Source organism: Wyeomyia smithii, chromosome 3, assembly GCF_029784165.1.
Source record: "Wyeomyia smithii strain HCP4-BCI-WySm-NY-G18 chromosome 3, ASM2978416v1, whole genome shotgun sequence".
Lineage (NCBI taxonomy): Eukaryota > Metazoa > Arthropoda > Insecta > Diptera > Culicidae > Wyeomyia > Wyeomyia smithii.
Window position 1 is genome coordinate 121,392,336 of NC_073696.1, and position 228,268 is coordinate 121,620,603.

General features: G+C 40.0%; 6 protein-coding genes and 1 pseudogene across 12 annotated transcripts; 3 read left to right on the plus strand and 4 right to left on the minus strand.

Annotated features, from left to right (window-relative positions):
• Nucleotides 1-20,226: 20,226 nt before the first annotated feature.
• LOC129726932 (voltage-dependent calcium channel subunit alpha-2/delta-4) lies at nucleotides 20,227-152,502 on the minus strand. Of its 4 annotated transcripts, none has more exons than XM_055684206.1 (20): nucleotides 150,663-152,502; nucleotides 127,768-127,849; nucleotides 105,271-105,381; nucleotides 44,061-44,298; nucleotides 43,765-43,997; nucleotides 43,532-43,696; nucleotides 43,359-43,475; nucleotides 43,107-43,299; nucleotides 42,518-43,041; nucleotides 42,364-42,461; nucleotides 42,190-42,305; nucleotides 41,928-42,133; nucleotides 41,644-41,852; nucleotides 33,615-33,647; nucleotides 33,268-33,372; nucleotides 33,093-33,206; nucleotides 32,883-33,030; nucleotides 32,204-32,824; nucleotides 31,988-32,144; nucleotides 20,227-25,263 (listed from the first exon to the last, which is right to left on the minus strand). In XM_055684206.1, exons 1-20 carry the CDS (start codon nucleotides 150,785-150,787, stop codon nucleotides 25,067-25,069), a joined length of 3,792 nt encoding a protein of 1,263 aa, XP_055540181.1. In that variant the 5' UTR covers nucleotides 150,788-152,502; the 3' UTR covers nucleotides 20,227-25,066. The 4 variants fall into 4 exon arrangements, with proteins under 4 accessions (XP_055540181.1, XP_055540182.1, XP_055540184.1 ...); XM_055684207.1 differs by having other exon boundaries at nucleotides 20,227-25,251; nucleotides 150,663-152,501; XM_055684209.1 differs by lacking the exon at nucleotides 33,615-33,647 and having other exon boundaries at nucleotides 20,227-25,251; nucleotides 150,663-152,501.
• Nucleotides 62,985-63,769, minus strand: LOC129726941 (nucleosome assembly protein 1-like 1; annotated as a pseudogene).
• An 8,223-nt stretch (nucleotides 152,503-160,725) lies between the features above and the next one.
• On the minus strand, nucleotides 160,726-164,222 carry LOC129726935 (exosome RNA helicase MTR4). Its single transcript, XM_055684214.1, has 4 exons — nucleotides 163,974-164,222; nucleotides 163,797-163,910; nucleotides 162,681-163,740; nucleotides 160,726-162,618 (listed from the first exon to the last, which is right to left on the minus strand). Exons 1-4 carry the CDS (start codon nucleotides 164,093-164,095, stop codon nucleotides 160,816-160,818), a joined length of 3,099 nt encoding a protein of 1,032 aa, XP_055540189.1. The 5' UTR covers nucleotides 164,096-164,222; the 3' UTR covers nucleotides 160,726-160,815.
• Nucleotides 164,223-176,393: 12,171 nt separating this feature from the next.
• On the plus strand, nucleotides 176,394-182,351 carry LOC129728525 (uncharacterized). The gene is made up of 3 exons (XM_055686970.1): nucleotides 176,394-176,833; nucleotides 176,893-182,272; nucleotides 182,319-182,351. The coding sequence occupies exons 2-3, from the start codon at nucleotides 177,008-177,010 to the stop codon at nucleotides 182,349-182,351; spliced, it is 5,298 nt and encodes a 1,765-aa protein (XP_055542945.1). The 5' UTR covers nucleotides 176,394-176,833; nucleotides 176,893-177,007.
• Nucleotides 182,352-182,460: 109 nt separating this feature from the next.
• Nucleotides 182,461-183,605, plus strand: LOC129726943 (uncharacterized). The gene is made up of 2 exons (XM_055684246.1): nucleotides 182,461-183,468; nucleotides 183,560-183,605. The coding sequence occupies exon 1, from the start codon at nucleotides 182,513-182,515 to the stop codon at nucleotides 183,185-183,187; it is 675 nt and encodes a 224-aa protein (XP_055540221.1). The 5' UTR covers nucleotides 182,461-182,512; the 3' UTR covers nucleotides 183,188-183,468; nucleotides 183,560-183,605.
• A 27,032-nt stretch (nucleotides 183,606-210,637) lies between these two features.
• LOC129726945 (uncharacterized) lies at nucleotides 210,638-211,446 on the minus strand. The gene is made up of 3 exons (XM_055684248.1): nucleotides 211,079-211,446; nucleotides 210,900-211,001; nucleotides 210,638-210,838 (listed from the first exon to the last, which is right to left on the minus strand). Exons 1-3 carry the CDS (start codon nucleotides 211,325-211,327, stop codon nucleotides 210,698-210,700), a joined length of 492 nt encoding a protein of 163 aa, XP_055540223.1. The 5' UTR covers nucleotides 211,328-211,446; the 3' UTR covers nucleotides 210,638-210,697.
• Nucleotides 211,447-211,789: 343 nt separating this feature from the next.
• LOC129726933 (zinc finger protein swm) lies at nucleotides 211,790-218,867 on the plus strand. 4 transcript variants are annotated; one of them, XM_055684210.1, is made up of 3 exons: nucleotides 211,790-212,017; nucleotides 213,609-214,538; nucleotides 215,457-218,867. In XM_055684210.1, the coding sequence occupies exons 2-3, from the start codon at nucleotides 213,873-213,875 to the stop codon at nucleotides 218,124-218,126; spliced, it is 3,336 nt and encodes a 1,111-aa protein (XP_055540185.1). In that variant the 5' UTR covers nucleotides 211,790-212,017; nucleotides 213,609-213,872; the 3' UTR covers nucleotides 218,127-218,867. The 4 variants fall into 4 exon arrangements, with proteins under 4 accessions (XP_055540185.1, XP_055540187.1, XP_055540186.1 ...); XM_055684212.1 differs by having other exon boundaries at nucleotides 213,614-214,538; XM_055684211.1 differs by lacking the exon at nucleotides 211,790-212,017 and adding an exon at nucleotides 213,409-213,512.
• Nucleotides 218,868-228,268: the final 9,401 nt, after the last annotated feature.

Below are 228,268 nucleotides of genomic sequence, written 5' to 3' on the forward strand. Positions count from 1 at the left end.
TTGTTCTCACGCAATGTGTCACAAAAAGCAGCACAAAGTGTTGTTCCGTTCTCCCTCTCTTGAAATATTTCTCACTTGGTGATATCTTTCATAGTCATTTCGTTTTCGCTCTTTCTCTTTGTGCCTGTTGGTTGTCAAAATGTGTAGGTACCTTTCTCGTTGTGCCTTGACGAAATATTTACTCACTGAGCGCAATGAGTGTGTGAATGACAGCTCTGCGTACAAGCCACAGGAGCATTTTGAAGAACAAGCACAAGGTCCAGATTGAATTTTCGGCACACCAAGAACTTTGGTAAATTGCAATGCGCTTGAAATTATGACAACTTTGGTTCTACTTTTTCGATTCAGATAGTAATTGAATTTTTATGAAAACATTCCTAAGAGTATCTATTTTCAATGCAAGCTAAATAACTTTTGTTATTCTTGCAGGTAATTGTTTTCGTTTGTTTAACCAAAACAGATCAAAGTGGTCCAAATCTTACCAAACACGAGCAATAAATATAGCGATTAGCGAAAGTTCCGCTACTGTGGGTTTAGTGTTTAGCGATTATCGAGCTAAATTTTCCGGTTAGCGACTTAGCGTTTAGCGTCGCTAAATTTTCGGCCACCACTGTTAATAAGGTAATGAATGTTTTCGGCCGTGGTTTTCTTCGGAGGGTTTTTGTAGCAGTTTTATGAATATTTGGGCTTGGTTCCTTTCAAACCGTTATGAAATGCTTGGTGCATTGGTTTCTCGAACAAAACAGATTCGACCCGGTCAACATTGAATGTAACACAATGTTGCTGTTCTGTAACACATAAGTAACATTGTTACGTTACATTACAAAGTTATCTAATTACCACATAACTGTTATTAAAAAATGGTAACGTAATTAACGTAGTAATAATTAGTAATTAACGTACATGCAATGTAACAAAAATGCTTTACTTTTAATATAACGAAATATCTTTTTGGTAATGTAATTGTTACGTTGCAATTGTTATTAATTATTTCAAGGTTATCAAAATGTAACGTAACATTTATCTAAATTAATAGTAACATTGTAATGTTGGTGTTCCATTTCAAGCGCATCAATACTGCATTTGAAATTTGAAGTATAGTAAACACTGTCAGGTTTCTTTACGCGAGGATACCACAGAGAACAGACATTCATGTTCAAATAAAAATATTAAAATATTATTATCGGGATTGAAATGCAAAATGTTCTAAGAATTTATGCATTCAACTAAGTTTTCCTCAAGACTTTGTAAAATTTATTGTTTTGACCACTACAGACGAAATTATAGACAAAAAACTGATTTTAAGGAGGGGTGTTCCACAAAAAAACTCTATTTTGTCGTGTTCAACGTACAGATAGGACATCGCTGTATTCAGCAATTGTTTTTCTTTTAAAATTTTCCACAACTTTGCTGAAGGAAGCAATCCGGTATTTTGAAAATTAGAAAAAATATTTTTTTATCTAACTGTTAGGTGGATTGATCGAAAAACCAAAAACGCCAAAAGTAAGGCCTTGTGCTATAAAATACTTTTGCTTAAGACATTGAGTACATAAAATCAATTTTTCATAGTCAAAACTAGAACGATCACGATTTTTCGAATTAAGACCACTGTGCACTGTGGGATTTTCAAATAAATCTTTCCATCAATTATAAATGTCTTGAAATATAATACTTGCAATGTGTAGAAACTATTTTGAAAGTTGTTTCATACAACTATGGCTGAATATCACTTAATATAACTTTTTTGTACTTTACGACCTTCAAAAGGGCATTACTCAAAAATGTACCGTACGATGATTTTGAAATTTTGACCAGAGATTCTGGACGTCATAACGAATCGAATGGCGTACTCAGATTCTTTGGTGCTTTTTTTTATAATAACGGTCTGTAGGAGCACCGTGGCTGTGTTTAGGATTTTCAACTCATGAGTTCGGAGAATCAATCTCGCTTGAAGTGATCTTTTTAGTTGTATTTGTTTTTTTTTTGTTTGTTAGGATACTATACTACACAATTGAAAAAAAAAGCATTAACCGCTTTCGATAATTTTTCCTATGAAAAGTTAGGAAGAATAGAGTCCCCTATGTGCGCCAATGTGAAAATTATATGACTGTAGAGTATCTCTCCTACAAAAAACCCAAATTAATCCACCTAGCGGTGGGACCCAGCCTTTCTCATTCAAACTTATTACACTAAGGTCGCTTTTTACGCGGATTCCGGAATTTACGCGGTTTTTTTTTACGCGGATTCCCGTATTTACGCTGTTTTTTTACGTGGCACGTATCCCCCGCCTAAAAAGCGACTTTAGTGTATATGTTAAAATATATTTACACGATTTAAGAGAAAAAATAGTCCTTGGAAATTTCTGCTGGTTTCATTTTTCACTCTAAATAAGGAATTTCTGATAGCCAACTATACCGAACATTCAAAACCTAACAACACACATATGAGCATACATTAAAACATACATGCAAATACCATGAAATAAATATGTTTCAAAAAAACTACGCGAAAAATCCAGATGATTACTTCTGGTTGTCGGAATACATCCTAAAATGGCCAAATTTCGCCTAATCCGGGTATTTCGATGGCGAAAATGCCGACTTTCAGTTTCTGGAAAACAACTTAAGATGCCCAAATATCATCCGTTATGAGTATTGCGGAAGCGTTACACCCAAAGGCCAGAAATCAACTTGGGACGCCATTTTAAATTTCTAGATACATAGTAGCTTCTGATTTCTGGAAAACAACCTTAAAGGGACAAACATTACCCAATGTTTTTAAGGAAGATTATCCAGGGCTCGCAAGCCGGAAGTAAATTCCATATTTCACTTTGAAACCCGATTTCGCAGCTTCCGGTTTCTGGAAAACATCCTTAAATTGTCAAATACTATACAATGGAGGTATATCCACTCTTTGGGTACTAGAATATTGATGTTATGTATAAAGTAATAATTTAGGTATAGTATGTGATATTTGACGTAATATTTGTGCTGAAGACAAGTGAAATGATAGATATGACTTTTAATTTCAACTTCAATCCCGAGCAAGGCCGTAAACATTCGAAATAGTACAATACCAAATTAAAATTATGTTGAGGCAACATATTTTGATCGTAGCTATAGTTTTAAACAGTCTCCGGGTTACGTTTCTTTCTAGCTTCTGAGATATAAGAGCGATTTTCACATTTTGACGCAGCGCCAAAACTAAAAGTTTGATTACAATGAAATTCAATAGCAACCTAAGCGGCAAATAAAAGCTGCACATACACACGTACACACCCACACACACACATATATACACCTATACATGCATACATGCAGGAAATGCTCGATTCGTCGAACTGAGTCGAATAGTATATGACATTTGGCCATTTGGATCACTTTTCTACCTTTTTATTAGCCAGTGATCGTTAGGAGAAAGTCAATATGTTTACTTTCATTATGTGATTTCACATTTTATGAACAACGGACAAAGTTACAATTCGATTACCACGGCCGTGCCGATTACAATTAAATTCAAAAGCAACCTATGGGGCAACTAGACCTTTCATTTGACACTAATTTTGTGAAAATCGGTTCAGCCATCTCTGAGACAAATGAGTGAGTTTAAACAACCTCAGGATAACTTTTCTTTACATAACTTTTAAACCATATGTTCAATCATTACGAAATTCAAAAGTTGAGGGTTTTGAAGACAGCCCAATCATTTGAAACCAGTTTTATTGAAATCGGTTTTGTGGTTTCTGAGATATTGATGTTTCGTGATTTTTACATTTTGATAGATAACCTCTAAACTAAAAATCCGATTACAATGAAATTCAATAGCATCCTATGGCGTAACTAGACCTTTCATTTGCAATTAATTTCATGAAAATCGGTCCAGTCATCTCTGAGAAAAGTGAGTGAGAAAAAAACGTTGCACATACACACACATACATACACATACATACACACATACATACATACATACATACATACATACATACGTACATACGTACATACATACACACATACATACATACATACATACATACATACAGAAAATGCTCAGTTCGTCGAAAGGGGTCGAGTGGTATATGACATTCGGCCATTGGGACCACTTTTATACCTTTGGTTTTTCCAGTGATTGCTATACCTTTCTAGAAAAAAGGCAAAAATGTAAACAATATCAGCAAAAGAAAAAACTTTACTAATAGTGTCGTATACTAACTCTTTTGTACGGAACCGCAAATCATAAACAGGCAAATGCTAAATTAATTGAACCGCGCAGGTAAGTTTCGTTACATCAGCTGTATGTAACTGAACTCAACGTTTTCCTACGTTATAGCATACTCGCTACTTGGCCTAGCTGAGTGTATTACAACACGGGTGCCCGATTCATATAGCGCGCAAAATGCAGCGTTGCAATTTCGATTTCGATTAATGCGAACGGGTTGGCTTTCGTCAACTCTGTCGGTGCGCTAAAAGAAATGTTTAAGTCGAGAAATGATGCGGTAGATGGCACGATACGTTAAACGTTTAATTTCTTCCCAGAATTTTTTACCTGCAGAAATAATTGAAACTAACTTGAATGAGATTAAATCAATTATTAAAAATTTCAAAAATATGAAAGCACCTGGTGACGATGGAATCTTTAATATACTAATCAAACATCTCCCTGAGAGCACAATGGAATTTTTAGTGAAAATTTTCAATTGCTGCGTCAAAATTGCAAATTTTCCCAAATTTTGGAAAAATGCAAAAATTACTCCAATTTTAAAACCGGATAAGAACCCAGCTGAAGTTTCAAGTTATCGACCAATCAGTTTGCTTTCTTCAATAAATAAACTGTTTGAGAGAATTATTCTTAACAGAATGATGTCACACATCAACGAAAATTCAATTTTTGCAAATGAACAGTTTTGATTTCGCCATGGGCATTCCACAACTCATCAATTGCTCAGAGTTACTACCCAGTCCGCACAAATAGCATGTTGGTGACCTTTAAAAGAAAATTCATATTCGTACGAAGAATATTTTCTGTAAATGGTCAGGAATGCTAAAAAAGCGTCGAAAAGGCGGGGCTTAGAGCCTTATACAAACTTTTGGTGATTGTCACAAAGTAGTTTGTTAGAATGTTCTGCTTTTTCGTATTAATAACATGGTGATGTTTATAGGAGAAACCAGAAACGTTTCCTTTGTTTGAAATTGTCACCGCGAGTTATATTTTCATCAATACATTCATGAATATTTTTCGTGACAAAGTTCTAGAATAAAACATTTCATTCGTGACCAACTCTCATTACTATTTTAAATTCTTTTTATTCCGCTGAAGTAAATTAGAAATGACAATGTGTACATTTAAAGTGAAAAGAAGTTGGAATTGCGATAAATGCCAAAAGTGTTTTTCAAATACAATTCCATTTTTATGGTGAAAGTATATCGTCTACCCCTTAAAGTTTTCATGCGCCATCAGAGAAAATAGGTTTTGAATAATATTCGGAAAATTTTAATTATTTCAGAAAAACAAAAATATTACATTCATTCCCCTTTTTAATCATATGTCTGTTCTAGGGCAACCCCTGTTATAATATTGTCACAAAATATATAAAGTTTACGATGAGGAAGTATAAATTATATTATGCTATATTTCTATTATATATATTTTAACCGTTTTTAGTAATTGTCACCTTCATCTTGATGAACCAAAAAACTCTAGGAATTCGTCACCAATTATTTTTGGTGACCTTTGTAAAAAACGATTTATTCTTTTCGATAATGATCATAGATTATTTAATAACGATCAATTGTTACAGAGACTATTGTGAGACAATACTAATCGAACGTTGGATGGAGTTAATATGTGATATTGGAGTAAGGTTTTTTTTTATCGAAAAGATATAATAACATAAATTTATGTGACAATGTTGATAAGATATATTTTTTTAAAAGGATCACATATTCTAAAACAACATCTGATATATATTTCCTGACAAAAGTCACGATGATCAAACAGTGATATTTGTCGGTCATAGCTTGATGTTTACATTTTCTGATATCAGCTCAAACCAAAAGAGATGATTACCAAAATCACTGTGACAATGCTAATGACTTATAAGTTCTTTTAAAAGGACACACCTTCTTTCAAACAAAACTGTTGTTGTATATTTCCTCTCGAAAGTCACAGTGACTAACTGGGAAAACTATTTCTCTGAACAAAATGTCTTTTGTACTTCAAATTATCACCGTGACTACTTAATGAAAGAAATACCATTGCTTCCAAGGTAAAGTAATTTGGTCTGTGATTCTTAAGAGAAAAACTTGTAAATACTAATTTAATTGTCACAGAGACAAAAATTAGAAAAAAATGTTTTTAAAAGAAAACTTTAGTGACTTTTGTGAGAAAATTTACACAAGCTTTTCTATAAAAAGTAATAGTTACTCAAATACAAAAACTAATGCCCCACTTTTTTCTAAAACGTTTGAGGGACAATATTGAGACTACAAATCGTGTCGACTTATCAAATACTTCTGATTCTACTGTGTTTTTCGATACATCCATGATAGAAGAAACTCGTGGAATCCCGGATCATTTACGCGTGCAGCAGATCCCTAAAATTTTTTCCAATAAATATCGAAACATCAACTGCGACAATATGTACTACACTGACGGATCACTTCTTGATGGGTCCACTGGCTTCGGTATCTTCAGTAACAATTTAACCGTCTCCCATAAGCTCGATAATCCTGCTTCTGTTTACGTCGCAGAATTAGCTGCAATTCAGTACACCCTAGGGATTATCGAAAAAATGCCCACGGACAATTATTTCATCTTTACGGACAGTCTCAGTTCCATTGAGGCTCTCCGATCGATGAAAGATGTTAAGCACTCTCCGTATTTCCTGGGGAAAATACGGGAACATCTGAGTGCTTTATCCGAAAAATCTACTCAGATTACCTTAGCGTGGGTCCCTTCTCACTGCTCGATACCGGGTAATGAGAAAGCGGATTTTTTGGCTAAGGTGGGCGCAACAAACGATGATATTTATGTAAGACCAATTGCCTTTAATGAATTTTTCGCATTTGTACGTCAGAATACGATCATCAGTTGGCAAAATTCTTGGACCAAGGGGGAACTGGGAAGGTGGTTACATTCCATAATCCCCAAGGTATCGACGAACCCGTGGTTCAAGGGGTTGGATGTAGGTCGGGATTTCATTTGCGTGATGTCCCGGCTTATGTCCAATCACTATAGATTTGACGCGCATCTCCGTCGTGTTGGGCTCGGGGAGAGTGGTATCTGTGCCTGTGGTGAAGGTTATCACGACATAGAGCACGTTGTTTGGTCATGCCCTGTACACCGTGACGCCAGGTCTAGATTAATAGCTTCCCTGCAGACCGAAGGTAGGCAGCCGGCTGTTCCTGTTCGTGATGTCTTGGCGAGCTGTGACCTATCCTACATGTCCCTTATATACGTTTTCCTGAAATCCATCCACGCCCCAGTTTAGTCCTATCCCCTTCCGCCTACATCCAACCAAACGACAAGAACACGTTAAGACCCCGGATCCGGAAACAGCAATCAGACCCGCACCATACTCTCAAGGCCCGATGGAAACAACCCAATATGCCAGTCCGTAATATCTTGGCCCAGCAGCGGAACAAATTTAATATGCTGCTTACCTATGGCAATGAAAACCATCAAACAGCAAACCTGTGCTTTTAATGCAAAATATTCTAGCTTTAAGTTAGATTTAGTTTCAGCTCGTAGTCGGCAGCGAGGATAAAAAATTTGCTTTAAGTTATTAAGATACTTTAGAAAGTAAGCTACCAAATATAATTGGCGCCGTTAAACATTGAATTGTATTTGTGCCGTGTCAAATAAACTATAGATGAAGAAAAAAAAATATTGAGACTAAAGCCTTATTTCATTTGTGACTCTCGTGCGGATTGGGTAATATGATACGAGCTAACAAATCTGAAGGTTATTCCACTGAAGCTGCTCTTTTAGACATGGAAAAAGCATTCGACAGTGTTTGGCATAAAGGTTTGACTGCGAAATTGCAAACTTTTAATTTTCCAGTTTACCTAATCAAAATTTTAAAAAATTATCTTACTGATCGAACTCTGCAGGTTGTCTATCAGAATTCAAAATCTTCGTGTCTTATGCAGTCGATTGCAGAAAAGTTTAGATATATTTTCTTCCTACTTGCAAAAGTAGAAAATCTCTCCCAATGCTTCTAAAACTCAAATGATTATTTTTCCGCATAAGCCTAGGGCTTCTTTCCTCAAGCCAAACAATAATCACGTTGTCAAGATGAATGGGGTTATTTTAAGTTGGTCCGACAAGATTAAGTACTTGGGACTAATTTATGATAAAAAATTTTCAAAGAGCTCATTGAGAGTATACAAACCAAGTGCATCAAATATACGAGATGTTTATATCCTCTCATTAACAGGAATTCTAAACTTTGTTTAAAGAACAAACTTTTGATTTACATACAAATTTTTAGACCAGCAATGCTTTATGCTGTACCGATCTGGTCGAGTTGCTGTTCAACAAGGAAGAAAACGCTCCAAAGGATTCAGAATAAAATTCTGAAAATGATTTTGAAGCGTCCTCCTTGGTTTGGTACACTCGAATTACATAGACTTACTGGTATTGAACCATTAGAAGCTATGTCAAATAAAATTATTAACAATTTTCGACAAAAATCGTTGCAATCCTCAATTGCTACGATAAGCTCTCTTTATAGCCAATAAGTTAGCAATTAAGTTAGTTGTAAGTTTACTTCCCCTTTTCTGACAAGTAGGTTTAAATCCCTACGAATGATAAGTCCTAATTGCTAAGGCAAACAAATCCTAACTATTAAAATTAGAAATTTCTAACAGTGTTGAGAAGTCACCATTTTTGATTGGACACACATACTCATTATTTACTAATATTTATCATAAATACTTAAGCTACTAACAAATCTCCCCTTTAAAAAAAAAAAAGAAACAGAGTAAATAACTTCAGATACCAGGTTTTTACTATAATCAGCGCTGCAAACATACACTATCATGAAAAAATTCTCAGTTGAAATTGATATCTTTGAATTTCAATTATCAACGAACGAGCTGAGAATGAAAGAGACTTTCAGCCCCAATCAGTTGATAGTGAGCGCAACATTCCTGTGATTTTGCTTTGGCGATGTTTATGCGGTTGATAATGTAGATGCTTAGATAGTTCATCGACTTCATGCAATGAATTGGTTCCAATCAAATAATTTCGATATTAAATCAGACATCTAATGTCTTTCAATGACCGGAATTTCATTGAAAATTGACACCGCTGACGCTGAATGTCGTTTCAACTTGAGACAGAAAAAACGCGGTTTTTGTCATTTTCGTTTGTAGTGTCGAAAATTGGCAGCACTTATTATTATAACAGAAAATTAGAAAGGAATTCGAAAAGCTAGTTTTTTTTTTGTTCACACAACCTATTTCGTTTTCAACATTAATACGATCGAGCCTAATTTATAGTAACCATCAACGTCGCAAAGTATTGGTTCTCTCATTAGTAGTGGCGTAGCGTGACAGGGTGACACTCGGGGCTAAAAATTTGGGAGTTTTTTAGAAATGACCAATTTTCGCGTCACGTAATATGAATGTTCCTTCATTGAGGTGCAGTATGATAACTTATGGGAGGAATTGAGGCGACAGTACAATTGAGTGCTAGATTGACGACAGCTTATCAACATCTATGTAGCAGCACATATGTTCAACTGAAGAACCAAAAATGAGACAAAATCTCTTTATTCCAAGTATCGACATCTAGCAGTGGAGAGGACGCATTTTACACTCGAAATTTAATTACGCTTATATTCCATTCATTCAATAAACGGACTGTATGAGCCTCGCCGCTTTTTCGCAGAGAGAATCCTTTGTTCTCCCTGGTACTGGTATAGCGAGGGTTTTTCATGACAATCGTACAGTACCACTCGCATACATGCAACGGTTTTTATGTAGATATATTTTTGATAAATTTCATTGTTGCCCAAATTAAAAACTGAATATCTTGACTAACGATAATCATTTTTTTACATTGTACCTAATGTCATAAGAAGTGCTGTGTATTGCGCGTCTGATATACATTACTTGCAATGTTAGGTATAAAGAACGGTACGAGAAAAACATATTGTCGTTGGTCGAGAAATTCGGTTTCCAAGTTCGAAGATATTCAAGTAAATCAACTAACAGGTTAAAATAGTTTCAACAGTCGCGAGGTGTACGATCCAAGAAAATTTGTTAAACAATGTTTGAATGGTTGAAAATTTTTTAGTTTAATTTGTTCTATTGACGTTGATTGTGAATTGTTACTTAATATCCGTTTTAGAGATCTCTTGAATGCGATCCTGTCTTAACTTGATTTTGATAGATTCAACTATTCAAGATCACCTTTTTGCCTGGCAGTGAAGCAAAAAAAATAATTTTTTGGTGCATGTTCAAACTATTGGAGCAAACTGTTCGAACGATGCACTGTAAAATCCATGTAGGATGGAAAAGCAAAAAATGAATGCGAAAGCTTGGGCACCGATTTGCTGTAGTTTTGTTCGAAGATGCATATCTGTTCTGTGATGTAGCAGATAGGAAAAGAATTTACCACATATTTACACAGTTTTCCCAACTACAACCGATCTATGGTGTTTGAAATTATTTCTTCATTGAGAAAAAAAATGGTTTTGAACCACTCATGCCGATTCTCTTTGAAGAAATTAAGCGAACAATTCCAGAAGTAAAACGAGTCACATTTTTAAATGACTTGATGAAAAAAACAAATGGGTTCGACAAAGTTGACACAGAATATTAGTTTTGCAACCCTCGAGGTTGCAATTAACCCAAATTTGTCTCATAAACGCCGAGTGTGTAAAGTTATGTTGCTTGTCAGTGTGTAGGAGTTTTGTTTTAATTTTTTTTGTTGTGGCAAGCAACATACTCGCCACTGCATGTGTAATTTTAATTCGTTGTTTTCACGTTAGATTTTATTTAGAAGTTTGTGATAGGTGTTTTAGTAGATAGGTTTTAAATTATCGGTGTGAATTGTCTCGCGTGTGAAACAAGATTAGGCCCCGTTTCTCCTCCCGTGGCCAAAAACGGCAAAACATTAACGGCGAAGGTGATGGCTCAAAAACGTCAAGCGGGGTGTTTTATTATGCTACGGGGGAGATCGCTCTGAACCGCCGTAAAAGAAAGACGCGTTTTGACCGCCGGGAAGAATTTCGACTAAAAAGCTAAGTGCCGAGCTAGCTTCCGCCGTACCATGAGTTGTGCTGGAAGAATTACCCAGCTCCGGTGAGTGTGAAATAGTGCGTGTGCCCCAGCGAGCTCATAAAATCGGAGCCAACGACCGCCACGCAGGAGAAAGCGGTGCTTCCCCGGAATCGCGCCACAAAAACCCACCATCGCTGCGAGGAGGACGGACGGTTAGAGTTAGGTTTTTTATTTATTTTGTTTTATTTTATTTATTTGTCATTTATTCATTTGTCCTAATCAAATTTTATCTCCACTCAATCTAACCCCCTTTTGGTAGAGAACCCCACTGCCCATATTTCAAAAAGTGGCTAATATGCCGTAGGCATCAAATCGAGAAAAACGCCTTTGAAAGTTTTTTATCGGTACAACATATATTGACTGCTCATGACAACTTTTTTATTGAGTATGTCACCCTTCATAAATGCTGGACCCTTGCCGTTGAGTTGAAACAAAGAAATCTGTAGAAAAATTCCATCCGCCACGTATTTTTAACACAGTAGCCGTTTTTTTTTTTCAATTATAAACGAAAGGTCAGTTGACAAAACGGTGTGCAATTCGGCTAATATCCATACGATGTGAATTATATCGTACTCGTTGGTGATGCAAATGGTTTTAAATTCAATAAAACAACACGGAAGCACAAACGAGGATGAAAAGGACGACGACACAATTGTTACGTGCGGCAATATAATAATAAAACGAAAATATTATTATTCATGGTAATCTCACAATCCACTTTCCTATTTATTCTCAGCAAATCCAAAATGAAATCTGAATCTTATCTTTACTAATAATACTCCTAATCAATGAGCTAAATATCATTTTTTTAAATGTAAAGGTTTATGACAGAAGGAAACAGTCACACGTTTTGATCATTGGGTTTCGCAGTACAACAAATAAATTCTTGTAGCATCAAATATTTTTCGTGAAAAAGTCAAATTTGATGCAATGGCCTTACGATCGCTCACCTGTCGCCAGTAACCACTAAGCTACAACACACTTTCGAAAGTTAGAAGAAACACAGTTCAGTAATAATACACTGGTTCGTGAACATGCCACAGGTTCAAATTGGATATTGGATATTAGCCAAATTCTCAATTATTCTGGATATTAGCCAAAATTGTTTCACGTTTGCTGCCTTCCCAAATGCATTTTTTGACAATCGACTTCCGTAGGGACCTTGTTTAGGGTGTGTACCATCACGAGAAACTGTTTTCTCGATTTTGGTAAAAATGGCATATTAGCCAATTTTTGAATTATGGGCAGCCCAGTGCTACACCGCCCGCCGGGTAAATCGGCCCCGTAAAAGCTGGGGTGGTAAGCGTAAACTTACAGTTTGTGAAGCTATTAAAGATACAGTGTAACTTTAAATTACGAAAAAGTAAGGACTTATATAATCCACTTAAGGACCCCAAGGCTCAAAAACTAACGCTGGAAGTGATGTTATGTAAAGCTGGTGTCCATAATAACGTAAACGTCGTTATACACAACCATGGTATCACGAACGTTACGGAATATAGCAAATTTCAAGAGTGTGACTTGAAACTCTTTTGCAAAATTAAGCGTGATCGAGCTCTGATCGGATTCTGTTAATTTTTTATAAAAAGAACTCATCAACATAATTTCTCAATATTCTATTTGAACAAAACTACATCATAATGTACACCTTCGGCCGATGTGGGCATTATTCCAACTGAGATAGCATTTGGTAAGCATTGTTAGACGAAATCATTTGCTCTACATCTCTGATGTCCGTGTTAGGGAATCAACTTTCTATCAAACGAAATACCTCATGTAGCTTTCCAACGATACATTATTTATTGAATTCGGGACAGTTGTTTGACAGCTATTCGCATCTGGAATGTTCCATTTCGCAAACAAAAAACGTTACATGTTCATCACAGGTTGTACCCCAGCACGGTATACAAAAACCCGACTAGTTCTTTGAAGCGTAAACAGAAAAGGCAATGAAGTCTTCCGTATCGTCAAAGTAGACAGTGTAATAGGCTCATGTGTATGTTAATGTAAGCCATGTGCTGATGCACCAACGGTGCCAATTTTTACCTATCGGGACTTCATTCGCAACGAATCAACCTACGCTTATTTGAATCATCTACGTCGAATATCGCCCAACTGTATGTATTGTATATAATTCGATCGTCATTTAAGCCGGGTGGTAATAGCTTAACTACTTTACTTATTACTAGCTTGAATCAACTTCGATGGCTGCAGGGGTTATAGCATACCGGAAAGCCAGTCAACTCCATCTCATTTTATAGTTCCGATAATACCTCATCAGGGGTGACATTGCGCATTTCGCTTCGAGTAACTCGAATCGAGAGAAATCAAACTCGTTTCGAGGTGGAGTTGGTATTGCGTATTATTTTCGACACCCCAATTTTATTGCAGTTTATTTCGAGCAAACATTGACTCGAAAATAAATGTCAGATTTGTCTAGGGGCTGGACAACTTTATTTTCATAAAAAATATTTCGGTAATATTATACGATATCGGTTGATAAATCTTGATATTTATCGTTTATCCGACACATTGATATCACACCGGCGCCTAATAATGCAACGATAAATACTTTATAATATTTAATATTGGAAATATTCCGCCATATATCAATAGTGTCTTGCCCCTAGCGATTGGTATTTTTCACGTTTATAATAAGATTTGTCCTTAAAACAACATATGAATCTTTGAATGTTTTACTACGATTCTTCTAGTGATGAAAAAGGTTTTAGGAATATACAAAGACGTAAACAATAATACATGAGTATTAGGCTTACATTAAATGAAACAAAGTTAGTTATTTTCTGATGCAAAAGATTTTTTTTCATGGTTTCGTCAACATTTCAAGATAAGGCGGGGAGCACTCAAACCTATTTGAAGTACAATATTTCATTTTCCTCCAAACTGCACTAGTACAATTCCTGTTCCGTTAAAGTTAGCTCCTACTTTAAATCTAATCGCTAGTGGATCCTACCAAATTAATGTATTTCCGCTCCACAGATGTTTAGTGAAATTATTTATGTTTTAGTCAACAAACTTAGGTACAAACGAACGCCTTCAACTTATCGACCATTTTTTATCACTTTCGAGCTAAAAAATGCTCGATCAAACCATTACGCAATGCCATTTTTGCTCGAAGATCAACTGCAATAATACGCCATCTACTCGTTTCGAGCTCGAATCGAAATCGCCAATGTCAAATGTGGTCGAAACGAACAAAAATCACTCGAAACGAAATGCGCAATGCCACCCCAGCATATTGGAAATTACGTCTCTCGAGTTTTTCATCTACAGTCTTGCCTTGGATGTTAAGACGTGACCCAAAATGATCGTGTGGTAAAATCACGCCTGCTAGTGCTCAGTTCAACGGTGTCATTCTACATTCGCAACGATTGAATGCTGATCAATCTGGATTCTCACCGGGGCCTCCATCCACCAACATCATGAGAATCGGTTTGATTATGCCCTCAACTATTCGTAATTTAATAACACTCAAAATAAATATTCAAAGGTGAATTCTACCCACACTCTCTTAAGCCTGTATCAGATAAGCCGCTGCAGCGGTCGACCGTCGCTTGTTGTTGTTGCAAAAAATAGAATCATTTCTATTTTTGTCGCCAAACGTTCCCCCGTTGTCATGGCGAAGGCAAACGTGCCTCTTCACACCTACACAAATTCACATTTAGAGACTTGACAAATAAAAATGTGTGCTATTTTTGGCACACACGAGAGCCAGTCAATACATTGATAGCACCGGCAACGCTGGTTGGCGGTGTCAATTTTCGACCAACGCACACTGGCAAAAATGAACCCAAATTCCCACTAATTAAAAGTCGCTGGGCTGGATGGTCTTTTTCGCCTCTTTTCACCCTATTTTTGCGTATTTTTGGAAATATAGACCCTTTCCCGTATCTTAGAATAAATCTTAGTAAATGGACAAAACATTCACAAACATTCGCCGACTGTTACTCTACTCTACTCTTATATAAATTAGTATTTTTAGAAATCTCGCCAAACATGTTAAAAGGGCACATGTACCATATGTGAACAAGCCACAATTTTACGTTTTTTTATAAATACAAGTTTAATCTACCCGTACAAATAAGATTGATTGATTAAAAATAAATTCTTTGAACAACACATCTTATTGGTAAGTGTAGATTTCCCTTGTGTTAACCAAAAAACGAGAAAATTTGGCTTGTTTACATATGGCACATGGGCCCTTTTCACATATTCGGCAAGAAATCCACTCCTTCGGTTATATCCCCGTCACGATTATTTAGTACACATCGAAGATAAAATGAAATAAAATAACCGTTGCAAAAATGTACAATTCTTGTTGAGTAATTTGTGGTTTTCGTGGTAACCATGTTCAGTAGATAAACTGTTAATTACCATCACCAGCAGCATTGTAATTTTCCCTTGATTGCAATGATAAACGTCGAGAAGAAACCAACGACGCTCTGCTCCACATATATTGTACGGTACTGTTCCCTGTATCAGCATGTTTTCTTTCGAGACATCAGTTTCTTTTAAGTTCTTACAGCAGATTTACAAATTATTCAAGAAAGAGGGCTGTTTCAAACTGTTTGAAAAACCTTACCTTCGAGATATCAAATTAGTCATGGAATCAAATTAGGCTCATGAAAGCAAACATTAACTTACATGTTAAGACGGGGACTCTACCATTTTTTGACGTAGGATACGCCTTACCTTAATTAGATGTCATTCCGAAATATCAGAAATAGAGTGAAACGACAGAATGAAAGTTTAGTAAAGCGGGCAATGTATGCAGTTTGCGAGGATGCGAAAATGAACGGGAATAGAAGGTGTGACTATAGGCTTAGAAAAAAAATTTTCCTCGTCCAGACGGGACTCGAACCCGCAATCTCCGTTGTCTCCGGCAAGGTGTTTTAGCCAATTAAACTACCGGGAAAGGTATAACTAGTTCTAAACCAAAGTCGAAACACCCTCTACTATTGTGTTCCCGTATCCCAGCATGCCACAATGAACTGCACACACTACCCGGTGGGAGTTTATTTCTGTAACTGAGAGAGTGGTCTTTTCACGCACACTGTGTATAACGACTTATTATGTCTACAGCGACGCAAGTCAGCTGATGTGATATGGACATATCGTCAACAAAGTATTCAAACCATCACCAAAGGTTAAGGTGATTGAACTTGTAATACCGTCGTCCAGCAATACAATTTGACGGGTGTTATTATCAATACTATCAGAATAACTTTGACGACGCATACTAATGGCGCTATCATAGTGCGTATTTACTCTTCCCTGACCACGATAAAAAATATTGTAAACATGTTGGTTGTCGTATTCGAAGGGTTCCTTGAACACGATTTTTCCGTTTTCCTCATGAACGACTATAATGATGCAATAGTAATATGAAAGCGCCGCAATTGGTTCTTCACCGGCTCAGAATCCCGGATTCTCCAGCTTATTCAAATGAAACCCAAGTCTTTCTGCACCAGAAACACCTTCCAACACTATATTATAACCATTAAATAGAATGTAGGGTGCGTGTAGTTCAGAACGGCTCCTTATCTCCTCCACAGCTGTACGTCGCAAATTCAAGCTGTAATTTTTGAATTGCGAAAGGCTTGAAGTTACACCATAAGTCTTGTGTGCCAACGCATTGAACAGACAATCACCATCTCTTGGTACCTCCTGTAACCTGATAACCTTTATAATATGAATGAGGAATGTTATGGCAATGATGTATTGTGGTAAAGGGTTTTGTAATAATCTGATGAGGTATAAGCTTCAAAAACTTGTTTCGACAATCATAGAAAAAGTTATAGACAAAAAATTAATTTAAAAGAGGAGTGTTCTACAAAAAACTCTATTTTGTCGTGTCCAACGTACAGATAGAACATCGCAGTATTCAGCAATTGTTTTTCATTTAAAATTTTTTACAACTTTTCTGAAGGAAGCTATCTGGTATATTGAAAATTAGAAAAAATATTTATTTTATCTAACTGTTAGGTGGATTGATCGACAAACTAAAATTGCCAAAAGTAAGGCCTTATTCTATGAAACAATTTTGCTGAAGACATTGACTACATAAAATCTTTTTTTCACAGTCAAATCTAAACCGATTACGATTTTTCTAGTTTAGACCACTGTGCACTGTGGGATTTTTAAATAAATCTTTCCACCAATTGTTAATGTCTTGAAATATATCCCTTGGAATGTGAAAGTTATTTCATAAAATGGTGGTTGAAATACGTTCTTTACAATAAGTATTTCGTCGTTTTTATATCACTTTTTTGTACTTTACGACCTTCAAAAGGGTATTACTCAAAAATGTACCGTACGATAATTTTGAAATTTTTACCAGAGATTCTGGACGTCATAACGAATCGAATGGTGTACTCAGATTCTTTGGTGCTTTTTTTTATAATAACGGTCTGTGGGAGCACCGTGAGCTATGTTTACATTATTTTTATAATGAGCAATTCCACAAAAAAAAAAAACAATTCAATCGACCATTTTTATTTTGGTTGAAACTTTTGCATAGACGTTTCTATTTGTGCTATTGGTTTAATTTTTTTAATCTCGAATCATTTTTAGAAGCTATTAAAAATTGCTATTCCGGAAGGGGATTGATGACTACAAATATTTTCAGGACCAAAACGGTTTGTTTGATCGGTGTGACGTCATCGGCAAAGATTTGGATAATAATTTTACCTTTCTGGAAAAAATATACACTCTAAAAAATTGTTATTTATTTTAAAAATGGTAAAAGAAAATTTAAAAACTAATTATCTAAAAAACTCATAATTCTGTTTTTTTTTTGAATTCATTTATCAAACGATTTTTCCAAGTTGCGTAGTTGCATTAATCTAGGTTTTTAAATCATATTACACATGGTAAACGACTCAAACGACAAATTTAAAACATAATTCAAACAAGCTCGATAGTTAAAATATGATCGCATTTAGTGAAAAACAGCAGCGTCATTTATTATTCGCTTGAAATAAAAGTGGAACTGCATGTTTCATAATTTGAAAGGTAAAAAAATCAGCATTGTTTCGAGAACGTGTTTGTGGCCTTGAGAAAGGCTTATTGAAATTTGTACTTGGCAGGAGGAACGAAACAATTATTCTGAGCTAGTGTATTTCGTAATAGATTTAGTTTCCGACTCAGCGTACTTGGCTAGCTCTCCTGGTAACAGCAATAGTACAGGAGGCTAAACTTGGCTGATCTGCCGCTTGTCTGTGGCCAGCTTGTGTCATCGATGTCATCTTAATGATGACGATTAAACAGTTGACGGAAGGAAAACAAATGCACTTCGCTCGTAACGGTCGTCTTTAAACCTAAAAAAACAACGCGCAGCACAACCCAATCTTTCTTTTATAATACCGTGTGCGTGCCCCGCCCACTTGTCTGAGTAGATATTTAAGACAATCGCATGGGTTTATTTCATCACATCATCATTCATTCGCTAACTAATTTTTTCGAGTGTAGCAATATTTTTAAATAAGTTTCAATTAACATTCTTTATTTGTGTCTCTCGTGATGACGTTTCTACCATTTTTGTGGTAAGAAGACGCACAACCAGTTCCAAAGCTGCTATCGCCATGGCGCCACAATTACGGAAATAATGTGTAGTATTTGATCGCTTTTAAATGTTTTCCAGAAACCGGATGCAGCAATTTTAGAATTCGAAATTGTGTCTATGGTCGATTTTTGGCTTATGTGCATCATTATGATTACGGAAATACTCATGTTGGTGGTAATTGGTCACTTTCAGTTGTTTTCAGGCTCCCCTCTTTCCAAAGTAGTGAAGGGTGTCAAACCATCACGGAAACACGTTTCACCCCCAAAAACCTTCACATGCCAAATTTCGTTCCATTTGCACGCTTAGTTCTCGATTTTTACAGAAATTTGTGTTTCATATGTACGGTACCACTCCCTTTCGGAAGAGGCAGGGGTGTCGAACCATCATGAATGTATTTTTTGCCCCCAATGTTTTCATGTCAAATTCAGTTCCATTCACTTGATTAGTTCTTGAGTAGTGCAGAAATTTGTGTTTTATTTGTATGGTACCCCTCCCTTCCAGAAAAGGAATGGGTGTCGAACCACCATGAAAATATTTTTGCTTCCAAAAATTTCACACGCCAAATTTAGTTTCATTTACTTGATTAATTCTGGAGTCATGCCAAAATTTGTGTTTCATTTGTATGGAAGCCCCCTTTTTAGAGAATGGAGGGGTGTCAAAGCACCATAGAAATAGTTCTTACCTCTACAAACCTCAACACGCCGAATTTGGTTGCTTTTACTTGATTAGTTCATAAGTTATGCAGAAATTTTTGTTTCATTTGTATGGAAGCTCCGCCTTCGGTCCACCACAGAAATATTACTTGCTCTTGTGAACCACCATCGGTCCACTAGTGAACTGTTGTTAAAGTTTGCGGGAAACTTTATACAGTCGAAACCGGAAAACTTATGCCAAGGCTCTTTGTTTCGACGCCATTTTTAACAGAAGTGATCATGCATAGACAAAAAAATAGCATAAAGAGGAGAGAGAGCTTACATATACGGTAATCGCTCCATTATTCATCTCAACAGCTAGCTGCACCTATATTCATCTTATTTACCGTCAAATTTCTAAAAAAATTTGAAAGTAAATCTATTTGCTTCTCGATTCTGTCAAGGGGTTGAAAATTTTACGTTGAAAATATGGTAAAATTAGGTCAGTAAAGGTACTGAGATGAATATAGGAGCGATTACCCTGCATACTTACATTTTTCTCTGGGCGTGTTTGTTATTAAGTAAGGGAGTCCTTGAAAATTCAAGTTGAAACCCGTTGTAAGTTCTAATACACCAATAAATAACTAACAAAACAATGCATCAGTTTAATTTCAATTTACCAGTAGTTTAGAAATTTTCGGACCAGATCACAACGAAGCTGTTGCAACTCAATCAGGACTTTATTTTCATTCCAATAATTACAATATCAGTTGCCTCCACCATGACGTCTGCTGTCTTATCTACCGATTCTACGTTCGGCCGCATTTTCTGAACTTGCCATTTTTCTTAGGTTGTCGTTAGTGCTTTGTTTCATGTATTAATAATAACCTTATATTACACTTATCTCTCTTAATTATATATTCATTAGTTAAGATGACCTTACTCTTAGCTCTAGGCGGATTTACTTTTGCGTCGCTTCTTTCTCTGCTTTAATTTCGTCGTACAGCGCATGGAACTATTTCCTGGAATGCTTTCGAACCAGATGACAATAGTATCGACCTTAGTGGCTTTTTCGATATTTCGAATGTTTTGAAATTGTCAATTAAAGGTTTCAACAGTATGATACACAACGAGAATAAAAGTGTGTTTTTATCTTTTTTTCTCTCTAGTGAATCGGGGTTAGTTTATTTTCTGTGCAAAGAGTCTTGTATAAGATGATCGTATGCAGTAATCGTATGCAGTAATATAATGCTGGAGAAATGATTTGATTTTGTATGAAAGAATGGATATGCAGATATGATTCAAGAAGCAAATGGTAGGGAAACGCTATCGAACAGAAACATTTGCTGTGTTGTTGATTATGTGTTTTCTTTTTACAATGACCAGCTGTAGCGTTAACTCTATTTAAGGTGAAATTTCGGAATATACGACAGAAAGATAAGAATTGAACCCACGTTTAGTATCTTAACTTCCGATATGTTTGCTTTTTTGGGCTGGTGGGTTTTCTTTGGAGCACAGCTTCATCGTTAATGATGCTTGAATTAAGTTTTAAGATTTGGTGGGAGAATTGTTTTTTTCTTGCTGATGGAATGATGATTGGTGGTTGGTTGTTGAATATTGTGTGGGATATTTAACATCACTAATTGTGCGTTCTAAGTTCCGGAACAAAACACTTAAATGTGTGCTAACATCAAACATTTGATTCATTTTAAAACATTGGGTATTGGGTACTAAACATAGGATTTGAAAATAAAATATGATTTTCACACTTGATTATTAAGCCGCATTGTCAAGAGCGCACAACCGTTTCATAAATTTATATACTGCTGAATAGCTGATCTTTGATAACGACGTACGTGTCGTACGGAAATTGGGACATTTTTGAACGCCTCTAAGTTTCCTATTAATTAGAATCCGAGTTTCACCCTGACGTCGTTATGAAATTTTATTCCAGATATGACCGAGTGCGCTGAGGCAAAACAATAACTCCCCAAAACACTGCACATATTGTATGGTTCTATTTAATAATAAGTTATGTTTGAAATCGATGACAATCCTTCGGATGATTAAACGTCCACTTTCTGATTGCAAAAATATACCAGCTATAATGTGATAATTGTGAGTCAAACTGGAAATGGGAAACTACGTAAGTAGTTCATTTCCAGTTTTTAGAAGTTGGTTTTTTGTTATCATTATCCTGAATGTAAGTGACACGAATTTGTAGTTGATAGGTTTCTTTGACGTTCTGTTTTGTTGGTTGCTACTGTGGTTTTGAATTTATATTTACAAGTTCGGTTTTCATGAGAAATTTGATCAGTTTTATGAGAGTTTTATTAGTTTTACCCTTCCACTAAATGCAATTATGATATCGAACTATCTAGGGGTTTGTTTTTTCTTTCATTTTGATATAATATTTTATCAATATATAACATATTTATATTTTTTTTCATAGCAGCGAATTTTTTTTTCATGGTTGAGTGTTGCTAGATTTGGAATAAAAGTATTATCCAAACTCGGGTGATTTATTCGATCCGGACATTGTAGTTAGCCTGCAGACACGTAGCACATTTTGCCACTAACAAGAACTAGACTGATTTATACACTTTATTAAAGTAGCTACGGCCATTGTAAGAGGACATTTACATAACTAGAAATTAACAATACCTTTTTGGGTCCATTCCGTTCTCTAGCTGTTTTTGAGCCTCAAGTCAAGGCTTAGATACAACTTTAAAATATTTATTCGTTCGACTTCTTTTGCCTTACAATCTAACTATAGAGTTCATAGATTCTATGTAATAATTTTTTAAATAAACAACACCCCTTCTCTTTTCGCTCTTTACCAACCACTCGCATTCGTACTTAATCAAAAGAATTTAATTTTTTTTTGTTTCATTAATACTACATGGAAGACGTTATATAAAAGTTTTATCTCGTTTTTTTTTTCATAAATATGCATTTTTGTAATAATACAGACAGACAAAACGTGAAAAAATAGTATTCAGAATACAGCAATTTATACATGTGCACTCGATGGGCACCTAAACCAAAGCAAAGAGAGTTCAACCAACTGTTTGCGAGCTCTTTAAGAGCAAGTTAGCGGACAAGAAGTTTATTTATACGTGGATTGTAGAATTTCAAAGCCGTTCTCATTGCAAGTATTTACGCGGGCACACTTTGTCGTTTTGTTACTAAGGGTCCGAAGCCTTGCTCGACTGGTCCGAGGTAAGGACTATCCTGTTATAACTGACTTCTTTTCTTCTGAGTTTAGTGCTAGTTGCACAATCTTTACATACCGTTTTATTGCTGCTCATGTTTTGTATCCGTGTTATTTTGATATTATGTATCCTATATTTTCCTGACCCTTGACGCAATAGATTCGTACGATCGATTTTTCCGTGTAAGTCCAGTTCGTTCAAAGGTCCGCTGTCTTTTCATCTGTATTTAGTTCTGAATTCTAACCGTTTCTGTTGCTTATTTAAAAAACTAATTTTTCTGATGTTAATGTTTAAATCTAACTTTGTACAATGACATGTAGTTAGCTCTGATTTGAGAAACATTTGATGCCAAGGAATAGAAATGTTAACACAGAAAGAACTTAACTGTTATAGACCTTTTAAATTTTCGGTAAGTTTTTCTCGCATAAATAACAATCCAATGTTTGTTAGAGAACAAAATAATTGAATAATTTGTAAATAATTATTCACTATAATAGTACCTAGAATATTCAAATTTTCTAATAATAAATGTCAACCAACACATTTTCGTGATCATAAATCGATAATTTTTACTTTCCATAGCATCAATTTCTAACAAAACAACCAGAACTCACCACAAAATGCCAAAATTTGAATCTCAACGGTGTTTTCATAACCGTTCATTTGATCTAAACGACCAAAGTAGCGAAATTATCAACGGAAACATTCGTTACTACTTAGTGCAGGTACAACTTAAAGCTTTCCACTGAACATTTGCACTACTATACCGAGGGAACAACTCGAACTGGAACCGACTTCCAGTGATTGCGCTTGATTGATAGTGGAAAAGTATATACAACTTATTACAGCCGTGAATCGAATCCCATCAATTTTGTAAATGAAAATCAGTATGAGCTGATGGTGGAAATACGATGCCAAACCGAGAGCCACAGAGATCTCCGACGGTTTCGTCACGCTTGCAGCATATTGCCCAATGATAATGCTGCCATAATATTAGGAAGAGCACAAATTTTAGACTATCTTTGGTGTATCGGGTTCTTCGCAACATTAATAAAGAACAGACAGGAAGGAAAACTGAAAGGAGAATACTTCCTAAATTAAGCTCGCTTATTTCCAGATTCAGGTTCTTCTAATAGACTAATTCGAGCATACGTATTACAAGAATGCTCTATGTGGACGCCTTCGTCTATAGTCAAAAACAAAAACAATAATTCTCAAGGTTTCTAGTATTTACGGACGAAGATCACATCTTCAGTCAAGGTACGATCGTTCCAACGGAAAATCAACTAATTTGTCTCTAAAATTTCTAAGCACTGATAAACTTGTAGCTATACCAACAAAATTATGCTATCAATTTGTTTTCAATTTTTTCTCTTACTAGTTTTATTTCTGCTCAAATAACTATAGTGCTAAAACTCTGCGCTCTTGCTATATGTAAGTAATGTACAATATCATTAGTTAACGGAAAAAGGGAGATTTTGTCATATACTGTCGTTCTTCAGTTTTTGTTTTGTTTTATGATAATTTCTATGCCACGAGTATGTAGATTAAGATTATTGGTTTAGTTTTTTTTCTGTTTGTTTACGAGTAAAGTTTGACTTCCCCTGTTTACCCCTGTTTAAAATGTGATCAATAAATCGAAAAAATGTACCACAGACAGTTGATTTTTTCTTTTTGCTCGATTTGCTTAAAATTCAAGTTTGATTCAGTGTTTTATAGCTAAGTGTTTAAACATCGTATTGTCCATTTTAATTTTTTTAGGTTGGGATCCTTATTTCGCATCTGCTGGTGATCGCAGATCGAGTTTCGTTCGTAGTGTGAATTTATTTGGCCTATGCTTGTTATTCTACCAATCGATGAATGGGAGTGTAATTTAATGTTTCGACGTCAACCGAACAGATTCGATTGTAGTTCCTCAAAGTTTGATTCTATGGTGGCATCGATTTAGTGTGTGGGTTCTAATAGTTTTTCCTTGTCCGTAGTCTGGTAGGTGTTGTAAATTTTTGTTCTGATTTATTCGTAGTGTTATTTTTTATACTTACAGTGTATACATCTATAACATTCCACCCTATTACTCGAAGAAGTTACTGAAGTACTCAAATTGTTGCCGCGAATCTCCTCTCCAAATACAGGAAACAATCACAAATCATTCACCACTCGCGACTTGTAATATCTAAATCAATAGTCCCGTGTAAAAAATCACCTTTCTGCAAACAACTATTCACACATTTTCTAGAATCACCTGTGGCTTAGTCCAATCGTTATATTATTAGTTGAATGCGAAGAGCAGTTGAGTGATTTAGTAGCGATTCAGTTGCCGAGCAGCGTTATCCCGGAGAAACTTTATCACGCACTGGTCAGGATCCATATAAGGATGAAGCTTGCTATCGTCGAGTAGATCGATGCCCGGAAAAGACCAGTCGCCTTACCGCACTGCTTGATTTCAATCTCCTCCGGATGATAGCTGATGCAGCGGTTCGGTCGCTTCCTCAGCATTTTCTCTTTGGCCATCCGGCGGATGCCACAAGCACCTGGAATGGGAACTAAAAATTGTTAATATCGTGGTAGAAGGTTGTGTTATTCAAAAATGTTCAGAATATTTATTCTAAAAAAGGTTGGTTAAGTTATTTAAATAATTGTTTGTGTGGCACCCTCAACTCTGAATTAATACAGATTTCATACCTTTGTTCAGGCTTTTATTTCTCGAAAAATCTTCAAATTTAATAATAATATAATTTAATCTTATCTGATTATCAACTGCAAAGTTCATTTTCATAGCTTCATGAAAATGAACTTTGCAGTGGACAATCAAATAAGATCATCACATCGAAAATGCTCCTGGATGAACATAGTGATATTGGATAAATGTCAATAAGTTCGCAGTCACAGTTGGCATACCGGCAGGTATGAATTTTTAACTATGTTTCGCAGAAACGATTTTTGTATCGATTCATAATCACGGACGGAACTTGGGTCCTTTACTTCACACTCAAGGTAAAAGAGCAATCAGGCGACCAATCCCCGGTGGAAACTTTAGCCATATGTTTACTGAGACGGAAGCCCGCACACGTACCCATGTTAGGGGCGGCGTACAACAGCGTCGGACCCGGAGCAAGAGAATGAATCATTAAATGCGGTACCTGGCCAGCTCTATCTTAGACGTCAGTCCCGTCGTTAAACTAGACATCGCAGCCTTAGTATGGTATCTTACCGAATGTGAACTACTATAAGCGATCCAGACAATAATACGGAATGAATTAATCGGCATGGACCTAGGCGATCGAAAGACCTGAGAGAGGAGTCGGTTTCGTGTTAATAGGGAATTAGATGGTCGATCAGTGACCGTATATGAGTTTACTATTCTATAATTACTGCCTAATTTATGATGACGCCCCAACCAATGATGATCCCTATAGCTATAGCGGTGAGAACCCAGGACACAACATCAAGATCGTCATAAGAGATACAAATTCTCAAGTGGGACAGGAAGACTTGGGTTGGGTACAACTGCGACAACAAAGTCCTATGAGTGATTTGACGCTGAGTTTCAGCTAGCGACGGATGATAAGAACTGCGCCAGAAGTCACATGTTGGCTTTGGCTGTGGCACGGTAGAGTGGAGGGAGATATCAAGCAGCTAGAGCCGCTGCAAAGAGGCTCCATCACCAGAAGAATCGTCAGATTTGGGAGCGTGTTCTTGTGTAGGCGTAGGGCTGCTTCTCCTGGCACAATGTGAGGAGTATCTACAAAAGATTAACGGAATCAGGAAACGAAACGTGTCTGCCCCCGTCATGTGCAACGACAGTGAGGGGACTCTGGTCAGCTATAAATCAAAGGTAGCCAACTACTAGATGTTATACCGGTCCTCGAAAACACATAGCATCCGTAACGTCCGAGGAGCAGGGTATTATTTGAAATAATGACTAACTGCTTGAGAACAGTAAGCTAACAACTGTTAGATAGAAATTTACAATGACTGAAATTACTTATGGAATGTAACAAAATTTTGTACGCCTATTCTATATAAATTGATGACTTTTAAAGCAAGGAAGGAGGGTTGTGGGTATGTTTCCAGCAGTTTTGAGGTCTTCAATGGAATTTACAGTGGTCAATGACACATAATAATTGAAACAAAAAGTCTTCTCAGGCTTTATGTCCTAACGTTTTTCCTTTCCAAGCTACCAGGAGACGCCACTATGTGTTTAAAGACTGTAAATGAGCCACGTTCTCATAACTGGTTACTCAAGATATTGATTTGATCCAGTCATACATTTTTCTATAATTCATATGAAACGTAATTTCTGGTTAACCCCCTACAGTTCCTTAATAGCCCATGTTGTTTATGGTCGTCCCTATGATTACTGTTTTATCATGTTATTCATGTGAATTATTCGTAGATATTCTACTGCTCATTAAACAGGTATTAAATTCAAATTTTTGTTTTTGGCACAATCTCACCCCATAGAAGGGGTGAGATTAGACCAAAGTTCATTCAGTTTTAGAAAGCTTGTTTTTACACGAAAATTTTCATAATTTTGAGCGGAAAAATATGTTGTTTTCAGATTTAGGGCTGCTTCTCCTGGCACGATCTGAGAAAAATCTACAAAAAATTGACGGAATCAGGAATCGGAACGTACCTGCCCCCATCATGTGCAACGACAAGGAGGGGAACCCGATCAGCTGAAAATCAGAGGTAGGCAGGCATTGGAAACAATGTTTAAGTGTGCTGTTGAACAGTGAGAAAAACAGAGGCGTTGAAAGGAGGAGGATGGAAAATGGGATCGATCGCCAAGCTAGGAATCCACCGTCCATGGACGAGGTGAAGAGAGCAGTCAAAGAGCTGAAGAACTGCAAAGCAGCTGGAAGGGTGGCATTCCCGCCGAACTTATTAAAGTCGGAGGGAGACGCTCACTAAGGACCAAATGTTTACGGCATAGGAAAGTTCCTGCTTCTGACGTTGTTGACAGTGCTACAGAAATTTTGCATGTCGTTTCTCGCATAACTGTTATTTGCGCTGGCTAACACTTGCTTATCGTATTCACGCTTCTTCCAACGGTTAACTCTGTTTTTGGGCAGCTCTAGCATTCCCATGAAAAACAATATCGCACGCTAGCTAGATTAGTTGAGAGAATTCGTTATCGATATTGTTTTCGGGAAATTTTGCATGTTGTGGAATAAGTACAACGACACACCGTGAGTCGAAAAAATCTCCAACTCGAGAAGATCCTCATCATGAACAGGAATCGAACCCGATATCACAACCGTGTGGGAGAGCGAGTCGATCAACATCGCTAACCACAGAGCCACGGGGACCACAACCTAGCATTTCCATGTTTCTCTCCATTTCAACGTGTAGTCGCTGTGAGCATAGGACTGATTAAGTTCGTCCGTCACTCTTTAGCTTCCGACTTCAAAGCAGCCGTTATGCTGTCTCCCACACGTCGTGCCTAACGGTTCTCTTTCGGTAGCATCATGATTTTTTCCAACAGGTCATCTATGTTTCTTACTCTCTCGTCCTGTTGTTCTTCCGTTGAACTAGTTCTCTGGCTCTCTCCGCCTTCAACCGCTGTAAAGGGTGTCCACGATGAAATTGCCACACCATGAAATTGCTCTAACTTTTTAATCTTTGGGTAGAATTTATTGAAAATTTGGGTGGATTTAGGTCATAGTGCATTATTTACATCCTGCAAGTTTTAAAGTCCTGTGATCAAAATTCGCGGAAATGGAGTCGAAAGAACATCTCGTGCGTGATAAAATCTTGCGCATTCATCACGAGAACAAGGATCTCTCGCATCGTTCCATCGCTAAAACGTTGGGAATCGCGAATTCCACGGTGTCGCGAGTGATTAAGCGGTTCGAGGAACGATTGACCACCGATCGGAAGCCCAGAAGTGAAGGAAAAAGTATTCCGTACAACACCAAAAATCACAACCGCGTAGTTGGGGCCTTCAACCGAAACCCGAACGCCTCCGTGCGGGATGAGGCTAAGAAGCTGCACCTAAGCCGAAGTCCAGAATGCCAAAACTAAGGCTGGGCTTCGAACGTTCAAGGTACAAAAGGCCCCTAATCGCGACGAGAAGCAGAACAAGTCCGCCAAAACCCGTGCCAGGAAGTTGTACCTCAACATGCTGACGAAAGTTGAATGCTGCATCATGGACGACGAAACATATGTGAAGGCCGACTTCAAACAGATCCCCGGCAACCTGTTTTTCACGGCCAAGGATAAGTTCAGCGTTCCGGAGCATTTCCGCACTCAGAAGATGTCCAAATTTGCAAAGAAATTCCTGGTTTGGCAAGCCATCTGCACGTGCGGGAAGCTGACTGCACCTTTCGTGACCCAGGACACGATGAACGGACAGGTGTACATGGAAGAGTGCCTCCAGAAGCGGCTACTTCCTCTCCTGAAGGCCCACAACGTCCCAACAATCTTCTGGCCGGATTTGGCCTCATGCCACTACTCCAAGGACGAGCTGAAGTGGTAGGCGGACAATCAGGTCGATTTCGTGCCGAGAATGTTCAACCCTCCCAACACTCTGAAACAGCACCTTCTTAAACAACCTTAGGTAGTGAAGACAGTCGAGGAACTGAAGAAAGTATGGGTTTACATGCAAAAAACGGTTGATTCACAGGTTGTGCACAATCTTATAGCCGGGGTTAAGGCCAAGGTGCGGGCATTTGCGTATGGACTGTAAATAAAATACGAGTAAAATTATAAAATTAAGTTTAATAGTTATTTTTCAATCCCTGAAAATTTGATAGGATGAATCGGATGAAAACTCGAATTTTGCGAAATAATTTTGTGTGTGGCAATTTCATCGTGGACACCCTTTATGTTGTAACGCATCATCTGTACTTACTTTGCGAGATTCAAGCGCGTTTAACAATCGTGCATGTATCCTACATACGAAGAGATAGTGGTCAGAGTCGATGTTGGGTGCCCGAAAACACCTAGCATCCCTAACGTCCAAGAAGTATGCTGTGAAGTGCTTTCGAATATTTAAACATGGATAGTAGGTGCTACAGATGGCCATTGCTCTGGCCGCGGAAAAGTTCGCCTCAGGTCGTTTTGACAAAGTCAGCCTCAGGTCGTTTTGGTTGACGAATATAAACTGTGTTTACTAATGATTAGGCGAAAGAAATATTTCACCGTAAATCCGCTTGAGATTATCATAGAACTTGTCCTTGACATAATCGGGTTTATCGTTTGTCAATGCAAAAGTGTTGATAAGACTGTGTAGTTGAGGAATTTGCCCTTAAACATTAACATGTATACGGTCATCTACATGCTTCCACCGGATGATTCTATTCTTCTGATTACCCAACACTACGAAACCAAAGCCTCGCTCTGCTACCTTGCTGCCACTGTAGTAGTAGTGGCTCGAAGCAACAGGGTCTACTGCACGGAACTTCCTTTCTGTGGAATCTGACCACCAAACATCCTGAATTGCCGCGATTTCCGGCAATTAAGGAAACCCCCGGGTTGTCCAGGGTGGTCATACAGAAATGCTTAGAACAAGAAGAAGTGATAAATACCGTTAATACTGCCGAAGGCCGGAAAACTACCAGATGACCCATTGGCATATAAACCAACCTGTCTACTAGACACAAGGTACATGAGAGGATAATTCACAACAAATTTGTGACATTCTCCATAGGTCCACGATTGAACCCTTTTTTTTGTATGAACCCCACTGCGATCTTTTGTGGCATTGTCCGGACGTTTTTGCTGTTCGCACGTTTTGTTTTTTACCCTTTCGCACTGCTACTTATTGAAAAGTAACCTGCTCCGTGTTATAGTGCTTTCTTTCTTCTCCTTTAGACTTACCTGAACTTAGTAACCTACTTCCTTTCTTATCGACCTTATCATTTCCTACTGCCAGATATCACTCTAACAGCATATATCGTGCTATAGTCTATGATATTATCGAAGCTCTAGACCAGCGGTTGTTAAGTCTGGAGAGAAGTTTCGTGTTAAAGAGCCTTAGAATAAACCCATTCTACTAAGATTAAAACCTATAACCACTCGCTTGTCAAAGCGGACTCTGTAAGCTTACGGCTACGAAGCTTGTATTATTATGCACTATTGTTTCAAAGTGATTTTTAAAGCTCTTGGGAGTTTGAAAGCCACAGCAACTATGCATTAGGAAAGCTGTTAAGGCTTTAGTGGCAATATCACGATGAAGTCAAATAGCTCGGCGATATATGGTAGCAGACTACTTGCTAGCGTAAGAACGTCCACACTGAGATATGGCGGGCCTGTAGGGCCTGTAGTGTAGGGCCTGTAGTGTTGGGTACTTCCAGTTACCGTGGTAAACTGGAAAGTACCTACAGGCTCATGTGCCTGACGGTCGCATGTGCGTACAGAACCGTGTCATACGTCCTGGCTGGCATGATGTCTATCACCATCATCGTCAAAGGGGATGTAGTGTACTTCGACCAACGTGACACAAGAGGTATACGTAACACCAGAAGATCAACTTCTATGGTGGCAGCGGTAATGGCCCAATTCTACCAAATGGATCAAGAGGCGTCATGGAGAACTTCCACCTGACACAGATCCTGTCAGTCCATGACTGCTTTAGACAGTATCGCTCAGGTTTTGGACACGCGGAGTTACCCATGAATCCACAGGGTGCGGATACGGAGGAAACTACTGAATTTGTGCTTTTTGTATGTCCTCGTTTCGCAAAGGCAAGAGGCGAATAGTTGACAATAAGGAAGCCGGATACCACACCGGAAAATACAGTGCGGCGTGCTTGCTTGTGCATCCCAGATCGTTCTCACGTTTCAAGGCATTAATCGACGGATCAACCATCGAAATGTCAATGGAAGCTAACTGCTCGCTGCCATGTACACTGCATTACCCCGCAAAGCCCAAAACCAAGTAATATAGTTATGGTATTTTAACGCTGCACGAGCCACCGTCTACGCTATGCAGATTAAGGTAATTCTGTTGAAGTTGGCATTACAGGTCTAATCCAGGCTTCCTTCGTTCTGAAACAGGTTCTTGTATGGAATTTCGAAGGAAGTACCTAAGATGTGGCTATAGTATGTCGAGGCCTATTCAGTATTAGCAGTTCAAAGAGGCTTTGAAATCTGTAATAATCAAAGATTTCCGACAATTATGCAAATTACATTTTCTAGTCTAAAACCCATTCTACTTTTTAGAAATATGAACTGCTTAGCGCTAACCGCAGCCTACCAAACATTTTTTTTTCACTAGTAAATTAAATTAAATTTAACTGTCAAAAAGTTTACTTCAACTTACCCGCTCCACCGTGCACTTCCTGCGGCTCGATGTCCAACTGCTTCGAGCCGCATGGGCAAAGCACATCCACCACCAGCAGGATCAAGTTACTGTGAGGAATCTTTTGCACGCTGAATGGCCGTTCACATCCAGACGAATGACAATTGGTCAGCTTCCCCTGGAAATTTATAATCTTCAATATCAATCGTCCAATTTAGTGAATAGAATTCGGCTTACTTTTAGCGGATTGTTCTGCCCGCTGGAGTTTAACCGATCTGGTTGCAGAATGTATAGATCGGTCTTCAGGTCACACGGCCGTGCATGTGCTGGATCCGGTATCACACGCGGTCCGGATGTAGTGAGGGACCTTTGAGGAGCAGCTGTTGAGTGTAGTTCGTAATCCGGCGTGGTAAAATCGTGTGCAGTATGCTCGGGTGGCATTTCATAGTTGCTTTCGTATTCGTAAGCATCCTCTTCGAAGTCATTCTCAGTGTCATAGTAAGTATTACTCTGATGCCATGAGGACACCGGGATTGGTAGAACCGACAGCCAGTACGTGGCAAAAGTGACGATGTACTTCAGCAACCATGACATAGGCCGAACAGGTTTCGGGACTTCACCTGCTGCTGTATACGGATTATCCCGGTCGGAACAGATGCCCTGATAATCCATCAACGCGATGCGTCTGTAGATTCTATCTTGCACCAGTGAATCCATAATTGTACCATCAATTTGACCGAAGAACTTCCCGGTGTGCTCGTTACGCTCAGACAGAATAACAAAACCATTATCGTCCAGAAGATAGCAGTCCAATTCATCTGAAGCGCATGTTTTCTTACAGGATGTTGATCCAGTGCACTGCAAAAATAATATTGTGAAAATATGTTTTGAAACAGTACACGCGCTACCAACTTACAGCAGAAGTAATATTGATAAAATGTTTTGCCAAAGACTCGTGCTGGAATTGAAGCCCCACAACGGCCGCGGGAGCCTTATGGCCTCGATGGTCTATGAACAGAGCATGTGTAGCCGTCACTAAGGTTGAACTATTCCTTCCGGAGTACCTAATCAATATCGATAAGTTATAGTGTGACTCTGCCTTAACTACTCCTATAACCTTGCTTACCCAGAATCAAAAGGAACGCTGAACACAAATCCATCCGGTTCGATTGAATGATGATCAACTGCTCTCTTATACCAGCTCATATCCATTGACCTAGAGTTAGACTCACTGAAATGCCTGCGGAAAAAAATTGCTCGTGTAAATAAATTATTTTCCCTTCGATCTGCTGATATCTTACGCTTCGGGTGCATTTTCAGGATGAGGAATATGATCGAACCATCGCAAAAGTCCAGAACGTGTTGCAACAAACGTTGTTTTTACTTCGAACATGGAAAATCCTTGTCTACAATGGGGTGAAAAGATATAGCAATAAGTTAGAAAAGTAATATGCTGATGAAATAACCTACAACACTTTGTGAATTTCAATATGTTTTTGTTTGAAAACTCATCTTGAAGAATTGATCCAAACGGGATATTACAGGTATACTTACTTTTATTACAATGTGCAATATAACCATATAAGAAAAAAAAACAGACCAACGCAAAAAACGGGAAAGGTAATTATACCCATTTTTATTGCTTTACCTGTGCAACAATGCCATAAGTGTGGCTATTGGACTAGTGATTATTAATAGTAAATTTAATAATGGAGGAGTAAAAATAGACACAGATAAAAGGTGCAATGATGAAGAGGTGCAAAATTAGTGGTTTTCAGTATTGCTGTGCTGTCAGAAAGAATTAATTTCAACGTAATTTGTCAAAAAAACACTGTAATCTTGAAATAAAACTAAAACAGTAATGGAACTCTCAGCTCGGCCTTATACTAAATATGGTACATTTTAGCTATTCTGTACATATATCAACTGCTCTACTAACCACTAATAGGCAGTTGCCATGCCGCAAGGTTACAGAGTCTGCTTTGACAAGTGGGTGGTCGTGGGCTTGAATCTTAGTATAATCAGGTCATTCGATGTCAAAGATCTTGGTGAACATCACCGCAGTCAAAGGCAGTGTAGCTAATCTCACTCATAAACAGTATGTTACACCTCAAGTGAGGTTCTCATTGCTACCGATACCACACATTGGAGTATTCTCCAATCAAACTATTTCTCGTTTTTTCTCGCTGACTTCCTTGCTCGCGTTCGCTCCCGAGATCACATGAACACACTCGCGTCTACTCTTTCACTTGCGTGTACTCCCCTACTCGCGAGCACAACCAGCCAGAGACAATTGTTTCCAGATATAAATATTTCAAATGGGTTATCGGACTTGTTCGGCAGCGGTTTGCTTCGACTAGTTTTCCATTAGATTGCTATAAAAATTTACCGAAACGGTCCGATACCCTGCACGTTCCAGTATGCGATACGATATAAATTCTTCGCCTACTTTCGGTTTCGGCTGTCGGTGTACGAAGCAAAACCGTGTAGATGAATAAAAAATTTTCATTTCCGAGCACATTTTTCCAAGCACTCCTCCTAGTCGAGCATTTTTAGTCGAGTATTCCTACTCGCAAGCAGGAACTCGCGTATTCTTTTACAGTCGCCGAGTAGCAAGACAAAAGAGTTTTTGCGTTCCGGTGCAGCAGCAGCATTTACTCCGGTGGGTACATCAAAAAGAAAGAGTATCTCGAGAGCGTGTTTGCAAAAGACCTGAAGAGCGTAGCATAGGTGTCGTTCTTAAGCAGAAAGGAGGAAAAGGTTTTGCTTCTCGCTCGCTTCGCAACGTTGGTCAAAGGTATGGCAATCTGTAGCACATAACGGGTGAGTTAAAAAGCTGAACTAAATTCATAAAACGTTTTTGCTACACGCGCTAGAGAGAGAGACAAATAGCTATGTGTGGTTTTGTTCTTCTCTTTGTGGGCATTATTCATGCTCAAGATGTTTTTTTTTTGTTACCGATCAAGGACGCAGAACAGAGCTTTCCCCGAAAGCGCGTCAGGTGCACGATTCAGAATTGTAATATTTATGAACGCTCGGTTCTCCGCTGAAGAGTCAATAGTCAACAATAAAAAACCGGGCCGACGAAGCTAAATAAGCACCGCCAAGTGATCAAAGTTTGAAGCTGCAGCCAAGAACAAGATTGGCGCCAGCACCAGGAATCAAAACGTTCGGCACATCGCTGAGCACGGTGATCAGAATCCTGAAGGCGGAGGGCGTGAAACCTCACAAGCGAGCATCCAGAACGTAGTACACAGAGAAGCGGCTGCAGGAAACCCCGAGAAAGTGCCGATAGCTGCGCTGTACGTGAAAAAAGGAAGTGAGTAAATACGTAAGAGAAAAAATCCCCCAAGCATCGGACGGGGCCAATAGAGTCGTGTTGGGCCATACTGTCCCAGTTGGTGTACAAAAATGGTTGAGAAGCCACAACAGCTTACCAACTGAAATCCTGGATAGTCAGATGTGCCAGAAAATGGTCCACATCATGAAGGTTAGAGCTCCGGGAATCTCAAGGAAGATTGAAGACGAAGGGCATCTATCTAATTCTTTCACACCTTAAACGTCATTGTGTGAACTTGTGAGACTACTTATTACTCATACGTTACTTTGCACGAAAATATATCCGGAAATACACAACACGGTGGAGCCTGCTTTTAGATTGACTTTATTCTGATTGATCGACGGCTATTTACTTATTTGTTCGATTCACCAACAGGCAAGCAGGTGCCCCTAAGATGTAACTTAAAGCTAACAATAAAAATATCTTTAGAGATTCAATACATATAGCGAAACAGGTGTATAATAATATTATATTTGAACAGATCTTAAAAAAAAATAAACGATATCGCCGACTAAGAAGCGTTCGAGATAAATTAAAATCAAACAGGGCAGATACTATGTTGAATACTCTTTGGAAATCAACTATTGCGTCAAAAATGCTGTAGTTAGCTCGTTGAACAGGCAATCGTAACATCGAATTGTTTCCCAGGGCATGAGGTTGCACGTTTAAATCCACTTGTTCCAACGGAGCGGGGCAGTCTATGCGGCCTTGCAAAAGTTCTGTGGTGAACAATGCCCTGGCCGTGTCTCTACGGACAGACGGGGGCTCCAAACGTATTAATAAGCAGCGACTTCCATAACTTGGTGGGCGGAAGCGATCTGCCCATGGCAGTTTACGAAGAGCAAATCTCAAAAGGCGCCATTGAACTGACTCTATTCTTCCCACGCCATTGTTGTAATTAGGGGTGCAGACAACCGAGCAGTACTTTAATATAGAGAGAGATAATGCGCAATACAACGATTTGAGGCAGTAAATATCGGTAAATTATTTGTATCCAAAACTACCCCCAAGTCTAGGTTCACGCGCTCGATTTTAGTTTCCAGCAAAGCGTTTTTGTAATGTATAGTCTGTTTTTTTCCCGAAAATCATATAACCACGCATCTAGATGCATTACCGTCCATACGGTTCTGATGGCACCAATCGGCAAAACATATCTAGCTGACGTTGAAGGAAGTGACAGTCTTCAATTGTGTGAGCTTGAAAATAGAGTTTAAAGTCATCCGCGTAAGATAACCGTGGGCCCTCAATAACTAGGTTCACGTCCTTAAAATAGAGCAGGAAGATAAGCGGTCCTAAGTGACTCCCCTGCGGTATTCCAGACCAAGCATCAAAATAAGAGGATTGGCAATCCCTAATTGAATTTTGAATTTTGAATTGAATTGAAACCATAGTAAAAATTGTCAAGTTTTCGAAGGCAATTGTCAAGTCAGTGTAAATGACATCCGCCTGAGCACGTTTCACCATACTGTCAGTGATGTACGAATTAAGAGAAAGCAAATTAGTAGCGGTGGAGCGACCGGCTGTAAATCCATGTTGATCAATGCATATGAAAGCTTTACAGTGAGCGAGCAAAGGCTCCATGATGACAAGCTCGAACAGTTTGGCAACAGCACAAAGCGAGGTGATGCCACGATAATTGCTCACATCGTGTTTGCTTCCCTTCTTGTGTACTGGAAACATGTACGCCAATTTCCAGCAGTACGGGAAGATACCGAAAGTGACAGATAACTGAAAAACATGCAGAGACGAAGGTACCAGGTTATCAATCTCGGAATTCCATCAGGACCCGGGCTTAGGGCTGATTTGAGTTTGCAGTAGGCTCTAGAAATCATCGTCGTGTCTAAATAAAAGGTGTTCAAAGTTTAACTAGACCGTGGAATATTACTGGCGGCACGCTCAACGTGATGATCGCTCAGTGTCTCGTAAATGAACACACTGGCAAATTTCTCGGAGAAAAGCTGACAGATGTCCTGCGAATGTCATAGAGGAGGATATCCCACCTTCATGTCGCTGTTGATTGACGGACCTCCAAAAGTGCTTGGCACGAGACTTGAGCTTCCTTTGTAATCTTATTGATATCGGAGAAAGCATCGTTTCGCAACACTTTTGTATATGTGGTTGATTCTCACATCCAAGGCATTCAAAGGTTGTCAGCTGACGGAGTTGCTGCCTGGAAATTTGAAGAGCGGATTGGTGAACCAGTTGGCGATTCGAACGAATAGGGAAAGCATATCCGTGATATAGTCAGCAATACAGCGTGAAAGGTGTTGGGCTCAACCTCAGGACAAAATGTGGTTCGATGCGGAGCGTCCAGAGAGGTAACGGACGAAAAAAAACGGGCTCATGCTATCACGATGGTGGCAGCACATAGAGTGACACGCCAGATGAGGGAGAGTTATCGAGTGGCTACGAGCGGTAAAAAGAGGCTCCTTTAGTGCACGAAACGCTTTTTCAGGCACGACACGCGAATATTATATAAGTATTCTATAATGGAATCAGGCACTGTACTGTGCCAATCCCTGTCATGTGCATTTACAGGAAAGTTAACCTGATGACCAATGAGACACTGGTAGCCATGGGTTGTAAACAATATTTCGAGATGTTGTAAAACGATGAGGAGGATAGAGCCGTCGATAGAAATAAATTAGAAATGGAGAAGGGTGGACAAGTTGTGCATCCACCATGCTTGGACCCTATCAGGAAAGCTTGTAAAGAACCAAAAAACAACGATGCAGTTGGGAAGTATGGCTTCCCACCCGAACTTTTTACAACAGCTGTTGCGTGCAATCTATCAGTTTATTTTAGCCGTTTGGACCGAAGACAAGGTTGGACAGACTCATTTGCCCACCAATTCTATTGCAAAAATTTTCGAGACATAACACTTTTTAATTCAGTCTATAGGTTTCTCTACCGCATTCTGTTTCACAAATTGAGGCCGTTGCAGGAAGTCTTTGTTTAAGAGTAGGGTAGAAGAACCGGTTTTGGCCAGTATATAATAGAATTGATAATTGTGAAAAAGTATCTTAAATTACTTCTATTTGGAAGTCTCCTATTGAAACTGCTCATATTATTCGACGAAATTATTACAAATTGCAGCAAACAAACATGCGTATTTAACTTTTTATAGTGGAACTAATTATACTCTCCCCAGTTCACTGTGCAGTCTAACGTTTAGGTAATTTGCAAGCTATTTTTCATAGAGCATTACTGTGTTTAAGTCTGTCCATTTCTGTAACAAATTTGGTTACCAGCATCAGGCACAACTTTCTACAGCACATGTATAAAAAAAATATGCATTTCGGTATGATTTTTCTCTACAACATCAAAAATGACAAAAGCTTCCAAAAACGTTCAATGCTCCATTCTTGGCCACATATCAAAGCAATTCCATTATTCATAATCCTGATATTAGCCATATGTAAACAAACCCATGGCAACGTATTAATGTTGATGCAAAACATGAAATGTACGTGATTTTTCGGGCTGTCATAAGTTATCGCTTTAGATTCGTGAAAAAAAAAACAAAACTAGTTTTGGATAAGAGAGATTACATTACTACAGCACCGCTATTTGATACAATATATCCGTTCCGTATAATATATCCGTTCTCCATTTGTTCAGGTTAGTTACAACACAAGTAACAGTGTTGTAACTGTTGCATTTACCAAAACTAACGCTTCAGACTCTTAATCTGGTGACTATAGTAAATGGCACTCAAGTCTCCTGGATGTTAGCAAATAATACAAAGAAGTTTCTATGTGAAAGCAAAGACCGTAAGCTTATAAATATTAGTGTTAATAAACATCATACTCAATTTAAATAAAATTCTAGTTCGAAGTACTTTGCAGTACTTGCTATGTGTGAATATAATATTATTATTGAGTTTGATCAATAGATATACTGGCTTTTTAGTTAGTTTAATAACGAGAACGTTCTGCTGATAAAATATATTTTGATGGTAAAGTCAAATTATAAAATAAATTCGTGTTAATTCAACGTTTTCGCGAATTGGCTAAAATAGGAGCCCCAAGTGGCCAAATTAGAAATGCTAAGGCCAAAATAAGAGCCTAGAGAAGTTTTTTGGTTGAAAAATATAAGCAAAATAACATAATTTAATAATTTAAACTCAATATTAGTGAAGAGTATAGTTAATTTCATCCGATTTCCCCGTTGAACTGATTCAATTACATATTTTTCGAACTAAGAAGGACACATATCTCTCATTGATAACATACTATGGCCAAAATTGGTGCTTTTACCCTACCAATGCGGTTTCTGGAAGGGTGATTCCCATGGCAGATTACGCTCAACACGTGCCTGGAGAAGCGTTTCTTGCACTTGTTTTCCATCAAAACTGATTAAACTGATATAAGACAAAGTATGACAATACTTGACGGCTTATCGTCATGCGTTTAGATAACGGGCCTAACCACGGACCCATTCATGGCGTTGGACGATTTGAACCAAGGTGACAGACTCTCGAATCTGTTGTTTGACATTGCCTTAGAGGGAGTAAAACTGAGGGCTTGTGGAAGCGTATACCATTAGCTCGATGTTTTATGTGCTATTTGGCTTTGCAGATGATATTGATATCGTCGTTATTAAACACAGAGCGACGACTACGCATGCAGCATCAATCATGTTGACTCATGAGTCAGCAGGAAAAATTTGACAGCTCTATCAGTCGAACTCTAACCGTGATGGCGAAAACAGTGAAGCTACTCAATTTAGAAGTGTGCGCGTTCAAAGAACGGTACCCTGCCGGGTCGAAAACGGACATCGTGCGGCAATTCGTGGACGCCGGATACACCTATTCCTGCATCTACAACATCTTGGCACTTCTGGACAACAATCAAAGCATTGAAAGAAAGCCCGATTCCGGACGGTCGATGATCCTGAGTTAAAAAAGGCTCCAAAGGTTGCTGAAGGGGAAGACCGAGGGAAAAGTGGCTACATCGTTGGGTGCGCTTGACCGAGATGTTGGTGCAACCGGCCAAACAGTGAAAAAGCCCCTGGTGAACATGGACATACATGTCAGTAAGCAGCAGTCCCGTCCACTAGTCTCAGGGCTGCAGGCAATGACGCAGCGACAGCGCGTGGTTAATATGGTCAAGTCGATTTTCCCGGCGAATCACGACATGGTGGTGGTGATGGTGATAAAACCTATCGCACTCTGGATGGCAACGACTGGCCGGGTACTTCGTATTTTGCTTCCCCCACGAAAGAAGCGAGCTCCGAGATGAAGTTTATTCCACAAACCAAGTTCCCCAAGAAGGTGCTGCTGTGGCTGACAATCAGCGAAAAGGGGATGTCAAAGCTGCTCTTCTTTCGTTCCGGGCTGGCCAAATATACGAAGTTCCTGCCGGAAGTTGTGTCGTTCATCAAGAAATACCCTAAGGACGAAGAAGCGTTGTTCTGGCCAGATCTGGTTTCGGCCCACTACTCGAAGCGATCGTTGGAGGAGATGGAGCGGCTGAATTTCGATGTGGTACCAAAGTTGGCGCCCAGCGTCCCCAAGTTGCACCTCATCGAGGATTTCTGGGCAAACCTGAAGCGTAAGATCTTTTCAACTATTTTGTCGCGAAAGTTGAAGAGGAATTGATAAATGAAATGAAGGAAGAACTCAAAAACATGCCTACACGCATGTTTTCGTCCGCCATGGAGAATGTCCCGGTTAACTGCCGGAAGTCCGCACGCAAGGGCGCAGATTTTTTTATTTTTTGTTTTCAAGTAAGCTAATATAATTACTTTCCTTGTCAAATTTATCAAAATAAATTATTTGTTATTTTTTATCATCATCCGAAAAAATCAATTTTTTAACGCATACGTTAATTTTAAGCTGATAAAATACGACAAGCCACAGGAGGATGGCCACGTAGATCTAATGTCGGAGGAGCGTCCAGTGAAGATGATATTGAGCAGAAAGCACGATAGAAATCGGTGACTCCGTGGTAGACCCTGTACTCACTGGATGTGTGGTGTGGATGAGGATGCCGGCTCGGCGGGTGTTAAAGGTTATTGAAAAAGAGTACCTCAAAATCGAGTGATATGCAGGCGTACTTTGGATTGTGTTGTTAGCGCCCTGTTACTATATAAGTAAAGTAAACTATATAACTGTGGTCTGTTAGTAAATGTCGTTAGCTCGGATTCTGAATGAAACAAAAAAAAACAATTTGTTACCGAAGTTGAATCTCACATTTTTTTAACCGGACCAAAACGTGGACGGTATATTTTACACATTTTCCAACACTGATCTTGTTCATGTCCGACTGAGAGTTTCATTACATCTAGTCTAGAATTTCCATCAATCCATTGAATCAAAACCTGAAAATCCTACCTGCGATCCTCCTTCCTAGCCGGATGAGTTGGTGCTCGATCCAGGCCATCTGTCACTATAGCATCGCGAACTAAGCTTTGAACGAGAGTACGATCGCAGTAGTACGGTTCTGCTTTTCGTGAACCCTGCGAATTGAAATGATGCTGAGCAAAGTGCCCAACTGGAATACCACCGTGTCCATGATGCGGCTGAGGTGATCGGGGACGAACCTGCGAATACAGCAATGAGTATGTCATTTCTCTCTTAAATAACAGTTTGAAGAAACATAGGACAAAGCAGCTTACCGACATCCACTTCCAGCCGGGCCTTCCAACACGGGCCAAGAAGTGTAACACTTGTTCTTCGGGAGTATCGAAATTTTCGTCCTTATCCCGGTAGGTGGATTCCATCGTACTCTCGCCATTGCTTTCAACGTCCTTTAGACTGTTATACTCACAATACACCCAGTCTGGGTGGACTTTCCAATTGTTACCCTGCAAGTGTTCGGTAACTGCGAGCCAAAAATGTTAGGATCAATCTAAATTTATAAAAGAAAAACAATCTTACCATTGGTATGGGAATGCCGAATCTCCTGCTGAGCATTAAGCTCATGAATACCATAATTATCTGGTAAAGCGATTCCCAGGGAAAACGGAGTTCCCTCTATAGGCCCGTAAAAATATCTGCAACAATCAATTTAAATTAACAAACATTTTCTGTGCTTTCACATATCTAGCTTACTTTTGAGGCCTTAAAGTTACACGTTTCATGCTGTCCATATGAGTTAACACGGTCAGCTCATTTTCTCCCTCCTTCTGGAGAACCATTTCATTGCGAAGCTAAGAATAAAAAATAGATTATTAAATGCTTCATCTCCGATAGGATACCAACTTACTTCTTGAAGCATATTTGTATATCTATGGTCATGTCGATCACTAACCCCATTATTTGAGCTATCTATTTCCGGCAGCTCAACCTCCGTCAGATCGACCGAGTTGTACTTATGCTTCAAACTGGCACTATATTGACCATTATCACTCAGAGGTCGAAGGTCAGGATGATATAAAACGCGTCCATTGTTGTCCACAATGAATGAATATCCGTTGACACCGAGTTTATGTTGCGGAATCATCTTTTGGATCTCTTCGATAGGAACATCAGTACCAACCACTCCCAACAAATTGGCCGCTCGTGAAGTATGATTACGACGGTCGAATACCGGAGTTGAGACTGTAGTAACCAGTTTACGGCGGTTTTCACTCTCGCGGCCCAGAATACCGCTGCGGCCTCCCATGAATACCGGGCTCCAATGTATCGGATGATCTGCTTGGTAAAGAACCATTGGACGAGCCATCACCAGAGCATATTCAACCACTTTGCGCTTAGCTTCCTCAACACTATTTATTTGAACGTAGAATCCTGTGAAAAATGGTGAATTGTAGTTATGTTCCAGATAATATGAGTAGTAGTTCAAACACTAATACCTTTGTTATCACAGGCCATTTGATACAGATTTTGGCCACTGCTCTTGTCAGTTCCAATCAGATACGTGAAAATTCTGACCGGCATGTGCGGGTGATTGTAATGCTTGATGATATCCGAGAACGTATCACTTGGACCGTCGGTAATTAGCATGATTGCTTGATTACATTGACTACCCTGGGAGCTTTGATTATACTGTGGGAAACACTTTTGCTTAGAAGCAATAAAGTAAAACACGCAACTATCTCACTTACCCTTCGAAGCAATTCGAACGCATTTTCCAAAGCGGCGGAAAAATTTGCAGTATTTTCACACTCCACCGTTTGAATAGCCGTTTTCACTTCTTTAACATTGTCCGGGGTTGCACGTACCTGTCAAATATAAACATGAACTCTTTTTCCTGAATAAAATGAAGCGCAAAGCTTACCATTTTGTCTTGGAAGCAAGGCACAATCACCTTTGCCTGATCGGAAAATGATATTAAATTGAAGAAATCATCATCTCCTAGCGTATCCATTATAGCAGCTGCCGTTGCCATCGCCAACTGATATTCTTTGCCGCTCATAGAACCGGAAGAATCGAGTAGAATAATCTGTCGAAAATTTAAAGAAAAAAAAATTGAGTCACACCTCAACCTGCACCCAACTCAACAACACCTACCACATCCTTCGGTGAAGATGCAGCCTGAATGAACCAATCTTCAGTTCGAAAGTCGCTAATATCCTTGCTTCCGTAGGAAGTTTCCGGTGGCCAAGCAGTTCCTGGAAACCTTCGCAAAAACCCGGTGCTTGATCCAAAATACTGCCACGAAAGAGCGGAATCTCGTTCGATGTTATTCGCAAACAGCGGATCCAAATGTGAAGACCACTTTATAGCCGCTCTTGCTTCAGCATCTGAAGAAAATAAGGTAAAAATTTAAAAAATTACCACATTCATTGAATGTCACCGCACAATACCTTCCAACTCCACTCCCCCGGGCACCAGCACCGAACTAAGACTAATGTTCACCGGGTAGCCCTCGAAGCGCCGCATGTGCCTGAGCAACATTTGTCGGGAGCCTTCCGCTAGCCGTCCGTCCGACTGATACTCGTTGATTCGCCTTGCGTCGTAGAAGGCTCCTCCGTGACTTTTGGATGCACCGGACTCTGGATCCGACTCGGAAAGAGCCGCCTGTTCTGCAGAATCCATTATTCGCTGTGAGTATAAGATGATGGATGTGTCATCACCGGCGTAAAATGCAATGTGAAAATCAATATAGAAATTGAGAGAAACGAAAAGAACGTGGAAAATCGTATTTAGTTTTGCTAATCCATTTGCTGCTTCAAAGTAGAGTAGTAAAAAATCTTTTCTTCGGCTTCGTGCCGTCGCTTTAGTAATTCCTTCCGAAGATTTATATATTGCTACAACGGGCAAACATGTCATGGGCGATGAAAGGAAAACCATTTGCAACTATGGCCGGTGGCAGTGTAAAAGGTTTTGTACGAGAAAACAGGCAAAAGCTGGATTGGATATAAAGAAAGCCACTCAAGGAAAACTTTACTGAACCGGACTCTTGCTAGTTCACCAGCAGTGTTCATTGTTGGTTCACAATTTTCAAAACCGGTTTGGTCTTTTCAGTTAAGGGAGACTTTAAGCCCAGTAGAATGTTCCACTTTTACTACCGGAACCGAAATTTAAGATAGATAAAATAGTTTATTCACCTGAAACTTAATACAGTGATACGCTACTCAATTCTTTCTTATGAATGCGTGCTAATATTTTTGACATTTAGACATTTTTTAAATTCACAATTTTGACATTTTTCAATATTTTTGACATTATGGTATATTTGTTTTTTTTTTGTCTCTCATTGTAGACATTAATTTTTTGTTTTTTTTCAAGTGAAGACTCAGATAAAGTTTGGAATTTTTGAGTGTCAAAGCTACTTTTTTTCAATAGTGTTTTCATTGAAAAAATAATGCAATAAAACAGCCTTCCATTTCTTTCAGCTATGCACTTCGTGGGGCCCATGGAGCCTCAAATGCATCGCCCCGTGTTGCATACATAACTCGGAACTCGGCATAATTCGCAACAAATTCAATAATTGCGTATAAACTCCACTTTAACTTTTCCTTCCAGCCAGGATAACGTGAGCGGAATTGTTATTCTCGTATTTTTGCTGTGTCCTTCCGTTGCGACATAAAAGTGTACCGGAATATTTTCGCCGAGAGTCGTCGTTCACAGATAAATCTATATAGGTGTGTGAGTAGAAAAAAGTAAACTTCGAACGTTTTAGCGTAACGGTAGTTCGAGCGGCAGGGTTATGCATTCGAATTACCCATTTTGTGGAATTCATGTTGTAAGTAGGACAAAAAGGTTTTGAAAAACATAGTAATAAAAAACAACTGGAAAACTTTATTATTTGTGTGTTTTTGCCTTTCTTCTAGAAAGGTATAGCGATCACTTGCAAAACCGGAAGTATAAAAGTGCTCCAAAGGGCCGAATTGCATATATCACTCGACTCAGCTCGACGAGCTGAGCATTTTCTGTATGTGTGTGTGTATGTGCAGATTTTTATTCTCACTCACTTTTCTCAGAGATGGCTGAACCGATTTTCATGAAATTAATTGCAAATGAAAGGTCTTGTTGCCCCATAAGACCATATTGAATTTTATTGTAATCGGATTTTTAGTTTAGAGGTTATGTTTAAAAATGTGAAAATCATGAAACATCAATATCTCAGAAACTACACAACCGATTTAAACAAAATTGGTCTTAAAAGAACGGGCTACCTAGAAAACCTTTGAGTTTTGAATTTCATAAAGATTGAACTTGTGGTTCAAAAGTTATGAAAAGAAACGTGTTCTGAAGACTGTTTGATCTCACTCATGTTTCTCAGAGATGGCTGAACCGATTTTCATAAAATCAGTGTCAAATGGAAGGTCTAATTGCCCCATAAGACCCTATTGATTTGTTTTGCAATCGGACAATTACTTTGCCTATTATGTTTAAAAATGTGAAATCCAGCTATGCAAAGGAACATATTCCGAAGACTACTTGGACTCACTCACTTTTCTCAGAGATGGCCGACCCGATTTCCACAAAATTAGTGTCAAATGAATGGTCTAGCTGCCTCAGAAGACCCTATTGAATTTTACTGTAATCGAACTGTAACTTCATTTGTAATGTGGCGACTTGTGAAAATCACGAAACTTCATTATCTCAGAAACTACACACCCGATTTGATTATTATTATCAGATGAGCGGGCTAGTTAAGGGTTAACTGATGAATTATGATTGAACACGTGGTTTTAAAGTTTGGCTGCCCTACACGTTTCCATTTCATTTGATTATAATCGAACTTAAGCAACCGTTATGTATTAAATTGTTAATAAAACAACGAAAGTGTTGAAGTATGCAATTTTACATTACTTGTCTACTACATCTGACATACAACTTTATACTCTTGTGCATAAGCTTGAATGAAAGCATCGAACTGTTGTATATGATTATATCCTTTTGTATACTGTTGTAGGTTTCTAGCTTGAATTTTCTTGTAGTAAACATAGCTATCGCCAATGTACCATGTGGAGTAGGAATTAGGTGGTAAGGATAATCAATGTAATTTCAATTTTCAAGTCAAGCTGACAGTTAGTCAGCAGATCAATAAAAGTAAATTGAAGTGGTTAACTTCAACAGGATATTGGCCCAGGACAACTCATCGGAACTATTTGGCTGAGATGGCAACGCCACAAGAGCTATAGGCGGACAATCATCGTCCGGCAAGAAGAAGAAGAAGATTGTGGACTGCAATCTTGGAGCTGCGGGTAGCAGCGGGCATGGCCAAGCTGCGGCTAGCAGCGGAAATGGTCAAGCTGCGGGTGGCAGCGTAAGCAGAAGAGCTGCGAGTAGCGGCGGAAGTGGCCAAGCTGTGGCTAGCAGCGGAAATGGTCAAGCTGCGGGTAGCAGTAGAAGCGGTCAAACTGCGGGTAGCAGTAGAAGCGGTCAAACTGCGGGTAGCAGTGGAAGTAACCATGCTGTAGGTAGCAGCGGTAACGGTCGTGCTGTGGGTGGCAGCGGCAATGCTGGTGCTGGTGCTGTGGGTAGCAGCGGATGCAGTCTAACTACGGGCGGAGCATATGATGCTGCAGGACAGGATCTGGATGATATTCTCGTCCCAAATGCTGCCACTCTGATGCTAATTCAACGACGCAGCGTCACTGTGGGAATGTTTAGCGGCGAGGAAAAGCAGTTTACTGCTTGGAAATGGCGTTTGATGCACCATTTGACCAGACTCAAATTGGATCATACTCTTCAACGCACGCCGCTAGAAGAGCCATATGGAGGACCCGATCCAGAAGCCACACCAGAGGAAGAAGAACAGCGAATGCGTCGCTACAGGAAACGCTGTGAGGAAGATGATGCAGCTATTGATGAAATCTGCTGCACCCTCACTAATGAGCCATTGCTAAAAATCATGCATTGTACTTATGCAAAACAGTGCATGGATGCATTGGTACAAGCATACCAACGCAATGGTACGCTTGTTGCAATGTGCGTGAGACGTCAATTGTATGGTCTAGAGAATAGGCAATTCGGCAACTTGAACGAGCTCATTGAAGCACATTCCAAACTTGTGCGAGAACTGCAGCGTGCGGATCCACAATCGTCGCATCGTGAGTACATACAAACGCTCTTGGGAGCACTACCGGAACAATACAACAACGTAGTTGCACAAATATTATTACTACCAGAAAGGGTCCTACAGAGGAAACCCTTAGAAGATCTACACTGAATCTTATACGATGCTGAAATATTGCAATGCCGGAATAGGAATGCAGGAGAAAATATTGCGTTTCTGGCCGAAAACAATAAATGCCCAATTGAAAAACGTAAACGCAAAGAAAATAGAGGAGTAGGTAATCAATACGAACGTAGAGAACATGCTCTAATGGCTGGTATTCGTCGACATCGCTCACGTCCTTTAATGGTAGTGGACTCTGGTGCTTATAACCATATGTTTAATGACGTTAACATAATGCGGGAATTGCGGGACCTTGAGGAAACAATCACTGTTACTACTGCTAAGGAAGGAGAAGAACTACAAGCTAAGCGTATTGGAAATGTTTCACTACAATCTGTAATCGGATTTAATAAAATGCAGAATTTGAAGCTGTACGACGTTCTATTCATTCCTGAGTTGCAGGAAAATTTGATTTCTGTTAAAAGGGTGGTGAGCCTCGGAAAGGAAGTTCTGTTTGCTGACAATTTTGTTACATTTCGGGAAAAATCTGGAGAAATTATTGCCAAAGGATACCTCGAAAACGGGCTCTATTTGCTAGATGTATACGGCGAAGCAATGAATGAAAATGCTTTGGTTTGCAAGAACAATAATTTGGTTCAATGGCACAAACGATTTGGTCATCTTGGAAAATCTAACTTGGAAATACTTTTCAAAAGGAATATGGTTGAAGGTTTCAAAATACAGGTGAACGAGTTTAACCAAGACAGACAGATATGTGAATCATGTCTGTATGGAAAGCAAATGCGTGAAAGATTCAAACAAATGGTTCTGCCAAGGTCTACCAGACCTCTTGAGATAATACATTCTGATGTATGTGGTTTCTTCGAGCAAACTACCTATGATGGTTTTCGCTACTTCGTCACATTCATTGACGATTACACACATTTTACAACAGTGTACCTATTAAGCCACAAAAGTGATGTGTTTTATCGGTTCAGGGAATATGAAGCAATGGCTTCGGCTCATTTTGGACTAAGCATTGAAAATTTAAGAACAGACAATGGAACTGAATATTTTGGAGAAAATTTCAAAAACTACTGTATTCAAAAAGGAATTCAAATAATAACAACTGTGCCATATACGCCACAACAAAACGGAGTGAGCGAAAGGATGAACAGAACTTTGTTGGACAAAGCAAGAAGTATGCTACATGGAACTACATTGTCCAAGGAACTTTGGGGCGAAGCTGTTTTTGCTGCCACATATTTAACAAACAGATCTCCTACAAGCGCTCTGTTGGAAAATAAAACTCCGTTTGAAAAATGGTTTGGAAGAAAACCAGATGTGAGCAAACTAAAAATATTTGGCTGCGATGCTTACGCACAAATTCCAAAAGAGAAAAGGAAGAAACTTGATAAACGAAGCAAGCTTCTGAAATTTGTCGGATACTCCAATAATGGCTTTAGACTATGGCATGCGCAAACTAGGGGGATTGAAATTTCTAGAAATGTAGTGTTCAACGAGCAACTGGTATCAACCAATTGTGTGCGAAATGATTATACAGATAATTGTGAGGATATTTCAATTGTAACTAATATACTACCAGAACACGATAGTCCAAGCACTAACATTACCGAGAACTTGGATGGTAGTTTTGCAACAGCAGAAGACGATGGTGCTTTCGGGGATGATAACGAACAAAACGGAGCAAATCAAGAGCTTCGAAGAAGCGAAAGAAAAAGACGACCACCAGAATGGATGAATAATTATGAAACAGCATTCAGTGCCAATGAATTTATACAAGAAATTCCTCAATCCATTGATCTTTTAAAAAGACGTGATGATTGGATGAAATGGAAAGAAGCAATTGAAATAGAACTTGCCTCCTTGTATGAAAATAAAACATGGACTACTATAGAAAGTATATCAAAACACCAAAAAACCGATTAAATCCAAATGGTTGTTTACAATTTAGGACGATGGTCGATACAAGGCCAGATTAGTTGCCAAAGGTTGCTCACAAAGACCGGGTCTTGATTATCAGGATACATTTGCACCCGTGGCGAAAATGAGTAGCATTCGTGTTATGTTATCACTTGCCAACGAACAAAAATTAAAGATTCATCAAATGGATGTAAAAACGGCATTTTTGTATGGAGAACTTACAGAAGATATTTACATGGAGCTACCATTGGATGAATATGGGGTTTCTAACATTGTTAAATTACAAAAGACACTATATGGCTTGAAGCAAGCAGGACGAAAATGGAATGAACGCTTTGATAATGTAATGCGAAAACTTGGATTATTACCATTATATAATGATTGCTGCATATACAAAATGAAGGAACGTGTCTTGTATGTGGTATTATATGTAGATGATTTACTCATAATTGGTCAATTCATTGACGATATCAATTGGATTAAAGCTGAATTATCCAAGCAATTTCAAATGAAGGATCTCAGTGAAGTTTCTCATTTCTTGGGATTAGACATTATAAGAGATCTGGAAAATCAGAGAATGGAAATTTCACAGATAATTCATCTGTGAAATTTCCATTCTCTGATTTTCCAGATCTCTTATAATGTCTAATCTAACAAAATTTTGAAGAGGTTCAATATGGAGAATTGTAAACCAGTTGCGACTCCAATGGATGTAAATCAAAAATGGAATCAAACCGGTGATCCTCTTACCACGCATCCTTACAGAGAATTGATAGGATGCTTGCAATATCTAGCGTTGTGTTCAAGACCGGATATTTGCGCCGCAGTCAACATTTTGAGTAAATTCCAGTCTAGCGCTAATGATAATCATTGGACTGGATTAAAGCGCATCCTGAGATATCTTCAAGGAACTAAAAATACAAAACTTGTATATCACAAAAATCACGACTTACCAACGCTACAAGGATACGCGGATGCAGACTTTGGCAATGATTCAGAAGACAGGAAATCTATTTCTGGATATGTTTTCCAAGTATTCGGAAATCTCGTTTCGTGGTCAACTAAACGTCAACCAACTGTTAGTCTATCCTCAACTGAGGCAGAACTAATTTCTCTCTGTTCTGCAACCAAGGAAGCAACGTGGCTTTCAAATTTGCTATCTGAATTAGAGGTGAAGAATTTGCCATTCATAATTTATGAAGACAACATACCATGTATCAGGTTTTCTAAGGAACCCCGGGAACATCAAAGAATGAAACACATCGACGTGAAATTTGTTTTCATCAGGGATATTATAAAGAGAGGTCATCTCACATTACAGTACATTCCCACTCAAGAGCAACTAGCAGATGCGTTGACTAAGGCTTTACCTAAAACTCAGCATAAAAAGTTATTTGAAAAACTAAAAGTTAAAATTGAGGGGAGGTGTTGAAGTATGAAATTTTACATTACTTGTCTACTACATCTGACATACAACTTTATACTCTTGTGCATAAGCTTGAATGAAAGCATCGAACTGTTGTATATGATTATGTCCTTTCGTATACTGTTGTAGGTTTCTAGCTTGAATTTTCTTGTAGTAAACACAGCTATCGCCAATGTACCATGTAGAGTAGGAATTAGGTGGTAAGGATAATCAATGTAATTTCAATTTTCAAGTCAAGCTGACAGTTAGTCAGCAGATCAATAAAAGTAAATTTAAGTGGTTAACTTCAACAGAAAGTCTATTATCTCAAAGATTACATGACTTATTTGAACATAACTAGTGTCATACGAACGAGTCATCTCTCAAACTTACAAATAACAAACTTCATAACAATTTGATATGTGGCTCAAAAGTTATTGGAAAGAAGAGAAATTCAAAGACTATTTAAAACTATACCTGCTTTGATCGATATATGTGGCCTCAACATAATTTAAATGTGGTGTCGTACTATTTGAACGTTCCAAGTTCATTGATTCCTTGCGGTTTGTTTGAAGTCTGCAAATGCACGACGAATCGGCCATAGGATATGATCAAAGTCAAATAACAAATCGTTTGAAATGATTGGTTTTATCGAAATGACAACATCCTCGTCTTTTGGCTTCTGTACATCGCCTTAATTCTGAATATATTCATATTGGGTGGTATTCTGTCATTATCAGCAGACTTTCTGGCATCAATCTGACACCGGAAATACCCATTCTGGTTCCGAAAACATTCATATTGAATGGTATTTGGTCATTTCCGGCTGTTTGCCAGACACCGGAAGTCACCATCTTAAAATTCAAGATTGTGTCTGTGATCAATTTTTAGCTTCTGTGCATCTTTCTGGTTCCAGAAATACTAATATTTAATGGGAATCGTCCATTTCAGGCTGTTTTCCAGAAACCGGAAGTTGCCATCTTACAATTCAAAATGTTGTCTGAAGTCGATTTGTGGCTCCAGTGCATCATTACGGTTCCGGAAATACCCATATTGGGTGGTATTTGGTCATTTGCCGCTGTTTTTCCGACACCGGAAGTCGCCATTTTGGATTTCATAATGGCATTTGGAGACAATTTCTGGATTTTGAACGGCATACTGGTTAAAGAAAAACTCATATTGGGTGGTATTTGGTCATTTTCTGCTGTTTTCAGAAACCGGAAGTCGCCATCTTAGAATTTAAAATGCTATCTGTGGTCGATTTTAGGTCCTGTGTATTATTCTAGATCCGGATATTATTATATTGGGTGGAAATCGGCCATTTTCGGCTGTTTTCCAGAAACCGGAAGTTGCCATCTTACAATCCAAAATGTTGTCAGAGGTCGATTATGGAACATATTTGTTACCACTAAAAACATTCACCTGCCAATATGGTTCCATTTAGTTGATTAGTTCGTGAGATGTGCAGAAATTTGTGAAGAAACATGTACTTCCAGAAGAGGGAGGGGCGTCAAACCATTATGGACATATTTGTTACCTCTAAAAACATTCACATACCAAATTTGGTTGTATTTTCTTGATTGGTTCTTGAGCTGTGCGAAATTTGTGTTTCATTTTCATGGGATCTCTCCCTTATAGAAGAGGGAGTCGGGTTTCAAACCATTATGTACATATTTGTTACCACTAAAAACATTTACCTGCCAAATTTTGTTCCATTTGGTTGATTAGTTCTCGAGATGTGCACAAATTTGTGTTTCATCCAACTATTATAGACATATTAGTTACCCCTCAAAACATCCACATGCCAAATTCGGTTTCCTTCGCTTGGTTTGTTCTTGAGTTGTGCAGAAATTTATGTTTCATTTGTATGGGACCCCTCCCTTCCAGAAGAGGGAGGGGTCTCAAACTATCATAGGAACCTTTATCGGCACCAAAAACCCCTACATACAAATTTTCACGTCGATCGGTTCGGTAGTTTTCGGGCCTATATGGATCAGACAGACAGACAGACTTGACTGCATTTTTATATGTAAAGATTACAACATCAATATTTTAGAACCTAAAGAGTGAATATACATTTATTGGATTGAAGCGTTCATGTAAATCTATTTTTACAAATAAAAAATTGAATGAGAAAGGCTGGGTCTGACCGCTAGGTGGATTAATTTTTTTTTTCAATCGATCATATATAAGTAGATACATAAGTTTTTTTGGTTGTGAACACTCGACATAGTAGCGGAAAAATGTTTAACATGCTCATGTACATACTTATGCGACTTTCAATCTTAAACATACTGAAGAAGTATTTTCTCATTTTGCATTTTTGACAGTGCTGAAATTAAGCTGAATGAAACTATAATTGATGCGCAATATTTGTCCACAAAAGAATCACACTACTTCGCCATTCTGTTTTACCCACTATTACTGTTAATTCATCCGAAGATACACAATGAAGAAACAATTTCAATTTTATCTTTTTCGAGCACATTGGGCTGCGCTCGTATATCTGAAAGTCCTTTCTTTTCTCGTTTTTTTCTTTTTTTTTATTTCAACTCAAATTGCATCCCATTAGCGCACCGAAAACTTTTCCTGTAACTTATCTCCGAGTAGAAATCACTTTGACTCCGTTTTATCCTTCTGCGGTATGTCAGAAAACTTAAAGAGCTTCTGTCGCTTCCATCTTACGGATTTTGCTATCATCTCCGATATCTGAGAATTTTTGGGCTATATACTGGCCCTGTCACATAACTAACGATTTCAATTGGATACATTTTTTACTGCATTCATCAAGTGACGAAATATTTGAAGTAATCGTAGATTCGCTTACAGGTTGGTCAGATTTTCTCGAGGCGAAAACGATGTACCGTTTTGACGATTTACCGTTAGGTTTAAAAAACGGAACACTTGTCAAATTGATTTTTGGAAAAAGATATTAATTAAAGTTAATACATATAAAAAAAACTGTTCACTGCTTGGAAAAAACCTACATCATTCCCTACGAAGTAATGCTCAAATGAATATTAAATTTTGCGCAAGAAGTGTGATTTTTGGAAATAAAGTTCTGAATCGCTCGGTACTGCAAAAAAACACGAAATATTTTTAAAAACTTCACCAAACTTCTGGCAGCTTAGATTTGTTTTATTTTGAAAAATATTTGAACCCAACGGTTTGCAACAGTTATCTGTCTTTCTTTTTTTTATTTTCTTGATTAGAGAGTTTGTAATAGAGTGGCGACAACAGTTAAAATTGGAGTAAAATTATCTGTCAGTGTCACTCCAATGAAACACCCTAATGAACTCGTGTGAAAAAAGAGATAGTGACCGGTGATATTTTTACCATGTTGAGAAAAACGAATTGAGCATGAGCATGAGCATGATTGACCGCCCGCGGTTGCTACTCCGTTATTGCCAGATCAGCTGTAATTACACAGAGAACCAATGGATGATGCTTGGGATTAACATTCATCCTCAATGTGTAAAAACTGGTGACCTTAACCTTTATATTAGGCAATACCAGCGCCGTCCGTCTGAATGCAGGTCAAAGAAAGAGTGTGTATAGGAATATGTTGACGTGATATTCGCTTTATTGGAAGCCGAGAACACCTCTGCACTTCCACGAGAAATCACTGGGATGTTAGAGAAAAGGGTAAGGTTTGTAGCAGGTTTCGTTTTGGTAAACGATGCGCTGGATTCTAGTACCGGGTTCATAATAACAAATATCGCGCGTACGAGTTCATTATATCTTCTTCGGACATCATAATGCAATCCGAACTCATTCCAGCTGCTGATGTAACACCGCAAAAATAAAGCGCACGCGAGGATACCGGACCTATGAATCAATCAAGACAGACTCAAATATTCGAACAGCTGTTTATGAAGTCATTATGCAACTACCAAAACGTGTCTCTCATTGATTTACCTCAGCTGACTACACAATGTTACGAAAGTTGAGTCTACGTTAACGCCTCGCCACTCCTATCACTTCTTCGTGAAGTGACCCTCTTTATACCGAAAATTATAACGCGGTTATAACCAATCTGTAGAAAATACGACCTCATGAAAGGTATCGACGCGAAGTCTCTAGATATTCGGTAACCCGGACATCTGGCTTTGAGCTTAACAGGTCGACGTTTCTTGTATAAATTGTTCGTCTGTTCTTGAAAAGCGATTTCCTGATTTGAGACCGATTTAAAGCATAAAAAATAGAGTGTTATTAGGGCCGCGCACAGGTGTGTGTGTGGTATATTCTAGTGAAACGCAAAATGTTATACTACATTATGTGGACGATTTGAACTAACATATTATAAAGTTGGGTCACTACATTTAGAAAACATTTATATGAACAGAACTCTCCCGGGCCGGAGAAGCGTTTATGCACGACCGCTCAATCCACGCCTACCGACGGAGACGCTCGGGAGCACGATATTTCACGCCGATTCTCTATTAACTGTTGATGTGAGTGTTGCCTATCAAATAGAAAAATTGGCAAAGTTTCTTGCATCCAAAGCACCAATAGTTTAAAAAATGCAGATATGCAAGTTGACCAAAATATATATCTTAAGTTTATTGACAAAATGCCAAACTAGTCATAATTGGGACATAGTATTTTACCATGTTGAGAAAAACGAATTTTAGGTTAACCCTCTAGTGCCCAAGTTAATTTTTAGATGGTTTTCGAAAAAATCACTATGAATCTTTATAAACATTTTTTGGGTATCTATTGAAGCCTTTTAGAGGTTTGGCTGAAAACCGTCTGAAGGCGGCACTAGGCATTAGAGGGTTAAGTTTAAAACTTACTCTGTGAATTTCAATATTTTTAATATTTCTACGCAATTTTGATGCTATATTCCGATAAGAGCAGTTTGGTCAAGCAACTCTCAAAGATGACTGGAGGAATAATAAATTTTGGAGGAGGTAGTACTGCTAAAGCGAAGCACAAGGGCACCGAACGGAAGGTCATCTGTATTCGAAAACTGCTGAGTGCACAGTGAATTTCGCAGCGCTCCCTTGTGGTGGAAAGAACGCATTTTACACGGAAAATAAATAGAATTTATACTTCTTTTATGGAAATCTGTCATACACACTGGTATAAATCTGCCATGCGAAAACACTACAGGTGCACTCTTTTAATGCGGTTATGTGTTTATTCTTTATTATTACTTTTAAATTATCTCAAGTTTCCCAGCAATAATGGTTATCACAAGCATTTGAAAGATGTTTTATATTACACTTTTGACGTATGAGTACGAATAATATAATCGATCTGGAAATTTGCAAATTTTTACTACTGAAAGGTACGGGGATGAAAGGAATATTTAAATTGCGTCCGTCACGAAAAGTGATTAGGATTCGTATGCTTATAGAATCTGCGATCTCGAACCATCCCAGATGGTTTCGAGGTACGATGCTAGCTTACCAAGCCAGTTGTCGTAGGTTCGAGTCTTGGCTCGGAAGAGACTGTTAGTGTCAGACTGACACTGTCAGTAGGATCGTAGTGCTAGCCCCGCAATTGTCCTGTACACTCAAACAGTTGGATGCGAAGGCGGTGTATAACAGAATGTCGAGTTCCGATTTAGAATGTAGTAGCAAGGCTTTGCTTTGCTTTAGAATCTGTGATTTACATAGTATCGCTGCACCAGAGAGATTGCATATCCTATTTGCTAAATCCTTTGTGCTACCATTGAAAAGAAGATATTGGTTACATCCACATAATGTGAAAGATCATTCTAAGTCTAATTTCAATTTAATATAAAAGTGTTCTTAATTAGTTTCGCTTCGACGCACATTGATTTTGTTGAATAGAACTCTGTGTGAAGAAGACCTGCTTTTTCGTGTGCATTTTTCGAAATAAGACCAGTAAAACAGGAGGTGTGAAACGACCCGGGGACAAGCTATTTCATTCGCACTCCTGCTCAACATGTCGACGGGCTTTGGCAAAATGTAATAATAGTTCGCCCATGTACCAACTGACATTCATGCGATTTAGTGCGATTTTTATTCTTCATTGAAAAATTGAAGGACAATGATATAAAATCACGTTTGTTCAGAAAATTACACTCTTTTAGCTGATATATAAATACCAGAAATCCGTGAATAGTTAATATCGAAATATCGTTCGCAAAATTAATATACTACAACCACATTATCCGTTCGTACAACCACATTATCCGTTGCTCCAGAAGCTTATAGAAGTTTATCTAATCTCATCCTCCTTATTTTTATTCCATCGGATGCATCTAGCATCAATGAGTCCAAAACCGATATACCTTCAGAGTTTGGATCTCGGGTGATCGATAAAACATGTGATATAATGAAATAACAGGATGAAACCTGTTTAGGAATTTCATTGTCGACTAAGGTATTGATTCAATATTATAAAATATCTAGATATTTGCCAAACAAAATTTATCTGTACAACATCTTCTTACAACACAAAGTAGCACTTCCTTTAAACAAAAACAAAAAAACACTTCATATTTGATTTATGACAACGATAAAGTTTCAAACTAATTTTTTATAAATAACTGTCGCTAACACATGATACAATCGTGAGAGGAAGACCTTCGCAATAATTGCAACAGTTTCGAACACCCGGTTTTAAATAGCATTGATTGTGGTTCGTGTTCCAAACCAACATGTACGGGACATCAGATAGCTTGTGTTGATACTTTCACTTACTTCCACTATCCCACATTATAGATTTTCGAATATAAAAAATTGCACAACTGTGAGACTTTGCTGTTTTCGCACAACGTTTTTGCATTGCACGTAAAAGATCGAATTGAACAGGTTAAACTGTTGAAATAACCGTCAATTCAAAACATCGAATAAATTATGCCACTTTATACCACTGTCGCAGTGGCATAAACGTACACGACAAATATATATTGCTGAGGGCAAAGAAAATTCATTCGTGATTTTTCAGTCCTCTTTGTGTACACTTTCTGTTTGATCATATACCTGAAGTTGACCTTCCGTTCTGTGCACAAGGGCTCCAGATTCTAGAGACACTAGTTTGATGATGGATGTAAACAGTTAGTCTAGGAGGAAAACGCAGCGAATGTGGAACCTTGCCGACGAGCACAGAACAGCCAAAATTCAGGTCTCCGAAAAAAGATGCGCCAACCAAAAGACCGAGATTGTGACGACAGGGTATCAGCCTCTAATCTCCTGTAAATGGTGGTGGAAATGGCCGGCTCAAAAACAACAAACCTGTTAAAATAGACCAACTTCCTAGCGAGAGCGCTGTAACACTGGCTACAGTGGTCACTGTGTCATTATCAAGATCTGGGAGGAGCGTCAGTATCGGAGGAGTAGATGGAATATGCATGCGCTCAAAACTTTTAACGGTGCGTACCACGCATTGAAGTCTCAGCTACTCTCGAAGATGGCTGGGAAGACGATCGGCGATAGTTAGTACTACTGTAGCGGCACTGAGTACAATGACTTCGAAAAGAAGAAACGACTGGCTCGACGACGAGTGTAAACAGTTAATCGAAGAGGGGCAGCGTGATCGAAAATGGTGCCGACGCGCACGGAACAGGCAAAACTTGATCTTTCAGAAGGAGAAGCGCCAGCAGAAAGATCGAGCTCCCGAGACAATGGAAGAACTGTAGCGTGCAAATGACACACCAAAGTTCTACAAGACGCTGAACAGTTTCCGCAAAAGCTACGTGCCGAAAGCCGAGCAAGAAGTGGTTTGACGAGCGCCTTAACGGCATTGTAGCAAAGGATGACGACGAAGTGGCTGTAGGTCTTTGGCCGATTTTTAATCGACGTACGACACAATCGTTCGAGATAAACTATGGCAGATTATACACGATTACGGTTTGCTAGATAAACTGACACGGTTGGTCAACATCAACCATGGAACGGGTAATGTACATAGTTCGAATTCCTGGGACACTCTCGAGTCCCTTCGAACCTTGAAGAGGGTTACGGAAAGGTGATGGACTATCGTGCTTGCTATTTAATATCGCTTTGGAAGGTGTGATACGTAGGATAGGTATCGACGTAAATGGCACGATATTCAGGTCTGTTCAGCTCTATGGATAGCCGATGACATTGATATCGTAGCTTAAATTCTTGGGACATGACGAAAATGTACATCAGACTAAAGGAACGCGTCGAAGACTAAGGATATGAGTGGAAGAGGCGCCAGAAAATACAGGGTCGACGTTGGCGGTGATGATATCAAGGCAGTAGACGAGTTCCTGTAGCTTGACGCACTGGTGACTGCTGCCTACGACATTAGCAGAGAAATTCATCAACGCCTTTTGGCAGAAAATCGTACCTACTTTGGACGCCGGAAGACGTTCGAATAAAATTCACCATCGCACGAAGCTGATCATCTACAAAACACTGATCAGACCGAAAGTCCTCTACGGTCACGAAACATGGACCTTGCTCGTGGTAAACCTCCGCGCCCTTGTACTTTTCAAACGGAAAGTTCTGCGTATCATCTGCGGTGAATTGTGGCGAAGGCGGAGGAACTACGAGTTACATCAGCTGCTGGGAGAACGACTCATCGTCCAAACAATGAAAATCCCAGGCTGCGGTGGGCTTTGTACATCGTAAAGATATCGGACAACAATGGTTCTCGCTAACGATTCGACTAGAATGAGACGACGAGGCGCAGCTTCCACGACATTGCTGGCGAGCTGCAATCATGGACCTAATTGAATAGAGACGACTTCCTCGAAGATCAAGACCTGAAGCTGACTGGTAAATAAGTAAGGATGCAAAAAACGACAAACCAGGGTACTGCAAGTACCGGGCAGTCACTCTACTGAACGCCGCTTACAAACGCTTTGCCATCGCTTTGCAGAACAGTTCATGGGACACGTTACCACGGATCAGCTCCTTGGTATCACATTGTCCAAGAAACGGGGGCACCATCTGCTTGGAGCTAAAAATCAAAATACCTATTTTCTTGCACAAATTCTATCTAAATTATTGTTCTTCGAGCTCGAAGTAGCCCTGCACAAATTTGCCCTGCACATGATGAAACTATCACCAATCGATTTATTGACTAATTTTACATAAAAAATGCTATATTCCAGGTTGCCAGCCCAGCGGCATCTAATTAGTGGGAATTTGGGTTCATTTTTCCCAGTGTGCATTGGTTGGGTTATTTTAAATATGAATGATCAAATCTGCATGAAGTGACCGAGCACCAAATAAAGTACCAAGTAACAAACTTATCAGCTAGGGACACCAAAATTCACGGGAATGGTTGAATAGCTATAATCCTTCATTTTTTCCGGTTTGAGCTTTTAGAATGCACATGTGTTGACCAGTGTAATCGAAGGCGTCGATTCCTTATGTTATCGTTATTGTAACATGCTTTCTCCCGTGTATAGTGAGGTGCGTAGTGAGTATTTGGTTGCGTAGCTGACGTATGTGTAAGTATAGGAGACAGCTTGAGCAAAAAGCGTCATAAAATAGAATAATGAACTGAATAAAGCTGGTTTAACGTGTTGCTTTCTCCTACTGCTGTTGACACTCGGCAGGATTCTGATGTTCCACTGTCACCATCACTTGCGCGGCGATCTTTTCGAGCCGCTGGAGGTCGCTCGTCCTCTTCTTCCTCATCCTCATCCTTCACCGATAAAGTTCAGGATGGCCTTCCGGATGATTCTGGCCCGTGAACGGACTGAAAAATCACAGGAGGGTTGTGTGCAAAGCCACGACCGCAAGGTTGAAGTAGAATACTTTTATACAGCTCTACTTACGGCTGTACATTAACCTACGGCCGGGCGAATCGGTTCGCGCCGCTTTTCGCATTTAACCTGGCAGAGGCCTAATGCGCACGGCCAACACAATAGAAAGGTGTTTTCACATTGAAAATTAGACACGGCTTTACTGGAGTAAGTGTTGGCAAATGCATCTACCGCTAATACCGCCGCTATCGTACGAAAGCGCGTCGTTTCATGTGGGGAATAATATCAACAACGAAAAATGACGCGCGTCTAAGCACACCCGAACTGTTTTGCCGTGCCGCTTCCATTTACTTCCTTATAACATCGGCCTCAGGGAAGTACCGGCTGCACCTACCGCTGAGGCTGTTACCATACTGCTGCACCTACCATACTGGTACCCAAAGCTATTAACTCTTCAAATTAAATGTTTTATTTTCCCCAAAAGAGCAATTGTTCAATTCCATATCGGATATAATGCAATCGCATCTCTGTAATATTACCGGCAGTAATATTCTTCTGAACAAAATAATCCAGCTTATACATTAGAGGAAGTGCCGGCTGATGTACGGCAAAAATCTCGCCCAATCGCTCGCGTTGCCGTTCAGCCTGGCAGAGGCCTGAGACGTGGTGACCAACCACAGGGCAAGTGATTTGTTTAATTTGAAGGCAGCCACAGGGTTAACCCGCTGCTATCCTCTGTTAATGCTGAGTGCTGATATCTGCTGCTACTGCTGTCAACGTTGTGGACGGTCCATCCAGCTCACCATCCGACTGATGAATGTAGCTAGTTTAACCAGAAAAACTCTTTTATAGCCGAAATAGGCCACGCCTGTCTGTTCAGTTTTACCATTTTCTAAGGTTCTTCAGACGAATTATTCCACAATTTGCATTTGATTTTTGTACCAAGCGAATAAACACCGATGGTGCTCTCACACACGCAACGATTTTACCCCTAACCGTATTGCGGCTTGTAACATCAAGCGATTTCGTTTGCTCGCTGTTGCGTGTTGCTTCATGTTGCAACTTGGCAGCTGGGTTGGGAGACGACGAAATTCTGTTCATGCTGATTGATTGAATCGGCTTCATATTAGCTCTGCATAGTCGAACTAACTGCTTTTGTGAGTGCGTTCTAACAGGGCAGTTTGTTATTCAAAGTCGGTTATGCTGATCGCAGCCTTTGCGCTGCCCCTACAGTAAGGAGTTTACTAAACAAAGTAAAAATTAGACAACTACAACAGAATTTGATTGCATCCCGCACAGAATGTCTGCTTGTGTTGATGCCAGAAAATTATAACCCTTCAACTATTTGTTTATTTGCCTTGAAAAAGGCATTTTGCGGTTCAAAATCGGTTGCTGATCGCAACCTTTGAGCTGCCCTAATAGTGGGGGAATTAAGATACACGGACAACATGCACTGTGGAAGCTATTTCACATTCAGTAAATTAGACGAGTGCGACAAATTTGAATTGCTAGGATGCAACACAGAATGCTTGCTTGCGTTGACAAAAATTATTAACTTTCAATGACTTGTTTATTTGCCTTAAAAAAGGCATTTTGATTTCCGAAATTGGATTTCCTGATGGCAATCATCATGCTGCCCCAGCACGGGGGGAATAATGGCTGTCTGGCGACACACGCTGAGAAAAACCGCGCTGCTCCTGAGACGTGGTGACCAACCACAGGGCTAGTGCTGCTGCTAAGGAAGGACGACTGCTGTTGTCGCTGTCTAGAACTATTATGAGCGGCTCCGGCTGAAACAGGCTCTTATATAGGCCAAATAGCATGTTTTCAATTGCAAGGTATATGATTCTGTCGACCGTGCTTGGGAAGCAATCATATAACGACCAATCAGAGGTCGAATTTTTCGTTTTGACAAGGCTTGACTATTTTCAATAGTACAATAGTGTGAATAATAAAATTACAATTATCTTCTTTTGGGAAGAATCTTAGAAGATTTTCCAATCTATTGCCACAAGAACGAAGGAAATCCTTCGAATAGTAACCGATTTATTTGCATTTGAAATTGGACATATTTTTCACTTTTTTCGGTTTTAGATTTTCATTTCACATTCCTATGTAGCCGTACTTCCTGAGAGAAGTATTCTACTTCAAAAGTTGAAGAACGAACCATTCAGCAGCGTCTTTGTCAGGGTACGAATCACTACGCGTTGTTTGTGCTTCTGCTGTTTCTTGGTCGTCTTCACCATCACGTTCTTGCTCGAATGCCATTGGATTATGCAGCCAGTGCACTTGTACATTTCGGGACCCTTAAATCTAAATGGTTCATCCTCGTCGACCTGGCAGCACATGAAGTACTGCTTGGTTAGCACCGCATCCTTGAAGAACGGATTTGGTGAATAGTAGAACTTCAGCACGTAACTCCTTGGATCGGTCTTGTAGACGATGTTCTCATTAGTCAGGTGTTCCAACACCGGTTCGTCGTGCGGCTGGATCGTTTGTGTGTTATTTAACACCGTCCAGCCAGCAGGCTAGAGTGCCTAGACCCTCCTTGATGCTCTTCAAGTGCTGGTTTTTGTAGTTCAGTGCCATCCACCTGAAGCGTGCCGTAACCGACGAATCTACCTCGTTGTCCGTCGTCACTTCATTCCTGCCACTCAGCTTCAATGATTGCCTTCCTGCAATCTACTAAAAGTTGGTACAGTTTCCGGTATTTGCACTCCAGGGCGTACACCTCTTCAAAGAACCTGGACTCTCTCAACGCGTCGATCTAGTTTCGAACGTTATCTGGCAGAATCTTTATTATCTCCTCCATCATTATCCGGCGGGAGGACGAAGACATACAAGCCGGGTCATCTAGTAGCTCAACCATTTGATACTTCGCGCCCGAAGCGGATTCAACTGCCTTCACTTCGTTCTTTTCAGTACCGGTCATTGTTGTTGATTTCAGAAACAGATTAATCTCTATCGGCAACGGAATATGAACTTCTTGACAACTGCTCCGCTGGGACTCTTCTCTCTTCTTATACCTCGACTCTTCTCTCTTCTTAAACCTCGACAGGGCACAAATACAAATCCCTTAGCCAGGCACGGATTTAAGGGGGTGCAAAGAGGGCAAATTGCCTTTCAACACGAGGGCCCCCAGTCCTCCCGATAAAAAAATTACGATGTATTTTGCGGTGAGAACAGTAAACGGACAATGTTTTGTATTGTAACCATAAAAAACATGACATTTTTACTGTAAACTTGCAAACGATTTTTGTCATTACCATGTTTTAACAACGTTTTTCGTTGTTGCATCTACCACCGACAATATTTTTACCATGAAAAATATTGTCAGTGACTTCTAAATGTATGGGAAAAATGCCTGAAAAAATGCTGTTAAGATACATAACAACCCCCCTTTTTCAAGGTAAAAATGACAAAAACAATGTTTTTTATTGTTCTGGACAATGATATTTAATGTAAAATTGATGTATTTACAATAAAAAACGAAGTTAAGTTATGGTATAACTATGTACAATTACAGCAACTTTTAAGGTTTTTTTGATGTTATTTTTTTCGGGCTGGGCCAGGCATGAAGACTTTTTTTTTGCTCGTCACCTTCCAGCGAAGCATTAAGTCATTTAAAAATTTAAAATTTTATTACCTCTATTTTTTTTAAAAAAAAGGCCCCGCCTCCCAGCACCTAAATCTGACCCTGCCCTCAACGAAAAAAAAACTCGTAATTCGCCCCGCACGGAACAAGAAAAAATGCGAGTGTGCACACTTACGAACGAGCGCAAAAGAGCAGAATCATTTCAAATCGCCTGGAAATACGCGAAAATTTAATCGACCATTTTTGATTTGAATGAAACTTTGCACACGTATTTGGCTTAGCAAACTAAGCATTTTTAACAGATGGAGAGTTTTTTTACACCCATGAGTTACATTCTAAAAGGGCGTATGCCTTTTGGCATAGGTTTTATTCGAAGCATTGTAGCCCAGAAACCGTTGGTTGTATGGAAAAACTGTCTGAGGATGAGTTGTAGGGAATTAAAAATGCACCATAAAAAAACATACACTGTACAAAAAAAAATTTTTTGACCAAAAAAAATTTAAAATAAGCATTAAATTTCAATTAAAAAAAAATGAGTTGAACTTTTTTTAATTTTTTTTTAATAAACTTGACGTTAATACGCAACTTTTCAAAAAAAGTCCAGGATGGAGAAATGAAAAATATTTTTTTATGGTAGATTAATTTCCTTATGAAAATTCTAATTCAAACATTTTTCAAAATATTTGTATTCTGATGATTTTAAAAGATGCAGAGAGTCATTGTTAATCAAAAAGCTCTTGGTAGTAAACATTCTAAAGCCATTGGTTTTCGAGTTATTTTAAATTTAAGCTCGAAAAATTATAATTTTTTTGGAAAATACACGTTTTTCTTAATTTGTCCATGGGTCTCCAGCAAAAACCATACGTTCATTGGAATGCTTGATCAAAAATATACAATTCATTCTTTGACAACAAAACGATTGGGCGAACGGTTCCCAAGAAAAGAGTTAAATGTTTTAAGTGATATAAATATATATAAGAATCAAATATTTATTTTCGAGTTTTATTATCTTAAGAATATATTTTTTTTAATGACATAGATACTTTACAGAACTAGTCTCACCTTATCCGGAGTGATTTGCGATAAGGGCGCAACTGGCAAAAGATAAACATTGGGGAATATCAGTTTGAAAATTTGCTAGTACATTTTCAAATCGTAATTTCAAAGAAAGTGACTAACATTAACATCAATACCAAAAATCGACGTAAAATATACCTGGCTTATAGTTTCCTAACAATACTACATCAAATTTGTGCATTTATGGCTTAAATCTGCACTTTTCTTCTAACCTTTTTCTAATGAGCCTTAAAGCATTCTGACAACGAGATACGCCCATCTTTCTTTCGCCTTGTTTTTATTTTTTCTCCAGTTGCGCCTCTTTAAATGCGCCTTTATTTTGAAAACAAAAGTTGATCCGCCCTTTACTGTAGCCTGTTTACGAAATATTTCGCAAATAAGCCCGTTGCTGCAAAACAATGTAAAGGGCCTAGTTCCAAAGTATCTTTTGTTTTGGGTAAACTGCTTTATCGCCCTTCACTAAAAGCTTGATTTAAATAATTTTATCGATTTATACAAAAGAAAGGATTCTTTTCATGAATTTCGTAAGTCTTTTCGAAACCAATAGTGTAATAGAACCATTTGTTTACATTTTGTTAGTTGAGCCCTAATCGCGAATCACTCCGGTTAAATTTTATATACATCATAAGTAAATGATTCGTCATCTTTTGAAAACAGCTTCGTTTGTATCTTATTTTCTAAAATCGGAACAAAAGAGTAATACTTTTGTGTGGCAGCTATTAATATAGATTTTTTGAAAATATTGCTCCATTCTGTTACTCCTTGTTCATATTCTTCATATGATACCCAAGTAAATGACATTTTTGGTGAATTTTTATTACTTTTCTGATTAAACCAATCATACAATTCTTTTGCGCTTGTAATGGGATGTTCATGTTCTTTAGCTAAACTTGCATTTCCTGCCATTCGTTTTAATATGCCACCAATTGCCTGGGCCTTTGACATGAGAAGTCGCAAAAAAATGCCACTCTGCATCGACGTTATATTTTGTTTTGAACTTGCAAAGACTCGCAAAGTTTTTTCTATTTTCATATTGTGAGGCAGCTCCATCAGACATTAATATCGCTTTTTTCAACTCTATTGTTGTTTTCAAAAAAACTCATTAATTTGGCAATAAACACCTGAACCGCAACAGTATCATGATGGAGTACATCCGATATTATGATGAAGCTGATATTCTTAAGTGTTCCAGATTCTGTATAGTAAATAACGAAGGGATGAATGGTGGCATGACTATCATTCCAATAACTACACGAATCACAAATTGATAAAAACCTATTAAAATTAGCTAGACTGTTCAATATTTTTAATTTTGCAATAACGTTTTCGTTTAATTTGCGTAAGCTTGATGGGCACCGATGATCATGAAAGGGTTTACAGCATTTGGGCTTGGTGTATTCCATTTTCACTTTATTCATCTTCACAAAATGCAAACTGTTACTAACACATCTAGAGTAGTGCAATCGTATTTATATACGAAAACAGATATTATAGGTAACCCAGTAGTTATTGGTTGCGTACTTTACAAACAGTTATTATTAGTAAACAAGTAGGTAGTGTTGCACGACAAAGTACTTTTTATAAAACATTCGGCAAGGGGGAACGTGTAGGTAGGCTAAGGTTTAGCGCTTGAGTTATTAATCCAATCGTTTTGTTGTCAAAGAATGAATTGTATATTTTTGATCAAGCATTCCAATGAACGTATGGTTTTTGCTGGAGAACCATGGACAAATTAAGAAAAACGTGTATTTTCCGAAATATAATTAATTTTTCGAGCTTAAACTAAAAATAACTCGAAAACCGATGCCTTTAGAATGTTTACTACCAAGAGCTTTTTGATTCAAAATGGCTCTCTGCATCTTTTAAAATCATCAGAATACAAATATTTTGAAAAATGTTTGAATTAGAATTTTTATAAAAAAAATTTTCTACCACAAAAAAAATATTTTTCATTTCTCCATCCTGGACTTTTTTTAAAAAGTTGCGTATTAACGTCAAGTTTCTTTAAAAAAAATAAAAAAAAATCAACTTTTTTTTTTTAAATTGAAATTTAATGTTTATTTTTAATTTTTTTGGTCAAAAAAATTTTTTTTGTACAGTGTATGATTTTTTTATGGTGCATTTTTAATTCCCTACAACTCAGACAGTTTTTCTATACAACCAACGGTTTCTGGGCTACAATGCTTCGAATAAAACCTATGTTAAAAGGCATACGCCCTTTTAGAATGTAACTCATGGGTGTAAAAAATCTCTCCATCTGTGAAAAATGCTCAGTTTGCTAAGTCAAATACATGTGCAAAGTTTCATTCAAATAAAAAATGGTCGATATTCGACCATAGGTCATTTCGTGCGATCTTGCTCAAAAGATAGCGCTTGCCTCTCACCTCAAGTTCAGATTGGTGTGATGAAATCGAGGGGTTGGACGAGCTCTGGTACCTGAGCACACTGGTAACCGCGGACAACGATATCAGCAGATGGAGTAAAATTCGCTACCGCATCAAGTTAACCATTTACAAGACACTGATTAAATTGGTAGTCTTCTACGGCTCCAAGAAATGGACAAAGCTTGAGGAGGACCAACGTGCTCGTAAGGTCTTCGAAATAAAGGTGGAATGCAGATGAAAAACAGAACTTGAAGGAGACGAATAGGCCACGAACTGCAGGAGCTGCTTGGGCGGGTCGAACGACAGCTCAGTGAGGATGGCTTTTGAAACCAATCCGTCAGAGCCCAAACGACGAGGAAGACGACCTGCGGAATTTACGCAGACTACGCAGAGCTAATTAACTGCAGCCATGGACCGAATGGCGTAGAGGCGACTCTCACTTATAGTAAAGACTACGCCACGGTTTGAACCGTATTAGTATTTGTAGTTAGTTTTTTACTTCATTAAACCAGAAATTGTAGTAGTAGAATAGAAATAGATAGATATCAAAAAACAAGAATATAATATTTATTTTTTAATTAGTGTGAATGGTCAAGAACTAGGATACTAAAAATGTGAAACGTATGATAAGTCATTGAAAGAAATTAAAACTAATAATAATAATGTCAAAAACCAGGAGCAGACAATCGCCACCCGAATGGGGTAAAAAGAGAAACACTGTGTACCAAAATAATGCACAAAATGAACGTTTCGACAGCATCTACAACAAACCATTGTCTGTACAAATAAAAAGTCGGACGAAATCATTCCTCTCTGCGATATAATGATAACAAATATGAGTATAATTGATTATTCTGTACATATGAGTACGGTTTAAGCCGCTATCGTCTATATAAATTGTTAGTTTCATTCATTGTGACATACTTACGTAACGGTTAGTTCTATTCAGTAATAGCAAAAAGATATCGAATATATATAGGACGTAATTGTCTCGTAATCAGAGTCAATTCACCGAACGGAAACAATAATCATACGCCAATCATAAAAGAATCGCTGACCCAAACATCCGCATCAGATTCGCTGAATGCTATCCAGAACAGCCTTAGTTATTTTATTTTTACCCTAGAAAAGTCCTTTCCCTCGGTTTACGCTTATTATGAAAAAAGTAGTTGACTTTTAGTTAGCATGGGAATGTATGTGAACATTTACATGTTTATTTGTCTGGTGTCGTTGGGGTGGCAAATCTGACTTGTTTCTTTTTTTTTTGCTCTAGCGTCGTAATGTTCAACTTTAAAAACAAAGATTTCTAACAGTTGAAAGTATTCAAACACTGCGGCTTTTCTAATGGATACTATTCTGTCTGTGACTGCTTTTTACTAACAATCTATCTCATCCTGTCAGGGATAGGATCAACAAGGCTCGCCGTCATCGTCATCGTGGATATATCGACACATATGCCGCCATCGTTACCGGATCCTTCGATCCCGCCGTGCACAGGGCATACAGGTTTCTCGTGGATGAAATATTATGTCGCGTCAGCGGTTTTTATATGCCTACGCGTATTTATCCGATGGCAACCCGACTACGTAGCGATGATTGACAGTCGCAAGAGAGCTGAACGTGTGTACGACTGACGGTTATCTGTAGGAAGGAAGCAGCAATTGTAGAGTGATAGAACACATCTAATGTGGAAGAATGACGCTACAATATGATGACTATTACTATGAGGCTAGTAACGATTCACGTAATTATAATGCTATCATAGTCGGACCACCGATGTAATGGTCAGTGATCTGAATTGACAATCGAATTACAGAGCTATAACGAAGTCGCTCGATAATATTAGCGGTAATTAATAGTTCGAATCTGGCCTTGTCTTTCAGTTATCGGATTGAAATCACTCAATGGAAAGCTAACAGGCGAAATTTTATTATTTTTAAAGGCGAAAATAGCTCTCAAAACTTATTGCGTACGTTTGCATTGATGAACAACAAATTTCACCTTGTAACGCTACAACAGTTCAGCAATTAGTGGTTAGCGAAAATTTCAATTATTTATTTTTAGCGATTATTTGTTACCTATATGCGGTGTTAGTTTTTTCGATTAGCGTGTTAACGAATTATGACTTTTAATTTTTAGTAGACGATGCCCACCACGTGTGGATTTCAAAAAGCACATTTTATGATACAATACGTTAAACTCAGAATGAAACTTGTGCAATGACTTTCAAACTTGTTCGAAGTTATCGTCAATTTCATTGAATAGTCCCTATCTACTGGGTTGCGGAAACGCTGAGGGATGTGCTTTAACTTTTTTCACTTCCAAGCAATGACCTGGATAGAAACTATACCTTCGTGGGACCTAATTACGAAAAAGAAGCTATGTGGTAGCATATCAGCCACATTCACGGTACCTTCCAGTTGCCTTAAATCCTATCATCAATAGCAGCTATCGCCCGAGTTATAGGGCGTCCTTCGGGTCCCTGCCGCAAAAGACGCCCAGATTCGTCTGAACCCGAACAGAAAATCACACACACTATGATATAAAAAAGCAAATTGAAATCAGAAGATTACATCGAAAATATGAGCGAAAACTCATTCCATAATAGGAGAATTGGCTGCACCAGCATTGGAGCGTAATTTCCCTCTCGTGTATACGCCGTCTTCCGCTTCCGTTAGCGTTCGATTTTTTCTTCTGCAAGTTCGCGATAGTTAGTAGAAGACTGCACTTTCTTGCCAGTACGATGTAGTTGCGGTGTGTCATTTCGTGGGTGTTACAGCTTAGTTTAAATATTTCCCTCTACTCAAGTAAAATGTTTAGCACTAAATGTTTTGAATAACTAACGATAAAACTTGTTTGTTTATTATAATCGTAAAAAAAGTTCAAAAATTTATAATATGTAATAAAAATTTAGTAAGTTAAAAATGTTGCTAGTAATGTGTTGTAATACAAACTTGTTTCATATTTTGTCACAGCCATTCGACGATGAATTTATAAACATTTTCAGTGCTAATGATATGAGTGTGACTTGTGTCGATCATTCAAGATATTTTTCATCCCGTGTGAAGAATTAAAACACTATCACGCAATTTCTCGAGAGAAAAATTTACTGAAAAACTTACAGAATTTACATTTTTGTTCAAAATCCACTAACAGGGGCACCGTTTCAGTAAACACACTGAACGCAATAAACCCGATTCGCAACCATCGTCGTCATCGCTAACTAGGCGAGGCTCATTCGCCGCCCAAACCACGGGACTACGGTGTCCTTCTTCACAGGACAGCAGAGCGATACGGGTGTGCTCCGCTTTCGCCCGCAACAATCCCTTGCTTTCATTGTGTGCCCACCGGATAGAAGCTCTGTCGAGAGGAATGCAACTTTTACCCTATCCGCTCCAGCCCAGGAAGAGACTCACAGACGCGTAACGGATAGGAACCAATAGTGCTGTAGGAAAGTACTATGTGTTCCGTACGCGTCCCGGCAGCGACTGGTTTTCCCCGGAGCACGTCGAGTAGCTCGTTTTCTGTACAACGCAACAGCAAGACGTTGGCACTGTAATATAATTTTCTTTTCTCTTTTTTTATTTTAGTGCAGAAAAATTAAACTTTTCGTACTTTCGCCGCGGCAGAACTGGGTGAGTAGGCCAAATTCAGTTTGTTATCGTTATTAAAGTACATTGAATGAAACTAGTTGCTACCTAAATCCAATTTAAGCAATCTTCGTTTTAATTAGAATTTTTATGATTAAGAATATTAAAAGAGTTTCATCCGAGAACGAATTACAAATTCCACAAAACTTGCTCCTTGAAGGAGGAGCAACTATTTCGTTGTAAATGTTAAGCGATCTACAGACCCAGCTACAAACTGCTGGATCTTGTGAAAAAAAATGTGTAAAAACCCTTTCTCGGAAATACTTAAAAAAATATAATCTGACCCAAAACTGTGTAACTTCTGGCTTTTCTCCAAACTGAAAAAACGCTTCGTGGAAACTGTTTTCATTTCAATTTCGCACTGACTTCAGTAAAGCATTTATTCGAATCAACATACCAATATTATTCTTCAAGCTGCGAAAAAAAATTGTCGCATCGACTTTTGAGTTGGCTCCAGTCATATTTAACGAATCGCAAACAAATAGTGACCTGGAGAGCCCCAGGGTTTGCATTTGCGGCCACTTCTCTTCATTTTGTATGCGAAGACAATCAACGCTACGATTTGCAATGCCACCAATGCTATTCTTCATCAACGACATTATTTCAAAGCGCATAAACCCAGCTGCTTTACTGTCACAACTCAACTTTTATACAGGGTGTCACCGTAAAAGTGATACACATTATTTATGCCATAAAATTAGAACCGATAAATATTTCTTCTTTGGTTATTTTTTATTATCATGGTAGAGAAGTAAAGTTACAGTTGAATCCGTTCAATTCAAATCTTCCGCCTTTCCGCGTTACGGCTCTCAAACCCTTTTTAAAATTATCGCAAGTTGCACGCTGAACTTCGATCAGCATTTCATCCCAGGTTTTCACGCAACGGTTCATAAAAGTGTCCAAAGTCATGTGTTTAACTTGACCCAGCTTTTCTAGCATGTATCCCCAAATGCTGAAGTCCAAAGGATTCAAATCGGGAGAGGATGCGGGCCACTCAGAGGTGCTGATAAAGCATGCTAAATTTTTGTTGCACCCCTTCTGAACAACCGCCTTATGAGCTGGCGCTGAATCCTGTTGAAAACAGAAACTCTCTTCTCCAAATAATTCCTTGGCACAAGCCAGCAAATGTCTGGGCACGTGTCATTCGAGACCATATTGTGGTCATCCACCTTTGTCCAGCAACTCCTATCTCAACTTCCCCGAGGTGCCGACCGGGATACGAGTAACCTTAGAGGAGATCGAGTAACCAACCCCCGGTGGACATTATGATCGTATGCTGACTGGGAAGGGGGATCGTACGCGGCTGTATCCACATGTTAGGAGCGGCGTACAACAGCGTCTGACTCGGAGCGGGTGGCTGAATCACGAAACGGGGTGCATCGCCAGCAAGAATATAAAATACTGCGAACAATTCTGAAACAGACCTTGGCGAATGAAAAAGTATAACGATTATTGGTTACTCGGTACTTGGAATGTAAGGACTCTACTTGAACCGGCATGTGCAGGTTTCCTGGCTAGAGAAGAGCAGAAGGTGAATGTGGAGGTTGCTGCCATACAGGAGGTGAGGTGGGAGAACGCGAATTCCGGGCAGTAGATCCTTTTGCGAGCACTTCATTTAAGTACCACATCTACTACAGTGGAGGCGTGAAAGCAAAAAGGGAAGTCTGTTTCATGCTCATAGGTAAACAGATGAAGCGTGTCATTAGATGGAGGCCGATCAGCGACCGTATATGCGTGTTGAGCATTAAAGTCAAATTTTTCAACTACGATAAACCCGATGAAGAGAATGAGGAGTTCTCTGATCTCCTGGAAAAGACGTATATATCGTAAAAATAACATATTAACAACGTAATAAATAACAGAAGAACTTCTTCCGCCCCTCTGTTGATATAGAAAGCTTCCACTCTACTACGAACGACAACGACCTGAGGCTTGACAATTTCGCTGCAGAAAGAGGTATGGCAATCTGTAGCACTTATTTTGCACGCCGGAATAATTGTAAGAACGTTTGTAATATCCCGAATGGAGAGGCCTGCTCTCAGAACGACCATGTTCTGATTGATGGTCGGCACTTTTCATACGTCACAGACGTGAGGACTCGGATCATTATCTCGTGGTATCCAAGATTCGCGCCTGGTTGTCCAACGTGTTAAAATCCATATCGGCAAGGAGGATACAATTGACAATCCAACGGTTATCAACGGGAGAAGTGATTACAGAGTACCTGCAGAAGGTTGATGGGCGAATCGAGAATCAAGTTGGAGGTAAACTGAATGAACAGTGGAGGCATATCCACAATACATTCAGCACCACAGCGGAAGAAGTGTTGGGTACATCTGCGACAGCCACATTCAATGAGTGGTTTGACGCTGAGTTCCAGCGAGCGACAGATGAAAAGAACTGTGCTAGAGCTCACATGTTAGCCACGGCTGTGACTCGTCAGAGCGATACCGGGAAGCTAGAGCTGCTGAAAAAAGACTCCATTGCCGGAAGAAACGACAGCATTGGTAGCGTATACTTGCAGAGACGAAAGTTTGCTCCTCCAGGTACAATGCGAGAAGCTTCTACAAGAAGATTAATGGAATCAGGAACCGAAACGTGTCAGCCCCTGTCATGTGCAACGATAGGGAGGGGAACCTGATTACCGATAGAACGGAGGCGGCCAGGCGTTGCATGGAACCCTCAAGTGTGCTGTTGAATGGTGAAGAAAACAGCGTAGCCGAAAGGAACAGGCATTTAAGCACAGGCAAGGACGGCATTTAGGCCGAACTCTTCAAATTCGGGAGCGAACAGCTGTACCGTGCTTTTAATCGGGTCATGCAGAGAGTGTGGGTTTCATATGTCCGAACTACAAGAAAGGCTACCGTACTGTAGTAATTAACGGGGTGTAACCCTTCTCAACACCGTTTACAAAATTCTCTCCCGTATTCTGTTCCATAGATTAAGGCCGTTGCGGGAGACCTTTGTTGGCGAATACCAATAGGGGACGCTCCACTACGGACCAAATGTTCACCCTGTGACAGCTCATCGATAAGTTTCGAGAATTCAACTTGCAGACTCACCATCTGTTCATAGACTTTAGAGCAGCAATACAGTTAAGAGAAATTAGTTATGGCGAATTATGCTTGAACATGGTTTCCCACTAAAACAAATTAGGCTCAGGATTAGCATCAGGATAACCAGTGAGTTATCGGACAACTTCGTGATGTTAGAAGGTTTGAAGCAGGGAGATGGGCTTTAAACTTATTGTTTAACATCGCATTGGAGGATGCTGTACGGATGGCTGGCGTGCAAAAAAGCGACACCATCACTACGAAGTCTCACATGCTTCTAGGTTCTGAGGACGATATCGACAGCATTGGTATCAACCGTAGAGCAGTGGAAGAGGCCTTCGGACTTCTCAGTAGGGAAGCTGAGAGAATAGGGCTCAATATTAACTCTGCCAAAACGAAATACATGATGATTGGTAGAGAGCGTGGTGGTCCGACGGATGGTAATGCTGAGGTCGTGTTGAATAGGGAACTTTTGAAATAGTTGACGAACTTTGTTATCTGGGTACCTTAATGACATGTTATAACGAGGTGAAATAAAAAGGCGGATAGCAGCTGCAAACAGGGCCTTTTACGGATTACGTAACCAGCTGAGGTCCCGCAGTCTGCAAACCTAAACTAAACATACACTCTACAAAACAATAATCCTTCCCGTAACTCTTTACGGCCATGATGCATGAACGTTGTAAGAGGCCGATCGACGAGCTCTTGGTGTTTTTGAGCGAAGAATTTTGCGTTCAATCCTTGGCGGCAAACTAGAAAATGGTGTTTGGCGTAGACGCATGAACCAGGTGTACAAATGCGCGAATATAGTCAAGCAGGTTGCGGGGGGGGGGGTTGATTTTGGCAGTGTTGCTGAACAACATATTTTTGTTGTTTTAACTTATGGTAGATTTATGATCTCACCTGTTAGTATTATAAATATTCAATTGAGCATTCAAAATAAAGTAAAAAAGCGTACAAATAGGGGCAGAGTATGAGATTCCATTCGGATCATCACTTCTATCGATTTCAAAGATCCAAAACTGCGCAAGGAGCTCATACGGCTTTGCGTGAGGCATGAGAACGACATACCGTTGTTCAATGTCGGAAAAAAGTAGGAGGTTGTATCCAAGACACGACCGCATAGCTGACGTAGAACTACGCACACAATGCATTGTTGTAGGTGTTTCATTAATGAGTCAAAGTCTACTAATGCTTGCTTTGTGCTGCCTCAACAGTGGGGTAATAAAGACACCGAAAACACGAGCTGTAAAAGCTGTTTTACATTCTGTAAATTAGACGGCTACTACAGATTTAAATTGCTACTATCCAGCACAGATTGCTCGCTTGAGTTGTCAAAAAATTATTAACCTTCAAATATTTGTTTATTTGCCTTGAGAAAAGCATTTTGCTGCTCAAAATTGGATTTGCTGATGGCAACTTTTATGCTGCCTCAGTAGTGGGGCAATAACGGCAGTCTGACGACACACTCTGAGGAGCGAGAAGAACCGCGCTGCTCCTGAGATAAGGTGACCAACCACAGGGCAAGTGCTTAATTTGAAGGCAGCCACAGGCGCGACCCGCTGCTATGGTCTGTTACTGCAACTGCTGAGTGCCGATATCTGCTGCTACTGCTGTCAACGTTGTGGACGGTCCATCCAGTTCACCTTCCGACTAATGAATGTAGCTAGTTTTCCCAGAAACACTCTTTTATAGCCGAAGGGTGCTACGTAATAGGCCACGCCCTTCAGTTCAGTTGTCTAATTCTCTAATATTCTTTAGACGAATTATTCCACAATTCGCATTCGATATTTGTTTCCAGCGAATAAACACCGATGGTGCTCTCACACACGCAACGATTTTAACCCGTATCTTATTGCGGTTTGTAACATCAAGCGATTTCGTTTGCTCGTTGTTGCGTGTTGCATCATGTTGCAACTTGGCAGCTGGGAGACGACGAAATTCTGTTAATGCTGATTGATTGGATCGACTTCATATTAGCTCTGCATATTCGAATTAACTGCCTTTGTGAATGCGTTCTAACAGGGCAGTTTGTTATTCAAAATCGGTTATGTTGATCGCAGCCTTTGTGCTGTCCCAACAGTGGGGGTATTAACTAAATAAACTACAACAGAATTTGATTGCTAGGATCCCGCGAAGAATGTTTGCTTGTGTTGATGCTAGGAAATTTTCACCCTTCAATTACTTGTTTATTTGCCTTGAAAAAGGGCATTTTGCTGTTCAAAATTGGATTTAGTGATGACGATCTTCATGCTGCCCTAACACGGGGGAAAAATGGCAGTCTGGCGACACACGCTGAGAAGAACCGCGCTGCTCCTGAGACGTGGTGACCAACCACAGGGCTAGTGCTGCTGCTAAGGAAGGACGACTGCTGCTGACAACTTGTCGCTGTCCAGAACTATTATGAGCGGCTTCGGCTGAAACAGGCTCTTATATAGACCAAATAGCATGTTTTCAATTGCAAGGTATATGATTCTGTCGACCTTGCTGGGGAAGCAATCATATAACGACCAATCAGAGGACGTAATTTTCGTTTAAACATGGCTTGACAATTATCAATAGTACAATAGTTTGCATAATCAATCAACAATTTTCTACATTTGGGTGGATGCGTGTATAATTTTCCAAACAATTACTGCAAAAATGAAGGAAATCGGTTGAAAACAAACCGATTTATAAGCATTTAAAAAGGGACATATTTCGTCCCCTTTTCGTTAATAGTTTTCCTATTTACATCCCTATGTGGTAGGCTAAAGAAAAACGTAGTTCTACGTCAAAAATGTGAGTGTGAGTTTAATCCCACTTTTGAACCCGTTCTGGCTCAAATTTGGATTTTGGGTTTTAAGGCCCTTTTCTTGTGCAGAGAGTACAATCACAGACAGACGTCCAAGCAAGAACAACATTGATCGAAAATTCTGTGTAAATTTTCAAAGAGAATTGCGTACAGTCATGGAGAAAAAAATAAATACACTTGCAGTGTTGGATGATTTTTCGTATTTGCGCACTGATTTTAATTGTTGTACGATGTTATGTTGCGTCTTTACGATCTGCAAACGCTCTTTTTTAAAGAGAAACGGAGAAATAACTGGAGAAATTTCTTTGTCGCTGATTCCAAAAATTTTTCGCGTGAGTTAGTGTTTTTAGAGTGGCGGAAAAAATAAATACACTATTGAAATTTATGTACAAAGCAATTCAAATTAGCTTTATTTCTCTACATATCGTTAGCAAAGTGACCTTTTACGTTACAAAACTCACTTTCAATATTTTGTGGTTTGACCTGTGTTTTGTAAAACCATATTCAATCTTCGTGGTATGTTTACCACCCGGTTTTCACGAGTAGAAGCTGGACTAGCATTTCACGCTGCCTGTACGACATTCCATAAGTCTGTTTTATTCTTTGGATGATGCTTTGAAACCTAGACATTCCCAATCTTCCATAGAATTTCTAAAGGATTTAAATTTAGAGTCTGCGCTGGTCAAACTAATAATTTAATTTTTTCGTTTAAAAATCATCTTCGTGTTTTCAATACTGTATGTTTAGGATCGTTATACTGCATAGAGATCCAGCAAAGTGGCATGTTTTCTTCGACATATGGAAGCAAAATCGACCACCTAGGTACACCGGAAACTTTATTCTATTTCAAAAGCGACACATTTTGGCAAGAACTGAATTTTCTAAAAAGTTTTTAGATTAGGGTGCAACTAAAGGGCACATCGTGTTTTGGTCGGATAAGTCGAAATTCAACCTTTTTGTTTCAAACGGTCAGCAGCTGGTGAGAAGACCGGTGAAAACTGCCTTCAAAGCACAATTAACCACGAAAGTAGTAAAATTTGGAAGTGACCACAAAACGGTGTAATACTGTTTTCTGATGCTGGCATGGAACCCATTGATTTTATAACATAAACTATGAATATCAACGACTGTGTAGATATTTGACGTAGCGCAATGCTTCCGTATGCCAAAGAAAACATGCTTCTTCGTTGGAGAGTAACGATCCTAAACATACAGCATTGAAAACAAGAAAATGATTTTCCAACGAAAACATAAATTTATTAGTTTGACCAGCGCAGACTTTTAATTTAAATCCTTTAGAAATTCTATGGAAGATTCGGAAAGTCTAGGTTGCAAAGCATCATCCAAAGAATAAAACAGACTTATGGAACGTCGGACAGGCAGTGTGAAATGCTAGTTCAGCTTCTACTCGTGAAAACCTGGTGGTAAGCATACCCGGAAGATTGAATATGGCTTTACAAAACAAAGGACAAGCCACGAAATTTTGAAAGTGAGTTTTGTAACGTTAAAGGTCACTTTGCTAACGATATGTAGAGAAATGAAGCTAATTTGGATTGTTTTGTATATATATTTCAATAGAGTATTTATTTTTGTTGCCACTTTAAAAACACAAATTTTTCGGAATCACCGACAAAAAAAATTCTTCAGTCATTTCTCCGTGCCTCTTTTAAAAAGAGTGTCTGCGGATCATTATGACGTAACATAACATCATACAACAATCAAAATCAGTGCGCAAATACGAAAAATTATCCAACACAAGGAGTGTATTTATTATTTTCTCTAGTGCCACCTGGTGACCTTATCGCTACAATACTTTTTTTTTCGCTGGTGTACAAGACTGGCGACACTGGTAGCGCTATCTGGTTACGAATTGCTACTACAAAAAACTTTATACAAGTTTGGAACTCAGCTTGGACGTCTGTCTGCGGTACAATTTAGATGGGCCAATGAATAAACCATAATCATCCATGGTTGACACGCTTGATTTTACGGATATCAAAGACTAAGCCGCCCTTCAGGTTTACACGCACTGACGAAACTACCCATGCAGCATCAATCATAGTAACTCATGAGTCAGCAGAAAAAAATGAAAGCTCTATCAGACGAACTCTAACCGTGATGAACGATACCACGCCGCGACGAAAACGGACATCGTGCGTTACTTTGGGACGCCAATTACGCTCGTTTTAGCATCTACAACATCCTTATTGATTTGTTTACTTATATGTCAACAGATAAAATAACTACCCCAATGACAGATTAAAATTAAGATTACTAAAGATTAATTAACAGAAAATGCTCTTAAAGCTATTCTTATTCCTAACACGAGAGACATTAAAATCAAACGCAAAATAGCAACGATTGAACACACGAGACATACTACGCATCGGTTCATTTAACCCGTAATTGGTTCTCGAAGGCTGGATGTGAAGGAAGGTATGAGATCGAGTATTGCGACGTCGTGTGTTTATGTCAAGAAGACCCAGTAGAGCATAGCAGTCAATGTTTCCTTGCAGCAGATCGCCTACAAAGCAAGCTTTAGCCACATATCGCCTCGCTTCTAGCAACTCTAAATTGATAAGTTTGCACCGATCGGCATACCCAGGTAAGTTGAGGGGGTCTCGCCATGGAAGCCTACGCAGGGCAAAGCGAACAAACTTCCGCTGAACGGCTTCAATCCTCTGTGTGTCATATTGATAAAAAGGACACCAAATTATTGCAGCATACTCCAGTATTGGGCGCACCAGAGCACAGAATAGAGCCTTTAGGCAATAAATGTCGTGAAATTTCTTAAAATACCTTAAGATAAACCCTAACTGGGAAAAAGCCTTCGAAACGATGAATGAAACGTGTTCTTTAAAGTTTAGCTTCGAATCAAGTAGCAATCCTAGATCTTTTACTGTCGTTTCACGCGTCAACTTAGTACCAAAAAGCGAGTAGTTGTGATGGTATAGAGCACGCTTACGGCCAAACGAGATTGCTGAGCATTTAGACACGTTCAGGGACATCCGGTTGATGCAGCACCAAGTCGCAAACAGCTCCAGTTGCTGATGGAGGAAGGAAGCGTCAGCGTGGTCCTTTATGACGAAGTATAGCTTAAGGTCGTCAGCGTACGATAGCTCGAAGCATTTGATGGTGCCATGAACATCGTTCATATATAGCAGGAAAAGGAAAGGACCGAGATGGCTGCCTTGAGGGACTCCAGACGAGACAGCAATTGGCGATGAGACAAAATCATCGATCTTCACCGACATATTCCGGCCGATGAGGTAAGATCGTAGCCAGGCCAGCAAGTTATTCTCGATGCCCATACGGTCAAACTTCGCCAGTGCAATTTCGTGGTTCATCTTATCAAATGCAGCGGAGAGATCAGTGTAGATAGCGTATACCTGATGTCCATTTTCTGTCTCTCGTATGATAAACGACGTGAAGGTGGCTAAATTTGTCGTAGTTGACCTCTTAGGCATAAAGCCATGCTGTTCCGGCGAAATGAAATGCGAGTATCTTTTGAATAACGTTTCAAGAACAATAATTTCAAAAAGCTTAGAGGTAGCACTTCAAACAGCTATACCGCGATAGTTCGAAACCGTTGGCTTGCATCCTTTTTTGTAAACGGGGAAATCAAAAGAACCTTTCCAAGAAGTAGGAGAAACACCAGATGATAGAGATAGATTGAACACTGTTGTTAGCGGTATTGCGAGCGGTTCAAGGCAACGTTTCAAGACTAACGAAGGTACTTGGTACTTTTGGACAACAATCTGAGTATCGAAGGAAAACCCGGTTCTGGATGGCCGACGACCTTGAACAACCGAGGAAAAAGTAGCTACTCGCTGTGTGCGCTTGACCAACCGGTCAAACAGTAAAAAACCACCTGGTGAACATGGACATACGTGTCAGGAAGCGCCAGTTCCGTCCACTGGTCTCGGAGCTGCAGGCATTGACGTAGCAACAGTGGCTGAATAAGATGGTCAGGTCCATATTCCCTACAAATTGCGACGTGGCGGTGGGGTGATGGACGACGATACTTCTCTAACCCTAGATGGCAACGACTGGAAGTGCGGAAGTGCTCCGCGAAGGAAATGAGCTTCGAGGTGAAATTCATTTCACATACTAAGTTTCCCAAGAAGGTGCTCCAGTGGCCGTCAATCAGCGAAAAGGGGATATTAAAGCCGCTCTTCTTTCACTTCGGACAGGCCGTGAACGGGGAAATTTATAGTACAAAGAGCCTGTCTGGAGTTGCGTCGTTCATCAAGAAATACCATAAGGACAATTTTGTCGCGAAAAGTGAGGAGGAATAGATAAACAAAACGAAGGAAGAACTTAAAAATATGCCAACACGTATGTTTGCTGTTTGATTCGGAATAATATTTCCCTTTTAGTACTAAAAGTTTTATCAGAAGAACAATAATTCTGCACACTCACGTCGAGGAACCGACGACGTGGTCTGCACTGAAAAACCACAAAAAACACTAAATTCCATCAAATCTACTGTGCATGGTGTGTTCTAATGTTTCCGTGATCGTATGAATGCGACTAAGAAGGTTCAGGATAAGTGTCGTAGTGGAGATGTGATTCTATCGACAGAACTGTCCAGAGAATTCATCTTTAAGGAGGCTACCTTTTCATGCCTTACGCAATCCAACTGGACGCTTAAGCAAAGAATTTGCAGGTGTGGACGGAAAACCAAGGTTTTTATCACGAAAAAAACTCAATGAAGTTAGCTTTTATAGAGAAACAGCAAGAATGCGATTTATCGTCAACTTGACACAACTCTACAGTCTTGGTTTGTGACTGAGAATGTAATAGTTGGGGGTAGGAGCTCGTTGCCCCAACGTTACAGAGTCCGCTTTGACAAGTGGATGGTCATGAGTAGAATCGCTGTCGCTGTCAGAGGAACTTTTACACATGGGTTTATTCTCAGGCTCCCTCCAATCTCCTTGTTGGACCCTTTCGTCATACTCAATTCTAAAAAAAAAGGATGAATATACCTCTCCAGGCAGTTATAATTGCTGATAACTAAGGAAGTTCGGTAGAGAAGAGCATAAATATTTATATACAGGCGTTTAGAGGGAAGTGTTAAAAGTATTAAAAAAAAAACCGTCACTGACTACGGTTAGAAATGCAGAGGCAAACTCGGTCTCTGAAAACAACGATTGTAACACTCCCTTTTTCTTTTCTTTCCTAATGACCGTAAGAACGTAGCCGACGCCATAATCGATCTTCGAAGAACGCCAACGGAAGCTACTGAATTGTTGTACAACTTCACTAACTCAGATCCATCACGGAGGAGTAACTACAAAATATGCGGTCGTTCCAACTCAAACTCAAGCTCAAGTTTGTAATAGATGGGGGTATACGTAAAGTATTCGTGACAACGATGTTAGCAGCGAAATGAAGAGACGAAAATCAACCTCAAACAGAAGCTTCAACGCTTTGCGTAACCAGCTGAGATCCTGCAGCATGCTGGTGAATGGAGTGTGACGCAGGTGCATCAACCACAAAGGTGCAACAGGTGTTAAAGTACGGCAGGCTACAGTAGGCTGACCGAATGATACGAATATCGGCGGAGTGACCAGTAAAGTACTTACACCACAGCCGAGCGAAACAAGATTTGTGAATCATTCTAGTGAGAATACACAAAAGTGCGCACTGCTAAGATAATACAACAAAAGAGTGTTCAAGAGGGACAGTTTTGAGATATTTCAGATTTCATCACGGTGTTTTTTTTGCAAGCTCCTCCGATACACACGATTCACTGCTCTATTCAAGCACGTGCGTCAATTCGCTCACCAGTATGAGAGCAATTGTTTCCGCACTGGAAGATATTCTCCTTCACGTTAGTGATTTTCTGAGGAGAAACGACAAGCCTAGTTACAAGTGAGTTAGTATTTGAATCAGCTTATCTCTTGCAAAACTATTCCTAAATGAATTAATTGTCTTCTATGCACATATGTTACATATTTCTCCATATAACTTGGAGCTGAATCTTTAATTTTAAAGATTTTTGGTGGCAAAGATATGATCTCATCAATGCACTGCAATTGACACTTAAAGCGTTAGAATCGATGCTATCATTACTGCCAAATTTGCTCAGTTTAATTTAAAGTATGTTTAGGTATTTCACGTTTTATGGAGTTTTCAAGTCTGTTTAACTATCTAGAGCGAAAAATATAATATCATATTGTTATCAAAATTAAATTAGTTCAGAAGTAAGATATATCCAAAAAGCCCGAAAATAGCTCATTTCGAAATCGATTAATGCAAAAATCACAGACCACTTCAATCACGACCGCAAGGTTGAAGTAGAATACTTTTACACAGCTCTACTTACGGTTGTACATTCACCTACGGCCGGGCGAATCGGTTCGCACCGCTTTTCGCATTTAGCCTGGCAGAGGCCTTATGCGCACGGCCAACACAATTGACAGGTGTTTTCACATTGAAAATTAGACACGGCTTTACTGGAGTAAGTGTTGGCAAATGCATCTACCGCAAATACCGCCGCTATCGTACGAAAGCGTGTCGTTTCATGTGGGGAATAATATCAACAACGAAAAATGACGCGCGTCTAAGCACACCCGAACTGTTTCGCCGTGCCGCTTCCATTTACTTCTTTATAACATCGGCTTCAGGGAAGTACCGGCTGCACCTACCGCTGAGGCTGTTACCATACTGCTACTGGTACCCAAAACTATCAACTCTTCAAATTAAGTGTTTTATTTGTCCTCAAAAGAACAATTCTCGCGCAATTTTTTAAAAAGACCTATCTAACATTGAGAGACTCTCTTTGTTTACTTTCTCTTTTACCGATAACTATGTTATATTTTCCATATTTCATAACACTCAATGCATAGTAAGCAGGACAGTATTACAATCTCTCGATTAAGGGGAAGAAAGTTTGGAAAATATTTATCTCTAATGTTCTTCAGACGAATTATTCCACAATTCGCATTTGATTTCTGTATCCAGCGAATGAACACCGATGGTGCTCACACACGCAACGGTTCTAACCCGTATGTTATTGCGGTCTGTAACATCAAGCGATTTCGTTTGCTCGCTGTTGCGTGTTGCATCATGTTGCAACTTGGCAGCTGGGAAACGACGAAATTCTGTTCACGCTGATTGATTGGATCGACTTCATATTAGCTCTGCATAGTCGAACTAACTGTCTTTGTGAGTGCGTTCTAACAGGGCAGTTTGTTATTCAAAGTCGGTTATGCTGATCGCAGCCTTCGCGCTGCCCCTACTGTAGAGGGTTTACTAAACAAAGTAAAACTTAGACAACTACAACAGAATTTGATTGCATCCCGCACAGCATGTCTGCTTGTGTTGATGCCAGAAAATTATTAGTTCAATCATTTGTTTATTTGCCTAGAAAAAGGCATTTTGCGGTTCAAAATCGGTTGCTGATCGCAACCTTTGAGCTGCCCTAACAGTGGGGGATTTAAGATATACGGACAACATGCACTGTGGAAGCTATTTCACATTCAGTAAATTATACGGGTGCGACAGATTTAAATTGCTAGGATCCAACACAGAATGCTTGCTTGCGGTGTCAAAAATTACTAACTTTCAATGACTTGTTTATTTGCCTTGAAAAAGGCATTTTGATTTTCAAAATTAGATTTCCTGATGGCAATCTTCATGCTGCCCCAACACGGAGGAATAATGGCAGTCTAGCGACACACGCTGAGAAGAACCGTGCTGCTCCTGGGACGTGGTGACCAACCACAGGGCTAGTGCTGCTGCTAAGGAAGGACGACTGCTGTTGTCGCTGTCTTGAACTATTATGAGCGGCTTCGGCTGAAACAGGCTCTTATATAGGCCAAATAGCATGTTTTCAATTGCAAGGTATATGATTTTGTCAACCGTGCTTGGGAAGCAATCATATAACGACCAATCAGAGGTCGAATTTTTCGTTTTGACAAGGCTTAACTAATTTCAATAGTACGATAGTGTGAATAATAAAATTACAATAAGACTCTTTTGGGAAGAATCTTAGGAGATTTTCCCATCTATTGCTACAAGAACGAAGGAAATCCATCGAATACTAGCCGATTTATTAGCATTTGAAATTGGACATTTTTTTCACTTTTCGCGGTTTTAAATTTTCATTTCACATCCCTATGTAGCCGAACTTCCTGAGAGAAGTATTCTACTTCAAAAAAAAACTTTACCTCATCGAACAAAGTCTTGCCAACCGTGAAGCTCGATTAAATTCAGAGTAGGGGTAAGCAGGGTAAGACCGCCCTGCGGGGTGAGACCGCCCACCGTAATTTTACTACCAAATTATGAAATAATTGAAAAATTTCTTTAACGTGTCTATTACAGTATAATTACATAACATTTTGCACGTTTTTCTGTTTTGATAGTGCGCGAACGGTCGCAGAAATAATCAGAAACAACCTTTCAGCTGGCAACCAGTCAATGCGCTATTGTATTGCGATAACGGGACTTAAGGTTTTTCTGTCTAAAAATCTATTGTTTTGTTCGTGTATATACGTTTAATCGCTTGCCTGAATCTATCTTCTTCCGGAAATATCGAAGGCCGTGAGTAATCTTGTGATTTTGACTACTTTTTCGGTCAAATATGAAAGTGTTCAACTGGGGGTAAAATCGCCCACTATACAAGGGGTAAAACCGCCACCTATACAACTGCTTGTTGTTTTACTTCAAGACCCAAATGCCTCGACACTACAAAGGGAATATTTACAGGATCAGTTAAGCAACTTCAAGCCACATAAGACATCGATGTTAATCGACCATTTTCGATTTGGTTGAAGCTTGTTTATTAGTCTTGACTTATTTTTGAAAAAAGTAAACCTGTGTGAAAATGGTGTTAATGAACCAAAATAATTTTAGAGCCAAGACGGTTTGTTTGATTGGTATGACGTCTCCGGCAGAATTGAAAATAGTAGTTGTTTACTTCCGAAAAAAGTACACACTCTAAAAAAATTTAAAGAAAAGATATAAAATAGAATTAAAAATATATTTTTTCTCAAATTTATTTGAACAAAAAACATGTTTTTGCCTGTAAAATCTACAAAAGGGAAGCTAAAATTTTATGGTTGTTGAATCATGGAGTAATAGAAATATTAATAGCTCAAATTTTTTGAAGAATTTTTTTTTTTTGACGGTTTGTTTGGTGTATAGAGTCGTTGGTAATTTTGTTCTTCAAAAATAAAGAGCATAGAAAATTGCAAATATAAATAAAAGAAATAATAATTACTAGTATTTTTCTTTACATAATAAGTCTTCAAAAGAATCATACAGACAGGTTTAACGAGTTTTAATTTTTAGCTTAAAGATAGGTATATTATGAATTCAATATCTTGAAAAACCCCAATTCTGAAAAATCTATTTATTTTCAAAACCAAAAAAGTTACCTAAACATTTATTTGAACTTGAATAATCAGAAAACAAAATAAGTTAAAACTTAGAAAAAAAAATTTTCCTCAGATTTTTCACAGTGTATATTTTATTTAAAAAGAAAAAAAAACCATCTACATCTTTGTCAGAGACACTATACCGATAAATCAACCGTTTTGGCCCTAAAAATATTGTTTATCCTCAAAAAATGGTGGGCGATCTTACCCCGCTGGTGGGTGGGCTTACCCCGCATGAAAAAGATCTGCACATTTTCAATGAATTTTTAAAATTTAAAAGAAAGCTGGAAAATAAACAAAAATATTTCAGTTCTTATTTTTTAAATGCGGGTATTGAATAGAAGAACCTCTTAGCGAAGAAAAAATGAAATTGCAGCCGCAACATTTTTTCCATAAACAGAATTGCTTAAGGGGGCGGTCTTACCCCGCTTACCCCTAGTACCACTTGATGCGAAGTTCGTCTATTTTTGGATAGCAATTCAACATCAAAACGCTCCTTACGATTTGTGACCTGCTGGAATCCATTCTCTTTGCTGACATACTCCTAAAGTACGGTTACAGATATTTCAAATCCAACACGTCAACTAGAGGCCAGGTTTCAGCATTCCCAGGATTCGACCCACTGAAAACTATTCAACTATTTATCTGCACGTTATAGATCATTTTATTCTCCTGCTGTTAGAACCGATCAAACAATTCCAGCAGCATTATGTTATTTTCTTTTATGGTGTACATTCTTCCACCGTCCGACAAGTTTTCCTCTGGTTAGTTGGTGACGGACGATCGAATGAGACCGACCATAAACTGAAAGACAAAAAATAAACACACATATGCGCACAAAAGGAGAACCAGGCGAACGGAGGATAAACAGCTGCCCTCTATGAAGCAACTAAATCGGATTAAAAGAAGCCGGTGGTATTTTATGGCTATTTTTACCCCACAGCAATGTCCGGGTGTTGCTAGCCGACAACTAAGACATGATATGATGAGAGCTCATGATAAAGCGGGTAATTTGGCAACCCTGCAGCTATCATTTTCCCACAACCGAGCCCAGAAGACTGGCTTTCTCGGCATGTTCAGCCGGGCGGGTGTTTTGTGCTTGTTAGGAGATGCTATCTTTGATCTGACGAATGTTCCGGTCGTCGGTCAGCTTTACAAATAATTTCAAGAAAGATTTATGTAGCTGTCGAGGGGAGGATTCTCGGGAGCGAGAGGCTTGGGAAACCTGCGTGGTTAATAAGTTGAATGGAATGAGTACTACTTCATAATAATGATTGAACTGGAAAATGCACCGGAAACATGGTACGCATGTTTATACGTGGGTAATGAAGACCAGATTACCATTTTGGAATAGGCTTACACAGTCAGCATGAAAACAGCCAATTTTTTATTTCTTGGATACTCGATAGACAAACAAATTTTTGAAAAGTCGGACCACTAAATAATTATAAAACTTTTCGTCTCAGCGAAACACATATCTTTAGAAAAAAAAGAGCCTTTCAAATAACGTAGAGCAAAGATTATTATGAAATACTATAAATCCACTCATTCATTATCTTGCTTTTCGCGTTACCAAAGCGAACAGTCAGATAAATCATTATATTATCGTCCTTAACCTGCGATAACCGTTGTATTGTCAAATGCACTAAACCAACTCAACCAGCCAACAGCGGGAGACGGCCGGATATCTTCACGTGGTAACCCCAACAATCCGCAACGATAACAATCATCATCATGTTGTTACGCTGAATTCATAAATTTCTCCCAAGCTCCCGGTGCTTACCCCACATCCCTGCACGAGCAAGCGACTCAGTCGTCCTTCCGGTTTCGAGCGTGGAAAGCACCCGAGCCCAAGCCCCAGCCATGAATCCTTCTCTCCCTCCTCAGCAGAGCGATAGACCGAAACAACCGAATGTCATGATGAGAATATTAAATCGTTTTACGTCCGTCAGCGCGTCCGACCCAACCGTCTTGCCAACGATCTGTGATTCGCAGACCGCTTTGCTGCATGTAGGTATAGATATGTATATGGAACACAGCATCCAGTCGGTTTTAGCCTGCCGTCGGCGTTGCTCAATATACGGAAAGGTTCAAAGTTTGTCGAACGAATTTGAAAATTCAATTAAAACTCCACTCGTCTTTCTCCATTTTTGCACGCACTGGAGAATTTACCGGTTAGTTCCTTTATTCTGTACGGAAATCCCTCCCGTAACCCACTACAATTGGGATGGATAGATTCTATTGGCGCGTTCATTTTGTTTCAATAACTCAAACGGCACTTATATGAAACACCAAAATGACGGTAACTAACCTAATTTCATTACACAATTTTTACCTCTCGCTCTCATCTACCCGTCCTCCACAGGCAGCAGGAGATCCTTGAAAATATTGAGATTTATTTTGCACACTCTTGTCGCATACTAATGAACGATAATCGATTTTCATCTTATGAGTGGTGCGCCCTGTAACTTCAATCAGATTGGAAGGGAAAAACTTGAATTTTAATTTAGCATTGATTTCTACATTTTCAAAAATGATCCAGACTTTTGCTCTTTAGAATGCTCGACCATGTCTGCGCCGACTTTTGTCGCTTTATATTAGCAAACCTCCTTTCTTGAAGCGTCCCAACAGAAGGGTAAACATCAAAGACAACGTGCATACTAACAAAAAATAGCTCCGTCAACAAAAAAGCAAAATATCTGTGAGCTTCCAAAACAAAACAATTTAAAATATGTCCCCTACACTGTATACCTACTCCCCAGCTTTCTTCAGCTAAGAGCACGCGCACACCTGTACAACCCCGAACTGTCCTTCCGATAAAACTTGTGCCAGTCGGCAAGGATGCGAGCAGGGTTTCGTAGGTTATGCTTGCTGGCATCTCTTACGAATTTCTATCTTTGTTAACTAGATTTGATATTAGTTTATGCTAAATTAATTGTAATGTAGGTCATTGTGACAAATTCACGCAATGTTCCTGTTTATCACCACAGTATATGGTGAATTTTTGAATTGCATCGAACATTAAAACTTTTCTATAAATTCAAATACCGATGCGGAATCGCGAATCGATGTGAGTAAAGTGCATGCAAAGATTATAAATACAAGTGTAATTAATTCCTCTTCATGTTTGTACGATTCGTTCGTGTCATAAGGTAAGACTTGAGTCCACGAGCCTGAGCCTCGGTCCAATCGAATCGATCGAAGCAAACCGTCAAACGAAATCCACACGCTTTGAAAAAAAAAAACTTACACACAACCTTGTTTCTCTATAACAATAGTTGTAGTCCATGCTTACAAATTTTGCGGTTTTGGAAGCTCTCGATGAAGATTATTGCTGATCGATATCAATCATAAGGAGAAATTTACACAATTCCTTTTATGCTTTTGTGTGACTTTCCCTATAATGAGGCGATTGCTTGCTTAACTAGCTAGGAAACAGTCCCAAGCCGTGGTGTGGCCTTTGGCATACGTAAGAGTCGTCTCCATCACATTCGGTCCATGATGACGTAGATCATCTTCCAGCTGATCGATCCACCTCATCCACTGTCCGTCTCGCCCCTGACGGATTGGTTCCAAAAACCATTTTTACCGGGCTACCGTCCGACATCCTTACCACATGCCCAGCCCACCGCAACCTGTCAATCTTAGCGCTGTGGAAGATGATTCGCAGCACCTTCCGCTCTGTGACTGCAAGGGTGCGTTGGTCCACCACGGGCATAGTCCGTGTCTCATGGCCATACGAGACTGCCGATCTGATTTAGTGTCCTGTAGATGCTCTACTTGGTGCGGCGGCGAATTCTACTCGACCGGAGCGCCCTCCTGAGACCAAAATATGTATCTTCCCAAAATGTGCCGATGATTTTCTCCGCTGGTGTCGTTGTCGGCAATTACCAATGAGCCCAGGTACTCGAACTCATCAACCACCTGGATGTCACCACCACCAACTTGAACTCGAGGTGGGAGGTTAGTACTCTCTTCTCGTGAACCTCTTCCTTTCATATACTTCGCTTCGATGCATTGATGACCAGTCCAATCTGTTCTCCTTCGGCCTTCAATGCGAGGCACTTATCGGCCATCTTAACGGAGATTCGAGCCACCTAACTCGCTCTTCTAACCGCATCTTCCAGGGCAATATTAAACAGCAGGCACGAGAGACCATCACCTTGTCGTTAACCTCTTCGAGTTTCGAAGGGGTTCGAGAGTGCCCTCAATACTCGAACTACACACATCACTCGATCCATCGTCGGTTTAACCAATCGCGTCATCTTGTCCTGAAATCCGCAGTCGCCATAGGTGGTCACGATCAGCCATTAGTGGTCATGATCGCTTAAGGTGTATGCCGATAACTTGCTAAATCACGAATATCACAGGAGTGTTTCTTCGAACTAAATTTCTATTTTTAACAACGCCTTTTACCCGTTAACACGCAAGTTCATTAAGCAGACAGTATGTGAAGTAGGGAGAGCGAAAAATAAGCGGACTGGAATTATGATACAGATTTGGAAAAATATACCGCATCCCGACGGGACTTGAACCCGCAATCTCCCTGTCTACGGCATGGTGTTTTGACCAATTAAACTACGGAGGACGGTGGTACTGTTCCACAATCTATATTGTATCACATTCCACTGCAGACTTATTCTATTGCTCATCCCTAACTACAGACACTGCTTCAGGGCTACAATTTTTTTTTTGGCTTTTGTCGACCAGTGTATTCAACGGCAGAGTATTTTGGAGAGTACTTTGTAGGTGGCGTTCAGCAGAGTGGTTAGCCGGTAATTGCAGCACTTCAGTTTGTCGCCCTTTTTGTAGATGGGACACACAATATATTCCATCCACTCCTCCAGTACTCGTTATTTCTCCAAATTTAAAAAATGGCACAATTCACGGCTCTAGCCAGTGTTTCTCCACTGTATTTCAACAGCTCGCTGGGAAGTTGGGGACATGATGCTCACATCAGTAGGGAAGACATATACAAGTCGGTGATCGGCCCGCACAGCCTGCTCACCGTGGTAGCTACCAACAACGTACAGTAAATCAAATTGACCATCGACGGCCGGTTCTTCACAGACATTACCAATCTACGCACCTATCGCGAATATTGGCTCGAATCACTACCTAGTTGTGGTATCTTGGCACTCGAAACTGTCGACCATATACCACGTGCGACATCGTCGAACCCCGCGGCTCAACCCCAAACAGCTCCGGAACTCCCAGGCTGCAGAGGAATACGCGCAACAGCTTGAAGCGGTACTACCCACGGCGGAGGGACTTGGCGCATCGCCTCTCTGGGACAGCTGGTGCAACATTCGCACAGCCATCGGGGAGACCGCAACGGCGACACCGAGTAGCAGAAACAACTGATATGACGGGTAGTGCGAGACAATGGTGAATGAGAAGAACCGGACTTGAGCGATATAGCTGGGCAGGTCGACGAAATATAACAATGCCAATTACTAACGGGCAAGGAACGACATGACCACGATTCTCAGACGTAAGAAACGCCTACAAGAGGATCGTGGAAATGAGGAGCTGGAGCAGGTGTACCGTTTCAGTGATACGCGGCAGTTCTATGAAAAGGTAAACCAGTCTCGCAAAGGCCATGTGCCACAAGACGACATGTGCAACGACGCGGATGGGAATCTTGTCACGGATGCAAGCGAGGTGGTCGACAGGTGTAAGGAGTACTTCGATGGACACCTGAATGGCGATGCAGTAAACAGAAACGGACCAGGAACTGACCTCGGAGCAACAGCAGTAGATGACCGAGTACCAGCTCCCGATGTTCATGAAGTTCTTTGTGAGATCGGGAAGCTAAAGAATAACAAAGCCGCATGCAAAGACGGACGGCCGAGCGAGGTCTTTAAACAGAAAAGATAAGCGCTGGCTAGAGCGCTGCAATGAATCATTGCCAGGATATGGGAGGAAAAAAAACTGTCAAAGGAGTGGATGAAGGGAGACGTCTGCTACAACTTCAAGAATGGCGATAAACTGGAGTATCGCGACTACAGCGATATCTCGTTTATCAATACCTACATAATACTCTCACAGATCCTGTTCCGTTGCCTATTACTTTTAACCAGAAGAATCGTGGACCAGTGTCAAGCGGGTTTCATGGGAGCCCGTGCTACCAAATCTTCTCAATCCGATAGATCTTACAGAAATGTCACGACAACGGATTTCCGGATGAACTGACTGACTGACTGATCAAGGCCACCAAGCGCAAGTAATGTGCTACGTGCGTATTTCGGGGATACTCTCGAGCCCTTTTGAATCACGCAGAGGGTTAAGACAAGGTGATGGATTTTCCTGTTTACTGTTTAACATTCCCCTTGAGGACATGATCCGAAGGACGGGCATCGACGGCGCGGGCTCAGCTTCTGAGCTTCGTGGATGACTTTGACATCATAGCACGTAACTAGGCGAGGACGGAGAAAATCCGAAGCCAGACGAACCGGACTGCGAATAAATGCTTCGAAAACGAAATACATGCGAGCGAGAAGCTCCAACATAACAACTTCAGCCTTCTATTTCAAGTCTCTGTAGACGGCGATGAGCTTAAGGTGGTCGACGAGTTCGTATATTTGGGGTCACTGATGACCGCCGACAATAAAACCAGCAAAGAGATCCAAACACGCGTCCAGGCTGGAAATCGAGCTTACTCACGGCTCTCATCTGATTGGTAAGGAAAGTTGGTCCACTTCAGCAGCTTTATTGTTTTTCAGCCGGCCAATCTTCTCCTTCACCTCCAGGAGATCAGGGGCTGGAAACCTGCTGTTTTATGCTCGTGCACAAAGATCAATTGCCTTACGGTCCTTGTGCTCTACTGCATCGCCGTTTCGATGCTCATCGAAGTGCTGCTATCACCTTTCGATCACCTCACACTCGTCCGTAAGGAAGTTACCGTATAAGCTCCCAAAATAGGTATCCCAGAATGACGTTTTGTGACGTAGCATTTGCTGAGTGTCCCGAGTGTCGTTAGCTCGGTACAGCTCTTCCATCGCCAAGCGATCTCGATGCTCTTGGTGAGGTTCTTCCTTCGGAGGGCTGTTCTGTGCCCGCCTGTATTGTTCCAAGTTCGCTCTAGTACGGTCTCTGCGTTTTTTTCCTCGCTTGCTTAACAGAAAACACAATTTTCGACGAATGTTTCATATAACAATTGATTATTAAATACGCTAATCATGAGCTTATACTCAAACACCTATTCTAAGCCTATTCCTCAAGTATTCTTATTTATCAAAATAACCATTGGTCGAGCTCACGTCTACTCTTACCTCAGCTTGGCTAAAAGAGTACGGCCTTCACGTCGATTTTCCGAATTCATTTCTTGATTCGACCAATCAACTGTTTGAATTCAAAATCCTAAAGAAATCTTCGATTGGGCGACACTGAGCCAGATTCCTTGGGTTGCATATTTTGTGTTCAGCAAGTACTGTTTTTTTTTTTTTTTTTTTTTTTTTGACGCAATGTGACAACTTTCTATCTGACCAAAACAGCCACCATCATCCAGCATGGTGTTTTAAAAAAAAAAATAATCAGAACTTTATACAAACAGTCGTTTAGGTACACATGTTGAATGATAGCTAAGTAACTGAGATTAAACCATGTTTTTGACGAGAAGAATGAAGTCATTTTTTGTTCATTACTTTAACCGGGTTTCCACCGCATATTATTGTTGAGGTACGCAGAACATTTTCGCTTTTAACGTGGTTTACGGTGAACTTTTACCAGATTTTCAAGCAGTCCAGAAAACACTGCACAATGCGCTTGCGCAATGCTTCTTGTTTTGACACCATTTTGTACAGAACTGGGCATGCATATATCAAACACAACATACATAAACAAAGAAGAAGTGTTTAAATTTAGTTGTCAGGAATCCTAAGAAGAATCCGCTACTCAAACAATCGCGAGAAGAATTCTCAATTGACTGTTGATTCAAAGTGAAGGGTGAATAAAAATTTACATTTAAAAAAATGGTACTTGAATTGTTTCACGCTAGTTTGACCTTTTGAATTAAGCCCAAGAACAGTAGAATAACTGGGTAATCAACATAATTTAAAACTTGCTTAAGGTTAGACATCTTCAAATATCATAAAGTCCAACGCATCAATTGATTACTTTCATTTTTATTGGCCCGAATTCGCTGACCCTGTTTAACGCCCGAACATAATCCAATTTGTCATAGCGGTGGAATTGTTCCAGCGAAAAAAACATGAAATTTTCTCAAACATTTGAAGCTTCACGTTCGCGCAACTTGTGACTGCAGCAGGCAGCGGCTGAAAAACAAAAAACGCATTCGGCAAAATGTCTGAGGTGCAACAATGCGGTATGGCTCTAACATATTGCCCGTCAGCGGTGATGTATGAGACCAGTCTACTGGCATTATTTTTTATCCTCACAAGTATTCGCCAGTGAAGCATCTTCAATACCAACCTTGTCATCGCAACAATGCTCCGAAAAAAATAGGAAAAAATACGCAACACTCTAAGACGATTATTCCTGTGCACTTTTTTTCACCCCACATTTCCCGTTTACTAGTACTTCTATTACAGCCAAACTTAACACCGAGTTCTCCACTGAAAGCCACACTTGCCCATCCTTCCACGACGGCAAGCCAAACAATCGTAAACTTTATCTTCTACCGTTTTCCATTATGTTTTCGTACCAGGAAGCGCAATGTTTTTTGTTCACACTTTCGTAGCATCACAGTCAAGCCCCCGCGCGTCTGTGCGGGCTTTCGTACCAATACTAACACACACACACGGACGGCGCCCTTAGACTGCCATATTCTTCCTCTCGTATCTCGTTTCCTGTCGATGCAATGCTGAGCAGTACATAGGACATACCAACAGCCAGTATAATGCAAAACTCCAATCTCATTCCCGTTCGAGATTTTCTACACTCGTCTCTGCCAATTGCTGCCTGCTGCAAATACTTTCTTCTGTTTTGCATAACTATACACATCTTTCTGGCTGCCATATTTTCTATCGTGGAGAATCCATTGGCGTGGCAAGACAATATACTTGGATGAAAGAAACACTAGTTTACGCGTTTGCTCAATATGCAGCAGTCTGTACGAGATTGTCTATGCCAAGCTAGCTTATACAAGGTGGAACGTTGAATCTGCGCGATAATAATCGTAATCTTTTATGATGTCAAAATTGTGTTGATAATCATCATCAAAATTTAGACACTGTTCATTTTCTGGCAGAGAAATTGAGCAAACTATTGCCTTGGGTGAAGCTACAATCGGTTAGATAAATATATTTTCATCAATCGTACATAAACAAACTAATAATAACCAACGTATTATTTGGTACCTGTGATAACTCTTAAAGTTAATAAACCTTCTAACTGACAAAAAAGAATTCTAACAGATTAAAAAATTAATAAAGCTTTGTTCCGAAACCTTCAATATCTTCCTTATTCATAAATGTTTATTCTTTTTGTGCTGCATCCGTGTAATTCCATCGAAATCGAAAAATGCGATAACATTATTGAATTAAAGGAATGATAGTAGTCTGCATTTTCTGGACGATTTTGTATAATTGTATAATTCAGGCAAGTGCTGTACGTTGAGCGATGAATTTGTTCCCTGTTCCTAATATGGCTTTATGTTTTAAAAAAAAAAATGTGTCGAAATGACGCAGGTAGTTTTTAAAAGGATATCGCTAGTTACCAAGCATGTAGTATCGACTACCGAGTATTTAAAATATATAGTAAACGAATGAACCGAAACATACACCGTTTGCAATATCATGGATATGTAGTGAACAGATTTTTATGCCGCTTCCATAGAGTATTTTTTATTATTTTTATGTTTTTCAAATTCCACATTTGAGCATTGAAAACAAATGGAGAAGATGTGATGTACTGTCGAATAAAAATATTACAAGAGGAGATTTAAACGCGATTACCTCAGGATATTGAATATAAAAAAACCGTTGCATTTTGGGGAAAGCTCCACAAAGTTGTTTCACTAATCGGTATTAATGTTGATGTTGACTTGTTGTTTATTGAACACAATCCCGTAAATAAAGAAATTTTTACTTAAAGTAGAACATTAATTTCTGGAAGCAAAAACCACTTTTTGAACCCTACAAAATCTAATTGTACAGAACTACCATTAACATTTATGCAAACTTAATAACTTAATAAAACACCTCTCAAGAACCAGAAAAAGCTACCCGAGAATTGTACCAGAACAAAAAAAAACTTTTCGATAATAAGTTCCCATGCGTTCTTGGATATTTTCCCATAATTGAACAACGGATGAAAGCAAAAATTTCGAAAAAGTCAACCCGTGGATGGTTTTTTCGACATTCTTTGAGCATTACGAATAAAAGATTTGTCGAAAGTATTGTAAAAATCGACTATAACCAAAATCACTAATGAAAGAAAATTTGATAAAAAGGTGAAGAGGCACATTTTCTTTGAACTGTGAATTTCTTTGTGATCAGCAAAACGGGCTTGAACGGAATAAAAAACTAAACAGTATTTGGCATTGGTGGTATCAGTGAAGCCCAAAACCGGACGACATGACCATCTCCATTGAACGATCGTGCGTTTCCATTAAATATTCTATTCCATTTTATTCAAGTCAAAGGAGACGCGTGGTGTTCATAGTGTACAAAATAAAAAATACACCTCCCTTACAATCTTATATTATATTTTAAAGTTCCTGTAGAATCCAAAGACAATATCAAACGATATGGTCATGAACCCTTCACAAAACACGGTTTGTGTCATGATTTTCACTTAGTTCTCATTATTCAAACTATAGTTTAGTATTTGTCCTTGAATTAACTACCTTCAATTTTACGTTCACAATTTCAAAATAAGTCAAACGACTCAAAAGCCAATCTATTTCAAAAAGTGTCATCCTAAGCACTGAAACTTTTGGACAAAGAACAACTATAGCGATCCTGAGCATAATCGGAGCAAAACCTTTTTCAAAAAGAACTTTTTTGCATGGAATTGCTGTATATCATTGTAATAGGAAACTAATGACCAGCTTATAATTGTCAAATTGTTGAAATTTTTTCCGGAAGCCACAAAATAGGTTTTTTTCAATGATGTGAATAAGATTATTTGATAATGACAAATTGGATCTCTTTCAATAGAATCGACTGAAAGAACAAAACTTTAAATATTTTTAGCACTTTTCAATAGAGTCGAAAGGCAAAAGCTGTAAGTGAATGCGTTCAATTTTTCTTTGAAGTAATGGTAACATATTGATGGTACTGCGATGGTAAGCAAAACAAAGCAAAGTCTCTCCCGAGCCGAGACTCGAACCTACGACGAGTGGCTTGTTAGGCCAGCATCGTACCTCGAGACCATCTGGGCGATTGTAATAGATGGGAAATCAGTTGAAGTAGTCGATGAATTTATGTACATGGGTACATTGATGACGTGCAACAATGAAGTAGCGCGAGTTAAACAGGCGAATATCGGCTACAAACAGAGCTTTCTGCGGATTGCGTAACCAACTGAGTTACCGCAAACCCGTACCAAACCAGCGCTCTATAAAATACCGATTCTTCCGATGGCTCTTTATAGCCATGTAGCATGGACCCTGGAAGAGGTTAGAGGCGCCTGGGGTCGTTTTCCGGTATCTGGGCAGCATCGTGGTTTCGAAGATATATCACCAAAATACCCAAAGCCATACGGCATGTTTAAATTTTTTTTTGAACTTTGAACCAATAATTGTGAGATTCTTTTAAAATACTCTTAAAACTCCTCAGTTTGAGAAAATATCCCCGGCAAATCGAATTTTTGGAAAAGAGAGAGTTCCTTCAGGCCATTGCTGACTTGAAAGATGAGTTACTGAATCTTTTGGTGTTCAACCTAACCAAATCGGATAAAAAAAAAACAAAAGTTATTAGAACTTTGAAGTGATGTTTTTTCGTAACACGATTCTCATCAAAGAATCCTAGCACGCGTGTCGTAGGGATTCCCACATGGTCCAATGTGGGTGTCGTAGTGATCCTCACAGGGCTCAAAACGCTTTTCACATCTTCGGAACCGGACACGTCGCAAGGTTGCTGGACGACAACTCGGTTAAAGCGAATCTTTTCAGTAACCCCTCCGGCACCAGCAACAGAGAAGCACAGCTTGCACGATGGCTTGATCAGATTGAAAGTGATCTACGAGACGCCTGGAAGCATGGCGCCATACAACCCAGAACCGAGCGGAATGGAGGCAACTTCTTGAAATAGCCCGGGCCACCCCGGCTCTAGCATGCTAAGTAAGGTAAGTACCATAGATTGGACAGTCTTGAGGATTCCTTATCAAAGACGTCTACAATTTCAATGTGGGAAGCCCTAGAATCTATGTGAAAATAATATGCTTGTCCAGGCGTTTTCAATTCTGATTCTCATCACACGATTCTCATTCAAGAATCTTGCTCCCATAGACTGAGCAGTATTGAGGATTCTTTTCTCAGGATTCCTTATCGAAGAAGCCCACGATTCCAATGTAAGAATGAGGAATCGTAGGGAATCAACGCGAAATTTATGTGTTCGTCCGGATATAAATAAATTTATTCTAACCGGGACGTCAGTCATATCGAATAGTCTGTCCTCGTTAGTTTTAATTGTTGAAATTTTTAAACTCGATCTGCATGTTCAGAGAAGTTCTGTTCGCGATCTAAGAAGTTGAAGCAGCTTATTCTTTTTCAGGTTCAGCTCAGAGGATGCTAAATAAAAACATTAGTGAATCTAGTGTTTCTGAAATAGAATCTTTCTCAATAATAAATTTGTATTTGTTAACCATCAGACAGAAGTGTTTGGTTTTACTTCTAGACAGAGGTTTTTTATACTTCTAGAACGGAATTAACAAATTACAAGATTAAATCAAAAAGTATAACACTTTGAGAAAGAAATAACTAAGCAAATACGGGTTAGGTTTTGCCAAGCAGCATATACTGTAGCACTGCAGATAAAAGTTATCGGATGTCAAGCACATTAATTTTATAATATTGTAGAATATATTGCAATCCACTTGTGTTAATTTTTTCAGAGACGCGAAAGGTTTTTGCTTCAGTATGCTTTCCTTTTACGATGAAATTTCAAAATCGCAGCGTCGAGAACGGTAATAAATAACACTTTCCATGAATCATATATCCTATATCCAGTACAAATCGATCGTTTACAGATACGTGTATGCGAATCCGTAAGATTTTTCAAAATAAAACCTAAGGATTCCTACATTTGGATTCGTTAAAAATCAATGAGAAGGCTTTCCATAATAGATTCGAGCTTATTCTGACCGTATCGCAGGAACGGTTTCTCTCGCGATTCCGTCACCGATTTATAGGTACCCTGAAAATTCTCAGTCAGGATTCTCTGTGTAGGGTAGTCAAAGGATCCAAAAGAATCGATTGAAGGCGGCAGTGTCGCCAGAAAAATTCTCTTTGCGTTTGAAAAAACAGAAATGTTATCAAAATCAGAATAGATGTTATAAGAAAATCAGAGTAAGTTTGACTTTATTTCTTAAATAAAAAGCTGCAGCTCGAGTTTCGCTAGAATAATAAGTATTTTGCATGTAAAATTTTATCAGGAACAAGAAGAAATCATTAAATTTTCAATCAAAATGTACTCATTTGCCGAAAAATGTAATTAAATTTTTCAAATGTAAAAAGAAAATATTTGGCTACACTGCCGCTTATAATTATTATATTGTTTTTGATTTTTTTGACTCATTTACATCAAAAACAATGTATCAATATATTTCAAGACATTACGCATTTAGCCATAATTTTAAGAAATAGAAATAGTTTCATTAAAACAGCAGGAACCTTTTTGGTTTCGGTTTATCATACATTGCGTTATTCCATCTCAGGTGTGCAAAATATGTACAAACGTATCAACGATCTTCTCAGATTAACACAATGCTTAGGGAATTATTCATATAAGGTCGCTATACGAAAATCCCAACTTTAATGCCGATTGTAGCACCCCTCGCTCTGTCGGTCTCTTGCCTTTTTTTTTATAAAAGTGACAGCTTTCTTCGAAAACCAGACTATTGAGTTTTAATTATCTGATCAAAATTCTAAATTAAAACTTAAAATCAAAACCGTGGGTCTGGTGTACTTGGCAAAGTTAGAAAGAGTAAAATTTCAAGAAAATATTACACCGATATTTTTTTTTTTTCATATGAATAAAATCGGCCTAGCGTTTTTGGTAGCATCTTCACCAATCACGCTGGAGGCCAAAATATCGAACGGTACCACTGTACCAGTCTGCGAAAAAATGTAATCTGCAAAATGTTGCCGATATGAACTGTCGGTCACATACAACTGTACAAGATGGGGCTGCCGATGTGATTTCTTTGAAGTAGAATACTTCTCTCAGTAAGTTCGGATACATAGGGATGTGAAATGAAAATCCAAAACCGAAAAAAAGTGAAAAATATGTCCAATTTCAAATGCTAATAAATCGATTAGTATTCGATGGATTTCCTTCGTTCTGGCAGCAATAGATTGGAAAATCTTCTAAGATTCTTCCCAAATGCAGATAATTGTAATTTTATTATTCAAACTATTGTACTATTGAAAATAGTCAAGCCTTGTCAAAACGAAAAATTCGGCCTCTGATTGATCGTTATATGATTGCTTCCCAAGCACGGTCGACAGAATCATAGACCTTGCCATTTGAAATGTACAATTTGGCTTATAAAAGAGCCTGCTTCACCCGAAGCCGCTCATTATAATTCTAGACTGCAACCAGTCCTCCCTTAGCAGCAGCAGTAGAAGTGCAGTGGATACAGCAGCAGTACCAGCATCGCTAGCAGCGGATAGCGGTCACAGCTCTGGTATGGCAACCAATAGTGCAGCGCGTCTCGGCATCGATAGCAGGGCCAGCTGATGCAGGGCAGCGGATACCAATGGCAACGGGGATAGCGCAGCGGTTGCAGTTGGTCTCAGCATCAATCTTAGTAGGGCCCGCTGATGCAGGGCAGTAGATACAAATGGCAGCGAATAGCGACCACAGCTGCGGCAACGGATATCACCATCGATAGCACCAGGGCCAGCTGATGCAGTGAGGCATTTTAATGAAATGCTGTCTCTGAGTGATAGCGGGCACACTAGTAATGCATCCAATGAAAAGAACGTTCTGGAAACCTAGCGAAATTTTGAGCAGAACGTTCTGGATACCTGGTGAAATTTGGAGCAGATATATATTTGGCTTCATCTCCGTGTATCAGAACGTACTGAATTATCTTTTCCTTCAGTCATGAGCACGACATCCGGAAAGCTTTTATTATCAGCATAAAAATTAATTTTTCACATAGCCAAAATTTAAAAATTATCAAGTCCAAATCATGACAAGCAACTTACTATATTATTGAAAATAATCAATCCTTGTTGAAGCGCAAAATTCGATTGATCTGATTGGTCGTTAATATGATTGCTTCCCAAGCACAGTCGACAGAAACATAGACCTTGCAATTTGAATGTGCTGTTTGTCTGTATAGGAGTAAGGATAGGAAATATCGATTAAAATGGCTATCGATAGTTATCAATGATTTCCTACCGGTATCGATAACTATCGATAGCTTTTTCATCCCTATATAAGAGCCTGTTTCAGTCGAAGCCGCTTATAATAGTTCTAGACAGCGACAAGAGCAGTCCTCCCTTAGTAACAGCAGTAGCAGTGCAGTGGATACCAGGCGGATAGCGGCCACAGCTGTGGCATAGCAATGGATAACGCACTAGTTGCAGCGAATCTCAACATCGATAGCAGCTGGGCCAGCTGTTGCAGGGACAGCGGATACCAATAGCAGCGTTTTTAGCGGCCAAAAAATTAGAATGGCTGCGGATAGCGTAGCAGTTGCAGTGGGTATCAGCATCGATAGCAGCTGATGAAGTGAGGCACTTTAGTGAAATGCAGTTTCTGTGCGATAGCGGGCGTAAATACCGTCAATGAAAAGTTGACTCATTTTGACAACACACCATGCTTTTCACTGTTTATTTTATCACAAAGAATATTTTATTCGCACTGTCAGTGATAACGCCAAGATATGATCGGTATCTTATTCGATATTGAACACCAAATGAAAAAATGACTGATACGCAAGCAGCCGGGTTATCTTTCTTGTAAAAGTATTCTACTTCATCCTTGCAGTCGTGGCTTTGCACACAACCCTCCTGTTATTTTTTTTGTTAGGGAATTAGATTACGTTGTCCATTGATGTGAACTTTTGTAATACGCCGATATGATACTTCCACCATGAAGCATCGCAAACATACTTTTTAGAACACTTGGTCGCAAATATATTTTGCTACGGAGACCGTACATATACGTATGGGTCAACAAGAAGTTACCAACCGGCAAAATTTGCACTGTACGTATGTGTTCTTTTATCATTTACACGACCTCACTATTACGACTAAATCGAATGATGGCTCTGTTTCATACTATATACACTGAACCAAGTAATGATGTAAAAGTAATTGGAAAACATATAGTTTTTTTCCATGTGGGTTTTCCAATAGCATTTATGTGATTGTCACTTAGAAACTCACATTACGGTTTTAGTTATATTCATTGGAATAATCACATGTCCTGTATGTGTTTTACAGCGATGAGAATTATTGGTTTTATTTAATATACTTCATGTGCTTGTGCATATAATGTTCGGTCTGGTTGTTTGAAGTGTTGCATTTTTCCGAAATTAAAAGATTAAATATAAGAGATTGAATTTGTCCATTTATTTCAATGATGGTATATTACAAATAATAAATAAACATAATTGTAAATAAAACTTACATTACAAATAAAACTTAACTCCATTCAACGGAACTTTGCTCCAAACTGTTAGGAAGCTAACACAGCTGAATTCCACTCTCTAAAAAATAGATTTGATTTATTTTTTAATTTACGTAATTTTACTAAGCTTACGTTGTATAACTTCTAAGGAATGCTTGCAAACGCCAAATCTTCCAGAAAACTATCTGCAACATTCGCCATCTTAAATACACGAACGAAAAAGACATTTTTTCACATCTGAAAATCTCATAACTATTATCTGTCTACGCACATGAAGCGTATTCACATAAAATCTATCAGGTAAAAAGTATTCCTGCGTTCTAATAAATTTTCTGATAATATAAATGCGATACGGTCAGATTTCTAATAAATCTGGTTTTTTCATGAAGTGAATAAATGAATGAAATTATGTGACGTTTCCAATAACAAATAAGTGAATACTTGGTTCAGTGTAGGTATTTTGCATCACATCTGTTCCCAGATACAGATCAATCATGATGATTGGTTGAATTTTGCCCAATTTAGTAGATTTGCAACTCAACTTTTCATAATTTAGTATTGAAAAAATGATCAAAATATTGGTGTTCGAAATTTGTTCAGTGGTAGGGAAGTTGTTTGTATTTGAAAACGACACTTGTTTAGAAGAAACGTTACAATGTAAGTACATCAAGAATCTATATCACAAAAAGTGTAATTTGAACTAATCTTTTGCAACTATCTGTGAAAATTTAGTGATGATATGATATGATTTCCTCAAATTTATCAAAAATGTACTTTTAGAGTAAAAGTTTTATTTTATGAAATTTCAATTTCATCGGCCTTATATTTCGAATAGGTTTTATTGTAATTTATATCTGGTTTGTCACATTCCTCATTTTCAAGTTAAGTTCCTCTTTTACACTGAATTCCAGCACCAATCCCAGTAACGCTATTGAAAAGCAAATTCCTTGCACCTTTCGCCAGGAAGCGGCATCTATTGTCAACTACGGCAAAACGAGGTATCTAGAGAGAATCTTGTTTCTTATGCTTGCCACGTTACACGTTTTTTTTCACATGCTTCATGACATATCTATCTTCAGTAAGCTCTTCCCTTCGTTGTCTTCCATATGACAATCAGTAATATCAGGTAAGTGGATATACTTCCAGTTGTTAACTTGTATCCGGTCGGAAGGGTGATTAATTTTCGTAAAATCTGTAGCATTCTACTATTGTGGTGTAGTCATCGAGCACATAAAACCTTAATTTGAATACCAAACTTTCAAATTATATTACTGTACTGCGTGATAAAAAAATCAATTTTTAGATTCAGCTGATTCCAATGAAATTCAAATTCTCGCAACAGACAATTAAAGCATAAAGACACAAGGTAAATTGTAGACGGCAAAACTATACACTATACATTAGTGGGTATGATTAGAAGAAATTTATTTTAGTGCATTATATTGGTTTTTAACAAATACTGCGAATTAAGAGTTCAGAGATATTTCTCATCATCATTTTAATGCTCTGACATTTGCAGCAGAAATTTCCCTCAAAATTAGCCCAATCCGTCAAACCAAACAGTAAACTGAGCCCATAAACCCAGCACACCTTCGGCCATAAAACGGAATACATGCCACCGTTCCAAGTCGCAAATAGTCCTACTACCCGCACCGTTTAAGTTCAATTCGCAAAAATGCCCCAATAATCATCGTCACACCAGCGACGCTTTCGTGTACTTACCATAACGGCGTTCATTTTAAAATCCATAAAGTTCTTCACCTCAGCTGCCAATTCTCGGAGCAGCAGAATCCCGTCCTTCCGATTTACGTCGACGTCGTATTCCTTGTATTTCTGTGAACGAAAGCAAAACCATAACGTAAGCAATTATTCAACGCGTTAACATGAGTACGACAGCGGATATCGAACACTGGAGCTTTCAATCATTTGTTGATCATCGCATAGAGTGTAAAGCTGGTCAGCACCACAAAAGCACACGTACACACACACACACGTGCGCGCGTGTCTCTTGACGACCGCCACCGGGAAAATTTCAGCAGAAAATGGTTTCGTGATCGCACGAGTGGCAGTTCTGTTGTGCGTGCAGCCAGAATTATGAAACAAATTAGTGTCAAATGACAGATTAATCTAATTACACATTCAGATTTGTCCCATATCTATCAATTTGACGAACGATATACGGAAATTGATGAAATGTGCTGTCGTTGCACTGTTGGCTCGTACGAAAATGGAAGTCCACAGAGGTGGCTTCAAGTAAAATGATTGAAATGGTTGTATCGTTCCGTTACAGTAGCATTTCGAGACCCTTTAAATTTAATATGGTCTATAAAATGATCGCATATCATAAAAAGACGTTAGGTTTCCATTCGCCGTTTAGCACAGTAAAGGTGATTTTTGTTTTATGCCCTCAAATCTTAAAAAATAAAAATAAAAGAAAATACGTGCACTATCAAATGCGTACGCTGTGAGTGCTAACGGAAATATTTCCCTTTGCGGTGCAACACTTGATGAGAATCCATAGAATTTGCATCGCTTTCTCCACGTTTAGGTGAAACTTATAAAGAACGCCAAAGAAAAACACTTGAACTGAGAAGCATTCCACGCAACTGAATCAGTTCAGATCGATTTTATGATACTAGTCCATCTTACAAGATTACGATTGATTTCTTGAAAAGTTCTGAACAACAATGTCACTAGGGTACCGTACTACTAGGGTAGTGGTTTCCTTCGGTTTTGCGATGTAGTCCGATGCCCTATTAATTAAAATGTAACATGTTGTGAATGTTACTAGGTCAATTCGGGAACGAAATACACACCATATAAAAATTTCAATTGATAAACCTTGGCTGAGAAGAGTTGACCGTTTCTGTGTTCTACCTGATACTTCCGTCACTTTTCCTTTACATAATACCACTTGTCGAAGGTACTTAATGGTCTGGAATAATTCTGATTTCAAGACTTTCCATTTCCTGTGCATGCTTCAGTGTTTTCTTACGATGCGAGAGTGTATCGACAATGTCAAAAAAACTTCTTACGTGAGCGACGGCAGCTGTACCGAGGTTGAGGTAAGTGTTTCGAAAGAGGAACTCATCGTGATCACCAGCTTTTTAAAGGTGAGCAAGGTATCGGGACCGGATGGAATCCCGAACCTGGCCATCAAGACACCGCCAGGGAACCCATCGGAATAAAGGCCTATCTGTCTGCTGGAAACTGCGGGCAAGGTACTTGGGAGGATTATCCCCAAAAGACTGATGAAGTTCACAGAAGGTGAGAATTGTTTGGCAAGTAACCAGTTCGGCTTCCTGAGCCTTGATGACCGACATAATTGCCTTGCGGAATGCCGGAGTAAGCGGAGAAGGATATCGAAAAGACTCCATCGAAGTTCACTACTAAACACTGGGCAGACAAATACGACTGAAACCAGTGAAGCAGTGGGCCTCCGATGGTAAGCTTTTCGAGTTTCGCCACGGCGTTTCGGTGATTCAGTTTATCAAAAGCATAAAAAACGCCCGTCTGAGACTGGTCGTCAAAGCTGTCTATTACATAGAATGTTAGCGTGAGACCTGCGATGTACTTCTTGAAGAACGAGCTCGAAGAGTTTCGGTATGGAGCAAAGAGCAGAGATTCCACGGCAGTCGTTGATGTCACTTCTATTTCCATTCTTGTGTACTGGAAACATGTACGCCGATTTCCAGACCGAGTATAAGACGCCAGAGCGAATAGATTGGACGAATAGACGACTCATTGGAGAAGCCAGACTACAAATGCATTTTTTCCATGTCTGGTCCAACGGACATGGAAGACCTGAGTTTCGAGGTAGCTAATGTCACCACGCCATCGTCAATGGAGAGGTTAGTCAGTGCACGACCAAGAAAAGAGACACGTTCTATTGCGACAGTAATTTCGTCCGTCGTTAACCGTTCGTCCACAAATCCGCGAAAACAAATAGCAGATTTGTTAAACATAGTTCGCAGTGTCGCCGTCTAAGTACATGCTAGAAGGAAGGCCGTCATCTCTACGCTGTTTGCTAACCTATTTCCAAAACGATTTGGGGTTACGTTTAGGCCTACGCCCGACATTATGAAGGAGATCAGTAGCGACTTAACTGTGTGTAGCGGGTATTGATCGATAAGTAGTAGTTCCGTAGAGGTAGAGTTCTGTATCTAAGAACCTTCTCAGGACCGGTTTTCTCTCCGATTTAAGGCGTCGTGATATGCGGTTCAGCCAGGGTAATTTCTGTCGGTTGAGATAGTCCTTTTGAGACGTGTCGATCTATGGCGTAGTTTGGGAAAAATCAACAATAGATAACATCTGGAAAAACAATGAAACAGCTCAACAATCGAGGAGATTTATATCACCCAACAAAACAATTACTCAAAAGTTGCTCAATGTCTCCAAAAAGGATCTTTGCACCTTTAATGGCCTTGTGACGGGACACTGCTCAAGCAAAGATTACCTAAAGCAGATAGGTAGATTGCAAGATGATGCCTGGCGCTTCTGTAACCTAGATAGAGAAACCTTGGAACATTCACTATGTGACTGCGAAGCATTCTTTTAAAAGAGGTCAATTCGGGAACGAAATACACACCATATAAAAATTTCAATTGATAAACCTTGGCTGAGAAGAGTTGACCGTTTCTGTGTTCTACCTGATACTTCCGTCACTTTTCCTTTACATAATACCACTTGTCGAAGGTACTTAATGGTCTGGAATAATTCTGATTTCAAGACTTTCCATTTCCTGTGCATGCTTCAGTGTTTTCTTACGATGCGAGAGTGTATCGACAATGTCAAAAAAACTTCTTACGTGAGCGACGGCAGCTGTACCGAGGTTGAGGTAAGTGTTTCGAAAGAGGAACTCATCGTGATCACCAGCTTTTTAAAGGTGAGCAAGGTATCGGGACCGGATGGAATCCCGAACCTGGCCATCAAGACACCGCCAGGGAACCCATCGGAATAAAGGCCTATCTGTCTGCTGGAAACTGCGGGCAAGGTACTTGGGAGGATTATCCCCAAAAGACTGATGAAGTTCACAGAAGGTGAGAATTGTTTGGCAAGTAACCAGTTCGGCTTCCTGAAGGGTAGGTCCATGTTGAATGCTATTCTCTCCGTCACCAAGATCAAGACACTTCAACGCAAAGAAAGTGGCATTCGCTATCTGGCAACCGTCACGCTTGACGTAAAGAATGTCTGACGATGCTGTACAAGTTTTTGAAAATTACTTCCTAGCTTACAAGAAGGAGGAGGGCCAGAAGTGTATCCTGATCAGTGCTGATAAAAGTCATTTTCCTCAGCAAAATTCTTCGAAAATTACAGACAATCTTTTTCAATTCTCACTTCCAATGATCGCCGCACTCTTTCAGATACACTAGATTTTCGTCCTAGTAACGTGCTGTTATACTCAGATGAAATAGATCGCGCGCATCGTTCACGGTTACGGAATAAAATTTGACGACAATTCCAACCAAATGATCTTCACTTCAAAGCGAAAAAGAAAAACAAACAGTCCACTCAACCAAAATGAACCTCACCGAAACACTTTTTCACTGACACTGACCGATGTCCGATGTTGTCTTGCTTCCATCGCATGAAATATGATGAGGTGTTTTGACAGTTCACTTTTACGCAAAAAGCGGGAAGGGAGAACTCTGAAAGGATTGTAAGAAAATAACGTTTATGGATGCTTTTTTTCACTTTCACTAAAGAGTTTCAACAAATATCAACCCTGATCCTCATCACCGTAGGAGTGCCGCATAATTCCCTTTTGAGGCCCGGAGTTGTGAAATGTCATGTATGACGGAGTGTTGAAGCTATAGTTCCCTGTAGGAGTTGTGATCGACGGTTTTGCGGACAATATGACGTTAGAGATTTACGGCGAGTTGATCGTAGAGGTCAACGGGACTAGAGCACTCCAGGAAACTGTTAGCGCACCATAAGATGGAGGTCACGGTTGTGGATAACCGTGAATCAGAGCGACAGGCGGTAATCAAAATTGGAGACTGACCTCAAAGCGGTCTTTTTAGCACTTGGGAGTTATGGTTGATGACAAGCTCACGTTTAAGAGCCACTCAACGGCTATTGCAACACTATCTCGAATGATGACAAATGACTCAGCAGTGTACGGCAGCAAGCGGACTCTTCTTTCCAGCGTGGTTTCTTCAGTACTTAGGTATTATAGGCCAGTGTGGTTCAAAGTGCTAGGTACTGCCGGTTATCGCGGTAAACCGAAAAGTACTTACATGCACATGTGCCTGAGTGCGAATACGATGCAATCTATGTCTTGTGCAGCATAATGTCAGCATTACCATTAAGGAGGTCTTAGAGTGCTTTGACTAAAGTGACACAAGGTGCATACGAGGTCCCTGAAAATCATCCTCGATAACGGCGGGAAATCGTCCAATTCCTCGAAGGGTAGATGGACGCACTGACTTATTCTGATGGTATGCGGATGTGTTGGGAGACACCATGGAGAAGTGAGCTTCCACTTGACACAAATGCTGTCAAGCAGTGGTTGCTTCAGGCAGTATCTGCACAGTTTTGGGCACGCGGGGTCCCCAATGTGTCCCGAGTGCGTGGATGCGGAAGAAACTGTAAAACATGTCTTCTTCGTATGCCCTCACTCTGTTTATTTCTTTATTTGTAAAAATTACATCAGCAGGCCTTGTGGCCCAAATGATTTTCTCATACTAAAAATTAAGTGCTAAAGTTAAGAAGCGGGTCTTAAGCATCTCGCGGCTGGTGTCGAAATCTAAGCATGTTGCAAATTGAAATGGCTAGTTATCGTGCTGAAGCTACTATAGTTTGTTCGCCTATTCTCAATTGAAGAAAGAGGCTATTTCGCAACATGCGTAGTTGAACATAAATATTAAATAGTTGGTCGAGAATTGCCGGACAATCTACTTATGAGATCAACACGTCGCAGGCGAATAATACGCTGATTATGTCCCGACGGATTTGCAGTGTATCTAAGGCGATGAGTCTGCATCGCTGTCGTAGCTAGATTAGCTACGTAGCTACGTAGCTTAGACTATCGTCTAAAAGGGTCGTTCCACGGCAGTCTTTGGAGAGCATTCGATTTTCCTTACTCCTTTCAGATAGTAGGCATTCCACACCGAAGCGCAGTATCCCAAGTTCGAGCGCACCAAAGCGCAATACAGTGCTTCCAGACAATAGATGTCGCTGAAATTTTTGGCGATACGCATAGTAAATCCCAAGTTTCCGTTAGTTTTATATCGAGCCTTGATGACCGACATAATTGCCTTGCGGAATGCCGGAGTAAGCGGAGAAGGATATCGAAAAGACTCCATCGAAGTTCACTACTAAACACTGGGCAGACAAATACGACTGAAACCAGTGAAGCAGTGGGCCTCCGATGGTAAGCTTTTCGAGTTTCGCCACGGCGTTTCGGTGATTCAGTTTATCAAAAGCATAAAAAACGCCCGTCTGAGACTGGTCGTCAAAGCTGTCTATTACATAGAATGTTAGCGTGAGACCTGCGATGTACTTCTTGAAGAACGAGCTCGAAGAGTTTCGGTATGGAGCAAAGAGCAGAGATTCCACGGCAGTCGTTGATGTCACTTCTATTTCCATTCTTGTGTACTGGAAACATGTACGCCGATTTCCAGACCGAGTATAAGACGCCAGAGCGAATAGATTGGACGAATAGACGACTCATTGGAGAAGCCAGACTACAAATGCATTTTTTCCATGTCTGGTCCAACGGACATGGAAGACCTGAGTTTCGAGGTAGCTAATGTCACCACGCCATCGTCAATGGAGAGGTTAGTCAGTGCACGACCAAGAAAAGAGACACGTTCTATTGCGACAGTAATTTCGTCCGTCGTTAACCGTTCGTCCACAAATCCGCGAAAACAAATAGCAGATTTGTTAAACATAGTTCGCAGTGTCGCCGTCTAAGTACATGCTAGAAGGAAGGCCGTCATCTCTACGCTGTTTGCTAACCTATTTCCAAAACGATTTGGGGTTACGTTTAGGCCTACGCCCGACATTATGAAGGAGATCAGTAGCGACTTAACTGTGTGTAGCGGGTATTGATCGATAAGTAGTAGTTCCGTAGAGGTAGAGTTCTGTATCTAAGAACCTTCTCAGGACCGGTTTTCTCTCCGATTTAAGGCGTCGTGATATGCGGTTCAGCCAGGGTAATTTCTGTCGGTTGAGATAGTCCTTTTGAGACGTGTCGATCTATGGCGTAGTTTGGGAAAAATCAACAATAGATAACATCTGGAAAAACAATGAAACAGCTCAACAATCGAGGAGATTTATATCACCCAACAAAACAATTACTCAAAAGTTGCTCAATGTCTCCAAAAAGGATCTTTGCACCTTTAATGGCCTTGTGACGGGACACTGCTCAAGCAAAGATTACCTAAAGCAGATAGGTAGATTGCAAGATGATGCCTGGCGCTTCTGTAACCTAGATAGAGAAACCTTGGAACATTCACTATGTGACTGCGAAGCATTCTTTTAAAAGAGGAAGCAATTTTGTGATAAAAACTAATAACAACCATTAGAGTTTTGGATGACTTCTCCCAATAAGGCAGTGAACTTTATTCGTTCAATAATACCTTATTGGGACGACGCCTATAATCAGCAAGTGGAAACCACTCAATCTAATAGTGAAAGGACACCCTGATGAGGCTTACTTTAAACGGGGCCGGCCACAATAGATCAAATAATTGGTCGCAGTGGAAAATGTATCCAACAGGGAAAAATGGCGTAGTTTAAAATGTGGAAGAGAGTTAATGCGGTAGTATTTACGTCATCCGTGTCCAAGACAGCATCCCAATCGATTCCAGTTAGCAATACGTTAATATCATCAAAACCGGTGTGGGTAAACTCGTAGTAAACAGTTGTCGGTATCGAAATCGCGTTGTGAAAGACTCTCTGAAGGTCAGCCAGTAACTTAACAGTCGTTTCAGGGAAGTAAAAGCCAAAGACTGGAGGAGTTTTATGGGTCCCATTTTTTCTAGAATGTTTCGTAGATTTCTTCGACTCCTCGTTCTAAGGATGGGCTCATTAAGGTAAGGTGGTATTTATCTCTTTTTTTCCTAAAATCGGTATGCCAGAAGGGATCTGCTTTTGCGTATTGGACAATGCAAGCCCAGGCCTACAATCCATCCATGTGATTCGCTTAAAGATTGATCCTACTATAACTAATAGTAAATGGATAGATGCTACATAGTACGTACTACAATTTTATAAATGTTCAGGTGGCACATTCGCTGCTTTATGTTCAAGAGTTCAGTACGATTTCGCCACAGGATTGAACATGTACCTTTCGTCGATCGTCGCACCAAATTTTACGCTAAGTATTGTCACTTCGTCCTGCATAATTAACTTAGGAGATGTGGGGAAGTTTTCCGTTAACTTCAATGCCGTGATTTTTTTTTGCAGATTAACCCATTCCCGGCAGAGAGAAATCTGATTTTACCTCGAAAAATGACCTAGTATTAGCAACTACATGCATAATTGACATAACTGTAGTGCATGTAGATCGATCGTTTCGTCGTTCAAAACTACAAGTATAATTGTTAAGCTTCAATCGAAGTTTAAAGGGCAGGTGATGCCGGGAATGGGTGAAACCATCCTTGCGATTCCTCTCCGAACTGCCGAAAACAGTCTAGTTTATTTTTGAGTACTCGATTTACTCGCCTCTCTGCGCTTCGACGTTGATGTGTTGCTGCGTCCGCACTGGTTTCTCCATTCTCTCATTGTCGGATATCTTCGTAGGGTCGTTCCTCATCGTCCTTTTTGAATTTTCATGGGTGCCACTACGTGCTTTGTTGGAACTTTATAATTCTCTGTCAGTTGATTTTGTGGCTGAGTAGAGGATGGGTTTCGCCGTTTTGCCTCTGTTTCCTAGTGTGATTCAGTATCCCGGACGATCGGTGTTGAGTTGTTGTATATTGTTTACTGGTGGTTTCGTGTTCGTTGGGGTTACAGCACCTGATGTGATATCTGCATATTCGATGACAGATCGGTACTCAGCGGCCAACATTTCTCTACCCTTGGATACTGATGTAGGATGGAATCGCTCTTTGAAGTTGCTTTCTAGCGATTCTCACGCCCAGGCTTGTCGTTTCTCTTAGAGAGTCACACTACTTTTACACTGGTGACGGACGTGCTTGAAGAGTGAAGAGAATCGTGTGTCAGATACACATACGAGTTTGCAAAAACACTGTGGTGTAATCTAAAATATCTCTCCTGAGAGAAAATAAATTGAGGTGAGCTTTCTCACATGAAACTGCACAACAGAGCTCACTGCAGAGCTTTTACAGTAAGGTTCTTGAGCAAATATTAAATGTGGGGAGTATCTGGGTGGGAATAGATTGCTTTGCATCTCGAAATTGAAAAAATAAATCAAATTCTCCTACAAGAAAACTCAAGTAGCCTCAGTTGTATAGTCTCAATATTGCACACTGCGGTGTACTTTTAATCACTCTTGTTACACTAGGCTGTAATGTAAGGAGGCAATAAGTTTTTTTTCGCGACCGGTAGAAGCACAGCACAAAGCAGAAGAAAAACCTGTGGTGCAAAGAAGCAGTGTAGCAAACACGCACCGTTCATACTGGAGAAGAAGTGCGCGGGAAATTTCAACGGGGGCGGGACACGAGGCATATGGACGCTAGGCATATGGATGTTAGGCATAGTATGCTAGGCATACAGACGCGAGGCATAATGGATGTGAGGCATAATGGATACGAGGCATACTGCCACAAGGCATAACAGACGCGAGGCCGAATGGACGCGAGGCCGAATGGACGCAAGGCCGAATACGATGTTGAACGATCGTATGAGATCCAATTATCCTGACTTCGTGTCCTGTACATCCATATCAGAATGACAGAATTGAAAAATATCCATCAGAATTTCTATTGAAAAATGTGTTGCACGTTTGATGATTGACAAAAAGCGTCATCCAACCAATTGTATATTAAACTCAGATATGTTTTACTCTACTTATGTAGTTCAAGTGTAACTATATTTCTAAAGAGTTTAAGTTGGGCATAGTATTATTTTTTAAATCATGCGGCGAAGACGCATAATCGAGGGCAAGGAAACGAGGCGGCACTAAGCCGCCGTGGTTTCCACAGTCCGAGCCGGCTGTCGACCCGCCGTCGGAAGCGGCGGCCTCTCGCACACAAACGACTGATCTACTGGCCGCGAGTGTATTGCTTTCCAAATGTCACTCTGAAGCGAAATACATGTTATTAAAAGAGGGCTGTGCTGATGATAACGATATACCGTATTCCGGCTCACTTCCCCTCGGCCTTGTGTCCATTCGGCCTCGCGTCCATTCGGCCTCGCGTCCGTATGCCTCGCGTCTGTATGCTTAACGGGGTGTCATCATTTCAACTCCCCTCTTTCCACATATTGAAGAGAATAACAAACCTGCCCATGCCACATGGAATATTAGAGAATCTGGTCGATTTGCATAATTCGTGCTTGATGTTCAAGACGTTGCCAACACGTTTCATGTGCTGCTAAATCTATTCTGCTGCCATGTAAAAAGGTAAAAAATTGAGCTTGACGTTAACTCCGTCATCATTAATATGAAGTCGGATTCCGTAAGCCTTCTTGTCGCATATTAGTTCTCGCTTACCGTCGAAGTTTTCGATGATCTCGGTGACATTTTCTTGCGTGGGACGTTTAAAGTAAACCTTTCCTTCAGTCAGATCCCCTTGAATAGTTAGCATTTCGTTTGACTGCAGCTCGTGTTGGTCTGCTATGAGGTCGTGGATTTGTAGGTATGTAACGTTTCGGACTGCACGAATGTCTATAAACACGATATGTTTCCTAAATGAATCCATACTTGGATATTAAAACTTTAAGTCAAGCTTTTAAATCCCTTGGTATCAGTACATAAACCGAATCTGACAACTACTGCTCAACGATTTTTGAATAAAAACTCACGTTCCCAGAAACTTGTGAAGAAAACCTATTAACCAGGTTGATGAAAAATATACGAATGTGTTTTTTGTTCATAGAATTGTAATCTCCCATTGGCCAAATTTAAATAAATATTCAGAACAGGTGCCAGAAATTGCGCAACTCTATACGTAAACTACCGAAATTGTCGTTCCCTTATACTTTTAGAATAACAGGTAAAAATATTTTTTTATTTCTTATTTATTACGACGTTGCGTTGTTTTGATCGTTTTTTTTTTTTAATTCAGTTCCACCCTTTAAACTGGCTATAAATTATTTTCATTTGCACTTTTTTACGATTGAAAACAAGAACAAAGATTTCATTCCGGAAGTTTTAAAACTATCGAATAAACCAGATCCATTAAAAAATATACATCTTCGGGTATGCTTGATACCAGATTATATACAATACATCGCAAAGCTTCTACACTGATGTTCTGCCTCAAGGAGAAAATGATAGAGCAGTGACAATTGTACACCATCGTCGGATCGACACACAGCTTCAACAACGCTAACGATGGCCTCTTGTGAAAGAGCTGCCAGATAGCCCAAGGGACGGACGGTATCCATCTGGAATTTGTGTTATTGTGTCGATTGGTCATCCCGGTGGGGACCGCCTGTGCCAACCAGGCAAGGATTCCATTTCTAGCCATTGTTATCGCCTGTCTGGGCACGGAATTTGACTGAGCTTTCAGGCAACAGTCCCGCGTCGATTACGCCATTCTACCTAAGAACTTCTTTTCCACATAAGCCACAAAAACGATTAATCATTTACCTCCCATTTCCCGGGACTAAGTTGTCCCGCACTGTGGGACTGCCGAGAAAAGCGCACACACAAACATTGAACGCTTTATATCCTTTGTATCCTCGAGGATAATAAAAGGTTCTATTTGTTATTCTGTGAGGAAAATATTGTACGAGGGATGTTATTGATTTTGAAATTAGCTCAAGTGGAAGTTATTTTCGATTGTAGGAATATGCATATAGTAATCAAATCAATCGATCGATTGGAAAGCTCTGTTTGTATAAAATCTGTCAAGTTCTAAATAAAATGCCAATATTTTTCTTTAAAAATTCATTTCAAGTAAAACAAACGTTCTTGTATTAATGAAATATAGGAAACAAAATATTACAGTATAAATCATACATAAATTTAAAAAAATCGATCACTTTAATGTGTGCCAGATAATAATAACACTGCAACACGAAAAAGTAATTTATTTGCTCCTCCACGGCACGTCCCACAATTTCGACACTAATTGATTAGAAAATCCGAAGTGCCATGAAATACAGACCTGCTAGCAAACTCAATTACTGTTTAACAGGTTACAAGCGTGCATAAAATATTCCAGATACGGCACCCTACGAACAAATATTTATTGAATATTTTATCCCACAAGCCACAGGTTAATGATACGGCCATCGTTGCCTTTCGAGGACGATCCAGCGCAACAGCGTAAGCTGTAAGATTTGAGCAATATTGGTCCCTCACCAGAAAAAAATGTTTCATTCACCAGAAAGCAGCAACGCTAACGACGACAACGATTGTTCTTGGCATAGTACGTGATTTGCTTTCCAAACATATTGTACAATACTGGGAAAAGGACTGGAGTAGAATCAAGGGCTTTCCACAAAACAAGACGTTACCTTCCTGTTTCCTTCTTAACGCTCGTATGTTCATGTGAATTTCAGTGAGTGGAAGATTTTGAATTGGTGTTATCTTCGACAAGTTTTCTTCTATTATCAAAATAAATTGAAAAATCGTAATTCACCATATTTTAAAACTACTTTCCTTCAACAGGCTGCAGGTTTAAGGAAATTATCATCCATTCTCCCCATCCATCGTTCCTACTTTCTTCCCACCACGTCAAGTGGAAGCGAAAATTTTTGATAATTACAATCATGAGCGCAGTTTCATTCCATCTGTCCTATGATGGAAAAGGGTTAGGATCACAAGCCGGTGCCACTTCGGCACTAAGGAAATGGCCAATGAGAGATATTTTCCCACCCATTAGGCAACGAGAGCAGCAGAACTGGCAGTGCGCTTTTCGAGGTATTTTTTATTGCCTTATTTTCGGACCAGTTTGCAACCGAGACCCGTCCACCGAGGGCATCATCCGTCTAATTAGAGTGACACTGGAAAGTTGAAATTTCTTTTCATCATCTTTTTTATGCTGCAATTAATATGCTTCGATTCAAAGATATTTCCCTTAGACTTTTGCGTCATATTGTCAGACTGCCCGATAGTAGACAGGTGTCATTATCCGATTCAGCTCAAATGAGTTTTAAAACGAAATATATTTGAAAAGTTTTAGTTGAATCCCTTATGGAACGAAATTTTACTATATGTTATTATTTTGCATAACTAACTAGGTGTTTAACTCTTTTGTAATTATGATTTGTGGGCTGAATCAATTTTACTAAACAACATATAGCGAAGACACACTAGAGATGCTTTAAGCAGTCCGAAAAGAGTTTCAAAATGAGTTTTGAAGAATCAAATCGCTGCGGAACTCAGCATTTCATTAGAGTTAAAGATAGTAATTTGATCATATAAAGGGTAAAATATGATTCGTAGCATTTCACAGGGATGTTGTCTGTTAACAAGAGCCTGATAAAGTCATTTGTAATTGTGACCTGTCATTTCAAATTGGAAAGCATTTGTTTTATTCTTGAGCACATTGTAAGACAAATGGAAACCACTCGAATGCTCTTGTTTTGATTTTAACAGCTGAAGGGTTCTAAAAGGGAAGAAATGATGTTTAATTGAAAGCAGATAGCGTCACTGTTACATGACGATAAGGCAATCCACGTGTGTGTGACGTTTCACTGCTTGTACGTTTGTTATTGTTGCTGCTTTTCAAGTTGCAAAACCAAAACACAACCGAACACGAAATCTCGGGAAACAATCTGTAGTGATATTTCATTGTTGTGTAAGGATTGCCACCGATTTGACAACGTTTGTTTTTCACGCTTTTCGATCCGGATTACATCCAATTTGCGACCGTTCGAACATACTAGAGGCTGTCAAGGGTTGTAAACCAAAAAATCAGCTGATCGCAACTGTCTTGTGGATTGCCTTATGAAAATGAGGGGTCTTCCATACCGTACTTCACGCAGTTTCACAATCCTGAGTGGCTACGGTGCAGAGCCCTTTCCGAAGGACTCTGTAGAGATATGTGATATATCTTCCCCGAAAAAAAAAACACGTCACAAATCCCGTATGTGTGGTCACAGGGACCACACGGAATCACTTATGATTGAAGATTAATCAATAATTTACATAAGAACTTAGTGCTAGCCCTAGAGTGTATTCCGCGAAAGACAATTTCCCCTCGCGGAACTACTATCTATCCCTGTTATCCTAATGGCCTCTCGTCGGCCTTTCTCTTTTTTAGTACACTACTTAACCTAATCGCTGAGAGCGGCTACTTTTTGAGGCTCTGTAAACAACCGCAAACAGCCCGGTAACTCATCCCCCCCCCCCCCCCGCGGCGACAAGTTACCGGCGCATCAAGTATGGTGTTTATTCTAATTGCGCTTACAGATGACTTTTCACAATTTTCTTCACCCAAGCCAAGCTGAAGACTTGGCTACAAATGTAAGCTAGTTCTGAATTTTTCATGAAACGGCTGATTGCCGTTTTCCAGTGGTGTTTGCTAGCTTCATGGAAACAATCCAGTAGAAGACCAATTTCTTTCCGGGTTCTAAATATGCCACCTAATGTGACGGTGCCGTTACATCTGCCCCGCCCCGATGATAGGGCTCCCGTGAAGCGTCGAGCTTTATCGGTAAGAATAGCGGGTTAGTTACATTTATCTATATATATTTACGCTCGAGATGAGCCAATGATTCCGATTACAGTAGTTTTGTTCCTTATTGAATATCTGCACGCCGCATCAATTCTTCCCTACTTAGGGACCGACAAACTCCAACTTGCTTGTCGTCGTCCAGTATTAGCGTCTGCTTATAAGTTACTGTACCTCGTGACGAAAATCCTGTGGTTGGAGTGAGACGGGCGTAGTCTGTCCGATCGTGACCTCCTCGGCCTATAGTGAACGCCTATCTGGATCGCGCGACGACATCGTCACGCTGCCTTCGTTAACACCTTTGACGGTTCTCATTCTTCTTTGGCGCACTTCTGCGCGCCGGGTTTTCAGTTTGCGCTGGTTTGATGCGGCACTCGCTGCGCGTGCCAGTGGACTGCTCGCCAACAACTGATTCCTGAGCTTTGACCGAGTTTTGTTTTAGTACACGACGGTGTACTTTCTTTGTTGGAGTAGAGTGTGTGTCTTGCCTCCTACCTGTCTCATATATGAATATCAAGAATGGATCGATTTGCCTGGCTCCATCTCGATGCCGAAAGGAATAGAATAAATCGAAATGACTGAGCGAAACATTCAGATTCATTTTTATGCTTTGAAAATGTAGAGCCCTGCTCTTAACTAGTTAGTTACGCATACATACGAAAGTAGAGATTTCTCGTGAAGCTGTGACATGTGTTTATAACATTTTGTTGTGAATCATCTAGAAAAGTTGTTTTTGCGGGGAATGTTATTTCTTCATTTCCGCATTTTTTTCCACCAAAAAATGCTATTTCGCCAAACGATGTCCTTTAATAAAAAAAGTAGGAGGTTGTATCCAAGACACGACCGCATAAATGACGTAGAACTACGTACACTATTAACAAATGCATTGAGTGTTTCATTACCCTAGTAACACAACTATTTTTATCAAAGTTTTATAGCGCTTTTTTGGCTGTATTGAGCGCTATAAAACTTTGATAAAACCAATATTTCTACTTGGGTAATGAGTTATAATGTCTACTAATGAAAGGTTGGGAATTTCGTGAGCCGGGTTCAGCAGTTAGCAGATCGTGCCGAGTTAAAAACCATACACAGCACACACACAAATCATACCATATCATAGACACACACACATCATACCATATCATTATACCATACACACATTAACCATATCATACACACATACACACATGATACCATATCATACACACACAGCAAGCAAGCGGCCAATCAGAGGACGTTATTTTTATTTCAACAAGGCTTGACAATTTTCAATAGTGCAATAGTTCGTAGATTCAAACAACATTTTTCTGCATTTGGGCAGATGCGTGTATAATTTTCCAATCGATTGCTGCAAGAATGAAGAAAATCGGTTGAAAAACAAACGGCCTATAAGCATTTGAAAAGGGACAAATTTTGTCCCAGTTTTTCAGTTTGCATCCCTGTGTGGTATGCTAAAGTAAAACGTAGTTCTACGTCAAAAACTGATTCTCATTTAATTTTTGGAGAAACTTGTAACAATTGACAGAAAAAATATACTGAAAATCGCATATTTTACCCCATCGCACAAATTAAGTGCGTTTAACTTGTTCTCCTCTCAAATCTCCACCATTCCAAAAACTGTCCGTGGCAAATTTTGTTTTGTGAGGTGAATATGGATTAGAAAATGTCATTATGGTATTTATGAAGACTATAAATAGTAGGAGGTTGTATTCAAGACACGACCGCATAAATGCCGTAGAACTACGTAACATAACTGGTTTTATCGAAATTTATAGCGCTTTTTTGGCTGTATTGAGCGCTATAAAATTTTGATAAAACCAATATTATTACTTGGGTAATGAGTTATAATGTCTACTAATGAAGGGTTGTAAATTTTGTAAAACGGATTCAACTTTTCGCAGAATGTGCCGAGTTAAAAGCCATATACAGCACACACGCACAAATCATACCACACCATAGACACACAGTCCGGGATTTTAATGCATTCACACTGCCTCCATGTTTGAACCGTGGTCTGGTTGAGAAATGTTGATGTGTGTGTGTGAAAAAACGTCTTCGGCTTTTTTTCATGCCACAACGCACTGCGTGCGAAATATGTAACTACTACATACATGCATCTACCCAAGTGTCTGCCGTGCATTCTCCGGGCTGCACAAAATATCGTTGGCAACGATATTTTTTCTCTCGCACGATGGCAGCACGGCGACAACTCGGCGCTGCCCCGTTCTCGGCACGGCGCTTTGGTGTGAATGCGTTCGTAAGAACGCATGCAATCAATTTAAAACCAGCACGGACGACACACGGCACGGACCCGGCACGGACCCGGCACGGACCCGGCCCGGTCCCGGTACTGAAACAGTGTGCATAGCGCTTAAAGCTTTCCGCACACGCTATAGATATGCACATACGCTATATATACATACTCGCTGGATGGCGTTAGCTTCCTAGACCACTTGGAGGTACTGGTCTCGTTTAATTTCTGGCTGTACTCACCCAATGATATCTGAATTGGATTACCGCTGGTTGGGTCCAACCCAGATCTAAGGGTAGCCAAATAAACGAGGAACTGCAGCTGCCCACTGCCAACGCCGTTGCCACCGCCGCTGTTACTGCCGCTGCCACTCGCGTGCACCATGGCATCGGCCTAATCCGATTCTGCAATCCACTGTTGCTATAATCCTATGGACAGTCCGTCCGTCTCAGCGCTCGCCAAAAGAATGTGACTAACTCGACCAGAAACACCCTTTTATAACCAAAAAATGCTCTGACATAGGCCCCGCCTTTTTGTTGAGTTTTACCATTCTCTAATCTTCTTCGCATTTAATATTCACCATAGAGCATTTGTTTCCGAAGTCTGGCGCTCGAGACCTTTCCGAAAAATCATTAATCTTCAATTACTTGTTTATTTACCGTGAGAAATGTAGTTAGCTGTTCAAAATCGGATATGCTGAAGGCAACCTTTGTGCTGCTCACAGTGGGGGAATAAGGCACTCATACAACACACTGTAAAAGCTGTTTTCACACATATTAAATTTTGAATGCTATGCTTTGCCAAAATAAGACCAAGCTTCATCGTGGGTAAGAAGGCCTAAGCCCTTAACTGGCAATCCGAAACGTTTGTTGCTACCGCGCTGCTGCTATGATATATTTTAAAGCCGGAAACAAATTCGGAAAACTAGCTGATACTGGCGCAATCCTCTACGCTACGGCCAACTAGGTATGTCGACCTTTTTAGGGAAAACCAGCAAGCAACCAATCAGAGGACGTTATTTTTATTTCAACAAGGCTTGACAATTTTCAATAGTGCAATAGTTCGCAGATTGAAACAACATTTTGGTGCATTTGGGCAGATGCGTGTGTAATTTTCCAATCAATTGCTGCAAGAATGAAGGAAATCGGTTAAAAACCAACTGACCTATAAGCATTTGAAAAGGGACAAATTTCGTCCCAGTTTTTCAGTTTACATCCCTGTATGGTATGCTAAAGTAAAACGTAGTTCTACGTCAAAAACCAAATAGAACTATGCGTTACCTCTCAATTAATAAAACGAACCGTGTTGCTATCTTCTGTTGACAATTTTTGTTTTTATTCCGCACCTTTAAAAAAGAGACGCCATCTTTTCATGTTCCGAAAATTACATATGATATTATAGGGCCACGGTGGGTTCGTTATGAAAACGGAGCCAGGAAAAAGTCACATGCAAACCCAGTGCAATAGTTTAGGCGCGTCAAAAAAGACGATATTGCCGAAAATTTAGAGTGAATAGTATTTTGTAGTGCTGCTAGAACGTAAGATTCAAAATTGAACCTTCTTGCATTTATCAATTTCGCAAAAAATAACAGTAAATTGAATAATCCAGTCGACGACTCCATAAAACTCGGTCTTGTGTTGCTCCTCTCCACTTGCTTACTTTCCTGGTACTGGTGAAACATCCCTCAGAATTTCACCTGCGTCACAATGTTACACCAACGCTCTCAGTCCATGGCAACTTTCTCCATTTTCTTGATTGTCCTACATTCCCGAGATCTTGCTCTTGGTCCAACCACCTAGGTCATTGCGCGTCTCTACGTCTTGTACCGGCCGGATTCGAAACGAACACCATTTTCGTACCCTTCCAGCTTTAGCAATTTTCTAAATACGGGGCTCGCCGTAGAGTTGCACCAGCTCATGCACCATTAAGGCGGGGCTTATTTTCAAATTTTTATATGTTGCTTAGTGAAACCCAAGGAGGTCTTTTTTCGTGCTCGTAGAGGACTATCAATCTTATGAGCGTCTTGTACATTGTGCTCTTGGTAAGAAAGGGGAAAGTTTGCCAGACCTCAACGTCTTGTGGAGTCAGTTGTTGTCTGACGTTATCAATGATTTGAGGTACACAAATTCGTTAACCACCTCGTACTCATCTCGGTCTATCACTACGCTACTGTTTATGCGAGCTCTATCGCGCTTGGTTTCCCCCTGCTAGTAGATAGGGTAGATGATTCAATAGTTGTGGTAGCACCAATAGTTGCGGCATCGCTTTTAAATTCATCGTTTAAACTAATTAGAACCGAATTGCTTATGCTACATGTTGAAGAAATAATAGATTAAACATAAGTACATATGTTACTATAACAATATATACTGAAAATATCCAAATTACTGATAAGTACTGTATTTTTCAGAATCTTACCCGGAAGGCACCACTCACTACCCAATTTCTTATTTTGTCCACGATTGTTTTAAGATATGTGTGTGGTTTTAGTACGATTATTACTCATATAATTATATTCCTAGATAACAGTTTATTATGGAAACTGTTGCACAGGTGAAGTTCGTTAATAGATGATCATATTATTTATAAATTACTTCCTCCACTATTGGATCACAGGATACACTATGCTCTTATAGTTGCGGTATGTTTCGCAATTCTGATTTACGTTTATCAGAACATATGTATGTGGGACTACTTGTGTATATTAGGGACAAGCAGGTACTAGCGGACATACCTAAATGATGTAACTTATTACTATTCAATTTTTGAACCCCACCTTCCCCTACCACCTTGTATTTACCGATACTTCATACATGATCGGCCACAAAAGCTATCGCTCTCACCCCTAAAATGCTGTATTATGCATTTATGACCTCTTAATCGATGCTTACCCACTGCTTTTGGTCTTGTAATTCTTTTAACGAGCCTTTCACAGCTTCAGTCGCTCTTTTAGTAAACACTAACGTCAAAAATGTAAGCGCAAACATGGTACGAAGCAGAGGTAATAGACTCTAACTTCCAGTGTTGAGAAGTCACCATTTGTGAAAAAAAATTCTTCTGAATATTTCAAAATGAGCGCCATTGGTCTTTCTCTTCAGCCAATTTCAGCCCTTTTCAAATGTTAGTCTAAAGACATTTTATAAAAAGTATGCAAAATTTGTTTTATTTTTATAAAACCTACATACCCTCACTGAATTTTGCCAACATCTGACCAAATTGGCGCAAAATCCGTCTCTTAGCTAACTTCGTGCATTTTTGTATTTACTTGCAAATCGACCTATTGAAAACAATATGATAAATAGTAAAACAATCGAAAACCACTTCAAGCGAGGCAAATACCTTCATTTAACCAAGCAAATACGAATGTTTTATATACCGCAACTACAGGAACACCCATTCACAACTATAGGAACTCTACCGCAACTATTGGAACAAAAGCGTGCAACTTATCTTAGTTAATTTAAACCCTCAAAGCGGGTTCAAAGTCAATTTTAAGGTGCAAAATTATCAAATAGAACCCATTTCAACAGAAAATAGTGAAACGGACCAGCTAGATTCGTTTTTCTTAGCCAAAACATGGCTAAACATGCATAACTTGTGCTTAGCTCCTCCACTATTGGGTCATTTACCCTACCTGATCTTCGACGTTTTTACCTCCCATTCAACCTTTTCTGCTTTACGTTTCAGCTTGATGTACTGTTCAGCAACCGTCTGGAACGCCGACGAGTTCCAAGCCGTTAGCGAAGCAGATAAACTGGCTGGAACTATTGATGATCGTGCCCCGCATGTTAAAGACCGCACGTTTCATAACACCTTCAAGCATAATGTTGAACAGGAGGAGGTAGGAAAAACCATCGCCTTGTCGAAGATCCTCGCATGTTTCAAACGGGCTAAATAGCGCACCCGAAATCTTCACACAGCATTGTACACCATCCGTTGTGGCCTTAATCAGTCTTGCTAGTCTCGCAGAGAGCCATTTTCGACCATAAGCGGTATCGTAAACGGCCAAAATCGATGAATAAGTGGAGGGTGGAGACTTGATATTCGCGACACTTTTGGAGGATCTACCGCAGCGTAAAGATTTGGTCCATTGTCGATAGCCCATCCACAAAACCGGCTTGATAACTTCCTACGAACCTTCATGCCATCGGCGAGAGATGGCGAAAGGTGATCTGAAAGAGTACTTTGTAGACTGCATTGATTCGTGATTGCTCGGTAGGTCTAACATCCCAACTTGTCACCATTTTTGTATATTGGACAGATTACTCCCTTCTTCCATTCCTCCGGTAGCTGTTCTGTATCCCAGATCCTGACTATCAGCTGATGCACACTGGAAGTCAACCTATCCGGGCCCAGCTTGATGCCACTGCGATGCCATCCTTTCCAGTTGATTTGTTCTGGTTCTTAAGCTGCTAGCGTCGTTAACTTTACTTATCGTGGGGGGCGGTATGTCTTCCTCATTCGCTGTGCTGGCGGAGTCGTACCGTCTTGGTGGCCGGCTTCCTGGTATCTCTCCCTCAAACGGTTAGCTGCTCCTAACGTGTTTCCTCCGTGACTACTAGACACTTAGCACCAAGCGTAGTGGGTACACGCGTGGTTCCATGCATATCACCTCTTGCGCTGCGCTTTCTCTACTCACATACTGTCTGCTTAATGAACTAGTATTAGAGAGTTTCCAATTTCTAGTCATTCTTGAAGGTCCACAGATGAGGATATTCCGCTTGTTGCTCTTGTACATGAAACTGCATACATGCGTCTTCGAGTGCTGAAAATTTAATCCGCAACATAAGTGAAAACTAGGTGGATATTTAGAATTCCAGAAAGCTACTGATCACTCAATTCATTTTAAACTAGAATTGAAAACAGAAGATAAAAAGTGTCTCTTTAAAAGTATTCAAAATATCATTGAATTTTTGGTAGATTCCATGAACAACTGTTTATATTTTTGCAAAATTACACACAGAATGCAAATTCTAAGACCGTCCACTCCTTTCCCGGGATTAAAAACAAACAATAGAATTATGTTAAATTCTGCAAAATAAATATTTTCCAACAAAAAAAATCAAGTTTTTTTATCAACTATTCGAGTCGCTGATAATAATAAATAAACTAAAAAAAATATTTTTAATTTTGCACCAAACTGAATATTAAGATCAAATTTAGTAGTAATTTCGCTTTTCTAGCAATTTTGAATAAAAAAAAATTACTTCTAATTGATTTTTATGTAAAATATTCATAAATTCCTTCGTCATCGCCATCTCGATTGAAACATATTCAAGCAGTTTCCCGGAAAGCATCCTCTACACCGTTTAATGAAAAACTGCTTCGAATCATCAACCCTGTTGAGCCTCTTTTGTATAGACTATCACAAACGGTACGAACAATGCCCGATCAAAAAAAATCCAAATCATACAATGATGAAACAATCATACAATGAAACAATGATATCCTTTGACTGAATGACTCCGAAGATTGACACGACCTGGAAAATTATTAACCCTTGGAAAGTTCACATATGTGCACTACTTTTTCCAGGTAAGCCGTCTAGTGACAGAATCGCTAAAAATGGTTATAGCAAGAGACACAGTGACTTGGGCTGTTCCAAGACAAAAAAATCGATTGCTTACCGTGAAATCCTATCCCATCATTTACTCGGTTCGCTCTAGCAGTCAAGACTTTATGTGCTGCAGCGCAGCCTACAGCGGGGCCCTATGCTTATAGGTGCAAATGTACGAAAAAAAAGCTTTCCGCCTTTATGTTCTTTTCCGCCACAACTTTGCGGCCTGTGAAGGACACACATAAAACTGCGGAAGCCAATCTGATAAACATGTACTACACTGTATCATGACGGTGAATAGTATAAGTTTCGGTAGGTGGTTTCGAAAGGAAGGCAGGTAAAATTCAACAAAACGCTCCTTTGCGATTCAGAGTAAAAAGCACCGCTCTAAAGGTGTGTACTTGCTCCGACAGCATACGGCCTTCTTTTAACAATGATATACAAACAAATACCGAAATTGGAACCCGTCCGCCATGCCAAAGAAGTTGCAGAGAAAACGGGATGTCCTATTTAAGTATCGGTGGTCGTATTTCCTTCAACCGGGAAGCGGATACAAGGAAAATGTTACCCATTCAGTGTGAAAAGGTTGGAAAATTAAGTTTAACCTTTATCGATTGTTGTGAGCGCTATTGTGCTTCTTTTAAAATACTTACACTTTTAATATCGTTGACTTTGGTGAATTGGCGGCCAAACTCCCACAGATCAACTCCAAAACGTATAGCCCAGTTACGGACTCTGTAATATAGAGAACAAAAATCTTAATTAGTACTATTAAGAGTAAATAAAACTATATTTACTAAATGAAGCATGGAGAAAGACAAAATATCAACCCTTCTATTTTTTTCCTGCAGAGAACCGAAACCATGGCCTTCACTTTTGTCCTAGCTATGCTTGTACAACAACAGTATACATGCAGGAAATATTGTGAAGTGAAGATAAACAGCTCCATTATCGATTACAAATCACCGCTAAGCTTCCCTCTTCCGGTTTCCTTCAAGGACAGATAAAAATGATACCTATCTAAAACACTATCTGCACGATTATGTGCACTGCAAGTGTTACGTGTTTTTCAAATCCGTTGTAGCTACATATATAATCCCATATGTGTAGAAACGCCTTCGGAGGGGTGTTTCTTCGCCGATAAATGAACGGTTGGGTTGAGGAATAACGAAATCTTTGTTCAAGTGGTAATGTTTCAGCGCCACCGAGGGGATGAGAGGGTTGTGGCTTTTTCCTAGAAAGGCATAGAAATCACTGGTAAAATCAAAGTTTCGAAGGAAGCTCAATGAGCCAAATATTATATACTACTCGACTAAGTTCGACGAAGTTAGCATTTTCTGTGCATGTGTGTGTGTGCGTATGTATGTGTGCAACGCTTTTCAATCTCACTCATTTTTCTAATGATTTCACTAAAAAAACTGTTATCTGGGTTATCTGGGACGACAATCAAGCGCTTTGGAATTTCGAGCACTGCATTCAGATGGTTTAAAAGCTATTTGTCTGACAGAACTCAACGGACTGTTTTTTTTTTGTTTTTGATGATTCTGTAACGCTAGCTTTTATGCATGACTACTGAGAGTTATACTTCCGGTGGACGAGTCGTGTACAAAGTCAAATCGGTTGTATACTTTAGTGTCGGTTGTACTGGGGAAGCGCAAACACAGACCAAACAAAGCTGTAATCATTTGAAATCTTTTTTTCTGTCGTTTTACTCCATTCTTGATTTTTTGGATTATAAAACTTTGAATATAGTTCTTGGAAAAATATACCGCATCCAGACGGTCCTTGGAATTGAATGAAACACCATGCGGAAAACAGGGAGATTGCGGATTCATGCCCCGTCTGGATGCGATATATTTTTCTAAGTCTGCATAATACTTTTCGGTTCGCTTATTTTTCGGTCTCTTTATTATCCTACACTGTCTGTTTTAATGAACTTGAATATTGACGTTGAAAGTCGTTATGAAAACAGAAATTAGTTTGAAAAAGTTTTAATTTTAATAAACTGTTTAATAACTGAGTTATAATCACATGACGTATAATTATATGACGTAAAAATTGTTATGTACAGGGTGAAAGCGTAAAACTTTATTTATGACATAAAGCTCTAACCAGTTTTTATTTCTCCTCGGAATCGGTGCGGTGAGTTCAAATCTTTCACCTTTGTTATCCAAAACGGCCCGGAGACGCTTTTCGAAGTCATTGCAAGCCGCACGCACAACTTCGTTCGGCATTTCGTCCCAAATCTTCACCAAACGTTTTTCAAATGTGTCCAAACTCAAATGCCTAAAGTCATCCAGCTTTCCTAGCATGTATCCCTGGATACTCAAGTCTAGCGGATAAAAATTCGGTGACGATGCAGGTCATTCAAATGAACTGACGAAATAAGGTAAATTCTGCTTACACCATATGTGAACGATCAATGCCCTATGCGGTGCTGAATCCTGTTGAAAGCCAAAACTGTCTTTCCCAAAATACAATTTAGTGCAAGGATGCAAATAGCCTTTGATACCGTGTTGCAAGTAGTTATCCTTGTTTATTTTCATGCCCCTGTCAATAAATAGCAATGGTAATTTCCTTTTGGTCGATATACTCCAAACCATTATTGCTGACGCATTTCGATATCGCTCGACTGCCGTTTTATCGACTCATCACGAAGAAAACAACAGAGTAAACAACTTTTCGTCCGAAAAAATAATGTTGTGGCCTGCGTGCGTCTTTAGCAGCAGCCGTTATCTAGCAACCCTGTTTTTATGTGTTAATCCGTGAATTTTCTGCTTCTTGTAAGCTGAATATCCAAAGTCCTTTCTGATAACATTTTGTAGGAAGTGTGGCTCAAGTTCATTTCACACGCCATTTTCCTTGTCGAACGGGCTGGATTTCGCCGTACCCTTGAAACGCTTGATGGTCCTGTAGACGAATAATCTGCTTAAATTCAGATGTGACAGCTTTCTCCTGATCTCGATGTTAGTCAAGCCTTGCAGGCGCAAGACTCTTATTTGTCCTGAACTGAAAACTGACTGTACAGTAAAGTCTTTTTTACGCGGATTGTTTTCCTCCATTACTCAAAAACGGTACAAAATATCGACCTCATTTCAATCACGTTTTTCGTGTTAAGCCACGAGTGATCATCATTCAGTTTTCGAAAAAAATCTCAATTTTTGGTGTAATTACTCGAATTTTAAAATATTGCATTTTGGTCTCTAGATTGGCCACTACAATATTCAAAGGAGGTTCAAACATTTTAGGACGATTGGCTTCGTTACACATATTTGCAACTCAGAAAAGACTTTTTACGCGGGTTCATACAAATTTGGAACGCATCCCCCATGTAAAAAAAGACCTTAGTGTATTTATTCCGAATGAACAGTAAACACGTCACTCTTTCAAAACATGCTCAAATGTTCGTCATGCTATGACAGAAAATACAACGAGGGGCACTCGAATACGTGTATCGCTTCTATGTTGCCACCCTGTAAGTAATGCTAAACCAGCAATGCAATTTTAAATTGTAGTAAACACTGTCACTTCTAGAACTATTAACATATTTTTGAAAATATGTTCAAAAACGTTTTATTTTAATCTTTTTTTCGTAGCTTATAAGCCACTAGTTTAATTTTAATGAATCATTAGTTCTGGGTTTTAAAGGCAACCCTTCATTTGACACTAATTTTGTTCAAATCCGTTACGTTGTCTCTGAGATGATAGTTTCGTTTTGATTTTTTAAGAAAAGACTGCAAGCCGAAACACCATAAATTTGAAATCGTTACAGTCGAAATAGACCTCGAGTTGTTTCATTGACTATTCACCATTTTATAGAAGTTGCAATTTTGTGTTTAATCGTATAATCGTAAATGACGTAAGATTTTTTAGACACCCCCCTCCCCATCGTAGCATTTCTTCACAAAATCAGGGCACCCTCTAGATAATTACGTAGTTTTATAACAACTCCCCACGATTTTTATTGAAACAATGCACTAATTTATTAACTGCCCTGTCCGTGTTGGCCGTTGCTCTCCTAACAGAATTCAATAACAACCGAGGAGGCAGCTGAGGCATTCCATGGAAAATAAATAAAAATAAATATTTTTTTAGGATATCCTTTCCGATTTCGCTGAAACAGTTGTTCCCAGTTGATAAAGAGGTCATTCTACACTATCAGTTCTTCATGTAGACTCACGACTGCTGTTTCAAAAGGGCCTATTCAAAAATGTTGCTGATGAATGAAACATTTTGTATCAGAAAAACGACTTGTTTGGTTGAAATGGTGTCTTCAGCAAAGTTGTGGGTAATGAAATTGCGATTCTAAAAAAAATATATACACCGTAATTTTCTTTTTCTGGGCCAAACATTCCAAATTGTCCCAAAATCTAAAATATCTTAAAAGCACCTTATTTTTTTACGCATTGAAGACGACAATATGTACTACTTTCTGTCAAAATTTGGTGATGATGAAATGAAAAACGAAAAAGTTATGAACGTTTTAATATTATATCATTTTCACGCAGAACTTATTGTTGAGGATTTTTTTTTTCTGTTGTTGTTATAAGTTATCGCAAATCCAGCGCGCTGTCTTTGTGGTAAAATTAACTAAATTTCTATTCTTAACAACGGCTTTTACCCGTTAACATTCAAGTTCATTAAGCAGACAATTTGTGTAGTAGGGAAAGCAAAAAATAAGCGAACTAGAAATATGATACAAATTTGGAAAAATATACCGCATCCCGACGGGACTTGAACCCGCAATCTCCCAACTGGAATCTGCAAATCTGCAATCCCGGAGATTGCGGGTTCAAGTCCCGTCGGGATGCGGTATATTTTTCCAAATCTGTATCATATTTCCAGTTCGCTTATTTTTCGCTTTCCCTACTGTACACATTGTCTGCTTAATGAACTTTAACTTATTACTTGGAGAATAATAAAAAAAAATTTTACTTCGTGTAACAAATCTATTACTTTACAAGTAATAAAATTCTTCTCCTGTTGAGACACAACCCTTACTGTCATATAATTTGCACATGTTGCAAGATCACGAGTATCTAATGATAACCGTTACAACTACTTGCAAAACTTTTACTCACTACTTGAAAAGGTAAATAAAAAATTATCCTCATCTCCAGTAGATTTACAACACACACTGTCGTGACTCAATTGAATTAGATCGCTGCATCAATACAAACACAGCAGATGATGTCTCGCTTAAGCAGGTATTAGACGACGCAAATATTTGCTATTTTTGGTACGATTTTTATTTGCACAAAATAAAATCTGTATTGAAAAACAGCAAATATTTGCTTCGTCTAATACCTGCTTTACACATGCAACGCGGCTCTTGCTTGTATGTTCCCCTGCAAAAATGCATACAAGCGCGTAACTTTATTACTTTTTGGTTATTGGTATCTTAGCAGTAGCAACAACTATACATAAAACAGTTTCGAAGTATATAAATAAGTGGTTAAGTGGAATAACTGTTGGTGTTAAGGTCCAGCAAACAATATGAACAACACTACGTGCAAAATTAAATGTATTCGACCTTTCGATGGTAAAAAGTGTTCGAAGCAGCTGCGGATATCGGATAATAATATCCAAAACTTGAAAGCGATAAAGTATTCCAAGTCATCGCAACTAACTAACGAGTTTCGTATTTATACGTCATGTCGTCTGCATGTAGAGAAACTAGCTCTCTCTACGCGTCTTATTTTTAAAACCGTTTTCAAAAGGGCCAGTATCAAAATTATTGATTATGTTGCAAAAACAGCGCGTTGGATTTGTATCATGCTCTTAGCGATAATTTATAACAATAACAGAAAAAACACCCAAAAAAAATTCTGAGTGAAAATGACAAAATATTCAAACGTCCATAACTTTTTTTTTGTCATTTTACCATCACCAAATTTTGACAGATAGTAATAAATATTGTCGCCTTCAATGTGTAAAAAAATTAGATTTTTAAAAAAGGTAATTTTTAAGATATTTTAGATTTTGTGACAATTTGGAATATTTGGCCCAAAAAAAAAATCTACAGTGTATAAATTTTTTTGAGAATCACAATTTTATTACCTACAACTTTGCTGAAGACACCATTTCAACCAAACAAGTCGTTTTTCTGATACAAAATGTTTCATTCATCAGTCACATTTTTGAATAGGCCCTTTTGAAACAGCAGTCGTGAGTCTACATGAAGAACTGATAGTATAGAATGACCTCTTTATCAAGTGGAAACAACTGTGCAAAGTTTCAGCGAAATCGGAAATGGTCGATCAAAATCGATTTGCGAAGTAGCGTGGACTTGCTCAGCTGCACCCTTCATTTTACACTAAAATTGTGAATATCGGTCTAACAATCTCTAAGAAAAGTGCGTGAAGTTGACAAGAATTACATACACACAAACTCACATACATACACATGACATATGACGTTCGGCCATTCGAATCGTTGGGTTGTATTTAATAATCCTGATTACAAAAACATATAATGATAAAAACTTTAGCCTTTTGTTAACTATTCAACGTTGCGTCGATAAAGAAGTATAATATATTCGCAGCAGTTAGGGGCAGTATAGAATAGCGCCACACTCGAACTGAAGGTGATATCTGACACTGCAACCTCCTTGCGAAGCCAGCACATATATAGTGTGCTGTATATAATTTACTACGATAATTCTTGAAATTCACACCAAAAGAAAACCATTCGATTGAAAACGATACGAACAAACGGAACTGACTACTTTGAGCAATAGTGTGAAAATTTTATTCCAGAATTTATAATTAAAATATCACTAGTTTCAAAAGCGCTACGCTCATGGTAAGTTTGTATAATATCATAGCTATTAAGTTATTTAGTTACTCAGTTAATTTCCATAACGCCAAAGATACCCCTTTGCACGGAAAGACACGTGAGAAGCGTTTACTGCAAAAACACTTCCCACGACTAGACCGAATTCATTATCCATCTACTTCAAACTCATTATTTCACACTTTCACCGCATCGTGCCGTCGACTGACATCTGCTTCATGTGTACTACCGACCGGGACAGCAGAATCTCCCTTCCCGTTATCTTTGGACCAGTAGCACTGGTGGCCCTTTTTACACCACTCAATCTCAAGCGGCGAGGAGTGTCCCAAACAGAAGAGCCCTCGGTTGCGGTTTGCTTGCACTACTAGCGTTAGTAGTCCTCTCGTACTCAAGCCTTTAGACAGACAAGCACCCTCTCCCGAAAGCCCTTCATTATCATCCGTACGGCGCGGTGAAAGTGCACGGACCTTTTGAGGCAGCATGATTCTTGTCAAACTAGTACTATCAGGATACTGCGGTGCTCGTTTTTAACACATGCAGAAACAGAATCATTCCTATCGTTAAAGAAATTAAGGATAATTTGTTGACTGGCCCCCCAAGAGGGTGTAGCATATTTTATTTAATTTTTCAATGATTTTGGGTAAAATTGGCATTTAATTCATACATTCTCTGCGAATATCGACTCAATGAGATGAAAATAGGATACAATACCCTAAGACCTTTTCTGCATGACATTCAAATCAGAATTCGAAAATTTTAGAGCTTACTGTACCTAGTACAGAACATTTTGCATTACAAATTTATACTTCATGCAAAAAATTAAGAAAATGATAGTAGCACTAGGGCTTAGAAGAAAACACTATCCAAAAAAACAATAAAGCTAGTAAGGTGTTCGGAACATTTCCTTATTTTAACCCGAACAAAAATGTTTACCTGTTCGATGTTTTACAAATTTGAAACGCACGGCCCGCGTGAAAGTGACAGGTAAAAAAATATCAAAGGATTGCAACTCCACTCAGAAAGTTACGTTATTATGAAATATTTTCATTAGATGTTCAGTCTGTTTAGCAGCTTCATCTCTAAGGATATGCTTTAAAAACTGGGAGCTCACATCTTAAAGCTTAATATTTAGAAGGGATATTTTCAGGAAAACGGAGGAGAGGCTATGGCACAGATAAGTTGATATACGTTTATGTCTTCTATGTCGATTAATTTCTTCTAATGCGTACGGGGCGCGCATATTCACGCATATTCACATATTCACGTTGGTATGAGGAAATCCCTGCCTACATATATCCTTAGAAGATTGACTTATTTTATTGCAAGATTGATATCATGACACAGCAAGTGTAATTACGCATTGCAGTTAATATGTAAATACCAGCCAGTTATAAAATATTAAATTTGATTTCAAGGTTGCACATCTAAATGGTAAATAATTTGCTCTATTTCGACGTGAAACCCGTTCGTTAGGCAAGCAATGCATTCTCAGGTAAAGTGTGTAGAAACCATCACGTGGTCGACCACGTATTTTCAATGGCACAAGACTCGGAAACAGTTGATGCATTACCAATGAAAATAATATCTTATGTTTCCATGAGAAAAACCAGATGTGCAGATTTATCTGCAAAACGCAGATTTTTAGTGTCCGTGTGCAGGTTTTCATTGATTCGGATATTTGCAGAATTTTAATAGTTTCTGCAGATTTTTGTCAAAGTTTCCTTACATTCACGCAGACTTTTTCAAAATGTGTACAGATTTTCGCAGCCTTTCGCCTGCGTGAGCGAAATACTTTCGAATAACTATAACCAAGTGGTATGCCTTTGAAAATTCGACGTCAACCACGTGATGGCTCAATGCCGGCCATTTATGGCTTCAATACACTTCCACCTTAAGTAAGAACATTTTAAATTAACCGATTTGCTCTATTTTTTCTCAATATTTCAAACTTTCGTATAACCAAAACTTTGATATCAAAAATCATGTTAAGTTCTTCAAGGCTCAGGCCCTTTGTAAATTTTTTTACTGGGGCTGCATGCTTTTATGGCGATTCGGGAAACACACAGGCAATCAAATACACTAAGGTCGCTTTTTACGAGGTTTTTTTACGCGGGTTTCTTTTTACGCGTTTTTTTTACGCGGATTCCGGAATTTACACGGTTTTTTTTATGCGGATTCCGGAATTCACGCGGTATTTTTTTTGCGCGGATTTCGGTTTCCCTTCATTCGGAATGCAGAAATAACGCTGTTTTTTTTTACGTGGATTCCGGAACTTACGCGTTTTTTTACGCAAATTCCGGAATTTACGCGGTTTTTTTCACGCGGATTCCGGAATTTACGCGGTTTTTTTCGCGCGGCATGTATCCCCCGCGTAAAAAGCGACTTTAGTGTATGCTATATGCTAAATATATAGAAACCATTGACACCGCAATTTAAAATAAAAAAAAACCTTGTGATTATCAAGACTGAGAAGTTAGGAAACGACTGTGGCACTATTATTCCTATTATATTCGTATTTGTCTCAAACGAAAAGGGGATTTGGGGCAAAAATCTGATACGACCGGCAGGATTGAGTACTAAAATAAACTCCTTCAAAAGTTCAGGGGCACTCTGTAGTATAGTGACAATACATCTTTTATTCCCACGCCGCGATTCCTTAACAGTAGGAATATATTTTCCAATGTGTACTTAGACCCAACAAGCAAATCCGAATGATTCCTGCCACTGCGAGACGTCGTTCAGAGTGTGACACTATAACAATAGGAAAGTTTCAAGTATCGACCATGAACTACTTTCCATAGACATAAGCGTTTACACACGTTATTGAGTGATTGAAATAGACACGTTCTCCCCAACAGACAGGTTGTGCATATAGCAAAAGTTGAATTGCAATGTCATTGTGTGTTTCAGGAATTGTTATATTGTTTTATTGTTATAGAAATTCTCAACTCAGCACAACAGTCAGTCGGGTACCATTAAAGAAAGATTTAGCGCCATTTATCGCTGATTCGATCAATTTCAAAGCAAAGCCTTGGGTGCTACATTCTGATTCGGAACTTGACCTTTCCGTTACTATACACAGACGTCGCAGCCAACCGTTAAGTGTACAGGACAAAAGCGGAGCTAGCGCTATGATCCCGAGTCAAGATTCGAACCAACGACGACTGGCTTGTTAGGCCAGCATCGTACCTCGAGACCAGCTGAGGAGGCTTGATTCGATCAATTACTACCGGTGAATTCGCGTAAGTATTTTTACTACCAAGTCATTTTTCTTAGAATTTATGGCTTTTGCAATTTCACAGAAAAAGTCAATGATGCATGAATAAACAACAATGAATACAAGAACAAGTGAGATTTTTTTTCGTGTGTAATCACCCATTTGTCTGGATCAAAGTGACAGTCGAAGCCAGCTCTTTTGTTTTTGTTTTTGACACTTCCACAGCTTTTTCTCGATTTCTGCCCCCCACGTATTACGTGCTCTTATTTTTTTATTTGCTCTGGTATTTCTCTTTATAACTTTTTTTTGTGTTTTGAAACAAACTACTAAGGGACCATACCTAAATGACGTAGCATTTAAGGGGGGGAGGGGGGATATCATCATTTTGTGACAAGCTGTGACAAGGGGGGAGGGGGGGTTCTAGTAAAATCGACGTAGCATTTTTTTTAAAGACTGATTTTTTTTTGCAGGAAAAATGTATACTAAAAACACACTAAAACATTGCACAAAGTATTGCAGCGAGATCTGTCGAAATGTTTTTATCTGTGGCATTCTGAAATCTTTTAAAAGCTCTGCTACATAAACAATCACTTGGATTTCCAAACACACAATCTGTTTTGAATACAAACATCGTTGCTTTTTTGTGGCTTTTAATAGTGATAACTACAACGTTTCATTTCCGGAATAGTTTCTGTGTTTTCTGCAGACATGGATCATACTAAGTTGTTTAAACACCTTTACTCCTTGTACCAAAACACAAGCCCTTCGAAGCAGAAGAAGCAGTCACGAGTCTATAAGTTGTAAATAAGTTGAATTAGACACGGTTTTTTTTTTTTTCAAGTATTTTTTGTATGTATGTTACTACAGCCGGGTTTTTATTACACGGGGGATACTACCTCGTAAAAAAACCGCGTTAATTTGAAAATCCGCGTAAAAACAAGGCACTAATTCAAAAATCCGCGTAAAAAACCACGTTAATTCAAAAATCCGCGTAAAAAAAAACACGATAATTCAAAAATCCGCCTTAAGTGAACCAGCAAGAAGGGCTTTGAAAAAACCCGAGACGCTCTAAAACCAGTATTTGAAATTGTCCTCTTTGACGGTAATTCCGGATCTTTCGGAGGGCGTTGGGTATTTTCTGGACTAAGTCTTCTACTAGATAAACGCTTAAACGTTTCTGGTTCCGAACCCAATGGATTGAAACCATGCTGAATAGTCGTGAGATAACTGCAGTATTGGGTAATACTACCCTTACAAGGAACACAACTAAGGGATGCCCGCAAGGTGGAGTTCTATCGCCTTTGCTGTGGTCATTGGTTGTAGACCAGCTACTTAGAAACCTAACTGAGCTAGGTTTCGCAGTTGTCGGATTCGCCGATGATGTTGTGATTCTTGTGAGGGGAAAATTCGACAGTACAGTATCGGAGAGAATGCAGTTAGCTCTAAACTATACTTTAGAATGGTGCAGACAAGAGGGGCTGACCATTAACCCCTCTAAAACAACCATTATTCCCTTCACCCGAAAAAGAAGGTACAACTTGGAGAGCCTGAAGCTGGGCGAGACTACACTGCAGTTTTCCACTGAGACTAAACATCTTGGAGTAGTTTTAGATCAGAAACTCAGCTGGAATGCACATATTGAATATGTCATCGGTAAAGCTACGAGTGCCCTCTGGGCATGTAGCAAAGCTATTGGCAGAACATGGGGTCTAAGGCCAAGTATGATCTATTGGTTGTACCAGGCAATAATAAGACCATGAATAACGTATGCCTCGCTAGTGTGGTGGCCTAAAACAAAAGAAAGGTCAACGCAGAACAAGCTTGGCAAGTTGCAAAGGCTAATTTGTAATGCAATTACAGGAGTAATGAAAAGTGCTCCGTCGAAAGCCTTAGATGCAATTCTGCATCTATTACCACTCCACCAGGTAGTACAACTAGAGGCGGAAAAAAGTGCATTGAGACTAACACGCCTTAAAAAAAGTACCTGATGGAGATCAGACAGGCCAGCTGGCAATCCTCAAACATTTTCAGCTGAGCAAACATATACCAGGTATCGAAGATTGGATGAATACAGAAGCAAACTTCGAAATACCTTTCAAAATCATAGAGACCGAACGGGAAGTTTGGGAACAAGGTGGACATCCGACAAGGCTCTGTCGTCTTTTACACAGATGGCTCAAAAATGAATGATTCAACCGGAGCAGGTATAAATGGTCCTGGGATAAGTATCTCGATACCAATGGGCCGTTGGCCTACAGTGTTCCAGGCCGAAATATTTGCAATTTATGAATGTGCACAAGTCTGTTTGGCTAGGAAATACAGGCATGCTAACATATGCATTTTTTCTGATAGCCAAGCAGCACTAAAAGCCTTCACATGTACCTCTAAGCTAGTATGGGAGTGCATCCTTTCACTGAAACAACTGGCAGAAAGGAACCAAGTATGTTTATACTGGGTTCCTGGTCACTGCGGAGTGGAAGGCAATGAAAAAGCCGATACGTTAGCTAGACAGGGGTCATGTACCGATTTCATTGGCCCAGAACCGTTCTGTGGGGTGTCATCAAGCGCCTTGAAAGCAGAATTGAAAACCTGGGAACATAGGACAATACAAGAGAACTGGAGATGCTCAGTAGGGCCACGCCAGTCTAAACGCTTTATAAAACCAAGCGTCAAGAAAAGCCAGCAATTGCTTAGTTTAAATAAAAAGGGACTAAGGACAATTACCGGACTGTTTACAGGACACTGTCCAAGTAAGCATCACCTGAAACAAATTGGTCAGTCAGATGACGAAATTTGTCGTCTCTGCGGGTTCGAATGTGAAACCGCAGAACATTTGCTCTGCCACTGCAGTGCACTAATACAGCGCAGAATAAGAGCCTTTGGAAAAGGAACTTTGGAGCCTTTTGAGGTCTGGTCTGCGAATCCTAATGAGGTAATACATTTCATACGAAATACAGTGCCTAATTGGGAGAAAGGGTGCGATAGGACAACGACGATCACTTCCATCAATAGTGATATGTCTGCCACGAGTACCTAGACTAAAGAAGAGGTATACCACAAAAGATCAAAATAATGGTCGCAGTGGTCCAAATCTTACAAAAAAAAGCCACGTTAATTCGAAAATTCGCGAAAAATTTTTTGAATTAGCGCGGTTTCGCGTAAAAAACCGCGTTAATTAAAAAATCCGCGTAAAAAACCCGCGTTAATTCAAAAATCCGCGTAAAAACCTCGTAAAAAAATCCGCGTATAAAAAACCGCGTAAAAAACTTGTATTTCTGTACGATTTTTCAGAAGCGTAAGGGAGGGGGGGGGGGGTAATCGAATGCTACGTTTTTTTTTCAGGGGTGGTTTAGGTTTTGTGACCAAATGCTACGAGGCGGGAGGGGGGTTTTAAAAGTCATGAAAAAAATGCTACGTCATTTAAGTATGTTCCCTAAGTGGCGACCCTCTGCAGCTTATTTGTAATCTTTGCAATATTTTTTTTTATTTCAACGTAATTTTTGACACAGAACTCGGTTTTCAAGAAGCTTGGCTACCGTAAAAATATTCCCTTTGTTCTTGCAGTAATTGATTAGAAAATCCTCTGTGCATCTGCCCAAATGCAGAAAATAGAAGTTTGATTTTTCGAAATATTGTACTATTGAAAATTGTCAATTCTTGTTTAAACGCAGTTTCCGACCTCTGATTGGTCGCTTGTTGCTAGCTTTTCCTAACAAGGTCGACAGAGCTAAACATCTAGTAGATGGAATTCACTCTTTGGAATGTATGAGCCTGCTTCTGCTCATACTAATCAGTTTACTAGTGAATATGGAATGGTTCTAACTAAGCAGTAGCGGATAGCAGTGGGTACCAGCAGCAGTAGGTGCAGGTATCAACAACGGTAATGGTCAGTACCTAGCGTCAGCGGTAGCTGCAGAACAACTAGTTCTTCCCTTAGTAAAAAGCTGCCTTTGCGCGGTAGCGGTAGTATCAGCGGTAGGTACATTGGCCAGCACTTCCTTCAGTGAAAGGCTCTGCCGTATCTGGTTAACACACCAACGGGGATGTTTATGAAGTAATATTTTTTCGTATCTTATATCTAAATATCATACATGGTCCGTTAGCGATTGCTAATGTGAAACACAATACAGGGGAACTTCGATATAAGGAACTCTCGATATAAAGTACCTTCGATATAGCGTCACTCGATATAAGGTACATTTTACCTCGATATAAGGTACATATTTTTATTATGTTGCAATTAACTCCGAAATTGGTATGGAAACTTCTATAAATAATGTATTGGTTATCTTGTCAACGTCTCTGGTTACTAATGATCATTTGGGGAGTGACCATAAAATACTCCACACTCAGCGGAAGTTTGCGAACCCGTCAGAAAAATTTATTGTTGCTGAAAAAACATGATATAGCGTTGTTTAACATGGATGGGAACGGAGAAGCTAATAAAAAAAAGCTTAAAGTTTGATCCCTGAAGATTTGTTTGAAATTTTAAAAGACAAAATTTTATTAAAACTCGAATTGCTAGAAATGTTTAAAAAAAGTGCATTTTTTCATCAAAAAAATTATAAAACCTATGAAAAAGTTGGAAATATGCTTAGGCGTCGTACACAAATTACGTAACGTATTAAGGGGGGGAGGGGGTAGCGGGGTTGAATTTGCGTTACTTATTGTTACGTAAAGAGGGGGAGGGGGGTTGTAGTGACAGTTACGTAACTGTGATGTTTGCTCGAAATTGAAAATTTCGGAGAATGGTCAAGCTGATCAGCGTTACGTAATTTTAGGGGGGGAGGGAGTCATGCCGAACGTTACCTATCGTTACATATGGGGGAGGAAGGGTGTCTGAAATCTAGATTTTTAGCGTTGCGTAATTTGTGTACGACGCCTCAAGGTATGTACGGCAGAATGGTGTATTTTTTTATTCTCGCTTATTTTCCGTCGGTCTAGTTCCGCCACTGTTGTTGTGCCAATCACCGACGCCCAGGAAGGTGACTCCACCCAGGACCCTAACTCACAACTCGTTTATTAACAGACCGGCGCCAACGGCTTTACTTCCTCATGCGATGGAAGGCGTGATCCCAGAGATTTTTCGCCTCAGAAAATCTCCCGGTGTCGGCTAGGATTGAATCTAGACCTGTTTGGTTGGTTGTGAGTGGATCACGCCACCTCACAACCAGCGACACCTATGTCGGCGGTGGGATTCGAACCCTGGCGTCGAGCGTGGTTGGCGGAGAGGTTACCAACCACACTAGGCCCCTGCTCTAGAATGGTGTATTTCTCAAATATGAAAAAATGTTCACAATATAGTAGGCCTCTGAAATCACACCCAAAAAAGTTGATTGGTATTTTTTAAATTTTTTTCCGCATACCTACAACTTTGCCAAAAACTTCACTTCGATTTGATAAGTAATTAAAGATAAAATCATTTCACTTTTAGGCGGATTAATCAAAAATCTATTTGCATTAATAGTTTCCCCTTAAGATAAACAGAAACTTTGTCGAATACACTATAGCATTTCAAAAGCATTTTCACGGTCCAAAGGATGACGATCACGTGTTTCACTTTTTGAACCAGTGTGCAAAGTGCAACTTTAGGCCACCCTTATGTGTAAAAAAAAGTTAGTTCAAACGATCATATTTAAATGCAATGAAGAAAATGCAGATTCCAAAATCCTGAAGGACGAGGAAATTATTGAAAAAGTTGTCAACCTGTAAGCAGATATTCTCGGTGTTTATACATCGGACCAAAAAATATATAACAACGAGAAGGAAAAAAAAGCAGTTTAAATAAAAAGTCTGTATGAATGTAAATTAATGTTGAAAAACCTAAATTAATCCACCTAGCGGTCAGACCCAGCCTTTCTCATTCAAACTTTTATTTGTAAATATAGATTTACATGAACGCTTCAATCCAATAAATGTATTTTCACTCTTTAGGTTCTAAAATATTGATGTTGTAATCTATACATATAAAAATGCAGTCCGGTCTGTCTGTCTGTTTGATCCATATAGGCTCGAAAACTACCGAACCGATCGACGTGAAAATTTGTATGTAGGGGTTTTTGGTCCCGATAAAGGTTCCTATGATAGTTTGAGACCCCTCCAACTTCTGGAAAGGAGGGGTCCAATACAAATGAAACATACATTTCTGCACAACTCAAGAACAAACCAAGCAAATGAAACCGAATTTGGCATGTGGATGTTTTAAAGGGTAATAAATATGTCCATAATGGTTCGACGCCCCTCCCTCTTATGGAAGCACATGTTTCTGCACAAATTTCTGCACATCTCGCGAACTAATCAACTAAATGGAACCATGTTTGGCAGGGAAATGTGTTTAGTGGTAACAAATATGTTCCATAATCGACCTCAGGCAACATTTTGGATTGTAAGATAGCAACTTCCGGTTTCTGGAAAACAGCCAAAAACGGACGATTTCCACCCAATCTAATAATATCCGGATAAAGAAAGATACACAGGAGCTAAATTCGACCACAGATACCATTTTGAATTCTAAGATGGCGACCTCCGGTTTCGGAAAAACAGCGGCAAATGACCAAATACCACCCAGAAAAGGGGTATTTTCGGAATCGTAATGATGCACTGGAGCTACAAATCGACTTCAGACACCGTTATGAATTGTAGGATGGCAACTTGTGGTTTCTGGAAAACAGCCAGAAATGGCCGAATCCCGTCTAACATGAGTATCTCCGGATCTAGAATGATACACAGCAGCTGAAATCGTTCAAAGACCCCATTTTGGATTCTAGGTTGGCGACTTCCGGTTCCTGGGAAACAGCGGAAAATGATCGAATTACACCCAATGTGGGTGTTTCTTCAACCATAATGACGCTCAGAGGCCAGAAATTATCTTAAATATCATTTCGAAATCCAAGATGGCGACTTCCGGTTTGTGAAAAACAGCCTAAAATAACCAAATACCATCCAATATGAGTATCTCTGGAACCAGAATGATGCAATGAGCTAACAATTGACCTCAGGCACCATTTTGAATCGCTAAATGGCAACTTATAGGAAACAGTCGAAAATGACCAAATAATACTCAACATGGATATTTCCGTAATCGAGATGATGCATAGAAACCAAACATTCTCCCTTGACACCATTTTGAATTTAAAGACGACCACTGTTAGTTACTGGAAAACAACCAAAATAACTAAATACCTCCCAATATGAGTATTGCCGGTGTCAGATTGATGCCAGAAATTTTGCTGAAAATGACCGAATACCACCCAATATGAATATATTCAGAATTAGGGTGATGTACAGAAGCCAAAAGTCGAGGATGTTGTCATTTCGATAAAACCAATCATTTCAAACGATTTGTCTTTTGACTTTCATCATATCCTATGGCCAATTCGTCGTGCGTTTGCAGACTTTAAACGCATCGCAAGGAATCAATGAATTTGGAACGTTCAAATAGTACCAAACGTTCAAATAGTAATAGTAAATAGTAGTGGAGACCACATATATCAATCAAAGCAGGTATAGTTTTAAATAGCCTTTGAATTCCTTTTCTTTACATAATTTTTGAGCCACATATCAAATTGTTATGAAGTTTGTTATTTGTAAATTTGAGAGAGGACTCATTCGTATGACACTAGTTATGTTCAAATAAGTCATGTAATCTTTGAAATAATAGACATTCGTTGTTTTATTAACAATTTAATGCATAACGGTGGCTTAAGTTCAATTATAATCAAATGAAATGGGAACGTGTAGGGCAGCCAAACTTTGAAACCACGAGTTCAATCATAATTCATTAGTTAACCCTTAACTAGCCCGCTCATCTGATAATAATATTGATCAAATCGGTTGTGTAGTTTCTGAGATAATGAAGTTTCATGATTTTCACATTTTGGTACTTTACAGACGAAGTTACGGTCCGATTACAGTAAAATTCAATAGGGTGTTACGAGGCAGCTAGACTTATTACTTAACACTAATTTTGTGGAAATCGGGTCAGCCATCTCTGAGAAAAGTGAGTGAGTTTATGTAGTCTTCAAAACACGTTTCTTGTCATAACTTTTGAACCACAAGTTCAATCTTTATGAAATTCAAAAGTTAAGGGTATTTCAGGTAGCCCGTTCATTTGAAATCAATTTTGTTCGAACCGGTTGTGTAGTTTCTGAGATAATGATGTTTCATGAGTTTTACATTTTGATACATAACCTCTAAACTAAAAATCCGATTACAATGAAATTCAATAGGATCTTATGAGACAACAAGACCTTTCATTTGCAATTAATTTCATGAAAATCGGTCCAGCCATCTCTGAGAAAAGTGAGTGAGAATAAAAATCTGCACATACACACACACACATACATACAGAAAATGCTCAGCTCGTCGAGCTGAGTCGAGTGATATATGCCATTCGGCCCTTTGGAGCACTTTTATACTTTCGGTTTTGCAAGTGATTGCTATACCTTTCTAGGAGAAAGGCAAAAAAATTAGTGATAATAACGTAACGGCTCGATTTTTTTTTCTGGATGACATACGTTTTGGACACAAACTATCACACGCGGCTAAAGGTCTCCTAGAACGCCAAAAAAACTATGTGTTTCAAATTGTGCTTGAAACAAGTTGGTTCACACTTATAGTTGGATTTTATTTCCAAAATAAACTATACGTAGACAAATGACAACAAAATGAAGTATTTGAAGCCCTATTGTTGAAAATGTTTCATGATTCGTTATAAGGTACAATTCGATATAAAGTACAACTTGAAAATCGAAATGTACCTTATATCGAAGTTTGCCTGTATCATTGTTCCGATTCCTACTACGCATCTCTGTACATGTTAGGGTGGCTCAAAAAGTAATAATTATCCTAAGAGAAATTGATAACTCAACAACACTTTATTCATAATATTGGAACGCCTTGACAAAAGACGCTTGTAAATTCGGCATCGGCATCCATGTCTGTACACGAACTCTATTTTCTTTTTCTTCAGCGATATGCAACACCCAACAGCAGCGTAATAAAATGTTGCGTAACTGAGTACGGCACAATATGTTATCTGTTCCCATACGACACTAAAACGCATAATCAAGCCTCGAAAGTTGTCAAGCCATATTTTTGCAAACACTGTACTAGTGAAAATGGTCAAGCCTTGTTAAAACGCAGATTTCGATTATTCCGACTGGCCGTTTACTGCTCTTTTCCCCTAACACGGGCTACAAAATCATATGCCTAGTAAACCGGGAACGCGCTCTTTGTACTAAATAAGAGCCTACTTCTGTTCAACCCAATCGGTTTACTAGGGGTGGCCACTAGGACGGTCTCCACTGTGTTAGGGACTTTCCACATTCCACGTGGACAGATTTTCAACGGGGATCCGTGGACAACTGCCCATATAAATTCTAAAAATTTTGTATGGACCGTGGACATTACACAGACAGAGCCGTAGGTACTCCGTTTTGCGTGGGGGGCAGAGATTTTTTTTTAATTAAACGTTTTTTTGTAGGGAAAGCCGTTTAAAACCGTTATGTGCTCGACAAAAAAGTACCTCTATGCGTCCAACGGAGTACCCGGGTACTCACAAATTAAAATTCTTATAAGTTTTGCAGTTTTCCTCCTATGTCGATAGTTTTAGCAGCAAAAAATTCAGAAGGTCATCCATATATCTCGCGTAATTTTTCAAAAGGACCTATCTAACATTGAGAGACTCTCTTTATTTACTTTCTCTTTGATCAATAACTATGTTATATTTTCCATATTTCATAACGCTCAATGCATAGTAAGCAAGACAGTATTACAATCTCTCGATTAAGGGGACGAAAGCTTGGAAATTATTTATAATGACGACGTAATTAACGAAACAAAGAAAAAGAGGAGAGAATCTCTCGTTGTTACTTAGGTCCTTTTTAAAAATTACGCGAGATATTTTCAAACAAGTGTTAGTAGTGTCCCGTAAGAATTTTCTTATTTCCGAAAATCTGGTTTTCCGGGTATATATTCCGAAAAAAAAACCAAGCTGCGAATGTGCGTATCGTTGAAAAAAAAAGCAGGGATAAAAACTTTATAATTTCTGCCTTACAGTGACGAGCCCGCTATTCGACCAATTCATTATTCATTAAATAAATGATCAAATCAGCAAGAGAAGCAATGCAAGGACGGGTGATGGAAGACAAAGATTCTATGACACTTATTAGAGCCATTTACACAACGTTCGAGCAACTACAAACAGAAGAGAGTTCTAAGAAGTTATAATCTGAAACAATAAATGCATTGGAGGAATTACAGCGTCAAAAACCCATCTTCGAGGGTCGCCTAATTAAAAATCGACGATACTGAGAGATTCTATTCGCGAAGAAAGAATGGAGCGATTCAACCGTTAGCCCAAATTTTAAAAATGACGATTCGCATTGTTTGATCAATGTTTATGTCCGGATTTATTTTGGACCGAACTGTAACATAGTTGTCCGGGCTAGTTAACGGACTGGGTTATGCTTCCGAGGTGTGAAAAAGTCCGGCCAAAATAAATTGAACTGAACATGAACATGAATCACAAGAAGCACACTGCAGGAAGTTTAGATACTGTCTGAATATTGAATATTTGAAAAAACTAGTCTTGTGTGTCATTTTTTGCCTACGATTTGTTCAATCCAAGAAATCAAAAAGTGGACAGTAAAAACTTCTGAAAAAGCTGGTCAAATTTTGCAACAAAACTTGTTTTGCATTGTTCTTATATAATCAAACATATAAAACTGTGATTGGTTCTCTCATTAAAATGACACATTTAAAAAAACTGACATTTTCACTCCCAGACGCTGGTCCGGACATCCAAAACGGAAGTATGCGGATCGTCAGTTTCAACTTCGCCGCGAATCAAGCGGGCTCACCAAAAGATTAAGTAATTTAACCTTTTTGTCATATGAGTTCGACCGTTTTGATTGTTGGAATTTAAACATGGTTCTTTTGAGATTTAATGAACTACTACTGGAGACTATTCAATAATGCTTATTGGTCATATTTCAGATTTTTCATTTGGTTTTTTACCTAGTATCAATCAGATATATGAGAAAAGTGCGTGGTGGGGCAATGAAAACGCGTGGGGGGGACTAAGACCCCCCTAGCCCCCCCGGTAGCTACGGGCCTGTACACAGAAGAAAGCTGTCCAGCCCCTTAGCACTGTGTTATCAAAAAAGTGCCTCTGTCGAGGATCACAGAGATGCGATCAGCATCATACCCGATATTAAATTCAACAACAAATTGTTTTTTCGAGGCCAAATTAAATATTTCAAGGCTGACGTTGAACTACATTGAGCTGGGGTGACATTGTGCAGGAAAGAAACCGGCTCCGAAAAGTACGCTCTCGGATCAATTTTGTTGTTTCATTAATTAATGGTTGCTGTTTGATTTTAATTCCCGCTTTCATTTCATAATGGTTGCTGTTTGATTTTAATTCCCGCTTCAATAAAGGAACTGTGAAGATCATTTGATTGGATTTTCAGCAAATTTTTTGCGTAACCGTCAACGATGCGGGTGAATTATTTTATCAGAATACGACAGCTCGTTACAAGGAGAAGAATCCAAGGTAGTGTGAACGTCAAAACATTGCCAAGATTCCATTTGTAATGCTTACGCAAAACTTCTTATTTATTGAAAGTGCTCAATGTACTGCAAATAAAAAAAGTCTTGATTTTTATATCTATAAACTTATTTTTTCACAAATAAGTGCATTGGCAATTATAGAATGTTTACTCTATTTCAGTGAAGAATGAGGAATCAAAGACTGATAGATGAATAATGTAAGCCACAGGCAAAGCAATGTTTGACAGCCACACCAGTCCCCTGGAGGAATCTAATAAACGTTCCCATATTGTTCTCCGCGGAGCACTTGGTGCTACTAGAAGTTCTAGAATGACAAGTTACTATGAAGTGTACGAAAAGATAACACTGGTAAACACAGGTTTTACTCTAGATCTCAAACTGGAAACAAAAACAAGATTATAGCTTTTTGACCATTCATGTAAATTTTGGTGCCCCTTTATATACCTAGATAACTTTTCCACAAACTTAGATGAGTTTTCCCGTAAGTAAATAAAGACTAGACAAACCTGCCGAGTAATTACTCTGCGGCTTTTTGGCGCACTTCCACATTTACTAGGGGCATCAAAAATCACATGAATAGTTACAAAGCTTCAATCTTTTTGGGGCAACTTTTTTGAGTTTTAGGAAAACTTTTTTCTCATTGACTCAAAAAACGTAGGTGCTATAAGTACACAAAAACAAATAGAAACAGGATGGCGAAATCCTAGAAAATCTAAGAATGTCATGAAATACAATCTTCAATCTGGGAAATCAGGGAATGTCAGGGAATATCAGAAAAAGCAGAAAAACAGTTTGATCATTTTTTATCGTGATGCGATTCTTTTTCAAACGGCATTTTAGCGATAAAACGAATTTTTGATTTCGTATCCGAAAGAATACTTTTTTCATCGGGGTATCTGAGTTGCGTTTATCTACGTTACATTTTTTTGTTTTGAATGCTGAAAAATATCAGGTAAATTGAGAATATGTTTTAGGGAATATCAGGGAAAATCAGGGAATTTATTTTGAAAACATTTTCGTCATACTGAGAAAACTCATTTAAATGCACTGAAATCTTTTTACGCGGTTTTTCTACCCCCCAAGCATCAAAAGAATTATGGTATCTTTCTACAGGTCCTGTAGAACATATGCTGAATAAAAGTTATCAAAAAAAACATTTGTAAAGAAAAATTATTGAACAAAATAATTGCCACTGAAATAAAATATTATACCCCGTACCTCCGCCTGCTTAAGTGCTAATTATTCTTTTCAAAAAACGTTAATTCAAATGTAGTCGGCAAAACTGTATCATTGGTAGGGGCCTAGCGTAGTTTATCTCCGAGTTGGTTGACGCCGGTTGGCCGGATAGTTATGGGATGGCGTGGCCCAACAGGTCTATATATAATCCTATCCGACACCGGGAGGTTTTCTGAGGCGAAATCATTGGAATCACGCCTTCCAACGCATAAGAAAGTTAAGCCATTGGCGCCGGTCTGTTGATTAACGGGTCGTAAGTTAGGGTTAGGGGTTAGGGTTGAATTTTTTTTTATCAACTCTTAGTTGGAGCATACAACAACATGCACTGAAGCTGTTTCGAACAACCCAAAAGACCGCAATATATCGTGCAGTGTGACGGATTTTATTGAACGAATTTAAACCCACACTCTTCATCGATCATTTTATTGTTCTTTACCTGTGTTCACGAGTGAGCAACATTCATTATTGCATTTCTAGTTTGAGCCGCAACGACTTCATAGCTGGCTCCCCCCCTCCTGCAACCCAGAAAGCAGTTCCTTCAACGTGACATACTGAAATGACAATGCTAGAATTTCGAAATTGCTAATCTATCATACGTTCGCTTTCACCTTTTCAAAGCCCACTCACCTCACGTACTGTAGATAAATCGATTTTATTGAACAGAACGCAGTTCAGGAAATATACTTTCCTCGAACGAAACAAAAGCGACCTAACGTGGATACTTACTCGTTATGGGGGATATCCTCGTCCGGATCGCCAGCCGCCAGCTGAATCGCTACGAGAAAGACAAACGCCATTATCCCGGTCAATAAACGACGCCTTGTACGTCGTTTTCTTGGATGATCCATCATTCTGTTGTTTTCCCAAGATGGATATTCGATATGCTGTTTTTCGCCGCAGCTATGAAATTTTGTCTTCTTGGCTCGAGTTTTATGATTTATTTATCTTCTTGTTTTATGGGTGTATATTCCACGCTTTTTGCACTTGCTACACAGTTTGCTACACTCTCGGAACAAATGAAAATAGGTATCACTGGCCGCTGGATGTCACTGGTGGGTGGAATGGGCGAAAAAAAAATCACTGCCCGACTTGCTGGGTCAAAGCTTTCACTGCCTTTCGCGCTCTTTTAGGGTTGTATATCAATAAAATATTCGATTTAAATATAAATTACACCATCAAATACGGTGGAAACGGGTAGAGTAGTACTGACATTTTTGCACCTCCCTTGGTAGGCGCGTATGAGCACTGCTGCAACTGCCGCTTTTCCTACGGCAGCACTAGCAGCAAGGGTGGTATCCAACGGTGCGGTTTTGGGTGGTACACGAAGAGCTTTTTTGTGAACACCAACACTAGCGAGCAGGGGAGCGCAGCTGCACACACGAACACCAACACACTTGACCAGCGCGTGTCGTACCGAAAATTTCACACCAAAATTGCACACCAGCAGGGGGGTGAGACTTTAACTACCCTTTTCTTGTCAGAAAGAAAATTTAATTATTCTAGCATAATATCTTTTTTAAACATTACGAATGGTTTTAATTCGACTGCAATGTACACTTCAATTAATTATTCTAATTGTTCTGTTCAAGCACGTTACTCATGTTTGCCTTTTTCGTTTATTTTTCCCTTTATACATGTTTCGCTCTTGCTGATAATCCGCACGATATTCCTTTTAAACTTAATGCTTCACGCCTAAGAAAACCCGCTGCAGTCGGAAAAAGTCCTACATATAGCAAAGCAAATATTGTGGGTATTGTTTTAGTTTCCAAAAAAGGTGGACCACTTTGTGTAACTCCAAGGACGGACCAAAGAACCGTAAAGTCCTTTAGCAACTTTTCACTATTTCAAACGAAACTATATAAAAACATTCAATAGTAGCAGGCAAATAGTTGATTTTTTCTAACGAATCGCCACTGCTGTAGTATGTTGCTAAATTGCGAAAACATTAGTTGTATGTTGATAATTTTTTTTGCATAGCCATACGCTTTCATATATCCGAACTCTGGAACAGGTCACACTTCAAGGCCAAAACTGCATTTACTTGGGAACGGCTAAGATCTCTCACGCCATGATTTACCCAAAGCATATTATGCTAATTTTCTCCACTTCTCGGCGTTTTTGGTTTGATTCGATTTTTGGTTCACTCGCGCCCGAAAAATTTTTACTTTATACGAAAATTTTTTCACTCGTCTCCGCGTTCGGGTTCACTTTGCTACTTCTTATGCCTTTGGCGAACAGAGAACAAATCTGCCGAAATTACTGCGTAACACAATGATTGAACTATTTTACTACTTATCAGATAGGTTTTACTTCCGAAAAAAAAAAACAAATTTTAATAACGTTTTTTCTTCCTTCTCAAGCGCGAAGAAAATTTTTTCCTACAAAACTTGTGCACTACGAACGCAGAGCTCCATCCTATTACTCAACCTTCCCGTTTATCGCGCCTCGAAAAGTGTGTGGCAAATCCTGTGTCCTCTTTGCCCATTTCCCGACTCCGCTTCCTGGCGACGGCGACAACGACGGCGGCTCTCCGATATCGTATAGCATCGAGTAAGGAGTGTGACACCAGGATACGAGAAATTTGGAAATACTATGTTCACTATTATACCGTCTAGTAGTGTATACACACGAAGAGCATGAGAGAGTCGATGCTCCACTCAACCGCCTTACATGCTGTAGAGCCACAGAGGCTGGTAAACCCCCCTTCGAGGAGCACGCGAGAGAGTAATATGACCGCATAGCGCATGTCCTCCAGTAGCGGCCCTTCCCGAGTTTCGAAAGTATGCCCGTGTTCGACATCAGTGCAACTGACAGTTAGCTTCGAGGACGTTGATACCTCAATAGGACGAAGAAGTGATATCGAAGTACGAGGGGCTTTTAGAGATGCAAACTTTTCAGTCGTGATTTGATTTACTCCCAATTTATAGTTACTACGCTCCACAAACAAGATTACAGCAGTATGGATAAATTATTTTTTAATAGAGCTAAACTGAAGCGTAGGTTGATGTACACAGGGAAATTAGTTCCTTGTTGAGAGTATTGCAGAAGCTGATAAAGGGCTAAATTTGATGAAAAAAAAACTTTTCTACGTATATGCCCTAACGTTATTCTACCCTGAGTTATTTAACTTTTAAGTTTTTTGGATACTGTATGAATAAATTCCATAAAGTGACTCTAACTTTAAGTTAAGCGTATACCACTTAGAGTAATTTCATTATTTTAATTTTAAAGCTGAGAAAAATTTCTACTAGATACATTACCGTTTTAAACGTATATTGAGGTTATGCACTAAAGCACTTAGAAATTAGGTGTCAAAAAACGAACTGTAGAATAATTAAAAACATTCAATTTGAGTTTTAAAAACGATAATGTTAACCACGATTTTTTATGAGAAAACATCAGAATACCGTCTGCTGCGGTGAGATTGTGCCAAAAAATGTTCCTGTTTTGTTCCTAAGCTTGTGACGCATACACTTGAGCAATGAATTTGATCCAAAATACGTCAATGCATGCTTTAATGTTTTGTTAACAACTACCGCAAATATGGTTAAGTTACAATAAACAATAATTTTGCTAAAGATACATGAACTTTGACCTAATCTCACCCCTTCTATGGGGTGACATTGTGCCAAAAACAAAATGTTGAGTTTAACACCTGAAAAATGAACAGTAGTGTATCTACGAATAATTCACATGAATATCATTATAAAACAGTAAATACAGGGACGACCATAAATAACGTGGACTATTCAGGGGCTGTATGTATGGTAGGATCTAAAGCCTCAGAAGACTTTTCTTGTCAATTATTATTTGTCATTGACCACTGTATATTACATTGGGAAGCATCCGCTGGACACGTAACCACAACCCTCCTTCGTCGCTTTAAAAGTCATCAGTTTATGTAGAATAGGTGTACAAATTTTTGTTACATTCCATAAATAATATCAGTCATTGTAATTTTCCATGCTCAGTTGTTCGTTTACAGTTCTCAAGCTTTTAGTCATTATTTCAAATTAAGTGGGTTTTTTTACGCGGATTATTTTTATGCGTTTTTTATACGCGATTTTTCTACAATAACGCCGATTATTTTCACGAGATTCGGAAGATTATTTTTGAACGGGATTAAATAAATTCAATCCACCGCGTAAAAAAAGACCCCAGTGTGATACCATAGATAGAAAACATACCCTATGTAAACAATGCAAATGTTTTGGTGTATACTGATATAATTTTGTCGTGAATGTGAATTCTGCGGAATTGCACCGTTCATTATAGCTTGGCACAAAGTCAACCCAGAGTAGGTCGAAAAGTACAGGCAGGCGACATCCCAACGTACCATTTGAGTAGTGAGTTGATGTAATGTCTTGATCGGGTGGGTTTGCATGGGACATTTTTGGCAACGTTATTTGCGCATGTTTTTCAGCCTGTACTTTGAAACATTATTCAAGTAAAACAGCAAACCAATATTATCTATGTTCCATTTCAAGTTGTGAATAGATATGTCGTGTCTCATATAGTATTGAGTTTGAGGCATTAGGTACTAGAAATCTCAAATATTTTCACATACAAACATTTCCCGTTTCGGCTCAATCTTACCCTCGTGGCCTAGTCTCACCCCGGCAGACGGTACCTTTAACTTTGCAACATTTTTGCCTCCAAAATGTTATTTTTTACAACTATTCTGACATGTACAAACTACATCTAGTAGAAAAATTTATTTTTTCTATGAACACCAAAATTCACACCAATATGGTTAAAAAACTATAATCTTTTTTTCCAGTTTGAGCTCTATGGCAAAATCTGTGTTTACCAGTGTAATCAGTAATGTGTGTAATGTGCATGAATTGTCAAATACGGGCATAACACTTACGTGAATGTCTTGTCAAACGTGTCAAACCGATAACACGCACACAGACACAGTTCATGTTTCTTGGACGCGTTAAAAGCACTTCGACATTGTTAACAGTCCCTAGTCCCTTTCAGGAAGCTGTGTGTCTTGTTATTGCTCGTCTTTGGTAGTAGTTCGTCGCTATCTCGTTACTAACGTCGAGCCCTGCGGCAGCATAACTACAGGTGGTGAGCCAGGTGACAACCGTGTTGCCGATCCAGTTGCTCACAACATCTTGTTCTTCAGTGAAGCTGGTACGCATCACTCTGGGGTTATCTGAGATCTCACGAAGACAAAGGTATAGCAGGATCTGCCAAGAAGAAATCGGACGATGTTGAAAATGGTAACGGATAATATGGTGACGTGATCAATGTCGTTTTCGAGAGGACACGTTGTCACTGGTTTAAGACATTCCAAGGCAAGCGAAAACGCAGTGCAGGATCGTGATAGTAGTAACGGATCTCGTAGAACTGGTTCGAATAGGCGTCCATCACAAGCAGGAAACTATCCCTTTCTAGTGACCCCGAGTAGTCTACATGGACAAGCTGCCAAGGGCTCACAACAGTAGCTAAGGTGGACTTCTTGCCGCAGCCGCACATTGTGGCTCAAAAGTTTGCATTCCTAGAAGCCAACAGCGTTCAGTGTAGGCTGGCAGATTTGACGGGGTTGTGCTAAGGGAGGAATCTTAGAGCAATTCTAGTGAACCAGAAGCTTTGGAATAAATAACTCCAAGATCTTGAATTTGTGTCACTCTCGATAGAAACTGACCGGACATAGTATATTCGAACAAGATTGGCTTCGTTGTCCGATAGAAGGAGATGATATTACATTTCTGAATGCTTACAGAAGTTTTTGGGACGGCATTGACTGAAAATATCCACCTCTATCTTCACGATTTATCGATTTATCAAGCAGAATCCGAACCATCGCACAAGAGCAGCTTCGGAAGCGGGCTACACACTTTAATAATTTCGCAACGCAACGGAGCGCTGCATCTTGAGATAACGAAGGCGGATATTAGACCAATGGGGGTTTTTCTTAATTGAAAGTGCAGTTGAAGGACTCTATGGCATAATTTACAATTGGAGAGGATTCTAAGAATTACCAATCAATGTGAGGATAAGCAAGGCGTTCAGAAACAGCTATTAGGACACCATTTGTGAGATAATATTATCCCGCTTAGTCTACCAGGACACGTTGCCAAGGGCTTAAACCAGTAGCCTAGGTAGACTACGTGTCGCAGCTGCACAGTTCCGGCATGTACTAACCTGCGCAACAATATCATCATCGATAGTACACAAAACTTCGCACAGTTGCCTTTTTACGCTGGATTTAGGGATGACCACGATTCAGGTTGAGGTAACCCTTTGGGAGATCACGTGAGATTACCAGCCGCTTACCGAACATGATGCAGTTACACTGGGATGTCCTTTTTGGAACCGAATATGGGTAACAGAGGTGTATAATTGACTAAAAGTGTAATGATGGTGGCTTCTCATCCGACGGACAACGCATCCGCCGAAACGATTATTTCTAAAGGCCCAAGCACAGTATTATCCGATATTATCATCTTTCACACATATCGCATCACGAACATAGATTCGGACCACTATCTAGTTGCAGTATTTATTTATTCTCGCTTATTTTCCGTCGGTCTAGTTCCGCCACTTTTGTTGTGCCAATCACAGACGCCCAGGGAGGCGACTCCATCCAGGACCCTAACATGCGACCCGTTGATTAACGGACCAGCGCCAACGGCTTTACTTTCTCGTGCGATGGAAGGTGTCATCCCAGAGATTTTTCGCCTCAGAAAATCTTCCGGTGTCGGCTAGAATTGAATCTAGACCAGTTGGGTTGGTTGTGAGTGGATCACGCCACCCCACAACCATCGACACCTATGTCGGCGTTGGGATACGAACCCAGGCGTCGAGCGTGGTTAGCGGAGACGTTACCAACCACGCTAGGCCCTCGCCTCATTTAGTTGCAGTAAGCATGCGCTCAAAACTCTCAACGGTGCATAGCATAGTAGTAGCACGGCTATAGCGGCACTAGCTACAGCCGCCCGAATCGAAAAAACGACTGGTTTGACGGCGGATGCAAACGGTTGGTAGAGGAGAAGAATGCAGCACGGGCGAGAATGCTGCAGCACCGTACAAAAGCGGATGTGGAACGATATAAACGTATGCGGAACAGGCAGAAATCGGTGCTTCGAAGGAAAAAGTGCCAACAGGAGCAGCGAAGCGATGTAACACCTGTACTGCGTAACCCGTAAGGTTTACGAGAAACTGAACTGCTCGCGCAGAGGGTACGTACCACAAGCCGATATGTGTCGGGACCTAGGTGGAAATCTTCTGACGAGCGAGTGTGAGGTGATCGAAAAGTGACACGACAATTGATCTAGGAGTACGTTCAGCAGACGACAGGTTCACGGCCCCAAGCCTCCAGGAGATTGAAGAGGAAATCGGCAGGTTGACAAACAACATAGCCGCTGGTAGTCTAAAACATGGTGGTGAAACACCTACTAGAGCACTGCACTGGGAGATTGTCAGGATCTAGGAGGATGAGACATTACCGGAGGAATGGATGGAAGGAATCGTGTTTCCCATCTACAAAAAGGCGACAAGCTGGATTGTAGCAACTATCGTGCAATCACGCCGCTAAGCACTGCCTACAAGGTACTCTCCCAGCGTCTATGCCCCCATCTATCACCTATCACAAAGGAATTCATGTAGCAATACCAGGCGGGGTTCATTGGGGTTCGCGCAACCACGGATCAGATCTTTGCACTGCGGCAAGTACCCCAGAAATGCCGCGAGTACAACGAAACCACGCATCACCTATTCATCGATTTCAGAGCGGCATTTGACAAATTCGAACAAGATCAGCTATGGCAAAATATGCAGGAACACGGGTTTCCGGACAAAATTACACGATTGGTTAAAGGTATGATGGATAGAGTGATGTGTACAGTGCGAGTTTCGGGGACGATCTCGAGTACTTGGCTTCGCCGACGACCTTGACATTATAGCTCATAACTTTGAGGCGTTGACGGAAATGAACAGCAGTCTTAAGGCAGAGGCCAATCGGGTCGGACTTGTCATAAACACGTCGAAGACAAAATACATGAGAAGTAGAGGCTCGAGAGAAATGCCTCCCACCACGGATTCTAACAGACGTTGACGAAATCGAGGTAGTAGATGAGTTTGTGTATTTGGGCTCACTAGTAACCGTCGACAATGACACTGGTAGAGAAATAGAAAGGCGCATTACGACCAGAAATCGCGCTTGCTTTGGACTGCAGAAAACGCTTCGATCGAATAAAATTCGCCGCTCCACAAAGTCGTGGAGGACCAGCGTGCCCTTGGAGTTTTCAAACGGAAGGTGCTGTGTACGATCTACGGTGGAGTGCAGATGGAAGATTGGATATGGAGACGACGAAGTTGCTGGGGGAACCGACTAAAATCGGAAGGCTACGGTGGGCCATATTGTAAGGACGTTAGACAAAAGCCCAGTCATAATGATTCTGGATAGCCACACAATAAGAACGCGGCGTCGTGCGCGTAACATGCACGGTGGATTGACCAAATGAAAGGAGATCTCCGCAGTTTACGTAGCCTGCAAGGGTGGCGCGATCAGCCATTGATCAAGTACAATGGCGTCAGCTCTCAAATACAGCAAAGGCCACCAGGGTTGGGATTTGTTGACACTCTTGAGTGGAAGTCAAAAAAAGCATCCATAAACGTTATTTTTTTACAATCCTTTCAGAGTTCTCCCTTCCCGCTTTTTGCATGGAAGTGAACTGTCAAAACACCTCATCATATTTCATGTGACGAAAGCAAGACAACAAAATCAGTTTATCAGTTAACGAAGATTGTCAAGGCATCGGTCAGTGTCAGTGAAAAAGTGTTTCGGTGGGGTTCATTTTGGTTGAGTGGACTGTTTGTTTTTCTTTTTCGCTTTGAAGTGAAGATCATTTGGTTTGATTTGTCGTCAAATTTTATTCCGTAACCGTGAACGATGCGCGCGACCTATTTCATATGAGTATAACAGCACGTTACTAGGACGAAAATCTAGTGTATCTGAAAGAGTGCTGCGATCATTGGAAGTGAAAATTGAAAATGATTGGCTGTAATTTTCGAAGAATTTTGCGGGGGAAAATGACTTTTATCAGCACTGAAGGCCACACAGGCCTTCGTCTAATTGGTAAGGTAAGATAAGATATGTATAAGAAGACTCCCTCAGTTTATGTTCTTAGCCCTCTCTTTATCCATACAGGACTTGAACCCGCAATCTCCCTGTCTCCAGCAGGGTGTTTTGACCAATTAAACTACTGGGACGGTGGTACTGTTACAAAATCTATATTTTTTTGTGTTTACCTTTTATTGCATGTGCAAAATTCCGTCATAGGCCCCTATTACAGAAGACAAGGCGAGCGGTGAGTTACTCGTCTGACCAGTTTTGGTATTGTAGATCGGCTGGATTTGGGACGAGTACCTCGTCTGTCGCTCAGCTGTTACCAGCCAAGTTTCACTCGCATTCCCTAATACAACATTTTACTAACCTCGTCAGTGACTGGGGACGAGGCGAGTTGCTCGTCTCGTCTTCTAGCTTCCAAGAAAAAACTGCTTCGACAGAAATTTATGGACGTGCGAAATCCAGGTGGATTGTGAAACAGTTGAAAATCGAACATTCGACCGTGCCCCGTGTGATAAAATCGTTCAAGGTGACCTAGATAACCCAGTGGTGAGCTGATGATGGAAGAAAAGCGAAGATGATCGACCCCTTGAAGGTAAGAAAGGTGAGAGATTACTTCAAGCGCAATCCAAACCTTTGGTTTCGGAACGTGGCCAATAAGGTCAATTCTTCCGTCTGGTTCGACCTGCAGATTATGAAACGGCTCGAACTTCATGCCTTCAAGGTAAGGAAGGCTAACCGATACCGATAAAGAATACGGTGGCCAAATCCCGCACCAGGAAGCTGTAGAAAATATTGGAAAACGCGACGGATTGGGTTGTTAGACCAGAATTGTACCTAGAGAATAGCTAAGATCTAATTGACACAGTAGTGGTAATTTGTAGTTAAGATTAAGATGACTGCAGCTCGATAATTAAAACTGCTAAATGGTAATATTTTTGTATGAGCATAGGGATACCATCCGTCCTGATTTAGCAGGACATGTCCTGATTTTGAAGTTCTATTAGGGCGTCCTGATTTATTTTTTATATTTTAGCATCTGTCCTGACTTTCTTAAGATATTTAATTTTGTTGTGTGGTAATGAGCAGAATTTTTAAAAATTGCTCAATAAATGTTTTCGATTCTAGGTCGCAACGCACATTGCGATCGATTTTTTTCCATTTGTTGAATCTCAATAGAGTAATAATAAGAATCTTTCACGCGTTGACCGTTACCATTAAGCATCTGGCATTTGTTAAGTTTTAGTTGAAACAGTTTACGTGTGTTGAATTTTTAAAATATCTACTAATGCGTAACAATTTAAAGTGGTTTGATGAAAGTGTCTCGTCAGAGATACACTCAGTTTTTTTACTATGTGTTTTTCTACATGGATTTTCGAATTAACGGGTTTTTCACGCGTATTTTTAAATCGAAGGATTTTTTAATTACCGCGTCATTCCACGATGTACATATCAACGCGTAAAAAAAACTTAATAAAAAATTAATTTACTTTATGTACAGTAAATAAAAGAGTTTTATATTGTATTTTAATGGGTAAATCACATATTATGTGTTATATTTGCTCATACATCGAAGAATAGAATGGCTAAATTAAATTTGTGCCGAGAAAAGGTGTCCTGATTTCTAACTTCAACCAGATGGTATCCCTATATGAACAGCTAAACATTCGGATTGCTAGAGAGATGGTAATAATTGAAAGCCAAATCTTCAATCAGTTTTATATTACATCGGATTATTATTGAAAAAAGCAATAATTTTTTGAACTACACAAAAATGTAATTATCAGAATTAAATTACTACAGATACAGCGAAGCAGCAAATACGATGTCTCTTTTCAGCAACCGAATTGCTTCGGAGAACTTATTTTCCAGATCGGTGTTGCCAATGGTTTTTGAAGCTTGCACCATTTGTCTAAGCAGTTCTTCCAAGCGTCGCATACAGCGAATAATAGATCCTTCGAAAATTTCTGTCATCTTACACAGCTGTAAGAACGATGATCCTTTGCACCACGCAAGCACTACATCCATGAGGAAGGGCTTGAATGATTCGACGTACCGTTCCTCGTCCAGTTCGACTTTACATTCGTTCGACACTTTTGCTATCCTCCTAGCAAGGTCCTGCATCTGCCGTAGTGGACCAGAAAGCTCCTCCGTTGCCGCAGGAACTTCCGAGCTCTTTTCGTCACATACAAAGCAAGACAGCAGTGAACACGCCTGTGCTGTGGTAAGATTTGTGAAGGTACCATTGAATATCATTTCTGTCAGTAGAAGTTCGTCGGCACAGCTGAGCTCGCACGCAACACGACCTTTGAACTCGATGACGTCTGCGGCCGTGCAGTAACCCAAACGACGCAAAACTCGCTTCCGATGCTTCAGTTCATCCATATGAAGCAGACTTTTTGCTTCGCGGAAAGCGTGTTTTTCTTGCTTCAACTGACGTTCAAGCTCTAGCTTATCCATGTATTTTAAATACAATTTATCCAGTTCAGGCGCCTCATGCAAGGGATGTGAATATAAACGTTTTTCGAATTTGTCTATCATGTCTACAATAGTTTCGAAATCCTTTTCTTTGATGTGCATATCATTGATCGGATGTAAAAGAGGAGGTCCTTGAGGAAATCGTTTTTTGACCTCATTGATTGTTTTAAGAACCGAACGTCGATTGTCGGCTGGGCGCAAATCGTTCGGGTAATACACTCGCAAAGAGCTTATCCGGTGGACCAGTGTATGCAGAACTGGAACAACTTCTACCGATCCACGTTTACCTTCGGGACAAGGTTTGGGAACACCTTCTTTCTCGAATCCATCATCAACATGCAGTAAAACATCGATGATAACTTTTGTTTCCGATTTAAGAGGGTTTGTTTTAGCATCACCAGTTTCTTTCTTGAAATTTACAATGATACCCCATTCGAATTCGCCGGCATCTGACTGAATTTTAATCATCCTACCCGGTTGCAAAAACGGCACGAGATAGGTTGGCCTGGTAATATATTCCCTGAACTGTTTGCCGAGAGTATCAAGCTGATCACGAACATGATGATACGACACTATCGATTGTTCGTCTTTTATGTAAACTTTATCCAGCTCTTTCTGTTTCTGTTGAACTTTTTTGTAAATTTCCGGGATTGAAGACTGATTCTGGAACTGGAAAAATGATCTCTCCAGCATATACTCCGGGTTGATTTCCTCAACTCTCAGTAAATTCAACACCATATTGTACGTCAAGTGAAAAGCCGAATTTATCGGATCAGGTTTACCTTGGACAATTTCTTTGCCAACTGCTGGCGAAACAGCTTCGTCAATCATCAGTATAACGATACCTTTATCGTCCAAACCTCTACGTCCGGCTCGACCAGACATCTGAATGTACTCACCGGAAGTTACCCAGCGAAAATCTTTACCATCGAATTTGCGTGGTCCTGTGAACAATACCGTTCTAGCCGGCATATTAAGTCCCATCGCGAAAGTTTCCGTTGCAAAAAGTGCTTTAATCAGACCTTCTCCAAACAAAATTTCGATAGTTTCCTTTAAAATGGGTAACAGACCACCGTGATGAATACCGATACCACGACGTAATAGTGGCAGCACATTCTCAACCTAAAAAAAAAATAAAATAAGTTAATACTCACCGCATTTCAGCTTTTCCATTGCCAACTTACCTGTGGCAACTGTCGATCCTCCTCACTCAAAACATCCATTGCGTTGTTGAATACTTCGTCAACCAACTTTTTCTCGGTTGTCGAGTTGAAATCTAACTTAGACATTTGCATCGCAAAAATCTCGCAATCCTTTTTACTAAATGAGAATATAATAACTGGTGCAAAATTCCTCTCCATAATCATTTTAACAATCTTGAAAATGTTCGTTTCGCCAGAATTCGTCGGTTTGAGGCCTCCTTTGCGGCCCTTTTGATCTCCCTTGGCAGCATCTCCGGCGTTCTGCAATACCGCCATTGCGGTATTGAAATTATCCTCCTTGAATTGTCCCTTCTCATTGACCACTAGATGAATTCCGTCACCACCAACCGGGAAAAGGTAATGCTGTAGCGGTGTCGGTCGATAATCAGTGTACACAACATGGCATGGCTGTTTATGAATGTGGCAGACCCATTCGGCAAATTGGCGAGCATTAGGAATCGTAGCGGAGAGGAATACATAGTGTACATTGTCCGGCAGCAAAATAAGTGTTTCTTCCCAAACCACTCCTCGTTCTTTGTCTCGCATGTAATGAATTTCGTCGAACACAACCCAGCCGACCTCTCGCATAATTTCGGACCCTCGATAAAGCATATTTCGGAGAATTTCTGTCGTCATAATTAGACAAGAAGCGGAGGGATTTATCGTCACATCTCCAGTAACAAGTCCAACATCTTTAAATTCCTCGTGAAATTCACGGTACTTCTGATTGGACAACGCTTTAATCGGTGTGGTATAAATAACTCGTTGCTTTTCCAAGAGTGATTTAGCGATAGCGTATTCAGCCACAACTGTTTTACCTGCAGAAGTATGAGCCGATACTAAAACAGATTGTTGATTCTCAATGCATAGGATTGCCTCTTTTTGAAAGGGATCTAAAACGAATTGATACTCTTTGGCTGGCTTCCCCGTTGGTGGTACTAGCGGTCGATATTTGTGATCGGGATATACCGCTACTTCATGTGTGCAAGCTTCCGGTGACTGTATTGTATGCACCTTGATTCGGGATTCAATATTGTCTAAGCTAATAAAAATTGCAAAATTATATTGTATTCAAACAAAATTTTTTTTTATTCTTACTTGATATCATCCAAAATTGATTCCACCTGTTTAGAACGCTTGGTGGGTTCGATTATGGCATCTTCATCGTCGGAAACAGCTTGTCTCTCACGTTTAGCGGCAGAAGTAGGTTCCCTAAATAAACTTTAGTTATTACCAAAAACACAGAGTAATCTACAAACGTGTTTCTAAACTTACCCTTTCTCGGGTTTAGATTCTTTTTCCTTGTCGACATCATCGATCACAATTGGAACGTTTCCGCTCTCTTCCTCATCATTAACAGCATCAAACAAATTGAATAAATCGTCAACATCGGCCATAATTCAATGTTTTTCTAGTGATATCGTTGTTAAAATGTTATCGAATTGAGAAATAACGAAACGGCGTGCACTTGATCACCGCATTCACGCTTGCTGTTGCTGACAAATGACATGTTGATTTGATGGCCTACATACAGAGATGCCAGATGTTTATGAAAAAATGTTAGTAGATGCAGAAAATATAAAAGAATATAAAATTCCCCTAAATTCGAACGAAATTTGTTGAGACAAAAATTGGTTTAAATCTGCATTCATTTAGAGAAAATTAGTGTTGATATAGAGACACTCACAAAAAACAGCAAAAATATTAAAAAAAAATACTTTTTATTAAACAGATATCTGCATTCGGATTCCGAAAATCTGCGTTCCGCCTAAATCTTCACATTTGGTATCGCTGCCTACACGCTAAATAATTTGTATACACCGAAAAAAGACATGTGGATACTTTAAGAAATATTTATTGCTGATTGCATCTGAAAAGCGAATTACAGAAAACTCACAAGCACGGTGCATTCGCAGTTCATTGTTTAGCAATAAAACATAAAAAACGCGTGAAATTAAATATATCCTCTATTGTACCTGATTGCAATACCTTTTGATATGTTACCTTACTTGATCGTTTGGCTCGAATTTCGACATTTTCGTTTGGCTCACAACATTCTCTTTGCATATCTTTCCCTCTGAGTTTGCCTACTTTTAAGTACCTGCACGGGTCATCATTTAGGTAAAATTGAATACCTTGAATCATCAACAGCAATGTCAAAAACTCCACACAAATTTTTACCCAGAATTAAGTTTTTGCATTTTACTGAGCTGTCGCGTTGTTTTCACCAATTTCATGCGTACTATTTACTTAAACCAATGAAAACATTCACGTTTTTTACGTGTTTGCTAGGTAAAATTTTCTTTGTGTGCAGTGGAGTTCACAACCGGGTTTTCACGAGTTTCCATCTACCAAAGCAGAAAAAGCCCATTCAAGCAGAAAAGGTCGATTCAAGCGATAAGCCGATGCATGAACCATTATTGATGTATAAAATATAATAAGCGACATCTGGTAGAATTACAAGAAACCAAACAATATTTTAATTTCAAGAGGTTTTTACCAAGGTGGTCAACTGGCAAGTAATCAAGAATTATTCCGTTTTTTCCCAGTAATTTATTAATCTTAGTTGACTTAGTAATCTGCATATCAATACGGTAATATCCCCAATACTGTTTTAATTCAAGGGAATTCAGTAGTTCTGAATTACTTGACGATACAAAAAAAATTATACAGTGAAATTTACCGTGAAATTTACAGTAAAATACGATAATTGTAAATTATTTCTATGCGCTAAAAATGATCGATGTGAGTCTATTAGATAAAAAAACGGGTTTTAATTTTGTGATGATGCTGATTCAGCATATATTTTTTAACATCTTTAACTATTGTGTTTTACATTTCAACTTCAATGAGACTACAATGAAGACTTTACTCTTTTTGTACTTCTGCAAGAAAACGATAAGATTCCTCATCGATTTCAATATTTTGCATGTCGCTGAACGATACTCTTATATGACCGGTGTAATTTTGTACTGCAATTGGTTCATGAAGTTCCATTTGTGTTATAAGTTTTTCAACTTTACACATAAACCAACTACACATTACTACTAAACCTTTCGAACTGTCAAAAGAAATAATAGGGGCAGTATCTAGATGATATGGACGGTACTGTTTACCAGGCGTAGAATATTGGAAACACAAAACTTGCCCGATGATTATTTGAGGTCCATACCAAAACAAACACCACTCGCCAACAGTTAATGTATTATAGATACCAACTTCTTTTCCATTATCAACAGGATCATCAGAACTTTCCCGAATATATCTACGAAGTCGATCAGGACTAACGCGTGTAGGTTGCTTCCGAAATACCCACAGTCAGAGTTGCCAATAAAATTTTCGATTTAACTGGAAAAAGGCGGAAGAAAAAACTGGAAAAAACTGGATTTCAAATAAATTTTAAAAAAAGCAAAAAAAATGATTGTGAGAGTGCTTTTCTGTTATGGGAACTGAATCCAGTGACAGTTTTTTATACAGGAACTAAAGAGATAACTCTTCGCAAAAAAATACTCATTTTAATCAGAACTGTTTTGTTTCGGGCTTACATTTTGTTAAAATCATGTATTGAAAAATTTCCTCTAACAGCAGCAAAATTTTAAATTACGCAATCAATCTATATCAAAATTAAAAAAATAGAGTAACATTTTCTTTCGTTATATAAGTGAAGTTGAAATTTCAATTATTTTTGACTTCGCTATCTTTTTGTACCTAATTCTTTTAACAATTTTTTAACTGCTACGCAACAGAAAATAAATAATTTTTTTTTCAAATCTATTTGTTTGGTTTCATCTCAACCATGTCATGCTGTCTTTAATTTGACTGTGTTTCGTGCGAGAAGATAGAATACTGAAAATGCTGTTAAGAATTGTTAAAATAATTTATCAATCTATAAAATTTACGTTTTAAAAATATTTCCAAAAATCAATCGGAGCTCAGTGAATAAAAAACTAGATAAAACTGGCAAATATCTGAAAAAACTGGAAGATTTTGGGAATGAACTGTTTAACTGGATCACTTGAAAAAAACTGGAGGAATCCAGTTTAAACTGGAACATTGGCAGTAGTGTAGATATTTTAAAAACTACTTGCTCACCGCTTAACTTCTGAATTTTGACAAAATTGGATTTATTGTTTGACTTTTCTATAAATTAAATTTTTGAATTATTGTTATCAAATATGTAGAAAACAACAAACCATATTCATCTCTGCAATCGAACATCGATGATTTACGTGAATACAAGATTGCTCAGGGCAATATAAATCATTCTCTAATATGCGCTCATTTGAAGATATCAAATTTTCTGTACAAGCACGGCTAACTGTTTCTTTTTTTACAGGTTTTATGTTTCATTTCGCTATGAGACCGCATTGGATCCCAACTGAGTTTAAATCAGTTATTGCATCGTATTTTGCTGCTTCAATCATATCTACAACATCGATGTTAGAGGGCATTTCTTTTGGCACATAGCAGTCACGAACTTTCGCTGTATTTTTGCAGCTGTTGCGCAGAATTATTTCAGATTCTTGTAAAAAATCTACTCTTTTGACACGTTGTAAAGCATATAATATGGAAAAATTTACGACTGTTGACGACCTCGAACTCATCGATCTTAATTGTCGAAAGTATCCTTCATTCCACTGACTACTGAAGAACGGTGGCAGAAATATTTCCGGGCAGTTATTTTGGCGACAGTATTGAATAATTTTGATTAATTCTTGTCCATTAAGTTCGATACAAAAAAATGAATTACGGGTTATGAATGAATAATCAATCGCCAAATGTTGGCTGATCAACCAGTCGTGCCAATAACGGGCGAAGAATATGGCATACCATATTCTGAAAACTCTTTCTAAAACATTCAAATTTGGATCAAGATACGAAGAAATAGTATATTTGATAAATTTGAGGAACAAAACGGTTCCTTCACTTTGAAGCTCGTGAGCCTTTAGACCAAAATCTTGAAGTTCATTCTATCCTCAGATGATATTTCACCGATTGAAAGTCCATGTTCACTTATAGGGCGTTGTTGAATCAACATGTGTAAACCATAGCAACGGCATTACCTGTAAAATTTGATATATATTATATATATGGAAACAAAAGTCTTTTTCGACGTTTTAGCATATAGGTGTCTTCAGAGAAGTTTTCTAATATGCGATTTTAAATATTTTGAGACATTCTTTGAAAATGTCATTAAGGGGGTATTCAGTCAAAATAAAAGCAACAACATCTAGTTGCAAGATATCAAATTTAGGTTTTCGGCAGAGCTGTAGAACTATAAAATTTATGGATTTTTTTCGAAGACACTAAGTGTCTATATTGTAAAACCATTGAGCTATAGTTAATTTTCTGTCAAAACCCCCTTAAAATCAATTTATTGAGTATCTTGAGTTTGAATCGCATTTAATCGAGTTAACATATTCTACAAAGTTGTTGATATCATCAAGATACACTACTTTTTTTAAGACTTCAATATCGTATATCGAATGGTTTGTTCAGAAAATTAGTTTTGAGCCAAAATTTCACTCATTTTTCGATTAATATATCTCAATGAGTGGCACTTTGTGGCAGCCAAAATTAGTATGATTTAATCAGTTGTTGTATACACTAGAAGTGTAGGAAAAATCATGGCCGGGTATGATCGGTATTATGGTTTTCCTAGCAATCTTTTCGATCATTTATTTCCCCCTTGTAGGAGCTTCTGACCACTGCTACCATTAGTTAGATATATTGTGGTATACTCCGCATTAATATATATGCACTGTCAGTTCGTTCCATCACTATGGGTATCAGTGACGGTCGCCCTAGGACTTTGCATTTCCCCCCAAGAAGGAATGCCCTCTTTGATAAAGTTCATTACCTTTGTTAGTTCAGCATTCCATACCTCGTTAGGCGTAAGGACACCTTTTCCAAAAATACGCTGTCTTTGCTGAAATAATGCGCCGCATTGGCACAGTAGATGTTCCGAAGTTTCAACTTCAAGATTACAGAAGCGACATATGTCTTCTGTCAGTTTACCTATTTTTTTAATGTGATACCTACTCGGACAGTGTCCAGTCAGTAGGCCAGTCAACGTACTCAGATAAGCTTTATTTGTACTGAGGAGGTTGCGGGTGATTCTATTACAAGGTGTAATGAATAGTTTAGATTGTCTTGCATTGGAAGTAGCCCCCCAGTTGGCACCAATCGTCATTACTTCCCAGCCTCTGAGCTCTGATTTCAGGCAGGATGTAGAAACCCCACAGAATGGCTCCGGTCCGAAGAATGCAGTTGAAGAACCGATTCTTGCTAAGAGATAGGCTTTTTCATTTCCTTCTATACCACAGTGACCAGGCACCCAGTATAGATTTACATCGTTTGTTACAGTCAGTTGTCGTAGGGATAAAATACAATCCCAAACTAACTTGGACTGGCATGTGTATTCTTTAAGTGCATAAAGAGCTGCTTGACTATCAGAGAAAATACAGATATTGGCATATCTATATTTTCTAGCCAAACAAATATTTGTGCGTGTTAGGATAGCATTTATTTCAGCTTGGAAGACTGTGGGCCACTGTCCCATTGGAATTGATATGTTAATTCCTGGTCCAGTAACCCCAGCACCAGTAGATTCACCCATTTCAGAGCCATCTGTGAAAAACAAGAGTGATCCTGAGCGAGTTTTAGGACCTCCTTCTTCCCATTCGCTGCGAGAGGATTCAATCACTTTGAAGGGAATATTGAAGTTAGTCTTGGATTCCATCCAGTCTTCATGCATTGTTACTAAGTTGTTCAGTTGAAAATCTTTAAGGATTCGTTAGTTATTCTGGGTCTCACTATAGCCAAGTAAATCCAATGAATCATCCTTGGTTTGAGTCCCCACTTCTTACCAAATGTATTGCTGCAAGCCCAAAGAGCATTGTTGGCTCTTGAGATTGCGTACTCCAGATGGTCGTTCCAGTTAAGCGTATGGTCAAGCATGACACCTAGGTACTTGGTTTGCTTGGATAGCTCCAACTGTGTTTCTCCCAACTTTAGAGTTGCTATATTATCTTTCTTGTGAATGGGATAATGACTGTTTTAGAAGGATTAACATTTAGTCCTTCCTGCTTACACCATTTGAGTGTGTAGTTTAGGGCAGTTTGCATTCTATTAGTGATAGTAGGCCCACATTTGCCCCTAACTAAGATAGTATTATCATCAGCAAATCCAATGACTTCATAACCTAGGTTTGTTAAGTTGTTAAGAAGATCATCGACTACCAGAGACCACAATAAAGGAGATAAAACCCCTCCTTGCGGGCAGCCTCTTGTTGGTTTTGTCGTTAAAGTTGATCTTCCTAAATTGGCTGTGATTAACCGATTTTCGATCATACCAATCACATTTCTGATGACCTTGTATAAGGATTGCACACTAGCTCGACCAAATGTTAGTAGCAACCTCTCAGAATTCATTGTAACTTTGTAAGTATGAAAGCCTTTCTAAACAAAACAACTTTGCAAATTTTTTTGATAGTTTATTTAGACTAACTGTTGAAAAGGTCTGAACATTTTATATCTTTTGTATGATAAGATCTATCTAAATAATGAAGAGGAATAGAGAAAAGATTTCGAGGGATGGCTTTAAGGAAACTGTCTGAATTTTCATTAAAAAATATTGGAAAAATTGAATTTGAGATCGTACACTAAAAGAAGTTGACCTTAAAAACAAAAATTGATTTGAGAAGAAAATGGCCATTTTAACACATCGATTTTATATAGAAATTTTTTTAAAATAGGCACTTTTAAGAAAAAAAACTTTTTCTAACAATTTTGTCGTTTCCTTGGAATGTTTTCAACATGAAACAATGTTGGACATAGTTTTTTTTTGTTAGAAACACTTTTTTTGCCTAAAAGTGACCTTCCTAAAATGCTCAGATGATTATTGGTAGCTAAATTTTTTATATGAAAATCAAAGTTCAAAGAAATCTGAGCTGATCTTTTTTTTTTTAAATATTTTTTTGTTTTTTCAGAACCAGTTTTTTCAGTGTGTTGATTTTTGAATTTTTAATAAAAATTCAGGCAATTCTCTGTAAGTTATCTTTTAACAAGTTTTCTCTACATCTTACAATTATTTAGATATATCAATTATAACAAAGCTTAAAATTTTCCAATCTCTGCATATATTAGTGTAAAGTAATTTGCAAACTAGATTAGTTTAGAAAGGCTTACACATCCACAAAGTTTCATAAAATTCTGAGAGACTGCTGCCAACATCTGGTTGAGTTAGTGTGAAATCCGTATACAAGGTCACCAGAAATTTGATTAGGATGATCGAAAACATTGCTGGGAAATACCCGATCATACCCGGCCATGATTTTTCGTACACTTCTAGTGTATACAACGACTGATTAAATTAAGCTAATTTTGGCTGCCACAAAGTGCCACTCATTGAGATATATTAATCGAAAAATGAGTAAAATTTTGACTCAAAATTAATTTTCTGAGCAAACCATTCGACATACGATACTAAAGTCTTAAGAAAAGTTGTGTATTTTGATGACATCAACAACTTTGTAGAATATGTCAACTCGATTAAATGCGATTCAAACTCAAAAAACTCAATAAATTGATTTAAAGGGGGTTTTAACAGAAATTTAATTATAGCTCAATGGTTTTACAATGTAGATACTTAGTGTCTTCGAGAAAAATTCATAAATTTTATAGTTCTACAACTTTGCCGAAGACCTAAATTTGATATCTTGCAACTAGATGTTGTTGCTTTTATTTTGATTGAATACCCCCTTAATAACATTTTCAACGAATATCTCAAAATATTTGGAATCGCATATTAGGAAACTTCTCCAAAGACACCTATATGCTAAAACGTCGAAAAAGTCTTTTGTCCGTCTTTTTTCAGTTTGGTCCCACTGTGCGCCGCCGCCGATAAAAGTCAACGGCGCACAGTGCGTTGAATGTATGGGAACGCGGGACAAAAATCAAAACAGCCATTTTAGTTTATTTTTTCAATTGGTGTGACACGAAAAATGTTTATTACTGATTAGAGCTACTATTTGCATAATTGGCGAATGTCAAATACGTAATCGCAAAAATTTATCAAGCGCCATTTTTTGTACATAGTCACAAAATGATAATTTTCCAAGGATATTATCCATTATGAGATAAAAGGGTTGAAAAGCATATTTAAATAATTAATTGGCGTTGAAAAAGTGACATAAACGCCATCACAATTAGTTTTTATTATTATTTTTATTTAATACCCTTTTGATAAAGTTTCTCTACGGTTCACTGTTGCGAAACATTAAGACATCATTAATCCAGGGATCTTTTATGTGTTTTACACATAAATCACGTCTTATACATAAAAATAAGGGACAGATGTACGAGAAACTGCTCACTCTTGGTTCCAGAGGTATCAATCGAAAACGCGAATTCCGGTTGAAAGAGCAAACTTGAGCAATGGGAATCACTTCCAAAGTTTGAAGGATATTCCAAATAAGGGGAAAAAGTGAAATTTAGAGAGGTACTTTGGGGTACTTTTTTGACGATCAATTTTTAATCAAAAGTGTCTTTTTTCTTCGAGCATAAACGAGCATGACCAAGAAGCCTTTAACTTCCAAATGCGCTACGTTGTGTCTCAATAGTAACATGTAAAATGTAGTAGTTACATGCCTCTACCGTTGCCATATTAGTTTTAACTGGAAAATAAATAAAATATATTAAAAATTTATTTGAAAATTTTTCAAAAATAACGTATCTGTTGAATAGTTGAAACCACTTCACAGGAGATGCGTTTCATAATCGTATGGGTGAACTTACGAGGTTAATAATATCATTACAGTACGTCTCAAACATGTATAAAACATATCAGCATATAGAATTGGTTCAATAAGAAATCAACTTTTTTAATTTTGTCTATGGAACGCTGCACTGTGCGGCGTCACGCCGGCGCGCCGATCGCCGCCGAGGTAAAATGTTTCCTACGCCGCCGCCGCCGATGATATGGTCGGCGCACAGGTCTAATTTCGACTGTGACATACAGTCATCCTCAGTGCTTATTTGGACATAAGCAGTCCACATAAGCACCGAGGATGACTGTATGTCACAGTCGAAATATATATTTGCGCGGACTGAATTTCAATATTTATTTCCCAAATTTTTAGTAGAGTCTAAAGGAAACCGATAATTATTTCTTTTGATTTTTTTTTAAATCACTCTGCTAAGAAGACGCTCGGTATAAATTTTCCAAGCACGATATGCTTGTGCTTTGTCAAATACATGTTGTTTGCACAAAAAAAAATACTACAGGCATAATATCGCCAAATAAAACGATATTCTTTCGAGTGTTGTTCAATATACTTCAAAAATTGATTTCCTTGCATACCTTGTAATATTTGAATCCGTGTGCAGATTTTTATTATTTGCAGATTTTTAATAGTTTCTGCAGATTTTTGTCAGAGTCTTATATTTGCGCAGATTTTCTCAAAATGTGTGCAGATTTTTGCAGATTTTTGCCTGCGCGAGCGTATTTTTTCCGAATCACGAATAATTTTTTTTTCAGATATCGAGCTGATTTTTCCGGTTTTTCGAGCAGTTGCAAACATTTTTCAAAAACATCTGGCATCTCCGCTTCCATTGCCTTTTGTTAGTTTGTGAAGTTTGTGAAGTTAGTTTGCGTTTCGATTTCAGAAGCCGTGTTAAAAATTTAAAAAAAAAGGTAAGTCTGCATGTTTTCATTAACGCTTTTAAAAGACATAAGACGCTCATTTCACCCATAAATGTAGAAAAGTATCTAGTCGCGGTGACTTGATTAGATACAACAATATTGCTCTACAGGTGCAATGGCAGAAAAATGTCACGACAGTACAATTTTCTTGAAATCTAGTTTCTAAATTCATTTTTATTTTTTATTTTTTTAGAAATGAGTCAACAAGTGAATAACAATTCTGTAAATATATCACCGTCGACTGCAGCAGACAACACAGTGCCACCGCCTTCGCCGGAAGCTGAGAATCCGAAACCGCGGCAACAGGGATCGCGTCAACCGGGACCGCGGCGTCCGGGATCACTACATCCGGGGCCGTGGCATCCGGCGCCTCGCTATGGAGGCCGCATCATAAGAAAAGTTGTATGTGTGCACTTTTAAGTTAGGGGTTATATAACAGCTTCTTTCTTTTTCAGAATAAAAACATGGCGGATCTAGCGGCACTACAGCGGCGTATGTTTTCGCTAGCCGTTGTCCTAGAGCGGCAGATAGACGAAGCGGGCATAAGTCGCTCCGGTAAGTAAAAAAATAATAATACACCGAAACTAACACATATCTTTTTTGTTGCAGACAAAGAGGCTTACATGGCTCAGTTAGAAAGCTCCTTCAATTGCCTGCGGCGCTTTAATGCGAGAATGTAAGGCATCTTTATCTATAACTTATATATATATATATATATATATATATATATATATATATATATATATATATATATATATATATATATATATATATATATATATATATATATATATATATATATATATATATATATATATATATATATATATATATATATATATATATATATATATATATAGTCTGCCGAAGTGGCAGCTACGGGAAACCCTTGGGTTACCGTGGGAGGAAGGAAGCGCCAAAAAGACAGCAAGCGCAACGACGAGAAGGCGACAAATCGTCCAAAAATGGGAAAGAAGGCGCGAAGCAGGGGCGACGCCCTCATACTCAAGACGGAGGGGTCCAAGTTCTCCGAAGTCTTGAAGAAAATGAGAGGCGAAACCCAGCTCAAGGATCTGGGAGCGGATGTGCGGACCATCCGTCGTTCTCGCACCGGCGAGATGATCCTTGAGCTCCGTAAGGATGCTAAAAACAAGGGCGCTGCCTACAAGACGGTGGCCGAGCAGGTCCTCGGGAAAGATGTGCAAATTCGGGCACTCACCTCAGAGGTGACTCTCCAGCTCAAAAACCTGGATGAAATCACCGAGAGGTGCGATATTGCACAGGCCCTCAAGGAGAAGTGTGGAGTGGAAGTAGCCACTGAGGTAATTCGCCTCCAAAAGGGTCCAGCGGGGACCCAGGTGGCCACTTTCCGGCTTGCATCGGCCGATGCAACTCTGGCCCTGAAGACAGCCAAACTTAAGGTTGGCTGGTCAGTATGTCCCCTGAGCATACTCCAGCAGCCGGACGTTTGCTTCAGGTGTTTCGAGGGAGGACACAAGTCCTGGACCTGCAAGGGGCCCGATAGGAGCCAGTTATGTAGGCGTTGTGGTGGTGCTGGCCATGAAGCTAAAGACTGCGGGAAGCCTCCCAAGTGCTTGGTATGTACTGGAAAACGGGACGCCAAGCACTTTATGGGAGGCCCACGGTGCCCAGCCGGTAAGGCGGCCACGAAACCACGGGCGTGAGGGTGACGCAATTGAACCTGAACCATTGCTATGCGGCACAGCAGCTGCTATACCAAGCAGCGTCTGAGTCGCGGTCGGACATCGCAATCGTATCGGACCCCTACTGCATTCCTCCCGGAAACGGTAATTGGGTTGCAGATAAGTCCAGTACGGCGGCCATATGCACGACCAGCAAGTTCCCGGTTCAGGAGGTTGTGTCAACCTCAAATGAAGGATACGCGGTTGCCAAGGTGGACGGAGTGTTCTACTGCAGTTGTTATGCTCCGCCGCGTTGGTCTATCGAAAGGTTCGCCCAGATGGTCGATTTGTTATCTATGGAGCTGACGGGAATAACACCCTTAGTAGTGGCGGGCGACTTCAACGCTTGGGCTGTTGAGTGGGGAAGCCGCCGCACGAACCGGAGGGGTCAGATCTTGTTGGAAGCTTTGGCAAAGCTCAACCTAGATCTGGCCAACGTTGGAACCAAGTGTACATTCAGCAGAAATGGTGCGGAGTCGATCATCGACGTGACGTTCTCCAGCCCAGGACTGATCGTGAACTGGAGGGTAGACGATGGCTACACCTATAGTGACCACCAGTCGGTCTGCTATAGCGTAGTCCAGAACGTGAGGCGGCAGGCGACGGGTAGAGCCAATACTCCGACCGTCCGCGGGTGGAAGACATCGCATTTCGATGCCGAGGTATTTGCAGAAGCAATGAGAAGAGAGCGCGAGGGGGGCAGTTGGCTCCGCCCGAGTGCTGACCAATTAGTTGCCACATTATCGCGGGCGTGCGACGCCACCATGCCTAGGACCCGCCAACCTAGGAATGGTAAGTCACCGGTATACTGGTGGACCGACGCGATAGCGGACCTCCGTAGCGCGTGCCTCCGTGCAAGACGGATGTTGCAACGTGCACGTACCGATGCACAGAGGGTAGAGCGCCGTGTAGTATTCGGATCTGCAAGATCGGCGCTTAAAAGTGCGATAAAGGCGAGCAAAAGGGCCTGCTTCGATAGGCTATGCGCGAGTGCCAATACGAATCCGTGGGGCAACGCCTACAGAGTCGTAATGGCGAAGACCAAAGGCGTGTTGGCGCCTGCAGAGCGATCACCAGCGATGCTGGAGCGTATCATCGAGGGACTCTTTCCTCGACACGAGCCAAATCCTTGGCCTCCGGTTGCTGAGTCTCACGTCCGACGTTCCAGTATCTCAGACACAGACCAGGGATGGTAGGCCAACCTGCCGGGCATCCAATCCGTGAGAGACGGCAGCCGTGCAGAGGTTGTGGAGGAGGTAAGGGTTATGTTACTGGGCCCATAGTGCCATCATAGTGGAGTGAAACACGTCGTACCTCTGATAAGAGATTGACAGCTTAGAAACTTCCGATAGTGGAGAGATAAGAAAGAGAGAAGAAGTTCAGAGTTGGAAATGAAGAGAGATATATGTAGAAAAAGATATAGTCTAGAGTTGGTAGAGTGACAACGTGCTTAACATAAAATTTATAATCTTACGAAACCAATTTACCCTCCGTATTTTTTTCTCATTGATATTTGCTAAATTCATTAAAGTGCTATTACGCAAGTAAAGTTTTAGGTAGTGCGAAGATTAGCAGGTACCGTTTATTTAGTTAAAAAATCTACTTACCGCTAACACTAAGAAAGTTAACCTGAAAAAGAAAATAATACTTACCTGTACACCTATAGATTGTCGACGTTGTAACCTTCGGTAGACCGGAACCTAGAATTGTTGGGAGAACACTGAAAATGTAAGAATAAATTAAAATACTTACCCTACCCTTAACTAAAACGAATAAATAAATTACAGCTTTGTAGCTGCTTAGTAAGCAACTGAAAAACAGTGTCTATTTCGTCTGCCGTGTTACAACATTCTACAAAGATTTTCATCTCTGAGTAGGAGGAAAATCGAAGTACAACCGAAGATGTCTCTAGGAGGGGAAAAGCAGAAAAATCAACGAAATTGTGCGAGTTGCACACGAAACGATTCTGCCGATGATATGGTGTGCTGTGACAAATGTGAGCGCTGGGAGCACTATGAATGTGCAGGAGTTACGGACTCGATTGCTGAGCCAGAATGCAGCTGGATGTGTCGTCGTTGCAGTGCCCGCGCTGAGGATCAACGGAGCAACACTAAGTCCGTTTTATCCTTCAATGAGTCATCTGTAAGCAAAGGTAGTAAAAGGTCGCAAGCTAGACTACAATTAAGCTTAAACCTTTTGGAAGCGCAGCGCGATCTGCAACGTAAGCGGATCGAAGAAGAGGAAGAGTATCTTAAACGTAAGTTCTCTCTATTGATGGAGATGGAAGAAGGAACCGACGCTGCTTGCAGTCGGAGCGGTGTCAGTTCGAGGGCCAATCAGGAAAGGCTGCAGAAGTGGTTGGAGAGAGAAGCTGGGGCGAAAGTAAATAGTGGCGAAGTAGCTACTACGTCTTGTCAGCGGTCGACCACGGGATCAGCTGGTCCGAAAACAGAATTTTCGAACGATATCAGTAAGGTACTTACGAGTCAATCAGAACAAAAAACCTCTACCCCGCTGTTAGTTCCGACTAGTGTACAAACTAATGTTAGTATCCCCTATAAGAGTGGTGTCATCTCATCAATAACAAACGGTGGTATCGCTAAGGTAGTAACTCAGTCGCAGATCCAAAATCTGAGTACCGTGCCGGTATATTCGTCAGCTGTTGCAAGAGTTACGAGCTCGTATGACGTTTTCACCACGACTAATACGAGTTGCCATAATTTCGGATCCACTCCATACAGCATGCAGTCCGCCCCGACACAGATCATTCCGAATATTCCCACACAATCAAATGTAACGGTTGCCGATTATTTGCGATCAAACGTTCCGATGTTGGCTTATAGTGTAGCCAATCGGTCCTTTTTGCCACCAGTCAGTGCCATTTCAACACACAGTCATTCGCATCCCGTCCCGCTTGTTCCATTTAGTTGTCCGAGCACTATTCCCTGGGTGGAATCAGTAAACCAACCATTATACCCGTCGACAACGATAATGACGTCCCCATACATGGGACAGTCTAGTTCTGGGCTTATTCTTAACCATACTACGCCGACGGTGCCGATAGTCTCTGCAGTCCGAACAACATCGGAAATTCAATCCGCCATCCCAGCAGTAGGATTAACGAGTGCGCAGGCGGCGGCTCGCTCAGTTATGTCGCGAGATTTGCCAAAGTTTTCCGGAAATCCCCGGGATTGGCCCATGTTCTACAGTAATTATAAAAACTCTACCAATGCTTGCGGTTATTCCAACGACGAAAATATGGCTAGATTGCAACGTTGCCTGGAAGGTCATGCGAGAGAGTCGGTGCGTAGCCGCTTGTTGATGCCGGCGTCAGTACCACATGTCATAGAGACTCTCCGTAAATTGTATGGGAGACCGGAGTTATTGATAAATTCTCTATTGAAAGACGTTCGGGATATTCCGCCTTTGAGGGGAAACGATTTAAAAGCTCTCGTTAAGTACGGACTTGCCGTACAAAATTTAATTGAACATGTCATTATTGCCGAACAACCAAACCACCTATCAAACCCAATCCTGCTTCAAGAGTTGATTGAAAAATTACCGACATCTTTACAAATGCAGTGGGGGTGTTTCAAACTTTCCCGTGGCGAGGTCAACTTGGTGACCTTTAATGAATTCATGCAGGGTTTATTCAATGTTGCAACGGATCTCACGGCAAATGATGAATCACATACCCGAGTTGATATCCCCAGAAAGGAGAAAAATCGCAATGAAAAACTTTTCGTGCATTCGGGTGAACCGGTAGAGGCTGTCACGCAGGTAGATGAAAATCAGGGGAGAAAACCTGACAAAACCTGTAGCTTCTGTGGGGATAGTAAACATTTGATATTAGCTTGTTTTGGATTTAAATCGTTGGATCTAAACGGTCGGTGGAAAGCTGTTAACCAAAAAAGGCTTTGTCGCTCCTGTTTGGTACCGCATTGGAAAGGTGCATGTCGGTCGAAGCGAGAGTGTGGGATAGACGGTTGTTGTATTCGCCATCATCCCTTGTTGCATTATTCTCGCAATGCTTTGGAAGTGCAAGCTGGGACTAGTATGGCTAACAATAGTTCCGTTGCTCACCAGAACCATCATTTCGCTGCTTCTTATACACTTTTTCGATACCTCCCGGTCACGCTGTTTGGAAACGGTACTGAAATAAAAACTTTCGCGTTTCTCGATGATGGCTCTTCCTCGACATTATTAGAAGCGGGGTTAGCCAAACAATTAGGGCTTTCGGGAAAACCTGAAACACTCTGGTTAAGCTGGACAGGGAAAATAGATCGCCACGAAAAGGAATCGGAGCGCGTACACTTGAAAGTAGGTGGATCTGGGTGGAAATCATCGTTTGCACTGGAGAACGTGAGAACGGTTCGGAATTTAGGTCTACCCAGCCAGACACTGGATTATAACAATCTTTCCAAAGTTTTTCCATACTTGAGGGGTCTTCCAATCGAAAGCTACACTAACGTGAGCCCCCAAATCATCATTGGTTTAGAGCACGCTCGCTTACTGACATCACTCAAAGTGCGCGAGGGTGACGGTTGCGGCCCGATAGCTACCAAGACTAGACTGGGTTGGTGCCTATTTGGCAGAAACTCACCGATGGACACCGTCGTCGAGCAACTTCACGTCCATGCGGAAGAGTCCATGAGCAACAGTAAGCTTCACGAATCGATGAAGCGCTTTTTTGCGATTGAGGAAGCTTCAGTTTCTAAAAAGTTAGATGCAGAAGTGGACAAACGTGCGTGGCAGATTTTAGAGAGTACGACTGTACTGAAGGGAAATCAATTTGAAACGGGGCTGCTTTGGCGAACAGATAACCCATGTTTTCCAGACAGTCTTCCGATGGCAGTAAAGCGATTCCATAGCCTAGAAAAACGACTAGCGCGTGAACCAGTACTGGCTACAAAAGTTAGGGAACAAATCGCCGATTATGAACGAAAAAATTACGCACACCGAGCAACCAAAGTGGAACTGGAGACAACAGACCCTTCGCATAGTTGGTATCTACCACTAGGTGTAGTAACCACCCCAAAGAAACCTGAAAAAATACGCCTCATCTGGGATGCCGCGGCGAAAACCAGAGGAATATCTTTCAACGACATGCTTCTTAAAGGACCAGATCTTCTTACTTCGTTGCCGGCCGTTTTACTTCGTTTCAGGCAAAGGAAAATTGCCATCTGCGGTGACATATGTGAAATGTTTCACCAAATCAGGATACGCAATGAAGATAAACAGTTCCAACGGTTTCTCTGGAGAGATGACCCCAAAGATGCCGTGCAGATATGGGTGATGGACGTTGCGACGTTTGGGGCGACTTGTTCCCCATGTTCCGCCCAATATATTAAAAATTACAACGCACGGCGGTTCGAGAACATTTACCCGAGAGCGGCGTCTGCTGTAATTGACAACCACTACGTTGATGATTTTTTGGACAGCGTTGATACGGTGGACGAAGCAGTGCAACTGGTAGAAAAGGTGAAAAGTATACATGCAGCAGGTGGATTTAAAATCGGTAAATTCTTATCGAACGCTCCTGTAGTACTTTCTCGACTAGGAGAGTCTAACGCAAACCGCTCAAAACCGTTTAAGATGGATGGTCACGGAGAATCGGAACGAGTTCTTGGGATGACCTGGATTCCATCCGTTGATGCGTTTACCTTCGACACGACTAGTATGCCGGAAATTCGAGAGCTAGTGGACACCAAAGTGGTGCCTACTAAGCGTCAAGTTCTTCGTACCGTCATGAAGCTGTTTGACCCACTTGGTCTGATCGCACACTATGTCATACAGGGAAAAGTTCTGATGCAGGATGTTTGGAGATCGGGAACTAACTGGGACGAGCCGATAGCAGAACACTTGCGCGATCGGTGGTACCGTTGGATTGAGCTACTTCATCAGCTAAGCTCAGTGAGGGTTCCACGTTGCTTCTTTGGCGGTGCAGATTCGACAGCTTCAAGTGACATACAACTGCACGTGCTAGTGGATGCTAGTGAAATAGCATATGCCTGTGTAGCATACCTTAGAATTCGGATGGGAAATGAAATAAAAACTGCATTAGTAGCTGCTAAAACGAAAGTGGCTCCGCTAAAACCACTCTCAATTCCCCGTCTAGAGCTTCAAGCAGCAATGATTGGCGCACGTCTAGCACAAAATGTGTGCTCGGATTTATCTTTAAATATCCAACGCAGGTACCTGTGGTCCGACTCAGCAACTGTGCTCGCATGGCTACGCTCTGATAGCCGTCGTTATCACCAGTTTGTGGCGTTCCGGGTAGCAGAGATTCTCTCCCTTAGTTGTATGGACGAGTGGCGACATATCCCGTCGAAGCTAAATGTAGCAGATGAAGCAACAAAATGGGGTTCAGGCCCATGTTTCGATCCAAATAGTCGGTGGTTTCAAGGTTCCTATTTCCTACACGACACGGAAGAGCGCTGGCCAGAGCCGCTCAAAAACAGTACAGCGACGTCTGAAGAATTGCGAGCTGTACACCTACACAACGTCAAAATAGTGGAACAGTTGTTTGATCCAGAACGTTTCTCAAAATGGTCGCGTATGGTTCGAGCAATGGCTTACGTACACCGGGCGGTAAAAGTCTTCAAGAAAGGTCAACGTATGCCAGAGATTCTACAAAGCGAGGAACTTCAGAAGGCTGAGATGACCATCCTTCGTCAAGTACAAGCACAAACATATCCAGACGAAATAGCAAACCTGCGTACTGGTAACACTGTCGAAAAAGCTAGTAGCATATACAAACTAGTTCCCTTTCTCGATGAGTATGAAGTCGTTCGGATTGGGAGTCGAACCGGAGCTGCTCCAACCATCCCGTATTCAGCTAGATTTCCAGCAATACTTCCCAGAAAACATCGTGTCACGGTTTTGCTAATAGATCATTATCATCGTGAATTTCTTCATGGGAATGACGAGACAGTTCACAATGAAATTCGGCAACGTTACTTTGTTCCTCGTCTGCGAACTACTATTCGGACTGTAGCCGGTCTGTGTCAGTACTGTAAGGTAAAAAAGGCAGCTCCAAGTTCTCCGCAAATGGCACCGCTCCCGAAAATTCGACTCACTCCGTTTATACGTCCATTCACTTACGTTGGAGTGGACTATTTTGGGCCTCTCGAGGTTAAAATCGGTCGAAACACTGTCAAACGATGGGTGTGTCTTTTCACCTGTCTAACGATTCGCGCAATCCACCTTGAAGTGTGTAGTAGTTTGTCGAGTCAGTCCTGCATAATGGCATTCCGGAGATTTATCGCTAGACGCGGAGCTCCGCTTGAAGTATATACAGATAATGGCACCAACTTCGTGGGTGCCTCTCGTCAGCTAACAGAAGAGAAGCAGGCTATAAAGCAGATCGGCACAGACTGCGCAGCAACATTCACGAACGCCGATACGATGTGGTTTCTCAATGTGCCTGCCGCCCCCCACATGGGTGGTCCATGGGAGCGGATGGTCAGATCCGTGAAAGCTGCTTTAAAGGTTATTTCTGACACTCCTCGATACCCGAGTGACGAAGTATTGGAAACCATACTGCTAGAAGCAGAGGCAGTGGTTAACACACGACCGCTCACCTATGTCCCACTAGAAGGACCGGAAGACGAAGCCCTAACACCCAACCATTTCTTACTGTACGGTTCCAAGGGAATAAAGCAGCCCGTCACCCTTCCGGCGGGTACAAGTTATACCCTACGAGACAGCTGGAAGCTTGCCCAGCATATGGTCAACGGATTCTGGCGTAGATGGGTGCGTGAATACTTGCCCATGCTAACGCGACGCACCAAGTGGTTTGACCGAGTAAAACCATTGGAGGTAGGCGACATAGTTATGGTAGTGGATGAAGCTGTAAGGAACCGTTGGGAAAAAGGACGCGTTTTGGAGACCGTCATGGGAAAAGATGGTCAAGTGCGACAAGCGAAGGTTCAAACTGCCAGGGGAGTGTTTTCGAGACCAGCAGTGAAGCTGGCAGTACTAGATATTAAAACCAATAAGGGAACATCGGCAGGTATCGAAGCGGATGCGACAGTGTTTCACGGGCCGGGGGATGTTACTGGGCCCATAGTGCCATCATAGTGGAGTGAAACACGTCGTACCTCTGATAAGAGATTGACAGCTTAGAAACTTCCGATAGTGGAGAGATAAGAAAGAGAGAAGAAGTTCAGAGTTGGAAATGAAGAGAGATATATGTAGAAAAAGATATAGTCTAGAGTTGGTAGAGTGACAACGTGCTTAACATAAAATTTATAATCTTACGAAACCAATTTACCCTCCGTATTTTTTTCTCATTGATATTTGCTAAATTCATTAAAGTGCTATTACGCAAGTAAAGTTTTAGGTAGTGCGAAGATTAGCAGGTACCGTTTATTTAGTTAAAAAATCTACTTACCGCTAACACTAAGAAAGTTAACCTGAAAAAGAAAATAATACTTACCTGTACACCTATAGATTGTCGACGTTGTAACCTTCGGTAGACCGGAACCTAGAATTGTTGGGAGAACACTGAAAATGTAAGAATAAATTAAAATACTTACCCTACCCTTAACTAAAACGAATAAATAAATTACAGCTTTGTAGCTGCTTAGTAAGCAACTGAAAAACAGTGTCTATTTCGTCTGCCGTGTTACAACAGGTTACGAATGAGGAACTCATCGTGATCGCCAACTCCCTAAAGGTGAGCAAGGCACCGGGACCGGATGGAATCCCAAACTTGGCCATCAGGACGGCCATGAAAGTGGCCCCCGATCTATTTCGAGCAGTCATGCAGAAGTGCCTGGATGACTGCCTCTTTCCGGACAGGTGGAAGCGACAGAGATTGGTGCTGTTGCCGAAGGCTGGGAAACCGCCAGGGGACCCATCGGCATACAGACCTATCTGTCTGCTGGACACTACGGGCAAGGTGCTTGAGAGGATTATCCTCAACAGACTGGTGAAGTACACAGAGGGTGTAAAGGGTCTGGCAAGTAACCAGTTCGGCTTCCGGAAAGGTAGATCCACGCTGGATGCTATTCTCTCTGTCACCAAGACGGCAGAGGTAGCACTCCAGCGTAAGAGTTGGGGCATTCGCTATTGCGCAATCGTCACGCTTGACGTGAAGAATGCATTCAATAGCGCCATTTGGGACTCCATAGCGCTCGCGCTTAGGAGCATCCACGTACCGGTGTCGTTGTACAAGATTTTGGAAAATTATTTCCAGAATCGGGTACTAGTTTACAACACGGAGGAGGGTCAGAAGTGCGTCCCAATCACCGCAGGGGTACCGCAAGGTTCCATCCTGGGCCCGGTGTTGTGGAATGTCATGTATGACGGGGTGTTGAAACTAAAGTTCCCTGTAGGGGTTGTGATCGTCGGTTTCGCAGACGACATCACGCTAGAGGTCTACGGCGAGTCGATCGAAGAGGTCGAGTTGACGGCCGCGCACTGCATACGCAAGGTCGAAGACTGGATGCACTCTAGGAAACTGGAGTTAGCGCACCATAAAACGGAGGTTACGGTTGTAAACAACCGCAAATTAGAGCAACAGGCGGTGGTCAGAGTCGGTGACTGCACCATTACCTCAAGGCGTTCCTTGAAGCTCTTGGGGGTTATGGTTGACGATAAGCTCACATTTAAGAGTCACGTCGACTATGCCTGTAAGAGGGCTTCAACGGCCGCTGCAGGACTATCTCGAATGATGTCCAATAGCTCAGCGGTATATGGCAGCAAGCGTAAACTTCTTGCCAGCGTGGTTTCGTCCATACTTAGGTATGGTGGGCCAGCGTGGTCCAAAGCGTTAGGTACCAACAGTCATCGTCGAAAACTGGGAAGTACCTACAGGCTCATGTGCCTGAGGGTTGTGAGCGCGTACCGTACAGTGTCATACGACGCAATCTGCGTCCTGTCCGGCATGATGCCTATCAGCATAGCCATTAAGGAGGACGTAGAATGCTTCGATCAACGTGACACAAGGGGTATACGAGGCACCAGAAGGTCATTCTCGATGATCAGATGGCAGCAGGAATGGTCCAATTCCGCAAAGGGTAGATGGACGCATCGACTTATTCCGGACGTATCCGGATGGGTCGGGAGGCGCCATGGAGAAGTTAACTTCCACTTGACACAGATTCTGTCAGGTCATGGTTGCTTCAGGCAGTATCTACACAGATTCGGGCATGCGGGGTCCCCCATGTGTCCCGAGTGCGCGGATGCGGAAGAAACTGCTGAGCATGTCTTCTTCGTGTGCCCTCGTTTTGTGCATGCGCGGAGCGACATGATGGTAGTGAGCGGGCCAGACACCACTCCGGACAACCTAGTTCGGAGGATGTGTAAAGACCCAAACATTTGGAGGGCGGTTTGTACAGCCGCCTCTCAAATAGTTTTAGAATTGCAAAACAGGCGACAGGTTGACCACCGACACGCCAGTGTTAGCTAACGGCCAGTCTCCAGGTTAGTTAGCTAAGTTAGCAAAGAGATCTATAGAACCAAGAGGGTGCACAGAGCACAAAAGCCGCTCCCCGAAGCAATACCTAGCGGTGGTCCCGGGGAGTATTATGGGCTGGAGACTGGAGGGGTTTTAGTGGGTCCGGTCACTGATTCAAACCAACCCCACACTCCCTGAGGTTGGTCACCTCAGGGGTTTGGATGCAAATTTCCCCTCCACCTGAAACAAAAAAAAAAAAAAAAAATATATATATATATATATATATATATATATATATATATATATATATATATATATATATATATATATATATATATATATATATATATATATATATATATATATATCTTTTATATATCTTTTTTTTTATTATTTTCAGAAAATCTAAATACAGTGTTAAAAAATATTTTATCTCTTTTTATTTTTTTAAATATGAATTTGCAAAAAAAAAATTGACAGTCTCCCCGTCCCAATAGGTCAACTAATGTAAGCTTCCATGAGCCTAGACTATTCGGTTTATTCGCGTTGAAAGAGATTTCGAAGGCTGTTCGCACCTACGGGAACTCTCGTATGTAATTGTCAAAATGTGCGTGATGACAAAAGCAAAAATATTTCCTTCTTTCTTTTTCGCACGCAGAAACCAAACAAATATCAGCAACACCGTCAACGCCAATTTTGATGCCTTAAAGGTGAAGCTTTTTCGGAAAGTTCGTAACCACCTCCACTATAAGGAGCCGTTCCTAAACCACGTGCTCATATTTTGATCACTTTTTATAACCCCCCCCCCCCGGGGTCTTCCGTGGTGTTTTGGCCAACTTCCCCCCCCTTACGACTTTAACCTCGTGGTCTTTTCATTTGTCAAGTGCCAAAAACTCGCTTGAATTATTTTCTATTATTACACTTTCAGTACATTCTATATTTCTAAAATGCAAAAACTTCATTCTTGACCTGGTGACAACAATAAATTATAAATTTAGAAAATCTATACCGAGCGTCTTAGCAGAGTGATTTAAGAAATCAAAAAAAGTAACTATCGGTTTCCGTTAGACTCTACTATAAATTTGGGATATTGAAACTCAGTCCGCGCAAATATATAATTCGACTGTGACATACAGTCATCCTCAGTGCTTATGTGGACTGGTAAAGAGCAAAGCGTTAATCCTGTTTTTTATTTGTAGTAGGTAAAATGAAAATTCAGCACTCTTAATTATATATTTGCGCGGACTGAATTTTAATATTTATTTCCCAATTTTCTAGTAGAGTCTAACGGAAACCGATTACTTCTTTTGATTTTAAGAAGTTATAAGTCAGGAAAAAAGACCACGTGGTCATTTCGTTAACCCCCCCACCCCCGTGCGTGGTCTTTCGTGGTCTTTTCATAAACCCCCACCCCGCCCCCCTCTTTATGACCACGTGGTTTAGGAACGGCCCCTTACGTCTGCTGTTAATAAATATGTTAATGTTAATAAAACTGATGTCTTGAAGGAGAATATGATGGCACAGGCAACAGTACTGCACCGAGCAATGTATGAGCAGAGCGCTGGTTACTCGTCGTCTATCAGTGCAGAAAAACTCGATATTCATGCAGTCAAGCCAAGTGAAAACTACATTGCCGCTGTTGACGCACAGTGGGGCGTGGAACACAATCGAATTGCTGTTTGAATTATTTCTTCTTCTTCTTCTTCTTGTTTTGTATAGCAGCAAATATCAGAATTCAATATGATTTTTCGGGTGCCGCAAAACACGCTGCGCCACTCTACACTCCGCTTTTTTCAGATTTATTCAAATGACTGAATATAGGGTATTTAAAAGACAATAGAAAACCAAAATGCTCCGTACAGATCTTTCAATAGGTTAAACGAGCTGTACTGATGATTATATTTTACTAGCTAAATGAATTTAGTCCAATATGACAATACTGGACTTGAATTAGCATTTGCAAGAAAATATTACTTTCCATAACCTTACTTGGAATTGAATAACGCTATGCAAACATTAACTGCTGAGGCTAATGTTGTGCATCACTCTAGCCCAGTTTATTTTTGAAGTTATCAGACATATAACTTTCAAATATGGTATCTTCGTTGTTCTTTGGTATCTTGAAACTGATCGATTTTTTTCTGATTGATTCTGTATACTGATAAAATGTTTAAATTGATCTGAATTGAATGTTAACATGTTCATAAAGTTCTATGGCAATTTCAAATTTTCGGTGAAGTTTTCTACTAAAACTGTAATTCGTTATCGATATTTTTTTCACGAGCTTGTAACTGCAGGAAAAAAAATATGACATCTTTGCCGCTTTGTGATCGGTGAGTGAGCCAACTTCAACAAGACAAATAGATATAGAAGGAAGTTTAATTTCTACTAAATCGTACTCAATTAAATATTCTATAGAAGGTTGCCTTTTCGCGTTTTAAAGAAAATTCGTTGTATTAGAATGAAAGCTATTCATCAATGGTCCAGAAACCAAATTTAGGGGGAATTTAGGCAACGCCGTGTTGTATCATTTTCCGCCTGCTGTTGATTTGAGTTTTAACCGTGCAGTATGTTGTTCTATTTTTTCCTCCAACAAACATGAATTGAAACCCCAGACGACAAGAAGGTGTGCAAACAGTGGAGCTCAAGACGGCGCGATTGCGCTTTCCGTGTAGACGAGTGGAAGGAGATGCTAGAAGGCACATTAGAAGGTTTCAAGAAGGTACTGACAATTTTCGTCAGAAAGGCGTTGTCACGCCGTGTGTGTAATTGGGCCTTTAGAATCATTGAAGTATCCTTTGAGAGTTAGTCTAGAAAAAAGCAAAGATATTCAAATACACTATATTCTTTTTTTACGCGGAGAATACGCGAAAATAATCCTCGTAAATTCGAAAATCCACATAGAAAAGACCTTTGTGTACTACATTTCTTTATATTTTTCTGTGTTCATATGTTTATCTTATATATAACCCTCTAGTGTCCAGTGCCGCCTTTTGGCGGGCTCCAGTCAAACCTCTAAAAAGCTTCAATAAATACTTTAAAAGTGTTTATGATTCATAAAGACTTTAGAAGCCCGTCTATAAATTAACTTGGGCACTAGAGGGATAAATATAACTTCGTCGCGCAGTTGCTTGGTATTATTTCCTTCGTTTTTGTAATAGGCTGAAGAATGACTAAATACTAAATAAATTTCTTTAAAACTGAGATGTTGCACAAAGCCCACAATCCAGTTTAGACGTCATCATTAAATTCAGGTTACTTCTGGTTTTTCCAATACAATCTAAAATGACCGAGCACTGCCCAACAAAAGTATTTCCGGAATCAAGATGGCTTTTGGAGATACGGTTGAGAATCATCTCCAGAAGTCATTTAGGTATTCAAGATAGCGACTTCCGGTTTCTGGAAAACAGAGAGTTGTACTAAAGAAGCATTGAAATATAGAAAGAAAATTTTTCAGTTTCGAACGCTTTTATTCCGTTAAACGCTAACTTTCGATTAGTCCAATGAAGTTATTTTATCAAAAAGCAGAGTGCTCTGCGCGTTTAAAATTTCAAATATCCGGTTAATAAATGATGTTTCCCCAAAAGCCTAAATTGGCATTCCATTCCGTACCAGATAGATATCTGTCGTTCAATATCAATACATTTTCTTGACTTCAAAGCAATTTTCCTAAATAACATGTATGTTTTGTCATGTTGTTCAAAGCATCGTTGGTCACAAACCATTCGTTTAATAGAAAAATATTCAAAATAATCCCTTTAGAAGATTTATTTCCATCCGGTGATTAACACTGACATTTCATTTCGTGGGTACCCGGGTTCCCTGCCGAGTACTTATGAGATAAAAAAAAATCGAAGCCTTCCCCTTCGACCCCCGCTGCTGCCATGAACAGTCTGATGATAGGAAATGGTTTATTTTCACTAGTTAGGAGCATTCCATAATCTTCAGCTGGCTGAGTTGAGATGATCCTTGTTTTTCAAAGCAATAAAGTCTGAAAAGGTACCCGGGTACCCTGCCGAGTACATAACGGTTAACTCAATATTGGATAAGATGCCGATCTCATCTTTGCGTTATCACTGACAGTGCGATTGACATATTCCTTGTAATAGATAACACAAGGTAAAGCTGATTGAACACTCAAAACTAGATGGCTCATGTATTTTGAACGCTAGCTTTCAGAACGTTGGTGTGTTGTCAAAATAAGGCAACTTTTCATGGAATGCATTTACTAGTGCCCGCTATCGCACAGACAGCGGTGCTTATTACGGGAGTCACTTCGCGGTGATATATATTTCACTCTCACGCTCACTTCACTTTTTTAGACCAATTCCCGATACCACCTCAAGTGAGGTGACAAAAATCATCTCCGTGGAGTGAGTTTGACAGTGAAGTGAAATTGGGAATAGGACAAGTGAAATGAGATTGTTTCCCAGCTCAAAAATCTCTAAGTCCCAGAAAGTCGTTTTTTTAGATAACACCAGATCTTGACGTGTTCTGCATTTCTAAGACATTCGGCATCAAAAAAATGTTTTTTTCGGTATCGAAAATTTCCTGAACTAGTTTGCATTTTTTTCATAGGGCAAAAAAATGAAAATTTGACCGCTTTAAGGCACGGATCAAATTCTGATTCGTTTCGTTACTGAAGAATAAATCCAATATTTACCATTAGATCACAAATCAATCAACTCTAAGACTTATGGCATCTTCGTGGAATCATTTCACCGTTCAAAATGGTCGTGAAATAATTCCACGCGAATCGTCGCTTTTTCCGTTCTCACTTCACTGATATGACACTCATAATAACCCAGATTCCGCGGCAGATGTCACTTTGCAACGTTTTTCTCACTTACGTGAGTCCCGTAATAGGACTTTATTCACTTCACTCTGATTTCACCGTGAAGTGACTCCCGTAATAAGCACCAGCATTTCACTAAAGGAAGTGCCGCTGCATCTGCTGACCCTGCTACTATCGATGCTGATACCCGCTGCAACTGCTGCGCTATTCGTTGCCATGCCACAGCTGTCCGCTGCACTGCTGCTGCTAAGGAAACACTGCTGTTGTCGCTGTCTGGAAATTATATGTGTAGTTTCGGCTGGAACAGGCTCTTATATGGCCATATAGTATATTCCGAATTACTAGGTCTATTAGTAAAAGTAAGTACTAGAAAGTTAGAATAATATAAATACAGAGTAACTAATGGCAGTTTTTTCGGTCATTAAGCAAAATGCTCGTTGAAATTTCGATTTTACTACCACTACCACTACAGCGCCACATTTACAACACTGTTTCGGGTGTCCTATTGGCGTTGACGGCGTTGAAAGAGATTTTGAAGGCTGTTCGCACTTATGCGAACTCTCGTTTGTAATTGTCAAAATGTGCGTGATCACAAAAGCAAAAATATTTCCCTCCTTCTTTTTCGCATGCAAAAATCAAACAAATATCAGCAACACCGTCAACGCCAATTAGAAATCTATATGCTGATAATAACAATTTTGCGCTTGAATCGGCTTTTTGTGCTTGAAGCGGCTTTTAGTGCGTAACTGGATGTAATCTTGGGTTTTGCACGAGCCTTTGGCATCCCTATACCGAGTAATAGTGAATGACAATGAACTCATGTCCTGGACAGGGATGCCACATGTACAGATTAATCTGTATTTTACAGATTTTTGGCCGAAGTAACGGTACAGAATCTGTATATACAGATATACAGATTTTCGTCGAAAAGTACAGATTTACAGATTTTCCGAAATTGACATTAATTTTTAAAAACAATCCAAATTTTATTTAATTAAATATTAAGCAAATTGAACATATTTTCAACTCTTCACACGTTTCAAGCTAAAAACTTTGTTTATGTACCATAAAAACTTAAAAAATACAAAGTTCTTTATGTTTAAACAATACAGATTTTTTTACAGATATTTTTGTTCCAGATACAGATGCTCAGATTTTTTCAAGGGAAAACCCTCCCTGGTCCTGGGCTCAAATTAATTTGTGCCCGCTGTCAGCAGTAAGATGAAGATGTATGAAAAGAAGCGGTGATATGATTTCTCGTTTTTACATGTGTTGAGATGTTAGCCCTTGAAACAACATTTGCACCTCAGTTTGTAATCAGCCAGATGTCGGTTGCTTAGCATCACGAATTATGATTCGTATACCGGCTTAATTGGCCCTGACACAAGTAAAAGAGATTTTTAAGGCTGTTCGCACCTACGCGAATTTTCATATGCAATGCGACACCGCCGCTAATTTTTGCTAATAAATCACACCAGTGAGCGCAACTGTTTGTGTATTGCCATCTATTAAAAAATTGCTGAAACTATCGATTTTTTCATTCACACCAGAACTAGATGTCGTTGCTTGGCTAAGAGTATTAAAGCGGTTCATCGTCAGATGGAAATGGTAAAACTTGATAGCAAAGATCCAGAACAAAATTTTATTGCTTCCTTTTAAGCCCTCAAGAATTCTAAACTTATAGGAAGAAAATTACTGGTGACTCCGCTTATCGTATTGCATTTTAAATTTGTATGATGATTTCTAAGAGATAACTTGCTTTTTGCAACCTTGAACCACCTTAAGTATTGTGCGCATCCGCTTTCAACCACACGGCTCTCGCCCTAATTTTGATCTGTTGTCAAAATCAGCACAACGGGCTCATGGACGAATGGTAGTAGGACTCAATGGAGTTAGATAGAAAAAACATGTGTTTTGGTAAAAATAGATTGCGTTTAGTGAAAGTAAGTACCTGAAAGATAGAATAAAATGTATAGAAGACATTTGAAAGCTGTATTCTCGAACAATGAGCAAAATACTCGGAGAAATTTCGATTTTACTACCACTGAGAAAGCGCCATTTCTTGCCATTGGGCATTTTTTCAGGTGTTTTATTGTCAATTTATGTGTGAAAACAAAAGCAAAAATATTTCCTTCCTTCACTTTCACAAGTAAAAACCAAACCAATATCAACAGAGTCGTCAGGGCCAATGCTTCAGTGCATTGTAAAAGAGGCGACCGATTTTGATTGCGCAAGTTGCCAGCAGATGTCGGTCGCAACGTCCAAAATTATGGTTCGTGTCTCGGCTAAGCGGTTTTCTGCTTGAATCGATTTTTTCTGCGTGGCTTAACGCTGGTCTTTCACGACCAGAGATGCCAGATGTTTTTGAAAAATGTCTGCGACTGCTTGAAAAACCGGAAAAATCTGCTCGAAATCTGGAAAAATCTATTCGTGATTCGAAAAAATTTCGTTCGCGAAGGCAAAAGTCTGCCAAAATCTGCACACATTTTGAGAAAATCTGCGCAAATATAAGGAGGCTGTGACAAAAATCTGCATAAATATAGAAAATCTGCAAATATCTGCAAATCAACAAAAATCTGCACACGGACTTTAAAAATCTGCGTTTTGCAGACAAATCTGCACATCTGGTATCCATGTTCACGACTGTTTCCACTAGTGAAAACTTATACTACACTAAGGTCGTTTTTACGCGGGTTGTTTTTATCTATTACACAAAAAGTGTACAAAATAACGACTTTAGTCCAATCATGTTTTTCATTTTAGACCAAAAGAAATCAAATATTCGTTTTCAAAAAGAAATAATTTTTGGTGTGAATACCGAAAGTTTAAAATATTGCGTTTTGGTCTTTAGATTCACCACCATCATATTTAAACAAGGTTTGGGTAAGCAGAGCGGAAATTTTGATTTTGCATAATACAAACGCCATTGTAAGGGGAGCTCCGTAGCCGCAAGGGTACAGAGTTCGCTTTGGTAAGCGGGTGGTCGTGGGTTCGAATCTTAGTAGAATCAGGCCATTTGGCTGTCAACGGACTTTTAGCTTGGGTTTATTCTCAGGTTCCCCACCACCCTTCCTTCCTTCCTTCAATCTGGATTCTACAGTACCCCGGTTGACTCTTCTCTAACAAAAATAAGTCCCTATTATAATAAAACTGGTGTGAGTAACATATGAAAGTTCTCTCCAGGGAATTGTAACTAGGCGATATTGTTAGGATGGACAGAGGCTCAGTATAGTAGAGAGCAGTAAGCTTGAAACGGAAAGGTAATTACACACCAACACTGATATGAATGATAAGCGTATCACTTATGTAAGCGCCCGACGCTCTTACTCAACCGTGCGAAGGAATGGTCTTGTGAGCTCGAGCCGGCACCTACAGGAGTTCCCTTGGATGTTGCGCAACTAGCGAATGCCCTTAATCAGGATAGTTGTCCTTACTGCCTTCTTGCTTATTCCTAATGGAACGCGCAGAGAACGAGAGTTAGAGACAATTATCCGTTATCTTCCGTGCGGGAGAATCGACGAGTGAGAATGAATTTCTAAACTTCCAGCGCGAATCTATGATTCTTACTGAGAACGTTTGAGAAACATTCAAATCTGAAGATTTCTCGACTGAAGACTTACCAGGCAGAACCCCCAAGAATGAGTTCGAATAAAGATAAACGCAACACTGATTCCAAGAGTAGACTGAATTATATTTAAATTTCTTGGGTTTTTATACAGAAAATTCGATTCCTAAATCTATTATTAGTATACGTAAGAATGACATAGCCTAGTCAGAGGTCTTATAAGCCTCCCGCGGTCACTGAACTCGCGCTTGCGCATTTGCTATTCCTTTCGCTGTGGGTGCGTATTTTGACCCTATCTTAGAACAATCTATGCAATTGTGCGTGCGTACTGGTATACAAGTTATACACATTAGACTGGGACACGGTTATATGGAAAAAAGCGATGGTGTTATTTTTTCGCCCCCCCCCCCCCCTCTCTTCGTGTTCCTTATGGGTCCTATAACCCAGGAAAATTTCCTACAAATATCATGTATTGATATTTTTTTAAGAGCCAACTTGACATCTCTAGAGAATAAGTATTAAAAAGGTGAATTTTCCCATATAAAATCGTATGGAAACTTTAAAAATCGGGCGCAAATCGGGCGTTTCCCCGATCGATCTGAAAAGTTACACAATTGTTATGGGACCCATGAGGAACACGAAAAGTGCATGGGAGCTAACATTTATTTTTTGTCCCACCCTAATACACATGCGTATACATTTGTCCTCGGCAACTGGAGTTTTTCTCCTACTTCACACACATGAATCTATTTTTATTCTACATTCTCTTGCGCACGCTGTATGAGGTAAGAAAGGATAGAGTTAAAACACTTGTCCCTTGCATGGCCTTGACTCTTGCACTTTGTCGCATGCTTGCGTTTAGATTTTCTAACAAGAATTTCCCTGCGCTAGCTAAGTCCGATGACCTAAGCATCTGATCATAAGCAAATCTCCTACTGCGGGTTACATTCCCCCTCCGTAAATCTACCCACTCGATTTACACATTTTATTAAGAAACACTCCACATATGATGTATAATGTTAATTCACTTCTTATTCGTTATGTTAGTTAAACATTGTTGCTGTTTTATTAATTTGAATTTGGCACTCTAGGATCAATTCGTCCTGCTATAATCGGTGCGAGGGCTCCCTCCATAGGTATTGATATTCCTTCAGGTTTCGGAGCGCTATTGTCGTCATATGTCTCGATATCTTGTTTAGTATTCCGAATGTTCCTCACTGCATTGCGGTGTGATAAAAATGTTGTCAGAGAATCCCAACATGATGCAATTAGTCGCCAGCTGAACCCGTATATGTCGTATAAAATCCGTCCATGCATGACTGTATCGATAACAAATTTGATGATTCTACCGATCATATATATTCCTATTACCGTTGATGTTAAGTTCCCTAGCCAAGTTGAACAGGACATAAGTTTCGTCCAGTATCTTGTTACTGCGTTATCGATCATTTCGCCGGAAATTAAAGCTTCAAAGTTGAATCCTTGATCATTTGGTTGTTGTCCAACTAAAACTTTATGCAAAACATTTGAAGCAGCTCTCCGGTCTCCTTGTTCGTAAATCATATCTCGCATTTTCTTAAGACTATCAGCATCGTAAACTCCACTTTGCATCAAATTGGGTAACGAAGTATAAGACCATGTTGTAATTATATCCGAAGCCAGTTTCTCTGGGGATGTAGTTTCTCGTAATCGTCCATCCGTTGTATACCATTTACCTCCAAATTTAAATTTTGCTGGAAGTAATGGAGTACAATCAATTTCGAGTTTGTTTCCTGGCGCATTTTCACGTATATTCAACACTGCTATTCTTGTTGCTGGTCGATTGAAATTTCCTTTACTAGTTTGTATTAGAGCAGACCGTACTTGGTCGTCCATAGCGGTGGTCACCTCTATTACGCGTCCCTTGAGCCATAAGCCCCAAGGTACAGTATTGTCTGTTAATAATACTATGTCGTCTACCATAATAGGCTCGACCTTTTGCATGCACTTTTGTCGTGGTATCAAATCTGACAAGTACTCGAGTTTAAAACGGTTCCAAAAGTAACGACTGTAGTGGTCCACTAACCGCCACTGCGCTCGGGTCAAGTCGTTGGCTTCTAGGGTTTGTGGAGGTGCGTATTCACCGGCTCTTCCAATTAAGAAGTGGAAAGGCGTGAGTACTTCCTCCTCAATCCTGCTGCAGGCAATATGTGTCAGAGGCCTGCAGTTCAAGATAAACTCTACTTGTATTAACGCACTCCGTAACGTTTCAGGATAAGGCTTCCTACTACAGTTTATCATCTGTTCTAAATTGTCTTTGATAGTTCTTATGAGCCGTTCCCATACTCCTCCAAAATGTGGCGCACCCGGTGGATTAAACGTCCATTTTAAGCCCATTTTTTCCGCTTCAGAGTCGCTCATACGTTGGTTTATTTCCTCGACTAGTAATCCAAGCTCTTTTTTTGCGCCAACGAAATTAGTGCCATTATCACTGTATAGGTGTTTAATTTTCCCACGTCGGTTTTGAAAATTTTAAGGCACATCAAAAAGTGATCAGTATTCAATCTCTCGGCCATTTCAAAATGGACAGCTCTTGTGGTCATGCAAGTAAAGATTACACCCCATCGTTTTTCCACAGATCGTCGGACTAAAACTTCAAATGGTCCGAAGTAATCTACCCCGGTGTTTGTAAATGGGTATGCGTATAAATCAACCCTTGCTCGAGGTAACGGTGCCATTTGTGGTGGGTTTGGTTTTGCTTTCATAATGATACATTTTGGACACTCTGCCTTAACCTTCTTTAGAACAGCTCGCATATTAACTATGTAATAACGTAGTTGCAGTGCTCCAATCACCGTATTATCCCCTTGGTGTAGATATCTCTGATGATAATCCGAAACTATTAAACGCATGGCATAATGATCAGTTGGTAGTATTATTGGGTGTTTCATGAACATCGGTAACCCTTTCACGTTTTCCAAACGTCCTCCGACTCGCATAATGTTATATTCATCGAGAATCGGAGTTAGCGATAGCAACTGTTTGCTACTATTCTTTACATAACCATGAAGCTCAATTTCGTCAATCTCCTTGGCGAAATGTTCATACTGCATTTTGCGAATTACCACCCTTTCGGCTAATTTTCGATTCTCGTACGTTATGTGGCGGTCGAAAATAATCGTCTTATTCGGTCCAACTCTTTTCCTGTCTCTCATAAAGTGGAACCAATCAATATAGCACTTGTTTGCAATGCATACTGTATGAATCAACCTTGTCCAGCTTGAATACCGCTCAAAATTAATGTTTAACGGTACTACTTCGTGGAATCCTAACACCAGTTTTAACTCTTCTTGAGTTTCTATTACCGGTTTTCTGGTTGGCCACTCGCTTTCCGGTTTTTTGAGAAACTGAGGACCTCTTATCCAAATTGAGTCCTTTCGTGTATCTTTTGTAGCTTCGTCTGCCGGATTTTGGCTAGATGCGACATAGCGCCATTGCCGTATATCGGTTGATTCTAAGATTTCCCCAACTCGGTGAGTGACAAATATTTTATATTTTCTGTTTCGAGGTTGCAGCCATGCAAGAACGTTTTCAGAATCAGTCCAGAACGTAGTTTGATTAATCGTCATTCTCTGCTCCTTATGTATTGTGTCAGTCAGCCTTGTTCCCAAAACAGCAGCTTGCAATTCTAACTTCGGGATGGACAGCTGATGAATCGGTCCTACTCTTGCCTTTGCTGCTAAGAGTCTCACGAAAATTGAGCCTCTTGATATGCATCTTAGATAAACGACTGCGGCGAATGCATGTTCTGAAGCATCAACGAATGTGTGAATCTCCAATTTGATTGCTTGGTCTGGAATTAGGCACCTTGGTACTTTCACATTAGACGCTAGTTGAATTCTTGTAAACCAGTTTTCCCATTTCTTCTGTACATGTTCGGGTATTTCCTCATCCCATTCGGTTCCACTCTTATGCAATTCTTGTAATAAAATTTTCCCTACTATCGTGTAGTTAGAGATGAGACCTAACGGGTCATATAAACTCATTACGAATGCTAGGACTTCTCTTTTCGTGGGAAAGCACTTCATTTGCTTCACGTCAGCTCTGAGTTTATTCAACGATAATCGATATCCAATTAAATCAAGCTTTGTGTTCCAATAAATCCCAAGAACCTTCTCTGCACATGTATCCTTATCATCTATAACTTTTATATTACTCGGTTGAACCCGGTCGGTTGGTAGAACGTTTAGCAGTTCCTTGCTGTTCGATATGAAGTTCCTGATAAAAAATCCGCCTTCTTGATGAATGTGAATTACATCTTGTGTGATTCTTTTTGCATCCTGTATAGTTGAAAAGCTGTCTAGATAATCATCCACATAATGTTGTTTTTCAACTGCGATTGCCGCTTCTGGTTTCGTTGCACTGAATCTCAATGCGTTTTTATTTTTAACCATTTGCGCGCATGATGGCGAACAAGTTGATCCAAATATCATTACTTCCATGACATATATGTCAGGCTCTTTTGTTGTTTCACAGTTTCTCCATAGGAACCTTTGTGATTGTTGGTCTTCTTTCCTAATTCGCACCTGGTGAAACATTTCTTTTATGTCTCCGCAGACTCCTATAGATCCTTCTCTGAATCGTAACAGCACTCCAAATAATGATGTAGTAGCATCGGGTCCGAATAAAAGATTAGAATTCAACGATACCCCTTGAACCTTAGATGCCGCATCAAAAACCAACCTTGGTTTTGGCGGTAGCTTATTCTGATTGTGGACGATGAAATGGGGAAGATCCGAAATCTTCAGTTGAAAAATACTGTTTCATCATTGATGTCATAATTTCTTCTTGCACTACCATTGCGTAGTCAGGATGATGCATGTTATTATCTTTACCATATATCACCCATCCAAGCTTTGTTTTCACTGCCGTGGGGCCGTCACTTTCAATAGTTTTGATAGTAGATAATAAATCACTATTGTCTAATCCTATCAGTAGTGTTGGTTGCGCTTTCTGATATTCTTTGAACGGTATCCCCTTAAGATACGGGTAACTCTCTGTTATGGTCGATTTATTTATCGATTGGATCGGCAAGCTCAAATCCTTCATAGTTCGAGCTATTAATGGTTTCCTGATGCCTTTGATCCAAAATTTGACTCTTTTGCTCACACAGGATTTTGAACAGTCTTGTGTCCATTTCAAAGTTAGCGGATCAACTCGCCCTTCTAGTTCTAGCGCATCAGCTATTTTATCATCCAATAATGTTACTGAAGATCCCGTGTCTAGAAAGGCATATGTTTCTATCAGCCTCTCACCATTTTGAATCGTTACCGGAACGATTTGATAGTACAAGAATTCTTTACGTTGACGATGCACGTTTGTTGTTTCTTCCTGATCTTTACTCGGATTTCTTTCCATATCCTTATTTTTCAGGTGCAACAAACGATTATGATTTTGCTTGCATCCGTCAATTCCACATGTTCCCTTGAGAGGACAATTTCTCATTATGTGCTCCTTGGTATTCAAACACTTAAAGCAGACACCCTTTTTTGCTACTAGCTCCTTTCGATCGTTTACCTTTTTTTTTTTCTTTTAACTCTAATATTTATTTAGGCCCAACCGCGAAGCATAACGGGGCCGAATATCTTTTGGAGTAGGGAAAAGCCAGCTTGAGTAGAGCCTGTATCCCGACTGCTCCTCCTCAAACAGGCATAAAAACCCTCTCATCTTTTCTCTTTCAAAAATACAATTTAAAAATACATGTCATTTAAGCCTACGACTAACATTAACATCAAAGTTTTTCTCTTTATAACTAAATACTAATCCTTACTACTATTCGTTGAGGGTGATGGTTCCTTATCTCTTTGAAATCAAAACTTATATCTAAGTTCGGTGGTTCATGTCTCTCAAAAAGAAGCGATGAATCATGTTTCTATAAAAAAGATGAACGAAGGAAAGAAGAAAAAAAAAAACAGAATTAGTGTGAAACTTTTTAAGATTGTTGTGTTGGGAGAAATAAGGGGAGAAAGCATAGAGATAATCAAATTCGATACTTGATATCTCTTAAAAAGTCGTAAATGGGTATTACAAGCGCGGGGTTGCGGCTAGCAAGCACATCCCGTACTTGCATTGTAAACGTCACTTTCTGTTTCCGGAGAGAATCTATAAGCTTGGCCCTTGCTCTGTGGTACTTAGGGCATACGAAGACTATGTGGTCAATATCTTCGTACCCTCCACATTCGCACAGATTACTATCGACTAAGTTTATTCGATAGAGGTGTGCGTTTGCAACATAGTGATTGGACATTAGGCGCGAAATAACTCGAATGAAATCACGAGTTAAATCTAACCCTTTGAACCAAGCTTTTGTAGACACTTTGGGCGAGATCGAGTGCATCCATCGCCCAAGGTCGTCTTTATCCCACTTTTCCTGCCAGTTTTCCAGAGCCAGTTGTCGGGGCAGATGAAAATACTCGGTATAGGTGATCGGTCTATCAATTATCTCTCCTTCTATGGCACCCCTTTTTGCTAATAAATCAGCTTCCTCATTGCCTGGGATTGAGCAATGAGAGGGGACCCACACAAAGCAGATAATGAAAGACCGATCAACCAGCACTTCTAATATCCGTCTAATTTCCGGAAGGAATTAGGACGGGTGCTTGACCGGTTTAATCGATCGGAGAGCTTCGATAGAACTGAGGCTGTCCGAGAAGATGAAGTAATTGTCTGGTGTCTTGAGCTCGATAATTCGCAGCGAATTGTGTATGGCAGCTAATTCAGCTACGTATATGGAGCAGGGCTGTGCCAGTTTGCGAGATATGCGATGATCTGTGTTGAAAACGCCATATCCGGATTGTCCATCCATCACAGATCCGTCCGTGAAAAAGGAATTCTGTTTTGGGAGGTGGCCAAATTTTGCCGAAAATATTGATGGCACAACTGTTGGTTTGAGGTGATCGGGAATTCCATGGATTTCTTGTTTCATCGTCAAATCAAATACAACAGAAGAATTGTTGAGCGATGTTGAAATCTCATGGGATGGAGCAACAACCGAAGGGTTTATCTCCATGGACATGAACCGCTGGTATACTGACATACAGGGTTTCTGAACAACTTCCAAACATTTCTCATAGTTCGCAATAAGCATTGGATTTGCTATTTCCGATCTAATGAGGAAACGAAAAGCCAACTCAAACAGCCTCTCTTTGAGTGGTAGTATTCCAGCTATGACCTCTAGGGACATGGTATGTGTCGACTGCATGCAGCCTAGAGCGATACGCAAACAACGGTATTGTATCCTCTCGAGTTTCAGCATGTGTGAAGCTGCGACACCTCTGAAGCATATGCTGCCGTATTCTATTACGGGCAGAATCGTGGTTTGATAGAGTCGTATCAAATCCTCTGGATGGGCTCCCCATGATGTTCCTGTTACCATTCGAAGGAAATTGATCCTTGGTTGGCATCTTTGCTTCAGGTAATTGACATGTTTTTCCCATGTGCACTTAGAGTCATACCATACTCCGAGATATTTGAAGCTAGGTGACTGAGTGATGGGTCTTCCGGACAGAACTAGCTCAAAACGAGGTGGTGGTCGCTTTTTTGAAAAGACTACCATCTCCGTTTTTTCAAGCGAGAACTCGATTCCAAGACAACTGGCCCAAACGGTCAGATTGTCGAGCGTGTTTTGCAGGCTGTTCTTCATGTCTGCGGCTAGAGACGCCGTGACTGAAACTACACAGTCGTCAGCTAACTGGCGCATCGTGCAGCCGTCCGTCAAGCATGTGTCGATGTCACTGATGTAGAAGTTGTACAACAGCGGACTCAGACAAGAGCCTTGGGGGAGACCCATGTAGCTTGTTCGTGTTATTGTTAAAGAACCGTGGTTGAAAAGTAAATGCTTTTCAGACAGCAGGTTGATCAAAAAATTACCTTTTTTGCGAAATCATAGATCCAACGTTCAGAGTATTCATTTGCCTCATTACTGTCGGACCTATTGCGCATTTTTCGAGCTGTATTCCAGAGATAGCTCATAGAAGCATCTCTGGGTAACGTGCTTATGAAACTTTGCCAGTATGATCTTTTTTCCAGTTTGTGCAGCTTAGACTGTTTTATTTCCAGCTCCCTAAACTGATCAAAAAGCTCAATTGAACCACCATCCCTGAATGCTATGTATGATGCTTTTAGAGCTTTTTTCATCTCGGTGCATTCTTTGTCCCACCATTGCTTGTTGGGACGAATTTTCAGCTTGTTCTCAGGGGCAGGTCTCTTCTGAGATTGCAACGCGCTATCTAGCACTAATGTTGCAAGGAAGTTGTATTCGTCGGATGGAGAAAGCTCATCCGTTGTTTCGAGACCCTGGGATATTGTGTACGAGAATTTTTCCCAATCAATATTCCGGGTAAGATCATACTCTACTTCGACTGTGGTAGCAGAATGGAGCCTGCTCATAATCGAAATACTGATTGGCAAATGGTCGCTACCGTGGGGATCATGAATAATCTCCCATTTGCAGTCCAAAGCCATTGAGGAGGAACACATCGACAAGTCTAATGTGCTCTCTCGTATTGGAGGCCTTGCAATTCTCGTAGCTAACCCAGGTATGTTCAATAAGGTCATATCGAAGTCATCGAGAAAGCTTTCAATAAGAACAGCGCGGCTATCATCCCTGGATGCGCCCCACGCCGTACCGTGAGAATTGAAATCTCCCAGGATGAGGCGTGGAGTCGGAAGAAGCTCCGTTATTTGCGACAGCTGCAACCGGTTAATAACCGCTCTAGGCGGAATGTAGACTGATGCGACAGTGAGGCCCTTCCCAGCAATTGTTATATGGCAAGCAACAATTTCTATTGCATCAATTGCTGGGAGAGGAATACGGAAGAATGGGTAGCATTTTTTGATACCAAGGAGCACTCCGCCATAAGAGTTTCCTCGGTCTAAACGGATTATATTGAAGTCTTGAACGGCTAGTGTCGTATCGGTTGACAACCATGTTTCAGATAGCGCGAAAATATCGCATTTGCTATCGTGAAGTAGGAGTTTAAATTTATCTAATTTGGGGATCAAACTTTGTATTCAGTTCCATTGTATGATCCTTGTTGTCGATTCGTCACTTCGGCTGTCTGAATTAGACATCGAAGGATACGAACGCGAGGAGCGGCCATTTGGTGCTTAGTTGCTTACCCAACATGCAAATTGTTGGAAGCCAAGCCGAAATCATACTCTTGAGGGAATCAGATAGACCAAAAGTGGTAAATATCCATTCAACGATCATTTTGAATGAGATACGTCCATCAGTGGTCGGTATTTCAGATTCCGATGACTGTGTTTTGGCGGAAGCAGATTGTTTTCCTGGTAATTTGGGAAACTCTTTATCGAAATTGTTAGCCTCAGCATTAAGTTTGAATCCTGGAGGTGACGATTTTGCGTTGTTTTGCTTAGGGGGGGTTCCTCTTGGAGTGTCTGTAAGCGTCTTTTTCTGCTCCTTTCTAGGAAGTTTAGGAGAGGACGCGTTGGGCCGTTTTCGCACTGCTCCGCTTGACGGAAGCGGTTGATATGTCTCTTCATCATCATTGGATTCGTCATTTTCCAAGCTGGAGTATGGATTTTCCTGTTGCTGTAAGGCAGTCTTCAGCATCTGTGCAAATGATTGCTTACAGCGTTGCTTGGTCGCTTTTTTCAACGCTTCTGAGCGTGATTTATATGTTGGGCACGCTTCTGTTTTATGTGGTTCACCTCCACATAGACAGCATTTTACGTCCCGTTCGCTACAAGTGTGGTTAATCTCGGAGATTTCACCACACTTGGAGCACTTAGATTTCTTATTGCAGTGGGTTTTCGTGTGCCCTAACTGCAAACAGTTCGTACACGTCATGACTTTCGAAAAAAAAAGTCTTACGGGTAGTCGAAGCTTGTGGAGCTCGACAAAATCCGGGAGTACTTTTCCTTCAAAAGTGACTCTAAACGAGTCATTTGGGGAATATTTGCCCGTATTATCCTTGGAATACATTCTCCTGCATTCAAGGATCTTTATTTCAGGAAAGGATGGATTTTTAAAACATCCAACACCTTTCATGACATCTTCTTCAGTGAGGTCAGCCTCGGTAATAACCCCTTCCATTTCAACAACGCGTGCCGGTATATAAACGCGGTACTCGATGTTGAAATTTGGATCCTGGACGACAGCATTTGCTTGTCGAGGATCGGAAAAAGTTGCCTTCAGCTTGTCCGTTTTGACTTTAAAAATCTCAGTCAAGCTGGTGTAATCTTTCTTCAGAGTTTTTACGCATATCTGCATAACTCTGAGAGGTTTATTTTTGGGTCGGAAAAACACGACCCAACGAAGACCGGGTTGGTTCACCTGGTACTTTTTGACCCGTATTGGCACATCATCAGTGGATGGGACAATCGGGGCAGTTTTACGGGGCCTTTTACGCTTCTTTACTACGTCAAAGAAAGCGTTGTTGTCATTTATGGGAATCTCGGCAAAGTCCATGCCGGACTCTTCAGCCTCTGAGGAGGATGAAAGGTCCGGTGGGGTAGCCAGACCCCCAACCGCCATTCAACGGCTGCGCAATGTATCAAATATAAGGATATATAATATACTAATGCTAACAAGGTAAAAAAAAAGTGAATATATGTATGTATAAAAAGAATGAAAGATGGATCAGTTATGTATATACACAAGTGGGAGAGAGAATAAATAAAAAGTGTCACTTATCTTTGTATGTAGTTGTAATCAGCACTAGCGGTTCGAGTTGCATCGACTGCAAAACGGCGCCGCCGATTTTTTCCTCTGTCAGCGTACGCGCCAAAAACTAGCACGACACCTCTCAGCACAGTTGCGATGTTGCACCGTCTGAGAAACGGCGTCACCGCCTCCTACACCTCGCCGGAGCTTCGATCGAATCGCCCTGTTCTTCTGGGAGAAGAAGCAAACCAAAAAACAAGCGCCGCACCTTCCAGCACACGCGCCAAAAGCAAGCACTTCACCACTACCACACACTGTTCTTCACCAGCGAGCGCTAGAAAAAACGGTAAATTAATTTGAGCGAACTGCGGAGCACACAAGAAAATGAACTTTCCTCTTCGGCTGCCGAATAAGCAATGATCGTTTACCTTCATTTGTTTAAACTGATTGCATTGGAATAAACGATGATTGGACGAGCATAACGCACATTTAATTTCCTGGTGTACATTCAGGCGTGCTCTTCTTTCTTCTTTGCTTTTTGTGTTCGATGCATTCATCATCCTACTTGTTCTGGCATGCGGTAAAAGCCACTTATTAAAGTCAGAGAGCTTAGGCACTGAAGTGTTATTTTGTATTATTTCCATCCATCTTACTTGAATCGTGTACGGCAGTTTTCCAACTAGTTCTTCTATTAGGCGATGGTCTCGTAAATAATCTGCTTCAACCATCGCTTCCATATTGATAACCATATTATCCATCGCATCAGATATGTCAGACACTATTGAGGGGCTCTCTTTTCTGACTTTCCTTATATCGTTGAGCAAATCTTTGTAGACTAACTCCTTTCTACCGAAGCAATCTTCAAGCTTGTCCATGATTTTCGGAACGTTATCCGAGTTTATCATTAATTGCTGTACAGTTTTGTACGCATCTCCTTTTAACACTTGTTCTAACCTGTTTAAATTCTCCAGGTTTGTGAACCCTCCTTCAACTGTAGTCTCGTTGAAGGTTTTCTTGAATTTTGGCCAATCCTTTGGCGATCCGCTGAATTTCGGTAGATTTGCCAGGGCTTGCCTTTTCAAGTAGATGGTCCAGTTATTTGGATCAGATACGCCCGACGTTGAAGATTGAGGTTCGGTTACGCGGACTTCTTTCATTGATGCAATTATTTTATTCATCGAGTCCAGCTGAGCTTGTAACTCCTCATCTTTCTTCTTAGCGTGCATTTCCAGCCTTATCATCCTCTGATTTATTTGCTCACACTTCGGGCAGATCCACTTTTCTTCCATTGTCGGTGCTACCATTAGGTTAACGCAACCGATGTGGAACCATCGGTCGCAATCGTCGCACGCAACCATTTCCTGTTTATCATCAGGATCGTTACATAAACGGCAATTTCCGTTTTTGTTATCCGTATATTTGATACCATTAGCCGCCATCATCCTTCTAACTCGATGTGCGGTATTATCAAATGGTTCACGTCGGGTTGTTAACACTAGTCCTTTGCTAGTGACTTGAAATAAGCCGTCCGCTAAATCAAGCTTTAATGAATTCAATCACTTCTTTAAGCACTTGCTTTTGCTCGAAAACAAGAACGATTGAATAACAATTCCTCGAAAACCATTCCCCAGAAAATAAACCGCCGAAGCTTTTTCTCCAGAAAACAAAATCCCAGAATGTACCAACCACCAGAAAACTGCTACCCAGAAAGTACTAATCCCCAGAAAGTTATTATCCGGAATGAACCAATGCCCAGAAAACTATTTCCCAGAAAATACCGTTTTCCAGAAAACTGTTATCCTGAAACGAAGAAATATGCATTCTTATTTTTTAACATGCAAAAGCTGTTAAAACTGAGTTTTTGTATATCTGAAATGTATACATATGTGCTTAATCATAGAAAACTGAAAATCGAGCTGAAAGCCTGAGAAGTTTTGTGTTTTGCGATTCTATCATTTGAATCAACTTATTGTCAACTAATACATTTGTTCTTTCATGGTGTAAATAAGTAAGCGCTTGACACCAGGCCTTAGTCATAAAATCAGAGAACTTTCAGTAATCATTTTTGACTGAAGGAACATCACAAGTCGATCACAAAAACACCGTAGGGTCATTCCATGTCAAGTGTCCGAGGAAATGCATCGACCATCTCCGATTTCGACCAAAATTTGTGAGTCGATGTATTTTGGGCCGGAACTTATAAGTACAAAGTATTGTACCGATTGGTGGACCCCTCGGCCAACGGGACTGCCTCCACTATTTGCGAATTTAGCTAAACACTTTTTTTTGTGAATATCTCGGGACCCTGAAGAGCGTTCGGAGATTTATTTGAACATGTGGTCTTGATTGTAAATATGCAAAATTATGAAATGAAATCTGAAATCAGAATTTTTTTCACGTTATTAACAATGTCACAAGTTGGTTTCAAAATTCGAATCATGGACAAAAGTGTACATTTAACAAAAAACAGTTTGAATTTAAATACGAAAACTGTTATCAAAACTGTCCTGTAACTTTTCGTGAAAATGATTCTAGAACGGGATTTTTGCGTTACATCATTAACGGATGCTCCTCTAAGGAACATCTCTTCGATAACAAAAACGCATGCAAGGATACCATTAAGATAGTAGCAATTTATGTAGAAGCGCTTTCGTGCGTAGACAAAATCCAAAATCTTGCAATTTTGAAAATGCTGTATCTCTGAAAAGTGATTCCTATGTAAAATCGTCTGCTAAACACATTGGCGTGGTCAAAATCAAAATCGAAGGGGGGGTATTTCGATTAAATTGCAAATTAAGTTTTGAATCGAAAATAATTTAATGTTGGCAACACTGCAGGAAAAAATTGACCACGTAGTTCGATTCTACATCTCAAACCCTTCAAAATGATATGCCAATATTACCTGTAGCTCTTCAGGGCCCCGAGATATTCACAAAATAAAAAAGGTGTTTTGCTAAATTCGCAAAAAGTGGAGGCAGTCCCGTTGGCCGATGAGTCCACCAATCGGTACAATACTTTGTACTTATAAGTTCCGGCCCAAAATACATCGACTCACAAATTTTGATCGAAATCGGAGATGGTCGATGCATTTCCTCGGACACTTGACATGGAATGACCCTACGGTGTTTTTGTGATCGACTTGTGATGTTCCTTCAGTCAAAAATGATTACTGAAAGTTCTCTGATTTTATGACTAAGGCCTGGTGTCAAGCGCTTACTTATTTACACCATGAAAGAACAAATGTATTAGTTGACAATAAGTTGATTCAAATGATAGAATCGCAAAACACAAAACTTCTCAGGCTTTCAGCTCGATTTTCAGTTTTCTATGATTAAGCACATATGTATAGCGAATTGATTTTTAAGACTTCTTGACCAGAAATCTAAAATACCCCTTCTTATCTTAATTCGGTAAATCTAGTTTATATGGAGGGCATCCCCCCTGCAGAAATTACCTCTGTATAGGTTCGTTCGTTTTTCTGGGTTGATGCAACATCCACTAGTATATATCAAACGAGCGAAAGGGAATCCGGTTACAATTCCGGAGCTTGTTGAGTATACGTTTGCATTGGCGTGCACACCGGAAACTGTAGTGCCTTTGTAATCATGGCAACATGAATCCATTCCTTCGAGAAGTCAACAAGAGATATTGGAAGAGTTTTCTTTTCTGTTTAACAGTCATACTAGCCATGGAAGTCTTTTATAGAGAGATATGGTTGGACAGGCTGGTAGAGCATGGTATTAAATTGCTGTGTCGATATTCTCTTCTTAAACCTTGAAAATCAGAGACTGGGGCACGCAAACTCTAAACAGCTTGTACCGAATCCGCAGCAGGTCTCCAAGGTTTAGAGTCTCTAGTCGATAGATCAATGTAGGTAAGGGAAGTCGGAAAATTAGATCCGTAACTTCGGGATAAGGATTGACTCTGAAGACTGGACTCGGGCTACAAGGCTGCCGGGTCGGGGGTCTGCGCGTGCTCCCGGTTCGCGCGGGTGTCACACCGTGGACCTGCCGGCGCTTCTGCCTCAACGCACTCCGGGGCGTGCGACCGTGTGGTGGTGTGGGCCACCCGTTCGTCCGCTCGCCCGATGAATTTATGATCTTTTGAGAAAGGTTCGATCAAATTCGGTTTAGATCTTGCGGAACGGCAGGTAATTTTTTTTTTCATTTTTCCGGCTCTGGGGTCAGGTACGCACGTGATAATTAAAAATGTCAAATAATTTGGAAAGTTAACAATATAATAACTGAATACTAAAGTTTTTTCTGGTTACGGTGATGCTAGAGAATAGTTTTCTGAGCATTAGTGCATTCTGGGGAACGGTTTTCTTGTACCTAGTACTTTCTGGGGTTAAAAATTCTGGTAACTAGTATATTCTGGGATTCAGTATTCTGGAGAATGGTTCATTCTGGGGAAAATCCTTCGACACTTTATTTTCTAGGGAATGGTTTTCTAGGAAAAGTCGGACAACCAACAAGAACACCACTCTAATGTTTTTTATTTAAACAGTTAGCACTTGCTCAATCTTTTGGCGCTGAGCACGCCGTTTGAGTTCGTTTCGCTCCTCTCTGGAGCCACCAAATTGTAAGCGCCCGACGCTCTTGCTCAACCGTGCGAAGAAATGGTCTTGGCCATCCACATACCACGTGGACAGATTTTGAACGATTTTGACCCCCCCCTCCCCCTCCGTGGACAACTGCCCATATAAATTTTGAAAAAAATTGTATGGACCGTGGACACTAGCCAACCCCCCCCCCCCCAAAGCTGTCCACGTGGTATGTGGATGGCCCCTTGTGAGCTCGAGCCGGCACCTACAGGAGTTCCCTTGGATGTTGCGCAACTAGCGAATGCCCTTAATCAGGATAGTTGTCCTTACTGCCTTCTTGCTTATTCCTAATGGAACGCGCAGAGAACGAGAGTTAGAGACAATTATCCGTTATCTTCCGTGCGGGAGAATCAACGAGTGAGAATGAATTTCTAAACTTCCAGCGTGAATCTATGATTCTTACTGAGAACGTTTGAGAAACATTCAGATCTGAAGATTTCTCGACTGAAGACTTACCAGGCAGAACCCCCAAGAATGAGTTCGAATAATGATAAACGCAACACTGATTCCAAGAGTAGACTGAATTATATTTAAATTTCTTGGGTTTTTATACAGAAAATTTGATTCCTAAATCTATTATTAGTATACGTAAGAATGAGATAGCCTAGTCAGAGGTCTTATAAGCCTCCCGCGGTCACTGAACTCGCGCTTGCGCATTTGCTATTCCTTTTGCTGTGGGTGCGTATTTTGACCCTATCTTAGAACAATCTATGCAATTGTGCGTGCGTACTGGTATACAAGTTATACACATGCGTTTACATTTGTCCTCGGCAACTGGAGTTTTTCTCCTACTTCACACACATGAATCTATTTTTATTCTACATTCTCTTGCGCACACTGTATGAGGTAAGAAAGGATAGAGTAAAAACACTTGTCCCTTGCATGGCCTTGACTCTTGCACTTTGTCGCATGCTTGCGTTTAGATTTTCTAACAAGAATTTTCCTGCGCTAGCTAAGTTCGATGACCTAAACATCTGATCATAAGCAAATCTCCTACTGCGGGTTACAACTCACTTCAATAGTGTTACTGCCAATAATAAGAAGTGCGGAGTACAGAAAACACCTGGGCAATATCACAATACACTAAAGTTACTTTTTACGCGGGGATACATGCCGCGTAAAAAAACCGCGTAAATTCCGGAATCCGCGTAAATTCCGGAATCCACGTAAAAAAACGCGTAAAATCCGGAATCCGCATAAAAGAAACCCGCTTAAAAAAACGCGTAAAAAGCGACCCTAGTGTAGATCTAAGCTCTGGTCGCAGTGATGAGTCCACACAGAAATAAAACGTCATTATAATGCGTAAATCAACCGTTTCTTCAATTTTCTTCCAATGCAAATGAGAGGAAAACTCGTGTTAGACGTATATCGTCGCCATTTCTAATTATGGTGAAACTGCGATGAAGCCCTAAATGGCCGACTTCGACCCCCTTAGCTTCGATTGTATTTTACAATCATGATGACCTTTATACGTTCTTATTTAGTAAACAACGCAATATTTTGAATTTCGATTTATAATTCATTGATGTTATAGAAACGAAAAGAAATTGCCTCCAATTTAAATTGGAGACTGCTTGAAACCGCGGGCAGCATAATCAGCTGGACCGGAGCGTTGCGGAAAATTAGGATAGCCTTCATCTCCTGGGACTACAGCCGTTCTAGAGTGAATCACTCGCCAACCACCTTTTCGGGTCCAATCCTACGAGAAAATAATAGATCCGGTTAAACATTAAACTCACACTGCACTGATTGTATTTTACGTTTTGATTGTATTTGAAGTAGTAGGCTCCCGCGTACACCGCAAACGCTGACAATGCGATTTTGCCAGACCAAAAGCGGATTGATTGTGCCCAGTTTGGACCCTGAAAGTAGAAAATCGCAAATAAAGAAATTACATAATCAACATCAAACCAGAATTGTTCTGGCTGATAATAATTACCACGACTGGCGTTAACACTTTCTTAACCATGTCCAATGGAGCGCGATAGAAACGACGAATCGGGTTCCGGCGTTCTTTCCAATATTCGGGAACATAACGTGGTTCGTTATGGGATAATATTTGATCTTTCAGCCACTGGGCTCTCCAGGCGCGCTCTTCCGGGGTCATATTTGTCAGACGCTCCCGTTCACGGACCATACGGCCCGTGATGGTCATGGGCCTTACGCCGCCGGTGTTCGATGACGCCATTGGACCAATCCAAATTCTTTGGTAATGAAATCAACGTAAATATTCCGACGGTCTTCTAATGCCGTAGTCCGAACTTAACTTGTCAGTGTTTAGCAAGAAAACAACAATCAACCCAGCGAATTTGTTAAATGAGGGGGAAGGCTCGTAAATTTGGTATATTTATATAATACGTTATGGTTATAATAGTGGACAGTTTTCAAAATGTGATGCTTTGAAATTTGTCCGTATGTTAAGAAAGAGTTTTATCGAATTTTTGGGCTATTTGGCTTTTATACAACGAAGACAATTTTTTGCTATCAAACTGTTTTCCAATCATATAATAATATATAACATTAGAAAAAATGACCGATTGTTACGTAATAGTTAAACAGTGTATAAAGCTTACGATAATCACTTTTGCACTGGGCAGTAGTTTGACGTTTTCCATCGCCATTTCAGGAATTTTCGGGGCGATTCGCGTTATGGGAAGAAAAATAAGACAGTAATCGAAGAGCAAGCCAGAGATAAAGTGCGTTTCTTTCCTGCGTAGTCAAGGTACAAATATAAAAAGAACACAGCGAAAGGTTTCTGAAAAGGAAAGATTGTTCTATTCTGCGCCATTATTATATTTTCTACTGGTAGCCATCTGCTGTCGCTTTTGCGTGACAACCTATTGTTCCGACGGTTACCCACGGATCGTTCGTCCGGCAGGTGAGTTTTCCAACCGAATCGCAGCATGGAGTCATTTGTTTATCGAGCTATTTTTATGTAACATTTCAACCTCCCTGGTCAGGCGTTTGCCTACAGCTTTTTGATCGTGGTTAAAAAAGTGACACGAAGGACAATCGCGCACAGACTGCACATGTCAGGGTTGGCAGAATTGTGGACTGAATTTGGGTTGTTGTAATTTTCTTGGAATATTATTCATGTTGCTTTCCCGGAAAAAATACTATGTATTTTGCGGTGAGAACTGAAGATGGACAATGTATGTATTTTTATTGTGAGTTTCCAATTATTACGATGTTTTGACAAAGTTTTTTTTGAGCCTAACCTCAACAATAATTTTACTATAAAAACATTGTCAGTGACTTCTGAATATATGGAAAAATGCCTGAAAATTTCTGTTAAGATACATTTCAACCTTAATTTTTATGGTAAAAGTGGTAAAAACTATTTTTTGTTCTGGACAATGATATTTGATTGTTTGAAGTTAAATTGTATTTACAATGAAAATCATAGTTAAATTATGTTTTAAAATTCAAGGGTAATTCTTCGGGTATTGTTTCAGCAATTTAAATTCAGCCCGATATTGTGATTCGTTTGTTGGTTTAGAATCAGTAAACGATTATTTTGTTGGATATTGTTCCTTTGTAGTTTCGATTGGTTGCAGTTTTATTGGCAAATCTACATTGATTTGATATCCATAATTTGAATATATCAGAGCATCATTTGAAAGAGCCAGTGCTGATAAAAGTCATTTTCCCCAGCAAAATTCTTCGAAAATTACAGCCAGTCATTTTCAATTTTCACTTCCAATGATCGCAGCACTCTTTCAGATACACTAGATTTTCGTTCTAGTAACGTACTGTTATACTCAGATGAAATAGATCGCGCGCATCGTTCACGGTTACGGAATAAAATTTTACGACAAATCCAACCAAATGATCTTCACCTCAAAGCGAAAAAGAAAAACAAACAGTCCACTCAACAAAATGAACCTCACCGTAACACTTTTTCACTGACACTGACCGATGCCTTGACAATCTTCGTTAACTGATAAACTGATTTTGTTGTCTTGCTTCCATCGCATGAAATATAATGGGGTGTTTTGACAGTTAACTTCCATGCAAAAAGCGGGAAGGGAGAACTCTGAAAGGATTGTAAAAAAATAACGTTTATGGATGCCTTTTTTCACTTTCACTCAAGAGTGTCAACAAATATCAACCCTGGAAAGAGCTCACGAATTTTATTTTTTGTTCTGCAAATCTGTCTCAGACCAAAAACTTTTAAAATGCCTATAGCAATTTTATAAATTTTCTCAAAGATTTGTTTCTTTTTTCGTTCAGACAGTCCAATATAATTATTCGCATTTTGTCATTCGAAATTAATCTGGCAACACTGGCTCACGAGTAGGCTGATAAATCGAAAAAGGCACGAGTGAATGAGAGTGGATGGAAAATCTTTTCATTAATATCGTGAATAGTTGGTGCGTTAACTGGTGAAAATAGTGATTATTTGTCGAAACTCTCTGTTTGTGGTGTGAAGAACACAAATTTACTTAAAATATTTGTTTTTGTTTCAGATTAGGTGAACATTTACGAACCTTTCGGTGCGCTTTTGCTAGAGTGGAAGAAGAAGAAAAAGTACGAGTCGTAGAAGGAGAAATTTTTTGCAGCAGCTGCACACATACACGTGAACGGTCAAGCGCTATTACACAATACAACGAAACTTGCCGTGCGGAATTTCGTGTTGACGGTCAACGTGTTGTGTTTTGCGGGAGAGTAGTTTATTTTTCATTCGGGAGGTCAGATACGACACACTGACGAAGAACCGTTTGGAATTCACAATGCACATCAATAATCCGGACGCGCTGAAAGCCTGGCTAACCGAGGTTCTGGAGCCGCTGTGTGATGCGGATCCAGCGGCGTTGGCTAGGTACGTGCTTGCTTTACTGAAGAAGGATAAACCGGAGAAGGATTTACGCGATTGCATGAAGGAGCAGCTCGATGTATTTCTAGGACAGGAAACAGAACCATTTCTAGAGCGATTGTTTCGATCAATCAAAAGTGAAGAGTACATCAAAATAGCACAGGCTAAAGAGACGGCAGCAGCAGCTGCTACGGCAACAGCAACCGCACAGTTGCAACAGCAGCAGGCGGCAGTCAATCAGTCACAACAAACCCCAGTAACAACGGAAGATGCCAAAGTACGCATTAAACGAGAGTTTACTCCGCCCTTACATGAAAACTACATCAGCAGCAGCAACAACATCAGTAACAACAATAACAACAATTCTAAGGCCTCCAAAGACGTACCAGCAGGAAGTGTTCCTTCCGGAGAGAAGCTACGAGAAACTGTTAACAATGCGCCCCAGGACAACAGCAGTGAATTGTCCAGTAGTGCCAGCAGCGGAGCGATCTCTATTTCTGCCCCAACCACCAGTTTAATTTCCCCGCCAACGATTAGCACAAGCAAGACGCAAGTTAAAAGTTCTAGCAGCAAAGATGATCACGTAAGTGTGTAATTTAGCGTCTCCTATTATCATTTCTATAGTGTCAAATTAAGCAACCTTTCTGTTATCTAAACTTATTTTGGATTTTACTATGAAAGCGCTTCGTTTTTCTAAGTATTAGTTTCAAAACTCGGAGCCGCCTTTTTTACACAAAGTAAAACTTCAAGCTTTCCAGAGCCTCAAATTTAACTGAACTTTCATGTAGTGCTGAGCTCTTTGGCCAATCAGTTAAAAAATGCTCATTAAGTATAATTTTAAAGTTCCAGAGGAAAGAGAAGAATAACTTGGTGCAAAGCTTCTAGTGCCTAGCGCACCCAGCCTGTTGCCCCATAAAAAAGCGAGACTTTTTTTTCATTGTTTTTACGAAATAACCAGTAAAAGCTTTCCGAAATAAGCATTCTGTTTTAGTCCCTATTTGAGAAGATCTAGCCGTTCTCATACGAGCTGTTATAAGCTACTTAATTATCTAGAGGGGGGTACTGACTTTGTGACGAAATGCTACGATGGGGGAGGAGGGGGTCAAAAAAAAGCTACGTCATTTATGGATGTTCCCTTTTTAAAATTTCTACTGTTTTGGTAGCCAACCGAACATTTGAAACTTTGGGTAATCTAAATTTTAATTGTTTTATGTCAATTTTTTATGTAATGAGTAGGGGGAAGTAAGCGTAACGTAAAAAGAAAAACTGAAAAGATTCTCCAAAAACGAGCATTTTTATCCAGCAAATTCTTTTACAAAAGAAAGTTCCAAACCTGCTAGTTTACGCTAGATTGATTTAAGTTGCTGAATTTTCGCCGAAATATTTGGCTGATAGTACTAAAAAATAATTGAGTTAGATCAGCTGTTAGTTAAAATTTCACCGACGTACAATGCAACTGTTATTGATAAACAAAATTTTCATATTCCTCTATTTTTCACAGAGCAAGGAGAGCAGAAACCGAGGTCGCCGAATATCCAACCGATCCCGCTCCCGGTCCCGATCTCGGTCCCGTTCGTTCGAGAGGTCTCGCGAATCTAGACGTTCTCGTTCTAGAGATCGAATTCCTGCGCGGGATATGGCACGAGAATCCGCCCGGGAGTCCGCTCGAGAGAAATCAAATCGGCAGTATCGCAATAAATCGCCAATCGGTCGAAGCGGTGGCAGCAGTGGTGGGGATTCGTTCCGACGCTATGAACGTAAGAGTCATGCCTACGAAAATCGTCGCGGCGGTGCAGGAGGTGGAGGAGGTAGTGGCAGTGGTAGCGGTAGCGGTGCCAGGGTTATTAATAGAAGCCAATCAGGCAGTCGGTCGCCGTCGCCAGTCGCTGAGCGCCGAAAGATTGCACGTTCCGAATCGCCCGCCCCGGCCGCAGCCTCGATCGTTGTACCACCTGTTACTACTCTGGAGCCAGCAGTTGATGCAACATTGCTTTCTGCGAAACGGCAGCGTTGTCGAGATTTCGACGAAAAAGGATACTGTATGCGCGGTGAAACATGTCCCTGGGATCATGGAGTGGATCCAGTTGTTTTGGAAGATATCAACAATCCAGCGTTGATTACGATTCAGTCAGCAGCGCAAATGCGTACTGGACCTATACATCCCGAGTATAGTCCGGATGCTCCAGAATTATGGAACAGACCGCCGGTGTTTCCAACAGGGCGCCCGTCGATCGCACAACGTTTAGGTAACATTGCTGGTGTTGGTGTCGGTGGTGGTTTTGGTCCACGAGGTGCAATCAGTGGGAACTTTAGGGGCGTCGCACCCGGAGGATTCCCTACTGGATTTCCTGGCAACCCAATTGGCGCAACACCTCTACAGAGAGAGCTTATCTCAGTGCCAGTAGTGGATGCCAACAAGGGTGGTGATGTGTCGGCACAGCAACCAAAGCGACGATTTGAACCTGAAGATGCTGTAGCCATAGCTGACGGGCATGTAAAACGCAAAGTTCCGTTGAACAATCGCCTTGGACCGAGAGTTGCTGGAGGCCATCAAATGATTGGGACAGGAGTAGGAGCCGTAAATCCACAGCAAAACTGCTCCCTTGAACTGCGTAAAATACCACGAGGCCTAAATGCAATTGCTCACCTAAACAATCACTTCAGTAAGTTTGGAAAAATTGTCAATATCCAAATCAGCTACGATGGTGATCCAGAAGCTGCGATTGTAACATTTTCTACACACGCTGAGGCTAATGTAGCTTACCGTAGCACCGAAGCAGTTCTGAACAACCGATTTATAAAAGTATTTTGGCACAGTCCCGGCATTGGAGCTGAGCAACCAGCAATTACGCCGGCAGCCAAAACAGAGCATTCTTTGCGCCGGTCCTATCCAAACCAGTATAGTATAAACAATTTAACAAACCCGATAACGAGCAGCAATAGCGTATCAGCAGCGGGAACAACTCCAACAATTACTACTTCAATTGCTGCTAAGGAAACACCAAGTGTAGGTAGTGAAGGAGAAACTAGTGCTGGTTCGTCCGTCACAGTTACACCATCTGTCGCCACAAATGCTTTCACCAGCACCGCTACCAAGCTAATCAATACAGTAACAACTCCATTGGTTTCAATTGGCAACGCGCATCAGATCCGGCTGAAAAACTCCAAGATAAATCGAGCCACGAATGAGCTTTTGAAGAAAAAACAAGAACTCACCCAGAGCTTGCAGAAACGAAAAAACGACTTGATGCAAGGCTATTTAAAGGAACTGCGTTCGCTTGTCGCTATGGTTGAAAAGAGTGACGTTAATGATCCCAGCCGTGGAAAACTGTTGATATCAATCAAAGAATTGGAAGCCAGAATTGACGTTCTGAAGAAAGAAATTGCCTCTGAGCAGAATCAAATGGTTGCTCAAATGTTGCCAAAGCGTAAAACTAAGGAACAGCAGAAAAAAGATATGCTAGATGCTGAGCTTGACATGATCGCACAGGAGCAGCGCACCAACCGAACCCCTGGCTCTGGACCGACGCCCTCTCCAATGGTCGTTAACAACAAACCGCAAGTGTTTAATCCGCAGTCAATTCGCTCTGTACGTCCCAACAACAACCGGCTTGCCCCAATCGGTTCAACCAGCGTTGATAGACGACCAACGACGCTTGCCATCACAGGCTTTGCCCTGGAAGACGCTGATGCTTTGCTGGGACATTTCAAACATTTTGGTGAAATTACTAAGCATCAGTTGGACAACACTGTACCATCTCTGTTGATTAGTTATTCCATACGACAGAACGCCGAAAAAGCACTAGTTCGTGGCAAACTGTTTCGAGACATCACTTTGCAAATAGGTTGGGCTGTGGCTAACAATGCAGTATCTGCTGTGACTGTTGGAACCGGTGCTGGAGCAGGTGAAGATGGAAAAACTAAATCAACAATTGGAACAACTGCGATCGTTCAGGACAAAACCGCCGGAGGCTTGGATGATTGTGAGAAAATTGACGGTGGAACAGGAGGTTCTACAGGAGCTGGTGCTGGAGTGGACGCCAGTTCCGTGGCATCTCTGGACAACTTGACGGAAACGGGTTCGATGGAAGAAACCTCCGAGGTGCGACTCGTTGAAGAAGAAGAAGAGGAAGAAGATATGGAGTCTGAGGATCGTTCATGGCGCCGTTGATAACTTCTGCTCACCGTTAAAGTTTACAAATATCAACAGATCGAGCGAACGGCTGGAGCGAAACAAAATAGAAAGCCATCACGCCAGAGGAAACAATTTATCAATTTACAGAAATTGGATTTTCTTCCCTTCATTTAACAATTTGTATTGCGTTTTTAGTGGATTTGTTTTTTTTTTTTTTCAATTTCCCTTTACTTCAAAATGTAGTATGTAAGAAATTTCCACTCCAAAAATGTTTTTTCTTTCCGTTTTTGTTACCTACCTTTTTAGTCGACAGTTTTGTAACGTTTTGAATATGTTAAAGCAGTAGTTCGAGGCATAGAGAAAACATCCCAAAGTGAGAGTAATAATTTTCGAAACAAACCGGTCTTGCGTCATCCGCAAGACTTTTTATTTGAAAATAAAACAGAACAAGGTTTTAGGCTAGATCGTATTGATCGTAAAAAATAGACTTTTTGTTCGAAAAAAAAAGATGACTGATGATAGTCGCCTAGACGTTTCAAATTGGCACTGAAATTAAATTGTTTGGTACGAGAAAGCATGTTTGAAACAAAAACCGATTAACTACTTTCACATACACCATGGAAAAGGAAACAAAACGATGATAGTTTTATTGAGTAAAGTCTAGTAATTAAAATAATAACTAATTATTATGAGTATATTCAAATCTATAAACTTATAGATGTAAAAGCTAGTGTTGGTAAAAAACAAAACAACTAATAAACCCTAAGTGTACATACAGTGATTTGTAATCCTAACAACCTGCTGCGCGAAACTGTTAAAGTAAATCCTTAATATATATAATGTATCGCAGTTAGAGCAAAGAGTTGGGAATGTCTCAAAGTAGACACTAATCCTGAGTCATCCATCGCACGGAGAGCTGTTGAACGAACGTGACTTCTTGCTGCTGTGGAGGATTCTGTGGACATCTGCTTTTCTGTATTTTTGCTTCTTATTTCGTATATCTTTACAGGCGGAGTAAACAGGGCCAACAACATCCACGCTGTTTCCACATATCTACACTTCAGTTAGTTTTGTTAAGCATTAGATTAAATGTTATTGTTATTGTAAGCGAACATCTCCTGCGTTGTAAAAGTACTGAACGAAACATGATGATGAATACAAAACGAAACAAAAAAAATAGTTGCCGGAAAAGTATTACGAAAAAAGGCTAAAAAACAAAAAAGCAAAATTTCACAGCTATCTACAAATAGTAACAAGATGATTTACGAGTAACAAATGGATAAAAAATAAAGCTTGATTTCAAAAGAACAAAAAATGAAACTCGTAAAAAGAGTTCAAGATAGCTATAACATAAAAATTGTGTTTTATTCCGTTTCTTCCAGATTTGAATCTAACATTCGCATACGAATCTTCTCTCTTGTTGATGGATTTTGTCATGCCTTTCAGGACCATTGAGACATTCCACCTCCATTAAACTCGGTCTTGGGCTGCTCCTCTTCAGTCACCCCTTACACCGGGCAAACCGTCGGCCTCTATGCGGGTCTCTGCTGGATATTGGACCCTATAACAGAAGCCGAGTAGACTCGGCTCGACCATGTATTTTAAAATGAGACGAATTGCGCGTCGAAGCTTCTGTAATACGACCCATTACTCTGCTGGTCGTTCATTTGCTATACGCTACGTGACTGAACCATTCTAACCTGCCGTGTTTCATCAGCTTGACAATAGCGGTGTTTGTATAATTCATACAGCTGCGCCAGTGAGATACCCCATTCTCTAGTTTACCATCGTATAACGACTCTTCGTACAGCATCTTCCAAGGCTATGTTCAACAGAAAGTTTGAGAGCCTGTCGCCTTTCTCTATAGCATCCAACCTCACAAACGCAACCGAAATTTCCCGCTTGGTATTCGAAAGTCACACTGTGGAATCGAGACGAGGTCCAGAGACCTGAAAACGACCATTTTCAATTCCAAAATGGCGACTTCCGTTTGCTGGAAGAGAACCATCCATATTTCTGGATTCGGGATGATGCCCAGAGACCGGAGATGCCATTTTGAAAACTCACGATATGACTTCCGATTTCTTTCGAAACCAGGATGTTGCCCGGAGGCCTCAAAACGACACCAGATAAACCGGAAATCACCACTTTCATTTCCAAAATGGTGTGTGAAACTGATTCCCGGTCACTGGACATCATCTCGATTCCGGAAATACCCACACACTTGCATGCGGACTTAATTTCTGGCCTCTGGGTATTATTCTGATTCCGGAAACTCTCATATTGGGTGATATTTTGCCATTTCAGTCTATTATTCAGAAACCAGAAGTTGCCATCTTAGAATTCAAAATAGTCTGTGGGGTCGATTCTTAGCTCCATGTACTGTACAGTCTTTCGATTATTTTAAGCTGTCCTCCGGAATAATTGTTCCAAACATGTGATTCATTCGTACGGAACCCTTCTCTTGCAGAGGAGGGAAAGGTGTCGTACCACCATAGAAGTATTTACTGCTCCCAAAAACTCCTGCAGGACAAATTTGGTCTCGAGTCGTTGAATGTAATACACGCATCGCAAACATAGTTGTTTTTGATTTACGTCACGTGGAGTAGAAATGGCGGTTACGTCATTTCGTTTTCGTGACTGACTCTATTTTTACACTTTTGATCAAATTTCGGTGCCAATTTGGTGTATCCTATCGTTTATTCGTACTTACTTTACTTTACTTTGTTGGCTAACGGACCGTTAACCGGTCTAGGACCGAACGAAACAGAGATGTCCAGCTTCTTCTGTCTTGGGCAGCCGTTCTCCAGTCTCCTCGTACACCAGCCGATCGTGCATCTTCTTCCACCGCGCACATCCACCACGTGCGAGCACTCGTCGATCAGCTTCCTTCAGCGTCCATGCTTCATGTCCGTAAAGGGCCACCGGCTGATACTATGCAGCGCTAGTTTTGTGCGAGTTTGCAAACTACGGGACCTTAGCTGGTTACGCAGTCCGTAGAAAGCCCTGTTCGCAGCTGCAACTCGTCGTTTCACTTCACGGTTCATATCGTTGTCACATGTCTCAAGCGTACCCAGATAAACGAATTCGTCAACCACTTCAAATCGTTCCCCATCTATCTCGACCTCAGCACCAACACCACGGGGACTCCCACGCTTTCTGCCAGCTACCATTTACTTGGTTTTGGCAGAGTTGATGACAAGTCCCAAACTAGCTGCTTCCCTTTTAAAAGGTACGAAGGCCTCCTCCACGGCCTTATGGTTGATACAGATGATATCGATGTCGTCCGCAAAGCCAAGAAGCATGTGAGATTTCGTGATTATCGTACCGTTTCTTTCCACGTTCGCTCTTCGTACTGCACCCTCAAGAGCGATGTTAAACAGTAAGTTGGAGAGCGCATCCCCCTGCTTCAGTCCATCCAACGTTACGAACGCGGCTGATGTCTCGCCAGCTATCCGCATGCAAGATTTTGATCCCTCCAGTGTCATACGACTCAGCTTAATTAGTTTCGTAGAGAAACCGTGTTCCAGCATGATCTGCCACAGCTCGTTTCTTTTCACTGAGTCGTATGCCGCCCTGTAGTCCACAAACAGATGGTGAGTCGGTAAGTTGTATTCCCGGAACTTATCGAGGATCTGTCGCAGGGTGAAGATTTGATCCGTCGTGGAACACCCCTGTTGAAAACCAGCCTGGTATTCGCCAACAAAGGATTCCGTTAACGGTCTCAATCTGAAGAACAGGATACGGGAGAGTACTTTATATGCGGAGTTGAGCAACGTCATGCCTCGATAGTTGTCACAATCCAATCGATGGCCCTTCTTATAGTTAGGGCATATGAGGTTTTCCAACCAGTCGTTCGGCATTTGTTCATCCGCCCAGATCCTTAGTATTATTTGGTGGATCGCATAGTACAGCCGCTCGCTTCCCGCTTTTAGAAGTTCGGCCGGGATACCGTCCTTCCCAGCGGCGTTGCCATTTTTCAGCTCACTTATCGCCTTTTTCATCTCCTCCTGAGTTGGTGGCTCCACAGCTTGTTCTTCACTCATAATCGTCATCCTGTTTCTGCTCTGCTCACCGTTCAATAGCGCCTGAAAATGCTCCTTCCACCTGGCTGCAACCGTCGGTTTATCAGTAAGCAGGTTTTCGTCCTTGTCATTACACATGACCGGCACTGGAAAATTCCTGCTTCTGACTCTGTTCACAGTTCTATAGACTCTCCGCACGTCCTTTTGAGCATAGCTGTCTTCCGCGCTGGCGAGCACCTGCTCCTCGTACTCGCGCATCTTCCGACGGTGGGTTCTATTTTCGGCAGCTCTTGCCACCCTGTACCTCTCTCTGTTCTGACGCGTAGCCGCAGTGAGCATGCGGCTCCTGGCACGGTTCTTCTGATCTGTCGCTCTCTGGCATTCGACATCGAGCCAGCCATTAGACTGTCTTCCACGCGTCGTACCTACCACCTCTCCCGCAGTCGTTTCGATGGTGCCGTGGATACTGCTCCACAGCCCATTTATGTCTTCCACTCCTTCCTCCTGCTATTCTGCGATCCGTTGATCCAGCTCTCTGGCGTATTCTGCTGCCACGCCATCAGCTTTCAACCGCTGAATGTTGAAACGCGTCGTTCTCTCTGTGCGAGATTTCAGCACGTTCGACAACCGTGCGCGGATCTTACAAACGACGAGATAATGGTCAGAGTCAATGTCTTCTGGCTTCTTCATTTGGATGCCTCCAGGTGTGTTTCCGAATATTCAAACGTGGAAAATAGAAGCTACATATGGCCATTCCTCTGGTCGCGGCAAAGTTTATCAGCCTTAGGCCGTTTTCATTGGTTGACGAGTGAGGGCTATGCCTTCCAATGACCAGACGGAAGAATTCCTCCCTCCCAACCTGTGCGTTTGCGTCTCCGATGACGACTTTTACGTCGTGTTTTGGGTACTCGTCATAGATTCGCTCAAGCTTGTCATAGAACTCATCTTTGACTTCGTCGGATTTGTCATTTGTCGGTGCGTAGGTGTTGATTGAACTCACAGAACAGATATGCAACTTCGAACAAAACTCTGCAGCAAATCGGTACCCAAGCTTTCGCATTCATTTTTTGATGTTCCATCCTACATTGATTTTACAGTGCATCGTTCGAACAGTTCGCTCCAATAGTTTGAACATGTACCAAAAAACTATTTTTTTCTTTGCTTTAATGACCAGGCAAAAAGGTGATCTTGAACAGTTGAATCTATCAAAATCAAGTTAAGACAGGATCGCATTCAAGAGATCTTTAAAGTGGAAATTCAGTAACAATTCACAATCAACGTCAATGAAACAAATTAAACTAAAAATCTTTCAACCATTCAAACATTGTCTAACAAATTTTCATGGATCGTACACCTCACGACTGCTAAAACTATTTTAACCTGTTAGTTGAATATTTTCGTTGGACTTGGAAACCGAATTTCTCGATCAACGACAATATTTATTTCTCGTACCGTTTTTTATACCTAACATTGCTAGAAATGCATATCAGACGCGCTGTACAAGCACTGCTTACTTCATTAGGTACAATGTAAAAATTGATTGTCGTTAGTCAAGATATTCAGTTTTCAACTTGGGCAACAATGAAATTCATTAAAAATATATCTACATTAAAACCGTTGCACGTATGCGGGTGGTACTGTACGTTTATCATGGAAAGGCACCCTCGCTATACCAGTACCGGGGAGAACAAAGGATTCTCTCGATGAAAAAGCGGCGAGAGCTCATACAGTCCTTTTGTTGAACGAATGGAATCTAAGCGTAATAAAATTTCGAGTGTAAAATGCATGCTCTCCATCGCTAGATGTCGATACTTAAAATAAAGAGATTTTGCCTCGTTTTTGGTTCTTCAGTTGAACAGATGTGTTGAACTGTAGTTGAAAAATTTGCCCTTAATCCTCAACACGCATACGTCATCTACGGGCCTCCACCGGATGACTCTTGTTTTCTGATTTCCCAGCACTACGAAACCGACACCCCGTTCCGCTGCTTTGCCGCCACTGTAGTAAATGTGGTACTTGAAAGAAGTGCGTGCAACAGGGTCTACTGCATGGGATTCCCTTTCTCCGGAATTCGGCCACCGAACCTCCTGAATCGCTGCGATTTCGACTCCCTGCCGCTGTAGTTCTCGAGCAAGCAAGCCAGCCCGCGCTTGTTCGTTGAGAGATCTAACGTTCCAAGTACCCAATTTCCAATCGTTTACCTTAATCTTTTTCCGTGTTCGTAGCCTAGGTCTCTGCCGATTGATCCGTTTCGTATTTCTAAATTCGTTGTTCGTGGTTGAAGAAAGGTTTCGGTATGCTATCTTACCAGGGTCGCGATACCTACATCCTGCTGATGGGGCTGCCACCTTAGGTGTAGTTGGCGGGATACAGCATTCCTTAATTCAGCAGCCCTCTTTGGGTCAGACGCTGTTGTACGCCGCCCCTATGGAGATACAGCCGCGTACGATCCCCTTCCCAGTCAGCATACGACCATAGTTTCCACCGGGGGTTGGTTACCCGATCTCCGCTAAGGTTACTCGTATTCCGGTCGGCACCACGTGGAGGTTGGGATAGAAGTTGCTGGACAGAGGACGTGCAGTCCATCTAAGTACTGAAGGAGGCGCTATGTCAGCGTTGAAATGCGTATTTGCAAGTTATAAGTGAGAAGTGATAGGATTGAAAAGTGAAGTGGAATCCCGACGATCTCGGGTAAAAGGTCACGGTTCCGAGATTCGGTATTTTAGTTTACTGAACTAGGATATTCGCTGTTTTACGGCTTTGTTCGGCAAACAAATTTATGGTATTCCGGTAAACAACTTCGGTTTCCGATTTCTCAGTAAATTTTTCACGAAACAATGGTAAACGAAGATGTTTTTAAGTAGTTCGGTGTTTTACTTTACCGAGAAAACCTTATGCAGTTAAGTGTGTAGAGTAACCGATAGGACAACGCTTGTTTTTGACGCTTTTCCATCCGAATTGCATCCAAGTAGCGACCGCTCGAACATACCTGAAGGTGTCAAAAGTTGAAAACAAATTGAAATCAGCTGATCGCGACTGTCTCGTGGATTGCCTTATAGAAATTGAAGATGCGTATTCAGCATTTTACGCGCCATAATGGCGGACGCTATAATGCAAATTTGTAATAAATTAATAACCCTTTTGACAACTCTGCTTATCACGCTCACTCTGGATAACCCAAAACTGAGTCAAAACCTAATCAGTTTCGCTAAAACCGTATGTACTCAAAACTGAGTAGAAGTTGTTTTACTCATTTTTGAGTACCACCGAATGTTATAAAAATTGAGTAAATATTACCCATATTATACCTGATGCGCGATGCGTAAAAGTTACTCATTTTCGACTCAAAAATGTGTACTTTAAGCTTCAATGAGGAAATTTCGGAAAAATTATCATTATTGACTCGATATTGCTATATTTTGCCTTTTTAATGAATTTTATTTAAAAAAAGGCTTATTTCAAGAAATTAACCTTTGTTCGCCGGGACACGGGAGATCTTTGAATTTATTCGCCGTATACCCAACCAACGGGTCCTGCTGAAAAAGAAAAATTGGCATTAGTTGCAGTCAATTATTTCAAATTATGAATTACCTACCGATAACAACTAATTTCAAACATTTCTATTTCTTCCTTTTTTCAGACGGTTTGCTTGGTTTGCTGTTTGCTTTTAATTGCAAAAAATAACAAAAACAACACGCAAGCACCAGTTACCCAATTTTGAGGAAATTTGCCGCCATGATCAAATTAATTCTACTCATTTTTTGACGTCTTCGAACAACTGAAAAAAATGATTAAAATTCAACTCAACCACTGAGTAGCCCAGAGTGAGCGTGTACGTCAGTTTGAAGTCTTCATATATTTTATCAAAAGAAAAATATATCTGACAACATTTGTGCTGCCAATTTTTCAGAAATCCCAAATCTGACGTGAGCAGTGAAGCTCGCATATTACGAACACGCAATAAAACTGCCATAATGGTGCGTAAAAAGCTGGGGTGGCATTGCGCATTTCGTTTCGAGTAACTCGAACAAAACTAAATGATCGCTGGTGGGCGCTTTGTTTCGTTTTTCGTATTTTTTCTACACTGCGGGTTAGATAAGCCGAAGGACAAATGACAATGACAGCTCCTTTTGATCTTAAAGCAAAGCTGGTAGTATGTGACGTGCTCGGAAATGGCGAAAATCGTTCGAATCGAGTTGCACAATGCCACCCCTGGATACTACAGTACACGCTCGTCAAATTTAACTCTAAACTGAGTGAGATCCCAAGTAACAATTTGGAAGCTGTTATGAGAGCAAATGTGGAACAAAAGTAGTGTTGAATCAATCGATGCTGAATAAACAACACGTTGAACTATTTGTTAAACAAACGTTGCAGCATTCTTTGTTCATGTACTTATTCAACGGTGGAACTTTAGCTTAACAGAAGTTGTTCAAACGTTTGCAAGTGATTACCAGCAGCACTTATAAATATGTGCTGCGTTGAAGCGCTTTTAAGGTCTCCATTTATCAGTGGCGTTCTCGCCCAATAAAAGCTATTTGAACGTTTCAAACGGCAACTCCGCAACTTATATTCTGCACGTGTTGTTCAAATGCTGCATACATGCGTTTGAAGTCTTTCAAAGAGCAATTCTTTAGCTCTTATAGACGCTAACGCCAGATCACCGGTTTTATAAAACATCCTTCTGAACGCGTCGTATAGTTGATTTATTGCAGTATAAACATTTTTTAAACCACTAAAAAATTTAGCAACTTGTGTACTTTCAAATCAACGTCAGAGATGCCCCGAAAGATTTTTTTTATTCCCGAAAACTGAGGAACTCTATGAAAATTTGAACAGCATTTTACAATTTTTTAATAACTTTGATTAGACAACAGTCGAACAACAACCGAAATAGAAAATAAAAAATTTCTGTTCAATGGTTGAAATTTTTTGGCACACAGTTGTCTAGAAACGGCAAAGAGGGTTTTAAACAACATCAGAATATTTCATTCAACACTTGTTAAACCAGCGTTGAATAGATGCACCGCAAAAAAATTATTAGGCTACTGTTCTGTATGTGTTCGACCTGTCGAATAAAATATCAATTAAACATTCGCTAAGCCGTTGCTCGACTGTTGAAATGCTTTTGATAAATGCTTGTTTATCCGTGTTTAATAATATGGTTTACAAACCTTTGTTTCGCGCATTAGAACATACTTATGCAGCTCACGCTGAATAGTAGCGTGAAAAAAGGTTGAATCGACATTAATTCAGCTCTTTTAGCACAAAAAAAAAAATGCAAAAATGAAGCTCGAATTTTTTGTTAAAATTATTTTCATAACCTTTATTAGATTTTTACTTGTGCATATCATATCATTATGATATGCACAAGTAAAAATCTAATTAGGTGATTTTTTAATTTGAATTAAAAAAAGTAACAAAAACTATCATTTGCTGGGCTTCCGTTGAGATTCGAACTTGCGATGCATTGCTTGGCTGCCATCGATGAATGCATGTGAGCTAATCTTTAACATGACGTGTGCAGTGTGTAAAGTGAATATGCTTCTAAACGTTCTGTTCTAATAAATGTTGAACAGGCATCATATTAATACTGGAGGATATAAGCTTCTTGCACGCTGCAGTTGCTGCTTGCAAACCATGGTTATGTCAAATCAACCGATACGCTTTGTTTAGAGGTGCGTGCAAGAAGCTTATATTGCAGCAGTTATATACAATGCCTGTTCAACATTTATTGAACCAGAACGTTTAGAAGCATATTCACTTTTAACACAGCACACGTCATATTACAGATTAGCTCACATGCATTCATCGATGGCAGCCAGCCAAGCGTTCCTAAACAACTGTCTGTCGGATAATTTCTCCAAATTCAACTGAACAACCTTTTAACAGAAGTTTTTTATTTTCCATTTCGGTTATTGTTCAACTGTAGCCTAATAAAAGTGATCGAGTAAATGTTTAGGCAACAATAATTGTTACTTGGGATGTCACTCACTTTAGTTAAAAGTGAACCTACTCTGAACAGAGTTTTTATGATATTATTCATTTATGGGTAGAGTCACCCAGAGTCTATGTTTATAATAAGAGTCCCGCAAAGATGAAACCAAAGGAACCAAATCAGTGTCAAACGAGGGTACCAATCGAGCAATGTAA

Excerpts from the sequence above, each read along its gene's own strand:
- LOC129726943 (XM_055684246.1), top strand. The coding sequence starts at position 182,513 with ATGTGGTTTCTCAATGTGCCTGCCGCCCCCCACATGGGTGGTCCATGG.
- LOC129728525 (XM_055686970.1), top strand. The coding sequence starts at position 177,008 with ATGTCTCTAGGAGGGGAAAAGCAGAAAAATCAACGAAATTGTGCGAGT. Across the intron at positions 182,273-182,318 it reads GAAACACTGTCAAACGATGG|TGTGTAGTAGTTTGTCGAGT; the intron begins GTGTGTCTTTTC and ends TCCACCTTGAAG.
- LOC129726935 (XM_055684214.1), bottom strand. The coding sequence starts at position 164,095 with ATGGCCGATGTTGACGATTTATTCAATTTGTTTGATGCTGTTAATGAT. Across the intron at positions 163,911-163,973 it reads GAATCTAAACCCGAGAAAGG|GGAACCTACTTCTGCCGCTA; the intron begins GTAAGTTTAGAA and ends AAGTTTATTTAG. Across the intron at positions 162,619-162,680 it reads AGGATCGACAGTTGCCACAG|GTTGAGAATGTGCTGCCACT; the intron begins GTAAGTTGGCAA and ends TTTTTTTTTTAG.
- LOC129726945 (XM_055684248.1), bottom strand. The coding sequence starts at position 211,327 with ATGGCGTCATCGAACACCGGCGGCGTAAGGCCCATGACCATCACGGGC. Across the intron at positions 211,002-211,078 it reads AAGTGTTAACGCCAGTCGTG|GGTCCAAACTGGGCACAATC; the intron begins GTAATTATTATC and ends TTCTACTTTCAG. Across the intron at positions 210,839-210,899 it reads ACTTCAAATACAATCAAAAC|GATTGGACCCGAAAAGGTGG; the intron begins GTAAAATACAAT and ends ATTTTCTCGTAG.
- LOC129726933 (XM_055684210.1), top strand. The coding sequence starts at position 213,873 with ATGCACATCAATAATCCGGACGCGCTGAAAGCCTGGCTAACCGAGGTT. Across the intron at positions 214,539-215,456 it reads CTAGCAGCAAAGATGATCAC|AGCAAGGAGAGCAGAAACCG; the intron begins GTAAGTGTGTAA and ends TATTTTTCACAG.
- LOC129726932 (XM_055684206.1), bottom strand. The coding sequence starts at position 150,787 with ATGATGGATCATCCAAGAAAACGACGTACAAGGCGTCGTTTATTGACC. Across the intron at positions 43,998-44,060 it reads CGGGGGAGTGGAGTTGGAAG|ATGCTGAAGCAAGAGCGGCT; the intron begins GTATTGTGCGGT and ends TATTTTCTTCAG. Across the intron at positions 33,648-41,643 it reads GCTAGGAAGGAGGATCGCAG|TCCAATAGCCACACTTATGG; the intron begins GTAGGATTTTCA and ends AATAATCACTAG.